The following is a 288,358-nucleotide window of genomic DNA, read 5'->3' on the forward strand; positions in this document are numbered from 1 at the left end:
GGTCATATTTTGTTCACGGACTGACAAAACGGATCACGGAGGCGGAAGCCAAACGGTGCATTTTTCAAAAAACCGGATGGCATAACACATAGGGTCGTGTGCATGTAGCCTTACAATACGACGCCTGGCAGTGTTTTATCGCTATCATGTTATATCTGCAGACACATTTTCCCAGTACTATCAGGGGCTCATGGTAAGTCCAGTGCTATGAGGAAGAGCATTATTGTCATGGAGCCGCATGACCGAAGAGACGAATTTCCTCATATACTGGCGGCGGTGTCACGTGTAAGGGCGCCCGGGAGGACAGGAAGAAGCTGTCCAGCTGTAGTAATCACGGGTCACTCAGTGGGCGCTGGACAACATGCTCCCCCTGCTGGCCGCTCTGCTCCTCGTCCCCGCTCACGGGGCTGCAAGAATCACCTATGAGCCCACCTGGGAGTCCCTGGATTCCCGGCCGATTCCGGACTGGTTCGATGACGTGAAATTCGGCATCTTCATACACTGGGGGGTATTCTCCGTGCCCAGCTTCGGCAGCGAGTGGTTCTGGTGAGCCGGGGCTGTGTGGGAGCAATAGGCGCTGCCAGTGCAGGTGTAGTCCTGTGTTTACAAGGCCCAGAGCAAAGTAAAGGGGAGTAGGGGGTTAATGGGTTAAATAGATGGCCCTGTACTTCTAGGGTGCTCTGACTGCACACATACACAGCTGCACTGTGACCAGCAGTCCGCATGTAGTCCCATCTAGTGGTCATAGTGTGGTTCTGACTGCACACATACACAGCTCAGCTGCACTGTGACCAGCAGTCCGCATGTAGTCCCATCTAGTGGTCATAGTGTGGTTCTGACTGCACACATACACAGCTCAGCTGTACTGTGACCAGCAGTCCGTGTGTAGTCCCATCTAGTGGTCATAGTGTGGTTCTGGCTGCACACATACACAGCTCAGCTGCACTGTGACCAGCAGTCCGTGTGTAGTCCCATCTAGTGGTCATAGTGTGGTTCTGACTGAACACATACACAGCTCACCTGTACTGTGTCCAGCAGTCCGCGTGTAGTCCCATCTAGTGGTCATAGTGTGGTTCTGGCTGCACACATACACAGCTCAGCTGCACTGTGACCAGCAGTCTGCATGTAGTCCCATCTAGTGGTCATAGTGTGGTTCTGACTGCACACATACACAGCTCAGCTGCACTGTGACCAGCAGTCCGCATGTAGTCCCATCTAGTGGTCATAGTGTGGTTCTGACTGCACACATGCACAGCTCAGCTGCACTGTGACCAGCAGTCCGCATGTAGTCCCATCTAGTGGTCATAGTGTGGTTCTGACTGCACACATACACAGCTCAGCTGCACTGTGACCAGCAGTCTGCATGTAGTCCCATCTAGTGGTCATAGTGTGGTTCTGACTGCACACATACACAGCTGCACTGTGACCAGCAGTCCGCATGTAGTCCCATCTAGTGGTCATAGTGTGGTTCTGACTGCACACATACACAGCTCAGCTGTACTGTGTCCAGCAGTCCGCATGTAGTCCCATCTAGTGGTCATAGTGTGGTTCTGACTGCACACATACACAGCTCAGCTATACTGTGACCAGCAGTCCGCGTGTAGTCCCATCTAGTGGTCATAGTGTGGTTCTGGCTGCACACATACACAGCTCAGCTGCACTGTGACCAGCAGTCCGTGTGTAGTCCCATCTAGTGGTCATAGTGTGGTTCTGGCTGCACACATACACAGCTCAGCTGCACTGTGACCAGCAGTCCGCATGTAGTCCCATATAGTGGTCATAGTGTGGTTCTGACTGCACACATACACAGCTCAGCTGCACTGTGACCAGCAGTCCGCGTGTAGTCCCATATAGTGGTCATAGTGTGGTTCTGACTGCACACATACACAGCTCCGCTGCACTGTGACCAGCAGTCCGCATGTAGTCCCATCTAGTGGTCATAGTGTGGTTCTGACTGCACACATACACAGCTGCACTGTGACCAGCAGTCCGCATGTAGTCCCATCTAGTGGTCATAGTGTGGTTCTGGCTGCACACATACACAGCTCAGCTGCACTGTGACCAGCAGTCCGCATGTAGTCCCATCTAGTGGTCATAGTGTGGTTCTGGCTGCACACATACACAGCTCAGCTGCACTGTGACCAGCAGTCTGCATGTAGTCCCATATAGTGGTCATAGTGTGGTTCTGACTGCACACATACACAGCTCAGCTGCACTGTGACCAGCAGTCCGCGTGTAGTCCCATATAGTGGTCATAGTGTGGTTCTGACTGCACACATACACAGCTCAGCTGCACTGTGACCAGCAGTCCGCATGTAGTCCCATCTAGTGGTCATAGTGTGGTTCTGACTGCACACATACACAGCTGCACTGTGACCAGCAGTCCGCATGTAGTCCCATCTAGTGGTCATAGTGTGGTTCTGACTGCACACATACACAGCTCAGCTGTACTGTGTCCAGCAGTCCGCATGTAGTCCCATCTAGTGCTCATAGTGTGGTTCTGACTGCACACATACACAGTTCAGCTGTACTGTGTCCAGCAGTCCGTGTGTAGTCCCATCTAGTGGTCATAGTGTGGTTCTGGCTGCACACATACACAGCTCAGCTGCACTGTGTCCAGCAGTCCGCGTGTAGTCCCATCTAGTGGTCATAGTGTGGTTCTGACTGCACACATACACAGCTCAGCTGTACTGTGACCAGCAGTCCGCATGTAGTCCAATCTAGTGGTCATAGTGTGGTTCTGGCTGCACACATACACAGCTCAGCTGCACTGTGACCAGCAGTCCGCATGTAGTCCCATCTAGTGGTCATAGTGTGGTTCTGGCTGCACACATACACAGCTCAGCTGCACTGTGACCAGCAGTCCGCATGTAGTCCCATCTAGTGGTCATAGTGTGGTTCTGGCTGCACACATACACAGCTCAGCTGCACTGTGACCAGCAGTCCGCGTGTAGTCCCATCTAGTGGTCATAGTGTGGTTCTGGCTGCACACATACACAGCTCAGCTGCACTGTGACCAGCAGTCTGCATGTAGTCCCATATAGTGGTCATAGTGTGGTTCTGACTGCACACATACACAGCTCAGCTGCACTGTGACCAGCAGTCCGCGTGTAGTCCCATATAGTGGTCATAGTGTGGTTCTGACTGCACACATACACAGCTGCACTGTGACCAGCAGTCCGCATGTAGTCCCATCTAGTGGTCATAGTGTGGTTCTGACTGCACACATACACAGCTCAGCTGTACTGTGTCCAGCAGTCCGCATGTAGTCCCATCTAGTGGTCATAGTGTGGTTCTGACTGCACACATACACAGCTCAGCTGTACTGTGACCAGCAGTCCGCATGTAGTCCAATCTAGTGGTCATAGTGTGGTTCTGGCTGCACACATACACAGCTCAGCTGCACTGTGACCAGCAGTCCGCATGTAGTCCCATCTAGTGGTCATAGTGTGGTTCTGACTGCACACATACACAGCTCAGCTGCACTGTGACCAGCAGTCCGCGTGTAGTCCCATATAGTGGTCATAGTGTGGTTCTGACTGCACACATACACAGCTGCACTGTGACCAGCAGTCCGCATGTAGTCCCATCTAGTGGTCATAGTGTGGTTCTGACTGCACACATACACAGCTCACCTGTACTGTGTCCAGCAGTCCGCATGTAGTCCCATCTAGTGGTCATAGTGTGGTTCTGACTGCACACATACACAGCTCAGCTGTACTGTGACCAGCAGTCCGCATGTAGTCCAATCTAGTGGTCATAGTGTGGTTCTGACTGCACACATACACAGCTCAGCTGCACTGTGACCAGCAGTCCGCGTGTAGTCCCATCTAGTGGTCATAGTGTGGTTCTGACTGCACACATACACAGCTCAGCTGTACTGTGTCCAGCAGTCCGCATGTAGTCCCATCTAGTGGTCATAGTGTGGTTCTGACTGCACACATACACAGCTCACCTGTACTGTGTCCAGCAGTCCGCATGTAGTCCCATCTAGTGGTCATAGTGTGGTTCTGACTGCACACATACACAGCTCACCTGTACTGTGTCCAGCAGTCCGCATGTAGTCCCATCTAGTGGTCATAGTGTGGTTCTGACTGCACACATACACAGCTCACCTGTACTGTGACCAGCAGTCCGCATGTAGTCCAATCTAGTGGTCATAGTGTGGTTCTGACTGCACACATACACAGCTCAGCTGCACTGTGACCAGCAGTCCGCGTGTAGTCCCATCTAGTGGTCATAGTGTGGTTCTGACTGCACACATACACAGCTCAGCTGTACTGTGACCAGCAGTCCGCATGTAGTCCAATCTAGTGGTCATAGTGTGGTTCTGACTGCACACATACACAGCTCAGCTGTACTGTGACCAGCAGTCCGCATGTAGTCCCATCTAGTGGTCATAGTGTGGCTCTGACTGCACACATACACAGCTCAGCTGTACTGTGACCAGCAGTCCGCATGTAGTCCAATCTAGTGGTCATAGTGTGGTTCTGACTGCACACATACACAGCTCAGCTGCACTGTGACCAGCAGTCCGCGTGTAGTCCCATCTAGTGGTCATAGTGTGGTTCTGACTGCACACATACACAGCTCAGCTGTACTGTGTCCAGCAGTCCGCATGTAGTCCCATCTAGTGGTCATAGTGTGGTTCTGACTGCACACATACACAGCTCACCTGTACTGTGTCCAGCAGTCCGCATGTAGTCCCATCTAGTGGTCATAGTGTGGTTCTGACTGCACACATACACAGCTCAGCTGTACTGTGACCAGCAGTCCGCATGTAGTCCCATCTAGTGGTCATAGTGTGGTTCTGACTGCACACATACACAGCTCAGCTGTACTGTGACCAGCAGTCCGCATGTAGTCCCATCTAGTGGTCATAGTGTGGTTCTGACTGCACACATACACAGCTCAGCTGTACTGTGACCAGCAGTCCGTGTGTAGTCCCATCTAGTGGTCATAGTGTGGTTCTGGCTGCACACATACACAGCTCAGCTGCACTGTGACCAGCAGTCCGTGTGTAGTCCCATCTAGTGGTCATAGTGTGGTTCTGGCTGCACACATACACAGCTCAGCTGCACTGTGACCAGCAGTCCGCATGTAGTCCCATATAGTGGTCATAGTGTGGTTCTGACTGCACACATACACAGCTCAGCTGCACTGTGACCAGCAGTCCGCGTGTAGTCCCATATAGTGGTCATAGTGTGGTTCTGACTGCACACATACACAGCTCCGCTGCACTGTGACCAGCAGTCCGCATGTAGTCCCATCTAGTGGTCATAGTGTGGTTCTGACTGCACACATACACAGCTGCACTGTGACCAGCAGTCCGCATGTAGTCCCATCTAGTGGTCATAGTGTGGTTCTGGCTGCACACATACACAGCTCAGCTGCACTGTGACCAGCAGTCCGCATGTAGTCCCATCTAGTGGTCATAGTGTGGTTCTGGCTGCACACATACACAGCTCAGCTGCACTGTGACCAGCAGTCTGCATGTAGTCCCATATAGTGGTCATAGTGTGGTTCTGGCTGCACACATACACAGCTCAGCTGCACTGTGACCAGCAGTCCGCGTGTAGTCCCATATAGTGGTCATAGTGTGGTTCTGACTGCACACATACACAGCTCAGCTGCACTGTGACCAGCAGTCCGCATGTAGTCCCATCTAGTGGTCATAGTGTGGTTCTGACTGCACACATACACAGCTGCACTGTGACCAGCAGTCCGCATGTAGTCCCATCTAGTGGTCATAGTGTGGTTCTGACTGCACACATACACAGCTCAGCTGTACTGTGTCCAGCAGTCCGCATGTAGTCCCATCTAGTGCTCATAGTGTGGTTCTGACTGCACACATACACAGCTCAGCTGTACTGTGACCAGCAGTCCGCATGTAGTCCAATCTAGTGGTCATAGTGTGGTTCTGGCTGCACACATACACAGCTCAGCTGCACTGTGACCAGCAGTCCGCATGTAGTCCCATCTAGTGGTCATAGTGTGGTTCTGGCTGCACACATACACAGCTCAGCTGCACTGTGACCAGCAGTCCGCATGTAGTCCCATCTAGTGGTCATAGTGTGGTTCTGGCTGCACACATACACAGCTCAGCTGCACTGTGACCAGCAGTCCGCGTGTAGTCCCATCTAGTGGTCATAGTGTGGTTCTGGCTGCACACATACACAGCTCAGCTGCACTGTGACCAGCAGTCTGCATGTAGTCCCATATAGTGGTCATAGTGTGGTTCTGACTGCACACATACACAGCTCAGCTGCACTGTGACCAGCAGTCCGCGTGTAGTCCCATATAGTGGTCATAGTGTGGTTCTGACTGCACACATACACAGCTGCACTGTGACCAGCAGTCCGCATGTAGTCCCATCTAGTGGTCATAGTGTGGTTCTGACTGCACACATACACAGCTCAGCTGTACTGTGTCCAGCAGTCCGCATGTAGTCCCATCTAGTGGTCATAGTGTGGTTCTGACTGCACACATACACAGCTCAGCTGTACTGTGACCAGCAGTCCGCATGTAGTCCAATCTAGTGGTCATAGTGTGGTTCTGGCTGCACACATACACAGCTCAGCTGCACTGTGACCAGCAGTCCGCATGTAGTCCCATCTAGTGGTCATAGTGTGGTTCTGACTGCACACATACACAGCTCAGCTGTACTGTGACCAGCAGTCCGCATGTAGTCCCATCTAGTGGTCATAGTGTGGTTCTGACTGCACACATACACAGCTCAGCTGTACTGTGACCAGCAGTCCGCATGTAGTCCCATCTAGTGGTCATAGTGTGGTTCTGACTGCACACATACACAGCTCAGCTGTACTGTGACCAGCAGTCCGCATGTAGTCCAATCTAGTGGTCATAGTGTGGTTCTGACTGCACACATACACAGCTCAGCTGCACTGTGACCAGCAGTCCGCGTGTAGTCCCATCTAGTGGTCATAGTGTGGTTCTGACTGCACACATACACAGCTCAGCTGTACTGTGACCAGCAGTCCGCATGTAGTCCCATCTAGTGGTCATAGTGTGGTTCTGACTGCACACATACACAGCTCAGCTGTACTGTGTCCAGCAGTCCGCATGTAGTCCCATCTAGTGGTCATAGTGTGGTTCTGACTGCACACATACACAGCTCAGCTGTACTGTGACCAGCAGTCCGCATGTAGTCCAATCTAGTGGTCATAGTGTGGTTCTGACTGCACACATACACAGCTCAGCTGTACTGTGACCAGCAGTCCGCATGTAGTCCCATCTAGTGGTCATAGTGTGGTTCTGACTGCACACATACACAGCTCAGCTGTACTGTGACCAGCAGTCCGCATGTAGTCCAATCTAGTGGTCATAGTGTGGTTCTGACTGCACACATACACAGCTCAGCTGCACTGTGACCAGCAGTCCGCGTGTAGTCCCATATAGTGGTCATAGTGTGGTTCTGACTGCACACATACACAGCTGCACTGTGACCAGCAGTCCGCGTGTAGTCCCATCTAGTGGTCATAGTGTGGTTCTGACTGCACACATACACAGCTCACCTGTACTGTGTCCAGCAGTCCGCATGTAGTCCCATCTAGTGGTCATAGTGTGGTTCTGACTGCACACATACACAGCTCAGCTGTACTGTGACCAGCAGTCCGCGTGTAGTCCCATATAGTGGTCATAGTGTGGTTCTGACTGCACACATACACAGCTCAGCTGCACTGTGACCAGCAGTCCGCGTGTAGTCCCATCTAGTGGTCATAGTGTGGTTCTGACTGCACACATACACAGCTCAGCTGCACTGTGACCAGCAGTCCGCGTGTAGTCCCATATAGTGGTCATAGTGTGGTTCTGGCTGCACACATACACAGCTCAGCTGCACTGTGACCAGCAGTCCGCGTGTAGTCCCATATAGTGGTCATAGTGTGGTTCTGACTGCACACATACACAGCTGCACTGTGACCAGCAGTCCGCATGTAGTCCCATCTAGTGGTCATAGTGTGGTTCTGGCTGCACACATACACAGCTCAGCTGCACTGTGACCAGCAGTCCGCGTGTAGTCCCATCTAGTGGTCATAGTGTGGTTCTGGCTGCACACATACACAGCTCAGCTGCACTGTGACCAGCAGTCTGCATGTAGTCCCATATAGTGGTCATAGTGTGGTTCTGACTGCACACATACACAGCTCAGCTGTACTGTGACCAGCAGTCCGCGTGTAGTCCCATATAGTGGTCATAGTGTGGTTCTGACTGCACACATACACAGCTGCACTGTGACCAGCAGTCCGCATGTAGTCCCATCTAGTGGTCATAGTGTGGTTCTGACTGCACACATACACAGCTCAGCTGTACTGTGTCCAGCAGTCCGCATGTAGTCCCATCTAGTGGTCATAGTGTGGTTCTGACTGCACACATACACAGCTGAGCTGTACTGTGGCCAGCAGTCCGCATGTAGTCCAATCTAGTGGTCATAGTGTGGTTCTGGCTGCACACATACACAGCTCAGCTGCACTGTGACCAGCAGTCCGCATGTAGTCCCATCTAGTGGTCATAGTGTGGTTCTGACTGCACACATACACAGCTCAGCTGCACTGTGACCAGCAGTCCGCGTGTAGTCCCATATAGTGGTCATAGTGTGGTTCTGACTGCACACATACACAGCTGCACTGTGACCAGCAGTCCGCATGTAGTCCCATCTAGTGGTCATAGTGTGGTTCTGACTGCACACATACACAGCTCACCTGTACTGTGTCCAGCAGTCCGCATGTAGTCCCATCTAGTGGTCATAGTGTGGTTCTGACTGCACACATACACAGCTCAGCTGTACTGTGACCAGCAGTCCGCATGTAGTCCAATCTAGTGGTCATAGTGTGGTTCTGACTGCACACATACACAGCTCAGCTGCACTGTGACCAGCAGTCCGCATGTAGTCCCATCTAGTGGTCATAGTGTGGTTCTGACTGCACACATACACAGCTCAGCTGTACTGTGTCCAGCAGTCCGCATGTAGTCCCATCTAGTGGTCATAGTGTGGTTCTGACTGCACACATACACAGCTCACCTGTACTGTGTCCAGCAGTCCGCATGTAGTCCCATCTAGTGGTCATAGTGTGGTTCTGACTGCACACATACACAGCTCACCTGTACTGTGTCCAGCAGTCCGCATGTAGTCCCATCTAGTGGTCATAGTGTGGTTCTGACTGCACACATACACAGCTCAGCTGTACTGTGACCAGCAGTCCGCATGTAGTCCAATCTAGTGGTCATAGTGTGGTTCTGACTGCACACATACACAGCTCAGCTGCACTGTGACCAGCAGTCCGCGTGTAGTCCCATCTAGTGGTCATAGTGTGGTTCTGACTGCACACATACACAGCTCAGCTGTACTGTGACCAGCAGTCCGCATGTAGTCCAATCTAGTGGTCATAGTGTGGTTCTGACTGCACACATACACAGCTCAGCTGTACTGTGACCAGCAGTCCGCATGTAGTCCCATCTAGTGGTCATAGTGTGGCTCTGACTGCACACATACACAGCTCAGCTGTACTGTGACCAGCAGTCCGCATGTAGTCCAATCTAGTGGTCATAGTGTGGTTCTGACTGCACACATACACAGCTCAGCTGCACTGTGACCAGCAGTCCGCGTGTAGTCCCATCTAGTGGTCATAGTGTGGTTCTGACTGCACACATACACAGCTCAGCTGTACTGTGTCCAGCAGTCCGCATGTAGTCCCATCTAGTGGTCATAGTGTGGTTCTGACTGCACACATACACAGCTCACCTGTACTGTGTCCAGCAGTCCGCATGTAGTCCCATCTAGTGGTCATAGTGTGGTTCTGACTGCACACATACACAGCTCAGCTGTACTGTGACCAGCAGTCCGCATGTAGTCCCATCTAGTGGTCATAGTGTGGTTCTGACTGCACACATACACAGCTGCACTGTGACCAGCAGTCCGCATGTAGTCCCATCTAGTGGTCATAGTGTGGTTCTGGCTGCACACATACACAGCTCAGCTGCACTGTGACCAGCAGTCCGCATGTAGTCCCATCTAGTGGTCATAGTGTGGTTCTGGCTGCACACATACACAGCTCAGCTGCACTGTGACCAGCAGTCTGCATGTAGTCCCATATAGTGGTCATAGTGTGGTTCTGACTGCACACATACACAGCTCAGCTGCACTGTGACCAGCAGTCCGCGTGTAGTCCCATATAGTGGTCATAGTGTGGTTCTGACTGCACACATACACAGCTCAGCTGCACTGTGACCAGCAGTCCGCATGTAGTCCCATCTAGTGGTCATAGTGTGGTTCTGACTGCACACATACACAGCTGCACTGTGACCAGCAGTCCGCATGTAGTCCCATCTAGTGGTCATAGTGTGGTTCTGACTGCACACATACACAGCTCAGCTGTACTGTGTCCAGCAGTCCGCATGTAGTCCCATCTAGTGCTCATAGTGTGGTTCTGACTGCACACATACACAGCTCAGCTGTACTGTGACCAGCAGTCCGCATGTAGTCCAATCTAGTGGTCATAGTGTGGTTCTGGCTGCACACATACACAGCTCAGCTGCACTGTGACCAGCAGTCCGCATGTAGTCCCATCTAGTGGTCATAGTGTGGTTCTGGCTGCACACATACACAGCTCAGCTGCACTGTGACCAGCAGTCCGCATGTAGTCCCATCTAGTGGTCATAGTGTGGTTCTGGCTGCACACATACACAGCTCAGCTGCACTGTGACCAGCAGTCCGCGTGTAGTCCCATCTAGTGGTCATAGTGTGGTTCTGGCTGCACACATACACAGCTCAGCTGCACTGTGACCAGCAGTCCGCATGTAGTCCCATATAGTGGTCATAGTGTGGTTCTGACTGCACACATACACAGCTCAGCTGCACTGTGACCAGCAGTCCGCGTGTAGTCCCATATAGTGGTCATAGTGTGGTTCTGACTGCACACATACACAGCTGCACTGTGACCAGCAGTCCGCATGTAGTCCCATCTAGTGGTCATAGTGTGGTTCTGACTGCACACATACACAGCTCAGCTGTACTGTGACCAGCAGTCCGCATGTAGTCCCATCTAGTGGTCATAGTGTGGTTCTGACTGCACACATACACAGCTCAGCTGTACTGTGACCAGCAGTCCGCATGTAGTCCAATCTAGTGGTCATAGTGTGGTTCTGGCTGCACACATACACAGCTCAGCTGCACTGTGACCAGCAGTCCGCATGTAGTCCCATCTAGTGGTCATAGTGTGGTTCTGACTGCACACATACACAGCTCAGCTGTACTGTGACCAGCAGTCCGCATGTAGTCCAATCTAGTGGTCATAGTGTGGTTCTGACTGCACACATACACAGCTCAGCTGTACTGTGACCAGCAGTCCGCATGTAGTCCCATCTAGTGGTCATAGTGTGGTTTTGACTGCACACATACACAGCTCAGCTGTACTGTGACCAGCAGTCCGCATGTAGTCCAATCTAGTGGTCATAGTGTGGTTCTGACTGCACACATACACAGCTCAGCTGTACTGTGACCAGCAGTCCGCCTGTAGTCCCATCTAGTGGTCATAGTGTGGTTCTGACTGCACACATACACAGCTCAGCTGTACTGTGTCCAGCAGTCCGCATGTAGTCCCATCTAGTGGTCATAGTGTGGTTCTGACTGCACACATACACAGCTCACCTGTACTGTGTCCAGCAGTCCGCATGTAGTCCCATCTAGTGGTCATAGTGTGGTTCTGACTGCACACATACACAGCTCAGCTGTACTGTGACCAGCAGTCCGCATGTAGTCCAATCTAGTGGTCATAGTGTGGTTCTGACTGCACACATACACAGCTCAGCTGTACTGTGACCAGCAGTCCGCATGTAGTCCCATCTAGTGGTCATAGTGTGGTTCTGACTGCACACATACACAGCTCAGCTGTACTGTGACCAGCAGTCCGCATGTAGTCCAATCTAGTGGTCATAGTGTGGTTCTGACTGCACACATACACAGCTCAGCTGCACTGTGACCAGCAGTCCGCGTGTAGTCCCATATAGTGGTCATAGTGTGGTTCTGACTGCACACATACACAGCTGCACTGTGACCAGCAGTCCGCGTGTAGTCCCATCTAGTGGTCATAGTGTGGTTCTGACTGCACACATACACAGCTCACCTGTACTGTGTCCAGCAGTCCGCATGTAGTCCCATCTAGTGGTCATAGTGTGGTTCTGACTGCACACATACACAGCTCAGCTGTACTGTGACCAGCAGTCCGCGTGTAGTCCCATATAGTGGTCATAGTGTGGTTCTGACTGCACACATACACAGCTCAGCTGCACTGTGACCAGCAGTCCGCGTGTAGTCCCATCTAGTGGTCATAGTGTGGTTCTGACTGCACACATACACAGCTCAGCTGCACTGTGACCAGCAGTCCGCGTGTAGTCCCATATAGTGGTCATAGTGTGGTTCTGGCTGCACACATACACAGCTCAGCTGCACTGTGACCAGCAGTCCGCGTGTAGTCCCATATAGTGGTCATAGTGTGGTTCTGACTGCACACATACACAGCTGCACTGTGACCAGCAGTCCGCATGTAGTCCCATCTAGTGGTCATAGTGTGGTTCTGGCTGCACACATACACAGCTCAGCTGCACTGTGACCAGCAGTCCGCGTGTAGTCCCATCTAGTGGTCATAGTGTGGTTCTGGCTGCACACATACACAGCTCAGCTGCACTGTGACCAGCAGTCTGCATGTAGTCCCATATAGTGGTCATAGTGTGGTTCTGACTGCACACATACACAGCTCAGCTGCACTGTGACCAGCAGTCCGCGTGTAGTCCCATCTAGTGGTCATAGTGTGGTTCTGACTGCACACATACACAGCTGCACTGTGACCAGCAGTCCGCATGTAGTCCCATCTAGTGGTCATAGTGTGGTTCTGACTGCACACATACACAGCTCAGCTGTACTGTGTCCAGCAGTCCGCATGTAGTCCCATCTAGTGGTCATAGTGTGGTTCTGACTGCACACATACACAGCTCAGCTGTACTGTGACCAGCAGTCCGCATGTAGTCCAATCTAGTGGTCATAGTGTGGTTCTGGCTGCACACATACACAGCTCAGCTGCACTGTGACCAGCAGTCCGCATGTAGTCCCATCTAGTGGTCATAGTGTGGTTCTGACTGCACACATACACAGCTCAGCTGCACTGTGACCAGCAGTCCGCGTGTAGTCCCATATAGTGGTCATAGTGTGGTTCTGACTGCACACATACACAGCTGCACTGTGACCAGCAGTCCGCATGTAGTCCCATCTAGTGGTCATAGTGTGGTTCTGACTGCACACATACACAGCTCACCTGTACTGTGTCCAGCAGTCCGCATGTAGTCCCATCTAGTGGTCATAGTGTGGTTCTGACTGCACACATACACAGCTCAGCTGTACTGTGACCAGCAGTCCGCATGTAGTCCAATCTAGTGGTCATAGTGTGGTTCTGACTGCACACATACACAGCTCAGCTGCACTGTGACCAGCAGTCCGCATGTAGTCCAATCTAGTGGTCATAGTGTGGTTCTGACTGCACACATACACAGCTCAGCTGTACTGTGTCCAGCAGTCCGCATGTAGTCCCATCTAGTGGTCATAGTGTGGTTCTGACTGCACACATACACAGCTCAGCTGTACTGTGTCCAGCAGTCCGCATGTAGTCCCATCTAGTGGTCATAGTGTGGTTCTGACTGCACACATACACAGCTCACCTGTACTGTGTCCAGCAGTCCGCATGTAGTCCCATCTAGTGGTCATAGTGTGGTTCTGACTGCACACATACACAGCTCAGCTGTACTGTGACCAGCAGTCCGCATGTAGTCCAATCTAGTGGTCATAGTGTGGTTCTGACTGCACACATACACAGCTCAGCTGCACTGTGACCAGCAGTCCGCGTGTAGTCCCATCTAGTGGTCATAGTGTGGTTCTGACTGCACACATACACAGCTCAGCTGTACTGTGACCAGCAGTCCGCATGTAGTCCCATCTAGTGGTCATAGTGTGGTTCTGACTGCACACATACACAGCTCAGCTGTACTGTGACCAGCAGTCCGCATGTAGTCCCATCTAGTGGTCATAGTGTGGCTCTGACTGCACACATACACAGCTCAGCTGTACTGTGACCAGCAGTCCGCATGTAGTCCAATCTAGTGGTCATAGTGTGGTTCTGACTGCACACATACACAGCTCAGCTGCACTGTGACCAGCAGTCCGCGTGTAGTCCCATCTAGTGGTCATAGTGTGGTTCTGACTGCACACATACACAGCTCAGCTGTACTGTGTCCAGCAGTCCGCATGTAGTCCCATCTAGTGGTCATAGTGTGGTTCTGACTGCACACATACACAGCTCACCTGTACTGTGTCCAGCAGTCCGCATGTAGTCCCATCTAGTGGTCATAGTGTGGTTCTGACTGCACACATACACAGCTCAGCTGTACTGTGACCAGCAGTCCGCATGTAGTCCAATCTAGTGGTCATAGTGTGGTTCTGACTGCACACATACACAGCTCAGCTGTACTGTGACCAGCAGTCCGCATGTAGTCCCATCTAGTGGTCATAGTGTGGTTCTGACTGCACACATACACAGCTCAGCTGTACTGTGACCAGCAGTCCGTGTGTAGTCCCATCTAGTGGTCATAGTGTGGTTCTGGCTGCACACATACACAGCTCAGCTGCACTGTGACCAGCAGTCCGTGTGTAGTCCCATCTAGTGGTCATAGTGTGGTTCTGGCTGCACACATACACAGCTCAGCTGCACTGTGACCAGCAGTCCGCATGTAGTCCCATATAGTGGTCATAGTGTGGTTCTGACTGCACACATACACAGCTCAGCTGCACTGTGACCAGCAGTCCGCGTGTAGTCCCATATAGTGGTCATAGTGTGGTTCTGACTGCACACATACACAGCTCCGCTGCACTGTGACCAGCAGTCCGCATGTAGTCCCATCTAGTGGTCATAGTGTGGTTCTGACTGCACACATACACAGCTGCACTGTGACCAGCAGTCCGCATGTAGTCCCATCTAGTGGTCATAGTGTGGTTCTGGCTGCACACATACACAGCTCAGCTGCACTGTGACCAGCAGTCCGCATGTAGTCCCATCTAGTGGTCATAGTGTGGTTCTGGCTGCACACATACACAGCTCAGCTGCACTGTGACCAGCAGTCTGCATGTAGTCCCATATAGTGGTCATAGTGTGGTTCTGACTGCACACATACACAGCTCAGCTGCACTGTGACCAGCAGTCCGCGTGTAGTCCCATATAGTGGTCATAGTGTGGTTCTGACTGCACACATACACAGCTCAGCTGCACTGTGACCAGCAGTCCGCATGTAGTCCCATCTAGTGGTCATAGTGTGGTTCTGACTGCACACATACACAGCTGCACTGTGACCAGCAGTCCGCATGTAGTCCCATCTAGTGGTCATAGTGTGGTTCTGACTGCACACATACACAGCTCAGCTGTACTGTGTCCAGCAGTCCGCATGTAGTCCCATCTAGTGCTCATAGTGTGGTTCTGACTGCACACATACACAGCTCAGCTGTACTGTGACCAGCAGTCCGCATGTAGTCCAATCTAGTGGTCATAGTGTGGTTCTGACTGCACACATACACAGCTCAGCTGCACTGTGACCAGCAGTCCGCATGTAGTCCCATCTAGTGGTCATAGTGTGGTTCTGGCTGCACACATACACAGCTCAGCTGCACTGTGACCAGCAGTCCGCATGTAGTCCCATCTAGTGGTCATAGTGTGGTTCTGGCTGCACACATACACAGCTCAGCTGCACTGTGACCAGCAGTCCGCGTGTAGTCCCATCTAGTGGTCATAGTGTGGTTCTGGCTGCACACATACACAGCTCAGCTGCACTGTGACCAGCAGTCTGCATGTAGTCCCATATAGTGGTCATAGTGTGGTTCTGACTGCACACATACACAGCTCAGCTGCACTGTGACCAGCAGTCCGCGTGTAGTCCCATATAGTGGTCATAGTGTGGTTCTGACTGCACACATACACAGCTGCACTGTGACCAGCAGTCCGCATGTAGTCCCATCTAGTGGTCATAGTGTGGTTCTGACTGCACACATACACAGCTCAGCTGTACTGTGTCCAGCAGTCCGCATGTAGTCCCATCTAGTGGTCATAGTGTGGTTCTGACTGCACACATACACAGCTCAGCTGTACTGTGACCAGCAGTCCGCATGTAGTCCCATCTAGTGGTCATAGTGTGGTTCTGGCTGCACACATACACAGCTCAGCTGCACTGTGACCAGCAGTCCGCATGTAGTCCCATCTAGTGGTCATAGTGTGGTTCTGACTGCACACATACACAGCTCAGCTGTACTGTGACCAGCAGTCCGCATGTAGTCCAATCTAGTGGTCATAGTGTGGTTCTGACTGCACACATACACAGCTCAGCTGTACTGTGACCAGCAGTCCGCATGTAGTCCCATCTAGTGGTCATAGTGTGGTTTTGACTGCACACATACACAGCTCAGCTGTACTGTGACCAGCAGTCCGCATGTAGTCCAATCTAGTGGTCATAGTGTGGTTCTGACTGCACACATACACAGCTCAGCTGCACTGTGACCAGCAGTCCGCGTGTAGTCCCATCTAGTGGTCATAGTGTGGTTCTGACTGCACACATACACAGCTCAGCTGTACTGTGTCCAGCAGTCCGCATGTAGTCCCATCTAGTGGTCATAGTGTGGTTCTGACTGCACACATACACAGCTCAGCTGTACTGTGTCCAGCAGTCCGCATGTAGTCCCATCTAGTGGTCATAGTGTGGTTCTGACTGCACACATACACAGCTCAGCTGTACTGTGACCAGCAGTCCGCATGTAGTCCAATCTAGTGGTCATAGTGTGGTTCTGACTGCACACATACACAGCTCAGCTGTACTGTGACCAGCAGTCCGCATGTAGTCCCATCTAGTGGTCATAGTGTGGTTCTGACTGCACACATACACAGCTCAGCTGTACTGTGACCAGCAGTCCGCATGTAGTCCAATCTAGTGGTCATAGTGTGGTTCTGACTGCACACATACACAGCTCAGCTGCACTGTGACCAGCAGTCCGCGTGTAGTCCCATATAGTGGTCATAGTGTGGTTCTGACTGCACACATACACAGCTGCACTGTGACCAGCAGTCCGCGTGTAGTCCCATCTAGTGGTCATAGTGTGGTTCTGACTGCACACATACACAGCTCACCTGTACTGTGTCCAGCAGTCCGCATGTAGTCCCATCTAGTGGTCATAGTGTGGTTCTGACTGCACACATACACAGCTCAGCTGTACTGTGACCAGCAGTCCGCGTGTAGTCCCATATAGTGGTCATAGTGTGGTTCTGACTGCACACATACACAGCTCAGCTGCACTGTGACCAGCAGTCCGCGTGTAGTCCCATCTAGTGGTCATAGTGTGGTTCTGACTGCACACATACACAGTTCAGCTGTACTGTGACCAGCAGTCCGCGTGTAGTCCCATCTAGTGGTCATAGTGTGGTTCTGACTGCACACATACACAGCTCAGCTGTACTGTGTCCAGCAGTCCGCATGTAGTCCCATCTAGTGGTCATAGTGTGGTTCTGACTGCACACATACACAGCTCAGCTGCACTGTGACCAGCAGTCCGCATGTAGTCCCATCTAGTGGTCATAGTGTGGTTCTGACTGCACACATACACAGCTCAGCTGCACTGTGACCAGCAGTCCGCGTGTAGTCCCATATAGTGGTCATAGTGTGGTTCTGACTGCACTCATACACAGCTCAGCTGCACTGTGACTTGCAGTCCGCATGTAGTCCCATCTAGTGGTCATAGTGTGGTTCTGGCTGCACACATACACAGCTCAGCTGCACTGTGACCAGCAGTCCGCGTGTAGTCCCATCTAGTGGTCATAGTGTGGTTCTGACTGCACACATGCACAGCTCAGCTGCACTGTGACCAGCAGTCCGCATGTAGTCCCATCTAGTGGTCATAGTGTGGTTCTGACTGCACACATACACAGCTCAGCTGCACTGTGACCAGCAGTCCGCGTGTAGTCCCATCTAGTGGTCATAGTGTGGTTCTGGCTGCACACATACACAGCTCAGCTGCACTGTGACCAGCAGTCCGCATGTAGTCCCATCTAGTGGTCATAGTGTGGTTCTGACTGCACACATACACAGCTCAGCTGTACTGTGACCAGCAGTCCGCGTGTAGTCCCATCTAGTGGTCATAGTGTGGTTCTGACTGCACACATACACAGCTCAGCTGTACTGTGTCCAGCAGTCCGCGTGTAGTCCCATCTAGTGGTCATAGTGTGGTTCTGACTGCACACATACACAGCTCAGCTGCACTGTGACCAGCAGTCCGCGTGTAGTCCCATCTAGTGGTCATAGTGTGGTTCTGACTGCACACATACACAGCTCACCTGTACTGTGTCCAGCAGTCCGCATGTAGTCCCATCTAGTGGTCATAGTGTGGTTCTGACTGCACACATACACAGCTCAGCTGTACTGTGACCAGCAGTCCGCATGTAGTCCAATCTAGTGGTCATAGTGTGGTTCTGACTGCACACATACACAGCTCAGCTGCACTGTGACCAGCAGTCCGCGTGTAGTCCCATCTAGTGGTCATAGTGTGGTTCTGACTGCACACATACACAGCTCAGCTGCACTGTGACCAGCAGTCCGCGTGTAGTCCCATATAGTGGTCATAGTGTGGTTCTGACTGCACACATACACAGCTGCACTGTGACCAGCAGTCCGCATGTAGTCCCATCTAGTGGTCATAGTGTGGTTCTGACTGCACACATACACAGCTCAGCTATACTGTGACCAGCAGTCCGCGTGTAGTCCCATCTAGTGGTCATAGTGTGGTTCTGACTGCACACATACACAGCTCAGCTGCACTGTGACCAGCAGTCCGCGTGTAGTCCCATCTAGTGGTCATAGTGTGGTTCTGACTGCACACATACACAGCTCAGCTGTACTGTGTCCAGCAGTCCGCATGTAGTCCCATCTAGTGGTCATAGTGTGGTTCTGACTGCACACATACACAGCTCAGCTGCACTGTGACCAGCAGTCCGCATGTAGTCCCATCTAGTGGTCATAGTGTGGTTCTGACTGCACACATACACAGCTCAGCTGCACTGTGACCAGCAGTCCGCGTGTAGTCCCATATAGTGGTCATAGTGTGGTTCTGACTGCACTCATACACAGCTCAGCTGCACTGTGACTTGCAGTCCGCATGTAGTCCCATCTAGTGGTCATAGTGTGGTTCTGGCTGCACACATACACAGCTCAGCTGCACTGTGACCAGCAGTCCGCGTGTAGTCCCATCTAGTGGTCATAGTGTGGTTCTGACTGCACACATGCACAGCTCAGCTGCACTGTGACCAGCAGTCCGCATGTAGTCCCATCTAGTGGTCATAGTGTGGTTCTGACTGCACACATACACAGCTCAGCTGCACTGTGACCAGCAGTCCGCGTGTAGTCCCATCTAGTGGTCATAGTGTGGTTCTGGCTGCACACATACACAGCTCAGCTGCACTGTGACCAGCAGTCCGCATGTAGTCCCATCTAGTGGTCATAGTGTGGTTCTGACTGCACACATACACAGCTCAGCTGTACTGTGACCAGCAGTCCGCGTGTAGTCCCATATAGTGGTCATAGTGTGGTTCTGACTGCACACATACACAGCTGCACTGTGACCAGCAGTCCGCATGTAGTCCCATCTAGTGGTCATAGTGTGGTTCTGACTGCACACATACACAGCTGCACTGTGACCAGCAGTCCGCATGTAGTCCCATCTAGTGGTCATAGTGTGGTTCTGACTGCACACATACACAGCTCAGCTGTACTGTGTCCAGCAGTCCGCATGTAGTCCCATCTAGTGGTCATAGTGTGGTTCTGACTGCACACATACACAGCTCAGCTGCACTGTGACCAGCAGTCCGCATGTAGTCCCATCTAGTGGTCATAGTGTGGTTCTGACTGCACACATACACAGCTCAGCTGCACTGTGACCAGCAGTCCGCGTGTAGTCCCATATAGTGGTCATAGTGTGGTTCTGACTGCACTCATACACAGCTCAGCTGCACTGTGACTTGCAGTCCGCATGTAGTCCCATCTAGTGGTCATAGTGTGGTTCTGGCTGCACACATACACAGCTCAGCTGCACTGTGACCAGCAGTCCGCGTGTAGTCCCATCTAGTGGTCATAGTGTGGTTCTGACTGCACACATGCACAGCTCAGCTGCACTGTGACCAGCAGTCCGCATGTAGTCCCATCTAGTGGTCATAGTGTGGTTCTGACTGCACACATACACAGCTCAGCTGCACTGTGACCAGCAGTCCGCATGTAGTCCCATCTAGTGGTCATAGTGTGGTTCTGGCTGCACACATACACAGCTCAGCTGCACTGTGACCAGCAGTCCGCATGTAGTCCCATCTAGTGGTCATAGTGTGGTTCTGACTGCACACATACACAGCTCAGCTGTACTGTGACCAGCAGTCCGCGTGTAGTCCCATATAGTGGTCATAGTGTGGTTCTGACTGCACACATACACAGCTGCACTGTGACCAGCAGTCCGCATGTAGTCCCATCTAGTGGTCATAGTGTGGTTCTGACTGCACACATACACAGCTCAGCTGTACTGTGACCAGCAGTCCGCGTGTAGTCCCATCTAGTGGTCATAGTGTGGTTCTGACTGCACACATACACAGCTCAGCTGTACTGTGACCAGCAGTCCGCGTGTAGTCCCATCTAGTGGTCATAGTGTGGTTCTGACTGCACACATACACAGCTGCACTGTGACCAGCAGTCCGCATGTAGTCCCATCTAGTGGTCATAGTGTGGTTCTGGCTGCACCTTCTTGCTGTTAGGCTTCCTGCATACTGGTAAACTCACATAAGATCCGCATTAATTTCTGTGTTTCTGCAGCAGATCAGCACCAAAATCCGCAATGTCTAACAGCAGTTTTTGGTGCGGATCTCAACCTTCCATTGAAAAGGGTTAAATCTGCAGCTAAACCACAAACGTGATTAACATGCTATTAAATTTGAAAACCGCAATGCAGGTCAATTTCCGCACTGAAAAAATCTGCGAAGTTTACATGACATTAGTGCATACCTCCCAACTTTAGAAAAGAACGAAGAGGGACACTGTGCGGCAAAGGGTGGCGCTGCAAGTTTTTTCTGCATTACGCCACGCCTCTAACTCTGCCCAAAACATAACTAAACACTTAATCTCACCCAGTCCCCTAAATAGTAATCATTCCCCCTTTATGCCACCACACAGTAGTTATGCCTGCATCATGCCCTCCTTCACAGCAGATATGCACTGTATGTACCCCCTCACAGTAGTGATGCCCAGATAGGTGCCCCCTAACAGTAATATACCCACCTGTGCCCCCTCACAGTACTATGACCAGTCATATGCCCCCTCACAGTAGTTATACCCAGATATATGCCTCCTCGCAGAAATAAGCCCAGTTGTGCCCCCTTGCTGTAATATGCCCAGTTGTGCCCCCTTGCTGTAATATGCCCAGTTGTGCCCCCTTGCTGTAATATGCCCAGTTGTGCCCCCTTGCTGTAATATGCCAGTTGTGCCCCCTTGCTGTAATATGCCCAGTTGTGCCCCCTTGCTGTAATATGCCCAGTTGTGCCCCCTTGCTGTAATATGACCAGTTGTGCCCCCTTGCTGTAATATGACCAGTTGTGCCCCCTTGCTGTAATATGACCAGTTGTGCCCCCTTGCTGTAATATGCCCAGTTGTGCCCCCTCGCGGTAATATGCCCAGTTGTGCCACCTCGCGGTAATGTGACCAGGACTATGGGACAGCCACTAAAATCCGCTACTGTCCCGCCGGATCCGGGACGGTTGGGAGGTATGCATTAGTGTAATCCTATACACTTTGCTGGTACTGTAATATGCTGCGGTTTTTCTGCACCTGATTCCGGTTGAATAAAATGCACATACACTGCAAAGTGTGCAGGTGGCATTAGGGCAACTTCACATATGATAGTTTTTGTTTTGGTGGCAAGTAGGGATGAGCGAACTTCTGTTTTCAAGTTTGGCGTACAAGGTTTTTCGTTATGGATTCCGCTAGTATGATCTGTAGTAGCGGAATCCATAACGGAATTCTTAGATAACCCGAACCTTGTACGCCAAACTTGAAAACACAAGTTTGCTCATCCTTACTGGTAAGCACATGGAATATTACCCCCTGATTCAGAGGAATGGAACAGATTTTCACTAGCAGAAATTTCTGCAACAGAATCTGCTGTGTGTGAAGGCACCCTTAGGTGCTGTGGTTCTACAGGTAATTCACTACAACCACAAAACCCATGGCAGTAGTGGCACTATTGCTTTTTATGGCAAGAATCACACCACAACCGCTACTGCTGAGTACACCCTAAATGGAGGAGCTACATGAGGAACACTGGATTAAAATGGCTGTACCGTCACTTCTTACAAAATCTTATCAGTGTGTGTTAAAACAGTGTGTGGTTTTTGCCTGAATTTTTTATGTATTTGACTGCATGGTCAAAAAATTGTCATGTAAATGTGCCTTAAAGGGAGTGTGTCACCGCAAATTCACAACTGGTTGAAATCTCGCGCATTGACCTGAGTTGTGTGCCTGCACGGAAATTCAACTAGTGGCTTGGCTGTCGGGACCAGAGGGAGGAGTGGGGGTCAGTCTAGTACTCAGGGGAGGAGCCGGGCTCTGTTCAGTGCTCAGGGGAGGAGCCGGGCTCTGTTCAGTGCTCAGGGGAGGAGCCGGGCTCTGTTCAGTGCTCAGGGGAGGAGCCGGGCTCTGTTCAGTGCTCAGGGGAGGAGCCGGGCTCCAGTTGGGAGTGCCTGGGCACCATTACCGATGTGACTGCCTCTTGGGCTCTTTTCAAGTCATATGCATATGGATTAAAAGACGTTTTACAGGAGCTCAGTCAGATAATAAAGGTATGTTTGGGTTACTGTAAATGTCAAGTGCAGGGCACCAGGAACAGTTTAATTTGTGAATTTGCAGTGACAGACTCCCTTTAAAGAATCAGGATTTGGAGAGGTTTTAAGCCAAATTGCAGTGTATACCTAGAAACCCCTCTAAGGGTCCAATCACACGTCCGTGGTGTGTTGCGGACCTGCAAATTGCGGATCCGCAACACACCTGGCCGACACTCCCCATAGAAATGCCTATTCTTGTCCGCAGCTGCGGACAAGAATAGGACATGTTCTATCTTTTGCGGAGCTGCGAACCGGAAGTTCGGGGCCGCGCTCCGTTAATGCGGAAGCGGAGAGCACATAGTGTGCTCTCTGCTTCCCGTCCGGGCCCATAGAGAATGAATGGGTCCACACCCGTTCCGCAAAATTGCGGAACGGGTGCGGACCCTTTTGCGGACGTGTGAATGGGGCCTAAGGTGACCATTGTTTCCCACTGATTGAAATTTGCTCCATCAGTTCCAACAAGTTGAGTGTCAAGCACTTTTTTTTATTTCTGCTGATAAATGCTACATTTAAAGGGTTTCTGTCAGCAGTTTTCCTCATGTTTAACTGCTAACAGCACTAGCACTGTGCAGCTTTTATTATCAGGATTAGTGTAAATGTGAACTTTTATTCTGCCAGGTTCTGCTGCTGCAAGTTCCCAGGAGGTGGTGCTGCATTGTAAAGTGCTCTCGTCATTTAACTGCTTCACAACCCCTCTCCTCTGCTCTGAGGGACAGCTGTAGGGGTCTCCTGGTTGGATGATGCTGCCGTCACTCAGAGCAGACGGGAGGGGCTGAGAATTGGCTCAATGCAGAGAGCAGCTCCACCGCCTGGGCACTTTCAGGAGCAGAATCTGTCAGAATAAAACTTCATATTCACACTACTCCTGATGATAAAAGCTCGACCAAAGGTTTGTTTGTCCTGCTGTCCCCTGCACCTACCTACAGTTTTTAGCAGTGGTCAGAACTGCTGATAGACTCCCTATAAATAAAAGAAAATAATGTGAAACTAATACATATAAATGATATTTAGAGCATTGGTAATACATTTCTAAATGGGAAAACAATCATCCATCTTAATCTTTCTTAGTATGTCCCTTTAACAAAGTGTCCTGATCATGAAAACCTTACGAATACGTCTTTACATCCATGTTTCACTTTTATGTATCACTGCAGAGTCACCTCACCAGAGGCTCTTGGGCCCGCTGGATGGGGCTCTCTAGCTGCAGCAGATAAGGTGGTGTACCGGTGGCACCAGGGGGGTCATAGTATTTCTAGATTTTGGCAGTATATAAGATCCCACTGGGATAGGAGCCATATCACTTAGTCATGTGTGCAGTGTTTTTTCCCCTTTACTATACAGTGTGGTTTAATCTCCTGCTAGAGAGGCTTATCGATCATTTCATTATTAGATCACATTAATAACAAGTTATTGTATTTTTGGGCTTGCAGAGGTTCAGAGAAAGCACATTTTTGGCCTCAGTTTCTCAGCAGTATAGACTGCATACGTCTTTGGACCTGCAGAGGCAGCCATATTATCAGACTTACTACATAGTGCCTGTCACTGCTGAAGTAGCTGACAGCTTCCCTTTAAGAACATCAAGTACAATGGCAATATTTGTTCTTTATTAGGTGGTATTGGCAAGGATGTAAGTCAGAGCCTTATGTCCGTTTTATGTCAAAGAATTATCCACCAGGATACCGCTATGAAGACTTTGGACCTCAATTTACTGCTGAGTTCTATGACCCAAAGCAATGGGCAGACGTATTAAAGGAGTCGGGTGCCAAGTATGTCGTCCTCACTTCTAAACATCATGAAGGTGAATATTAAGGGGTTACTATTGTTGCTTCAGCTTGGTAGCCAGCTTCTAACGGATTCCAGACTACAGTCCGTCATACAACAGCTTGTATTGTGAAGAGGCTGAACGTTCTTCAGTTACATTGTCAAAAGCTCCCATGATGCTACATAAAATTAAGCAGTACGCTATAAGACTATCTCCACCTGCACAACCCATTGTGTCACTATCCCAATACTGAATAAAGAAATGAAGCAACTGATCTTGATTAAAAACATCCTAGATGTTTGTGTCTACAGCTCCGAAACAGACTTATGGGTCTTCTTCAGACAAACCTGTATAGCCTGACCCTGCAGTCATACTCGCCTCCATCTGGCCCATACTTCTTACTAACCTACCAAACGTATGTTAAGGTAGGTTCACACCTCTGTTTAACTGATCTAGCAGCTGTATCAGCAGTGACGTTCACTTCCGGACCCTATGGACTTAAATGGGATCTGGCCTCTTGTTTTTTGTCCAGCCGAAAAACCTGGCATTTCTCCAGAAAACGTCCTCGCCAGATCACATTATAATCAATAGGGTCCGGCAGTGAACGTCAGTATCGGGCTGGGCTAGACCCAGTAAACTCTCGCAGGCTGTTCTCTCCTGGATCAGATAAATGTAGGTGTGAACGTTTAGAAGAATCAGATTAGTAGCAAAATATCTGGATTCTGGAACAAACCTATAATTGCCTGCTCATCAGATGAGGTGAGAGCGACATGCTGCAATCACCTTTGCTGTATGGAGATGAGTGATCTCTACTCTGATTGCACATCTTCATTGTTTTTGGACTATCTGCCCAGAAACGATGCTTGTGATTGGCAACACTTTTTACACAGGTCAATTATTGGGAACGAGCATTCGTATAATAAGCATCCCAGTAATCATCCCATGTATAAGGACCATGAGATCAGCATTGAAATTGTGGATAAAAATGATATTTTCAATCAAGTATGACATTTTCTTGCATAGTATGGCGCCACCTAATGTTCAGAGTGTATAGCAATGTGTAAGTCCATGTAATGAGCTGAATGCTGCTGGTGGACACACCTGCTCAGCCACTTTCCCCACAGCCAGGTCTTTGCATAGTGATTCTGTCATGACCGGCGTGCCGATCACATACGTGACGCAAAGGGAGGGAAATGTGAAGGCCCTGTCCAAGGGAGAGGGAAAGGTGGTGACCCCTGACTCGCCTTGCGTCTGGCACCTGACTGCCCTGACGTCCCTAGACGGGTTTCTCACCCGTACGCCGATCACGTGCCTAAACCCTGGCTTTCCCTGAGATGAGCCCTACGTAGTGAATAGGGCGGTGGGAACACTAGTCCGCACCACTAACACTAAAGGGAAACACCAAGGAGAGGACAGACAATACAGACAAACATATAATCCCAGGTGGGTGACAACAGCGGACAACAAAAGCCCAACAGGGATCCGGAGGGTAACGCTCTGGAACAACAACCAGGAATCACAGCTATACAGCTCCAGTGGGTCAGTATAGAAGTCGAGGCAGGAAGCTCTATATCTGGCAACCAGAGAAGTGGGAGATGGGAATATAAGGAGGTTGGGATTGCTGGACAAGAAACAGCTGAGGAGGAGAAGCTACGAATCCTTGAGTGAGCCAAAAAGGATTGCAAGGCAAACCCAGAAAGCTACCATTAAGAAACAGCACTATCTTTAGACATAGAGCGCGCAGCCACCCGCTGCGACTTCCTGACCCCGGGTATAACTGAGTCAGACGTGGCTCTTGACACCCTCGTGACAGATTCTCTATTCACTGCAGAACAGCCAAAATAAATAGCTTTCTCGCCCATTTTCTTGGGGGACACAGGAGACCTTAGGGTATAGCTCAGCTCCCTAGGAGGCGTGACACTAAGTGAAAACTGTTAAGCCCCTCCTCCAGCAGCTTATACCCTCAGCCTGGAGAGAGAGACTACCAGTTTTTGCTTAGTGTCCAAGGAGGCAAGACACTCCCTGCCTTGCAGGGCTGTTTTTTCTCCTTAAACCTTATTTTTTATTTTATTTTTAATATGGATTATTATTTTTTTTTTTCAGGAACAACAGAGACGCCTGTACCTCTCTGTTTCTCCCGGGGTTGAGCTGCGCCAGTGCCGGTCATCCGCACTGCTGCCTCCCCCACAGAAGACAGGGTGGACCAGGGCAGCCTAGCTCCCCTGCATCCCGCCAGCTCAAGGGTCGCCCACATTCCAAGTCCCTCTTCCAGCGTCCTGCCACTGCGGTGCCAGTCGCTGAAGGGGCGACCCTGCTGGAATAGACCGAGGGTGTAGACTTCAGGATGGTGAGAGGTGGCTGCTCCAGCCCAACCCCCCCTCCCCCCCCTCTCTCTCCTCTCAGGCGCCTCGGCAACACATATAACTGAAGGGAGCACCTAAACTAGGGGCCTGCGGTTCCCCTCTCCTCTGGCTGGCACCTAATATGTTCCGCAGATTACCTCTGAACTCCGGCACTGCGGGGGGCCTCAGCGCCCTCTCACTCACTCTTCAGCCGGTATCCAGACCGCGTCTGCGTTCTTTACATTATACCGCTCGCGGCACTTCTCCTCCTGCGGCGATCTTGCGTCCCCCCCTAGGGTCCGCCAGCAATTCCGCTAAGCTCCGGGCGGGCTGACTCTCTTGCCCGTACTTTGGCACCTCAGCCCCGACGCTTGCCTGCGAAGAGCCTGCAGCACTTCAAGAGTTAATTTTGGCCTCGCGCCCGCGCCACTTCCCAGCAGGTGGGGGGGGGGGCCTATTCTTCCCGCCGCTCCTCCTTCGCATCTGACCGCATGAGCACAAGGAACCTCCTGGCCACCGCTGCTACATCATCCAGAGCTGCACAAGAGGCTTGGTGCTACCGCTCCTGCTGCTCCTAAGTTTTTCCTCCTGGTTTTTGGTAGGACTGTTAACCCCCTCCCAGCGCCAGTGACCCTAGCCTGGGTTTAGGCCTTTCTTCCTGGGTTAATTACCCCTTATCACCAACATGTCGGACCCCACAGGGCCTCTAAGCCCTGGTATCATGCCTGTACCGCCTGTAAGGAACCCTTTCCATGTGGGCGATCCGATCCGTATTGCGCTGCATGCCAGGCCCCAATGCAGGGTCCGCCCCCGGCTGTGCCGCTCCCCGTTCCCTCTGGTCCGCCTGACTGGGCCAGATCCCTGTCCCAGGCCGTGGAAAGTCTCTCCCACATAGTAGGCTGCCTGATAGATAAACCGCCTACCCCCGCAGGCTGCCACACCTTCTGTCGCACCCTCTGGCTCTACCGCTTCTGCCGCCCCCACTGATTCACTCGCACACAGCGAATCTTCCAGGGCCCGGCACTCTCAGAAGCGCTCCAGGACAGAGTGCGCATCCTCCTCTGATGCGTCTCTCTCCCCGCCACGCGTGCGGACTTAGTCGGGCCTCTCCTTCCCTCTGGACACGCCCTCTGAGAGAGATCCGGCGGATTCGGATTAGGACATGGACTCGGCACTACCGTCCAAACTAGCCTCAGCAGTGAGTCACCTCATCACCAACATTCGTGATACCTTTAAGATACACGATGACCTTCCCAGCACTGATCAGGCCGGCGTGTCTTTTTTCCGCTCCAAACAAGCGTCCATGGTTTTTCCTCCCCACGCCGACTTCTCTTCAGTGGTCTCTAAAGCTTAGGCTTGCCCTGATGCCCGCTTTACCTCCCCCAAGAAACTGGACATATGTTATCCATTAATCCAGCGGATTGTGTTGCACATGGGCGTCCCCACCTAAGGTTGACCCGCCTGTCTAAGAACACGGCCATTCCTGTAGCAGACGGTTCCTCACTTCATTCCACCGAGGACCGTCGTATGGAATCCCTCTCCAAGGCCATCTTTGCTTCCTCAGGTTCAGCCCTCAGACCGTTCTTTGCCTCCGCCTGGGTGGGGAAAGCAGCGGTCTCCGAATGGGGCTCCCAGCTTGAACTGGATTTGGGATCAGACGTCCCCATTCAGGACCTCCAATCCTGCTAATAGTTCAGGCAGGAAAATTTATCTGTGAGGCTTCTCTCGATGCGGGTGCCCTCATAGCACGCTCATCTGCCTTAGCCGTTTCCGTCAGAAGGGAACTTTGGCTGAAGGTTTGGGCGGCGGACGCTGCCTCCAAACGTTCCCTTACTGGGCTACCATTCACGGGCTCCCGTTTATTCGGGACCCGTCTGGACGAAATTATTTCAGAAGCCACGGGTGGCAAGAGCACCCATCTTCCCCAGTCCAGACCCAAGGACACCCCTCGGGGTCGCTCTGGCTCATCTCGTTTCCGATCCTCCCGCAGGTCCTCCGGGTCTAGATTTACAGCCGGTTCCTCATCTGGCCCCTCTCAGGATAGGCGCAAGAAGCCCTTTTTTTCGGGCTCAGCCCACCTGGTGCAAATCACAGGCTGCCCGCCCCTCCACGGCCAAGCAGCCCCCCGCCTGAAGGTGCGCCCCCACCCACCCTGGTGGGGGGCTGCCTTCTCCTTTTCAGGGACGTCTTGCGGACTCACGTCTACGATGCCTGGGCGCTTATCTCCCTCCGGATCGTTTCTTTCGGCCCAGTTCTCTGCGGGACCCCGAGGGTGCGGCCGCCTTCTCCGCAGCCATTCACACCCTACTAGACAAGGGAGTCATCGTTCCTGTGCCTCCGGCGGACCGATTCAAGGGGTTCTACTCGAACCTCTTCGTGGTCCCCAAAAAGGAAGGCTCGGTGAGGCCGATCCTAGACTTAAATGGCTAAACAGTTTTCTCCGCCTTCGGCGATTCCGGATGGAGTCCCTCCAATCCGCGGTGGCTTCCCTGGAGAAGGGGGACTTTGTCATCAATCGACATTCAGGATGCCTACCTCCACGTGCCGGTCGCTCGGTGTCACCATCGTTTCCTTCACTTTACAGTAGGGAACCATCACGATTAGTTTGTCGCCCTTCCCTTCTTCCTGGCGACTGCTCCTCGGGTGTTCACCAAGGTCCTAGCCCCTGTCCTAGCTTTACTCCGCTCCAGGGGTGTTTTTCTGCTGCCTTACTTGGACGACATCCTCATCAAGGCGCCCTCTTTTCCCTAGATGTCCGCCAGTGTGGATCTCACTCTGGAGACCCTGCTGGTCAGTCTTCCAATGGACAAGCGTCTGGCCCTCCACCGGTCGGTTTGCAATCTTCTTCACCACCGCCGTCCGTCCTTCCGATCCAGCATGCGGGTAATGGGACAAATGGTTGCCTGCTTCGAGTCGATTCTGTTCGCACAGTTTTATTCTTGCACCTTTCAAAGGGTGATCCTCTGCGCCTGGGACAAGTCCCCGGAGAGTCTGGACCGGCCTTTCCTTCTAACTCCCCAAGTTCGAGCCTCCCTCCTGCTGGTGGTTGCGGACCCCTCTCCAGTGGAAATCCTTCCTTCCAATGACATGGCAGGTGGTTACCACCGACGCCAGTCTGCAGGGTTGGCGGGGGGTGTTTCCTCCCCGGTCCGTCCAGGGCACTTGGTCTCCATTGGAGTCCAAGCTTCAGATCAACGTCCTGGAATTGAGGGCGATCTTCTTGTCGCTCCGTCACTGGACTCCCCTGCTAAAAGGCTGTCCCGTCCATGTCCAATCGGACAATGCCATGGCATACATAAACCACCAGGGAGGCACTCGCAGCGCCGCAACAATGCGAGAGGTTACCCGCATTCTCCTCTGGGCGGAAGCTCACGTTCCGGCCCTGTCAGCAATTTATATTCCAGGGGTGGAGAACTGTACGATGGACTTCCTCAGCCGGACCATCATCGACCCGGGCGAGTGGTCCCTACACCCGGACGTGTTAGAGTCCATTTGCCTTCGTTGGGGTCGTCCGGATGTGGACCTCATGGCCTCCAGGTTCAACCACAAGCTTCCCACCTTCCTGGCCAGGGCAAGGGACCCGAGTGTGTACGGCGCCGATGCCCTTGTTCTTCCGTGGCAAGAATTTTCCCTTCTGTATGTGTTCCCTTCCATTCCCCTACTGCCTCGGGTTTTCCAGAAGATCGCGGCAGAAGGCATTCCCACGATCTTGGTCGCTCCAGATTGGCCTCGCCGGTCTTGGTACGCCGATCTGATGCTGCTCCTGGGAGACGCACCGGGGCCGTTACTTCTCAGAGAAGATCTACTCTCTCAAGGGTCGATCTTCCACCAGCATTTCAGATCGCTACATTTGACGGCGTGGCTATTGAGACCGCAGTTTTGACTCAACGGAGGTTTTGAGCGGATGTGGTTCGCACCATGATCCGCGCCCGGAAGCCTGCCTCGTCTAAGATCTATTATCGGACTTGGAGGTCTTATTTGGGATTCTGTGAGAATCTGGGTGTTCCTCCTCTCCGTTTCTCTCTCCCTCCAGTCCGGCCTGGACCTGGGGCTGGGTCTCAGTTCCTTGAAGGGTCAGGTTTCGGCGCCGTCCATCCTCTTCCAGCGTCCCCTGGCTCCTCTTGGACCTGTCAAGACCTTCATCCAAGGAGTGGCTCACTCGGTTCCTCCATACCGTTCCCCGATTCTGCCCTGGGACCTGAATTTGGTGCTCTCGGCGCTGCAAGCTACCCCCTTCGAGCCGTTACGGAAGATCTCCTTACGACTTTTATCTTGTAAGGTCGTGTTCCTTATGGCCATCACGTCTTTTAGACAGGTGTCCGAATTGGCGGCCCTTTCCTGTTCCGAGCCTTTTCTGGTCTTTCACCAAGATAAGGCTGTTCTCCGTCCTGTCCCTTCCTTCCGAAGGTGGTCTCCGCATTTCATCTAAATGAGGACATTGTCCTCCCCTCTTTGTGCCCATCCCCTTCCCACCCCCGGGAATGGGAACTTCACCGCTTGAACGTTGTTAGGGCCTTGAAGATTTACTTGGAGATCACCGGCCACTTTCGTCGCTCAGACTCTCTTATTGTAGTTCGGGAGGGTCCGCGCAAGGGATTGGCGGCCTCCAAGGTGGCTATCGCCCGTTTCATCAAATTGGCTATTGCTGAAACTTACCGCGCCAAGGGCAGGGTTCTGCCTTTCTGTGTCACCGCTCATTCCACCAGAGCAGTCGGTGCCTCTTGAGCACAGAGACATCGGGCTTCGGCTGAACAATTGTGCAAGGTGGCCACTTGGTCTTCCTTGCACACCTTTACCAAATTTTACCGGGGGCACACTCATGCATCGGCGGATGCTGCTTTGGGCCGCCTGGTTTTGCAGGCGGCGGTTTCATGATGCCTACGGTGGCTTCACCTTGGGCTGTGGTCCCTCCCTTCTTGGACTGCTCTCGGACGTCCCAAGGTCTCATGTGTGCCCCAAGGAAATGGGCGAGAAAACGAGATTTTTGTATAACTTGCCAGTAAAATCTCTCTCGCTCTTCCTTATGGGACACAGCACTCACCCATCATTTTATTTTTCTACAGGTTACGTTTTGGTTGCCCTTGTCGGGTAGTTGACTTGTTTGGTTTCCACTTTGTAGGTCATTGCCTTTTTTCTCACTACTTGGACACGCAACTGGTAGTCTCTCTCTCCAGGCTGAGGGTATAGCTGCTGGAGGAGGGGCCTAACAGTTTTCACTTAGTGTCACGCCTCCTAGGGAGCTGAGCTATACCCTAAGGTCTCCTGTGTCCCCCAAGGAAGAGCGAGAAAGAGATTTTACTGGTAAGTTATACAAAAATCTCGTTTTTCCCCCTGTGCTCACTGCAGTTGAGTTAAAGGGATTCTGTCAGCAAGATTTTCGATATAGAGCTGTTCATATCATCCTATCAGTCTCCATTATCTAATTAAAAATATACTAGTTTTACCCCCACCTGTCCTTTTCATTTTTGATTAAAAAAAACTTTTTTATTTATATGCTAATTACCTTACTAACGTGCCCAAAGGGCTGTCCCTCCGGCTGTTTGTGCCCAGCCGCGCCCCTTATCTCGTAGCCCAGCGCCGCCCCACTGCTAATTATTTACTCCTCTCATCGCCGATGGTGCGCCGTAATCTTGCGCATGCACCCTGACAGGTCAGTGCCCGCGAGCGAAGTGCGCAGACAGCTATCGCATGCGCGCTTCGCTCGCTGAGGCTGCTGCCAGGGCACCGCGCAAACGCTGACCAGTGGATCCAGGGTGCATGCGCGAGATTACGGCGCACCATCGCCGATGAGAGGAGTGAATAATTAGCAGTGGGCGGCTCTGGGCTACGAAATAAGGTGCACGGCTGGGCACAAACGGCCGGAGGGACAGCCCTTTCAAAAATTAAAGGACAGGTGGGGGTAAAATTAGTATATTTTTAATTAGATAATGGAGACTGATAGGATGATATGAACAGCTCTATATCGAAAATCTTACTGACAGAATCCCTTTAATAGTAATGGCTCCCTTCCCTGAAAAAAGCTCTGTGGTCAACGGTGGATCATTATGCAAAGACCTGTCTGTGGAGAGAGTGACTATGTGTGTCCACCACTTAGCCCATTAGGTGGATACGCACATTATTATACACTTTATACACCAGGTGGCGCCATACTATGTAAGTAAATGTCATAACTCTTCAGCGTGTAAACAACAATCATTGATCATTTTTACGGTCTATACAATGAATATGACATGCACATGGTGGGACAACCCGTTTAACATACCGCAAGTGATTCTGTGACAATAGTTGTCTTGTCCCATTAGGCCTCTTGCACACAAACTTTTTTTTTTTTTTGCGTTTCGTATACGGAATCATTAATTTCAATGGATCTGCAAAAAAATAAAATAACAAAGGTACTCCGTATGCCTTTCATTTCCGTTTTTCCATTCCATTCAAAGATAGAACATGTCCTATTAGTAACGGACAAGGATAGGATTGTTCTATCAGAGGCCAGCTGTTCCGTTCGGCAAAAAATGGAATGCACACGGACATCATTCGTATTTTTGCAGATCCGTTTTTTGCAGACCACAAAATACTGAAAAAGCCATACGGTCATGTGCAAGAGGCCTTAGAGTACAATCACATGTGGCAGAAATCTGCATGTGTTGTGATTTTGATACAGATTTGCTGCAGATGCAAACAGAGAAATACACAGTAGAGATCTGTGCAAATTAACGACAAATAGGAAAGGATCTGCAACCTCCATCTCTCCAGCTGTGGTGAAACTACAACTCTCAGCATGCACACATTCTTGGCTGTTCTTGGAATTCCCATAGAAGTGAATGGAGCTTGCTGGAAATTGTAGTTTCACAGCAGCTGGAGTGCCAGCAGTTGCTGAACCCCGATATGGGGTATTCTGGGAATTTTAAAACACGCAGATTTTTTTCCCACCACATTGGGTAGTGCACTGCGCTTTGTTCCTGATTTTGATTGCAGCATTGCCTCTGATTATAGTCTGGTAGCCCTTTATTTTTATTTTTTTTTCTGTAATCAAACACTATTTTTTCTTTAAAGGTTACACCTTATGGGGCTCCAAATTTTCGTGGAATTGGAACTCCTTGGATGTGGGATCAAAGCGTGACCTAGTCGGTGAGCTGGCAGATGCCATCCGGAAGTATACAGATTTGCGCTTTGGACTTTACCACTCTCTTTTTGAGTGGTTCAACCCTCTTTTTCTGACTGATAAACAGAATGCTTTCCAAACACGCTATTTTCCAAATGGCAAATCCTTGCCTGAATTGTATGAAATTGTCGTAAGGTATAGACCAGAAATTCTGTGGTCAGATGGAGATGGTGATGCCCCGTATACCTACTGGAACAGCACTGGCTTCCTGGCTTGGCTCTACAATGAAAGGCGAGTTGGCCATTTTTAGTCTATGTGCAGATTTCTATGGAATGTCAATTAGATATATGACTATTAGGGGTCGGTGATTCTCCGCTAATGTTAATGGAATATAAGGAAAAAGCTGAGCTCACTTTGTGACTGACAGAGACGTTTCTTTTATGTTTATTATTATTCTCATTAATTGCAGATGATTTCATACATATCTTTATATCCTTTCCCCATTTTAGCCCAGTTAAAGATAGCGTAGTAACTAATGACCGGTGGGGATTTGACTGCATATGTAAGCATGGCGGCTATTACACATGTAGTGACCGCTACAATCCGGGTCACCTGCTAGATCACAAATGGGAGAACTGTATGACTATTGACAAGCGCTCCTGGGGATACCGGAGGAATGCATTAATATCTGAGCTACTGACGATTGAAGAACTAGTACAGGTAGGTCTGACTGTAAAATGTAAAAGGTTTTATCGGGACTACAGTATCGATTGCTTGCCTTCAGTATCAGATCAATGACATCTGTCACTCCTCTGGGTGGAGGGGCCACAGCACTTCAGCTCTGTCCCCTCCATTATTTACCAAGCAGAACTCATTACCTTTGGTAGTGGCTGTGTCTGGTATTGTAGCTCTCTGCACATCAGTCTCTTTCAAGTGAATAGGACTGAGCTGCAATACCGGGTACAACCACTACCAGAAGTATGGCGCTGTGCCTTGTATACATAAAAGAAAGTGCTACGGACCCCTTCAGTCAGCTGATCAATGGTGGTGTCCGCAGGTGGACTGCCACCAATTTCATATTGGTGGCCTGTCTCTGACAACCCCTTTAATGCTGAACACAATGGCAGAACTTTATTGGTGACGTTAATCAGCACATCTCCCTAAAATAAGAACCTCACCAGTAAATGTATCTCCTAGACTTTTCTCTGTCATGTCAAGATGTTAAACATATCATTTAGATGTATCTGAGAAGGTTGGGGTGGACACCAGTATAGCTGCTATTAACGTTTTTTTACCCAAATATCCTAGACTGCCATATGGAAAATACGTTGGGGGCTGTCTTCAGCTTTCCCGACTGGGAGAATTTCCAGATGTTTACTTCCAACAGATGCTTCTCACTTACACTAGTGGCATATAGTATGTCAGCCATAGGCTCCCATGTTAGTGTGTACTTTACAATATATGCTTACAGTGGTATATGTCTGCCATAGGCGCCCATGTTAGTGTGTACATTACAATATATGCTTACAGTGGTATATGTCTGCCATAGGCGCCCATGTTAGTGTGTACATTACAATATATGCTTACAGTGGTATATGTCTGCCATAGGCGCCCATGTTAGTGTGTACATTACAATATATGCTTACAGTGGTATATGTCTGCCATAGGCTCCCATGTTAGTGTGTACATTACAATATATGCTTACAGTGGTATATGTCTGCCATAGGCGCCCATGTTAGTGTGTACATTACAATATATGCTTACAGTGGTATATGTCAGCCATAGGCGCCCATGTTGGTGTGTACATTACAATATATGCTTACAGTGGTATATGTCTGCCATAGGCGCCCATGTTAGTGTGTACCTCACATATATGCTTACAATGGCACATGTTAGCCATAGGCTCCCATGTTATAGTGTGTACATTACAATATTTGCTTACAGTGGTATATGTCAGCCATAGGCTCCCATGGTATACTCACAGTATAATGAAGTACACTATTCTATACAACAAAAATAAAAGGTACACCACCTGGACACACATTTGGCCTTTGGCTGGATGAATGGCGCCTATGGATACATTTGATGTATACACCAGCAGCTGCAGTGTAAATGCATTTCTGATTAAGGGTCTGGGAAGGCTGGGTGAGAATCCTTTTTATAGCTGTAATGTCAGCCATGTTGGTTGTTGTGCATATTTCGCACACACATATAGCTAAGAAACTGAAAATTATTTTAACAACTTTACAAAAGAAGACATCTTAAAGGGGTTGTCCAGGATTTTGATCTGATGGCATATCCTCAGGACAGTCCATCAATATCAGATCATCAGGAGTCTTACACCCTGCATTCCCGCTGATCATCTGTTTTGCTGTAGCTCCAGTGCTGGAACTACACAGCTTCATCCATTGGGTAGCGGACAGAGCTGGTACCTGCATTCAGATGGAGCTACAGAAAACAGCTGACTGGTAGGTGTCAGTGTGTTGGACTCCTAGTCATCTGATATTGATGGCTTGTCTTGAGGATAGGCCATCAAGATCAAAATCCTGGACAACCCTTTTAAGGACTTATTTGCACTGTATTTCTTGATGCTTAGTAGTTGCTGCTGACTTGTCTGTGAAGTTTCCTTTTTGCTGCTTGTCAATAATATTTTTCATGGCTTAAAGAGGTTTTCTGAGATATTTTACTGATGACCTATCCTCAGGATAGTTCATCAGTATCAGAATGGCGGAGGTCCGACACCCAGAACCCCTGCCGATCAGCTGGTTGTAAACAGGCTTAATAACAAGTCGTCGTCCTATTCACTTCTATGGGACGGCTCTGTAGTATACACTTGTATAGGAACGAGTTGTCCCATTGAAGTGAATGGGACGGCTTCTTGTAATTACACCTGCTCGCCACTGCGATGCCTACGGTGAGCAAGTAAACAATGGAGAGAAGACTGCGCTGCCACGAGCGCAGCCTTCTCTTCAACCAGCCGACAGACCCCCGCAGATCTGATTATTGATGACCTATCCTGAGGATAGGTCTCAGTAAAAATATCTCAGAAAACCCATTTACGAGAGTCAAGACTTTAACTTTTCATTAAAGGGGTTGTCCCACGACAAATAGTCTACAGTTTTCAAACCAGCACCTGGATCTTAGTACTTTTCTAATTGCATGTAATTAAAAAAATGTTGTATAGCTACTCAGTTATGCCATAAAATGTAACTGTATAGCTCCACTTATTTTCTTATTTCTTTGTCCTGCTCACTGGGAAGGCCGCACATGCTCAGTTTAATCTTTCAACTACCTCCTGAGCTGTGATGGGGAGAGCATGGACACGCCCCCTGAGCTGTGATAGGCAGAGCTGAGACACGCCCCCTTAACTGTAGCTTAGAGGACACTCCCTTGAGCTGTCAGCTTGATTTAAATCTAACAGAGCAATGAATGGGGAGATTTCTGGATCCATGTGAAGTACAGGGCTGGTTCTAGCTTTGTTAGGAAAGGTATTGTCATGTACTATATGGTACTATATGATGTCTGATTTTTATTTTTTACATTAGTCATGGGATAACCCCTTTAAGTTCAAAAATACCCCTTGTTTTAAAGAATTTGTCCTTTTTGTACATTATGTGTACAGGTAAGTAATCATGTGCCATTTGCATTTCAACAGGAGTTAGTTGAAACTGTATCGTGTGGTGGAAACCTACTGATGAATATTGGTCCCACTCATGATGGTCGAATTCCTGTTGTATTTGAAGAGCGTTTGAAACAGATGGGGAAATGGCTTGATGTTAATGGAGAGGCCATTTATAGTACAAAACCTTGGAGAGCTCAGAATGATTCGGTGACACCAGGAGTTTGGTAAAAAAACAACCATATTTTCTTTTAAAAACTCAGAAAATGTTTGGTTATGATTACTAATGGTATTATCTGGGAACAGACTTTTCATTTTCCCTGTGCTTCGCCTGCCAGGCCCTGCAACTTACTATTGTACTTGTGCTTCTCTTTTGGTCTCATTCGGATATCACCGTACTGGTTATTTGACTGCTTCCTCTGTGTCTACTGGATATCAGTTGGCATCAGTCAGTCCTATGTGATAGCTGAAGGGGCTTCCAGCATTGGAACTAGCTCTGTAAATGTAGAGGAAACCACATCTCTGTGCTGGGTTACCGCAGCTCAGCTCCCATTGAAATGAATGGGAGATGACGTATGGTACGGGCACTACACTTTAAACAGAGCTGTGGTTACCTCTACATTCACAGGAGGCTGCAGGGAACAGCTGATCAGTAGGGATGCCAGGTGTTGGGCCCTCACCGATCGGATAGTAATGACCTACATCCTGAGGATAGGTCATCAATATCGGGAGCATGGAAAACTCTAAGACACAATAAGGTTTTCTGTAATGGCGGTATTCCATACCCCTCATGGTTTTTCCCCATCAGCTTTTATAGTATGATGGTGCAACTCTACAAAAAAGACTTCCTATAGAAGCCAAAACAGTTTCTAACTCTACATCTTTAAGGGGGTTAACATTTCCCAGCTGAAATTGGCCATGCATACCTGCTAACTATTCCATTAATGTCCATAATAGATATTAAAGCAGTCCAGCTGTTTCCATCTCTCCAATAGACTATACACTGTGTGCAGAATTATTAGGCAAATGAGTATTTTGACCACATTATCCTCTTTATGCATGTTGTCTTACTCCAAGCTGTATAGGCTCGAAAGCCTACTACCAATTAAGCATATTAGGTGATGTGCATCTCTGTAATGAGAAGGGGTGTGGTCTAATGACATCAACACCCTATATTAGGTGTGCATAATTATTAGGCAACTTCCTTTCCTTTGGCAAAATAGGTCAAAAGAAGGACTTAACAGGCTCAGAAAAGTAAGTAGAAAATAGTGAGATATCTTGCAGAGGGATGCAGCACTCCTAAAATTGCAAAGCTTCTGAAGCGTGATCATCGAACTATCAAGCGTTTCATTCAAAATAGTCAACAGGGTCGCAAGAAGCGTGTGGAAAAACCAAGGCGCAAAATAACTGCCCATGAACTGAGAAAAGTCAAGCGTGCAGCTGCCAAGATGCCACTTGCCACCAGTTTAGCCATATTTCAGAGCTGCAACATCACTGGAGTGCCCAAAAGCACAAGGTGTGCAATACTCAGAGACATGGCCAAGGTAAGAAAGGCTGAAAGACGACCACCACTGAACAAGACACACAAGCTGAAACGTCAAGACTGGGCCAAGAAATATCTCAAGACTGATTTTTCTAAGGTTTTATGGACTGATGAAATGAGAGTGAGTCTTGATGGGCCAGATGGATGGGCCCGTGGCTGGATTGGTAAAGGGCAGAGAGCTCCAGTCCGACTCAGACGCCAGCAAGGTGGAGGTGGAGTACTGGTTTGGGCTGGTATCATCAAAGATGAGCTTGTGGGGCCTTTTCGGGTTGAGGATGGAGTCAAGCTCAACTCCCAGTCCTACTGCCAGTTTCTGGAAGACACCTTCTTCAAGCAGTGGTACAGGAAGAAGTCTGCATCCTTCAAGAAAAACATGATTTTCATGCAGGACAATGCTCCATCACACGCGTTCAAGTACTCCACAGCGTGGCTGGCAAGAAAGGGTATAAAAGAAGAAAATCTAATGACATGGCCTCCTTGTTCACCTGATCTGAACCCCATTGAGAACCTGTGGTCCATCATCAAATGTGAGATTTACAAGGAGGGAAAACAGTACACCTCTCTGAACAGTGTCTGGGAGGCTGTGGTTGCTGCTGCACGCAATGTTGATGGTGAACAGATCAAAACACTGACAGAATCCATGGATGGCAGGCTTTTGAGTGTCCTTGCAAAGAAAGGTGGCTATATTGGTCACTGATTTGTTTTTGTTTTGTTTTTGAATGTCAGAAATGTATATTTGTGAATGTTGAGATGTTATATTGGTTTCACTGGTAAAAATAAATAATTGAAATGGGTATATATTTGTTTTTTGTTAAGTTGCCTAATAATTATGCACAGTAATAGTCACATGCACACACAGATATCCCCCTAAAATAGCTAAAACTAAAAGCAAACTAAAAACTACTTCCAAAAATATTCAGCTTTGATATTAATGAGTTTTTTGGGTTCATTGAGAACATGGTTGTTGTTCAATAATAAAATTAATCCTCAAAAATACAACTTGCCTAATAATTCTGCACTCCCTGTAATGGTGAGTGACCGTACGTGCAGCCAAGCTGGGAACAAGGGACTAGTCGCCCCAATTCTCTGGACTGTTGGGGTGCCATCATTTACATACTGTTTTTGTGGGTGACTTATCAGAAGTTTGGATCCACAAATTGCTAAAATGAAGGAGAGCAGGCCCTCAGCTGATTGCTTTGCCACTTGGGCTTTGCTTGGCTGTCTTTGGAGATGTATCAGAGGGATGTATAGACTCATACATGCTGCAGATTCGTACCTGCTTTAATAGAATCACAAAGAAGAGCCAAACCAATGACCTTGCTCACCTAAGCACTTCTGCATCTGGATCTCCACCCATCAAACCTTGTGACATGTCACTGTGTTGTGTACCGAGACCACAGGAATACACTATAAGCATTTTCAAGCCAAACAGATACATTTGCACTGAACTACAGAAATGTATTTCTTGCTTACTGAATATAGAGCATTGTCATATACATATTTCTGAATACTAATGCATGGTTTATTCCACAGGTATACATGTAGACCTGAAGAGCAGACTGTGTATGCTACATTCCTGAAGTGGCCCTCCAGCTGGAAAATAACGCTTGGAGACCCCAGATCTAGTGGGAAGACGAAGGTCGGTAATAGTTTTTGGTTTGTTGAATACAGTGTGCACTAAATGACATCAATGTATAGGACACCTATATATTGCCCAGAAAGGGTGTCTTGTCTGCAGCTGTCAATCATCAGATTCAATTCAGTCTAAAAGATATATCAATGTCATTCAGTAGTAGAATTTGGTTCATGTTAAAGGTCTTATCTCATTAATCATTTTCCTACCAAAAATCCTGAAAGGCAGTTACTATACGTTATGCCATCAATACCTTTTCCATTATCTTTTGCTTCCACATGTAGCCCTTGGTGGTGCTGCTGCTAATCTGTAGGTAGGGGGTGAGCTCAGGCTGACAATATAGTTCCTTATTACTTTCCATGCAGAAAAAATCTTCTCAGTTATACTGCCATGCTTCTGCAGAGGCTAGACGAGCACGGCGGAAAGCTGTCTCTATTGGCGGCTCTGCATTCAACATTGCAGAATGAAACAATCCTTTTAAATCTGCCCTTTTGTGTCTACCTCTGTTTTAGTGCCTGTTTGTAGAATTGAAAAAAGTGGGAAGTAGAAATTAGGGTCACTGCCAGGGAAAACAAGGGGAAAAAAAGGGAGACTGAGGAAGGAGAATAGGAAATGTGGAAGCGCCAGAGGACTACTAGAGTATCCAAAAATAACAAAAGGAAGAAATTCCCATAGAGAGATAAAAAACTGCTATTGATAGTACAATCGGTATAGGCTGCTACTTAAACAGTCAACTTAAAAAGGGTGAACTGCAAAAAAGACTGGAAACAAAAGTATAAAAGATATGCTAGGAGCGCCAATAACCGTTGGTGCAGTGATTTAATTGAGTATCGTACAGTGCCAACAAATGATAAAAAGGGGTGTAGTGTCCCACTAGGTAAAGGTGGGCACTACACAAGGGTTAATATGTCTATCGCATTAATGTGTTATGTTCATTTCCCTGTGTTATCTGGGTGTCAGGCCTGTTAGGGTGTAGTTCAGCCCCCTAGACATTAGAGGGAGCTAGAGAGCACTGTGTATATATAGGTAGGCCCAGACAGGGGAGAGTTAGTGCAGTCCAGGTGGCTAGTAGTGCAGTCTAGCCTGCCTGAAGTTCCTGAGCCTCTGTTAGATCAGAAGAGTCACCCCAAGAGAAGAGTTTTCCTCCTGGGAGAAACCTGCAGTTCCCTCAAGCAGAGCAGAGCCAGTGTTCCAGCTAAGACAAGTAAGCTGAAAGGCAGAGGAATCATTGAATTAAAGCAAGGGATATATACCTCAGGAAGATTGTTTACCAAGGATAAAAGCCAGCATTAGGGCATATGGGCCTTGGAATATAGCCAGCCAGAATAACTGAGGAATAGTGCAGCCTGGTCTGGAGCGTTGATTTTACCCTCTGAGTATCTTGCAAATTATCTGCCATTTATAAAAAGCCTGCTAATCCGTTACTGCTGCAATGTGGAACTGAACCTGAATTGTACAAAGTTGAACTGTTTTCCAGTAAAGCAACGTTTGGTTCACTATACCATCTGTGTACCTCACTTATTGCTACTGGAAACCGGTGTGCCACCGTTACAGGCACTGGCATCACGATCCTTAAAGGGACCTTGCCCCAGGCACATAAAACGCCTGCAACATCCAGGGCACCTCATCCACCACCAGGCCTGGTCCCTAAATACAGAGTGTGCCCCAGAGGACTCCTGTGCCAGCCTCTCCTTCACGCCTGCCTAGGGTTTTCCTACAGAACTGTGCGTAACCCTCGCTTGCCCATTAACCGTGACCTCACAATCGCAATACCCTGCAGGTCTGGCGTGCTGCAGTGGCCATCATGGATAATAATAAAATAATGAAAGTAGAAGGTGACTTACTTCACCAGGGAGGGAGGTGCAAGATAAGCTGAAGACACTTGTACCCACTCCTCCCTTGCCGAGATCGCCGTGAGAGTATGGTAGACTTCAGTATCCCAATGATATAGCAGGGACTTCAATTGAGGCTTAGAAAGCCTTTTATTTTAAATAAGCTCAATGCAGTTCGGGGACAATAGCAAATCTCCTTCTTCAGGAGTATAAGGACATACACATAACATAAAATGCCCATTTAGCATGGTTTTGTATAGAGGCGCACACAGTTTGTGCCTCACAGATTCATATAGAATGTGTATCACTTTGGGTATAATGCAGGTATTCTCCCCTAGAAACAGTGCTACAGGGGCACCATACAGGGAGACTCTAAGTTTTAGAACCTACATATTGTGGTTTTATATGAAGGCGCACAATATCTCATGCCGCATTACGGATGTAAAAGCATTGCTTCTATAGGAGAGGTATCGCATGTGAGGAACGCAAAGTTTGAGATTTCATTACATAGGTTTATAGTAAGAACCACAGGGACTCCACGTGTTTACATCTGTATGCTACATTGATTACCGACCCTGGTTGTTACTCCCAAACCTTTATGCTCTTCTTTTACTTTTCCTGCCAGCTACCCATCTTCCCATATTTTTATTTTTATACAGTGTCATAAAAAGAAGTTGCTGAACAGGACTCATTCATAAAAACTTTCTTTTCAAAGGGTGGTTTCACACACTGCTTTCTGTGACACTTTTTGATGCAGTTTTTTTCTAGCCAAAGCCAGAAGTGGGTCAGAAGAGAATGAAAAATATAAAGGAAGGATTTATACTCCTCCTTCCTGCAGGATCCGTTTCTGGCTTTGGCTGAAGTATGTGCAGTTTATCTAAAAACTCCCCGATATTCTGATATGGATCTGTAAACCATTCAAGTGCAGAATGTAAACTGTCTGTATGGTTTCACATTAAGAAGTTTCTGTAATATTGAGGTTTTTGTGTTATAAAAGTGCGTTTGCTGACTGGCTGAAAATGATTGCAACAAAGGTAACATAGAAATATAGAATGTGTCGGCGGATAAGAACCATTTGGCCCATCTAGTCTGCCTAATATACTGAGTACTATGGATAACCCCTGGCCCTATCTTATATGAAGGATGGCCTTATGCCTATCCCATGTATGCTTAGACTCCTTCACTGTATTTGCAGCTACCACTTCTGCAGGAAAGCTATTCCATGCATCCACTACTCTCTCAGTAAAGTAATACTTCCTGATATTACTTTTAAACCTTTGCCCCTCTAATTTAAAACTATGTCCTCTTGTAGCAGTTTTTCTTTTAAATATTCTCTCCTCTTTTACCTTGTTGATTCCCTTTATGTATTTAGCAGTTTCTCTCATATCCCCTCTGTCTCGTCTTTCTTCCAAGCTATACATGTTAAGGTCCTTTAATCTTTCCTGGTAAGTTTTATCCTGCAATCCATGTACTAGTTTAGTAGCTCTTCTCTGAACTCTCTCCAAAGTATCAATATCCTTCTGGAGATATGGTCTCCAGTAGAGATGACCTTGCGGTTCGCCCGGCGGTCGTTTTGCGGTAAACTTTGCGTGTTCGCAATTCGCCGAACATGCGAACATATGGAGTAATTCGCGCCCGCCATATTCTTTTACATTGTAAAGAACTTTGACCCATGACACACCCATCAGGTGGTACAGGACAGCCAATTGAGACATTTCAGCACATGGACATCCCCCCTACCTTATAAATAAACCTGATCTGGCCGCCATTTTACATTCAGTGTTTTGCCAGTGTAGGGAGAAGTTGCTGTGTGGAGCAGGGACAGGCTGTTAGGGACACCAAACGCTATCTAATAGGGCCACAAAAGTCCTTTTAAGGACTAGTATAGGTGTTCTATCGATAGGTGTGATGCACCGAGGGGTGCGACATACTTTTATGAGTCAAAAACACATAGATGTATATAGTGATCACCTGGAAGTCTAGGGGCTTGGGGCTTACTAGGAACATTTTTATATAGGGTAAGGTTCCGGACGGGGTCGCTCTTATCAGGGCGGGTGGTCTGTGGTTAGGCTATCAGGGCCAGAATAGCCCCCCCTGTAGGGCAATATCAGAGACAGTTCTTTGCCCACCCTGTCCTTCAATACCACATCATCATCTAGCCCAGGGATGGATGGTGTTTGCTTTCCCTCCTGGATTCATCGATGTGCACTGGAACCCCCCGGATTGTGGTAGGACATATGGTTTCTGATTTGGTGCCGCCGAGCACCTGATTTAGTGCCGCCGAGCACTTGTCATTGCCTACCACATCTATGCTTTTTGCTTAACTTTAATAATTTAATTTATTTTCATTTTGAGGGATGTCTTTTCCATTCACACGTCCGCAAAATGGGTCCGCATCCGTTCCGCAATTTTGCGGAACAGGTGCAGACCCATTTATTTTCAATGGGGCCGGAATGTGCTGTCCGCATCCGCATTTGCGGATCTACATCCGCATTTGTGAATCCGCACTTCCGCATCGGTGCTTCCGTTTCCGCCAAAAAATAGAACATGTCCTATTCTTGTCCGCAATTGCAGACAAGATTAGGCATTTTCTATTATAGTGTCGGCGATGTGCGGTCCACAAATTGCGGAATGCACATTGCGGGGTGTCCGTGTTTTGCAGATCCGCAAAACTCTTACAGACGGGTGAATGGACCCTCCTAGTAAAATTATTAAAGGTTACGTTTTATCTTTATGTATATTCTAATGGATTGCCTTCCTTGTACAATGTTATAATATACTTTCTATGTTAGAAAGTATATTATAGTGCATTTGTATTGTGCGGCAGTTGTGTGCGGTTCTGCTGCGATACTGCAGGTATATAGAGGGACAAGCGTTATTGGAACAAAAAATTTCTACCGGTGTGATATACCAGTCGTCCCACAAAAAAACTAATTGAAGCGGGGCGTTATATACTAATATACTTTCTTTATAGTGCATTTGGGTACTGTATAGTGTATTTGCGCATGCGCGTACGCAAAAATTATATTGCCGATATTTCGCATTGAAAAAAATAATGAATGGAGATCGCAAATTCGAATAATACATCTGGTATGTCACTGTCCATGTTGTGGGACTATTTGTGCACTTCTAGTACTTATTTCTTGGCTGCAAATATGAGCTGAAGGTTTTTCAGGTTCGCCTGCCATTAAAATGAATGGGACCCTCTGCGAACTTGCGGTTCGCGAACATTTGATTGCGAACCGTCCCGGCAGATGTTCGTCCATCACTAGTTTCCAGTACTGCGCACAATACTCCAATTGAGGTCGCATGGACAAAATTATATATAATTATCTTTTTTTGCTATCTGTCATATTTTTGTACTTTTTTTTAGGAGTCAGATAAAGATGCATATGTCTTTTGACATTGACATGTCTGTTCAGCTACTCTTTTCCTTTCAGATTATATCAGGAATATTATGTTTTTTTTATATAGAATTTTTATATACAGTCAAGTCCGTAAATATTGGGACATCGACACATTTCTAAAATTTTGGGCTCTATACACCACCACAATGGATTAGAAATGAAACGAACAAGATGTGCTTTAACTGCAGACTGTCAGCTTTAATTTGAGGGTATTTACATCCAAATCAGGTGAACGGTGTAGGAATTACAACAGTTTGCATATGTGCTTCCCACTTGTTAAGGGACCAAAAGTAATGGAACAGAATAATAATCATAAATCAAACTTTCACTTTTTAACCTCTTCAGGACACATGACGTACCGGTACGTCATGATGTCCTGGTACTTAAGGACATATGACGTACCGGTACGTCATGTGTTGTTCCGATCACTGCCGCCCGGCCGGCTGTGATCGGAACAAGGTGCCTGCTCAAATCATTGAGCAGGCACCTTGGCTAAATGCGCGGGGGGGGGGGGTCTCGTGACCCCCCCATGTCGGCGATCGCAACAAACCGCAGGTCAATTCAGACCTGCGGTTTGTTGCTCTTTCAGCAGTTTCTGATCCGCGGGGATCAGAAACTTTATATGCCTAAAATATAGTTTTATTCACCCACCCCCCCCCCCCGCACCCCCGAATGATTTTATGGCGGCGGGAGGTGCAGGGGGAGGGTTGCGGGCGGTGCGGCAGGCGGGATCGCGATCCCCCGCCCGCCTCCCCCTGAATAATCGTTGGTGTACAGTGGGCACATTGCTGACACCCTGGTATAAACGGCTGACATCTATTATGCAATGTCAGCCGTTTAACCCTTTCCATACCGCGGTCCGTACGTGCCTTTGCAGCCCCCCGATGGAGAGGGAGAGAGCCCCCAGACAGCCCCCAGAGAGCCCCTCTCCTTACCCTTCCCCGTCTGCGCAGTTCTGGCCACTACTGAGCAGACGGGGAAGGTTCCCATGGCAACAGGACACCGTCTCAGGCATCCTGCTGTCCATGGTGCTGAACAGATCTGTGCTAAAGGCATAGATCTGTTCAGACAAAGTGTAAGTAAAATACAGTACAGTACACTATATATTGTACTGTACTGTATTATACAGACATCAGACCCACTGGATCTTCAAGAACCAAGTGGGTCTGGGTCAAAAAAAAAAGTGAAAAAAAGTAAACACATTTATCACTGATTAAAAATGAAAAAAAAAAAAAATTCCCTACACATGTTTGGTATCGCCGCGTCCGTAACGACCTGATCTATAAAACGGTCATGTTACTTTACCCGAACGGTGAACGCCATAAAAATAAAAAATTAAAAACTATGATGAAATTGAAATTTTGCCCACCTTACTTCCCAAAAAAGGTAATAAAAGTGATCAAAAAAGTCGCAAGTACGCCAAAATTGTAACAATCAAACCGTCATCTCATCCCGCAAAAATCATACCCTACCCAAGATAATGGCCCAAAAACTGAAAAAACTATGGCTCTTAGACTATGGAGACACTAAAACATGATTTTTTTTTTGTTTCAAAAATGAAATCATTTTGTAAAACTTACATAAATAAAAAAAAAAGTATACATATTAGGTATCGCCGCGTCCGTATCCACCGGCTCTATAAAAATATCACATGACCTAACCCCTCAGGTGGCCACCGTAAAAAAATAAAAATAAAAACGGTGTAAAAAAAGCAATTTTTTGTCATCTTACATCACAAAAAGTGTAATAGCAAGCGATCAAAAAGTCATATGCACCCCAAAATCAAGCTGTCATCTCATTCCGCAAAAAATGAGACCCTACTTAAGATAATCGCCCAAAAACTGAAAAAACTATGGCTCTTAGACTATGGAGACACTAAAACTTTTTTTGTTTTAAAAATGAAATCATTGTGTAAAACTTACATAAATAAAAAGAATTGTATACATATTAGGTATCGCCGCGTCCGTGACAACCTGCTCTATAAAATTACCACATGATCTAACCTGTCAGATGAATGTTGTAAATAACAAAAAAAAAAAAAACGGTGCCAAAAAAGCTATTTCTTGTTACCTTGCCGCACAAAAAGTGTAATATAGAGCAACCAAAAATCATATGTACCCTAAACTAGTACCAACAAAACTGCCACCCTATCCCGTAGTTTCTAAAATGGGGTCACTTTTTTGTAGTTTTTACTCTAGGGGTGCATCAGGGGGGCTTCAAATGGGACATGGTGTCAAAAAAAACAGTCCAGCAAAATCTGCCTTCCAAAAACCGTATGGCATTCCTTTCCTTCTGCGCCCTGCCGTGTGCCCGTACAGCAGTTTACGACCACATATGGGGTGTTTCTGTAAACTAGAGAATCAGGGCCATAAATATTGAGTTTTGTTTGGCTGTTAACCCTTGCTTTGTAACTGGGAAAAAATTATTAAAATGGAAAATCTGCCAAAAAAGTGAAATTTTGAAATTCTAGCTCTATTTTCCATTAAATCTTGTGCAACACCTAAAGGGTTAACAACAAAGTTTGTAAAATCATTTTTGAATACCTTGAGGGGTGTAGTTTCTTAGATGGGGTCACTTTTATGGAGTTTCTACTCTAGGGGTGCATCAGGGGGGCTTCAAATGGGACATGGTGTCAAAAAACCAGTCCAGCAAAACCTGCCTTCCAAAAACCAAACCGCGCACCTTTCACTCTACGCCCCGCTGTGTGGCCGTACAGTTGTCAGGGCAATAAAGATACAGTCTTGTTTGGCTGTTAACCCTTGCTTTGTTAGTGGAAAAAATGGGTTAAAATGGAAAATTAGGCAAAAAAAAAATGAAATTCTCAAATTTCATCCCCATTTGCCAATAACTCTTGTGCAACACCTAAAGGGTTAACGAAGTTTGTAAAATCAGTTTTGAATACCTTGAGAGGTGTAGTTTATAGAATGGGGTCATTTTTGGGTGGTTTCTATTATGTAAGCCTCGCAAAGTGACTTCAGAGCTGTAGTGGTCCCTAAAAATTGTGTTTTTGTAAATTTCTGAAAAATTTCAAGATTTGCTTCTAAGCCTTGTAACATCCCCAAAAAATAAAATATCATTCCCAAAATAATTCAAACATGAAGTAGACATATGGGGAGTGTAAAGTCATCATAATTTTTAGGGGTATTACTATGTATTACAGAAGTAGAGAAACAAACTTTGAAATTTGCTAATTTTTCAAAATTTTTGGTAAATTAGGTTTTTTTTTTATGCAAAAAAAATTATTTTTTTGACTTCATTTTACTAGTGTCATGAAGTACAATATGTGACGAAAAAAACTATCTCAGAATGGCCTGGATAAGTCAAAGCGTTTTATAGTTATCACCACTTAAAGTGACACTGGTCAGATTTGCAAAAAATGGCCTGGTCCTTAACCCCTTAAGGACCGGGCTCATTTTCACCTTAAGGACCAGGCCATTTTTTGGAAATCTGACCAGTGTCACTTTAAGTGCTAATAACTTTAAAACGCTTTGACTTATCCAGGCCATTCTGAGATTGTTTTTTCGTCACATATTGTACTTCATGACACTGGTAAAATGAAGTCAAAAAAATTATTTTTTTTGCACAAAAAAATACCTAATTTACCAAAAATTTGGAAAAATTTGCAAATTTCAAAGTTTCAGTTTCTCTACTTCTGTAATACATAGTAATACCCCAAAAAATTGTGATGACTTTACATTCCCCATATGTCTACTTCATGCTTGAATTGTTTTGGGAATGATATTTTATTTTTTGGGGATGTTATAAGGCTTAGAAGTTTAGAAGCAAATCTTGAAATTTTTCCGAAATTTACAAAAACTCAATTTTTAGGGACCAGTTCAGGTTTGAAGTCACTTTGCGAGGCTTACATAATAGAAACCACCCAAAAATGACCCCATCTAAGAAACTACACCCCTCAAGGTATTCAAAACTGATTTTGCATACATTGTTAACCCTTTAGGTGTTGCACAAGAGTTATTGGCAAATGGGGAGGAAATTTGAGAATTTGATTTTTTTGTCTAATTTTTCATTTTAACCCATTTTTTCCACTAACAAAGCAAGGGTTAACAGCCAAACAAGACAGTATCTTTATTGCCCTGACTCTGCTGTTTACAGAAACACCCAATATGTGGCCGTAAACTACTGTACGGCCTCACAGCGGGGCGTAGAGTGAAAGGTGCGCTGTTTGGTTTTTGGTAGGCTGATTTTTATGGACTGGTTTATTTACACCATGTCCCATTTGAAGCCCCCTGATGCACCCCTAGAGGAGAAACTCCCTAAAAGTGACCCCATCTAAGAAACTACACCCCTCAAGGTATTCAAAACTGATTTTACATACGTCGTTAACACTTTAGGTGTTGCACAAGAGTTATTGGCAAATGGAGATGAGATTTGAGAATTTCATTTTTTTGCCTAATTTTCAATTTTAACCCATTTTTTTCACTAACAAAGCAAGGGTTAACAGCCAAACATGACTGTATCTTTATTGCCCTGACTCTGCCATTTACAGAAACACCCAATATGTGGCCGCAAACTACTGTACGGTCACACAGCGGGGCGTAGAGTGAAAGGTGCGCCGACTGTTTTTTTGACACCATGTCCCATTTGAAGCCCCCCTGATGCACCCCTAGAGTAGAAACTCCATAAAAGTGACCCCATCTAAGAAACTACACCCCTCAAGGTATTCAAAACTGATTTTACAAACTTTGTTAACCCTTTAGGTGTTGCACAAGATTTAATGGAAAATAGAGACACAATTTCAAAATTTCACATTTTTGGCAGATTTTCCATTTTAATATTTTTTTTCCAGTTACAAAGCAAGGGTTAACAGCCAAACAAAACTCATTATTTATGGCCCTGATTCTGTAGTTTACAGAAACACCCCATATGTGGTCGTAAACCGCTGTACGGGCACACGGCAGGGCGCAGAAGGAAAGGAATGCCATACGGTTTTTGGAAGGCAGGTTTTGCTGGACTGTTTTTTTGACACCATGTCCCATTTGAAGCCCCCCTGATGCACCCCTAGAGTAGAAACTCCAGAAAAGTGACCCCATTTTAGAAACTACGGGATAGGGTGGCAGTATTGTTGGTACTAGTTTAGGGTACATATGATTTTTGGTTGCTCTATATTACACTTTTTGTGCGGCAAGGTAACAAGAATTAGCTTTTTTGGCACCGTTTTTTTTTTTTTGTTATTTACAACATTCATCTGACAGGTTAGATCATGTGGTAATTTCATAGAGCAGGTTGTCACGGACGCGGCGATACCTAATATGTATTACATTTTTTTAATTTATGTAAGTTTTACCCAATGATTTCATTTTTAAAACAAAAAAAAGTTTTAGTGTCTCCATAGTCTAAGAGTCATAGTTTTTCAGTTTTTGGGCGATTATCTTAAGTAGGGTCTCATTTTTTGCGGGAGGAGATGACGGTTTGATTGGCACTATTTTGGGGTGCATATGACTTTTTGATCGCTTGCTATTACACTTTTTGTGATGTAAGATGACAAAAAATTGCTTTTTTTACACAGTTTTTTTTTTTTTTTTTTTTACGGTGGTCACCTGAGAGGTTAGGTCATGTGATATTTTTATAGAGTCGGTCGATACGGACGCGGCAATACCTAATATGTATACTTTTTTTTTATTTATGTAAGTTTTACACAATGATTTCATTTTTGAAACAAAAAAAATTATGTTTTAGTGTCTCCATAGTCTAAGAGCCATAGTTTTTTCAGTTTTTGGGTGATTATCTTAAGTAGGGTCTCATTTTTTGCGGGATGAGATGACGGTTTGATTGCTACAATTTTGGCGTACATGCGACTTTTTTGATCACTTTTATTACCTTTTTTTGGGAAGTAAGGTGAGCAAAATTTCAATTTCATCATAGTTTTTTATTTTTTATTTTTATGGCGTTCACCGTTCGGGTAAAGTAACATGACCGTTTTATAGATCAGGTCGTTACGGACGCGGCGATACCAAACATGTGTAGGGAATGTTATTTTTTTAATTTTTAATCAGTGATAAATGTGTTTTTGGATTTTTACTTTTTTTTCACTTTTTTTCACTTTTTTTTTTACCCAGATCCACTTGGTTCTTGAAGATCCAGTGGGTCTGATGTCTGTATAATACAGTACAGTACAATATATATTGTTCTGTACTGTATTTTACTTACACTGAACAGATCTATGCTTTCAGCACAGATCTGTTCAGCACCATGGACAGCAGGACGCCTGAGAGGCGTCCTGTTGCCATGGGAACCTTCCCCGTCTGCTCAGAACTTCGCAGACGGGGAAGGGTAAGGATGGGATCTGGCGGGGGGCTGTCTGGGAGCTCTCTCCCTCTCCATCGGGGGGCTGCAAAGGCACAGCAGCCCCCCGATCGGAGAGGGAGGGAGCTCCCTCTTACTGTTAACTTTTTCCATACAGCGGTCCGTACGGACCGCTGTATGGAAAGGGTTAAACGGCTGACATCGCATCACCGATGTCAGCCGTTTATACCAGGGTGTCAGCAATGTGCTGGCACCCTGGTATACCCACTCTACACCAACGATTATTCAATGGGAGGCGGGCGGGGGATCGCGATCCCGCCTGCCGCACCGCCCGCCTCCCGCACCGCCCCCACCGCCCGCAACACCCCCCCTGCACCTCCCACCGGGCTAAAATCATTCAGAGGTGCAGGGGGGGGGTGATAAAAATATATTTTCGGCACACTAAAGTTTCTGATCGCCGCGGTCAGGGACCGCAGCGATCAGAAACAGCAGAAAGCGCAACAAACCGCAGGTCTGAATTGACCTGCGGTTTGTTGCGATCGCGGACATGGGGGGGTCACGGGACCCCCCCGCGCATTTAGCCGAGGTGCCTGCTCAATGATTTGAGCAGGCACCTTGTTCCGATCACAGCCGGCCGGGCGGCAGTGATCGGAACAACACATGACGTACCGGTACGTCTTGTGTCCTTAAGGACTCGGGAAACATGCCGTACCCATACGTCATGTGTCCTTAAGGGGTTAAGGTGAAATAAGGCTGTGTCACTAAGGGGTTAATATTTGGTTGCAAATCCTTTGCAGTTAATTACAGCCTGAAGTCTGGAACACATAGACATCACCAGATGCTGGGTTTCATCCCTGGTGATGCTCTGCCAGGCCTCTACTGCAACTCTCTTCAGTTCCTGCTTGTTCTTGGGGCATTGTCCCTTCAGTTTTGTCTTCAGTAAGTGAAATGCATGCTCAATCGGATTCAGGTCAGGTGATTGACTTGGCCATTGCATAACATTCCACTTTTCCCTTAAAAAACTCTTTTGGTTGCTTTTGCAGTTTGCTTGGGTCATTGTCCATCTGCACTGTGAAGCGCCGTCCAATGGGTTCTGAAGCATTTGGCTGAATATGAGTAGATAATATTGCCCGAAACACTTCAGAATTCATCCTGCTGCTTTTGTCAACAGTCACATCATCAATAAATACAAGAGAACCAGTTCCATTGGCAGCCATACATGCCCACGCCATGACACTACCACCACCATGCTTCACTGATGAGGTGGTATGCTTAGGATCATGAGCAGTTCCTTTGCTTCTCCATACTCTTCTCCTCCCATCACTCTGGTACAAGTTGATCTTGGTCTCATCTGTCCATAGGATGTTGTTCCAGAACTGTGAAGGCTTTTTTAGATGTTGTTTGGCAAACTCTAATCTGGCCTTCCTGTTTTTGAGGCTCACCAATGGTTTACATCTTGTGGTGGACCCTCTGTATTTACTCTGGTGAAGTCTTCTCTTGATTGTTGACTTTGACACACATACACCTACCTCCTGGAGAGTGTTCTTGATTTGGCCAACTGTTGTGAAGGGTGTTTTCTTCTCCAGGGAAAGAATTCTTCGGTCATCCACCACAGTTCTTTTCCGTGGTCTTCCGGGTCTTTTTGTGTTGCTGAGCTCACCGGTGCGTTCCTTCTTTTTAAGAATGTTCCAAACAGTTGTTTTGGCCACGCCTAATGTTTTTGCTATCTCTCTGATGGGTTTGTTGTGTTTTTTCAGCCTAATGATGGCTTGCTTCACTGATAGTGACAGCTCTTGAGAGTTGACAGCAACAGATTCCAAATGCAAATAGCACAGTTGAAATGAACTCTGGACCTTTAATCTGCTCATTGTAATTGGATTAATGAGGGAATAACACACACCAGGCCATGGAACAGCTGAGAAGCCAATTGTCCCATTACTTTTGGTCCCTTAACAAGTGGGAGGCACATATGCAAACTGTTTTAATTCCTACACCGTTCACCTGATTTGGATGTAAATACCCTCAAATTAAAGCTGGCAGTCTGCAGTTAAAGCACATCTTGTTCGTTTTATTTCAAATCCATTTTGGTGGTGTATAGAGCCAAAAATGTTAGAAATGTCTGCCCTAATATTTATGGACCTGACTGTATATGTGGAATATATGTCTTTCTCAGATCAAGGATTTGTTGTGCTGTAGTTTATGTGGATGGGCAACAGCTTAGGTATGCAAACTAACCACCAGAGACCATGCATCATTGTAGTGATAAGGATTTAAAAAAAATACATCTAGACAAATGCAGCATGCTTTATTTGTCACAGTTGTCCAACCCCAAAACCAGTTTTAGTTTGGACACACCTCATTCAAAGAGTTTTCTTTATTTTCATGACTATGAAAATTGTAGATTCACACTGAAGGCATCAAAACTATGAATTAACACATGTGGAATTATATACATAACAAACAAGTGTGAAACAACTGAAAATGTCATATTCTAGGTTTTTTTAAAGTAGCCACCTTTTGCTTTGATTACTGCTTTGCACACTCTTGGCATTCTCTTGATGAGCTTCAAGAAGTAGTCCCCTGAAATGGTTTTCACTTCACAGGTGTGCCCTGTCAGGTTTAATAAGTTGGATTTCTTGCCTTATAAATGGGGTTGGGACCATCAGTTGCGTTGAGGAGAAGTCAGGTGGATACACAGCTGATAGTCCTACTGAATAGACTGTTAGAATTTGTATTATGGCAAGAAAAAAGCAGCTAAGTAAAGAAAAACGAGTGGCCATCATTACTTTAAGAAATGAAAACTTTGAAAGTAAGGGCTATTTGACCATGAAGGAGAGTGATGGGGTGCTGCGCCAGATGACCTAGCCTCCACAGTCACCGGACCTGAATCCAATCGAGATGGTTTGGGGTGAGCTGGACCGCACAGTGAAGGCAAAAGGGCCAACAAGTGCTAAGCATCTCTGGGAACTCCTTCAAGACTGTTGGAAGACCATTTCAGGGGACTACCTCTTGAAGCTCATCAAGAGAATGCCAAGAGTGTGCAAAGCAGTAATCAAAGCAAAAGGTGGCTACTTTGAAGAACCTAAAATATGACATATTTTCAGTTGTTTCACACTTGTTTGTTATGTATATAATTCCACATGTGTTAATTCATAGTTTTGATGCCTTCATAGTCATGAAAATAAAGAAAACTCTTTGAATGAGAAGGTGTGTCCAAACTTTTGATCTGTACTGTATGTGCCTTGCAAAGGTATTCACCCCCCCTTGACTTTTTTTCATGTTTTGGTGTCTCACAACCTGGAATTAACATGGATTGTTTGAGGATTTGCATCATTTAATTTACAGAACATGCCTACAACTTTGAAGATTTTTTATTTTATTTTTTATTGTGAAGCAAACAACAAATAGGACAAAATAACAGAAAAAGTCAATGTGCATAACTATTCACCCCCCTAAAGTCAATACTTTGTACAGCCACCTTTTACAGCTCCAAGTTGCTTTGGATAAGTCTCTATGAGCTTGCCACATCTTACCACCGGGATTTTTCCCATTCTTTCTTGCAAAACTGCTCCAGCTCCTTCAATTTGGTTGGTTTGCGCTTGTGAACAGCAATCTTTAAGTCTGACCACAGATTTTTTATGGGATTGAGATCTGGGCTTTGACTAGGCCTTTCTAACACCTTTACATGTTTTCCCTTAAACCACTCAAGTGTTGCTTTAGCAGTGTGTTTGGGGTTATTGTCCTGCTGGAAGGTGAACCTCCGTCCTAGCCTCAAATCACGCACAGAGTGGTACAGGTTTTGCTTAAGAATATCCCTGTATTTAGCACCATCCATCTTCCCCTCAACTCAGTTTCCCAGTCCCGGCTGCTGAAAAACATGGTGTTCTTTGGGTGATGTGATGTGATGTGTGGGGTTTGTGCCAGACATAGCGTTTTCTTTGATGGCCGAAAAGTTAAATTTTAGTCTCCTCCATACATTTTGGGAGTCTCCCACATGCCTTTTCACAAACTCACAACTTGCCTTTTTGTTTTTAGCTGAAAGTAATAGCTTTCTTCTGGCCATGTACAGATACTCCAGTCTCTGCTGTGGAATTCTGCAGCTCCTCCAGGGTTACCTTATGTCTCCGTGCTGCCTCTCTGATTAATGCCCTCCTTGCCCGGTCCGTGAGTTTTGGTGGGCGGCCGACTCTTGGCAGGTTTGCTATTGTGCCATGTTCTTTCCATTTGGTTATGATAGATTTGATGGTGCTCCTGGGGATCATCAAAGATTTGGATATTTTTTTATAACCTAACCCTGACTTGTACTTCTCAACAACTTGTTTGGAGAGTTCCTTGGTCTTCATGGCAGTGTTTGGTTTGTGACCTCAGGGGCCTTTCAAAAAAGGTGTGTATATGTAATGACAGATCATGTGACACTTAGATTGCACACAGGTGGACATAATTTCACTAATTATGTGACTTAGGGCTTCCTAACAAAGGGGGGTGAATACATACGCACATGCCAATTTTCTGTTTTCTATTTCTAAACAATAGTCTTATTTATAAATTTTTCATATTTCACTTCACCAACTTAGACTATTGTGTTCTGATCCATCACATAAAATGTAGATTAACAAAACATTGAACTTAAGGCTGTAATGTAACAAAATATGAAAAAGGTCAAGGGGGGTTAATACTTTTGCAAGGCACTGTAGATATAGGGTAAACTGTCACTTGCAACACCACAATCAATTTTTGAGCAGAGGAGAAAGCTACAAAAAAGTTGCATAATCAGTAGATAATTAAAGTGCAAACTGGCATAGACTGATAAGTGAATGTGGGCCAATGCCTTGAAAATTGGGTGTGACTAGTGCAAACCAGTTGTGCTTGTTTCACTGTTCCATTTCATGCCATGTCCTAGAAAATTGAAAGCTATAATTTGATTGTCTTTAAATTGATTTGATTTGAATGGTAATTCAGTGTTTAGTACATGTAGCAGGTCATAATTTACCTCCTATACATGCAGTTTTAAGGTGGTACACAAGAACCAAATCAAGGCACATCAGAGTATGGACAGGGTGGAAAGCATCAATTTCTTCAGGGAGAGCAGATCAGAGGCTGTACTGAATTACATTGAAGCTATAAAAAGCACACAAACACTGCTGCAATAGAAAAGGGTGAATTACACAGGCTGTGTATTTACGTAGAGAAAAGCATGGCAGACTCTGAAGAACAGAAGAGGGAGAAATCACCCAGTCCTCAGCACAGTAAAGAACAAAATAGCAATTTATACAGAGTCTGTAGAAGGGGAAGCAGTGCAGAAATGAAGGGTTAAGTGCCCGCAAGCTATTTAGACTGGGGAAGTGTCATCATCTATAATAGCGTTATAACACACCTCAATCACAGCAAAATTTAGGGAAAAAAACCCTGGATAACCCCTTTTAATAACTACAATAACCAGATTACAAAGAGCTGTTTACAAGGATGATGGCCGGCTGAAAAAACATTAGTAAGAATTAGGGGTGGGCGATATGGCCTAAAATCTATATTGCGATATAATTTTAAGCATGTGCGATATGCGATATATATCACAATATATTCTATATTTCGGGGGGGTTAAACTTTTTTTAAACTTTTTATTTAATAACTATAAGCCTCCTTAGGGGCTAGAACCCTTGTCCTACTCACCCTAATAGAGCTCTATTAGGGTGAATAGGACTTCACACTCTCCCTGCTGCTCTGTGCATAGTGCACACAGCAGCAGGGAGCTAACTATGGCAGCCAGGGCCTCGGTAGGGTCCTGGCTGCCATGGTAACCGATCGGAGCCCCGCGATTACACTGCTGGGGCTCCGATCAAAAGCTACCACCCTCGGGCCACTGCCACCAATGATTTCATCGTGTGGAAGGCAGGGGGGGCCCGCAATTAATGTAATACTTCGAACAGGGGGAGTAGAAGGGAGGGGCTGTGGCCACTGCGCCACCAATGAAAATAGTTAATATGCCCGAATACAAACGTAGCTACCTGCATATGCCGGCCATATCCCATACCTGGCCTCTATTACTGCGCGCCGTGATCCGCCGCAATTACCCCTCCTCCTCTCTGTTCTCATTTGTGGCGCAGTGGCCACAGTCCCTCCCCTCCTCCTCCTAGTCTGTTCTCAATGGTGGTCAGCGGCAGTCGAGTGGGGAGGGAGGGACTCTCTCCTTCTCCACTGTGCCGGCTCAGGAGAACATGGTGAGTGCCGAGAGCGGCGCATGCCATGTTCTACTGCGATATGGCCAGATTTATATAGTTTATATCGCATATCGTCTATATCGCCCACCCCTAGTAAGAATGTTTGTTTGTGAACATTGCCCCCTGTAAACCTTCTAATTAATCAGCTGAAAAATTAACAAATGCTCTTCTGTCACCAGGTCGCATCTTTTATGTGGCTGCATAAATAATTCTTTATCGGCAGGGAGTCATTTCGTGTAAATGGGGATGTGCCGCTGACTTAAACACATGTAGACACTTTTGGTCACCACTCTGTCCAAGAGATGTGGATACTGATGATGATCCCTCCTCTACTATAGCAGATCTGTCATTAGGTACCTCGCTGTCAAACTGTTAGCAGGACACACAGCTATGGCTCACCTGATTAAAACACTGTTTTTCTTTTGTTGAGCCGAGGTTCCTTTCCTGAGTTATGATAATTAATATATTTTTCTTAATATGCAAATTAGGCCTTTGGTGCAATGAGGGCATCACCATTGATGTTGTTGCACCCAAGCTCCGCTGCTTTCTGTGACCAGCCCCTCCCTAGCTGCTTTCATTGACGGGACAGTGGCAAAGCAGTGAGGGAGGGGTTGTCCACAGAAAGGAGCGGAGCTTGGGTGCAACAAGAGAAATGGTGACACCCCCATTGTTCCAAATTGCACCTAATTTGCATATAAAGAAAAATCATAACTCGGGAACAAAGCCTCAGATCAACAAAAAAATAAATAAACTGTTTTAATCAGGAAAACCATTGCTATTTGTCTATGCAAAGAGTTTTATAGGTAGGTCGTTGATGACAGATTCCGTTTAACTTAGTTTTTCTTATAAATTGGTTTTCTAAACTAGGCAACCCCTTTAAAAAATATTAAGAAATTACCTTGCAAAACGATTATAGTAATAATTAACCTACATGAAAAAATTCTTAGCTTTGCACTGTTCTGCTGGCTTTACAGCTGAAATCTTCTAGTACTTTTTGTACTGTGCTATTATCTCACTTCCAATTGAGTAATATTCAGAATTGTATCTATGGCTAAGGTATATGTGTCCTCCCCTATATAGAGCTCTGCACATTAGTTTCAAGCATTCTTACAAACCAGAAAGCACTGTGGGTCTGCTGGAGATAACAGAATGTTGTACTGGGCTATCTCTCGCCATTACATATAGAACGGTGATCGTGGGGATCTCAGAGGTCAGACCCCACTAATTATCCTTTCTTCAATGGATAGGGGATAACTTCTTGTTATTGAATACCCCATTTTATGTTTTGACATAATACAGTATATATGCATGTAGTATAAAATAAAAATCCTCATAAAAATAGAAAATAAGACACACTGACCAGGTTGCTTGATTTCAGTTGATGCTGAAAAAGCATTTGGTCGGTTGCGTACTAGTGATAACCGCCTCTAAAACCGCCCAGAACAGGGCTATACACCGCTGATTTGTGCCGGTGACGTCAGCAGGCTCCCTGCTAGGTGGAAGTCTCTGCCTAACATACTGATGTGAAGCCCAGTATGTCATCAGCTTACAACAAACAGACCTTGCTCTATGTGATGCAGCGCAAGTGTAACGCCCCAGAGTGGCATTTCCACCTTTTTGTGCCCCCACTATCTACAATTTTGATCCTGGTTCATCTTATGCATATATTGCCATGTCCTGCATAATGTGTATTCTTATTTCCTTGCAAATGACCAAGTGTAATGTGCCTGGTTCACCAGCAGATAGTGGCAACATTGGCAGAGCTAGTTTCTTTGGAGTGGAACCTTCTACCCATTCCAGCCTTCTCTAGAGAGGGAGATGTTAGTAAGTAGTAGTTGAGCTTACCCCCTGTAAGGGGAAGGTCGTGTGTCGGCCAGCAGAGCACTGTCTGCTCAGCTGGGCCTAAGCTGAGTGCCTCCAAAACAGAGACAGAACTAAAGACAAAGATAAGAGAAAGATACAGATCCGGATACAAATAAGTTAAGTTGCAGCATACAGAAGAAAGAGAAGAGTTCCTGAAGAGTTCCAAGTAAGATGTAGCAAAACTGAATGTGTTTGCCTGCCAGAAGTTAAGCCTAAATCTGCTGATGACCAAGATAAAGTTGGGAAGATTGTTTCCTGATGAAAGTTTTATTCAAGTAAAGCTGGTAACTACTTTAATACCAGTCTGTACTTAATTTATTCTGCAAATCCGTCAACTATTCACCCTATTATCACTGCTTCGGACAACCACACTTGGGGTTCCGGATATCCAGGTAGGAGCACCGTGACAATTGCAAAAGCCGCACCTTAAGGGACACTATAATAATTCCAGCAGAAACATTAACCCTTACAGAGAATTATATTTATTAATATCTTAACATAAATGACGGACAAACATCAATCACTACGGTCAGAATACCACCGTCTAAGGATGGCCACTAATGGGTAAGGGGGGAGAAAAAAATCCCTAAACTCATACCCTAAACTACACCTTAGCCCAGGGACGGCCCCTAATGGTGGGGACTCCCTGTCCTCGAACCTCGGCTAGCACCTCCTAGTAGGCCCTCGGAAGATGACGACGGCTAGGGTACTAGCCTGGTGGTAGATTACCGATGGCTAGGGTAATGGCCTGGTGGTAGATTACCGAATGGACATACACAACAACGAGATGAATTCTGTATACGACCCTAATGATACTGGTACTGATCAGAAGGTACAAAGTACATCAAGAAAACTAAAAACACACCCTATAACGAAAGTGTGATAATTACACTAATAATAACAAAAAAAAAACAACGCGTTTCCCCCACGGTGTGGGATCATCAGGGGGTGGATGAAAACGAATAATCAGATCAATAGTAAAGATGGCGGAGAACCATAGTATAATGCGAGCTCCGCAAGGCGGGTGTAGAGTACCGATTTAGATACACCGGTGTAAACTCAGTATATGATAATAAATAGTTAGGACCCACAGATAATAGTGAGAGGAGGAGGGAGACCGCCAATCCTGCGACCCAAGAATAGAAAGATATTTACTTACTTACAGTCATAAGTACGGGGAAGCCTCTGTGGGAGAAGAACATAGACAATTGTATGCTGCTGGTCATTATCTGTACATTAAATACAGCCGCCACCAATTAACACCTTGATCACACATATGACTCACTCTGTCAGCGAAATGCCAGTCGTCAGTCTGAGTCAAATATGGTGGGCAGATATAACACGGGGTGCTAAAGTGGCACTATAGGCCACAATAACATTGCCCAGCAATTCAAGCGTCGGGCCAGATCAATGAATTGCGACCTATAGCTGTGGGAAAGAAAACAGCTAGTGCCGGCAGTATGTATAATTACAATCAGAGGCCACCATATTAAAATACCCAAGGGAAATAGCGGTACCTCAAGATTGACTGCTAGATGGTCAAACAATCAAGTGGATTAGTCCCCACTTCAAGTCACCTGCATTGTACAGAAAAACATATTAAGTAAAGCTAATCTGTCTTGGAGTTGGCCCACACAGCCCATATCTTACTCACAGTCATTGCAGGTCCACTGCTATGCACATCATGCTGTCCCCATTTAAATATCCCTTCTGGCCTATCCTGCGTCGCACCGATAGTGATGTTACTTCCCCTAGGGTCGGTGGTAGTGATTATCAACTGCGTGCGTTCCACCTTGGAACGCACGCGGAGGTGGCAGTTTCCGGCGGATGTGAAAGAAGTAATTACCGCTGTGACTAAACAGGAGCCGGGCTGTGGAGCGCATTACGTCACTTCCGGCAGTTGAGACGCATCGCCCATCCGGTCTATGGACCGCAGAACTCAACTATACCGGCATCGGAGCCCCAGGCAGGACACTGTGGATACCGTTGGCAGGGAGGCAGTGACTCACATAAGTGAGGGTGGCTGATTTAGTGAAGTTAAATGGCTGCCCGCATATATCCTATCAAATGTGGCGGAGCACGCACAGGATAGGACGGGACAGGGAGGAGAAATGTGAAGATCATGGTGAAGGGCAGACCGTCAATAAAGGATATTAGTGCCCAGTCATGATCAGGAATGGGCATTCATAGTTCCAGTGAACCAGTTTATGTCCACTGTGCACGATAGATTAACAATTAAGATGCTTCACACACCTGGCTAAGTTGTATGGACAATTAAGTAAACTGATGGCCTCACATGCTAGGGAGAGGGGGAAAGAAGAAGGGGATGGGGAGGTAGGAGGGGGGAGGGAGGGGGGCGGCCAGGGACATCCAGCCGAGAGGGTGGCCTAATAAAGGGGATAATGGAGAGGTGGAGGAAGAAAATAAGCTAGGCCTGGAAGATCAGAGGAAGCACGAGAAGGTTAGTCTTTCATTAAGACCCAGGGGGGACTGGGAACGGAACCTATGGATCCACTCACTCTCCTTCTGTAGGATCCTTCTATCCCAGTCTCCCCCACGGGGAGAAGGGGGTGCCAATTCCAGGACTGTGAATTTGAGGGATCTTGGGTCCCCCCCATGGAAATCATTCACATGGGTGGCTACCGGTGTCATTTCCTTCTTCACAACATTATTGACATGCTCAAGTACCCTCCTCCTTCCTTCTCTCACTGTCTTCCCGACGTAGTCCTTGGGGCATGGACATTGACATAGGTAGATAGCACCTTTGGACCTGCAGTTAATGAAGTCACGGACCTGGAACGTCCGGCCAGTCACCGAGCATGTAATGATGTTAGCGGTGGACATGTAATCACATGCCTTACATGAGCCACATTTAAAAACACCTACAGGCTTGCGATCTAGCCATGTGCCTGCCTTCGCGGGTGGTGTAAAGTGGCTACGCACCAGACGATCCTTAAGGCTCCTGCCACGTCTATAAGAAACGGCGTGATACTCGGTGACTATGTCGGACAGATCAGGATCCATCCGTAAGATAGACCAATATTTACTCAGGACATGCTTGACCTCACGATTGGCCACATCAAAATCTGAAATAATACGCAGAGGCTGGGGGCAATCCACAATTCTGCGTTTAGGGACTAAAAGGTCAGTCCGGTCACGCGCCAACGCGTGCTTAAAAGCATCTCTCAATACCGGTTGTGGATACCCCCTAGCCCTAAATCTCTCTTGTAAACCCCTTGCCTCACTGAAGTAGGACGCGCCATTGGAGCAGTTTCTCCTATGGATGGATCCTGATCTGTCCGACATAGTCACTGAGTATCCCGCCGTTTCTTATAGACGTGGCAGGAGCCTTAAGGATCGTCTGGTGCGTAGCCACTTTACACCACCCGCGAAGGCAGGCACATGGCTAGATCGCAAGCCTGTAGGTGTTTTTAAATGTGGCTTATGTAAGGCATGTGATTACATGTCCACTGCTAAGATCATTACATGCTCGGTGACTGGCCGGACGTTCCAGGTCCGTGACTTCATTAACTGCAGGTCCAAAGGTGCTATCTACCTATGTCAATGTCCATGCCCCAAGGACTACGTCGGGAAGACAGTGAGAGAAGTAAGGAGGAGGGTACTTGAGCATGTCAATGATGTTGTCAAGAAGGAAGTGACACCGGTAGCCACCCATGTGAATGATTTCCATTGGGGGGACCAAGATCCCTCAAATTCACAGTCCTGGAATTGGTACCCCCTTCTCCCTGTGGGGGAGACTGGGATAGGAGGATCCTACAGAAGGGGAGTGAGTGGATCCATAGGTTCCGTTCCCAGTCCCCCCTGGGTCTTAATGAAAGACTAACCTTCTCGTGCTTCCTCTGATCTTCCAGGCCTAGCTTATTCTCTTCCTCCACCTCTCCATTATGCCCTTTTATTAGGCCACCCTCTCGGCTGGATGTCCCTGGCCGCCCCCCTCCCTTCCCCCTCCTACCTCCCCATCGCCTTCTTCTTCTTTCCCCCTCTCCCTAGCATGTGAGGCCATTGGTTACTTAATTGTCCATACAACTTAGCCAGGTGCGTGAAGCATCTTAATTGTTAATCTATCGTGCACAGTGGACATAAACTGGTTCACTGGAACTATGAATGCCCATTCCTGATCATGACTGGGCACTAATATCCTTTATTGACGGTCTGCCCTTCACCATTATCTTCACATTTCTCCTCCCTGTCCCGTCCTATCCTGTGCGTGCTCCGCCACATTTGATAGGATATATGCGGGCAGCCATTTAACTTCACTAAATCAGCCACCCTCACTTATGTGAGTCACTGCCTCCCTGCCAACGGTATCCACAGTGTCCTGCCTGGGGCTCCGATGCCGGTATAGTTGAGTTCTGCGGTCCATAGACCGGATGGGCGATGCGTCTCAACTGCCGGAAGTGACGTAATGCGCTCCACAGCCCGGCTCCTGTTTAGTCACGGCGGTGATTACTTCTTTCACATCCGCCGGAAACTGCCACCTCCGCGTGCGTTCCAAGGTGGAACGCACGCAGTCGATAATCACTACCACCGGACCCTAGGGGAAGTAACATCACTATCGGTGCGACGCAGGATAGGCCAGGAGGGATATTTAAATGGGGACAGCATGATGTGCATAGCAGTGGACCTGAGGAGGAGACAACATGGAGGACCTACAATGACTGTGAGTAAGATATGGGCTGTGTGGGCCAACTCCAAGACAGATTAGCTTTACTTAATATGTTTTTCTGTACAATGCAGGTGACTTGAAGTGGACTAATCCACTTGATTGTTTGACCATCTAGCAGTCAATCTTGAGGTACCGCTATTTCCCTTGGGTATTTTAATATGGTGGCCTCTGATTGTAATTATACATACTGCCGGCACTAGCTGTTTTCTTTCCCACAGCTATAGGTCGCAATTCATTGATCTGGCCCGGCGCTTGAATTGCTGGGCAATGTTATTGTGGCCTATGGTGCCACTTTAGCACCCCGTGTCATATCTACCCACCATATCTGACTCAGACTGACGACTGGCATTTCGCTGACAGAGTGAGTCATATGTGTGATCAAGGTGTTAATTGGTGGCGGCTGTATTTAATGTACAGATAATGACCAGCAGCATTCTTCTCCCACAGAGGCTTCCCCGTACTTATGACTGTAAGTAAGTAAATATCTTTCTATTCTTGGGTCGCAGGATTGGACGGTCTCCCTCCTCCTCTCACCATTATCTGAAGGTCCTATATATTTATCATATACTGAGTTTACACTGGTGTATCTAAATTGGTACTCTACACCCGCCTTGCTGAGCTCGCATTATACTATGGTTCTCCGCCATCTTTACTATTGATCTGATTATTCGTTTTCATCCACCCCCTGATGATCCCACACCGTGGGGGAAACGCGTTGTTTTTTGTTTGTTATTATTAGTGTAATTATCACACTTTCGTTATAGGGTGTGTTTTTAGTTTTCTTGATGTACTTTGTACCTTCTGATCAGTACAAGTATCATTAGGGTCGTATACAGAATTCATCTCGTTGTTGTGTATGTCCATTCGGTAATCTACCACCCTAGCCATCGGTAATCTACCACCAGGCTAGTACCCTAGCCGTCGTCATCTTCCGAGGGCCTACTAGGAAGTGCTAGCCGAGGTTAGAGGACAGGGAGTCCCCACCATTAGGGGCCGTCCCTGGGCTAAGGTGTAGTTTAGGGTATAAGTTTAGGGATTTTTTCTCCCCCCTTCCCCCTTACCCATTAGTGGCCATCCTTAGACGGTGGTATTCTGACCGTAGTGATTGTTGTTTGTCCGTCATTTTATGTTAAGATATTAATAAATATAATTCTCTGTAAGGGTTAATGTTTCTGCTGGAATTATTACTTCTTCATTTTTGACCCATTATATACATATATCTCCACCCGCTGGAATTAACGGACACTATAGGCAACCCTTACACCACTCTGGAATTCCTACACCTGGGTCCCACCATCACCTTCCATAAAGGGAGACTTAGTCCCTCGTTGCTGAAATGCAACTGGCGTCACGAAAAAAAAAAATAATATATATCACATAACACCTGTAGAAGAGACTCCGGGCGCGGGACCGGCCTGCTGCATTTATTTTGGCGTCACAATTTGTGTGCCTACTAACTTTATAGCCTATTGGATTTAAAAAACCACATTTTTTTGCGGAGCGAACAGCACAAAACAAAGCGCGCGCTGTCGCCTGAAGAGTTAATTCGCAGTTTTTACATGTAATGGCGCAGCTCCTCCATGCCCAACAAGAGCGGGAAAGTTCAGGAACGACCCCAGCTGAAGCGGGAAACTCTAGCCCTGCTCACCGGGAGCGATGTTACTGCGTGAAGAGAGGAAGTGGAAGTTCTTCCCCTAAAGCCCCTCTCTCATTTCCTGTCTGTGCCCACACCAAAGACAGCAAGATGGCGAGCACATGTCAGCCCAATTGGGGAGGCCTGGTGTAGAGTGGAGAGGACCCTGAGGCTGAACCCGAGCCTGAGGAGATCTATGTGTCCCAGGTACAGCGAGCCCCACCTGACAAGCCAAGGGCATTTCCTGTGGCGGCTTTCCATTCCGCTGCCCAGAAATTCCTACTCCTTTGAGGATCTGAACCCGATGGTCCCCAAGGAGATCATCGACCACGCTAGTAGTTCGTGGGACTACCGGAGGGCGGTAGAAGACTGGCTATCTAGGTCTGAGACCGGCCATAGGCCAGGGATGCTATTTTCGCGTGGAAGAGCGGATGGGTAGTCTGGTTTTCGGTTGAGCGTGGGTCCGGGTTCATCCAGGAAGATCAAACCGGACGGGAGCATTATGTAAATAGCTTTTCTGTGAAGCGGCCCTACCTTCCGCAGAAACGCCACAGTTTATACAAGGGGGAGCCCCTGGAGTTCACCCCTATGGAGTCCTTGCAAGGACCCTTTGCAGTGGCGGTGGTCTGTCTACCCAAGCCCCTTGTGCCTCTTACTTCTCCAGAGGTATGGCCGGAGGAACCAAAGGCCAGGTCGGGTACGCTGCCTGCAGGACTGACTGGATGGCGTGCTCCGCTTCAGGGAACAGCCCCGTACAGAGCCGGAGATGCTCATCTCTGACCTACCTGCACCACCAACCCCTGGATCCTCACAGGCTTGCATCTCATCTACCGCGGTGACCATTAGCTCCACAGTGGTCACCTACCAGTTGCCATGGAAGCTGCGATGAAGAGGGCAGCCATACAAGAGTCGCCTCCAAAGGAAGAGGACTTTCTACCAGAACTCCTACAGCCAGAGATGGCTGGATCCTTTTGGGATTTAAAGATCTGCCGCAGCCTACAAGCTGAGGATGTCAGGTGCAGTCAGGGAGGTGACCACCTGGTCATTACCAGATCCAGCCACAGTAGGGCAGTGGTGCTCCACCACCCAAGCCAGGTTGGACTATAGGCGGCAGGACAGACCCCTTATGTCTTTTTCCAGATCTAGCAGTGAGGAGGATGTCCCGTCATTCTTCTAAGGAGCTGGATCGTTTAATCTACTCTACAGTCTTTAAAGAACAGTGACTTTGGGAGCCACTCTATGGACAGCATCTGAAGGGTGAGGGCCTGTTGGCTTGTTTTATGTGTTCCTTGTTTTTAGGTTGCCTATAGGTTCTGCCCTCACCTGGATGATCATGCTCAGTAAGGCCTCCCCCCCCCCCCCCCCACCATCAGCATTCATATCCCAGTTGCGCAAGGACTGAGCCAATTTTCATTTCTTTTTACAGGTTATTTGAGAGCCCTTTGCTAACAGTTCTCATAACCTATGCTGCTACATTATTGCTACCTATGTGGATTACAAATGACTTTGTGACTTATGTGGATTACAAATACCTTTTATTACCTCATTTGGATTACAAACAATGACATTCCTGTTCCCGTGGATTATAAAAGACTTATTCCACTTAAAGTTACAGTTCGGTGCACTTTACCTTTAAACATTGAAGAAAAATTGACTCTAATGTGATTCAATTATTGCACTGATTTATTTAATTAAAAACATGCCTTATGTATTTGCATTAAAAATTTGCACTAACTTTTTGAATTTTCAGCAACGTTTAAGTATTGGGCCCATTGTGTATTCTTTTGCAGGTGCAACAATGTGATGTGATATGCATTTTTGTATGGATTATGTTTTTGCACTTTTCAGGGCATCAGATAGTTAGCACCCTATGTATTGCTCAGTTATTATGGACTGCCTCTGAGTACGTTAATATATGTTCCAAGCAGATCTAACATCACCTTGCTCATTATGGACTGCCTCTGAGGACACAGAATACTAATGGTTCCTGAGTAACCTGAGCCTATTGCTACACCAGAGAAACCAAGTGGTAAAGTCACAAGCAGGTCTAACATCGTAACCCGTTGCTATTATGTATGGAGAGATTGGCGCGTCTAACCTCATCCTCCAATTATATATGTTTGAGAGCCTTGTGTTGAGCCAAGGTTATTTGTGTCCTAAGGCCTAGTGCACCACCTTAAGGAATTTGTGTGTAGCTACCTGAGTGTTCATCAAGGTGACGAAGCGTAAAGCATTATAAGGCCTTGGTGCTAAGAAGAGAAAACCGGATAAAGCCACCTTTCTATCTGCAGGCATATCAAAGAATGTGGAGGGACTACAGTACACCCTAGAGTGGTGACTTTGGCCAGGTTGTCACTGTAGTATTTAGCGCTTAGTGCATTGTGAGTATTTGGAAGGAAGTAGAAATATTTAGTTGTTTTGCTGTAAGAGGGAAAACCGTTGCAAGATACCCTACTCAGTCAGGTTCCGGGATAGCCCTCTTTTATGTCCGTCTACGTAAGTCTGTTCCTATGCAGCATTTTGTATTTTGTTTCAGGTACCCGAAGAGCATATATCAGTATTTATGTATACCCTAAGCACAAGCCGAGGGCGGCTTCGTTCTTAAGTGCCAGGGAATGTAATGCCCCAGAGTGGCATTACCACCGTTTTGCGCCCCCACTATCTCCAATTTTGATCTTGGGTCATCTTATGCATATATTGCCATGTCTTGCATAATGTGTATTCTCATTTCCTTGCAAATGACTGTTCAAGTGTAATGTGCCTGGTTCACCAGCAGATGGCGGCAATATTGGCAAAGCTAGTTTCTCTGGAGTGGAACCTTGTACCCATTCCAGCCCTCTCTAGAGAGGGAGGTTTTAGTAGTAGTTGAGTTTACCCCGTGTAAGGGTAGAGTCGTGTGTTGGCCAGCAGAGCACTACCTGCTCAGCTGGGCCTAAGCTGAGTGCCTCCAAAGCCAGGAAGAAAGGTTTATCTGGATAAAGATAAAGAGAGACAGAACGAAAGACAAAGATAATAGAAAGATACAGATCCGAATACAAATAAGTTAAGTTGCAGCATACAGAAGAAAGAGAATCTAGCCAACATAGCAGAGCTGAGAGAGTACAGATGTAGCAGGCTGAATGTGTTTACCTGCCAGAAGTTAAGCCTAAATCTGCTGATGACCAAGATAAAGTTGGGAGATTGTTTCCTGATGAAAGTTTATTCAAGTAAAGCTGTTAACTACTTTAATACCAGTATGGACTCAATTTATTCTGCAAATCCCTCAACTATTCACCCTATTATCACTGCTTCGGATGACCACACTTGGGGTTCCGGATATCCAGGTAGGAGCACTGTGCAAAAGCCGCAAAAAAAAAACAAAACAAAAAAAAAAAACTCACATAACACCTGTAGAAGAGACCCCTGGCGCGGGCCGGCTCGCTGCACAAGGTAAGGAGAGAATTAGGACAAGGAAATGCTCAGATGCTTAACTCGTACATGGTAAAGGAGTGAAGGGGAGCTTTTAAAGGAGTTGTGCAGTTTCAAGATATTGATGACCTATCCACAGGATAGGTTATCAATATAAGGGCTCATTCAGACGACCGTAGTGTTTTGCAGACCACACCTGGCCGGCACTATGATAGAAAAAGGAGATTTTTGTATAACTTACCAGTAAAATCTCTTTCTCGCTCTTGATTGGGGGACACAGGAACCGTGGTATAGCTATGTACTCAAGGAGGCGTTGACACTAGTAATAGCTGTTAGCTCCTCCCCTGGAAGCTATACCCCCTCCAGCCTGGAGAGAGAGCTTCAGTTTGTGTACACGCAGTAGGAGAAGCAAGCCAACCAAGAAAAAACATGGAACACCAACCATGCCAAAACCCCCAACAGGGTTCTAACCAGCAACTGCCACAACAATGGCCGAACAACAATACTGGGTGGGTGCTGTGTCCCCCAATGAAGAGCGAGAAAGAGATTTTACTGGTAAGTTATACAAAAATCTCCTTTTCTCGCCCATATTCATTGGGGGACACAGGAACCGTGGGACGTCCAAAAGCAGCACACGGGGAGGGAAAAACCACAGACCAATGGAAGCAAGCGTTCCTGCTGGTATCTAAGAAACTGCCGCCTGCAAGACCATGCGGCCTAAGCAGCGTCCACTGATGTATAAGTATGCACCTGTTAAATGTTTGTGTGTAAGGAGGACCGGTAGCCGCGTTACACAACTGGGCAGCTGAAACGCTAAGCCTCAGAGCCCAAGAAGCGCCCACCGCTCAATAGAGCGAGCCATGACACCTAAGGGCGGAACACCACACCGGGTGCGGAATGGTACAGCATTTGCAGACCGAATCCATCGTGCAATGGCCGCCAATCCCTTGCGTGGAACCTCCGGATGACAAAAAAAAAAAAGGGGGGGGGTTCCGTACGCTGGAAAGGGACTGGAGGCTGCCAATAACGATCAGAGCCCTGACGTCAATGACTTAACTCCCTTCCCTAGGGAGTGAGGAGAGGGATAGTGAAGGAAGGACAATTTCTACATTGATGTGGAAGACAGAGACCACCTTCGGGAGAAAAGGAATGGGCCGGAGAACCGCCTTATCCTTGTGAAGACCCAGGAAGGGTTCTCTGCAAGAGAGCACCCCCAACTTGGACACCCGTCTGGTGGATGTGATAGCCACAAGAAAAACTACCTTCTAGGACAGGAGCCGGAGAGAGATCTCCCCAAGGGCTCAAAGGGAGAAGACTGGAACGCTGAGAGAACTTTATTCAGATCGTAAGGCGGTAAAGGACGGTACGGAGGAACCATATGTGCCACTCCCTGAAGGAAACTTTCCATGGGCACCAGGGGAACCAGAGGATGCTGGAAGCTGCCCCAGGATAGAAGCGCCAACACCTGATCCATCAAGAAAATTAAGGGCTAAACCAAGGTCCACCCTGATTGTAGAAAGGATAGGACCGTGGACAGAGAAAAAACTGAGTGAGGGAATGTCCCGGCTTTCACAGAAGCCCAGAAGGACCGCCAGGTCCTATAATAGATCCTGGGCGGTGCAGGCTTCCCGGCCTGAATCATAGTGCGGATGACGTCTGCCGAAAAAACTTCCTCCACCACGCCGTCAACCCTAAAGACCCTAAATACCAATGCAAGACCGGACCCTGAAAGAAGGTCGTCTGAGTGGAAGTGACGAGGGACATCTAGAAGGAGGTCTGCATACCACGCGCGACGGTGCCAATTCCGACTAGGATTTGTCGGAATGCCCTCCATCTGATCCTCCGTAGAACCCTGGGTAGGAGAGAAAAAACACGTAAGGAGGGAGAACTCCCGCCAAGGAGATGTCAGGGCATCCATGTCGTATGCTTCCGGAACTCCTGCTCGGGAGAGAAGGTGGGGAGCTTTGGTGTAGATACCGTTAGCACACCCAGACCAATGGAAGGAGTCCCCATAGAAGGAGGGATGTGGAGGGCGCCACAGCCCACCAGTCGGGACCGGAGCTTGTTTGGAATGGAAGGCCACCAAAAGAATACCCCGTGCAAATGCAGATGAGGGAAAGTAGTAACATAGGAACTACCAAGGCATGCAGGGTGTCTATGAACCATGATCCAGAGGAGAAAAAGGACAGGGGAAGAATAGGCTAGGTCCAAGCCCATTTCCCATCTGAGACTGGTGCTCTACAGAAGTAGCCAAGGATTAAGTGGCTGCGCAAAAAACTCTGCCTGAGGAGGAAGCCAGGCAAGGAGAGTCGCACTGTATTGCTAGCCCCATACCCCAGCAGAGGAGGGGGCCACCCGCAAAGGCCACCGAACTGGGTGCTAGAAGAGTCCATCACCTGACGAAAGAGCTGAGCAGACAGAACCCAAGTATGTACAGTCATGGCCAAAAGTTTTGAGAATGACCCAAATATTAGTTTTCACAAAGTTTGCTGCTAAACTGCTTTTAGATCTTTGTTTCAGTTGTTTCTGTGATGTAGTGAAATATAATTACACGCACTTCATACGTTTCAAAGGCTTTTATCGACAATTACATGACATTTATGCAAAGAGTCAGTATTTGCAGTGTTGGCCCTTCTTTTTCAGGACCTCTGCAATTCGACTGGGCATGCTCTCAATCAACTTCTGGGCCAATTCCTGACTGATAGCAACCCATTCTTTCATAATCACTTCTTGGAGTTTGTCACAATTAGTGGGTTTTTGTTTGTCCACCCGCCTCTTGAGGATTGACCACAAGTTCTCAATGGGATTAAGATCTGGGGAGTTTCCAGGCTATGGACCCAAAATGTCAACGTTTTGGTTCCCGAGCCACTTAGTTATCACTTTTGCCTTATGGCCCGGTGCTCCATTGTGCTGGAAAATGCATTGTTCTTCACCAAACTGTTGTTGGATTGTTTGAAGAAGTTGCTGTTGGAGGGTGTTTTGGTACCATTCTTTATTCATGGCTGTGTTTTGGGGTAAAATTGTGAGTGAGCCCACTCCCTTGGATGAGAAGCAACCCCACACATGAATGGTCTCAGGATGCTTTACTGTTGGCATGACACAGGACTGATGGTAGCGCTCACCTTTTCTTCTCCAGACAAGCCTTTTTCCAGATGCCCCAAACAATCGGAAAGAGGCTTCATCGGAGAATATGACTTTGCCCCAGTCCTCAGCAGTCCATTCACCATACTTTCTGCAGAAGATCAATCTGTCCCTGATGTTTTTTTTGGAGAGAAGTGGCTTCTTTGCTGCCCTTCTTGACACCAGGCCATCTTCCAAAAGTCTTCACCTCACTGTGCATGCAGATGCGCTCACACCTGCCTGCTGCCATTCCTGAGCAAGCTCTGCACTGGTGGCACTCCGATCCCGCAGCTGAATCCTCTTTAGGAGACGATCCTGGCGCTTGCTGGACTTTCTTGGACGCCCTGAAGCCTTCTTAACAAGAATTGAACCTCTTTCCTTGAAGTTCTTGATGAGGGGGGGGGGGGAGGGAGGGGCAGTGGAGATATTCGAGGAGAAGATGACCTGCTGTGGTCTGCTAGTGCGCAGGTCTACCCCTCAGAATCTCGCACCTGGCAGTTGCGGACTGCGCAGGTGGGGGCTTATCAACCAAACTACCCAGGGGGTGGAATGGGAACAGAGGTCCTGTATAAAATTGCGCCGGCGTAGAAATATCAACCAAACGACCCCAGAGGGTGGATTGGGAAGTTCCAGTTGTCCCCCACTGGAATTGCGCAGGTGGAGAATTATCAACCAAACGACCCAGGAGGGTGGACTGGGAATGTCAGAGGTCCCTTATTGAATACGCTGGTGGAGAATTATCAACCAAACGGCCCCGGAGGATGGATTGAGAATCCTGCAGAGATCCTTTACTGAATTGCGCAGGTGGAGAATTATCAACCAAACGACCCGGAGGGTGGATTGGGAATACTTCAGCTGTCCGTCACTGGATTGCGCAGGTGGAGAATCATCAAGCAAAACGGCCCCGGAGGGCGGATTGGGAACTATGCAAGGTCCCCCTTACCCAAGATAGGACACGGGCCCAGTGTGAGACCACACAGACCGGGTGGCCCTGCGGCTGAGGGGAACCCGTATGTACGCACATTTCCTTATTATTTATAATTTTTTACTAGGAAGCCGGCCTGAATGACGAGAGGCAGGAAGGGGCTAAATCCTCCACTCAAGCACAGTGTACTTAGGGGAAGAACCCCAGATAATCAGGTGTCGGCCTAAGAATGGTGGGTGGCCATGAAGGGTTAAGGCAGTCTCAAGACCGGCTCAGCAGGTGACTGGGGGAGGGGGAGAAGGGCGGGAAGAGTTCGCACCAGAGTGCCCCCCCCAGGGACGAAGGCTGCGGCCCAGCAAGCCGCTGCACTGCTTTTCAGCGAGCGCCCCCCCCCCCCCCCCCATGCTGCACCGGCCATGTCACAGACCGGCCGGACTGACTGGGGCGTTCACCCCGCTTGATAGTGCGTGTCGGGCAGAGAAAAGTGCGGGCCAAAACACCAATGCAGTGCACGGCCGATTGCACTGCAGTTAACCCCTTCTGGAGCGGCGCGCCAGTGTCCGCTCCAAGGGGTGTAAATGTGGGAGGTGTTGGGGAGCGGGAGTCCCCTCTGCATGTGTGACCGAGCGCCTCGGACCAGCGGTGCTCTCCGTCCCCGTATGCCCTGCTGGCTGCCATATTTTGAGCGGGGCGGCAAAAAATCGCGGCCGGAGCACCGAAGCGGTGCCGGACGAACGCAGGGCGGTTAACCCCCTCCGGAGCGATGCGCTTGGCGTCTGCTCCCGAAGGGGTGGAGAAGGGTAGATGCCTTGGGGAGCGGGAGCTGCGCTCCGCTCCCTGCATGTTAATACAGACCCAGCGTACATTAACCCCCTATGTCCTCTGAGGATGAGGGTCCTCAAAACATCAACCAAACGGCCTGTGCCAGAGGGGACTGCTTCAGGGGTGCTGGAATGGCTGCCGGTGCTGGGCTATGCTGAAGCCCTGTCTGTTCGCAGACTATTGCCACCACGAGGGAGGGGCAGACCAACCCAGAGGGTTAAACATACTCACTTAGTCCTGTGTACTCACCTCTCTTCTTTCCTGCCGCCATCTTCACCCCTCCTCTGGTCCAGCAGGGTCACCCCTTCAGCTACTGGCACCCTAGTGGCAGGACGCTGGAAAAGGGGGGCTTGGATGGGTGTCCACTTGGCTGGCGGGATGCAGGGGAGCGAGGCTGCCCTAGTTCACCTTGTCTTCTGTGGGGGAGTCAGCAGTGCGGGTGACCGGCACTGGCACAACTCGACCCCGGGAGAACAGGGAGGCGAGACGTCCACTGTTTTCCCATCTGAAAAAGAAGGAAAAAAATTAACTAAAAATAAAAAATCTTCTTGCCTCCTATTGACACTAGAAAAAACTGAAGTTCTCTCTCCAGGCTGGAGGGGGTATAGCTGCCAGGGGAGGAGCTAACAGCTTTTACTAGTGTCAACGCCTCCTAGAGGACATAGCTATACCCACGGTTCCTGTGTCCCCCAATGAATATGGGCGAGAAATGCCTATTCTTGCAATTGCGGACAAGAATAGGACATGTTTTTTTTTGCGGAGCCTCTCCCTCCCCCCTTGTGATTATCAGAGAAGTTGAAAGATTTAGTATACAGGGAGTGCAGAATTATTAGGCAAGTTGTATTTTTGAGGATTAATTTTATTATTGAACAACAACCATGTTCTCAATGAACCCAAAAAACTCATTAATATCAAAGCTGAATATTTTTGGAAGTTGTTTTTAGTTTGTTTTTAGTTTTAGCTATTTTAGGGGGATATCTGTGTGTGCAGGTGACTATTACTGTGCATAATTATTAGGCAACTTAACAAAAAACAAATATATACCCATTTCAATTATTTATTTTTACCAGTGAAACCAATATAACATCGCAATATTCACAAATATACATTTCTGACATTCAAAAACAAAACAAAAAAAAATCAGTGACCAATATAGCCACCTTTCTTTGCAAGGACACCCAAAAGCCTGCCATCCATGGATTCTGTCAGTGTTTTGATCTGTTCACCATCAACATTGCGTGCAGCAGCAACCACAGCCTCCCAGACACTGTTCAGAGAGGTGTACTGTTTTCCCTCCTTGTAAATCTCACATTTGATGATGGACCACAGGTTCTTAATGGGGTTCAGATCAGGTGAACAAGAAGGCCATGTCATTAGATTTTCTTCTTTTATACCCTTTCTTGCCAGCCACACTGTGGAGTACTTGGACGCGTGTGATGGAGCATTGTCCTGCATGAAAATCATGTTTTTCTTGAAGGATGCAGACTTCTTTCTGTACCACTGCTTGAAGAAGGTGTCTTCCAGAAACTGGCAGTAGGACTGGGAGTTGAGCTTGATTCCATCCTCAACCAGAAAAGGCCCCACAAGCTCATCTTTGATGATACCAGCCCAAACCAGTACTCCACCTCCACCTTGCTGGCGTCTGAGTCGGACTGGAGCTCTCTGCCCTTTACCAATCCAGCCACGGGCCCATCCATCTGGCCCATCAAGACTCTCTCATTTCATCAGTCCATAAAACCTTAGAAAAATCAGTCTTGAGATATTTCTTGGCCCAGTCTTGACGTTTCAGCTTGTGTGTCTTGTTCAGTGGTGGTCGTCTTTCAGCCTTTCTTACCTTGGCCATGTCTCTGATTATTGCACACCTTGTGCTTTTGGGCACTCCAGTGATGTTGCAGCTCTGAAATATGGCCAAACTGGTGGCAAGTGGCATCTTGGCAGCTGCACGCTTGACTTTTCTCAGTTCATGGGCAGTTATTTTGCGCCTTGGTTTTTCCACACGCTTTTTGCGACCCTGTTGACTATTTTGAATGAAACGCTTGATTGTTCGATGATCACGCTTCTGAAGCTTTGCAATTTTAAGAGTGCTGCATCCCTCTGCAAGATATCTCACTATTTTTGACTTTTCTGAGCCTGTCAAGTCCTTCTTTTGACCCATTTTGCCAAAGGAAAGGAAGTTGCCTAATAATTATGCACACCTAATATAGGGTGTTGATGTCATTAGACCACACCCCTTCTCATTACAGAGATGCACATCACCTAATATGCTTAATTGGTAGTAGGCTTTCGAGCCTATACAGCTTGGAGTAAGACAACATGCATAAAGAGGATGATGTGGTCAAAATACTCATTTGCCTAATAATTCTGCACGCAGTGTAGTAAGGAATTTTAAGGTTAAATTATGCAATAACTGACACACCCCTTTTTTCTGTGTTACTACTTTTGTACAATAATAGCAAATTATTTTATTTTTGGCCTTCCAAGACCCACAACTTTATTTTTTTGTAGATATAGGAGGACTTGTTTTCTGTGGGATGAACTGTATTTTTAGTGACACCATTTATTATATACAGTATTTTTCACCCCTAAAAATAATTTTTTAATAATTGTTCTCATAAGACACACCTAGGTTTTAGAGGAGAACAATAAGAAAAAAATTATTTTTATTAGACCTCAGGTCAGACTAGCAGTCAGAACCCTAATGTTAATCAGACATCAGCTCACAGCCCCTATCAGACCCCCAATGTTAATAAGACCCCAGATTAGACCCCCAATCAGACCCCAATGTGAATGACCCCCAATCAGACCTCAGATAAGAACCCCATGCCTCTCATCAGCCCCCATATGAGCCCTCATGCCTCTCATCAGCCCCCATGCCACAGCAAACTTAAAATAAAATAAAAACATTTACCTCTCCTGCTCTGGACGCCGCTACTCCTCACCTACCGCGATCCTCTTCATCCTGCTGCCAGCTGTGCTGTGATCTGACGCGCACAGCCAACAACCGAGGACCAGAAAGCAGTGAGTACAGAGCCTTCACCGATTCCCGGTCCTCCGGTAATAATGAGCGCTTCCATAATGGAAGCGCTCATTAGTATTCACTCCATAAGATGCAGGGACATTTTCCCCCCACTTTTTGGGGGGGGGGGGGGATGTGTCTTATGGGGCGAAAAATACAGTACATATAACTTATTGATAAACTTTTATAAATTTTTTAGAGGGCAGTAATGGATGTGGCATAACTAGCATTTTACTTTTACACCATGGGTCAGTACAATTAGAACAATACCAAATATGTATGCTTTTATTTGATTTTATTACTACTTTTGCATAACAGTAGTTTGTCTTATGCAAAATAAATAGTTTATTTTGCTGCGTTCCAAGAGCCATAACTTTCTCATTTTTCAGTAGTATGTGGGCGTTTTTTTTACACCATGGTGGCTTAGTGGGTTAAATTGAGTGCTGTTATTCTCTAATTGGTTGCGCTGATGGCTTTTTATCAATTAGCACCTGCATCTCTCTCACTTGAGGTCTCCGGTACTGATCTTGCTTTCATTGCCATCTAGGAGGTATGTAGTCTGCTTGTGTTTTTCTATTTTTTTTTCACGTTTCATGTACTGACCCGTTTTTCTTTAGTGTTTTTTCTTGCTTATATTCTTTGTTTGTTAAAATCCTAAAAAGACAAGAAAAAAAAACAGAACAGTAAAGTAAAAAGTGAGATGGTATTTATTGCGATTTAGTGTTATTACAGGCATCACTATTATAGTTATTACAGATATTTGTATCCCTACAACTGAAACAGCCTGTGCAACCATTTTAACTCAATGGGCTCATTTGCATAGACATGGATATTTCCTAGGGATGGGCAATTTTCAACTAAGGATGAAAAACAAAACTATGGGGGAGGTTTATCATCCGCCTATACCACTTTTCTGGTGTAAAACAGTGTAAACCATAGGTGCCAGTGGTGTTTCTATACCGCCCTTTCCACTTTCTGAAAAGGGGGTCTGGAGGCACAGGGAGGCTTTTTTCCCCCCTTATGGGTACTGAGAATCCACAAGAAAAATAATGAAGGCATGATGTATTTTTGTGGAGCATGCTGCAGCAAACAGAGTCTCTTTGGGCCAACTTCTGTGTTCATCTGTTTCTTACCTGGGCATCAATGTGTCATTTATACACGTCAGGACCACACATCACTATAAAGTCCCTTTAGTCCTCAAATAACAAGTTACAGATTGAACTTCTTCTATCATCCACCCACATGACATTGCTAAAAAGTAACTATAAGAAAAACAGAGAAAGACCTGAGAATTTTGTTCTCCCACGCTGAATGCAGATGGGCACATAAACCAACAAGATCCACTGCTGGCAGCTCCCTTTGCAATTGCTGACCAATCACATTCCAGATCCAGATGTGATCGACGGAAGACAAGTCTAGAGATGCTGCAGACCACCTTAGTAAGTTTAGGCCACACATGCTGCTCACAGTAGCATGAGCAACATGCAGCCTGGCATTCTCCCGTTGATAAACAGCTCCAAATTAATATAACGCCAAGCTGTTAATGTAACTGAAATAAAGACTAGGAGGGTCCAGCTATCATATATTTTGTCAGCCCACACTATTATCCCAGGCAGGGCAGTTTCTAGGTTATTTTACCAACAGGGCGGACATTAAAAAAGCGCCCCCCCCCCCCCCCCAAACATTAAATAACAATGACTTAACCAATGTTGCATAGCATACACAGAACAGAAAAGATTTTGCCTGCCCATGGCCTGTGCCTGGTATCGCAGCCTAGCTCAGTTCTGTTGAATGGAACTGAGTTACAATCAAATCCATATCTCATTACAGGTGAGGGTGGTGGAGTTTGTAATCATGGACAACCATTTTAGGTATTTTGGTCTTTATCTACAAAGTGCCTGGAGCAAAACTTATTCTAAAAACATTTTCTTACTGTGCAGCTGTGGTCCAGATGGTGTAGTTCAGATGGTGCTGTCCAGATGGTGTAGTTCAGATGGTGCTGTCCAGATGGTGTAGTTCAGATGGTGCTGTCCAGATGGTGTAGTTCAGATGGTGCTGTCCAGATGGTGTAGTTAACTTGCTGCAGATCTGTGTGTTTCCACTTCTGATGCAGAACAAGCAAGAACCTGTGAATAAAAGAAAGATGACACTATGTAAAAATGCTTACCGTAGACTGAGTTTCAGCTACCACCCAACTCTCCTTTCCAGAAAAGATTTTGCCTGCCCATGGCCTGTGCCTGGTATCGCAGCCTAGCTCAGTTCTGTTGAATAGAACTGAGTTACAATCAAATCCATATCTCATTACAGGTGAGGGTGGTGGAGTTTGTAATCATGGACAACCATTTTAGGTATTTTGGTCTTTATCTACAAAGTGCCTGGAGCAAAACTTATTCTAAAGACATTTTCTTACTGTGCAGCTGTAGTCCAGTTGGTGTAGTTCAGATGGTGCTGTCCAGATGGTGCTGTCCAGATGGTGTAGTTCAGATGGTGCTGTTAAGATGGTGTAGTTCAGATGGTGCTATCCAGATGGTGCTGTCCAGATGGTGTAGTTCAGATGGTGTAGTTCAGATGGTGCTATCCAGATAGTGTAGTTCAGATGGTGCTGTCCAGATGGTGTAGTTCAGATGGTGTAGTTCAGATGGTGCTGTCCAGATGGTGTAGTTCAGATGGTGCTGTCCAGATGGTGTAGTTCAGATGGTGCTATCCAGATGGTGTAGTTCAGATGGTGCTGTCCAGATGGTGTAGTTCAGATGGTGCTGTCCAGATGGTGTAGTTCAGATGGTGCTGTCCAGATGGTGTAGTTCAGATGGTGCTGTCCAGATGGTGTAGTTCAGATGGTGCTGTCCAGATGGTGTAGTTCAGATGGTGCTGTCCAGATGGTGTAGTTAACTTGCTGCAGATCTGTGTGTTTCCACTTCTGATGCAGAACAAGCAAGAACCTGTGAATAAAGGAAAGATGACACTATGTAAAAATGCTTACCGTGAATTTTTTTTCACTATCAAAACGCAAGAAAAGCTATACATATTGGGTTTCGCCGGATTCGTACTGACCTGTAGAATAAAACTAAATGGTCAGTTTTATCGCAAATCAAACGTCGTAATTTAGAAACCCGTAAAACTGTGGTGAAATTGCTTTTTTTTTTGCAATTTCACCCCATTTGGAATTTTTTTCCCGCTTTCCACTACACCGTATGCATTATTAAATGATGGCGTTGGAAAGTACAACTTGTCCCGCAAAAAATAAGCCCTCATATGGCTATGTGAACGGAAAAATAAAAAAGTTATGGCTCTTGGAAGGCATAGAGCGCAAAACAAAAACGCAAAAATTTAATGAAAAAACCCTGTGTCCTTAAGGGGGTATGCTGCATAGCTGATATATATATATTTATTACTGACAATATACGTGTCAGCTATGCAGCATCCATGTGTATGTATATATATAAGAGAAATGGCGGCACTGGACAAAAGTGCTTAGGCGGGTGCAATGTTCAATGGGGACTGACCATAAGCCCCAAGATAATATGGAAAAACGAACTGCACTCCAAAAAATAAATCAAAAAAAGATCATTTATTGACCCATGCGGTGCAACGTTTCATCTCTGAACCTAGAGCCTTTCTCAAGCTTGAGAAAGGCTCTAGGTTCAGAGCCGAAACGTTGCACCAGAAGGGTCAATAAATGATCTTTTTTTGATTTATTTTTTGGAGTGCAGTTCGTTTTTCCATATTATATATATATAGCAGGCTTATACAGCTGAATATGAATAGTACATATGTACAATTATGCTCAGCGCTGTAACTGTACATATAAATTATAATTATACTCAGTATATTATCTATAGTATCATCTGAGACTGAGTATAATTATATATACAGCAAAAGCACTGAGCATAATTATATATATGCACATGTACTATGCAGCTATATATAGGCCTGCCATACTGTCTGTTTTTAACTTAATACTTCTTTAACTGTACCTAACCTGCTGGGGGGCCTGGGCTAGCCTAGTGCCACTTCCTGACTGAATCTGCTGGTGGAGGACCGGAGGCTGAAATCCTGGAGGATTCTGTGCCAGTGCAGTGAGTGACTGAGCAGACAGACTGGAGAGACTAAGAAAATGGCATCCGCCTCGCTCTTCTGCTCCCGCCTGAAGTAATGGACGCACGCAGCAGCGCTGCCTATGACGTCACCCCGCACAGCGCACTGGTCTTGGGGCGTTCCGGACATGCTGCCAGGCCCTGCCCCTTACAGCTTACAGGACAGCCGAGCCTGCAGCCAGAGGCCCAGAACCATTAGCAATATGGAGCCGCAGCGTAGTAGCACTTTTAACTTTGCCTGCGCTGCGCTCCCAGCCAGTAAATAGATGCCCACGGGCCACGGCGCCCCCCTCTTCTTGCTGGAGACATGCGCCCCGTGCGGTTGCACCCCTCGCCCGGCTGTAGAAACGGCCCTGATCCCAGGACTAGGACCACTGTGACACTCACTTGTGAAGGCCTAGACCTCCATTGCTGTGCTGTGATAGCCTTTGAGAGCAGTGGCACTACTTAATTCAAATATATCACTGTCCTCAGGATGGTAATAAAGTTGAATATAGCAAGGGCAGCAGTATTTTGTGCTGTATTGTGGTATTTGGTCCTGCTGTGGCAGTATTGTGCTGCACTGCGGTATTGCTGCCCCTCCCCCTGTCCTGCCTTCTATCAACTTGGACCTGTCTACAAAATGGGGACACTTTTAGGGAAGTTTCCAGTCCACCCCTGGTCAGTGGAGCCCTGTAGCTGGCCTTCTGGCTCGTAGCCCAATGTCGTACAGATGTCTTCAGATTCTTTGTGTATACACTGTTTGCCATTCTAGGTTTGGGATATGACATCCAATTTCACTTGTAGTACAGATTGGATCACTACGCGGCATTCTTCTAATGAGATAATCCATCCATGCAGAATTTCGCCTCTGTGCAACTCTTGCTGCCATTCCACGTCGTCTCTGGTCTCCCAACTACTGATACCTCTTGCTAGGTACGTAGCTGGACTGAAAAACCAAGGTCTCTTAGTTCAAAGAATCTGTCCCTCTCAGTTTGCAACACATGGCAATAGCTGGCACATTGAAGAACAGGAAACACTGCAGAATCATCCCATGGGACTTGATACGATTTTTGACGTTTCACGTGGCTAAAAAATTGTGCTTTCAGCTTGGCTTTTAAGCTTCTCCCACATGCCACAGATTGGAGCTAGATGCTTGAAAATGTGATCTGCAAATCTTAGCTACACCTTACCTTAATAATTTGTTTCCTAAAGCCTTGTGTTGGGGGGACAGTTTTGGAGATTTTTTCATTGGTACTGTCCCAGTACAGCCCCTGTAACGGCAGTAACTTACGACGAGTAACGATAGTTCCTCTTTTTATATAGCTGGTTGCCATATGAAAAGCATGAAAGATGTAATTACCTGATGAATGAGCATTTTGCATCTATACACAAGCAGATAATTGCTAACAAGCGTTCATACGAACGCGTTAGTGATTATCTGGCCGATGCTTGGGTAGTGTAAAGGGCCCTTAATTTAGTGTGACGAATGTCTATATGGATCCTTCTATTTATTGTAATATACCTTTTTAGAGGGAACCGGTCACCTCCAAAAAACCATCCCAAACTGCCAGCAGTACCTGAGTAGCCTGCAGTGTGTTTCTAATAGTCATTTTCTTTCAGCAGTCAGATGGAGGAAAAGCTCTGAAAACTTTATTTTATCCCCTGCCCACGCTATTTTCTAGTCATGCTTCAAGTCAAGGTAACCGCACCCCCTTTCCTGCCTCTTCGCTGTGACTGACAGCACTTATGCACGAGAGTTTGGCTGGCTTTGCCGAAATGCCGGCTGTCAGTCGCAGGCGAAGGGTCAGAGAAGGGGGCGAAGTTACCTTGACTTTAAGCATGACTAGAAAATAGCGCGGGCAGGGGATAAAATAACGTTTTCAGAGCTTTTTGCCGCATCTGATTGCTGAAAGACCATGTTAATTAGAACCACATAGAAACATAGAATGTGTCGGCAGATAAGAACCATTTGGCCCATCTAGTCTGCCCAATATATCTGAATCCTATGAATAGTCCCTGGCCCTATCTTATATGAAGGATAGCCTTATGCCTATCCCATGCATGCTTAAACCCCTTCACTGTATTTGCAGCTACCACTTCTGCAGGAAGGCTATTCCATGCATCCACTACTCTCTCAGTAAAGTAATACTTCCTTATATTACTTTAAAACCTTTGCCCCTCTAATTTAAAACTGTGTCCTCTTGTGGTAGTTTTTCTTCTTTTAAATATGCTCTCCTCCTTTACCGAGTTGATTCCCTTTATGTATTTAAAAGTTTCTATCATATCCCCTCTGTCTCTTCTTTCTTCCAAGCTATACATATTAAGGTCCTTTAACCTTTCCTGGTAAGTTTTATCCTGCAATCCATGTACTAGTTTAGTAGCTCTTCTCTGAACTCTCTCTAGAGTATCTATATCCTTCTGGAGATATGGCCTCCAGTACTGCGCACAATACTCCAAGTGAGGTCTCACCAGTGTTCTGTACAGCGGCATAAGCACTTCACTCTTTCTACTGCTTATACCTCTCCCTATACATCCAAGCATTCTGCTGGCATTTCGTGCTGCTCTATTACATTGTCTTCCCACCTTTAAAGGGGTTGTCCGGGATTAGGGACTATTGTTTAATAGAATTGCACATACACACACTTTACATATACCCATGTCCTACCTTTTCAGCATGTTTCTAAAGTACCCTTTTTTACCCAAAACCTTTATGGCAGGAAGTAACTGATTTCTTTCAGTCAGTGACATACCGGGTCCCTTGCAGAGGAGGAAAGCTTCCTCTTCCGCTGCTCCGGGAGCCCGGTGACGTCACTGACAGCCTAATTAATTATTCAAAAGTCTAGGAGGGGCAGTAACTCTCCTGGCTAAGCTCCGCCCCTCCAGTCCGGTGCCGATATTGATGGCAGCGGCTCAGGAACGGAGCCGCTGCCATCAGCAGAGAGCGTTAGCTGTAACTGTAACAGCTAACACCCGCGGCATCCAGATCTATGTGGTTGAGAAGGAGGGAGCTCCCTCTCTCTACCATCGCGCCCCTGCTGCTATTGCAACGGCGCGATCGTTGCCATGGCAACCGGACGCCTAACAAAGGCGTCCTGGTTGCTATGGCCCTAAGTCTCTCCGTCCCCCCTGTGCTGCCAATAAGAAGAGACGGGAGGGGGGCTGTGACCACTGCGCCACCAATGTTTCTTATACAAATACAGGAGGCGGGTGCCGGAATCAAATAGCCGGCACCCGACCTCTGTGACAGGGAGCTGCGATCAGCTGCAGTTGAGTTAACCCTTCAGGTGCGGTACCTGAGAGGTTAACTGCAGCTGATCGCAGCTCCCTGTCATAGAGGTCGGGTGCCGGCTATTTGATTCCGGCACCCGCCTCCTGTATTTGCATAAGAAACATTGGTGGCACAGTGCGCCCCCCCCCCCCCCCATAATAATAAACGTTGGTGGCACAGTGCAAACCCCCCCCCCCCAGTATAATAAACGTTGGTGCCACAGTGCGCCCCCCCCCCCCAGTATAATAAACGTTGATGGCACAGTGCGCCCCCCCCCAGTATAATAAACGTTGATGGCACAGTGCGCCCCCCCCCCCAGTATAATAAACGTTGGTGGCACAGTGCGCCCCCCCCAGTATAATAAACGTTGGTGGCACAGTGTGAAGTGACAATGAGGGTTAAAAAAAAAATTAACTCACCTCCTCCAGTTGATCGCGTAGCTGCCGGTCTCCTGTTGGTTCTTCAGGACCTGTGGTGACGTCATTGACCTCATCACATGATCCATTACCATGGTGATGGATCATGTGATAAGAACAGTGATGTCACCACAGGTCCTTTGACAGGTTCTAAAGAAAGACCAGGAGACGATCAATTGGAGGAGGTGAGTGAATTATTATTATTTTTTTAACCCTCATTGGCACTGCCCACTGCGCCACCAATGTTTATTCTATTGAGGGGGGGGGGGGGGGTGCACTGCACCAATGTTTATTCTATTGAGGGGGGGCACTGCGCCACCAATGTTTATTCTATTGAGGGGGGGCACACTGTGCCACCAATGTTTTTCTATTGAGGGGGGGGCACTGCGCCACCAATGTTTATTCTATTGAGGGGGGGCACTGCGCCACCAATGTTTATTCTATTGAGGGGGGGCGCACTGCGCCACCAATGTTTATTCTATTGAGGGGGGGCGCACTGCGCCACCAATGTTTATTCTATTGAGGGGGGGCGCACTGTGCCACCAATGTTTATTCTATTGAGGGGGGGTGCACTGCACCACCAATGTTTATTCTATTGAGGGGGGGTGCACTGCACCACCAATGTTTATTCTATTGAGGGGGGGTGCACTGCACCACCAATGTTTATTCTATTGAGGGGGGGGCGCACTGCGCCACCAATGTTTATTCTATTGAGGGGGGGGCGCACTGTGCCACCAATGTTTTTCTATTGAGGGGGGGCACTGCGCCACCAATGTTTATTCTATTGAGGGGGGGCGCACTGCGCCACCAATGTTTATTCTATTGAGGGGGGGCGCACTGCGCCACCAATGTTTATTCTATTGAGGGGGGGCGCACTGCGCCACCAATGTTTATTCTATTGAGGGGGGCCGCACTGCGCCACCACGTCCGCAAAATGGGTCCGCATCCTTTCCACAATTTTGCGGAATGGGTGCGGACCCATTCATTCTCTATGGGGACGGAATGGATGCGGAGAGCACACAGTGTGCTGTCTGCAGCCGCAATTGCGGAGCGCGGCCCCGATTTTGGGTCCACAGCTCCGCAAAAAGATAGAGCATGTCCTATTCTGGTCCGCAGCTTGCGGACAAGAATAGGCATTTCTATGGGGGTGACGGGCTGGTGTGTTGCGGACCCGCAATTTGCGGGTCCGCAACACACCACGGACATGTGAATGTAGCCTAAGGCACATGGCATGCACACATCCATGTTTTGTCTCAGCATCCGAACTGCATGTTTTTTATGTCTCGGGTATGTACACAGTCACTTCATTGTGACCACAATACATGCGTACAGTAATATGTGTGCTGTCCGCATTCGTTGAGCAGTTCTGTGACCACCAAAAAAAGTATATATTATGTCCTATTCGTGTATGTTTTACTGAAAAGGTGTTTCTATGAGGGATCATTCACCCGGTCGTAGGAGTGCCTTTCCGTGCACTGTTGGCCTCAATTTCAGGTCACCAAGTCACGGGCAACGTCTGTGCAGCCGCCGGGATGGATCAGTCCGTGATACTTCCTTTACACAAAAAAGTATTGCATGCACTATTTTTTTATGTGCGGAGGCCAGAAACACCACAAAGGCACTCCGTAGTGTTTCTGCGGGGTTCCCCTGTGCATTTCTGCACTGCATCTCCTCGATTGCGGACAAATAGGTCCTTGATCCGTGTTGCATATGACCAGTGGATGTGTATTATGGGCCTACTGTATGCGGGAGGCAATACGGCCATGGCTGGCCAGCCGCAGTGTACATGAGCCCTGATGGACTGTTTATTTAGACAAATTTATGACAGCACACAGGCAGCATTCGTGTTTTTTAACTGCCGCATAAGGGCTTATTCGCGTGCCCGTGCTGTTGACCGCAAATTGAGGTCCACAATGCACGTGCACCAACCGTGGGCCAGCCACATACAGATCATGGACCCATTCACTTGAATGGGTCCAAGATTCATCCGTTCAGCAAAAAGATAGAGCAAGTTCTATCCTTTTTCTGTGCAGAGGAATCGAATGGAACCCCAGGAAACACTCCGTAGTGCCCCATTCCAAATCTCATGATTTGCGGATTGGGTCTGCATCGGTGAATCATAATGCAAATGGAATGGTGCACATATATTACGGATCCACCAATGCGATCCGCAATAAGACTTCTTTCACACCTGCGTTCGGGTGTCCGCTCGTGCGCTCCGTTTGAAGGCTCTCACAAGCGGCACCGAACGCATCCGTCCAGCCCTAATGCATTCTCAGTGGAGGCGGATCCGCTCAGAATGCATCCGCCTGCCAGCGTTCAGCCTCCGCTCCGCTCAGCAGGCGGACAACTGAACGCTGCTTGCAGCGTTCGGGTGTCCGCCTGGCCGTGCGGAGGCGAGCGGATCCGTCCAGACTTACAATGTAAGTCAATGGGGACGGATCCGTTTGAAGATGACACCATATGGCTCAATCTTCAAGCGGATCCGTTCAGGCTACTTTCAGACTTTGAAATTTTTCTGAGTTATAATGCAGACGGATCCGTTCTGAACGGATGCAAACGTCTGCATTATAGGAGCGGATCCGTCTGAGCAGACATCAGACGGACCCGCTCTGAACGCAAGTGTGAAAGTAGCCTAAGACTTCTTTCAGACAGGAGATTTAGATCTCACAAGAGGTCTCCAAAACAGATCAGTTTTGCCCTAATGCATTCTGAATTGATCTGCTCAGAATGCATCAGTTTGGCTCCGTTCTGCCTCCATTTCACATTAGAGGCAGACAACAAAACGCTGCTGGCTGTGTTTTGGTGTCCGCATAACCAAACTGAGCCGGACGGATCGGTCCCGACACACAATGTTAGGCCTTCCTCACATCACTTTTCTCAGCAATGCGGGCACATAGGAACATGGGACCAACAGAGATGTCTACAGCTGCCAAGTGCTCAAGTCAATGGGGACAGATCTGTTTTTTATGACACAATCTGGCACAATAGAAAATGGATCCATCTCCCATTGACTTTTAATGGTGTTCAAGATGGATCCATATTGGCTAAGGTAAAGATAATACAAACTGATCCATTCTGAGCGGATGCAGCAATTTGTATTATCAGTGCGGATCCGTCCGTGATGGATCCACACCAAACGTGAGTGTGAAAATAGCCTTACTGTGTAGCAGAGCAAAACTAGGGAAATTGTAAAACATTAGCAATGCTAAGATATATTACTAATAATTGGTTATTGTAATGATGAATGTACACATAAAACTAAAAATGAGATACCATTGTGGAAAGATGAAGCTGCTCCCTGTGTTAGTTCACTGTCTGCAAACACTGAGCACATGACATGTGCAAGAGACAGAGCAAGGAGGAGATTATGGGGGAGGAATATGTAAGAGGGGGGCGGATTTATGGAGGGGGCTGAATATGTATGAGGGGGGCGGGTGCAGGGAGGGGATCTTACACTGTAGAAACCAGGAGCTGCTGAGCTGCACTGGGACGCACAATGCACTGCAGCAGGAAGTGATGGCATACATAAACAGCTATGTAAACAGTCTGCTGGGGACTGTAGGAGCCATGCAGCAGTGCAAAAGCTACCTAAAAACATCTTAGGAAGATAGATTTGGCTACTAAAAGTGAGTAAGCAGTTTTTAAAAAAAATTTTGATCCCGGACAACCCCTTTAAGTCTTCTGAAATAATTACTCCTAAAACCCTTTCCTCAGATACTGAGGTCAGGACTGTGTCAAATATTCTATATTCTGCTCTTGGGTTTTTACGCCCCAGGTGCATTATCTTGCACTTATCCACATTAAATTTCAGTTTCCAGAGTTCTGACCATTCTTCTAGTTTTCCCAAATCCTTTTCCATTTGGCGTTTCCCTCCAGGAACATCAACCCTGTTACATATCTTTGTGTCATCAGCAAAAAGACAAACCTTACCAGCGAGGCCTTTTGCAATATCACTTATGAAGATATTAAACAAAATTGGTCCCAGTACAGATCCCTGTGGAACCCCACTGGTAACATGACCTTGTTTTGAATGTTCTCCATTGACTACAACCCTCTGTTGTCTGTCACTCAGCCACTGCCTAATCCACTCAATAATATGGGAGTCCATGCTCAATGACTGCAGTTTATTGATAAGTCTTCTATGTGGGACAGTGTCAAAAGCCTTACTAAAATCTAGATATGCGATGTCTACTGCACCTCCACCGTCTATTATTTTATTCACCCAGTCAAAAAAATCTATAAGATTTGTTTGACATGATCTCCCTGAAGTAAACCCATGTTGTTTTTCATCTTGCAATCCATGGGATTTTAGATGTTCCACAATCCTATCCTTTAATAGGGTTTCCATTAATTTGCCTACTATTGATGTCAGACTCACTGGTCTATAGTTGCTCGATTCCTCCCTACTACCTTTCTTGTGAATGGGCACGACATTTGCCAATTTCCAATCTTCCGGGACGACTCCTGTTACTAATGATTGGTTAAATAAATCTGTTAACGGTTTTGCCAGCTCACCACTAAGCTCTTTTAATAATTTTGGGTGTATCTCATCAGGCCCCTGCAGGCTACTCTCAGGTAGGTTCCCTTTAAAATCATTTTTTTATTTTTTTTACACCAATTTTTTTTGACTTGTGTTGTCAATAACAAAAAAGGGTTGCTGTTAAAATGTGATGAAAATGGTTTCTCTGTTTCAGGTACATCTGGTTGGATATGAACAAAACCTAAAATGGTTGCCGTTAGGAGAGAAAGGAATGATTGTGTCACTGCCAACATCCAATCCTTCACAAATAGCAGTCCCATGGGGCTGGGCACTGAAGATTACTAATCTGAACGAAGCTGTATTTAACCCAAGGCACCAGACAAAGTTTGGATTTCTGTAAAGTGCTGATAAAGGCTCTGTTGACAACTAGATTAGAGCCTATGTATAAGTATCAATAGGGTTCCATTTACCAGACCTTTTTGCTTCCGTTGGGCTGGTATAATTTTATATGTCTTATAGAATAGCATAATGGACTACCCAATTCCATACAAAGGTATACATCAAAGAAAGTACTGCATGGTAAAAAAAAAATTACAGTAGGAACCTATTTGTGACATGACACTGTATGCCTATCTAGTGGGCTATGGTACAGCCTTCTGTCAGACATCTACTACAGGAGATCCTCTCAAAATACTTAAAACATAGGCTCTAAATGTGATGTGAACAGAGCCTCAACTAGATATATATATGGAGTAATTTTATCTAAATATATGGGCTCATGCACACGACCATATGTATTTTGCGGTCCGCAAAGAATACAGATGATGATCGTGTGCATTTTGTAATTTGCAGAACGTAACAGCTGTCCCCTAATAGAACAGTCATATCCTTGTCCATAATGTGGAGAGTAATAGGACATGTTCTATTTTTTTTGCGGAACAGAAATACGGAAACAAAATGCACACTGAGTAACATTGAAATTTATGGGTCCGCAAAAAAAACTGAACGGACTCAGAAAGAAAATACATTTGTGTGCATGAGCCCTAAAAGTGATTTTGTTCAGTTCTGGATTATGGAAAAATGTTTTAATTGAATATTTCAATAAAAAAGTTATACCGTAGTTATTTGTGAATCGCTACCAATCTCTGGTATTGGGGGGAGGGGGTCATGTTATTGATTTTGATTTGATTCAACTTTATTGTCATTACACATGTATAATACAGGGTAACAAAATACAGTTTGCATTAGGGCTGCAGTAAACGAATATTTTAGTAATCGAGTATTCTATTGATTATTTTTTATGATTAATCAAGCAATCTAATAAGAAAAACCTTCTTAAAATAACATATTCCTTTATAAAAACGATATTTTTATTTATTACAGTGGTATAGCAAATAATTGCACACATAAGGCTTCTTTCACAGCTGCAATATACAGTACATTCTGTCAGAAGAACAGCCGGACAGAATGTACCATATCGGGTATATCTGGATACTGCCGCCTGCTGCAGCGATTGATTGTAATGGGGTCTGGCCTTGTTACAGCATTCTATCTAAAAAAAAAAAAGCTTTGGACGATACCCAGCATGTATGCCGAAACATGGCCCGAGGGCCTTGGACCACATTATAGTCAAAGAGAGCATATAGCTGGTTGTATCCGGCTATACCCAATACAGTATACTCCTGCAGGCTGTTCTGCCAGAATGTGTATCTAAGATTATGTTGTGAACTCCATCAGTCTGTTCCGGTGGAGGAACATGCTGCCATGATGTCCCCCTTCCCCAGTGCCTCCATGCCATCCAACATGTCCCCCACTTCCCCAGATCAGCCCCTCCATACCAAATCATAGGTGCCCCGATTAACCCCCCCCCCCCACACCAATAACTCTATACATGACATTGCCAAATCTCAGGTGCCCCCATTTCCCCCCGTCCCTCTGCTGCTGCTACCTTTTATACTTGCCTTACCTGCACTGATACATGGAGTCCGCAGGAGACGTGTCTTCATCCCAGCATGCACTGGGACCTGACGTCACACACAGCGTCAGCCAGCACGCCGACGATGTGTGAACAGAAGGCCCTGCAGCGCAGTGCCAATTCGGGAGGCCACGGAGCTGTGAGTGAGAAGCTTAATTTTATTCACGCTCTGTGGTCATGTGAATCCTCAATGCAGGGAAACTGCATCAAGGATTTTTTTTGCCTCGATTTCGTCAATTAAATCGATGAATCGTTTTAGCCCTAGTTTGCATCCAATCAGAAATGCAAAGAGCAGCAAGTGCAACAAAAACAAGTTATATACAGATAAGGATAGTGTAGAAAGTAGAAATAGTTATGTACAGATAAATTTAGTATACAGGTGTTTATATTGCTATACAGAGAGCAAATATACAGATGTACTATGGACAAATACACTCACCTAAAGAATTATTAGGAACACCTGTTCTATTTCTCATTAATGCAATTATCTAGTCAACCAATCACATGGCAGTTGCTTCAATGCATTTAGGGGGGTGATCCTGGTCAAGACAATCTCCTGAACTCCAAACGGAATGTCAGAATGGGAAAGAAAGGTGATTTAAGCAATTTTGAGCGTGGCATGGTTGTTGGTGCCAGACGGGCCGGTCTGAGTATTTCACAATCTGCTCAGTTACTGGGATTTTCACGCACAACCATTTCTAGGGTTTACAAAGAATGGCGTGAAAAGGGAAAAACATCCAGTATGCGGCAGACCTGTGGGCAAAAATGCCTTGTGGATGCTAGAGGTCAGAGGAGAATGGGCCGACTGATTCAAGCTGATAGAAGAGCAACGTTGACTGAAATAACCACTCGTTACAACCGAGGTATGCAGCAAAGCATTTGTGAAGCCATAACACGCACAACCTTGAGGCGGATGGGCTACAACAGCAGAAGACCCCACCAGGTACCACTCATCTCCACTACAAATAGGAAAAAGAGGCTACAATTTGCACAAGCTCACCAAAATTGGACTGTTGAAGACTGGAAAAATGTTGCCTGGTCTGATGAGTCTCGATTTCTGTTGAGACATTCAAATGGTAGAGTCCGAATTTGGCGTAAACAGAATGAGAACATGTATCCATCCTCTGATGGCTACTTTCAGCAGGATAATGCACCATGTCACAAAGCTCGAATCATTTCAAATTGGTTTCTTGAACATGACAATGAGTTCACTGTACTAAAATGGCCCCCACAGTCACCAGATCTCAACCCAATAGAGCATCTTTGGGATGTGGTGGAACGGGAGCTTCGTGCCCTGGATGTGCATCCCTCAAATCTCCATCAACTGCAAGATGCTATCCTATCAATATGGGCCAACATTTCTAAAGAATGCTATCAGCACCTTGTTGAATCAATGCCACGTAGAATTAAGGCAGTTCTGAAGGCAAAAGGGGGTCCTACACCGTATTAGTATGGTGTTCCTAATAATTCTTTAGGTGAGTGTATACAGATGTACTGATGTATACAGATGTGCTGGTGTACACAGATATACAGATGAACTGTTTGTATATTGCTATACAGATGTACTATATACAGATGTACTGATGAACAAGTATACAAATGTGCTACATATATACAAATTTCCAGATGTATAGTAAACAGATCTGCAGAATGCTATGAATATAGCTCCAGAAGTGGAAGAGTAGCGCTATGAACAGACTATAATAGTGAACAGTGTAAGTGTACGTACCATAAGTGTAAGTACCGTACTATAACAGACTTATGAGGACAGTGTCCCAACTATAGCAGTAACCAATGTGAACATACAATGAATGTAATGAATGAATGAATAAAAGTCATGGTCATTGGGAAGAATGGAGGGGAGGAGAAGTGTAGAGGGTTAAGTAAGTGAGCTCTACACCCCCCCCCCCCCCAAAGAATCCACAATATTAATAATGAAGGCAGAATGCATTCCAGTTGGATTTGTAATAGGGAAGCTAGGACCTAGATGTATTCTGCGCCTAAACCTTGAGGTAAGCAATATGTATAAACTCCATTGTAAATACTTTAAGGACAAACCAAAAGGTTACAAGAATAGGTGCACTACTGTGGTGGATGCAAAAAGTAACATCTGACTAAACCCTCACACTGATGTTAAAAATGAGACATTAGCCAGTATATCCTTATATTAAAGAGGACCTTTCACTACAATAAAAAAAAATCTAAACTAAGCATACAGACATGTAGAGCGGCGCCCAGGGATCTCCCTGCACTTACTATTATCCCTGGGCGCCGCTCCGGTATCTTCATATGTTCGGCTCAACTGGGTGGAGCCTGCTGGCGTTTACTTCTCCCAGGCTGGAGTGCTGGCCAATTGCAGAGCTCAGCTCATATGAGCTATGAGCTGAGCGCTGCGATTGGCCAGCGCTACAGCCTGGGAGAAGGAGACGCCGGCAGGCTCCACACAGTTGAGCCGAACATATGAAGATACCGGAGCCTATACCGGGAGAACAGAGTGGCGCCCAGGAATAATGTGCAGGGAGATCCCTGGGCGCAGCTCTCCATGTCTGTATGCTTAGTTTAGATTTTTTTATTGTAGTGAAAGGTCCTCTTTAAGGACATACCTGAGCCCGCGCACCACGCCAAGGTTTCTCAAGTGGCACGGGACCTAACACTAAACCTACCTGTACCGTATAGGTAGTACCAGGAGTCAGTGGGCAACTGACAGCAGCGTAAGGTCCGACAAACAGCTCCCAGTTCCCTCCAGTGTGACTAACCACACATATTTAATGGGAGGGGAGGAGGCTTAGAGTCCCACCCATGGCTGGCTGATATGTTGCAGGCCTCATAGGTGCACCTAAATGGTGCTTATGGATGGTAATCAAGGCGCATTTAGATTAGAGTTTATACACATTCACATATAAATATACGATTTAAATGACAAAAATTTGTGGTCTCAAAAGGCAGAAAATGCTCAACCCCAAATGCAGTTGTGCATTTATGCTCAGGGGAGCAGATACTGCGCTTGTGGTCTGTTGCTAAGGGCGATCCCCAGCAAAAAAAAAAATGCATACAGTGGAGGATAACCGCAGCAGACCACAAGTGCCACAGAGACATCCTACACCAGATGGTAAAATGTGTGGACGTGGAATGATACAGTCCTGATCAAAAGTTTAAGACCACTTGAAAAATGGCAAAAAATCATATTTAGCATGGCTGGATCTTAACAAGGTTCCAAGTAGAGCTTCAACATGCAACAAGAAGAAATGAGAGTGAGACAAAACATTTTTTGAGCATTCAATTTAATGAAAACAACGAATAAACTTGACTTTTTTGTTCCATAACCCTCAGGATCATTTAAGAAATTCCAAATGACTGTCTAACTGCGTCCCACCTCAGCAGCGATGGTGCCCTGCTTATGCTGTTCAACAACCTGACCGCGTTCAAAAAGGGAGAGTTTTTTTTGCCTTTTGCCATCACAACGTGTGACTACCTGACAGAAAATGACAATGAATCCACATCTTTGCACAGATTTGGCCTTTTAAAGGCATGTGGTCCTAAACTTTTGATCAGCTGAAAAACAGCCTGTTTCAGTTTATTCATTGTTTTCATTAAATTGAATGCTCAAAAAAGGAGATTTTTTTTGTGAAACACCTGTAAAATCTTTTTCTCGACTTTTCCATTGGGGGACACAGACCATGGGTATAGCTTAGAGGTTTTAGTAGGAGGGACACTATGCAAATACAAAAGAGCTCCTTCTCCTCGGGCTATACCCCCCGACTCCACCAGGAGAAACTCAGGCGTTGCAAAAGCAGCAGGAGGAGAAGAAAAAATAATGGAAGCCATCGGACCAAAGCCCATGAGGTCCAACCACAATAGAAACTGAACTGAAAACCCCTCCTGCAACAGGCAGTATGGGTGGGAGCTGTGTCCCCAATGGAAAAGTCGAGAAAAAGATTTTACAGGTGAGTTTCACAAAATAAATCTCCTTTTCTCAGACTGGCCGAACGGATCCATCGCACCACAGTGACCTTGGAGGCCACCAGACCCCTACGAGGCCCCTCGGGAATCACAAAGAGGGAATCTGAACAGCGTACGGAAGCGGTGGCCGTGAGATACACTTTTAAGGCCCTGACGACATCCAGGGAATGCAGAGCGCGTTCCTTGGGGTTTGCCGCAGAAGGGCAAAAGGAGGGCAGGACAAGATCCTCGTTAAGGTGGAAAGGAGAGACCACCTTGGGCAGAAAGGAGGGAACCGGACGTAGCACAACCTTATCCTGGTGAAAAACCAGAAAAGGCTCCTGACAGGAAAGAGCGGCCAACTCCGACACCCGTCTGATGGAAGTTCCAGGTGAGAAAAGTCAGGGAGACCTCTCTCAGAGGTTCGAAGGGGGCCGTCTGCAGAGCGCGCAGGACCAAATTGAGATCCCAAGGAGGCAAAGGGGGAACATACGGAGGAGCCGAATGTGCCACCCCCTGAAGGAAAGTTTTCACAGGACCCATAAGAGCAAAGGACTTCTGAAAAAAGACGGCCAGCGCCGAAACCTGACCTTTTAGGGAACTCAGCGACAGTCCCATCTCCAGTCCGGACTGAAGAAAAGACAGCACCATCGGGATGGAAAAGTGAAGGGGAGGGAACCCCGAGTTCTCACAAAAAAGTCAGGAAGGCCTTCTAGGTACGATAGTAAATCCGGGAGGAAGCAGGCTTCCTCGCACTGATCATGGTTCTAATTACGGAATCCGAGAACCCCCTCTTCTTCAGGATGGCGGTTTCAAAAGCCACGCCGTTAAACGAAGAGACCGTAAATTCCGGTGGAAGAGTGGGCCCTTAGACAGTAGGTCCTTTCTGTCGGGAAGAGGCCATGGGGCGTCCGCCAGCATCCGAGCCACGTCTGAGAACCACGCGCGGCGAGGCCACTCTGGGGCGTTGAGAACGGTTTGAATCCCTTCCGCTTCGATCTTGCGTAGAACCTTCGGTAGTAGAGGAAGTGGAGGGAAGACATAGAGGAGACCCAAATTCTGCCATGGAGACACCAGCGCGTCCACCCCGTACGCCTTCGGATCCCGGGCGCGAGCCAGGAACACCGGGAGCTTGTTGTTGAGCCTGGACGCCATCAAGTCCACATCCGGACGGCCCCATCTGCGGCAGATTTCTTCGAAGACGTCTGGATGCAGAGACCACTCGCTGGCGAAGCACAGGAACCGTTGGTGAGATTCTGCGATCAGAACATGCAGATCAGCGTCCTGGATGTCCACGGACGCGAGGAACTCCCCTAGAAGAAGAGAAACAATAACGGAGCGGAGGGATTCCATTCGAAACCTCCGCACCAGTAGAGACTTGTTGAGTAGTTTTAGGTCCAGGATCGGATGCACCGACCCCTCCTTCTTTGGGACCACGAACAGGTTTGAATAGAAACCTGTGCCCTGTTCCTCTGGGGGAACCGGGGTAATAACCCCCCGGTCCAGAAGGGAGGAAACTGCCATTAAGAGGTCTGAGGCTCTGGTCGGATCCCCCGGAACGCGAGAATGGAAAAAACGTTCCGGCGGTCTGGACGCGAACTCCATCTTGTAACCAGACGTTACAATCTCTAGAGCCCATGCGTCCTGAACATGAGCCCTCCAAACCTGCTGATAAGAGAGCAGGCGGCCCACCACCACGAGGGGTGGGGGCGCCCCTTCATGCGGAAGACTGCTTGGGAACCGCAGGACGGGCCGACTGTGCCCTCGGGCGCCAGGAAGGCTGGGGCTTGAAGGAGGGCTTATTTCGGGAATCCTGTGACCACCCAGCGGAGGAAGCAGGTGATGTCCTGTTAGAAGAGAAGCGGCGAAAGGACTGGTACCGAGAACCGGAAGTCCTAGGCCGAAAGGGGCTCTTAGATCTGGGCTGGGGAAGATGAGTGCTCTTGCCCCCAGTAGCGGCAGAGATGAACTCATCCAGTTGGGCCCCAAAAAGTCTGGAACCCTCAAAGGGGAGGTTAGCAAGGGAATGCTTGGAGGAAGCGTCGGCGTCCCATACCTTCAACCAGACCTCCCTGCGCTGAATGACCGAGAGGGCTGAAATGCGGGCAAAGAGGGAACCAATGTCCATGGAAGCCTCAGACATCTGGAGGACCAAATCCAGTGTGTCAGCAGACGCATCATGTTCCGCCAGGTCCTGGTGATGACGCTGCAACCACACCGAGAGAGCTCTGGCCACCCATGCTGAGGCAAAGGCAGGTCGCAGGGACGTGCCCGCCAGTGAGAAAATGGATTAGGCCAGAGAATCTAGGTGCCTGTCCACAGCGTCCTACAGAGAGGAGCCGTCTAGAACCGGGAGGGCCGTGTTCTTGGCTAACCTGGCCACCGGGGGATCCACCTTAGGGGGAGAAGACCATTTCTCCACGCTGTCCGCTGGAAAAGGATAGAGAGTATCCATGCGTTTGGTGGCAGAAAACTTTTGATTAGGACGGTCCCAGGCCCTGGATATGACCGCTGAAAATTCCTCATGGACCGGGAAGGCAGCAGCCTCCGTTTTTTTGGGAGGAAAAAGGGCGAACTCCCTCCTAGTGGAAGGAGGAGAATCCCCTTGGAGGTTAAAGGTGTCCCTGACAGCCGCTACTAAGTCAGCCACTATAGTGGAGAGCTTAGGCGGAAGGTCCCGCTCAGAGACCTCTTCCGAGCCGGACAATCCCCTTTCAGACCTGCGCTCCCTGGGGGGGGGGGGGAAGAAAGAGTCGTCCGAACATGCCTCTAGACGAGGGGGGGAAGCGGAGTCATCCGAGGAGGGATGCTGTCGCTCACGCTGCCTCTTAGTTGTCAGGCGTCCTCTGTGGGAACCACTGTGAGGAGACGGAGTGGTTGGCGCCGCAGGATTGGAAACTGCCATACGTTCCATAAAGGACATGGGTGCCTTGGCGAATAGGGCCAAATCAGCGGCCGCACTGGACATGGCGGATGCCCAGGCGGGAGCCGCGGACTCCACAGTGACCGGAGAGGGGCTGGTCTGGGCAAGAGAAGGGGGAGAAGGGTGATTCTGTCCAGGGACAGGGCAGGAGGCACAGGTACCGGTGACCGAAAGTGGAAGCAGAGATAAAAAGAAAATTTTCTGGACCTTTTTCCGGCGCTGAACACAGGAGGCGTAGATGCTTCTTTAAAAGGAAAGTTGTTTTTTTATTATTTATGTCAACGCGTTTCAAGGGCGTACAGCGCTATGACGCTACCAGACCCCCGCCCCTCCAAAAAACCACTGGCCTGCGCGCCAAAATACTGTTTAAAAGACGATGTTCTGTTATCTCTCAGCATATACTTTTTATTGTCCTGATGAAGAGGGCTGTACGCCCTTGAAACGCGTTGAGATAAATAATAAAAAAACAACTTTCCTTTTAAAGAAGCATCTACGCCTCCTTTGTTCAGCGCCGGAAAAAGGTTCAGAAAATTTTCTTTTTATCTCTAATATTTTACCTCTCTTGCCACAACTGGGGCAGAGAAAAGGAACCTTCGGCAGCAGTACAGGAACCCGCATGCTGGACGGGAGAATACCGGCACAAGCTTTATAAAGTTGTTGTGGCTCCACACAACATCACATGGTAAGTGCATCTTGTACAAAGTGCATTTAGACTGTAATACAGCCACACACACGAGGCGCGCCCTCCTGTCTCCTTTTGTCTCTTTTTCTCCGAAAGTGGAAGCAGACACTCCATACAGGACCCTATTGGGGTCTGAGAAGAGGTCTTGACAGACTTAGGCTTAGGCATGATGGCCCCACAAAAAAAGGTCTAGATGCAGTTGAGAGATGAAAAAATCCTACCACCCAGACAACAGCACAGGAAACAAACACCAGAGAGGAGCGGGGGAGCAGCCACATGGCGTGAGGAGCTTCTCAGCAGATGCAGGAAGGAGCCGGAGCGCAGGCCGCATCAGGTTCAAAGAAGAAGAAAAAATGGCCCCCGGCGCCGCTCGGCATAACGGGGGTTAACGAAAAGCATGGCACCCCCAGCAGGGGTGTCGGAGGGCCTCAATAGAGCGGTGACCGGAGGGGAGGCTGTGCGCTGTTTGCAGAAAAAAACAATGCCAGCGCCGCTCTGAGAAACGACATGCCGCCAGAAAGCTAGCCGGAAGGAGCATGGAGCGTCCTCTGTGGAGACGCCTGCCCTAATAGGTGCCTCATAACCCTTGCGCCCCAGACAGAAAACAATTACACCCAGTTCCCCATTAACCCAGATGGCCCATAGGTCTTAGTGCAGAGGGAGGGAGGAAGACACAGAGGATGCAGCTTTATACTTATCTGCTCCTGAAGTCTTCTCCCTCTGTCCTGTACCAGCAGGGCTCACCTCTTCAGACATCTGACTCACCTGAGTTCAGTGCTCTGGATGGAGGGCAGCAGCAGGTGACCCAGGAGCTGGTGGGATGCCGGAGCTAACAGGTCGAGCCCGGATCCACTTGCCTTCTTGGGGGATAATGGAGGCAGCCAGGCAGCGTCCACAGACAGTGGCGGGCACTCCACGGGGGACCAGGAAGGCGCCATGCCGACCTGTGTCCCCAACTGGAAGAAAAATAACAAAAGGGGGAAGAAAAAAGTAAGGCCTCTTTCACACAACCGTTTTTTTTTTTCCGTTTTGCGGGCCGTTTTTGCGTTCCGTATACGGAACCATTCATTTCAATGGTTCCGCAAAAAAAACTGAATGTACTCCGTATGCATTCAGTTTCCGTATTTCCGTTCCGTTGAAAGATAGAACATGTCCTATATTTGGCCGCAAATCACGTTCCGTGGCTCCATTAAAGTCTATGGGTCCGCAAAAAAACGGAATGCATACGGAAATGCATCCGTATGTCTTCCGTATCCGTTCCGTTTTTTGCGGAACCATCTATTGAAAATGTTATGCCAAGCCCAATTTTTTCTATGAAATTGCTGTATACTGTATTTGCCATATGGAAAAACGGAACGGAAAGGAAACGGAAACACAACGGAAACAAAAAACGGAACAACAGATCCGTTTAAAACGGACCGCAAAACACTGAAAAAGCCATACTGTCGTGTGAAAGAGGCCTAAGTGTCATCCTCCTTCACCAGACACTAAGCAAAGACTGAGTTTCTCCTGGTGGAGTCGGGGGTATAGCCCGAGGAGGAGGAGCTCTTTTGTATTTGCATAGTGTCCCTCCTACTAATACCTCTAAGCTATACCCATGGTCTGTGTCCCCCAATGGAAAAAAGTCAGAGAAAATGTTTTGTCTCTCTCATTTCTTCTTGTTGCATGTTGAAGCTCTACTTGGAACCTTGTTAAGATCCAGCCATGCTAAATATGATTTTTTGCCATTTTTCAAGTGGTCTTAAACTTTTGATCAGGACTGTATATAGAATAAATAGTTACAATAGGTTATTTTATTTTATTTTTCAAAAAGTCTTGCCCTCATTATAGGATTTCACTATAGTGACACCTTATCATTCCAGACCACTTATTATGCAAATAACAGATTCCCCTCTTCTGGACACTCATAAGGTGCAACAGTGGTCCTTGTAGGGCCTAAACAAAGTGGTGGCCTACTCAGAAATCTTGGGGATGCTGTATGAAGAGCAATGTGAAGGACAAGTGAAGTAGTTGGCCACTGCAACCAATCAAGTAACTGCTTTCTCTTCTCAAATGAAAATGAGATATGGAATCTTATAGCCATGGGCAACTGCTCCAGTTTTCTTTGCACCAGTCTTGCACATCTCTCCCCCGGTATCGCTGCAGATAATGCTAAAGATGTGGAAACAGCTCCAGCTTGGTTGTCAAAGCAGAGACAGATGTTGTTTGGGACTCACTTATTGATGACCTATCCTTAGGCTAGGTCATCAATATCAGATCGGTGAGTCTCTAACCCCACCCCAACACAGCTTCATTCAGTATATAGTGGTCGGGCCTGGTTACTCAAGCACTGCTCTTATTTACTTGAATAGAAGCAGCTTTGTAGTAGTCCAGCCCAGCCACTATATATATTCCCCTCTTCTAGGAAAAAAAAAAAAAAAAAAAAAAAAAAATTATATATATATATATATATATATATATATATATATATATACATACATACATACATACATATACATATACACTGCTCAAAAAATAAATAAAGGGAACACTTAAACAACACAATTTAACTCCAAGTCAATCACACTTCTGTGAAATCAAACTCAGTGACACTGAGTGACAATCAATTTCACATGCTGTTGTGCAAATGGGATAGACAACAGGTGGAAATTGTAGGCAATTAGCAAGACACCCCCAATAAAGGAGTGGTTCTGCAGGTGGTGACCACAGACAACTTCTCAGTTCCTATGCTTCCTGGCTGATGTTTTGGTCACTTTTGAATGCTGGCGGTGCTTTCACTCTAGTGGTAGCATGAGACTGAGTCTACAACCCACACAAGTGGCTCAGGTAGTGCAGCTTATTCAGGATGGCACATCAATGCGAGCTGTGGCAAGAAGGTTTGCTGTGTCTGTCAGCGTAGTGTCCAGAGCATGGAGGCGCTACCAGGAGACAGGCCAGTACATCAGGAGACGTGGAGGAGGCCATAGGAGGGCAAAAACCCAGCAGCAGGACCGCTACCTCCGCCTTTGTGCAAGGAGGAGCACTGCCAGAGCCCTGCAAAATGACCTCCAGCAGGCCACAAATGTGCATGTGTCTGCTCAAACGGTCAGAAAAAGACTCCATAAGGGTGATATGAGGGCCCGACGTCCACAGGTGGGGGTTGTGCTTACAGCCCAACACCATGCAGGACGTTTGGCATTTGCCAGAGAACACCAAGATTGGCAAATTCGCCACTGGAACCCTGTGCTCTTCACAGATGAAAGCAGGTTCACACTGGGCACATGTGACAGACGTGACAGAGTCTGGAGACGCCGTGGAGAACGTTCTGCTGCCTGCAACATCCTCCAGCATGACTGGTTTGGCATTGGGTCAGTAATGGTGTGGGGTGGCATTTCTTTGGAGGGCCGTACAGCCCTCCATGTGCTCGCCAGAGGTAGCCTGACTGCCATTAGGTACAGAGATGAGATCCTCAGACCCCTTGTCAGACCATATGCTGGTGCGGTTGGCCCTGGGTTCCTCCTAATGCAAGACAATGCTAGACCTCATGTGGCTGGAGTGTGTCAGCAGTTCCTGCAAGACGAAGGCATTGATGCTATGGACTGGCCCGCCCGCCCGTTCCCCAGACCTGAATCCAATTGAGCACATCTGGGACATCATGTCTCGCTCTATCCACCAACGTCACGTTGCACCACAGACTGTCCAGGAGTTGGCAGATGCTTTAGTCCAGGTCTGGGAGGAGATCCCTCAGGAGACCATCCGCCACCTCATCAGGAGCATGCACAGGCATTGTAGGGAGGTCATACAGACACGTAGAGGCCACACACACTACTGAGCCTCATTTTGACTTGTTTTAAGGACATTACATCAAAGTTGGATCAGCCTGTAGTGTGTTTTTCCACTTTAATTTTGAGTGGGACTCCAAATCCAGACCTCCATGGGTTGAAAAATTTGATTTCCATTTTTTTATTTTTGTGTGATTTTGTTGTCAGCACATTCAACTATGTAAAGAACAAAGTATTTCAGAAGAATATTTAATTAATTCAGATCTAGGATGTGTTATTTTTGTGTTCCCTTTATTTTTTTGAGCAGTGTATATCTATCTATCTCTATATCTATGTGAAAAACAAACTGCAGCACTTCCAGTAGGTGAAAAAATGTGGGATTCTTTATTCACCCGTATGATGTGGCAGCACCGTCTCTAAAGAAAACAGGGGGGTGCATAAAAGTCAAAAAAGTGGACAGCACTCAATTAGATAAAAAAAAAAAAGAACAAAAATCTTTATTTACCCAGACAGGACATGCAATGTTTCGGCTCTATGCTGGAGCCTTTCTCAAGCTTGAGAAAGGCTCCAGCATAGAGCCGAAACGTTGCATGTCCTGTCTGGGTAAATAAAGATTTTTGTTCTTTTTTATCTTATGGAGTGCTGTCCACTTTTTTGACATTATATATATATTATATATATATATAATAAATTTTGATCGCCACTGTATATAAAATATATATATATATATATATATATATATATATATATATATATACACACATACACACATATACATACATACATATACACACAGTGGCAATCAAAATTAGAGAACACACAATTTCCAAAATGTCAAGGTGTAGTCCTGTGTGAATATATCCTAACATGAGTAAAATAGAAGTGTTTTAAGCTTATTTCATAAATTGTATTTATTCTAAAGCACTGAATAAAAATGTAAATGAGATAATTGAAAAAGAACACTGAGCAAAATTAGAGAACCCTTTCAGATACCTGCAAGTTATTGGTGTTAATCTGGCAACTGGTGCTAATTTCCTTAATGATCTGACAATCCCTATTTAGGCTGAGTTCACATCAGCATTCAGCCTTTCCATTCTCCTGCTCAGTTATAGGAGAGGACGGATTTGGCGCATAACTGAGCCTACAGACCCCATAGACTATAATGGGGTCCGTTAGGTTTACACTCAGAAGATGATTTTGGAGCGGAAACAAAAAGTTGTGTGCGCAGGACTTTGGTCTCCACTCCAAAATCATCTTCTGAGCGGAAACCTAAACGGGCCCCATTATAGTCTATGGGGTACGTAGGCTCAGTTATGTGCCGAATCCATCCTTTCCGTTCTCCTGTTCCTATAACTGAGTAGGAGAACGAAAAGGCTGAACGCTGATGTGAACATAGCCTTAACTGGCAGCCAAACTTTCCAGTTTTCACTGACTTTGCCAAAATGGTGTACCTGTCCAAAGTGACTGAAACCCTCCAGCAGCAGATTGTCCAGATGAAGGCCAAAGGGGTGACCCTATCAAACCTAGCAAGAGAAGTTGGTCGTTCCAAGTCTGTGCTTTCTAGAATATTGCATCTTTACAACATCACAACCTCATTCAAGTCCCCCAAGAAGGCTGGTCGCCCTCGAAATACAATTGCAAGAGAGGACAGGATAATGCGGAGAATCTCCATAGGTAATCGTTTCAACACTGCAGTTGGAATTGCTCGCCAGTTCAGCACTGAACAGGGTAATGATCTGTCTAGTCATACAATGTCTCGACGTTTAAGAGCATTTGAACTGAAAGCCCACACTGCAGTGACCAAACCTCTCATTAGCAGAAAGAATCAAAAGGCTAGAGACTTACCTTTGCTGAGGACCATGTTGTGTGGACAGAGGAGAAGTGGTCCAGAGTTCATTTTAGTGATGAAAGCAAGTTTAATTTATTTGGGTCTGATGGGAAACATTAAGTTCGTCGGCAAACTGGGGAAACACTGAACCCAAATTGTGTAAAGAAGTCAGTGAAAGGTGGAGGAGGAAGTGTCATGGTTTGGGGAATGTTTTCTGCAGCAGGAGTTGGACCTCTCATACAGCTACATGGCAGAGTGACTACAAGTGTGTATCAGAACCTTCTTCAACAACACATGGTTCCTTCCTTGCGTTCATCACTCAATCAGCCAGCAATTTTCATGTAGGACAATGCCCCCTGTCACACAGCAAAACGGGTAAAGCAGTTCCTTGAAACTGAAAACAATGAAATGGCCAGCCCAGAGTCCTGATCTAAACCCATTAGAAAACCTCTGGAAAATCCTTGGTGACAAAGTTATGGCCAAGTAACCCACTACAGTCACAGAACTGTTAGAGAGACTGGAAGAGTGGACCAAAATCCCACCAGAGCAGTGTGAGAGACTACTGATGTCCTGTGGCCGCAGATGTGCTGAAGTCATTCAAAGCAAGGGCCTGTACACTTCTACTGATGGGTGACTGTTGTAACCTTCAGAAAATGTAGTTAGAATCTATCTCTGTACTACAGTCATTGCTGTTCTCTAATTATGATCAAGTTTTTTGAAAAATAAAGGTTTTATGTTGATATACTTTGGTTATTTGGAAAACACTGTTCTAATGGCATGGTGCACCCCTTACAAAAAATCCTTCAAATGATGATCAATGAAGATTACATTATTTCTGAAAAACCCAAAATTGATTATAATTTTTTTTTTTTGCACCTTCGATTCTAGAGTGGAGGAATTGCCAAAATTAAGTTGTCATAAAATAATCTATCAGAGGAACAGCCTTGTTCAGTGAATATTGATGAACCTTAAAGGGAGTCTGTCACCTATGAATTCCCTGTTAAACCCGGCATTATTGTAGTGGCAACTCAGTTGAATTTAAGGATATCTTTCACTTAGCAGTTGATTGCTTCATTCTGGAGAGAAAGTGATTCTAATCCATATGTAAATGAGCAGTTAAATGCACCAAGGGCAGGCCCAAGTCCCTCTGACGAGCCCCTTCCTCATTCTGCTCAGTGTTTTACATTTACCTGAGCTAGCCCTACAAGATTTGGGGGAAAGTTTATCATCTCACCATGCCTGATTTCTGACATAAAAAACAAGGTTTGCAACTTTTTAGACACCATTGTGAAAAAATTTCATAAGTGCCGTTTCTGCGTCACACCTGTTAGCTGCAACCAGCGGCTGAAACAAATTTATCTTCATTTTTGTCAGTTTTCTACTGAAAATCTACAACAGCGTAGATTTCTGTTTAGGCGCACGGACTGCACTAGTCTCTTAGTTTTTTGCCATCACCAGGCACTCGGACCCCCAATGATTATAACCTTTGATATATCACTATGACATATCAAAAGGCAGATCTGCAAAACACAGACAATGGCCGTGTGCATCCTGCATTTTACCCTACCGCAGGTCCCGCACCATGTTACGAAAGCCTATTTTTGTCTGCAAAATGGATCCAGAGTAGGATATGTTTTTTAGTTTTTTTACGGGGCTGTAGAATGGACATACGGATGCAGACTATGGATGAGCAAATACTCATATTCGTTAGAATTCTGTATAGAGCGAGCGCTTCGTACAGTATTAGAATGTTTTGGCCGAAGTTATTACTTTGCGAAGTCTCGGGAGACTTCGGGTAATAACTTCAGAAATTAATTTCTACTCTTAAAAACCTTTTACTGAACTCTGTTTCAGTTCGTACAGTATTCTAACAAGCTTTTATGCGAATAGACTTCAGATGTTTCATCCGAAGTTGATTCGCTCATCCCTAATGCAGACAGCACACAGTGTGCTGTCCACATCTTTTGCGGCCCTATTGAAATGAATGGGTCTGCATCTGATCTGCAAAAAATGCTGATTGGATGCAGAACAAAAATACTGTCTTGTGAACGAGGCCTTGGAAGGTATACTCACGACATACTGGGATAACTTCACAAGACCTATTGTCTTGGAGATGCTCTACCACAGGTCATGTAGCCATCGCATTTTGTCCCTTGTCAAAGTTCCTCAGATCCTTACGCTTGTCCATTTTTCCTGCCTCCAACACATTAACTTCCCTTGCTGTCTATATCCCACCCTTTGACAGGTGCCATTGCCACAAGATAACCAGTGTTCTTCAATTCACCTGCAGTATCAGTGTTTTTAATGCTATGGCTGATTGGCGAAGAAGATGATTGGTGAAATGTATAGTCAAAGCATTATCAAAGCAAGGGACCTACTGTGGAGAATTAGTGTACAATTTTAACTAGCATTTTTTTAATAACTTAACTGTTTGTAATAATCGTCACTTCTACACCAAGGTGTTACCTCTATAGGCTTCAATTGGAGAGGAGCGAATTTCTTATTTTGAAATTCATTCACGCTTCGTTTGTTAGTTAAAGGTGAATTGCGTTATGGATTCAGTTACCATGGACGATAATGCAATTCTATAATGGAATGCCTTTAGAGGAATTCAGTTATTCATTCTGTCATAATAAAAGTCTATGGGCTGCAAAACAGATCCGTCCCGTTTCCGTTATCAGGGGAGTCCTCTCCTGCATAACAGAAATGGGGAGGATCCGTTTTGCAGCCTATAGACTTCTATTATGACGGAATGAATAACTGAATGCCTCTAAAGGCATTCCGTTATGCATTCCATCTTAAAATTGCGTTATGTCCATGGTAACTGAATCCATAACGCAATTCACCTTTAACCAACAAATGAAGCGTGAACGAATTTCATAAGCGGAAATTCACTCCTCTCTAGCTTCAATAACAAACTAGGTTTTTGAAGACAAAATAATTCAAAGTTTGACTACTTCAAAAATGTAGTCTAATGTATTTCATTAAAAAAAAAAAAGTTTATTGAATTACAGAGAATTCATTGTCTAAATTAACAATTTCGATTAAAAAAATATCTACAGTGGCTGTTACAGTATGCAAAGCTCATAATAAACCAATTAAATGCAGAACATAAATTAGAATATAAATTACTGTACTGAAATGAGTAACATTAATGTCATGTCAAGGATGAACATTTTGTTGAATAAGTGTTGCACATATAAGAAAAATTAGGCTCCCCTACAGCATACAGATTTCTTTCCGATTATAAGAGACAAGTAGAACCAATACACTCATTGGGCCCCATTTACTGAAACTGTCGACCACAAACAAAATAGGGCTTTATTTTAAAAATTACTCATAAGGGTGCTCACACACTGTGTGGCCTGGCCTCTGTAACCGGTAATTACCAGACTGACCCTGTACATGCCATGGTTTAAGTTACAAGTACAAGTGCCGGCAGCAATAAATGGCGATCTGCATGGTGAGGCCAGGCCACATTGTGTATGAGCACCCTGAAAAATGAAAGCTGCACAGTCCCACAAACCTCCTGGCTCTGATGACCCACAGGCTAGGATTCATCATTACTAATAAGCTCTGGTGGAGAGAGGTGTACTGGCCTGGCTTTATCTGCACACTGCGCATGCGCCACAACAGCCTTGTAATGACATACACCAAACCTGTGGATGTGGGATTGTATAACTCCTTGGGAGACCCAGGCAGCCCATATGACTCTTCACAGGTAGCACACTCTACTTTATAATTTATTTCTTTTCTGTAGGTTTATAGGCTGAGAGTGTGATGACTGATGTTTGTCACTGTAAACAGTGGTTTTCCATTAACCATATGCTATTCCAATACAAAGTCATCTCTGCTACATTTGCACACTCCTTGCATAGGCATTCTCCTGTGATTACTGCAAACCTACCATTGTTAGATTTAGATGTAAGAATTTCCCTCTACTTGATTGTAGAGTTTCAATGGAAAAAAAGTTGAAGCTACAGCTAAATAAAGAAAAAATACAACTGTTCAGTGCTTTAAAGGGAACCCGTTGGGAGATTCATGCTGCCTGAAGAATGTGCTCCCTGCTTACAAGTAGCTAAGTTTCACTCTGAAATGCTGCAGTGTTTCAGAGAAACTATAGGGGGGAATTAATGACCGTATGCCAGGTTTAAGCCATAAAATGAGTTGTGCCATTAAGACAACTACTAATCCCCCCCTGTGGATAGGGGATACGTTTTTGATCGGCAGGGGTCCAACTGTGGGGGTCCCCACTGATCATGATGAGGGAAGGGGGGGGGGGGGAGAATGTAGAATGTGCCCATTTCTCATGATCAGCGGGAGCACCAGTGGTCAACTTATCCTCTTTCCTGTGTATAGGTGATAAGTTGGCGTGGTCTGTGTTTACATCAGAAATTAAAAACCAAAATCTACGGATACGTAATTAAGAGGTGTGCATCTCTTAATACCTTTGGATCATTTTACTCCAGTGTATTTTTGGTTTAGTCTATTGTATGAATTAATGGTCTTAAAAAATGGCCCCACTTTTAAACTGAGCTGGGAATAGGCAGAATAGCCATCTGGGTGGCTCCCAGTCGTTCTTTTTCCTGCCCAGATTTAAAGGTTTCTGTTTGTGTATCCCAGTCCCAGGCTCATTATTAAATGGTACAGAAGCAGCATCAGTACAGTAATTGCCACTTATTGGGGTTATCCCATCTTAGACAATGGGGGCATATCGCTAGGATATGCCCCCATTGTCTGATAGGTGCGGGTCCCACCTCTGGGACCCGCACCTACAAACGAGAACGGAGCCGGGGAGAGTTGTGGCTGGAGGACCCTGGGTTTCCCAGGATCCGTCCACCACCAGGCACAGCTCCCCGCCTCTCCCATTGAAGTGAATAGGAGCACACCGCGCATGAGCGGCCTCGCTCCCATTCATTTCTATGGGGCTATTTTCGGCAGGTCCATAGAAATGAATGGAGGGCGGCTGCGCATGCGCAGTGCGCTCTCCTCCACTTTCTCCGCTCCGTTCTCCTTGTAGGTGCGGGTCCCACCTCTGGGACCCGCACCTATCAGACAATGGGGGCATATCCTAGCGATATGCCCCCATTGTCTAAGATGGGATAACCCCTTTAAGGTCAGTAGTCCTGTTCTCTCTCTACTAGTGAAAGGGATATGATCCAAAAAAAAACATTTTTGACAAATATGCTGGCCACAGCTTATTAGTCATTCATAAAATAGTATTTTGTCCTATTATTGGTTTTCCCTAAAATCTTAAAGTGTTTGTTCGGTTTCCCATGTTGATGGGATAGGTCAGGGATAGGCAAACTGCGGCTTTACAGCTGTTGTAAAACTACAAATCCCATCATGCCCTGCTGTAGGCTGATAGCTCTAGGCAGACTGGGCATTCTGGGATTTGTAGTTTTGCAACAGCTGGAGAGCTGCAGTTTGCCCATCCCTGGGATAGGTCATCAGTATTGGACACTGAACAACCCCTTTAAAATTGGTTGCAATAGAGCAATATGGTAGTTATGACAAAGGGTTAGTAAGGCCTTTTATGACTGCACATAAGCGATTCATGCCACATTCATTTGGTGTGGGGTATAAAGTTAATGCAACTTTTGAACAAAAAAAAAATAAATGAAAAATAATAAATAGAATTCATATACTATTGAAGATAGATTTGAAGGTCTCCTATTTGGTGGATGAGATCCTGGTGAAGATATCGTAGTCATTGAATATGAACCGTTTCCTAGTCACGTCTTCACAGTACAGCATTGACACCAGACATCCATTCCTCAGGTCGGCAAGGACACACATACTTTTCTTTAATTAAAAAGGAATGTCATACATAGCCTGTAAACATTGATGTGCTGCTGGGTTCTCAGGAGTGCGATGGACCATTACTTCTCAAGCTGCTGGGGCGTGCTAAAAGCTTCATACACATTGGCAGCAAAGTCCTTAACTTGTTCCATGAGTAGGAGATCCTATGGAATAATGATTATACAGACAAAAGAGACTTTAAAACAAATTTCAGCTTTAAAAAAAAAAAAAAATAATAATCTTGCAACACTGATGATAAATTTATGGGTTATGATATTGTAGACCTTATCAACATGCCATAAGAATTTATCATAATTTACCGGTCCTGACATTTACCATCTAAATATCTGGTAGTCTAGGGCATATTGACTAGAGGCGATATTGCTTTTTTTTTTCTCCTATGGGCTGCTCCGTTCCCCCTGTTCTGGTTTTCCACTCTTAATGTAAATCTATACCATTGATACAGAGAGGAGGAGAAGGCAGTGTTTCTTTCTCCCTGGCTGTAGAGCTAGCCAATCGCAGCGGAGAGCGTCGCAACCAGGGAGAAGGTGAACTTTTTAGAATAAGACGCCCCCTGAGAAACATAGCCGTCTCCTCCTCCCTGTACCGATGGTATGAATTTACATACCAGACGAGAAACCAGAACGGGGAGAACAGAGCAGCGATATCACATGTCATCAATATGCCCTACACTGCCAGGTACTTATATGGTAATGTCAGGACCAGTGGTCCTCTTTAATATATCTCCTCTAAGTGGACTAAGGCTGGCTAATACTTGTTCAGCTAAGAACCCCCCTCACCCCCACCCAATATGCATACTCGGCTTAGAGTGGGCTGTGAATAACGGCATATTCACCTTCACTTGTGGTACACATAAAATTGATATTGCTGCATTCGTAACTACCCAATCTATAAAATTAGCACAGTATTTATTACACATGCAATCAAAAAGGTGTATGTACCCAAAAATGGTACCAATAAAAACTGTCTTGTCTCACAAAATGTCTTGTTCCACACAAAAAACAAGCAACTGTCGAGGGTGAAATAAAAAACAAACAAAAAAACTAAAAACTGTTTTTATAGTAGAGACAGAATAAAATTATAATGACATTTATCGCTGTGTTTTATTCATCCTGCCTCCAAAAAACAGATGTACGATGTGATCAAAACATTGAACTTGTAAAAGGAACAAACACCCATGTAATTATGATGCTGATCACCCGATGAACTCGTTTGTTCGTTAGGTAAAAGCATTGTTGATGCAGCAACAAAACCATCGCTTCTGAGCAGCAGATAACAGAAATCCTCTGCCCAGAAACAATTCATCTGTATGGGGACGAGCGAGTGCAGTAGTGAATACTCATCCCCATACATAGATGATCGCTACATGTAAATGCAGCTCTCACCTCCGCTGACGTTCAGAACATGGAGTTTATTCCTGATAATTGCCTGTGCATTGGCCCGTGTAAAGAGGCCTTAAATTTAAAGGGCTACTGTCACCCCCCATTTAGCAATTTTCATTATCGGACATTAGCTATTTGCTAATGTCAGATGAGTCCATATATATCACTGTTACCTGTCTCTGTGCTGTCATTTCAGTAAAAATTGTACTTTTATGATATGCAAATTACTTCACTACCAGCAAGTTTGGCGGTTACTTGCTGGTAGCCGCCGCATCCTAGGACTATAAACACGCCCCCTCCTCCACTTGATCGACAGGGCCAGCGAGCGCTCTCCTCTTCTCTCTGGCCATAAAATCCCGCGCCTGCGCCGTATCAGTCCTCATTCGGTGCAGGCACTCTGAGAGAAGGACGCTCGCTTGCCCGCTCCTTCCTCAGTGCGCCTGTGCCGATGACGTCAGCCTACACCCAGGCTTCTCCCAGTCAGGGAACACTGTTACCGGAGCGGAAGCGTGTGACTTCCGCTTCCGGACTGCGAAAATGCCGTGGTCACATTTCACCACGGTATCTGAAGGGTAAAATGTATGTGATCAGTCTTATGGCTGATCGCATACATGTGCCGTGGATCTCTGCTATTTAAAATAGCAGAAACCCGGCGGCTACGGCGCCTGCTGCACGTGCGAGTGGGCGCCATGTTTAGGGACCGGACTTCCGCCGTACATATATGGCGGAGGTCCTTAAGGGGTTAAACAGTTATGGCTCTTTGAATGTGAGGGGGAAAAAAAAAAAAAAGTTGATTATGAAGACAGATCAGTCTCTAAGGGGTTAAAGGGCTTCTCTCACCCCACTAAGCTTTTTTTTTTTTTGGTTACTTATAATCCCTATACTGCGATTTATGCATACATACTGTAATTAATCCTTTTGGTTCAGCAGATTCTGTTAAAAACGTACTTTTAAAATATGCAAATTATCTTGCTACCAGCAAGTAGGGCGGCTACTTGCTGGTAGCAGCCGCATCCTCCTATCCTAAAGACGCCCCCTCCGCATGTTGATTGACAGGGCCAGCGAACGGGATCTTTCTCTGCTGGCCCTGTTTGCATTCAAAATCTGGCGCCTGCGCCGTACCTTGTCTCGCTCGGCCGCTCCTTCCTCAATGCGCCTGCGCCGACTGAATACCGTTACGGCGCAGGCGCGAGATCTTGATAGCAGACAGGACCAGCCAGAGGGCGATCCCGTCCGCTGGCCCTGTCAATCAACATGCGGAGGGGGCGTCTTTAGGATAGGAGGATGCCGCCCTACTTGCTGGTAGCAAGGTAATTTGCATATTTTAAAAGTACGTTTTTAACAGAATCTGCTGAACCAAAATGATTAATTACAGTATGTATGCATAAATCGCAGTATAGGGATTATAAGTAACCAAAAAAAAAAAAAAAGAGTTTAGTGGGGTGACAGAAGCCCTTTAAAAGGAAATTCTGCATTATTTAAAGGGTTGACAGCTGAGAATTCGATAACCCCTTCCCGACTTACCCAATGTAAATTTACATTGACGGTCGGGCATTTAACCCCTTAAGGACGTACCGGAAGGCCATGTTTGCCGAGTCCTTAAGTACGTCCTAACTTTAAAAGTACATTGCGGCGCAGCGGGGGTTAATAGGAACAGGATGCCCGCTGAAATCTTATTATATGCGGCTGTAGGGGGGACCCGATGGCATGGAAGGCAGCGTGATGTCTAAGGAACGCATCGCGCTGCCTTCCGGTGACGAGCCTGTGAGATCCAGCCCCCTGGATCTCACAGGCCGGAAGCTGTATGAGTAATACACACAGTATTACTCATACAGCCAATGCATTCCAATACAGAAGTATTGGAATGCATTGTAAAGGATTAGACCCCCAAAAGTTCAAGTCCCAAAGTGGGACAAAAAAAAAAGTGAAATAAAAAGTTGAAAAAATAAAGTGAAAAAAAAAAAGAAAGTTGAAAAAAAAATGGTTTTCCCCCCCAAAAATTAATTTTCCCCAAATAATTTTTTTTTTGTAAAAAATAGAAAAAAAAAAAAAAAAAAAAAGAAGTATACATATTAGGTATCGCCGCGTCCGTATCGACCGGCTCCATAAACATATCACATGACCTAACCCCTCAGATGAACACCGTAAAAAATGTAAAATAAAAACTGTGCTAAATAAACCATTTTTTGTCACCTTACATCACAAAAAGTGTAATAGCAAGCGATCAAAAAGTCACACGCACCCCAAAATAGTGCCAATAAAACAGTCATCTCATCCCGCAAAAATCATACCCTACCCAAGGTAATCGCACAAAAACTGAAAAAATTATGGCTCTCAGACTATGGAAACACTAAAACATGATTTTTTTTGTTTCAAAAATGATATTATTGTGTAAAACTTAAATTAAAAAACCAAAGTACGTACCGGTAATTCCCTTTTCATGAATCCTCCATGACGGCATACCAAGAGAGAGATGACCCGCCTCCGACCAGGTAGGGACAGGAAGTATAAATTTGACTCTCCTCCGGCTCCTCCTCAGTGTCTTTCTGGATCGACAGCCTAGAGAGTGTTCTTTCGAATCTTTTCATTTATACCTTTATTTATCTTTTGCACACCATCACACACACCATCACCTATGTGTAGAACTATCGTATTCTTATGAATGTATGTGTATATATAATATATATATATATATATATATATATATATATATATACACACACACACACATACATATATATATATATATACACATATATTTTTTTTTTTCGGGTGGGAAACCCCTATGCCGTCATGGAGGATTCATGAAAAGGGAATTACCGGTACGTAATTTGGTTTTTCCCTTTCATCCTCCATGACGGCATACCATGAGATATAACATATTAAACAACTAGGGGGGGATTATAGCTTGAAGAACTTTCCTCCCAAAGGCTAGATCTTGACCTGCCTTAAAGGGACACTGACAGGCCCAATTAGCATATTTAGGCATATATATGTCAGTACAGGTCTTATAAAGTGTATTTGAATCATCTAAGTATCCCCCCTGTCCACCTTATAAATACCGAAATATAAAGTTTTATAACCTGCTTGTCCGGTCACCAATCTGCCCAAGGGGCGGCGTTTCATCTCAAAATGCGCCCAGCCAGCCGCTCCCAACTGCCGTTCTGAAGCCTCGCCCAGCTCATCAATATTCACTTCGCTGGCCGGCGGCTACAACTCTCCCGACTAAAGATTCTGCGCACAGCCCATTCGATCCTCTGGGCCTCCGTCCAATCTTCAGCGCATGCGCCCGGCCGGGGTCGCATCGCGCCTGCATACAGAGCGCTGCAGCCCCTGCTTTATGCGCATGCGCCGGGCACTTGAGTCGGGAGAGTTGTAGCCGCCGCCCAGCGAAGTGAATATTGATGAGTTGGGCGGGGCTTCAGAACAGTAGTTGGGAGCGGCTGGCTGGGCGCATTTTGAGATTAAACGCCGCCTCTTGGGCAGATTAGTGACCGGACAAGCAGGTTATAAAACTTTATATTTCGGTATTTATAAGGTGGACAGGGGGGATACTTAGATGATTCTAATACACTTTATAAGACCTGTACTGACATATATATGCCTAAATATGCTAATTGGGCCTGTCAGTGTCCCTTTAACATGGACTCTGTAATGTTTGATAAACGTATTAGGGCTAGACCAAGTGGCCGCCCTACAGATCTGCTCTAGAGAAGCGTTAGCCCTTTCTGCCCAGGAGGCAGAAACTGATCTTGTAGAATGTGCTGTAAAGGCTTCAGGAGGCGATTTTTTTAGTGCTTTATATGATTCTGAAATCGCCGTTTTAATCCATCTGGAAACAGTATTTTTTGTCGCTCTCTGCCCTTTATTTATGCCAAGAAACTGAACAAATAAGGAGTCCGTCTTTCTGAAGGCCTTCGTGGCTTCTAAATAGATTAGAACTGCTCTGCGTACGTCCAATTTATGAAACCTTTCCTCTCCTTTTGTTTTCGGGTTGTCACAAAACGAGGGAACCAATATTTCTTCTTGCCTGTGGAAATTAGACACAACTTTGGGAAGGAAGGAGTTATCCAATTTAAATGTAATTCTATCTGAAGAAATGACACAGAAAGGCTCATTAATCTTCAGGGCCTGGATTTCACTAACCCTGCGGGCTGACGTAATTGCTACTAAGAACAGGGTTTTTAGTGTTATATATTTTATAGAGACGGATGATAAGGGTTCAAAGGGACTTTCTATTAAGCCTGATAAAACTACATTAAGATCCCAGGGGGGAGTCATGGCTTTCAATGATGGTCTCAGTCTGTCTGCCCCTTTAAGGAATCTGATAACCTAAGCATGATTGGTGATTTTTTCATCAAAAACTGCGCTAAGAGCTGATACGTGAACCCTTAGTGCATTGGGACGAAGACCTTTCTCCAGCCCAGATTGTAAAAAACCTAGAACTGAAAGGACTGAAAATTTTTCAGGGGATACCTTCTCTTTTATACACCAGGTATTAAAGGTTCTCCATACTTTATTATAGATTCTTGAGGTTGTCTCCGTTCTGCTAGCCGACATAGTATTAATGACGGGATCTGACAGGCCTCTAGCTTTTAAAATCAACCTTTCAGGTTCCAGGCTGCTAAATGCAGCCTTTCCACCTGGGGGTGGTGAACTGGTCCCTGCGACAACAAATCCTGATCCCAAGGCAGGATCCATGGACTTTGGATGGACATGATCTTTAATAGTGGGAACCATGATTTCTTGGGCCATAAGGGGGCTATCAGAATAACGTGAGCCCTGTCTTGCCTTATCTTTTTTATCACCCGAGAAATTAGTTGCAGAGGGGGGGGGAAGGCGTAAGCTAGATGGAAATTCCATTTTATTGAAAAGGCATCTATCCCTTCGCTTCCGTCTCTTGGATTGAGGGAAAGGAAACGACCTACCTTTGCGTTTGTGGCTGACGCAAAGAGGTCTATCTGGGGAACCCCCCATTTTTGGGTTATTTGGTGAAAAACTTGTCTCTTCAAACTCCATTCTGTTTGATATATTTTGACCCTGCTTAGGAAGTCTGCTTTTATGTTTAAGCTTCCTTTTAAATGGACTACTGACAGGGATCTTATATTTCCTTCTGCCCAGGAAAAAATCTTTTCTGCTATTTGGCTCAGACATTGGCTCCTTGTTCCACCTTGATGGTTTAAATATGCCACCACTGTTGTGTTGTCTGATCTTATTTGGACGTTTTTTCCTCCTATATATTGACTCGCCACCTTTATAGTCTCCCAAACTGCCATCAATTCCTTTTGGTTTCACAAAGTCTTTTGGTGGTCTGCCCAGGCCCCTTGGAAATAGTGATGAGAGTAATGCGCTCCCCACCCCTAAGGACTTGCATCTGTTGTGACAAACACCTGTTCTTCCAAATTCCAAGGAATTCCCTGGCATAGGTGATCTACTTGCCTCCACCACAGAAGAGATTGGTTTACTGCAAAAGGGAATCAGAACTGTTTGGTCCAATGAACTCTGGTTTCTGTCCCAGCAGGTTAATACCCAGTGTTGCAGGGTTCGAGAGTGGAACTGCGCCCACTTTACCGCAGGAATGCAAGAGGTTAGAGTCCCTAGCAGTCTCATAGCCTCTCTTATCGAACAAGATGGACGACCTTGGAACCTTGAGACTTTTTCTACCAGTCCCGAAACTTTCTGCTCTGTAAGTGACGTCCTCTGACGAGTGGTGTCCAGGGAGAGGCCCAAGAAAATTATTTCCTGGGACGGGACCAGCTTTGATTGTTCCCAGTTTATTAGCCATCCCGCTAGATACAGCGTCTGGCAGGTTACTAAGAGATTTTTCTCCAGTGACTGCCTTGTTTCGCCTACTATCAGTAGATTGTCTAGATAGGGAACAATCAGGATGTTTCTCCTTCTCAAGTGGGCCACCAGCTCCAGCATCACCTTTGTGAAGACCCTTGGGGCCGAGGTTATCCCAAAGGGTAATACCTGGAACTGAAAGTGGAGCAGATCTTTTCCCAAATAGACCGCTATTCGCAGGAATTTTTGAGACTGTTTGCATACCGGAATATGGTAGTATGCGTCTCTTAAGTCTATGGAGGCCAAGTAGTCTCCCTTTTTTTAGCAGATTCACGGTTGATCTTATTGTTTCCATTTTGAATTTGTTGTATTGTATAAACTTGTTCAAGTTTTTTAGGTTTATTATTAACCGATATTTGCCGTCCGTTTTTTTTTACTAGAAAAACGGTTGAATAATATCCCTGACCTTTTTGAGAGGGTGGAACCGGAATTATGGCTTTCTGAGCCAGTAGCTTCCGAATCCCTTCTTCCATATTTGTTTGAAGAACGGCTGTTTTTTGGATTGGAGTTACCCTGAAAATATTTGAGGGAGGAGGAAGACGGAAAACTATTTTGCAGCCTTCTGATATTATATTTAAGACCCAAGGGTTTGTTGTAATTTTTCCCCAATAGTCTCGAAACAAACTTAATCTTCCTCCTACCTGAGCACTGGCGTCATTGCTTTGACGGTTCCGTATTCTTTGTAGAGAACAAGTATCCTCTATTCTTCTGGTTTCTTCCCCTTGACCAGCTCGAATCCCTATTCGTTTTCTTTGCTTGGAAGGGGGTCCCTTTTTTAACCCTCCGAAAGGGAAATTTCCTTTTCCCGGAGTCCCTAGGAAAGGTTTTCTTAGAGTCGGAAGCCTTTTCTAGGATGGATTCTAAATCTTCCCCAAACAACAAATTACCATGAAAAGGTAAGGTACACAACTTTAGTTTTGAACTGACCTCTCCTGACCAAGACTTTAACCAGAGGGACCTTCTTGCCACGACCGCTAACCCAGATGCTTTTGCAGCTATCCTGACTGATTCCGCAGTGGAGTCCGATAGGAAATCCACAGCTTTAATTAAGAGCGGAAAGGAATCTTTTAGACTGTCATATGAATTTCCGCTTTTCAGCAAGGATTCTAACTGCGTGAGCCATTTCCTCAGTGATCTGGATACTGATGCTGCAGCTAAGTTTGGCTTAAACAGGCCCGCGCAAGCTTCCCATGTTTTTTTGAGGGTTTGATCCATCTTTTTATCCATGGGGTCTCTTAATGACCCCATATCCTCAAATGGTAAGGCGTTTGACCCTTTCACTAATTTAGATAGGGAAACGTCTATCTTAGGACAAGTTGTTAAAAGGGCCTCATCCTCACTAGAAAAAGGGAGCCGTCGCCTTATTGTCTTAGGAATGAACAATTTCTATCCGGGGATTTCCATTCCCTTTTAATGAGATCGTGCATATTTTTATGTACAGGAAAACCCCAGTTAGACCTCTGCTCAAATCCGCTGAACATCTCGTCATGGACTGATCTGCGGACCTTTTCCTCAAAAAGATCCATAGTGTTCCTCACTGCTTTAATTAACTCTCTGGTATCCTCTGATGAAAAGAGATAGTTTTTAAATTCAGAATCAGAATCTTCGGACCAGAGTTCACCTGATTCTGAATCTTCTTCTAATTCAGAATCCGACGTTTTTGTCGCTGGTTCCTGCGCCTGTTTGGAGCAGGAAGGGATTAATGAGGTATCTGACATAGCAGCCCTGATTTCTTCCCTAATCGTGTTTTTAAGTTCTTCCTTTAAGGACGGAACTAAATCCTTAGAAATATTATCAGTGCACTTTTTACAAACTTTCCTAGTAGAGGAATCTGAAAGTTTAACAGAACAGATACTGCACTTTTTTGCCCTCTGACTAGATTTTGCTTTCAGATCACTCCCTTTCTCACTCTGCATACACACAGAAGGAAAGAGAACATATAAGGGTAAATAACAGAATATACTGTCTTAACCCTTGTCCTGGTGGTATTACTCACAGATACGGATCCCTGAGTGGTCTCCATCATTTCACCTGGATCCAGCATATTTCAGGGTAACAGGCAAGCTTACTGTTCCCCCTTAAATAGTTTTACCTTAAGACCTCAGATCAGAGGACGACCTCCACCATAATCCTGCGCGATTTTTTGAATCTCCCGCCGCCGGCGGCATGCGATCCGCCCCGGAAGTGCTCTCAGGCCCCATACCGGAAGTACCTGTGGAACGCTTCGTGGAACGCATGGAGCGCGTCCACTTCCGGTGACGACACTGTGAGCGCCGGCCATGCCGGATTGCATTGTGGAGTTTTTGCACCAGACCGGAGGGACTCCCTGAGTGTCCGGCCCCACGTGGACCTGTCTGCCCGCGCTAGCAGCAGGTAAGAGACAGGTCTTCAGAGCCCGTTCCCAACTAGGGTTCGGACTCTGCTGCCTCCTCACATGGTATCCTCTTCTTTCTTCATGGTCGGCGACCATAAGAGAAAACCCTATCTCCTACCTGGAGGGACAGGAAGACACTGAGAGGGAGCCGGAGGAGAGTCAAATTTATACTTCCTGTCCCTACCTGGTCGGAGGCGGGTCATCTCTCTCATGGTATGCCGTCATGGAGGATGAAAGGGAAAAAGTATACATATTAGGTATCGCCGCATCCGTGACAACCTGGTCTATAAAAATATCACATGATCTAACCTGTCAGATGAATGTTGTAAATAAAAAAGGTGCCAAAACAGCTATTTCTTGTTATCTTGCCTCACAAAAAGTGTAATATAGAGCAACCAAAAATCATATGTACCCTAAACTAGTACCAACAATACTGCCACCCTATCCCGTAGTTTCTAAAATGGGGCCACTTTTTTGGAGTTTCTACACTAGGGGTGCATCGGGGGGGGGGCTTCAAATGGGACATGGTGTCAAAAAAAAATAGTCCAGCAAAATCTGCCTTCCAAAAACCGTATGGCATTCCTTTCGTTCTGCGCCCTGCAGTGTGCCCGTACAGCGGTTTACGACCACATATGGGGTGTTTCTGTAAACTACAGAATCAGGGCCATAAATATTGAGTTTGATTTGGCTGTTAACCCTTGCTTTGTAACTGGAAAAAAATTATTAAAATGGAAAACCTGCCAAAAAAGTGAAATTTTGAAATTGTATCTCTATTTTCCATTAATTCTTGTGGAACACCTAAAGGGTTAAAGTTAGTAAAATCAGTTTTGAATACCTTGAGGGGTGTAGTTTTAGAATGGGGTCATTTTTGGGTGGTTTCTATTATGTAAGCCTCGCAAAGTGACTTCAGACCTGAACTGGTCCCTAAAAATTGGGTTTTTGAAAATGTTTGAAAAATTTCAAGATTTGCTTCTAAACTTCTAAGACTTGTAACATCCCCCAAAAATAAAATATCATTCCCAAAATGATCTAAACATGAAGTAGACATATGCGGAATGTAAAGTAATAACTATTTTTGGAGGTATTACTATGTATTACAGAAGTAGAGAAATTGAAACTTGGAAATTTGCAATTTCTTTAAAATTTTGGGTAAATTCGGTATTTTCTTATAAATAAAAATGAATTTTTTAAAATTAATTTTACTAGTGTCATGAAGTACAATATGTGACGAAAAAACTATCTCAGGATGGCCTAGATAAGTCAAAGCGTTTTAAAGTTATCAGCACTTAAAGTGACACTGGTCAGATTTGCAAAAAATGGCCAAGTCCTTAAGGTGAAATAGGTCCCTAAGGGGTTAAAAAGTCCCTAAGGGGTTAAAAATGGTGCCCGCTCATAGCTGCTGGGTGCCTGCTGTTTTAAACAGCATGCACCTGGGACTAATTTATGTGATCGACGAGAACGTTGATCGCATATATTTAACTACTCAGATGCCGTGGGATCTGGGACTAAAAGGACAGCTACTTTTTTATTTCTCCCGATGATTGCTCCCTAGACAAAACGAGCCATTATAACTAATGAAATGTATTTGAGAATATATGTATAATAAAATCATATTTAAGTATTTTAAATTTCTTAATTCCCGGAGAACCGCTTTAAATAACTTTTTGCTGCTAACGCAGGACTGCCTTCATACTATGAACAGTACTACGAAATTATATTACTTACCTGGACAAAATGGCTGGGCATTTCACTACATATGGAGTGGATCTGTCCATTAACTATAGGGATAATTTTGGCCAGTGGAAGACTAATGCTGGAAAGGCTGTATAAATAAATACATAAATAAATTACATTTTGATAGTATATATTGAAATAATATTCTGTGTAATATGTTTTACCAGTGTTAAGTAGAGAATTAGTGCAAGCTTAAACATGAATAATAAACGCAAAATATTGGAACGAGAGTCAATCTGAATCCTTAATGATCAATGATTTTTGAAATTCAGTATGTTCAACAGTCTGCAACATTTAGTTTCACAGATACCAGCTTCAGATTCTTTGTTCAGTTTAGTGTTCTAATTAGATTTCCATTATTTATTGCAGTTTGTAAACTAGTATACTTTTGTACAACAGTTTTACATAAAGGGGCATGATGAAAATGCTTCATATCGTTTATGAAGAATGTAGGTGGTACACAAAGTACTTTAGGTTTTTTAAGTAATGCAAGGGTCAAGAAAAAAATAAATAATTGACCTGTTCAATGAGCTGGTCTGATTTAATACTTGTTCATCTGGTCGAAAGAACTCTGCAATGCTGTCGAGAAGCCTTCCGAAACCTCGATTCAGACATGAATTCAACACTGTGCCGAAGTCTTTACTGAAAATATAAATCATAGAAAATAAACACAAATGATAGAATATTTACTGAAAAATCTATAAAATGAGGGCTGCAAGCCCCATTCTCTTCACTGCACAACCATAGTGAGGAGGAGTTTGAATGGAGCAGTGGTCCTACATGTAAACTGCTGATTCATTAGGTGTTCATGGGGCCAAAGGAAACAGCTGAGCACTTGTCTGTCTCCATCAATCCAATAAACAGACAGTCCTTTGTGGGATAAATTCTTTAAAATGTAACAATTTTTTTTTCTTTTTTTTTTTTAATTCTTTATTGAAATCAGTGGTACAGTACAAATGGAGGATGCAACCTCCCAATTATAGAAACAAAGAAAAGAACAATAACGTCACAATGTATGCGATGGCATATATAAGGTGTAACATTATCACCAGTTTTTTATCTTGTCGAGTATAACCTTATAAGTAGATCCAGATGTTATAGTATATCTGAATGGATTGGCATGGGTGCATAGGGCGAATTGCTTTTGATAATTGAGGGTATATAACTCACTCAGATCTGGGAAACCTTAGAATTGATAGTTTAGGACTTCAAATCTGTCGGAAAAAAGACCTTAAACCTGATGGGGGATTTGGGGTAATTCGTTTAGATTCCTGAACGTCCTCCAATCCTTCCACACTCTCATGAAATTTTGATAATTTCTCAATTCCCAGGACGAGATTTCTTCGAATCTGTGGATTTGGTCCACTTTTAAGAGCCACTGTTCAATAGAAGGGGTTTCTGTGGAAAGCCAAAGTCTCGGTATGAGAAATCTGGCTGCTGCTATCAAGTGTTTAAAAAGCTCTAGATTAGAGATCTTATATCCAGATGGGAAAACGTTCAGGAGTGCAATTTCAGGGGAAGGGACTAGGTCTGTTCCACAAATGTGATTGGCTTTATGAAATATTTTCTCCCACCACCCAAAGAGCTTAGGGCATTCCCACCATACATGCATAAAGGATCCTCTATCAGATAAACATCTCCAGCATCTATCACATCCAGATAGTGAGTATCTAGAGACTATATCCGGCGTTTTGTACCATCTGGTCATGATCTTGTATCCGTTCTCTTGGATACGGACACACCTAGACGATTTATGTGGGGAATGTAGAATAATGGCAATTTCTTTAGCTGTAAAAGAATGCTTTAGGTCTCTCTCCCATAGACCAATGAAAGAGGGTAAAACATTTGAAGTATGGGATCTAAATCTGTTGTATAGTTGTGAGATGACCCTTTTGGGAGTTCGTGAGCTGTCTATCAAGCTCTCAAACCATGTTAATGGTCTTAATAGGTCCCCCCAAGAAATATGTAGGGATAAGTATGTTTTAATAAAGTATATTGGGTTATTAAGCGTGCAAGAGGAGGGAATATCCAGGCTTTCCCTTAATTTATTTAATGAAAGAGAGGTGTTGTCAGTGAGCAAGTCCCTCACGCTAATAGCGGAATTTTTTAAGTGGGTGGGTAGACTATCTTGTAAAACTTTAGGAGCAGTTCGAAGGATATCACCAACTCGAAGGAGTGGTGAAGGGAATGGGACATGAAGGTGGGTAGATTGAAACCATTTCCATGCGTTGTAAGTGGCCCTAATCATTGGAGTTACATCTGGAGGGAAGGGAGGGAAGCATTTGTGTCCTAACAGAAGAGCTTTAAAGGATGATTTGATTAGTGTCTGTTCTATCTGGATCCAAGATTTGTGGGATGGGACTCTCAACCAGTCCACAACTCTTGCTAGTAGGACTGCCTTTCCGTATAGTTCCGGTCTGGGAGAGCAATTCCTCCAAGGGACTTGGGTCTGTTTAGAGTTTTATATGAGAGACGGGCCTTTTTCCCATTCCAAATGAAGGAGCTAAATAATGATCGAAGAGAAGCGTAGTATGCAGAAAAGATAGGGATAGGAAGAACCTGAATTAGATAAGTCAGTTTGGGTAAAACTAGGGACATGAGAATGTTTTTCCTGCCAAACCAAGATAAAATTAGTAAGTCGAGGTTTTTAAGAGAGGTGGAGATGTGGTTTAGGAGGGGTGAATAATTTAAAGCAAATAACAATTTTTTTTTCTTAATGTGTAGGGCAATTGATAATAAACATTTTTTTTTTATATATATACTTTATCAATTTCAGATTTTTTAATGTAAAAACTGACCCTGAAGTTGTCTTTTGGACGTGAGCTGCCCATCTTCACTGTTCAGCGCAGTACTGAATAGCAAAGACGTGCATCACTCACTGCGCTGCCTCACTGCTTCCCTCAGATATTCTCTAAAACTGGCCATGAGTACTATCTATCCCTCCCATCTCTCTCATCTATCTGTCTATCCACGCAGTCAGCCACCAGACCTTTACGTCGTCAGTGTATACCTCAGATGGAAGACACTAACACTAGGTGCACAGAGCCTGTGTGCTCAGGACCACCTCTAAGCAGTTCTGTTCAAACGGCTTTCGTTCTGGCAAATTCAAGCCATCTTTGCAATGGCTATCCATGGCTGTTTGTTCAGGGGTGAAAGGGGTATTTTCAGATGAGACAACCGCTAAAAATTGAAACACTCCATTTATAACCTCCAAACGACACGACTGGCCAACAGTAATTTTTTGCTAAATCAAATCCAAAGATTCAGTGATGCCCACTATAGAGTAATGCCAAAGAGTAGGACGTCAAAATGTCTCTCATTCCCATTGTGTCCATGACAGAAGCTAAGCTGCTGAATCACCTGGGAATACGATATACCATATTTTTCGCCCTATAAGACACACCGGCCCATAAGACGCACCTAGGTTTTTGGGGAGGAAAATAAGAAAAAAATAATTTTTAACCAAAATGGGTGCTTTTGGTGGGTTTGGAACTAATGGGGGATCTGTGAATGGCACTGTTATGGGGGATCTGTGGATGGCACTGTTATGGGGGATCTGTGGATGGCACTGTTATATATGTGCCATCCACAGATGTCCCCCATAAAACTGTCATCCACAGATTCTCCCCCCCCCCCCACCGCTCCAGTGCTGCAGTATACAAATATAAAATGTCTCATTCAATTAAAAGTGATTAAACATGCCCCCTCACTCCTAATATTACCGTACACCCTAACAGCTTCTGTACAACGCAGGCAGGCGCGTCACTCACTGACGTCACGTGCCTGCTTCATTCATAAAGTAGGCGGTGCAGGCACGTGACATCAGGGAGTTATGCTGCCGCCAGCCAGTCCTGCCTGCCTGCATTCTACAGAAGCTGTTAGGGTGTACGGTAATATTAAAAGTGGGGGGCATGTTTAATCACTTAATTGAATGAGAAATTGCCGGCCCCCAGCTCCTCCTCCAAGCCCCTCCCCGCTCGCTCATACATCGCAGCCTGCGATGTAAAAATTTCAGCATTCGCCCCATAAGACGCAGGGGCATTTCCCCCCCCCATTTTTTTGGGGAAAAGGTGCGTCTTATGGGCCGAAAAAATACGGTAATAAGTATTGTCCACATCACTCTAGAGCACTGAACTCCAACCTTTGGCTCTTCAGATGTTGCAAAACGCATGCTAGAAGTTGTAGTTTTGCAATAGCTGGAGAGCCACAGGTTGGAGACTACTGCACTAAAACAAATCAGTACCAGCTACAACTGCTAGAAAATTGTGCACATTCTTGTACTTTACCTCTCCAACATATCTCTGGTTTCATTCAGGAGACGGATGGTGGTGACGTCCTTCTCTGTTAGCCCACATGCCTGGTAAAATCAAATATTTATTTTTACCGCAGCTGGAAGCATTCTCAGCAACTGGAGAAGAACATTTCTGCTGTATAAATCTGCATCTGTGTCTTTCGTTTTGGGCCAATACATTATTGTTGACCTCACTGTTGGCTGAAGGATGGACACTGATTTACAATAATTTGGTACATAAGATTTCCATAGTAGTCATAGCCTCTGAGTGACAGTTGCTAATCTTGCCTATCTGTTATAGTACTTCCCAAAAATAGACCTTGCTTGTCTGCTAGGATTCAAACCTACTAAACACAGGAATTAATGGTAACAAGTCAACCAATGCCAAATTAAAGGTGATATTCATGAAGCCTTCATCTGGAGGATCAGAACTATACCTTTAAGGGCAGACTGTGACGTATCCCACTGTGCAGTGGAATATGTCACTCATAGACTCCCCCTGTAAAAGAAATAGCATATCTTATGCTATTCCATACCACACACAAGGGTATACCAATGCATACTGGTCAGACCAAAGGCCAAGATCCTTGATGTTGCTATTGGTATGTAATGTGTTAAAGGTCTATTTACAGATGTAGCAGGGTTAACACACAAACTCTTAACTTGAATTTCTTAACTCATTGCGTTATCTTGAAACAAAAGCCATTGAAAAGCAATTGAAGGCGTTTGCTTAACGCATTTAGTTTAGATAACAGATCTCAAAGCATGTGTGTTAACTCTGCTACATCTGTAGAGATGTATATGAGACTTGGATGGATATCATCACACTATAGAAATATTAATATCCTGATAATCTAACCTGCCTGGGACAATCTTGACTTCATTTTCTTAGTGCACGTAATAAAGGCCAGACTATATACCAAGAGGCCTAATGTCTATAAAGTATGGCAGCCATACACAAACAAACGGTTAACAGCTATCTCTACCAACTCCCTCATACAAGTTCAGCTTGGCCAAAAATGAAGGTGTATTTTTTAGGAAGAAGGGAAAAAGCTGCTGCCAGACACTTCTGGTGGTGGTTTATTTCCCGGGAGAACAAAAGGATCAGGCAAAAATCGTAATTTTGCCTGATCTTTCCCTCCCCAGACATAATCTGTCAGGAGCTTCTTATACACATCAAACGGTCAGCTGAACCAGTCATTCTCGGTTGGGGATAATAAGTATTCTCCTGTCAATATAGAAGAAGAACAGAAGCTCTACAGAATATCCGTTACTGCAACCGATAACTCAAGGCAGGAATGAAAAGGAACAAAAAGCACATGGAGGACTTATGGTAATATCCATATTCTGTTAGCTGTACCTTATGGCTAATTACTAAAATAAGAATTTTACAGCAGAACCAAGGGAAGAAAGAAAATGTCTGGCAAAGAACTACAAAATACAATAAAATTTACTTGACATGGTAATACTAAAAAAAAAAAACGAAAAAAAAAAAAAAATTGGACGCAGAGAAGCTGTAGCTCCAGACAAGGTCATGCTGTCTTGTTACTGGGCGGTGTACCCCTCCATTATGACAAATTATTAGAAAACCTTAGACACCCCTGTCTGTGAATTCCAGAAAAGTCACATTGAAAATCACGACCGTTGAAGAAGGTATTCACGTCTAGACAAGATGTCATAAAACTCAGCAACCTGTTCAACTGTTCTCACATTTCTTTCTCTTCTTCCAAAAAATATTTGGCATTTATAAAGACCACAGACGTTTTTCCCTGTATAATACTAAGATGTAAAGAACTGATACTAGAATTGTAGAACAAGCGATGTTGCATTAAAATGGATATCTAATCTTGTATGCTGGGGATCTGCTATTATTTAAAAGAAAAGAAAGATAAGATCTCTCATTGACCCAGTGCTGATCTCCCGCCTGCAGGATGCAGCGCTAGAGTGATGCCAAGCACTCATGTAAGTGACATAAGGAGTCTGACACTTATTCCCCTGCACTAGACTCTGCTGACATTTCAAAGACATTAAAATACACAAAAAATAATAATTATCCCAGATCTTAATCCCTTAAACGCCTCCTTTCCCGTGAGCATATATAGTCTTATACTACAATTAAAATTGAGAAATATATAAATAAATCTTCTGTATGTCCCAGGAGGTCAGCCATGTTTCTTATCAAACTCCTCACACTCCTGGCTGTAAGACAGCCGGATGAAGCAGGAGCCTTCTTGCCATGCTCTGTCCTATTCACTCTGCATTTTTACAAGACTGTTTGTGTCAGGATCATGGAGACCATAATTCCTGTCAGTTTGTGCTGAGGATAGGTCATCAATAAATATAACTTGGACAACCCCTTTAAATAGCTGCAGCACAGCGAGGCTGTCTGTTAGGTGAACTAAAAACATAAGTGTACATGTATAACAGGCTGAAGGGACTGTACAGCTTGTTCATTTATTCAGCGTCAGAAGGGATTAATAACTAAATAAGCAGGTTTGTATAAGATATTACTGCAGCTTACGGGCAGTCTGTCAGCAGTTTGTATCAGCACTAGGAAAGAGGAAAGACGCTCAAAACACCTTTTGTGGAGCTTTTGTAATCAGGAGTAGTGTGAATATGAACTTTTATTCTGCCAGGTTCTGCTCCTTAAGTGCCCTGGAGGTGGAGCTGGACTGTGGCATGCTATCCACACTGAGCTGCTTCATAGCCCTTATCTGCTCTGAGTGACAGCTGTAGTGGTCTCTGGGTTGGATGCAACAGAAGTGGCTCAGAGCAGAGTTAGGGGCTGTGAAGCAGCTAAGTGCAGACAGCAGAGAGAACCTCTTAATGAAGCCTACCCTGGACACTTAAAGAACAACTCCCGGCAAAATTTTTATTCTCTGACCTGTTAGGAAGGTACATGATGTAATCTGTAGTGAATGTAATTTTCTTACCAGCATCTGTGAGTTACACCTCCCTTATGCTTCTCAGATGTGTCATGTGATCAGACTCAACTGACACAGCATCTTATGTGTGGACAGGAAGTCAATGGGAGCCTCACTCTCCGTCTCATAGGAATGAATAGAGAAATAACTGACTTCTGGTCCTGTGTCAGTTGGAGATCAGAGAGTTGGTCACATGACATCACTTTCTAGCAAGTCAGAGAATAAACATTTTGCCGGGAGTTCTACTTTAAGGATCAGAATCTGGCAGAATGAAAATTCATATTCTTACTACTCCTGATGATAAAAGCTCCACAAAAGGTATGTTTGCCCTGCTCTTCCCAGCACTTACCTTTTGTTATCAGCCGTTTAACATACTATAATCTATGAACTTGGTGCTGTGGAGTAGATACCTGAGAGGTCAGTGGGTTCTCTTCGTCTGGCATCATAAAATAGCATAACTGAGACTTGCTCTGTGACTCCTCTGACGTCTTGTTATACTCTTCCACCAATCTGCGGATTTCTTTAATATGTTGCTCCAACTCAGTAAGTGAAAGAGACTTCTTTAGGGATAAACTGATCACAGTATACAGGATTAGAAGTGTTATCCTTTGTGGAGAGTATGCAATTTGCATATCATTTTAGATGAACCAAAAACACGTTTGAATCTTGTCAAAGGACAAAAAAAGAAATCCTTCTAGGGGTTATAACAAGACAATTAAAAATCTCGGACAAGCTCTACCATAGCATCAAACAAAAATAAATAAAAAAAACATACCCCTGTTTCCAGCGCCATTCTATGCAGCACTGGTTTGGTCTTGCTTGCTTGTTAACTAACTGCAGTGGGGGCATGCTGTTATATGGCACGACTGCTGCAGCCAAGCACTGTCTTTACCTTTAGACCTTCGTAGCCACTGCGGACCGAAGGCAAGCAGCGCCAGCAGGACTGGACCTGCGGTGCAGAGAACAAAGCTGGAGAAAGGGATTAGTATATCTTATTTTATGCTTTTGTAGGGTTTTATCCTAGATTTTTAATTATCTCGGACAACCCTTTAAAAGAAAAAGTACTGTACTAATAAAAACCCTCCATGTTTATATGTTAAGGTTATCATAGCCTGCCCATATAATACAACAATTTTACATTGCTGCAAGTCGTTAGACGATCAGGAGTAGAGAAAAAAAAAAAAACAGGGTGCATAATATAAAGTGTCATTACTTTCTATTTAAAATGTATTAAGTAACATAATATAGGCAATATCCCTTTAAGAATTATAAGCTTTCAATTAATACACGCGATTAGTATATACATTTAATAGAATTGGTATAGATTGTTGAAATATGAAGGAATAAGCAGCGGGGGCTCTGAAATGAAATATTTATAAAAAGAGAATGAATTATAGACCCTTCCATTTACCTGCCCAGCACTTTCCGGACTGCCTGTTTCACAAGTGTTATCAGCTCAGTAAGACCTGAGGGAAAAGAGATGACAGATCATGTTTGCGGAATCCTGCAGTCTCCAATATTCTGACACTGAGAAAATCACCTATTGTTTAGATCATGTTTTCATGTTAAACATATTTAGCAACATTTTGTTGATGTTATATTTAAGTCAATTTAAAAAAACATAAAATCCTACAGTTTTCACACTGTCCACTAAGTCTAATAATAGGCGACACTTCTTGGCCTGTTCAGATCACTTTACTGTGCAGTTATCGTCACAGACAGGATTAGAACAACAGATATCACCAATATATAGATAACACAGGATCCACCATGCACAATAGGTGATTGTCAAAGCTTATCTACTCCCTCCCGACTTCTGCATAGGTCACACAGCATGCCTAGAAAACTCTGAGGAAGCTCCCGTCCAATGTGGCTGCCATAACACATGTCTCTAAATAGTGTCAAGAACAGCTCAGGCAAGATGGCCGCCCCTATAATCATGTTCATTAAGTAGAATAAAAAAAATCTGTATTCAGAAAATAAAAACAGATTAGAACGCAGTGTATGTGTCACTATCTGGTTTTAACTGGCCAAAAAAAAAAAAAAAAGTCGGTGACACATTTCCTTTAAGATCAGCCAGCTGAAGGGTAGTAAGAAATATAATAAAATCCTACCATCTCCTAGGAGGTGCTGAATGCTAGAAAGATATTGTTGTTGTACCTCAGGGGACGCCTGAAGTCCCTGAAAATAGAATAACATTTCATTAGATGAAATAAATACTTTCGTGGCATGCTTAACAACTCTTTACTTTACATCTCTTCTGGTTTTTTGCTTTAGTGTAATTATTCAGGGTCACTTATTGCAGCTAGCACTTTTTTGGGGCACAGTAACTGCAGCTGCTTCCTCAGGAGAAAGAAGGCAATTCATGTTATTCAATCAACAATGGACGACTATTATTTCTTAAAAATCTAACAAAAAAAAACTTAAAAAAAGTTTTACTGCAGTGGAGCCATGTATCAAGGAAAAATGCACCTTCTATTGTAAAGCAACTAACTTTAACGGGGTTGTACAGTGGTATAATATTGATGATCTGTCCTCAGGATAAGTCGTAAATATCAGATCAGCAAGGGCCTGACTGCCAGCACCCCTGACGATCAGTTGTTTGAAGGGGTAGCGCACAGTCCTCTTCAAAGTTTACCTGCATGCCATTTCCTTGTAGCGACGATGCAGTGTAATTACAGCTGCTAGAACCATCCGGGTGAATGGAACAAACAGCTGGAATTACATTGCATCACCGCTACAAGGGAGATGGCAGTTAAACGTGGAAGAGGAAGCTGTGCAACCCCTTCAAACAACTGATCGGCGGAGGTTCTGCGAGTCAGACTCCAGCCGATCTGATACTGAGGACAGGTCACCAATATTATACCACTGTCTTTTATGCCACAATGTCGTGCTGTTCCTGTTATTTCTCCTACAAATGTAAGACTCATCTGACAATTGAGTGTTACCAGTTGGGGGGGTGTCCCCACACACTAAAGGGCCTTCTTTTTTAGGAACCTTTATTTGGCTGATCATCAGTCCATCTACACACCCCACTAATATATCAGTGAGTGGCATATATTCATCATTAAAGAGGTTGTCTGATCCTCCCACCAGGCTGTGTTTGTTTGTTTCCAGCGATAATGTCCCCGTATACTCCATGTGACTGCGGCAGCCAATCACTGGCCTTAGAGGTCATGCATTTAAATACTGCTGAGGTCAGCGATTGGCTGCAGCAGTGTCTGGGGAAAATGGCACATCACTGCTGCTGCCAAGAAGAGGACATCATAGTTGCAGAGGCAGGGAAGCCACAGAGTTGTAAGTGGAGCAGGATGAAATAGGTCAAACAACCCCTTTAATCATGATTATACGAGATATATATATATATATATATATATATATATATATATATATATATATATATATTTTATCTTCTGTCTCAGACGGCACTCTTGTCCATAATAAGGCTGCAGATGGGAGGGCACAGTAACACGCTGCACACCGGAAATTAGCGCAGGCACAGTTGAGGAAGCTAAGTGCCAAGCAGAGCTGTGACTTTCCTAATATGGAAAACCGTGCAAAGGTTGAAAATTAGGATACTGCATTAGTAAGTAGGATATAATATTCACTGGTTTACATTACCAATAAAGTGACCAACCCCTTTCACCCCTGGGCTCTCTGAAGAATTTCTATAAGATTGTTTGTTAGGCCTCATGCACACAAACATTTTGTTTCTGTGTCCGTTCCGTTTTTTTTTTTTTGCGGATAGGATGCAGACCCATTCATTTCAATAAGTCCGCAAAAAATGCGGACAGCATACCGTGTTCTATCCGCATCCGTATGTTCGTTCCGTAGCCCCGCAAAAAAAAATATAACGTCCTATTCTTGTCCGTTTTAGGCATTGTTAAAATGGATCCGCCAAAAAAAAAACAAAAAAAAAAAAAAACGGATGGCATACGGATGTCATCCGTTTTTCTTTGCGGATCCGCAATTTGTGGACCGCAAAACACATATGGTCGTGTGCATGTAGCCTTAGTCTGAGGGATTTTCTGCATGTTCTGGACACTGTGAGCAAGTTTACTCCTGTTTACTTTCAGCATTCATTTCTTGGTTTAGTGTTCCTTTAACTTACTTTATGGGGATCTAAAAGGGGTTATTATTACCATTTCAGCATTTAATGGGTGAGATGGGAATAACGTGAGTACACGGCAGTCGGGGACAGACAGAAATGGAAAGGGCCAAGCAGGCTGTACTCCACCACTTCCGTAGTTCCTGCAGTAAATCTGAAATAGTAGAGTGCAGCCAGCTCAAATGTTTCTGTAGCTCTGGCCACCCTCGGCCAGCAGTTATTCAAGTTATTTCCATCTTGGCTAGGAAAGGCTGAAATGGGGAATACACCTTTAAAACAGTATACTTTAAAGTGTGAGCACTAAGTGTGTAGGAAACCTCGTTAAATGTCCTTTTAGGACATGCATAATGTCTATGTCCACACAGGAGGGAAAAATTATTTGTTGCAAATACTGTATTGCAAATCGTAAAACCTGGAGATCTGGTTGCAGATTCGCTGCAGATTTCACCCTATGCTTTACAAAAGGTTAAATATGCAGCAAAAAGTCCAGAAAAAATTTCAATGCTGCAGATTTAAAATGCACATAGCGTGTCAATTTACACATGGATATTGTTTAGCAGTGTGTTTGCACAAATCTCATCCACGTTGCCACTACTTTAATAGGCCACTGATTTTCTGCTCACAAATCTGAATGGAATATACGCAGCATTTCAGTTTTTGTTTGGATGTACCCTAAAGCTCCTACTGTACCCGAAATGCTGTATTGTCTTGTTACATATTGTCTTGCAACCGTGGGGATACAGACGTGTTTGTCTGTGTTCTGATGGTACAGAAAGTCACACAACAAGTATCTCTTTCTGATGCAGAGAACAGAGTCTCATCATTTGATGGCAGCTTTGTTTGCACTAATGGAGTCACGGTGAACAATGGTACTACTGGCGCCTCCTGTGGCTGGCATTAATTGGAGCATGGTAGCTGAGACTAATGGAGGCCCTCTGACTAGTACTGCAGGCAGTATGGCAGTTCTTGCTATCAGGGTCACTGTAGATGTCCCTGCCGTGGAAAAATTCTGGCTGTTGCTATTCTAAGTAAGGCTCCATTCAGACGTCCGTATGAATGGTCCGGATCCATTCCGCAATCTATTTTAATGGGGCCGGAAAAGATGCAGACAGCACATTACTGGTCCGTGGCTCCGCAAAAAAATAGAACATGTCCTATTCTTGTCCGCAATAGCGGACAAGAATAGGCATTTTCTATTATAGTGCCGGTCATGTGTACATGGCCAGTGTCAGTGTTTTGCGCGTCCGCAAAACACTTATGGACATGTGAATGCACCCCAACTTAAAAGAATACCATTACACCATGTTATGCCTAGAGCTGGTCCCGAGAAAGGAGTACATGACATCAGACCAGGAATGGACCATCCCTGCACTAGAGCGTAGTTGGTGACTATTCTACAAGAAGAAACTTGACAGAAAAGAAGGTAACTAGGCAATTCTGGTCGTAGGTACAGACATTCACTGGAATAATTCATTTTGTGGTATAACCACTGAAAGCTTTTACTATTGTTTTCGCTTTGTGTGTGCGCAACAAATGATAAAACAGCTACACAGTTGAAAAAAAAAAAAAAAAAGGATCTGATGTCCTACGTGTACGTTTTACCTACATTGTCAGTCTTTGCTGCGGAAGAATTATCTAGGTAGATATATCCGCCAATAATATTTAGCTGAACTCTCAGGAGCACAACCAACATGCACGTACTGTACACTGCTACTATACTTCTAGCAAAACCTGGGAACAACAAGAAAAACAAAACACCATGAATACAGTCATTACTTTTGTCACTACAGTACAGGAAATGGAAACCTATGCTGAACAGATGTCATTCCCTCAACACTAAGTGGAAAAATAAAATAAAATAAAAAATATGGGCAGTTTGTAAACTCTTTTTTTTTCTTCTCCCTACCGACGTTTATGGGATGCAAGTAAGACCAGAAAATCACCACTAATAAGGTAAGTGCTTGGCTCTTATCTGCAGTTTGCATTTGAGATCTTTATAAATCACATTCTCTATGGCAAGTCATTCAGTTGTACTTTCCAGATTTATAGAGGTTAAAGGGGTTGTTAGAGGTCCAACTCCCAGTCCCCCCGCCGATCAGCTGGTTTAAGGTCCCTTTACATGGGACGATATTACAGCAGATTGTCGTGAAGAAGCGTTCCTTCCTGACAATCTGCTGATCACTAGCGGAGGAGGCCAGTGTATTTACATGCAGCGATCTCCTCACTAATGCTATCGCTCTTCCCTATAAGGACTCATTGTTTGCACAGCACGATCTGCTGCCGGTAAACGATCACTTTTGCATGCGCACAAACGATTGGATTACCCGATGAACAAGCCTTTTGCTTGTTCATCAGGTAATCGGTGGTACATTTACACTGCCCGATCATCCCCAACGAGCGTTACTATGACCGCTCATTAGCGATAATCTGTGCAATTCTTGGCCTTTTAGCTGCACGCCATTTAGATTGTAGTGCAGTGCAATTACACCTTTCTCTCCTGTTCACATGAATGGGAAAGGGAGTTATAATTACACTGCACTGCCGCTACAATCTAGATGATGATGGTGAACAATGAAGTGCATCAGCCTCTTCAGCCAGCTAATTGGCGGGGGTGCCAGGAGTCATACCCCCGCCAATCTGATACCGATTACCTATCCTGAGGACAGGTCATCAATATCTTGACATTGCACAACCCCTTTAAGTGAACTAAACTTAAAGAGTTACTTAGACAGAAACTGTTGAAAAGGGGGACATTTTATACTGCCAGAAAAATCTACTAATACAAATACATTCAGGTAGGATCTTCCCAAAAGAATGCATTTGAAAAAAGCCTTCTGCATCAAGTATGGCACATTTTATTCTGAAAACTAAGATTTCACTTACTAATAATCTTCAGATCTTCCCATATTTCTATCTTGTTTGACGGTCTGCAGAAGACAAAATGGAATTTATGGATAAAAACACATACATAAAATGTCTCTAAAGATCACTAAAGCCCAAGGAAAAAGTAACATATATACTTATATACACTTCACTGAAGAAATGGGATTAGCCACCTGCCACACCAAGATGAATATGCAAACTAGGATACATGGCAGAGCAGAGTGATGCTTTGCAGGACTCATCATACGTGAGCATTACAAAGACATCCATCCATGTGTCACTGCAAGGGAAATATGTACAAAGTGAATGCGTTCCCACAGCTATACCAGCTGATTTCAGGGCACATGTCGCATACATGGGAGGAGATTTCCAAAGGTTCACATCAATGGAGCTGCAAAACTATACACCACATCTAGCGTTGTTGGCCATGTTTAATCTAATCTGAGAAAATCCTTTTAAGTGCATGGTAGACTTTGGGGCCATTGTTACACCCCAGCTGCTATGATTTTTTTGCAAAACCAACAATCGTGAGGTTGGGGGGCACTAATGGCCTGGCCCCCATTTTGTAAAACCAAATAGGAGCCATAGCTGCTATTGACCACAGCATCTGAAAGGTTAAACAGCTAGGATCAGAGTTGTTCCCAATCCCAGTCACTAGAGTAGGGTGTCGGCATACTTCAGCCAGAAACTGTAAGTGATGGTGCAGGCACAGCAGGAACGACGTACAACTATGACACAGAGTGGGAAAGCATTAAGAGTACTGCTTACCAGCACATACACACTAGTTCACAAATCCATTGAGAATTGATAAACTTTTATTACATTATGGCTATGAAGAATACCTGTTTTTCAGCAGACTTGTTAGGCTTTCTGAATTCAGCTGGTGCATTAAAGCCTCTCTCAGAGTCGGGAGCATTGATAATACTGCAAGGAAGTACAAATGCAGAGACTATTAGGGGCTGTCCAGCAGCAGAAAATGATTATTCTTAATAAAATGTACCATAACTGAAATTATTAATAGACTTTACCGTTCGGTATTGCATGGATCATCCTATTTCTGGTCCTGTTGGTTTAGAAGTGGGGGTCGAAGTAGGACAATCCACTCACCTTTGAACAGTAATGTATGGTGAAACGTCTTGGAGACGGTCTTCTAGTGGGTAGTGTTGAGCGAACTTGTGTTTTAAGTTCGGCATCTAAAGTTCGGGTTACCGAAGAATCTCGTTATGGATTCTAAATTCCGTTACGGTCCATGGTAGCGAAATCCATAACGCTATTCTTCGATAACCTGAACTTTAGATGCCGAACTTGAAACACAAATTCGCTCAACACTACTGAAAGAAGATGCCCAGTACTGACCATACTATAATGGGTGGTCTTATTTTCTCACGAAGCAGTCGAATGTTTGCTTTAAAAGAGAACGCCACAATCTTAAAAGGGTTGTACGACTATTTGTAAGTGATGACCTAACCTCTGGATTAGTCATCAGTATCTGCTCGGTGGGGGTCCCGGGATCCCCACCGATCTGCTGTCTGAGAAAACCCAGCGCTCCAATGAGCAACACTTCCTTCTTGCTGCTTACCCTAGCCCTAGTCACCACCATCACATGGCCTAAGCGCAGCTCTGCCCGATTCAAGGGAATGGGGCCAAGTTGCTATAAGAACAGCCAATGTACGGCGCTGTGCTTGGTAAGCTGCAAGAAGGCCGCGGCGCTCACTGGAACTGATCAGCAGGGGTCCGGGTGTTGGACCTCGAGTGTTCAGATACTGATGACTTATCCAGAGGATTGTTCTATTAGAAAGTACTATTAGTATTCCTTCAAAATTAGATCTGCTGCGGGAATCAGACCGGTGGCATAGCAGTAGTGGGACATTTAAAAGGTGAGTGAAGTTTTTTTTCCTTTATGTCAGACAGCCCCCTGCTCTCTGTCCTCTATGCAGGAGCCTGCATAGTATCCCCTGAAGACGCCGAATTATCGGTAAAACATGTAGGGATGCAGGAACTTCGTTTTTAGTTCAGGAAAAACAGGCAGGGACCCCACAGTGGGAAATGATATTTAGAGAGTGAGAGACAGAGATCTTTGGAGAATTGGAGACTCGAGGGGGGGTTAATTATTCCGCCTGGCTGAGTCCGATGTGAGAATACACACTATATAGCAAGCATCATCCATCTCCCGGACCCCGTTTCCCCTGAGAGTTTCAAGCATAAAGTTCCCAAGTAGTTTATGTATTTTTAACAGAGTGATTAATAAAGATTTAATTTTATTATTAGTCAGAGAGGTTGCAAAGGTTACGCTAAGGTCCAAGTGACCACCTAACCCCTCTTTCTGCTAAACCACTCTCCCTCAAGTCAAACGGGACGCAGTGGAACATTTTTTCTGGCGCAGTTGCTTCAGAAATGGGTAATGCAACATTTATGCATCAGAAATATGCCAAATTTTGGCACATTTTATGTGGTAATCACACATTGATGTCATTGTCACAACGCTGGACTGATTGCATTCTGGTAACCCTGAATCACCAACTTTGCTGGGTTTGGATCTCTTTCTTTCAGTAGCACATCTGCTTCTACCCTGAATCCTTGTACGCTTGGACCTCTTCCCTTCAGATACCCATTTCAAAAGATCGGCAGCAACAGCCAAGCTTTACATAGCATCTTAAGCGTTTTAGTACGGCTTATGCATAAGCTGTCTGTTCTACTCTTATCATACTGTACTGCTGTCAAGGGGAAGTATTCTACTGATATCAGCCATCTAACTTCAAAGACTGAGGATTCAGCAAACTGTACGAGTTATTCTTTAATCACCCTCTGGAAGAAAAAAAAGAAAAAAAGTATTAAAGACAAAATCCCCTAATAATAACAACCTGTCATGTTACATGTCCTCTGATTGCTCTCAAAATGATACTGTCTCCGCGCTTGTGCAATATAATCAGCAGCTTCTCTCTCTTGAATTTCACGGATTTTCCTTTGAGCATACTTTCCAAGGATGTACACACCTAGAAATAAAGACAGTAATAAAAAAATAAAAATATATATATATATATATATAACAATAAACGCAGCATGTTGTGACACAATCAGTACATATGTAATCCCAACACATTTCCTACAATGGATCCGCCAAAAAAATAAAATAATGGATGCGACAAGGATGTCATCTGTATTTTTTGCGGATCGTAAAATACGTACAGTTGTGTGAATGTACCCTTATATTTTTGTCCGTCTCACCGAGCTGGTCGAACGTGCTCTGTTTACATCTTATGTTAGAAGCTGTGGCAGTTACAGAGAGAGAGCTGCAGCAGAAAGGGCACGCTCCTTGAGCTGCCAGGCTGAAGATAATCCAGCAGAGCATTTGGAGCAGTGAATGTGAGGTACAGAGCTGGTATTCTCATGTACTTTATGATGTCTAATTTTCATTTTTACATCAATTATGGCAAAATCCTTTTTAATAGATTGGACCCCTTGCGATCCCAAGAGCAAGAGGTTCCCAAGCCCCCTCTATGACTCAAGCGGTACTGTGCAGGTTAGCCCACTCAGAGCACTATCAGACCTACAGAAGTTATTGGAGGGGTGGGGACCCCTTGTTCTCGTGGTCACCCGTTTGACTATACAGGCTGCGAGTGATGACATTTTGGATCAGCAAGTCATCACTACAGCCAACCACTGGCCTCAGTCAAATGCTGTCCTTATTGGCATCGAGTACGAAGTGATTATGTCAGTAAGCATAACAAGTGCCCGCTGAGGTCAGCGATTGGCTGCAGCCGTCACATGCCAATAGGACACGTCATCGCTGGCAGCCTGTATAAACAATATAATGTGGCTGACTAGTGAAGCCTTTACACTGGATCAGCAGGAGACTGAAGGGATGATTCCATTTTTTTTATTTTAGGACATTTGCGGCTTCTTTTATACTTTGATAGGAAAATCTGTAAAACCAGTTCTCCAATGAACCTTCAAATCTGAGCACACTTAAAATGGGGGCACATTGAGGAGAGCTGCAGACAGATGAACCTAGAGTGCTGAGACGTCCCATGTCAGGAGCGCTTTATAGCTTTCATAAATGTGCCTAACTGCATCATCATTCCTCATATGAATTATTAATAGAAGAGCCTTTATACTGGTTACACAATGTAGTATCATGGGCCTAATGATACCATAGGTCATAACAGTGATCACAATGCCGGTTAATAAGCCACTTACAAGGATATTCGCTATTATCACCTGGCACATGGGCAAATGTAATTAAAAGCCATCAGGTGACACATTTGCTCGGTCCTGACTATACAAACAGGCCATAGTAAAATGGAGAACAGTCAGCTATTGCACTGGATGAATGGATCCTGTTCAATGTCGCCAAATGATTTGAAGCCTTGGGGGACAGTCACTTTATTGCCCTATGCCAAATACTGAATCCATCAACCACGCTGAAAAACTCAATCACTTGCTCGTTGCTGCTCTGGCTTTCTTCAGCGGTCTTCCGATTCCCGTCCCGTAAACTTTTGGATGGACAGGGTCATATATGCCATTGCAGCAAATGTCAGGCCTCTGTGGTGACGGGTCCTCAAACGACATGTCACGTGCCTCACTGTGTAGACCAGTCATTGGCTGAAGTAGTGCATGCGACCCTTTCCGTGCAAATGTTTAAAGGACAGGGACCAGAGGACCACTAAAAGGTAGCCAAAACGGAACAGTGGGCAATAGGCGAGTGTAAATATTGTTAAAAAATTAAGTCCCCAAAGCTGGACAAAGTATGTTCAGACAGTTTCTTGGCAGTGGGTTTCAGCTCAAATTCTGTGCCAAAAACCGCCGCACTGCAGTTAATGAGGCCAAGGATTTTCCACACCAAGAGTGTATAGGTTACTGTTGGACCTAGGGGTGGGCGATATAGACGATATAGGCGATATGCGATATAAATTTGTGCCACAATATGGATTTTGAGCATATCGCCGGACCGCGATATGATCGCGCTCTCTGCGCGCACCATCTTCTCCTGAGCCGGCACACTGGAGAAGGAGAGAGTCCCTCCCTCCCCACTATGCGCGGCTGCCGCTGACCACCAATGACAAAAGAGGAGGAGGGGAGGGACTGACAGTAAATCATTGAGTTTTCACGATCTCAGTGAGCGCGTGAAAACTCAAATCCGATGGTATAGTCTAACCCCCAGGCGTTCCCATGGTGAGAGGGACGCTTGCCTGGGGGTTAGAATATACAGGGCCACGCGCGCTGACAGTAGAACATTTAAAAACTAATCAGTAACTTTAACTTTATTCATTGGTGATCTCTTTACTGTATACCTTACTAGGTCTTAGCTCCGGTAACAGCAGGCAGTGCGGGCGGGCGGCGCTCACTCACTGACGTCACGCGCCTGCTCCTCCCACTAGGCGGCGCAGGCGCGTGACGTCAGTGAGTGAGCGCCGCCCCCCGCACTGCCTGCTGTTTTCGGAGCCAAGACCTAGTAAGGTATAGAGTAAAGAGATCACCAATGAATAAAGTTAAAGTTACTGATTAGTTTTTAAATGTATTCCTGTGAGCGTCGAAGGGGGGGGGGAAATCTGTGGATGGCACCGTTTAGGGGAGGGGGGGGTGTCTGTGGATGGCACCGTTTGGGGGGGGGGGGATCTGTGGATGGCACCGTTTAGGGGAGGGGGGGGAATCTGTGGATGGCACCGTTTAGGGGAGGGGGGGGGATCTGGGTGGGGATGGCACCGTTTAGGGGAGGGGGGGATCTGGGGATGGCACAGTTTAGGGGAGGGGGGGGGGGATCTGGGGATGGCACCGTTTAGAGGAGGGGGATCAGCTCCCTGCTGCTGTGTGCACAAAGCACAGGGCAGCAGGGAGAGTGTAAAGTCCTATTCACCCTAATAGAGCTCTATTAGGGTGAATGTGACAAGGGTTCTACGTTCTAGCCCTTAAGGAGACTAATAGTTATTAAATAAAAAGTTAAAAAAAGTTTAAACACGCCCCCCCAAATATAGAAAACAATATATCGCGATATATATCGCATATCGAACATGCTTAAAATTATATCGCAATATAGATTTTAGGCCATATCGCCCACCCCTAGTTGGACCCCTCAAAAAACTTCAACGGGAGCCTACTTGTGGTTTAACTCCATTCAATGGAGATAAACCGAGAGTGAATCCGTACCATTCAAAATGAAAACTCGCGGCAGTGGATTTTGCTGTGGAATACGCAGCAGATTGTGTCGTGCAGATACTCTAATGCTTCTTTACACATAGTTTTAGTAGCAGCTTTTTCACAACAAAAGCACAAATTTCAAGCATTTTTTTTTGGCACGTTTTTTTTGGGTGTCATTCATTCACACATTTTTTAAATGCAAATGTTCATAAAAAAAAGCCTATAGGAAATGGGATAAAAAAGACCATCCCTAGAGGGCGCTGTGTTGTGACTTGTCTGTTTTAATAGCTTCCTGCATTCCCCATGTAATAACAATTCTGGAGCCTCTATTCTTATGTCTGTATGCTGTGCCATTCCTCTATTATTTCTACTAGAAGTTATGAATGATTACTAGCAGTCTGCAGTAAGGGTACAGAGGGGTGGTAAGCAGTTGGGGTGTGTACTTGCTCAGTCTCCCTCTATCCAATCAGTTCTGCCATTTTCATACTGTGCAGGTACACACTCCCAACTTGTTACCACCCCTCTGTACCCTTACTGCAGACTGCTAGTAATCATTCATAACTTCTAGTAGAAATAATAGAGGAATGGCACAACATACAGACATAAGAATAGATGCTCCAGAATTGTTATTACATAGGGAATGCATGAAGCTATTAAAACAAACATGTCAGGAGCGGTGACAGGTCATCTTTAAAGAATAAACACTAAACACAGCAAATACCTGGCGGCAGTGTTTAAAAAAATGCTGGGGAGAAAAAAAAAAAAAAAGACCCAAAAAACGGTGTTTTCCCTATAAATGCTGAGGGAACCCACTGTAAAGAGGATCTGCTACTGCAGCTTCCAGGCAAGTGACCGGAGTAAGGTCCCTTGCAGACGAGCGTGTATTCGGCGCAGGTGCAATGCGTGATGTGAACGCATTGCACCCGCACGGAATCCGGACCCATTTATTTCAATCGGGCTGTGTACGTGTGTTGGTTTTCACGCATCCCTTGTGCGTTGCGTGAAAATTGCTGCATGTTCTATATTCAGCGATTTTCACACAGCGCTGGCCCCATAGAAGTGAATGGAGCTGCGTGAAAATCGCATCCGCAAGCAAGTGCGGATGCGATGTGTTTTTCACGGATGGTTGCGAAGATATGTTGTTTGTATATCTTCAGTTTTTTTATCACGCGTGTGCAAAACACATTAAAATCGCATTGCACCCACGCGATAAAAACTTAACAACTGAACGACTTTGTTTGCGAAATCGTGCATTTTTCACTGAACGCATTTGCAACGCATCCGTACCTAATCCAAACATGCTCGTCTGCAAGGGGCCTAAGTGTTTCAACAAGCAAATTTCACATAAAATTTTTTTTTTATAGAACCTCTGGCAATTACACCACTTCCTTTCCTCTATCCCTTCTTCCCCGGGTTTTGATAGAGCTCTTACTTCTTTTGAAAAAACATGCATAGGCTCAGAAATATACCGCCATTCTCTCTCGGAACTCTATAAGGGCTCATTCAGACGGCCGTATGCTGTCCGCAAAAATACTGAATGCTATCCGTTTTTTTGCGGATCCGCAAAAACAATGAAACATGTCCTATACTTGTCCGTGAAAATCAGGACATGGCCCCATTGAAGTCTATGGGTCCGCAAAAATACTAAATGCTATCCGTTTTTTTTGCAGATTCAGTATTTTTGCGGACAGCATACGGCCGTCTGAATGAGCCCTAAGACGTTTGTAACGCCTGAAGTAGATTCCCACCACTCCTACTCTGACAAATGGACTCAAGATTTGCAAGTTGATATCTCCTCCGACCAATGGCTCAAAATATTCCAACTAGCTCACAAATCCTCCATTGCCAGTAAGTATCAGGAGGCCAGTTATAAATTACTATCAAGATGGTACTATGTCCCAGCTCGTCTCCAGAGAATGTTCCCGACAACGTCCCCTTTGTGCTGGCGTTGTGAATCTTCTCAGGGCTCGCTTCTCCATATTTTCTGGCAATGTGACAAAGTCAAGCATTTTTGGGACTCAATCCATAAGGCCTTAGCATCTATCTTCTCTTTTCCCATACCAAACACACCAGGATTTTTCTTAGTATTTCTCTCGTATTTACCACTGAGCTTATTCCGTCGATCCTGTCTGCGCCACTTGGTCATTACGGCTAGGTCTTGCATCCCAGTGAAATGGAAATCCCCTACTCCACCATCCACTGGGTTGTGGATTCACAAAGTGGAAGAGATCCGGAGAATGGAGGAACTTACAGCGTCCTTAAAGAGTAATCACAGAGCCTTTGTTACTACTTGGACCCCTTGGTTTGTCTTTCAGGATTCATCGGAGTACCAATCCCTGCTGGCTTGACAGTGTCATCACTACCATTTTCGTCCGTTTAATCTATCTCTTTTGCTTACTTTTACCTTTTGTAACCTACCCTTCCTTTTGTGGGTTTGTCCTGTCTTCTCCCCAGCTGTCTTCAGTCTTATTATTATTATGATGAGGCTGCATTGTGTTGTGTTTTTTATATACTACATATATCGTGATACTCATTCCTTATTATGGATTTCATGTAATACATATGTTTAGACCTTACTGTCAGGATATTATCATGTTACCCATGACTGTTTGTCGGCCGGGTTCCGTCTCTATCATTCTGTTATATGTGAATCTACATATTACAACTTTTGTCATATTCTTGAAACTTATAAATAAAGAATTAAAAATAAAAAAAAAATATTTAAATTACCTCCAACAAATGCACCAAAGTAGATGAATTTTCTCTTGTGACGCTTCAAGAAATTCCAAACAGAGAGCATGGCTGAGGTAAGGCAGACCTGGAAATGTAAGGAAAAAAATCAATTCAGCCTATAAGCATGAAAAGTAGAGTAGTATATCTTACCAGAATGAAGATATTTCACATACATGTAAATATCTGCATGGTATCATTTAGGCAGAATTTTTGAGATTTTATTTTCCTTTTTAGGCTACTTTCACACTCGCGTTTGGTGCGGATCCGTCATGGATCTGCACAGACGGATCCGTTCAGAAAACACAACCGTCTGCATCCGTTCAGAACGGATCCCTTTGTGTTATCTTTAACATAGCCATGACGGATCCGTCTTGAACACCATTGAAAGTCAATGGAGGACGGATCCGTTTTCTATTGTGCCAGATTATGTCATAGAAAACGGATCCGTCCGCATTGACTTGCATTGTGTGTCAGGACAGATCAGTTTGGCTCAGTTTCGTCAGACGGACAACAATACACTGCAAGCAGAGTTTTGGCGTCCGCCTCCAGAGCGGAACGGAGGCAAACGGATACATTCTGAGAGGATCCTTTTCCATTCAGAATGCATTAGGGCAAAACTGATCCGTTTTGGACTGCGAGAGCCCTGAACGGATCTCACAAGCGGAAAGCCAAAACGCCAGTGTGAAAGTAGCCTTACTGTGCTGTACTAGAAGACAAAGGGCTGGTTTTCCAGAAAATGGCACCCTTGGAAAAATAAAAATTACAGCTAGTATATATACAGATACAGGGGGAGATTTATCAAACTGGTGTAAAGTAGAACTGGCTTAGTTGCCCATAGCAACCAATCAGATTCCACCCTTCATTTTTTCACAGCTCCTTTGGAAAATGAAAGGTGGAATCTGACTGGTTGCTATGGGAAACTAAACCAGTTCTACTTTACACCAGTTTGGTAAATTTCTCCAACAGTACTTATTACCTGAATGTTTACACACAGCCATACAATGTCCACACAACACTTCCCAAATAATACCGCTATACAATGCCAGCTTCACAGAGTATCCAGATATAATACTACCATTGCTCACACATTACAGCCTCAGATATTTCCTGTACTCAAATAAAACTGCTACTAAGGGTCCAAATAACACTACCATAAGGGTATGACTACACGGTCAAGTTTCTGCATGCAGTTTGGGGAGCACAAGCCAGGAGTGAATTCAGAAAAGTAGAAGTTCTATCTGTCCTTTATATTTTCTCTCCTCTTATGATCCACTCCTGACTTTGGCTTCCAAAACTGCATCAGGAAACCTGACCATGTGGCAGTACCCTAATGGTAAAATCTAAGGAAGTGAAGGGGTTAAAGGGGTTCTCCGGGCTAACCCTAAATTTGGGACATAATTCTAACCTGTGGAGGGAAGAATGTTGGTCTGGTACTTACCCCACCTTTTTCCAAGATTCACTTCCCGGTCACGTGACCGCTCCTGACGGGCTTTCCGGTCGTCCGGTAAGTCTCTGTCTTCTTCTCTTCCTTTCTTTCTTGAGCAGGAGACGGATTGTCATGAATGACGTCACTGCCTCCTGCAAATGAAAGCTCTGGCCGGCCGTCTTCACTCACTGCGCATGCGCACTAGCATTCAGCTAGTGTGCATGCGCAGGATTGCCGGCCGCTCTCTGCAGTGTACAGGCTTCTATGTGAAGCCTGTACTGACTCCTGCACAGCGCGATGTAAGAGCTGTGCAGAAGTGACAGCATAGCGATCAGCCACAGTGGCTGATTGCTATGCTGTGGATCTCACTGGGGGCACTGACTGGCACTGTGGATGGCACATGGGGAACTATTGATGGCACATGGGGCACTGGATGTCACTGGGGAACTGTGGCTGGCACAGGGGCGCTGTGGAGGTCACTGTTATGGGGGCGCTGTGGAGGTCACTGTTATGGGGGCGCTGTGGAGGTCACTGTTATGGGGGCGCTGTGGAGGTCACTGTTATGGGGGCGCTGTGGAGGTCACTGCCTCCCGCAAGCCTTTTGGCTTGTACAGTCAGTGTACATGCAAAATATGCTCCAGGGGTCCAGGCTTCAAGGAGGCCCCAGGTGGATAATGTCACACCTCAACCAGCCAGTTTGGAGGCAACCAAATCTGCAGGAAAACCCCCAGCAGGGGGTCTCAGCTCTTGCCCAAGATCAATGATACCTCTCAGACATGTTGGCACCTACATTTCATAGAGAATTATGAATTGCCTGGCCATCACAGGCGCAAACCGGATACAGATGTGTCCCAGTGGCCACAGTGAACATGCCCATAGGCTTTGTTTGATGGTGGCATGCCAGGGAAGGTAGCTATCCATATCTCCCCACAGAAACCCAATAACGGTACCATGTTTAGACTCTAGTTGTAGCCGGAACCTAGGCGGATCCGTTGGTCCCAGAACCATCTCCCTGTGACCTTCGGGACTGGAGCTATGAACCCTAAAGGGTTTTGTGGGTCATTTGCAGCCAGTCCAGCAGGGGGGGGGGGGGGGGGTGGACCCCTCCAAAAGCCGGGAGGGGCCGGTTACAGGTTAAAAGGCTTGTGCCAGCAAGCGGGCGTGTCTTTCTCTGAAGAAGGGTCACATCGTGTAATGTGTTTAGAGGGACCCAGGAACTAGCTGAGATCACTGCCCTTCATGTGACTACAGAAAAGAACACACCACAACCGAAAGGATCTTTTATCTTACCCGGTAACTGACTTTTGCTCTGCTTAACCCTGTTGTACCTATATCACCTGTATCTGTAACCTCAGACCACTGTATATATTCTCTGTGTATATTGTGTTATATCTAGTGTGCCCTTACGGCGATTAAATATACAATTTAATCTTGTGCTATCTTGTATCTCGATCACGAATCCCCACTTCCGTGTTTTGGCCTAGTTATAAGCTACCGCGGGTTGGTTTCTCACCCTATATAATCCCGTTAGCGGACCGGCCTTATATCAAACGAGAAACTGGTGGCAGATACCCGGGCTGAGACAGCGCTGTTTTCACTGTGGCAGTGAAAAGGCTCTCTCAGCTTGTTGCCTCTCTGTGCCCGCGTGGACAGGAGGTGTGTGTGTGTGTAAACTGTACCAAGCTGACCTTACCCACTCCTCTGGAGGGCGTAATGTCACAGTTTTGGTAACCCGTGACCATAAGGCGTTTCGTGAGCTCGACGTAGGTGACGTCAAGCGGGCATGAGGTATGGTATTTCTCACATTATGTATTCAACAAAACAAGAAGGTGAGAAAGTAAACAGATCTGCCAGGATAATGTGATGTCTTCCGGGGGGGAAGCTCAGACATGAAAAATAGGTATTGGGGTCAGATGTATGGAAAATGAGGGGTGTTAGGAGCAAATAAAAAGAAGTTTGATTTTGGGACCGGACAACCTCTTTAACCGCCTCCGGACCGCCTAATGAAGGATCGCGTTCCGGAGGCGGCAGCTCAGCGCACAGTCACGCATATACGTGTCATCTCGCGAGACGCGAGATTTACTGTGAACGTGCGCACGTTCACAGGATCGGAAGGTAAGCGAGTGGATCTCCAGCCTGCCAGCGGCGATGCGATTTTTTTTAACCCCTAACAGGTATATTAGACGCTGTTTTGATAACAGCGTCTAATATACCTGCTACCTGGTCCTCTGGTGGTCCCCTTTGCTTGGATCGACCACCAGAGGACACAGGCAGCTCAGTAATAAGTAGCACCAAAAACCACTACACGCCCCCCCTTGTCATTGATCACCCCCCTGTCATTGATCACCCCCCTGTCAGGCTCCATTCAGACGTCCGTATGTTTTTTACGGATCCACGGATACATGGATCGGATCCGCAAAACACATATGGACGTGTGAATGGAGCCTTACAGGGGGGTTATCAATGACAGGGGGGTGATAACCCCATATACACTAACTGATCACCCCCCTGTCATTGATCACCCCCCTGTAAGGCTCCATTCAGACATTTTTTTGGCCCAAGTTAGCGGAAATTGTTTTTTTTTTCTTACAAAGTCTCATATTCCACTAACTTGTGTCAAAAAATAAAATCTCACATGAACTCACCATACCCCTCACGGAATCCAAATGCGTAAAATTTTTTAGACATTTATATTCCAGACTTCTTCTCACGCTTTAGGGCCCCTAAAATGCCAGGGCAGTATAAATACCCCACATGTGACCCCATTTCGGAAAGAAGACACCCCAAGGTATTCCGTGAGGGGCATATTGAGTCCATGAAAGATTGAAATTTTTGTCCCAAGTTAGCGGAAAGGGAGGGAAAAAAAAAAAAAAAAAAAAAAAAACAATTTCCGCTAACTTGTGCCAAATTTTTATTTTTTTTCTATGAACTCGCCATGCCCCTCATTGAATACCTTGGGGTGTCTTCTTTCCAAAATGGGGTCACATGTGGGGTATTTATACTGCCCTGGCATTTTAGGGGCCCTAAAGGGTGAGAAGAAGAAGTCTGGGATCCAAATGTCTAAAAATGCCCTCATAAAAAGGAATTTGGGCCCCTTTGCACATCTAGGCTGCAAAAAAGTGTCACACATGTCGTATCTCCGTACTCAGGAGAAGTTGGGCAATGTGTTTTGGGGTGTCATTTTACATATACCCATGCTGGGTGAGATAAATATCTCGGCAAAAGACAACTTTTCCCATTTTTTTTATACAAAAGTTGGCATTTGACCGAGATATTTCTCTCACCCAGCATGGGTATATGTAAAATGACACCCAAAACACATTGCCCAACTTCTCCTGAGTACTGCGATACCAAATGTGTGACACTTTTTTGCAGCCTAGGTGGGCAAAGGGGCCCACATTCCAAAGAGCACCTTTAGGATTTCACAGGTCATTTTTTACACATTTTGATTTCAAAATACTTCCCACACATTAGGGCCCCTAATGTGTGGTAAGTATTTTGAAATAAAAATGTGTAAAAAATGACCTGTGAAATCCTAAAGGTGCTCTTTGGAATGTGGGCCCCTTTGCCCACCTAGGCTGCAAAAAAGTGTCACACATGTGATATTGCCGTACTCAGGAGAAGTTGGGCAATGTGTTTTTGGGTGTCATTTTACATATACCCATGCTGGGTGAGAGAAATATCTCGGTCAAATGCCAACTTTGTATAAAAAAAAAATGGGAAAAGTTGTCTTTTGCCGAGATATTTATCTCTAAAACAGTCACGAGACAGCAAGTTACAGACAAGTCACACAAATGCTTCTGTTTGCACAACTTTCAAATTATAAACCGCATGTAAATTTTGAGGCAGATTTCCAACCTTTGTGGCCGTACACTAAGGGTACATCCACATAGAACTGACAGCAAATTCACGACATTGTCCAATACCAGCAAAGTGGATTTTAAAAGATGTCATCCACACTGCGAAAGAAATCTGCAGAGTAAACTGACCTGCGGTGTGAAATCCATGATAAATCCGCAGCAAATTATGTGACAAATCCACGTGGTCGTATTCACAAAGTGATCATAAACCACTCAAAATAGTACCTCTACAACACCAGCAGAGTAAATCTGGTGACTAAAAACACAGATACTGGCTGCTTGCGTCCCACGTTTTTTGGAATATTCAGAAATAGAAAACCAGAAATAAGTGAGTCTGTTCCATTATATGAAAGACACTACTGAAGAGCGCGTTCACTGAAACATTCTCCGTGTGGGAGTGTGAATCCCCATAGTGAACTCTGCTCCTCTGACCAGACCTCACGGCATTATGATGATTTATAAAACTGTAATGATTTGTACTGATGGCATTTTGTGAATACAAAGCATTTCCTGTTATTATTTATTATTAAAGCGCCATTCATTCCATAGCGCTGTACATATGAGAAGAGGTATACATACATACATAATACAGACAATTGCACTAAGAATGAACAAGACAAGTTACAAACTGGTACAGAAGGAGAGAGGGCCCTGCCAGTGACAACTTACAATCTACATGGTATGAGAGAAGGACACAGTAGGAGAGGGTAAAGTTGGTCATGGCGGTAAAGAGGCATCAGGGTCACTGGTTGTAGGCTTGTCTAAAGAGGTGGGTTTTTAGGTTTCTTTTGAAGGATTCTACTGTAGGTGAGAGTCTGATATGTTGGGGAAGCGAGTTCCAGAGTGTGGGGAATGCATGGGAGAAATCTTGGAGGCGATAAGAGGAGAGGAGAGAAGGAGGTCTTGTGAGGATAGGAGAGTGCATGTGGGGGTGTATCGGGAAAGTAGCTCAGAGATGTAGGGAGGGGACAGGTTGTGGACGGCCTTGTATGTGTTAGTATTTTGAACTGAATTCACTGGGCAATGGGGAGCCAGTGAAGGGAAGAGGCAGAGGAGTAACAGGGTGAGAGGTGGAATAGTCGGGCAGCAGAGTTGAGAATAGATTGGAGGGGTGCGAGAGTGCTAGATGGAAGGCCACAGAGGAGGATGTTGCAGTAGTCTAGGCGGCAGATGATAAGGGCATGAACAAGCATTTTCGCTGACTCAAAGTTGAGGAAAGCGCAGATGAGTGAGATGTTTTTGAGTTGGAGGCGGCAGGTGGTGGAAAGGGCTTGGATGTGTGGTCGGAAGGAGAGGGCAGAATCCAAGGTCACTCCAAGGCAGCGGACTTGGTTGACCAGGCAGAGTGTGCAGCCATTAATCGTGATAGATAGGTCTGTTGGGGTAGGGGGGGGGAGCAAGATGAGGGAAAGATGATGAATTTTTCCATGTTAAGTTTTAGAAAGCGAGAGAAGGAGGATATGGAAGATGGTAGAAGAGCAGGGGTCCTAGAACAGAGCCTTGCGGGACACCAACAGAGAGGAACTGAGACAAGGAGGTGGTGTGAGATTGGGAGACGCTAAATGCCCGCTCTGGGAGGTATGATGTGATCCAGGAGAGGGCCAGGTCAGTGATGCCAAGAGATCAGAGAGTTTGTAACAGAAGGGAGTGGTCGACAGTGTCAAAGGCAGAGGACAGGTCAAGGAGAAATGTTTTTTGGTTTTGGCTGTTAGTAGGTCATTGGTGACTTTGGTGAGGGCAGTCTCAGTTTAGTGGTGGGGTCGGAAGCCAGATTGTAGCCGGTCAAAGAGGGAGCATGAGGAGAGATGAGAGGACAGTTCAGAATGGACATGTTGTTCAAATAGCTTTGAGGCATATGGAAGAAGTGATATGGGGCGATAACTGGACAAAGAAGACGGGTCAAGTGAAGGCTTTTTGAGGATGGGTGTAATGGTAGCATGTTTAAAACCAGAGGGGAAGACACCAGAGGTTAGTGATAGGTTAAAGAGATGAGTTAGGGCTGGGATAAACACTGTGGTGAGGTTAGGGATGAGGTAGGATGGGATTGGGTCAAGTGCACAGGTGGTGAGATGTTATCTGAAGAGTAGAGTGGAGAGTTTTTCTTCTGTAATGGTGGAGAAGCGGGTTTTGGGAGAAGAGGGCTGAGCAGTTGTGTAGAGGGTCTGTGGGGACTGTGTACTGAAGCTTCCTCTGATGTTGACTATCTTTTGTTTCAAGTATGGGACAAAGTCCTCAGATGAGATGAGAGGGTGGGGGTTCTGGGGGACGGAGAAGGGAGTGAAGTGTTAAAGTTATTTAGGGCTGTAGGTCAGGAAAGATATGAGAGATGAGAAGCAGGCCTGTTTTGCACCAGCGAGTGAGGATTTGAAAATAAGGAGGGATTGCTTGCATGTAGTGAAGTGATCCTTAGGCTCCATTCACACGTCCGCAAAATGGGTCTGCATCCTTTCCGCAATTTTGTGGAATGGGTGCGGACCCATTCATTCTCTATGGGGACGGAATGGATGCGGACAGTACACAGTGTGCTGTCTGCAGCCCAATTGCGGAGCGCGGCCCTGATTTTGGGTCCGCAGCTCCGCAAAAAGATGGAGCATGTCCTATTCTTGTCCGCAGCTTGCGGACAAGAATAGGCATTTCAATGGGGGGGCCGGGCTGGTGTGTTGCGGACCCGCAATTTGCGGGTCCGCAACACACCACGGACGTGTGAATGTAGCCTAAGAATGGACTTTCTTCCATCGCCACTAAGCAGCCCTGTTGAGGTCGGGCAGAGACACGCAGCATTATAAATGATTGTAATGCCGTGCGGTCCAGTCAGAGGAGCAGAGTTCACACTGTGAACATTCTCGTCCGAAACTGCCCTTATAGTGCAGTCTACAGGGTTTCTGGCACGGTATCTGTCATTTTTCCAGAAAACCGCTATGCTCACATATGTGTTAGGAGTTCTGTTAGAAGCCTTCACTACAGATTCCATCAAATTTACCAGAAAAAAATAGCACACCATGGTCTAATATTTTTCTGGTGAAATGACAGCCATCATCACGGAATCCCGACTAGAACCATTATAGTCCGTGGAGTTTATGAAGTGCTGCTGGTATCAGTCAGGTGATGGATCCGGCACTGCCATCATTTACATTCTTCAGTGCTTACGATGGAAGAGAAAAATGGAAATGGGGTACATGTGAAGCCAATACAGACCTACATGCTGCACTACTATTCCTGGATTTCTGATTCTGCAATGGATGTGAACCCTGTATATATATATATATATATTAATATTACTCACAAAAAGTTTGGAATATTTGGCTTTTGAGTAAAATTTATGGAAAACGTAAAAAAGTTCACAATAGAGTGATATTATGTCATGAAAGTAGGCCATTCAAGTAGAAGCACGCAATGGTGATTTCCTCATCTCAATGTATTGAAACAAAAGCCAGCAGTGATAGGCATACCCCCACAAAAATCAATGTCATGTGGCCTTGAGCATCAATTACAACTTGACAACGATGTCTCATACTGTTCACAAGTCGACTTATTGTATACTGAAGCATGGCATTCCTTGGTCATTGAGGTTCTGGGGTACAGAGTTACGAGCCTCTACACTGACTCAGCTGATCCCCCTAGGTTTTCAAAGGGATTCAGGTCTGGGGAAAGTGCAGGCCACCCCATTGAGGTACCCCAGTCTCCAGAAGAAATTCCCTAATGATGTGACATTGATGAGCTGGCGTATTGTCATCCATGAAGATGAAATTAGGCCTGTGTTTTTCATGCAGAGGCACAGTGACTGGATTAATTATGTTATTAAAGTAGTATGGGCTACTCAAAGTGTAGGGCAGTTCTATATTGACTAGACACCTGCCCACACTGTAACACCACCACCACCAAAGGCTGGTCTGGTGACAACAGTGGCTGATGCGCTCTCTTTGACATCTCCAACATTATTGGCGGCCATCATATCTGCTCAGCGTGAATTGACTTTCATCAGTGAACAGCACTGAGGCCCACTGGCCCCTTGTCCAGTGTAGATGCTCCCTGGCCCTGCAAAGACGATGACGCCTCTGCCTGGTGGTGTGGTCTAGTACCCTTGCAGTTCGTCTAGCACAGGGCTTGACAAATTTCCTTGCTCCCCCCCCCCCACTTCTCCATAGAGCCCCCCTCCAATAATGCTGTATACCATGTTACATATGCAGTGTACATGAGCTGTATACCATGTTACATATGCAGTGTACATGAGCTGTATACCATGTTACATATGCCGTGTACATGAGCTGTATAGTATGGTATATGCAGTATACAGGACCATGATATATGTACAGTATATAGGACTATGACATACAGTGTACATGTGCTGACACCTCAGGCTTTTTCCTCACTTGGATGAGAGTAGTAGTAATTTGCACTGGGGGCGGGTAGTTACCTGCAGGTGAACCTGAGAGCCACGAGGAGGGCGCAGGTCAGCGCTATGGCCCCGCACAGCAGGTCAGGCCTCCAGCCCATCAGACACAGCAGCCGCTTAACGTGCCGCCAGGCCGGACTCTGCATTCCGCTTATAGAGCAGATGGGCGGCCCGAGCTCGCTGGGGGCAGGACGGAGGTTCTCCTCATCACACCCCAGGGCCGAGCGCCACCACATCTGTCACAGTGGACTTCCGCGGTGTACGCTCAGCCATGGGCGGGGAGCGTGTCCAAAGAGCAGCCGCGTATATGGAACCTAAGGCACCGTCACACAGCTCTCCGCTCATCTCCACTACTGTGCTGCCTCCGGACAGAACAGCCCCCCTCCGGCGCTCCGCACCCGTCGCCCGGGCACCTTTAAAAACGGGCTGACAAATACCCAAGTGCCAGGACCAAATTCCTGGTCGCCATGGCGACCTAAGATTTGTCGAGCCCTGGTCTAGCACAGAGACCACACTCATATAAATGGTTTTGAATGGTCTGACGTGACACTTGGCTGTCTCTTGCTTCCCTTAAATGTGCCTGGAGTTGTGTAGAATTCATCATCCAGTTCCGCAGGGCATTGTTCACAGTGAAGAGGTCATCAGTGTGGGATGTGGCCAAAGGATGTCCACTTCTATGCCTTTCTGTGACCCTTCCAATCTCTCTGTATCTCTGTTGCAACCTGCTGATGACTCTATGTGACTCTCTAAGCTTAGTGGCCACTTCTGTCTGAACATCCTGCTTGCAATGGCGAGGTATTGTTGATCAATTGTTAGGTGTCGTCTTGGTCTCATGATGTCAAAAAGTGAACAGCATGATGAGGAGGACTGTTTAAATACCAATTCTAAGTGAACCAGGAAATGTATGGAGCGATTCATGGATCAAACACCGGTTGTGAATTTTGCCATTAAGCTCCTTGTTAGAGAAAAGCAAGTTGTGCAAAAAGTACTAAAACACTGAAAAGTTGGACATGTGCATTCAGAAGTTTAGAGAAGGTCACATTCAGTTCACATGTAGAGTGCATTTTAGGTTCATCCTGAAATTTCACCCACAAACCAAATATCCTACATTGTGAGTAGTGTATATGAATATAATATTATCAAAACCTTTCCACAGGTCACATAGATGTTCCACTGGGTACAATCATATAGAGAGTACCACTAATAATGTAAAAAAAATAGAAATCTTTCTGTAATGACAGCGAGCAGAATGTCAGGCTCAGTACCGGGACACTATATCTAAATACACTGCAAACCCATGAAGCATCAGCACCGGAACATTCATTGTCCCCCTAATATACAGCTATATACATGATGGATCAGCACTGGGACATCTATTACCCCTCTAATCTATGACTATACACATGATGGATCAGCACCAGGACATCTATTACCCCTCTAATCTAGGACTATACACATGATGGATCATCACCAGGACATCTATTACCCCTCTAATCTAGGACTATACACATGATGGATCATCACCAGGACATCTATTACCCCTCTAATCTAGGACTATACACATGATGGATCAGCACCAGGACATTACCCCTCTAATCTAGGACTATACACACACGATGGATCAGCACCAGGACATCTATTACCCCTCTAATCTAGGACTATACACATGATGGATCAGCACCAGGACATCTATTACCCCTCTAATCTATGACTATACACATGATGGATCATCACCAGGACATCTATTACCCCTCTAATCTAGGACTATACACATGATGGATCAGCACCAGCACATCTATTACCCCTCTAATCTATGACTATACACATGATGGATCATCACCAGGACATCTATTACCCCTCTAATCTAGGACTATATACGATGGATCAGCACATCTATTACCCCTCTAATCTAGGACTATACACGATGGATCAGCACATCTATTACCCCTCTAATCTAGGACTATACATGATGGATCAGCACCAGGACATTACCCCTCTAATCTAGGACTATACACATGATGGATCAGCACCAGGACATTACCCCTCTGATCTAGGACTATACACATGATGGATCAGCACCAGGACATTACCCCTCTAATCTAGGACTATACACACGATGGATCAGCACCAGGACATTACCCCTCTAATCTAGGACTATACACATGATGGATCAGCACCAGGACATTACCACTCTAATCTAGGACTATATACGATGGATCAGCACCAGGACATCTATTACCGCTCTAATCTAGGACTATACACGATGGATCAGCACATCTATTACCCCTCTAATCTAGGGCTATACATGATGGATCAGCACCAGGACATTACTCCTCTAATCTAGGACTATACACATGATGGATCAGCACCAGGACATTACCCCTCTAATCTAGGACTATATATGATGGATCAGCACCAAGACATTACCCCTCTAATCTAGGACTATACACATGATGGATCAGCACCAGGACATTACCCCTCTAATCTAGGACTATACACACGATGGATCAGCACCAGGACATTACCCCTCTAATCTAGGACTATACACATGATGGATCAGCACCAGGACATTACCCCTCTAATCTAGGACTATACACATGATGGATCAGCACCAGGACATTACCCCTCTAATCTAGGACTATATACGATGGATCAGCACCAGGACATTACCCCTCTAATCTAGGACTATACACATGATGGATCAGCACCAGGACATTACCCCTCTAATCTAGGACTATACACACGATGGATCAGCACCAGGACATTACCCCTCTAATCTAGGACTATACACACGATGGATCAGCACCAGGACATTACCCCTCTAATCTAGGACTATACACACGATGGATCAGCACCAGGACATTACCCCTCTAATCTAGGACTATACACATGATGGATCAGCACCAGGACATTACCCCTCTAATCTAGGACTATACACATGATGGATCAGCACCAGGACATTACCCCTCTAATCTAGGACTATATATGATGGATCAGCACAAGGATATTACCCCTCTAATCTAGGACTATACACACGATGGATCAGCACCAGCACATTACCCCTCTAATCTAGGACTATACACATGATGGATCAGCACCAGGACATTACCACTCTAATCTAGGACTATACACATGATGGATCAGCACCAGGACATTACCCCTCTAATCTAGGACTATATATGATGGATCAGCACCAGGACATTACCCCTCTAATCTAGGACTATACACATGATGGATCAGCACCAGGACATTACCCCTCTAATCTAGGACTATACACACGATGGATCAGCACCAGGACATTACCCCTCTAATCTAGGACTATACACATGATGGATCAGCACCAGGACATTACCCCTCTAATCTAGGACTATACACATGATGGATCAGCACCAGGACATTACCCCTCTAATCTAGGACTATACACATGATGGATCAGCACCAGGACATTACCCCTCTAATCTAGGACTATACACATGATGGATCAGCACCAGGACATTACCACTCTAATCTAGGACTATACACATGATGGATCAGCACCAGGACATTACCCCTCTAATCTAGGACTATATATGATGGATCAGCACCAGGATATTACCCCTCTAATCTAGGACTATACACACGATGGATCAGCACCAGGACATTACCACTCTAATCTAGGACTATACACAGGAGGAATCAGCGGCTGGTGCCATCAGCTATACTTATAGTATACAGGGAAATAATGGAGACAGGAGTCACCACTGCTACGAGGCACCTTCTACCAGCGGCCACTACATAAATGCCCCTGCATACTGTCATGTATGGACAAGTGTTCATACTCAGCTCTCAGCCGCAGAGTTCCGCCTCCCCGTCCCCGGTACAGAATCAAGCGGACACAGCGCAGCGCCTCAGACCAGCTGTTCCCCCGGATACAGAGTGCCTGCTTCCTGGTTCCGGGGTAACATGTGACCGGCGCCTTTCCAGGCAGGTGAGCGGAGAGCTGATGTGGTAATGGAGGGTATGATATATGTTTGGGTCACGTGGTGGTCCGCGCTTTACCTGAGCTGCTGCTACCACATGTGCCCCAGTGTGCCCAGCCTCCAGGGCTCTGCTACTGATGCCGTCTGCACACGTTGCTTTGCTCTCCATCGTTAGCATGATGGGAACCTTCACATGGGGGAAAGTTAAAAAAATATATAGTTTCTGCAGGTGACAGCCAAATTGGAAGCCATGGTTACCACCAGCATTGTGATATCTCCAGCATACCTCCCAACAGCAGGGGCACCATGGCAATTTTGTTGCCACTAAGCCACGCCACTGACTTCTCCCAATTCCTATCTATACATGCCCAATCCCCTTAGTGTGCCCCTTACAGTAGTGCTGCCCCCACATAGTAGTGAAGTCCTTCCCGTGTTAATAAAATAATACTCACCTAGCCTCATTCCCCCAAAGAACGGCACATGTCATGCTCTCCGCGCCAGTAGCCACGATGCCCACAGGCCGTGCAATGATCCTTGGCCTGTGCTCTCTCCCGCTCACCACAGCAGGTGCAATACCGTCACCGCATCACGCCTGCTGGGGAGCGCTCAGACTGGTGAATGGTGGTGCCAGGAGCTGACATCTGCATCATCAGGACGCAGGTACAGTTGAAATCAGGACATGCCACAACCTCCCTGGGACCACGTGCCATATCAGAAAATAGAAAACAAGTCCATTACGCCATGACAGAATTCTCCTCATCATTTAGTTTTTTGTTCTTCTCTTATGTCAGAAAAACAGAAAAATAAAGAAAAAACGGATCCTGCATTTTAATCACCTGTTATGCTAATTTATGTACATTTGGTATCCGTTTTAGACATTACCATCTGAGATTGGTTATTCATTTTAGATGGAAAAAAAAGTTCTGCGTGCATAAAACCCTTGGGCTAGGTTCACATCTGCAGCAAAGGGTCCGTTAGGGGCTTTCATTGCAGATTCTAGCAAAGATACAAGATGAAATACTATGTTTTGTCCTACAGAATTCCGGAAAGTAGAGGTGGGCAATTAATTGATTTTTATTAACGGCCTGGCTATGTTTAAAAAATAAATAAAATAAAATGATCAGAAAAAAAGAAAATGGGAGTTTTCTGGGGTTATTATATTGACGGCCTATTCTTAGGAGAGGTCTTCCATATGAGAACAGTGGGGGTCTGACTCCCGGCAATCAGCAGTTTAAGAGGATAACTATTAGATCGGTCGGAGTCCGACCACTAGGACCCCACCAATCACAATGGGGGCCATGTACCCTGTGAAGCACCCCCTGAAATTAATGTAACGGCTGGTCAGGCATGTGCATGGCCGCTCTGTTCATTTCTATGGGAATTCCCGAGATAGCTAAGTGATATACTTGGCTATCTCCGGAATTCCCATATAAACCATATGGAGCAGCCGCAGGCATGCCCGACCAGCCGCTCTGTTAATTTCAAGGGGTAAGGCTCCCCTGTTTTTGTGATCCCAGTGGTAGGACCCCCACTGATCTAATAGTTATCCCCTATCCTGTTTATAGGGGATAACTCAATGTAACCAAAATACCCCTTTAAAGGCTATGTACACCTTTGGGGAAATTTTTTATTATTGCATTGTACTCATTTTAGGCTAAAAATCCTTTCATTAAAAGTTCAGAGCCCTTTTCTCCGTACAGGGCTGAGTTTCTCTAGTAGCAGGATCTGAATTTCCTCTCTGCTCTGTCAGCCAGCTCACCTGACGGGCTCATGATCTCTGACCATTATAAACATTCATTATAGCTCAGTTCTTATCTTACTGATAAGAATGTGGCTTAAAGGGACACTGACAGGCCCTATAAACATATTTAGTTATTCCTATGCAGTCATAGATCTATTAAAGTGTATTCCATTGATATAAGAGTACCCCCTGTCCGCATTGTAAACCATGTAAAAACAACTTTATATTCATCTGTCAATCACATTTCTTTATGCCCAAGGGGCGTTTTTTCACATTTCTTCATGCCCAAGGGGCGTTTTTTCTCCTACCTTCGTGCCCAGCCGCGCCTCAACTGTCGCTTCCTAGCGCCGCCCAGTTCATTATTATTCACTGCGAATACCGTGGTGTGTTTTGCGGTCCGCAAATCGCGAATCCGCAAAACACGGATGGCGTCCGTGCTCGTTCCGCAATTTGCGGAATGGCACGGACAGCCTTCAATATAAATGCCAGTATTCTTGTCCGCAAAGCGCGGACAAGAATAGGACATGTTCTATTTTTTTAGCGGGGCCACGGAACGGAGCAACGGATGCGGACAGCACACGAAGTGCTGTCCGCATCTTTTGCGGCCCCATTGAAGTGAACGGGTCCGCATCCGAGCTGCCAAAACGGTGGCTTGGATGCGGATCAAAACAACGGCCGTGTACATGAGGCCTTAGGAATAAGATTAACATCAAAATGTGCAGCAAATCTTTTACTGCATAAGGCCTCATGCACACGACCGTTGTGTGCATCCGTGGCCGTTGTGCCGTTTTCAGTTTTTTTTCGCGGACCCATTGACTTTCAATGGGTCCGTGGAAAAAACGAAAAATGCACCGTTTGGCAGCCGCATCCGTGAGCCGTGTTTCCTGGCCGTGAAAAAAATATGACCTGTCCTATTTTTTTCACGGCCAACGGTTCACGGACCCATTCAAGTCAATGGGTCCGTGAAAGAACACGGATGCACACAAGATTGGCATCCGTGTCCGTGATCCGTGGCCGTAGGTTAGTTTTTATACAGACGGATCCGTGAAAACTCAGAACCGACAGTATATTCTAACACAGAAGCGTTCCCATGGTGAAGACTGCCCCCTGCTGCCTGGCAGCATCCGATCTCTTACAGGGGGCCGTGATCAGCACAATTAACCCCTTCAGGTGCGGCACCTGAAGGGGTTAATTGTGCTGATCACGGCCCCCTGTAAGAGATCAGGGCTGCCAGGCAGCAGGGGGCAGACCCTCCCCCTCTCCCCAGTTTGAATATCATTGGTGGCCAGTGCGGCCCCCCCCCTCCCTCTATTGTAATAATTCGTTGGTGGCACAGTGTGCGCCCCCCCCCCTCCCTCCCTCTATTGTAATAATTCGCTGGTGGCACAGTGTGCGCCCCCCCCCCTCCCTCCCTCCCTCTATTGTAATAATTAGTTGGTGGCACAGTGTGCGCCCCCCATCGGCCCCCCCTCCCTCTATAGCATTAACAACATTGGTGGCCGGTGTGCGGCCTCCCACCCCCCCCCCCCCCCCCCATCATTGGTGGCAGCGGAGTTCCGATCGGAGTCCCAGTTTAATCGCTGGGGCTCCGATCGGTAACCATGGCAACCGGGACGCTACTACAGTCCTGGTTGCCATGGTTACTTAGCAATAGTACAATAGTAGAAGATTCATACTTACCTGCTGCTGGCTGCTGCTGCGATGTTCGTGTCCGGCCGGGAGCTCCACCTACTGGTAAGTGACAGGTCTGTGCGGCGCATTGCTAAATGAACTGTCACTTACTAGTAGGAGGAGCTCCCGGACACGAACATCGCAGCTCCCAGGTAAGTATGAATCTTTTACTATTGTACTATTGCTAGTAACCCGCTGCCACCAATGATCGGGGGGGGGGGGGGGGAGATGGGAGGCCGCACACTGGCCACCAATGTTGTTAATGCTATAGAGGGGGGGGGGGCCAATGGGGGGCGCACACTGTGCCACCAACGATTTATTACAATAGAGGGAGGAAGGGGGGGGGGGGCGCACACTGTGCCACCAACGAATTATTACAATAGAGGGAGGAAGGGGGGGGGCACACTGTGCCACCAACGATTTATTACAATAGAGGGAGGAAGGGGGGGGGCGCACACTGTGCCACCAACGAATTATTACAATAGAGGGAGGAAGGGGGGGGGCACACTGTGCCACCAACGAATTATTACAATAGAGGGAGGAAGGGGGGGGGGGGCCGCACTGGCCACCAATGATATTCAAACTGGGGAGGGTCTGCCCCCTGCTGCCTGGCAGCCCTGATCTCTTACAGGGGGATATGATAGTACAATTAACCCCTTCAGGTGCGGCACCTGAGGGGTTAATTGTGCTGATCACGGCCCCCTGTAAGAGATCGGATGCTGCTAGACAGCAGGGGGCAGTCATGTACACAGTTTGTAGTATATTCTAACTAGAAGCGTCCCCATCACCATGGGAACGCCTCTGTGTTAGAATATACTGTTGGAAATGAGGTTTCACGATCTAACTCATATCCGACAGTATATTCTAACATAGAGGCGTTCCCATGGTGATGGGGACGCTTCAAGTTAAAATATACCATCGGATTGGAGAAAACTCCGATCTGATGGTATAAAAGGGACTCCAGACTTTACATTGAAAGTCAATGGGGACGGATCCGTTTGAAATGGCACCATATTGTGTCAACGTCAAACGGATCCGTCCCCATTGACTTGCATTGTAATTCAGGACGGATCCGTTTGGCTCCGCACGGCCAGGCGGACACCAAAACGACTTTTTTTTTCATGTCCGTGGATCCTCCAAAAATCAAGGAAGACCCACGGACGAAAAAACGGTCACGGATCACGGTAAAACGGAACCCCGTTTTGCGGACCGCAAAAAAATACGGTCGTGTGCATGAGGCCTAAAGCTATGTAGTTTACCCTGATACATGCCAAAGGTAATATTTGATATTTACTAATGCCATAGTACCTAGAATGTGGTGCATTTTTCTCACAAAACGTCACATCACGTGATCTATTGCACCTCGTTCTATGATAGGGTTCTTATTTTACGCCATCTACAGGATTAGTAAATCTGCCCCACCGTGTGAATTTCTTCTTGGCTTTACATGTTCTAATCTGCTAAAGATTAGGAGATACAATCTGTGACTGCAGAGCAAATCTGAACACTATCAGTGTATTCTTAGGAATGGATTTATGGATCTGAAACTGGACTCAATATCATTTGCTGATTTTAGTGCATATTATATGGAGGAATGGATCCACCGGAGATGACCGAAGAGATGAAAAGTTGGATGGACAAGGCCTTTCAAATGGTATGGAGTGAGAGGAGATGGCGTCCAGTATAAATGAATTACCCCATGCTATTATTTAATGCCAGGGTAGCACACACATCCATAAAATCCTAGATCAGGGCTCAGCCATCTTCGGCACTCCAGCTGCTGTGAAACTACAACTCCCAGCATGCACACTTAGCTAGTCTTGTAACTCCCATAGAAGTGAAAGGAGGATTCTGAGAGTTGTAGTTTCCGAACAGCTGGCGTGCCGGAGGTTGCTGATCCCTGTTCTAGATTCATATTCAGATGTGCCTGTTTTTCTGCAGGAAAAAAAACATGGGAGCATGCACAACTTTCAGCAGTTTTGCGGAAGGAACGTGCCCATTTTATTAAATGGGTCTTTGAAAACCATAGACAGCACCTGTGTGACCATAGAAAACTGCTAAAAAGAGGATTATTTATTATTGATTACTCCTGCGCTGCCAGAGGAAGCTCCTAATTTATGCTGATTTGCACATCTGGAGTGAAATGGATTGTGAACGGGCACTATACAAGTGCAGTTCATTTGAAATCTTGTTACCAGGCAAAACATAGACAAGTTTGCTATTGCTCATCTGTAACTACCCAGGCCCTGAAAAAAAGGGGTGGTGTAAAAAACAAACCGCAATGGCTTCAGCAGTCACTTGCTGTGTCTGCACATGTCACTACTGATTGTTTGGCAGCGGTAACATTTTTGGCCAGGCTGGGGGTGGAAGAGACAGAAATGGAGTCGTGCCAGATGACCAGAACAGGTGGATATGTTTTTTTTACTTCTTTTTTTCACTCATACACAATGCATGGCTTTCCCCACTATTTTTTTATGGCCTAGGCAACCTCTCTAAGAATCACAAATGTAAGGTTTTAGATGTTATTTAAAGTGAAGCTTGACATTGCAATTGTTCTTTATTTACACAGCTGATTGTAAAATGAGTTTCACGAAGGCATATGACTGCATTTTATAAGTATCAAATCACAACTCAAGCAACAAAGTTTTATACAAAATCACAGATCTTTTTATTGGTACAAAATTAGAGTTGTGACCACTGGCCACACAGACATTTAAGAACACTTAAAATGCCATACAGACCGCAGATATGTGGTAGTTACAATGATAATGCGTAAAGTGCAAGTGCTAAAAACTTTACAGCCAAGAGATTGGTCAGTGCCAAACACCAAGTTAGGTCTTGTCTATACTATATAGCAAACGGTAAATATTGGACCATAAACTAAAAGGACCTATTACTTACATCAGTGACTCTAAACAAATAATGACATGAATGAGAAAGCATACTGACCACAATCTCTACCACGGCACTGACAGTCTGTGCCCCGACGCGCGTTTCGCCGTCAGCTTTTTCAAGGGGTAATGACAAACAGCTTCCTAACCGGGTATATATGGTCCACATAGTGGGCGGACACACTTTCACCTAACCTATAGATGAAGGGCACACTGATAAGGAGGCAGGTTCCACAGCATTCCTCACCTGCATAGTATGTTATGCTCGTCTCGTGTGTTATGGCGCACGAACCGCCGCACACCGCCAATGCTCACGTGACCGGCCGTCGCAATGACGCAGGGCGGCTACGCTCACCAGAGCACAGGACGTCCTACGTCAGAGCCAGGGCCGCGTCAGTGCGCCCGCGGCTGCGCAGATGGACGTGCGCACTACGAGCTCCATGCAGGTTAAGGGCAAAACACTGTCTTGAATCAATTGCTCCAACAGTGCGCTCTCCATCCTAAAACATATATACATATGGGGTTATGTGGTTTTCCTTATCTCCCTACCAATATTTGGTTCGTCATGTATCTCTAAAGGTATATACATCAAAATAGATATGCACAGGTATCATACATTATGAATTAAATTCTGAAAAAAGCTCCCACATTAAAAATACAAGAACCCACAACGACAGTGATTAGTGACGCTAGTGATAGTGCTATAAACAGTATATATATATTTATGTAAAATACACATAAATTGTGAGACAATTAATCATTATGTAACTATATGCATGATTACCATTCCAAAGGACATGATTATCATACCACAAAAATACAGTTTGACTTAATTAACATCGTGCAAAAATTATATAAATAAACATGATCATAACTATAAATATATTGTCATGCATGCCTTATCACGGTACACCAACACCGGCATGAACAAGCAATACATGTGTTATAAAAATAAAAAAAGACATGTATTTAAAAGTTATTAGTAATAAGAATACATGATTTCATCAACATGTGTTTATAATGTACAGACATAAATGCACTTCATAACATGATGTATATACATGACTCATTGATCGCAGTTCACCAAACGATCCAATGGTTTGTAGGTCCTATCCATATTTATTCTTATGGAGAAAAAGATTTTCCAATTCCATAACAGCAGTATATATATACCCTACATATGTAGACAAAAAAGAGATCAAATCAGTGTGCATAGTTCATACATCACACCATACGAACCCGGCTAGAGATAACCTAAAAACATAGACATCCTAACTATCTAAAACACCACACATCAGAGATGATGCTGCACCCTACAAAAACGAGGCAAATGGAACTTTATCATTCAGGCCAAATGGCACCTGAGTATTCAACTTCACAATCCACTTGCTTTCAACCTGCTCCAACCGTTTAAAAAGATCACCGCCACGCGCACCAAGGGAGACCCTATCTATCCCCCTGAATTTTAAGTCCTGCCAACAGTTGTTATGTTTCTGACGGAAATGTTTTGCAATAGGTTTTAATTTTACAAGTTTATCTCTTTCTCCATCCGCAATTTTGGCGGCTGCCCGAATGTCTTTCTGATGTTCCTGTATGCGAACCCGAAACTCACGAGTCGTCATACCAATGTATATCAGGCCACATGGACATGTGGCGTGATATATGATTCCTGTGACACTACAGTTGATAAAATGGACAATATTATAGCTCACTTTACCTGAGGAATCCTCAAAAGTCTTGGTTTTGATAATTGCTCTACATGTGGTACAATGACCACATGGTACAGAACCCCATTTGGGCCCTTTGGATTCAAAAATGAATCCAGATTTAGATGGTATATAATGGCTCCTCACTAGAATATCCCTGAGATTTTTGCTCCGTTTTGCCACAAATTGGGGGGTTGGGGTAATTATTTTCCCCAAGTCCACATCCGATTTAAGGATGGGCCAAAATCTTCTGAAGATTTCTCTCATATTGTACCATTGAGTATTGTAGTTGGTTATCATACGTGTGACAGGAGTTTCTGGGTTGACCCGAGCCTTGGGAGATAATAGGGATTCCCTTGATGCGGCGGCGGCACGTGTATAGCCACGTTGTATATCACTATGATTGTACCCCCGTTGTGTGAATCGGTTTTTTAAGGTTTCAGATTCTCTTTCAAATTCGCCTCTTGATGTCTAAAACCATGCGTTGAGAGCTTACCTTCGTATATTCGTGACTCGACAGACGTGTTAAAACGTCTGGAGAATGTCAAAATGGAGGATAACATGTTTTTAATAACATGTGATGTAGAATCGCTGTATACGTGTATTGCACACGATATAGGCTTGGAATCCTCCCTTTTCTTTCTACGCACAAGAAATCTTCCACAGGATCTGATTGATCTTTTGATGAAACTTCTAGACTACATATTGAGGCATAATTATTTTTTATTTTTTGTTTAAAGACCAACATTATTTACAACTACGAGGAGTAGCGATGGGTGCGAAATGCGCACCCTCGTATGCAAATTTATTTTTGGGTAATTGGGAGCGACAGTGTGTGCAGTCATCTATGGATGAAGCTGATGGGGAGGTAATATCATGGATGAGGTTTATTGATGATGTTTTGTTTATATGGCAGGGGTCACGGGTGTCTTTGGATTTGTTTTTGGAGAAATTAAATGCGAACAATTGGAACATCACTCTAACCAAAGTGGTAAGTCAGAAAGAAATTGACTTCCTAGACATCAACATTAAAGTAACAACTAATGGTGACCTTGAAACCTCGATCCATAGGAAATCAACTGCCGTTAACTCCTTGCTTCATGCTACTTCATTCCACCCCAAACATCAAAAAACCTCAATACCGATTGGTCAATTCTTGAGGGCAAGACGGATCTGCACATCAAGAGGCGAATTTGAAAGAGAATCTGAAACCTTAAAAAACCGATTCACACAACGGGGGTACAATCATAGTGATATACAACGTGGCTATACACGTGCCGCCGCCGCATCAAGGGAATCCCTATTATCTCCCAAGGCTCGGGTCAACCCAGAAACTCCTGTCACACGTATGATAACCAACTACAATACTCAATGGTACAATATGAGAGAAATCTTCAGAAGATTTTGGCCCATCCTTAAATCGGATGTGGACTTGGGGAAAACAATTACCCCAACCCCCCAATTTGTGGCAAAACGGAGCAAAAATCTCAGGGATATTCTAGTGAGGAGCCATTATATACCATCTAAATCTGGATTCATTTTTGAATCCAAAGGGCCCAAATGGGGTTCTGTACCATGTGGTCATTGTACCACATGTAGAGCAATTATCAAAACCAAGACTTTTGAGGATTCCTCAGGTAAAGTGAGCTATAATATTGTCCATTTTATCAACTGTAGTGTCACAGGAATCATATATCACGCCACATGTCCATGTGGCCTGATATACATTGGTATGACGACTCGTGAGTTTCGGGTTCGCATACAGGAACATCAGAAAGACATTCGGGCAGCCGCCAAAATTGCGGATGGAGAAAGAGATAAACTTGTAAAATTAAAACCTATTGCAAAACATTTCCGTCAGAAACATAACAACTGTTGGCAGGACTTAAAATTCAGGGGGATAGATAGGGTCTCCCTTGGTGCGCGTGGCGGTGATCTTTTTAAACGGTTGGAGCAGGTTGAAAGCAAGTGGATTGTGAAGTTGAATACTCAGGTGCCATTTGGCCTGAATGATAAAGTTCCATTTGCCTCGTTTTTGTAGGGTGCAGCATCATCCCTGATGTGTGGTGTTTTAGATAGTTAGGATGTCTATGTTTTTAGGTTATCTCTAGCCGGGTTCGTATGGTGTGATGTATGAACTATGCACACTGATTTGATCTCTTTTTTGTCTACATATGTAGGGTATATATATACTGCTGTTATGGAATTGGAAAATCTTTTTCTCCATAAGAATAAATATGGATAGGACCTACAAACCATTGGATCGTTTGGTGAACTGCGATCAATGAGTCATGTATATACATCATGTTATGAAGTGCATTTATGTCTGTACATTATAAACACATGTTGATGAAATCATGTATTCTTATTACTAATAACTTTTAAATACATGTCTTTTTTTATTTTTATAACACATGTATTGCTTGTTCATGCCGGTGTTGGTGTACCGTGATAAGGCATGCATGACAATATATTTATAGTTATGATCATGTTTATTTATATAATTTTTGCACGATGTTAATTAAGTCAAACTGTATTTTTGTGGTATGATAATCATGTCCTTTGGAATGGTAATCATGCATATAGTTACATAATGATTAATTGTCTCACAATTTATGTGTATTTTACATAAATATATATATACTGTTTATAGCACTATCACTAGCGTCACTAATCACTGTCGTTGTGGGTTCTTGTATTTTTAATGTGGGAGCTTTTTTCAGAATTTAATTCATAATGTATGATACCTGTGCATATCTATTTTGATGTATATACCTTTAGAGATACATGACGAACCAAATATTGGTAGGGAGATAAGGAAAACCACATAACCCCATATGTATATATGTTTTAGGATGGAGAGCGCACTGTTGGAGCAATTGATTCAAGACAGTGTTTTGCCCTTAACCTGCATGGAGCTCGTAGTGCGCACGTCCATCTGCGCAGCCGCGGGCGCACTGACGCGGCCCTGGCTCTGACGTAGGACGTCCTGTGCTCTGGTGAGCGTAGCCGCCCTGCGTCATTGCGACGGCCGGTCACGTGAGCATTGGCGGTGTGCGGCGGTTCGTGCGCCATAACACACGAGACGAGCATAACATACTATGCAGGTGAGGAATGCTGTGGAACCTGCCTCCTCATCAGTGTGCCCTTCATCTATAGGTGAGGTGAAAGTGTGTCCGCCCACTATGTGGACCATATATACCCGGTTAGGAAGCTGTTTGTCATTACCCCTTGAAAAAGCTGACGGCGAAACGCGCGTCGGGGCACAGACTGTCAGTGCCGTGGTAGAGATTGTGGTCAGTATGCTTTCTCATTCATGTCATTATTTGTTTAGAGTCACTGATGTAAGTAATAGGTCCTTTTAGTTTATGGTCCAATATTTACCGTTTGCTATATAGTATAGACAAGACCTAACTTGGTGTTTGGCACTGACCAATCTCTTGGCTGTAAAGTTTTTTAGCACTTGCACTTTACGCATTATCATTGTAACTACCACATATCTGCGGTCTGTATGGCATTTTAAGTGTTCTTAAATGTCTGTGTGGCCAGTGGTCACAACTCTAATTTTGTACCAATAAAAAGATCTGTGATTTTGTATAAAACTTTGTTGCTTGAGTTGTGATTTGATACTTATAGATCCATATATCTTTTATTGGTTTTGTAATGAATGATTGTGGATCATTTACTTATTTGAAATAAGGAAACAGTGTTGGTTTATCTATTGACTGCATTTTATAGTCTGTATTATGGGGGCAACACCTGAACCAAGATATGATCATCATTGGGTTCAGTTCAGTAACATTACACAGAATTTGGCGGTTGCAGCCACTATGGTTGTATAAACCTGACCTAACTGGAAAGTGTCAGCAAGCGAGCTAGATGCTGTTGTGAGATGTTACAGATCAGTGATGTGTAGCTTGCTGATGGTTTCCACATGACACTGCTGTTTGATCTTTTTTTGTTTGTTTTGTATTTCCATTGGCCATAATGTAATATTGGATGTTTTCTCATTAATTTCAGGCTCAAGATGCCTTAGATAATGGTGAAGTTCCTGTTGGATGTCTCATGGTCCATGATAAACAAATAGTGGGGAAAGGAAGAAATGAAGTCAATGAAACAAAAAATGTATGTTGCAGCAAAGTAGCAGAATCTGTTTACAAACTAACTCTAACTAACTATATATACTCTAACAATACAATAGTATTACTTTCACTGATACTTAAAGGGGTTATCCAGGCATTGATCATGAGTACTGATAAGTCATCATTATCAGATCAGCGGGGCACCGCCACCAATCAGCTGTTACAGGGATGCGCTGCGCTCGCTGGAGCTCTAGTCAGCGCAGCCGGCTGCAGGCATCTCTCCAAGCACAGCGCTGTATATAGTACAGTGGCTGTGCTTGGTATTGCAGCTCAGCCCATTCACTTTTATGGGGCTGAGCTGCAACTAGACTACTAGACCGATGTAAGGTGACATCACATGGCCTATGAAGAGGCCGCGACGCTCACAGAGCGCCGGCCTTATCTAACAGCTGATCAGTCTGACACCCGGGACCCCTGCCGATCTGATATTAATGTCCTATGTTGAGGATAGGTCATCAATATTAATTAATGAGTAACCCCTTTAAAGAGGATTTGTCACCACTCTTGACTTGTCTGTTTTTTTTTTTAAATCAGATGTTTCTTTATTAACATTTTCCAGTCTTATTTTATCACATTAACATGATATTTTGTAGACCACAGCTGTATACATTATCTGTCATATATAATATATAATATATACATTATATTACACATATCTACATAAGACATGGCATAAATCCACATATAAACTCCGGTATCAAAAGTATCTTCAATGTGAGTACAATTATCCATCCTAAACAAATAAACCCATACCTCCCCCTAATCCCTTTAAGGCAGGACACACTCTTAAAACATCTTCCTTAGTCATCACTCTCGGGGTGTCGGCACCACATTACTCCTTAATAAGCCATCCACCATCATCTAATTCCAATCAGCGATGTTCCATATAACATCACAGTCCATCATCAATCTTCCCATACAGCCACATTCTAATTCCAGGTAACCCCCTCACTATCAGGCTTCTATAAATGCACCACACACCTGCTACCATCCGATATTCTATATATATCATCCATTCTCACTGCATTCACCTTGTCATAGAAAAAGTCCTTGTAAGTGCCAGCCAGGAGCTACAGCACCCAGAGTTATCAATCCAGCTGCCCCAGATTGCTTCGAATTTGGACAGACACTTCCTTTTTTGATATACTCCTCTTTCTAAGCGAATCACAGTATTTAATCTAGCAACATATTCTGATATATCAGGAGGTATGGGCTGGATCCACTTTGCTGCCAATGTTTTCCTAGCTTGATATAGCATTCTCCCTATTCCAGTAATTGTAACAGACTGTAAATTATTATCTGGTACCAGGCCTAATACACACAGTTTGGGATCCAACTTAAAACTAGCACTATATACTTTGTTCACCAGATGTAGTATTGCTTTCCAATAAGATGACAGTGATGAACATGACCACATCATGTGTAAAAGGTCAGCTTCATCACTTCCACACTTCGGACAGTCTGGACTATCTCTGTAGCCTATTTTATGCAAGAACACTGGGGTCTTATATACCCTATGTATTAAATATAGATGGGATAACCGTGCTGCCTCACTAAGGGATAAAATAGGGGTAGACTTGTCTGTTTTAGTAGCTTGTATTCCCCATGGATAGCAATTCTGGAGCATCTTTACTTAGAACTCTATGTGGTGCATTTCCTCTGTTAGTCCTCATAGAAATGTATGAATAAATTGATAACTGGGTGTTACTATTTCCCCTGTCAAAGAGGTGTGTCCCTACAAATATGGCACTGACTGTTTAGACCGTGATTGTGGCGAAAAAAAAGGTAGGAAGGCGCTCATAGGGTGATAAGTTCAATGATGAATATATGGAATTAAGACATCGAGAGTTATGCTCACCTTACAATGTTGTGCATACGTGGGCGCAACACTCGTGAGGACAAGGGGTCGGTGCAGCCGGTATCTTCTCAGTCCTCGTGGGTGGAGTCGCCAAGTCTCCAGAGGAATGATATGTATTGCAATAGAATATTTTTTTTTAGTGCACTAATACAGTACACCAATTGATACCTTCTGGCGCAAAGACACGACCTCAGTAGATAAATAAAGGGTCTTTATTGGTGGGTGACAACGCGTTTCGGAGTTGGTACACTCCTTTTTCAAGTCACCATTACTAATCATCGAAAAATCGATATCAGCACCAATAGTGATAATAATGTCGCCATATATTCATGGATCCATTTGAATGTCAAAACCTGATGTACGCTTTTTGGGAATGAGTGCTTTTGTGCGTACATCAGGTTTTGACATTCAAATGGATCCATGAATATATGGCGACATTATTATCACTATTGGTGCTGATATCGATTTTATGATGATTAGTAATGGTGACTTGAAAAAGGAGTGTACCAACTCCGAAACGCGTTGTCACCAACCAATAAAGACCCTTTATTTATCTACTGAGGTCCTGTTTAGACCGTGTCAGACTGTGTAGGGACACACCGTCAACTGATTACACCCAGTTCTCAATTTATTTATAAATTTCTAGGAGGAATAGCAGAGGGGCAGCACAGGGAAAGCTATGAGAAAAGGTGCTTCAGCATTGTTTTTTTTTTTATGTGGAATGTAAGTATTTACTATAATAGACACGGAAGTGGCAGGTTCTTTTTAATAATTATCTTCACACTATTTAATAATTGTAGGACTTTTTAATGTATGAATGATGGGAGAAATGGCAACTAAAAGGGCATGTTTACTTGGCGAAAAGTACATCACAAAAATCCAGAGGAATGCAACGCAAAGGAGTTCGTGGCAGAAATCCCAAGTTGACCCAAGAAGGGCCATCATTTTATCCCATTCACTTGAAAGGCTGTAATTACCCTTCACCACCACTTCAATGTAGACGGCGCGCAGGTAAACATTGAAGAGGGCACAGCACTTGCACAAGAGGCACAACTCCTACAGTCGGACCCCCATCAGTCTGATATTGATGCCTATCCTGAGGATAGGTGATCAGTACCACAAAACTGGAATACCCCATTTAACTTTTTTAGGACCTGGCCATTTTCCATGTTTTCGTTTTTTACTCCCAGCTTTCCCAGAGCCAAACTTTTATCTTTCCATTCATATAGCCGTATGAGGGTTTGTTTTTTGCGGGACAAGTTGTACTTTCTAATGGCACCATTTACGGTTGCATACAATGTAGTGGGAAGAAGGAAATAATTTTCAAATGGGGTGGAATAAAAAAAAAAAAAGTTTTATGCTTTTTGTTTTTACAGTGTTTTCTATGCAGTAAGACTGACCAGTTACTTTAATTCTCAATGTCAGTACGATTTGAGCAGTACCATATTTATATAGTTTTTCTTGCGTTTTAATATATAAAAAAACTTTAGAAACTTTTATTTGCATCAACATATTAAGACCCCCATAACTTTTTTATTATTATGTGTATGGAGCTGTGTGAGGGCTCATTTTTTGAGGGATGATATGTAGTTTTCATTGATACCGTTTTGGAGTAAGACTTTTGGATCACTATTTTATTCAATTTTTTGGGGGAGGTAAAGTGACAACAAAATGGCTAATCGTCGATTTTAAAAAAAAATTTTTTTTTCTATTCCATTTGCCATATTTTAATAGTTGCGCGTCTTTGCATGTGGTGATACCTATGATGTTTATTTTTTATTTTGAGGAAAGGGGGAGTGATTTGAAATTTCTTTTTTTTTTTATATATATATATATTTTTTTTCTCTTTTTTTTTTTTTTTGCACTTTTTAATAGTTCCCTTAGGGAACTTGAACAAGCAATCATTAGATGAGAAGTTCACTATGTTCCTATGGAGCCCTGCCACAGGAAGGGTCTTCACAGGCAGCCTTAAAACATTCAGGAGGACCGAGGCTGCTACACAAACCATCCGGCTCCCCTGATCCCCCCCCCACTAGGGGGAGATGTTGAATCACTGGGAGTGCATGCTCCTGGTTTTGGAGATGCCAGATGCCATGGTCAAATGTGACCAAGGGGTTGTCAGGGTTCAGAGCTGAACCCGGAGATACCCTTATTTTTACCCAGATAGCCCCCCTGAGGCTAGCATCAGAGCAGTTTATGCTCCGATTCGCTCCCTTGCCCTGCGCTAAATCGCGCAGGACAATGGCTCTTTTGTTTATCATAACACACTGTCGGGCGAAAACTTCCGCCCGACAGTGTGTTTGGTGACGTCACCGGCTCTGATGGGCGGGCTTTAGCACTGCCCTAGCCGTTTTACTGGCTAGGGCAGTGCTAAATCCGGCCCATCAGTGCCGGTGACGTCACCGGGCTTCCTGGCAGCCCCGTGAAGAGCCCCGGTACGTCACCGGATCTCCAAAAAATGCCTTTGCCCTGCACGATTTAGCGCAAGGCAAAGGAGAGCATCGGAACATGAACTGCTCCGATGCTCAAGTCACGGGGGCTTCCGGGGTGAAAATGGAGGTATGTCCGAGTTCAGCTCTGAACCCGGACAACCCCTTTAAATATGTGCGATTCATGTTATCGTTGATTGCATACACTAGCCTCGGGTGTCTGCTGTTTAAAACAGCAGTCTCCCAGCAGCAATGGCGCCCACTGCGCTTGAGAGCAGGCACCATCTTTAAGTGCCCAGCTCCCAATGTATATTTACAGTAGGCGGTTGAGAACAGGTTAAAGAGATTTTTCCATTATAGGAACGAACTTTCAGCAAGAAAAGTCACCTCAGTTTAGTTATCAATGTGCAGCTCAAAAAGATACACCGTAAACTGCAAGAGTTCCCATTCTTTAAATGGAACAGTGAAAGAAGAGCCTGAGAGTGGTTCACACAGGCTCACTCTTCTGCCTTGCATCGGAAGTTGTAGTCTCACTTTCTTTCTCCAGTATTCAAATTATTTGTATAATTGTAGGTTAACCAGCCTGCAACTTTTTTATTTTTATTTTTTATAAATAAGTTATAGGATCTCCTTAAGACACACAGGAAATGTCCTGAAGATAGGCCATCAATGCTCAGAACCCAGAAAACTCCTTTAAAAAGCATCTATCAGCAGGATCAACCCTATTAAACCAGGCAGCCTGGTAGAGGTGATCAGGCTGATTTTATGTTTCTAGGTTGCAGTGTTCCTGAGATATAAGCATTTTTATTATTATGCTAATTAGCCGGGTCAGAAGGCACTGCTATTCTTACACCCCTCCTTTCTGTGCATGCCCCCCTCCCCTGTGATTGACAGGGCTAGACATCTCGTCTAGCCCTGTTTTCTCATTACTGCGCCAAATCCTCTCAGTGACTGGGTGGTTAAGCAGTGTATCTGATACCGCTTCCTACGCACATCAGACCAGTTGCGCAAGCGCCAAGTCAGCTGACCTTCTGGCTGGCCCCTTGGTGCTCGAACAACTAGTTACATAACAATAAAAATGCTCATATCTCGGGAATGCTGCTACAAAGAAACCTAAGTAAGGTATGGTTTTATTCAGCCTGATCAACCCTACCAGGCAATATGCCTGGTTTAATAGGGTTGATCATGCAGACAGACGCTCTTTAAAGGATCTGATGTTAATGTTTTTGTGTCGGATATCATAGGGCACCTTCAGAGGTTCCTGCCTCGATGCATCATTACCGTTTGGCCAGGACATACACAAGGAGGGGACTTACACTATATTAGCTTTTAATGTTATGGCTGATGGGTATAAGGTGATCATTATGTCTGTTACTGGCACAATCCGTAGTACAGATGTAACAATGATTAACTTCACTCTCATAACACATTAAATACAACAAATTTTCACTTGACTTCGCGTCAATCTGACCTTTTCTGCCACCATACATTGGAGTGCCATGAGATTTTTTGGGGTGAGGACTTCATGCTGCTGTGTTTCAGAGAAGAGGATCCGGGAATGGGGAGAAGAGTCACAGGAGCAGCTCCCCGCAGTCTTCTACCTGCCTGGCTCTGCTTGATTCACACATCTCTCCCTATACACAACCCTCTTTGACACTTCTCATACCTTTCTGTTACTGAAAACCTGACTACATTCCAAGCAAAAGGACATTCATATCAATCATGGCTTGCTTTGAACATTGTGTCAGATTTCCAGTAACATTTTGCCAGTCAGTGGTGAAGCCATATCACTTCACCAGTATGATCTCCTCGCATGGATGTGCGACAGAAGATCATTTGAATTGGAATTCCCCTATAAATGTAAATAATTAGATCATCCATGTAATATGTTTGTTTACCCCATATCACATTCTTCATCCTGCAGGCCACACGTCATGCAGAAATGGTGGCAATTGATCAGGTGCTGGACTGGTGTGAGAAGAATGGCAAGAGCTCCACAGAAGTTTTTGAAGACACCATCTTGTATGTGACAGTGGAACCATGCATCATGTGTGCCGGTGCTCTACGTCTACTCCGTATCCTTTCTGCATTACATACATACAATATTTGTAGCATCAATGGAATCTTTATTTTACAGGTTTATGTTACCAAACCGTAACTGAAGTTTTCCACTTCTAACTATTGATTTGGAAGTTTGAAAGAATTACTAACCAAGACAGATCCAAGTTTCCAGCTTCTTCTGGAGATGAAAGCTTGTCTTGATGCACAACAAGATAGCTGCTGATTCTTAGCAGTTGAAGGAGATTTTCTTAAAAAATATATATGTTTTTTCCTCATAAAAAAAGTGTCAGGAGAAGATTTCACAGAATAGTTGATCTTCCCCTAATGGAATTTATTTGGCATGTCAGTCAGAGAGTTCTACAGATCAGAGTTCATCATCACTGTGACTTTCACACTCACATATCACAGATCTCACCAGCTTTTTGCCCTTTGTAACGGTGTGTATGCTCTCAGAAATATGTTAACCTTTAACCACTTCCCGACCGCCCATTGACTATAAACATCCTTGGGCGGTCGGTTTATCTTTGAATGGACGTTCTGGAACATCCATTCAGAGATCGCAGCTGCACGCTAATTGTGCAGCTGCCGAGCGGGGGGCCCGCTCTCAGTGACAGCAGGACACCCCAGAGAGAAGGAAGGGACCGTTCCTGGGTGTCCTTGCCTTCTAGATCGCTGTATACACAGCACTCAATGCTATGCCGCTTCCTGTCCCCGCCCAGTGGACATGTGACCGCCAGGGCCGGGAGAGTGCAGGAGCTGTCAGGTCTTCCATAGATCTCGATCAGCCCTGTACTGAGGCTGTACAGCGCTGTATTATGTTGTACAGCCTCTCTGGGGGGTGTATTTCCCCTGTAGCTGGGACTTCTATGTCAGTAAAAAAAAAAAAAAAATTTGGGAGCTCACATCCCAAAAAACATAATATCAATCAATCAAAAACTCTTATGTACCCAAAAATGGTAGCAATAAAATGAAAAATTATGGCTTTAAGAAAATGGCAACACAAAAACATTATTTACATGCAGCGATCTCTTTCATTGTATGAGGATAAGGGATTGCTATTGTGATCCCTTGTCCTCCTACAGATTCATGGCTTCTGTGCAGCAGATCACTGTTTAGACAGCACGATCTGCTGCCCAGAAACGATAATTGGTGGTACCTGCACAAACAACAGGTTTGCTCGTTCATCGGGTGATTGGCGGCACATTTAGAAGGGCAGATTGATGGGAACGAGCGTTCGCAGGAGCGGACGTTTCCAATAATCTGCCCGATAATTGCCTTGTGTAAATACACCATAACTGTTTATTCTTAATATTGTGTAGGAACAATAATTATAATTATTATTTAATATACTTCATAAGGTAAATATATTTTTTTTTTACTAGAAAACAGCCTGTAAAGTGTCTTGTTAGTAATACTTTGAGTACTGCTTAGGAGAGCCCATCTTCAGCGTCTACTGTATGCTGAAGACAGCTATATGTAAATACAGAGGCAGGCTTCTCAGCCTGCCTTTTATGTCCCTACATGTGCCTTGTGCTATTTGTGACTTGTCCCTGCTCAAGTTGCTGGCAGTTCTGCTGATTGCTATCTTCCCAGCATTTCTACTCTAACATATTTCTGAACTGTAGTGCTCTACGCTGGCAAAAAGTATGCAGGTACATAGCAAACTAACTGTCAGTGGATCGCTGCCTATCTGCACCTGTACTGTTGGGAGTTTAGTGCTGGAGTAGTATGTTAGAATGGAGAGGGCTGAGTGATTTGCCTGGTCACACGACCCTTCATCAGCAGCCATCTTATAGACAGGATCCCTATGCGGACAGCAGAGAAGATTTGCCTAACAAGAGGGCAATGCTGGTTTATGAAATATGGCAAATGGCACAGAATAATAATAAAGGGGGTCATTTATTATACTGAAATATGCCTATGTTAGGTGTATTTCAGGCGCAGGTGGCAATCTGCGACTTTTTCCCACTCACCCCAGGTCTAAAATTGTGGGCGGGAAAGTGAACGGGCCAGTAGGAGTAGAAAATGGTCTTAATGTAAGCCAGCTAGGAAGCCGACTTACATTTAGACTGGCACTGGATGCACCAAAGTTATGGAGAGGCTGGCAACTCATAACTTCACCGAATCCACCGCCAGCTATGGGGCTTTATGAAGACCAGCGTCTAAAACGCTGGTCTTAATAAATGACCCCCAAAGACTATATTAGTAAGTGTCATATAGTCATCTTACCTTTACATTAGTCACAAGTAGCCAGAAAGTGGCTAACCCCTTTAAGAGTTGCTAGCAGTCAGCACTGGTAGCAAGTCAGATAGGCAGGGACAAGACGCACATATGGCACATGTAGGGCTGTGGTAGAGTGATAAAAGGCAGGCTGAGAAGCCTGCCTCTGTAATTAAACATAGCCGCCTTCAGCATACAGTATATGCCGATGACAGGCTCTCCTTAGTAACGCTCAGAGTGTTGATAGGAAGACCCTTTACAGGCTGTTTTCTAGTCAAAATAAACACATTTCCCTTATAAAGTATATTACTAAAAATAATAGCAACAGATGTACCTCAGCAATCACAGTTTGTGTGGCCCAAACAATCCAGATCTCCCAGTATCCAGGGTGCTTAGTGTTAAAATAGCAAAGGAGTAGTAACACCGCAGCAGAGGATAAATGTACCTTGTTCTGCTGCTGTGTTACAAAAAAATAAATAATAATTAAAATACTGTTCCTACATAATGTTAAAACATAAGAACAGTTCCACTTCACAGCTGTACATAGGTTTCTGCAGCATGGGCATGGATTTCTCCAAACCCCATTCATATGAGTTTCTGCTTTAACCCTGGAGCTTGTGAATATACCTGTGCTCCTTGAGAGGTGAGCCATTTTCTGCCAAACAGAATTGTAACTGGAGTGTGATAATATGCATGAAGAAAGACATTTTATACCAACAGTCATCATATCATCTGTCATTCCAGTGTAATTTAGTAAATTGTTAGGCAACATCGCTACAAGTACACTTGGTAAAATATGGGCTGTTGGAACCTGCACAATGTTCACTGGATGGAGACCTTATCCCAGGAGCTTTTCAAGGCCTTTACCTTTGCTAAAATTTTCTTGAATGTATCCTTAACACTGACTCAGGAATTCCTTTAGTGGTATATGGTTGCTGTAATGAACGATTTGGCGGATGTGGATCCATTTTGAATGTTGCTGAAAATAGTATACCAAACACAGGAGCTCCATTCAAGGTATGAGGATCCATTTTCATGACATAGTAAAGTAACTTCTGTACCTCTTGAAAATCAGGAACTAGAACCTAATATAACTATATACATTTGAAAGACATAGGATAACTCTAAAAGTAGTGGGACATTATAAGAAGTGAGAAAATGGTCCTCCCGGTGTTCAGAGGAGAAGGTGCTTCAGTGTTTGTTTATTTAGGGCGATGTCACACACAGCTTTTTGTGGCAGATTTTGATGCAGTTTTTTGAACCAGAGTCAGAAGTATGTTGGACTGGAATGAGAAATATAAAGGAAGGACTTCTCCTTCCTGCTGGATCCACTTCGAGCTTCAAGTCAGAAACCTGCATCGAAAATCTATCTATAGGGCTCCATTCACCTGACGGGAGCCAGTAGTGGGACCAGGGGCATAGCTAGAACTGTCTGGGCCCCACAGCTACATTTTTACAGGGCCCCCCCTCACTTACTTAAAATAAAACCTTTGAAAAAACTATTTTGTCTTTGTATCGCCATTTTCTGCCTAAAGAGCTGAAGCTTTTTTTTCTGGTTGATGAACTAGTTTTTATTGGTCCAATTTTTGATCACTAATGGGGTAAAAAAAATGTTGAATCGTGTTTTGATAGTTTTCAGTCACGGCATGCACCATGCATGAAAATTATTTTTATTTTTTAATAGTGAAGACACTTTTGGACATGGCAATGCTTATTTTTATGTTTATTTAAAACATTGTGAAAGTGGGGTGTTAGGAATTTTCATCCCAACCTCTACCCACTCTTTCCTCTGTCAGCCTCCAGTACTATAGCATGCAGTACATGGCAGCCTCCCCTCTCTGCCTCCACTGCTACACCATGTACTAGTGCTTATTATGGTACACATACGCACTCACCCGATGCCATCCAGGACCATCCTGGCATCACAAGTATGTATATGTTACTTAAGAGTCCCATAATAAGCACTAGTAGATGGCGAAACAGCGAGCAGAGAGGGGAGGCTGCAATGTACCGCATGCTATAGTACAGGAGGCTGGCAGAGAATGGATTGAGCAGAGGTTGTGATCTGGCTACCTGGCAGCTGCATGCTGAAGGCCTCAGCATGCAGCTGCCAGGTGGTCATCCCAGCCTCTGCCAGCCTCCTATACTATAACAGATGCATGCCTTTTATTATATGAGGCTGGTGGGACTGGGATTGCAGCCAGTGGCTGCACACTCAGGACTTTGCCTGCTGCTGTACCTGGCCTTTTTCTCCTATCCTCTCCCAGTCTGTGAAGTTCAGGAGGAAAGGGTGAACCACTTGTACTCTGCCCTCCTCCTTCCTCATGCTCAGAAAGGCCCCAGAACCACTGTGCACTAGTGCAGCAGTAGGCAAGACAAGGGAGGGGGGGGGGGGGTACCAGGCCCATACCTGTAAAACAAGTGCTGTGCATGCCCTCCACCCTCTGCCGTGCTGCTTCTCCTCTCGCATGCTTCTGCTGCTTGCTGCACTCCTTGCGGAGGCTTCACTTAGTGGGCGGGATGCAACTGCGCTACCTGATGAGATTAATTTACATAGCGTGCTGCCAGCTTGTTCTCTGGCTGGCAGTGCGCTATGCAGGCAGGCAGAAGAGGCAGCTCAACTCATCATCATGTATGGGGGCGGGCAGATGCTGGGCAGCGCGGGCACCCTTTTAATGAATGTGATGCAGAGTGGCTGGGCATGGTGAGCCTGCCCCTGTGTGAAAATTTTAAAGTATGTACAGTGAGGCACCTGGGGGCAGGAAGGAGCATCAGGGGCAGCGAGGCACCTGGAGGCAGGAAGGAGCATCAAGGGCAGCAAGGCATCAGGGGCAGGAAGGAGCATTAGAGGCAGCGAGGCACCTGGGGGAAGGAAGGAGCATCAGGGGCAGGAAAGAGCATCAGGGGCAGCGAGGCACCTGGTGGCAGGAAGGAGCATCAGGGGCAGCGAGGCACCTGATGACAGGAAGAAGCATCAGGGGCAGCGAGGCACCTAGTGGCAGGAAGGAGCATCAGGGGCAGCGAGGCACCTGGGGGCAGGAAGGAGCATCAGGGGCAGCGAGGCACCTGGAGGCAGGAAGGAGCATCAAGGGCAGCAAGGCATCAGGGGCAGGAAGGAGCATTAGAGGCAGCGAGGCACCTGGGGGAAGGAAGGAGCATCAGGGGCAGGAAGGAGCATCAGGGGCAGCGAGGCACCTGGGGGCAGGAAGGAGCATCAGGGGCAGCGAGGCACCTGGTGACAGGAAGGAGCATCAGGGGCAGCGAGGCACCTGGTGGCAGGAAGGAGCATCAGGGGCAGCAAAGCACCTGGTGGCAGGAAGGAGCATCAGGGGCAGCGAGGCACCTGGTGGTAGGAAGGAGCATCAGGGGCAGCGAGGCACCTGGAGGCAGGAAGGAGCATCAAGGGCAGCAAGGCATCAGGGGCAGGAAGGAGCATTAGAGGCAGCGAGGCACCTGGGGGAAGGAAGGAGCATCAGGGGCAGGAAGGAGCATCAGGGGCAGCGAGGCACCTGGGGGCAGGAAGGAGCATCAGGGGCAGCGAGGCACCTGGTGACAGGAAGGAGCATCAGGGGCAGCGAGGCACCTGGTGGCAGGAAGGAGCATCAGGGGCAGCAAAGCACCTGGTGGCAGGAAGGAGCATCAGGGGCAGCGAGGCACCTGGTGGTAGGAAGGAGCATCAGGGGCAGCGAGGCACCTGGAGGCAGGAAGGAGCATCAAGGGCAGCAAGGCATCAGGGGCAGGAAGGAGCATTAGAGGCAGCGAGGCACCTGGGGGAAGGAAGGAGCATCAGGGGCAGGAAGGAGCATCAGGGGCAGCGAGGCACCTGGGGGCAGGAAGGAGCATCAGGGGCAGCGAGGCACCTGGTGACAGGAAGGAGCATCAGGGGCAGCGAGGCACCTGGTGGCAGGAAGGAGCATCAGGGGCAGCAAAGCACCTGGTGGCAGGAAGGAGCATCAGGGGCAGCGAGGCACCTGGTGGTAGGAAGGAGCATCAGGGGCAGCGAGGCACCTGGGGGCAGGAAGGAGCATCAGGGGCAGCGAGGCACCTGTGGGCAGGAAGGAGCATTAGGGGCAGCGAGGAACCTGGGGCAGGAGGGAGCAGAGGCAAGCAGTGAGGCATCGGGGAGCAGTAAGGCACCTGGGAGCAGTGAGACAAGCAGAGGGGAGCAGTGAGGCACCTGTAAGCAGAGGGGAGCAGTGAGACAAGCAGAGGGGAGCAGTGAGGCACCTTGGAGCAGTGAGACAAGCAGAGGGGAGCAGTGAGACAAGCAGAGGGGAGCAGTGAGGCACCTGGGAGGAGAAGGGAGCAGTTAGGAACCCAATGGGCAGGGAGGGCCTAGGGGCAGGAGGGAGCAGAGGCAAGCAGTGAAGCACTTGAGAGCAGTGAGATGAGCAGAGGGGAGCAGTGAGGCACCTGGGAGCAGAAGGGATCAGTCAGGCACCTGGGAGCAGAAGGGAGCAGTTAGGAACCCAATGGGCAGGAGGAAGCAGAGGCAAGCAGTGAGGCACCTGAGAGCAGTGAGACGAGCAGAGGGGAGCAGTGAGGCACCTGGGAGCAGAGGGGAGTATAAGGGGCATGAGGAAACAACTAGTGCAGGGAGAGGAAGGACAATCAAATAACCTGAGGTGGGAGGACTCCTGCAAGAATCTGTTTAAGAGTGCAAAGGTCTCTTCCCCTTCGATCACACCAGCCAATCAGCGTACCCCTTTTTATCCTGATGCTCATTTTCCTCTCAGCAATGGGGAATAGATCTGCCAGGAGCACAGCTGGGGCTGAGATCGCCACACGGACCAGGGAGAGGAGGCAGCCTTGCAAAATAAACATAATGGTGCTGCTGTCATTTGCCTACTGTTTGTCCCCAGCCCTGTGCTCCCGGGCCCCTTCTGAGCTGGGGCCCCGAAGCAGCTGCTTCCCTGGTAGATACGCCACTGAGCGGGAGCCTATGAGCGATGTATACCATTGTATGCATATACAGTGACAGATGTCAGAGTGAGGCTTGGTTCACCATTTAGTTTTCCGTTCTTCTGACCCGTGCTCCTTGAGAGGTGAGCTATTTTTGCTAACCACAAAATATTTCTCATGTCATGTGGGTAGGACTACAGAGGACTACGTACTAGTAATCATTGTTCAGTGTGGACATCAGTGAAGATAAATTACGTATTGGGGGTACTTTACTTATTGGAAACACTGTTAGGCTACTTTCACACTCAGGGCTTGTTCACACGACCATTGCCCCTCCGTTGCCATATTGCGGCCCGCATACGGGAGGTCCGCAATACATGGGGCACCGGCCGTGTGCGTTCCGCATCACGGATGCGGACCCATTCACTTGAATGGGTCCGCAAATCCGGAGATACGGAACCACAGAACAAAACCCTACGGAAGCACTACGGAGTGCTTTCGTGGGTTCCGTTCCGTGCCTCCGCACTGCAAAAAGATATAACTTACTCTATCTTTTTGCGGAACGTACGGATCACGGACCCCAAGTGAATGGGATTGCAATCTGCATGCGGCAACCCCATGGCTGGTGCCCGTGCATTGTGGACCGCAATTTGCGGTCCACAGCACTGTCACGGAGGGGAAACGGTCGTGTGAATAAGGCCTTACGTTGTTGTTCTCTGGTATCTCAATACCAGAAAAAAACTGTTCCGTTTAGTCCTCATGCATTCTGAATGGAAAGAGATCTGTTCAGGATGCATCAGGATGTCTTCCGTTCTGTCAGCATTCTGGCACTGAAAACAATGTCAATCATTATGGATCCGTATTTTATGGAGCCTAAAAAAACAGATCCATCGCAAATTGATTTTCAATGTAGTTAGTGACTGATCTGTTTATATCCGTTTTAATTTCACATCACCACGTCCTAACAGAACGGAGGCATCCTGATGTGCAAAATCAAAACGGATCCGTTTAATTCTGCTATTGAGATCCTCTGCCGGATCTCAATACTGGAATTAACAATGCAAGTACGAAAGTAGCCTTAGGCCTCGTTCACATCACCGTTCAGCCTTTCTGTTCTCCTGCTCCATTTAGGAGCAGGAGAACAGAAAGGACGGAAAAGGCACATAACTGATGCCAAACTGAGTCAAACGGAGCCCTTAGGACCCCATAGACTATAATGGGGTCCGTTATGTTTCCGCTCAGAAGATGATTTTTAAGCGGACACAAAAGTTGTGCATGTAGGAGTTTTGTCTCCGCTTAAAAATCATCTTCTGAGCGGAAACATAACGGACCCCATTATAGTCTATGGGGTCCTAAGGACTCAGTTTGGCGTCAGTTATGTGCCTTTTCCGTCCTTTCCGTTCTCCTGCTCCTAAACGGAGCAGGAGAACGGAAAGGCTGAACGGTGATGTGAACGAAGCCTTAGTAAAATAAAGTGGAACCGGGCGTTTAGAGTCCTGTGACTTTATGTATTGTTTAGTGCATACCAGGATACAAAGCTGAGAAAGCCGTGGAGCTGTTAAAGACCTTTTACAAGCAAGAAAACCCTAATGGTCGGTATCACTCACATTTTGGTATCTTTACTGTACATATTAACAAAGATGATTGAAAAATAATATCTCTTCTTTTTTTCGCTTGTAGCACCAAAATCAAAAGTCCGAAAAAAAGAATAAACCAATTTCCACTTTAGTTTGGAAGACGCTTCTACTTGATCAAGTAAAATAGGCACAAAACTCTGAAACATTCTACGTCCTTTTTGTCCTTGACTGTCACCTGTTACCTTCTTCTGTGCTGCTGTTTTAGTGCTTTTCTAATTGGAATCTAAAGAAAAACTCTTCCTGAATGGCAGAGCCCGGATTTCGGGTGTCCTATTTTGTGTTTGCTCATATTTATATTAATTTCTTAAAACCAGACCGTGACAGCAATCATCACTTTTAGACCAGAAGAGGTCACCACTGCTACATATACACTTAGCCTCAAATGAAATATAATCTAGGTCTTTACAGTTACAATTTGAAATAAATATATTTGTTGTTTGTCATTGTTATGTGTGCACTTCATGTTAGATTAATTCACACAAATAAGAAACCAGAAAATAAAACAGATAGATATTAGTGTTATGTGTTATATTAGAACTATCTGTGATTGTGATGGTAAATGTAGGTCTATTCTATACATGGCTGTAACGTGGCCCTAAATAAGGGTTCATGTTAGTCCCCCCATTCCGCTACAACTTCAGCTATCATTTTAGATAATCCGGTTGCTGAGGTTACTTTGCCTAAAAATAATGTATATCCATTGGTGTGGAGTTTCCCTTGATATTTAGATAAAGGACTTGGGCAGTGAACTGAATCTTCGCTCCAGGTGAAGGAGAACCTACCTACGACTCTGTTGTAACCCCTACCTGAAATCCACCCTACATGTACAGCTGAGCAGGTGGCATAGCCGGCAGGTGACTGCTGTGACACCAGATACCTGCTGGTAGTATCTCTGATTGGAAGCAGCTCTGATCAATGACTTGTAACCCCTCATATTTGTGGCTTCTGAGGTGGCATTTTCCAGGCTGCTCCTGGTAAACCATTGCAGTCTATGGTAGAAGCAATCTGATGGTCGCATGATGGAGCGAAAAATTGTGAAAGAGGTAAAAAAAATAAAAATAATCAGTCATTTGTATTACTGAGTAAAAAAATGCCCAAAGTATGAAAATATAAAAGTATTTATCCTGTACAGCAGACATCATAATTAGTGTTGAGCAAAGTTCTTGAAAATTAGATTTGGCTGCTTCTCCAAATTTTGCAAGAACGATTCTTTGTAGTGGGTGCAATCACAGGGAAAGCAATTGTACCGCTCTACGTCATTGTACCCCTCAGATGCCGCGTTCATCGCTGATCGCGGCACCTGACATTAATATTAAGGTCTATAATAAAATTAATAAAATCATTCTTACCTCATCCATTCATCGCAAAGAGCCAGCCACCGCCCTCTTGATTGAAGATCCAGCGTGAAATCTTGCATACGTCACCGTGCATGAGATTTAACAAAGGATATTCAATCAAGATGGCGGCGGGCTATTCACGCTCAAACGGATGAGGGGAGTATGATTTTTTTTTTTTTAATCTCATTTCATGGAAAATCGATTTGTTACCACGAAGCACAAGGAAATTCGGATTCACGGCAAATTGAATTTTCACTAAAATTCAGATCGATGTCCACTTTGGACTCTTGGTTGCATTTAAATATAAACTGCAGATCGCCCTGCAAAAAAGAGCCCTTACAAGAAGTTTTTTCACAGTTTATTTTTGTAAACGTATTAAAACATAGCAAAATGATAATTTGGTATCGCTATACGGTAATCGTTCTGGCCTGCTGAATAAATATGTGTGCAAATGAACACTGTGAACATGAGGCTTGCAAAACTGTGAACATGAGGCTTGCACAATAGCTTTTTTTTTTTTTTAGTTTGACCCCATGGATTCTTGTTCCTAGCTTCCCATTACAACATATGGAATATTGAGGGGTGCTATTAAAAAGTGCAACTTTTAAGGGAATGGGAATGTAAAAATAAAAAAAATGGATGGCTTTTGGAAGGCAAGAGAGTAAATACTGAAAATGAAAATTACGGTATATACAAGAAAAAGGTTAGAGTTTATCTCACTTTCTGACTAAAGGAGTAGTCACTGTCTTAATAAGTTTACGGTTTTATGAAAATGTATATTTTTTTCCTAAATAATCAATGATTTTTTGTTAGCCTTATTGAGAAATGAGCAGAAATACCGTAAGTTATATTTATGTATCCTGCTGACTTTATGGCTTTCAGCAATGATTAATCAAACTAACTTGCCACTCTGCTGCTTCTTTTATATATGAGCATTGCAAGCATTTATGGAATATCCAAAGGTTTGTTTCACACTAACTATAATGGGGTCTGGCCAAATCCCGACAAATATGCTGAGAATGGGCTGGGTAGATACCGCTGCGTGTTTTTGTCCAGCCGATTCTATGCTGGAACAGCCTGCTAGAACGCTGTACTGATAGTGTGAAACAAGCCTGTGGCTGCGTCCTCTTTGCCTCCCATACATCTTAATGGGAGGCAGTGCTGAGAATCGCAGAGCGCCAGCTTAACGCCAAGGACATGTTCCATCCTGGCACGACCACGGCTTTAAGCCGCCACTTCGCTATCCTCAGCGCTGCCTCCCATTAAGATGTATGGGAGGCAAAGAGGACATGGCCATCAGCATTTTCTTTTTGACGAAATTGCGTCGCAGCTGTCCACGGCAAAATTCCACTTAAAAAGCCGCCATGTAAACGTCCTCTAGAAGAGCATGGCTGATTGAAATAGGCAAGAGGAGCATGTTCAAACCCCCTAGGGTGACTAAAAGTAAAAATATATATATGTATTTAAGACAAATTAAGAAAGAAATTAAAACTGCCACCTAAAATAAAATAAAAAATTTGTATAGCCATTTCCAAAAATATCAAAGCTATTAGTAAAAAAAAGTACGGTACTTATCCTCTATTGTGAACGCTGTAATGAAAAAAAATAAAAATAATATATATATATATATATATCAATATCCCCAAAAAGTCATACACACTGCAAATGCAAAAATACAGTTTCATAGTGTATTTAAAGTAATAAAACATTTTCAAATCTATCTTAATTTTTGTTCCGGATTTTTTGCGGATCGGATGCTAAGCCATTCATTTCAATGACCACAAGAAAATGCGGACAACATACCATGTGCTGTCCACATCATTATGTCCATGCCGCAGTCCCACAATAAATATAAAACATGTCCTATACTCCATTTTGCAGACAAGGATAGTCCATTTCTATAGAAGGGGAAAAAGAATAAAGGGGCATGTATATGGCTAGTATCCACGTTTTTTCAATCCACGGTTTGCGGATTGCAAAACACATACGCATGAGGCCTAAAGCTGTAAAAATGAAACCCATAAAACATGTTTGTTTTCCCAAATTTTACCACATAAATAATTTTTTCCAGATTCCCATTACATTGTATGGAAGAGTAAATAGTACCAATAAAGAGTACAACTAGTCCTGCAAAAAATAAAACCCTTAGATGGGGGCAGATTAAGTGTATCATAGGCCTGGGGCTGTTTACCCATCTTGGACTCCCTCCGTCTGTTTTCCCATCCCTTCTTTCACGTGCTGCGCCATGTTTATTTTTTTCTGGTAAATATTAACCCATTTTACCCCGGGCCAGTTCTCACCTTCCTGCCCAGGCCATTTTTTGCAAATCCGATATGTGTCACTTTATGTGGTAATAACTTTGGAACACTTTTACTTATCCAGGCCATTCTGAGACTGTTTTCTCTCTTCACGGCAGGGCTAAATTTGAGTCAATATATTTTTCTTTCATTTATAAAAAAAACAAAACACAAATTTACCAGAAATTTGGAAAAATTCACAATTTTCTAAATTTGAATTTCTCTACTTTTAAGACAGATAGTAATGCCTCATAAAATAGTTATCAGTCATCATTCCCCATATGTCTGCTTTATGTTGGCATCATTTTGTAAATGTCATATTATTTTTTTAGGATGTTAGAAGGCTTAGTTTAGAAGCCATTTTTCAAATTTTCAACAGAATTTCCAAAACCATTTTTTTAAGCACCAGTTCAGTTATAAAGTGATTTTGAGGGGTTTACATAATGGAAACCACCCATAAATGACCCCATTTTGGAAACTACGCCCCTCATACTACACAAAACTGATGGTATAAACTTTGTTAACTCTTTAGGTGTTCCACAAGAATTAAAGGAAAATGGAGGCGAAATGTCCAAAAATTTTATGCAGATTTTTCATGTTAATAAATTTTTTCTTGCAACACAGCAAGGGTCAACAGCAAACTAAACCTCACTACATATTACTCTGATTCTGCAGTTTACAGAAATACCCCATATGTGGTGGTAAACTGCTCCATGGGCACGTGGCAGTGGTCAGAAGGAAAGGAGCGCCATATGGATTTTGGAGGCAGATTTTGCTAGAATGGTTTTTGGGCACCATTTTGTATTTAAAGAGACCCTGACGTTCCCCTACAGTGGAAACCGTCAAAAAGTGACCCGATTTTGGAAACTAAACCCTTCAAAGAATATATTAAGGGAGTTACAGAGCACTTTGCCCCTCTAAGCATTTTACGGAATTTTGAAACACTTGGCTGTGAAAATGAAAAGTTTCATTTCTTCCAATAAAATGTTGTTTTAGCCCCAGGTAACAGGAGAAAAAGCACCCCATAATTTGTTACCCATTTTCTCCTGAATACGTCAACACCCCATATGTGGTGGTAAACTGCTGTGGGGGGTCATGGCAGGACTCAGAACGGAAGGAGCTCCATATGGCTTTTGCAGCTCAGATTTTGATCGATCGGTTTATGGGCGCCATTGGTTTTTATTTTTTGAGTGATTGTCTTATGTGGGGGCTCATTTTTTGCAGGATGAGGTGACCTTTTAATTGGTACTATTTTAGGGTACATAAGAATTTTTGATCGCTTGGTATTACACTTTTTGTGATGCAAGGTGAAAAACGCTGTTTTGGCGTAGTCTTTAAAAAAAAAAGTTACAGTATTCACCTGAGGGGGCATATAATGTGATATTTTTATAGAGCAGGTTGTTACGGACACGGCCATACCCAATATGTCTATTATTTTTATTTTTGGTAAGTTTTACACAGTAAATGCATTTTTGAACAGAATTCAATCTTGTTTTTGTGTTGCCATTTGAGAGCCATATTTTTTTTATTTTTTGGGCAATTGTCTTAGGGAGGATCTCATTTTTTGCGGGATGAGATGACGGTTTGATATCATTTTGGGCTAAATACGCCTTTTGATCGCTTGGTATTAAATTTTTTGTGAGGAAAGGTGACCAAAAATGGCTGTTTTAGCACTTTATTTTTTTTTTTTACTGCATTCACCTGACAAGGTGGATCATGTGATATTTTTATAGAGCCGGTCGATACGGACGTGGCAATACCTAATATGTATACTTTTCCTTTTTTTTTTCCTATTTTTTCCAATTTTATATTACTTAATTATGTGAAAAGAACCCATTTTCTTTTTTTTTTTACTTGAAACTTTTTTTTTTTACTTGAAACTTTTTTTTTTTTTTTATTATGCAAAACTTTGTTTTAACTTTTTTTTTTTTCCCCACAACTTTTGGGGGTCTGATCCCCTGTACAATGCATTACAATGCTTCTCTATTGTATTGCATTGTCTGTAAGTGTATGGCTCTCAGAAAAACAGCCTTCCTGCCTGTTAGATCCAGGCTGCCTTCCCTGCCATTGGGTCCCCATCACAGCAGCGCAGGGACCCGATGGTGAAGGGGTCATCGTGAGGGTTCTGTAGTTCTGGCACAGACTTCTAACATTAGGGCTCATGTGCATTGGTTCTTAGTTCTATTTGTTTGCAGTGCGAAGGCACGGACAGAAAACCCACAGAAGTGAATGGGTCCGCATCCGTGATGTGGTACACAAATGGCTGGTGCCTATATATTGTGGGCCCAATACGGGCACCGGCCAACAACGGTCTTGTGCATTAGCCCTTATTCTGAAGCAGCTGACTGGCGGGGGTGGGGGCGCTGGACCCCGACGATTAGGTATTTATGGCCTATCCTAAGGAAATCCTGGACAACTGTTTTAAGGCCTGAAGCATGTCCTGGTCCTCATGTCTGAGAGATTAGAACAAGCTGCATACTGCTTTAATATGTCATAAATTCAGGGCTTTTTTTCTCAGAGAAAAGGTGGTGGAACTCACCCCCCCCTCCCCTGGCCACGCCCCTACCCAACCCTAGGACCGCCCCCCTACCCGCCCCTAAGACCACCCCCTACCCACCCCTAGGACCGCCCCCTCTACCCAACCCTAGGACCGCAAGTAAAATTTGGGGGGGGGAGGGGGGGCTATAAAAGTCCAGCCCAGCAAAGAAACCCCCCAGATGGGGATGGCACTGGATCTGGGGATGGCACTGTTAATGGGGGGATCTGAGGATGGCACTGTTATGGGGTGGAGGATCTGGGGATGGCATCCACAGATCCCCCATCCTATAACAGTGCCATCCACAGACCCCCCCCCCCATCCTATAACAGTGCCATCCACAGACCCCCCCACCCCATAACAGTGCCATCCACAGACCCCCCACCCCATAACAGTGCCATCCAGAGACCCCCCCACCCCATAACAGTGCCATCCACAGACACCCCGACCCCATAACAGTGCCATCCAGAGACCCCCCCACCCCATAACAGTGCCATCCACAAACCCCCCCACCCCATAACAGTGCCATCCACAGACACCCCCACCCCATAACAGTGCCATCCACAGACCCCCCCACCCCATAACAGTGCCATCCACAGACCCCCCCACCCCATAACAGTGCCATCCACAGACCCCCCCACCCCATAACAGTGCCATCCACAAACCCCCCCACCCCATAACAGTGCCATCCACAGACACCCCCACCCCATAACAGTGCCATCCACAGACCCCCCCCACCCCATAACAGTGCCATCCACAGACCCCCCCCCATAACAGTGTCATCCACAGACCCCCCCACCCCATAACAGTGCCATCCACAGACACCCCCACCCCATAACAGTGCCATCCATAGACCCCCCCACCCCATAACAGTGCCATCCATAGACCCCCACCCCATAACAGTGCCATCCACAGACCCCCCCCCCCCATAACAGTGTCATCCACAGACCCCCCATTGCCGCTCCAGTACAGTTATACAATGTGTAATGAAATGAATAATGATTCCTGCTGCCCCTCAGTAGTATAACATTCAATGTATTTGTACTCACAGCCAGCTACTGACATCGTAATCCAGGCAGGCCGGGCAGACGAGCGGCAGCGTGACTGACTGACGTCACGTGAGTGCGCCGCCTATTTTATGAATGAAGCAGGCGGCCCAGGCAGGTGACGTCAGTCAGTGACGCTGCCGCTCGTCTACCTCTACTGGAGCTGCGGGGCCGGAGCACAGTGAACGCACCGGCCCCCAGCTCCTCCTCCCAGTCCCTCCCCGCTGATACATCGCAGCTTGCGATGTCAAAAGGTGGCGGAACGCCGTTCCGGTGCGTTCCGCCAGAAAAAAAGCCCTGCATAAATTCTATATATCGCTATATTCTCTGCCTATACGTTGGCTAGCAGTCCTTAGGCCCCTTTCACACGGGCGAGTATTCCGAGCGGATGCGATGCGTGAGTTGAACGCATTGCACCAACACTGAATCATGACCCATTCATTTCTATGGTGCTGTTCACATGAGCGGTGATTTTCACTCATCACTTGTGCGTTGCGTGAAAATCACAGCATGCTCCTCTTTGTGAGTTTTTCACATAACGCAGGCCCCATAGAAATGAATGGGGTTGCGTGAAAATCGCAAGCAAGTGCGGATGCGGTGCGATTTTCACGCACGGTTGCTAGGAGACGATCGGGATGGAGACCTGATCATTATTATTTTCCCTTATAACATGGTTATAAGGGAAAATAATTGCATTCTGAATACAGAATGCATAGTAAAATAGGGCTGGAGGGGTTAAAATAAAAATAATTAAACTCACCTTAGTCCACTTCGCGCAGCCCTGCTTCTCTTCTGTCTCCTCCTTTGCTGATTGCAGGAAAAGGACCTGTGGTGACGTCACAGCAGTCATCACATTTTCCCTTATAACCATGTTATAAGGGAAAATAATACAATATACAGAACACCGATCCCAAGCCCGAACTTCTGTGAAGAAGTTCGGGTTTGGGTACCAAACATGCGTGATTTTTCTCATGCGAGTGCAAAACGCATTACAATGTTTTGCACTCGCGCGGAAAAATCGTGCATGTTCCCGCAACGCACCCGCACCTTTTCCCCGCAACATCATTAATGTATATATGATTATAATATTATTTGGAAATAACGTATTAAAGTGTATTAAGAAAATATACATTGTGTTTGTATTTACCTATAACTGACATTGGTCATTGTGCTTGTGTGTCCTTGTCACAGCATTCCTCACCCTGAAGGAGTATCACAGGAGGCTATAGCTGTGGATGACGTCTGTGAGTGACATTGTGCACAGAGGAGTTTGAACAGAGATGCAGTTTGACACCTTTTCCGGCAGATAACAGGGTTTGCTGTCACTTCTAAGCTGTCTGCTAGCAGACTGGAGAAACAAAACTGCAGAAGGATTTATGACTGACCTGCAGAGCATCCTCAGCACAATGCCCAGACACATAGGGAGGGCATATGTGCACAAGATAAACACATAAATCTTGCCCTTCTGTATAGAGTCCATTAAAATAATCAATCCTAATGAAAAATATTATGACCGTCTCTGCTGCAAGATGCTAATTGTTCCATTTAAATGAAGCACTCTTTATGCTTAGAAAATACCTTATGTCTGGTAAATCTCTGTACTCAGAATAATTTTATAAAATAAAATAAAAAGTACAGAACATTAAAACGTGTCTTTTATGTAACACATTCTTTTGTATCTCTAAAAGGCATCTCTAAGGCCTTGCTTACACAGTTCAGATTCAGTATAGGCACTTTTATAACCTAATCCTGGTTTTTGTTACATTTTATAAGTTGGTATAGTTTAAAAACCAATATACAGGTGAGTTATATACTGTGAATACTGTAGGATGAACTATTCCACTTTGCCTAAAAAGCTCCCCTTTAGCATTATTTCAGACTGGTGTGTTTTTACCTTTTTTTCACAGTATTGAGTAGTGCGGTCTATTAATGGCTACAATACAAATCTGTCATCTCATAGGCAACACAACACGTTCCTTATTTCTTTTTTTTTCACAAGGAAAAATTATCTGTGGTCTAAACTGACAGACAGTTTTCTTGTCATGTATCACTTGAGTTTCTAAAGACCAGCTGTCTAACTGACTTTAGGTGTCTGGCCCCTAATAAACAGAAATTTCTAATAAAATGGCATAAACTGAAGGTAGCAGAGCAAAACGCTTGTAGTGAAAAATGCATTATATTTCCAAGATCCATTGATTATAAATCTGCTGCTAAATCTCCCCCATTTAGTTGACAATCTATTAGAGCGGAGCAGGAGCTCACATAAGACATCACACTCCTGCTTATGCCCACTGTTCTAAAGCCTGACATAGAACATCTATGCCGGGCTGTAGCGTAGCAGCACTGGTACAAGCAAGAAAGCGATGTGCTATGGAGCTCCTTCCTGTACAGCGCTCAGTGCAGCCGCAGGGGAATCCGTACTCCATACACAGCAGTGTACGGGACTCTGCACGGATTCTAAAGCACTATAGGCACCTGAACTTAGGTGCCTATTTTGCTAGGAAAAGAAAAAATTAAAGTGTATTACAAAAATTGTCAGCACGTTTAGAACAGGTTTTAATAAGTTATTTGGAACATTTAGATACACTTTAATGGGATTGAATAGAAAATATTGGTGACAAGTACCTGGAGGAATAATATGTGTTATGAATCACAAGAAAGTGGTGACTCATTTGGAACTATATACATAAATGAATATTTGAATATATTTTTTCATCTCAGAAAATGCCCCTTCAATCAACCCGCAAACCAGAAGCTCACTATCCATTTGCTACTAGCTGCATCAATTTCCTAAAGAGAAGAGCTGCTATCAATCCAATGTGCTTGGAGGGTTGCAATGTCTTGCATTTAGAAAAGACTGGGGGCGGAGGGGGATTTATCAAAACTGGTGTAAAGGAAAATTGGCTTATTTGCCCATAGCAACTAATCAGATTCCACCATTCATTTTCCAAAGGAGAGCTGAAAAATGAAAGGTGGCATTGTATTGGTTGCTATGGGCAGCTAAGCCAATTTTCCTTACACCAGTTTTGATAAATCTCCCCTGGGTGTTTTTGAATGCTGTAGGTAAAGGATTTATGTAGATAGAATTGTCCGAAATATGACCTTTAACAGTTGCCACTAATATACTTCTGTACCCTATTATTTTAAGGTGTAATAAAAGTGCAACGTGATGTTTCTATATCAGTATTATGTGAAAGAAGCAGGTAAAGTTTATGCTGTTCTATAATTGTGTTATGGCCTCTGTAGACATCTAAGACACATAACAATGTCCATGTGCTCCCAGCCTCTTCCTCTTCACACACATATAAAGCATTCATGGGCACTTTATTTTAATGACCGCCATTAAACCTGCAGGGTCACTGAGATGCCTGAGACACTTTAGCGTGGTTTCAGAGACATCAAGTACAACTATTATGAGGCATTTGGGAAAGAAGTTTTAGAAGAGCACAACTACTAATAGAAAAAAAAAAGGGAAGTTGTTGAGAGCATAGCCACTGTCAGATCTGGGTGACTGCTGGGACATGAGTTAATACACAGGCACATTTCATTATTCTCCTTAGATGGAGCCAAAGCTAATAATGCAGGAGTCACAGGGGATAATGTCTACTCTGGCCATAAAATAAATAATTTAGCAATACTGTTCTCATAATAATGGGGCAGGGTAGAAAATAAGAAAATATTATTTATCATAAAAATATTGGTTTTTGGCAACATAATACACTGAAAAAAACAGGTCCCATGTTACATTTTAATTACCATTTATTATTGATCTGTTCATTATATACTGAGTTGACCTACAGCGCATGTCTCAGTTCTCACATTACTAAGGCGTATTGCACATGACCGTATGACTTTTTCAGTGTTTTGCGGTCCGCAAAAAATACAGATGACATCCGTGTGCACTCTGTTTTTTGCGGAAAGGAACATCTGGCCCCTAATAGAACAGTACTATCCTTGTCCGTTATGTGGACAATAATAGGACATAGTGTATCTTTGAATGGAACGGAAATACGAAAACAGAATGCATAGGAGTACATTCCGTTTTTTTTGCGGACAGATTGAAATGAATGGTTCCGTATACATTCCATATGCGGAACGCAAAAAACTGAATGTAGACGGAAAAAAAACGTTTGTGTAGTCACCCACCCAGCACTTTGACTACTCCCAGTAAGAGCCGTCCTGGATCAGCTATGACAGCCATGCTAAATCTCAAGGTGTCAATTAGCAATAGCTGCTGCTGACACACAAAATATCGGCTCTTACTTCACTGAGGCCAGGAACCTCTGTGACACATACCTTCCATCCACTATGATTCCAGGTACCTTCTTACATACCTCCCCCCTTTGTTCAACCCTGAGAGGGTGAACACACGTCAAACAGTGTACCCGGGACAGGGCATCCGCGTTTCCCTGTAACCGGCCTGCCCTGTGTTCCACCGAAAAACTTAAAGTTCTGTAAAGAGAGAAACCATCGGGTGACTCGGGCATTTCTGTCTTTGGCCTGGCTAATCCATTTGAGAGGGGAGTGGTCGGTCACCAGACGGAATTTTCTCCCCGACAAATAATAGTGGAGAGACTCGAGTGCCCACTTGATAGCCAGGCACTCTCTCTCCACTATACTACTGTATACCTGGTTTTGACTGGGGTAAGCTTGCAGCTTAAAAAGACAATGGGATGCTTCTCCCCATTGACTTCCTGAGAGAGTACAGCACAGAGGCCTACTTCTGAGGCATCTGTCTGTACCACAAACTCCCTATTGAAGTCGGGCATCACCAAAATCGGTGACCCACACAGGGCCGACTTCAAAGTGGAAAAAGCCTCTTCCGCCCGCTCATCCCAGCGAACCATCACAGATTTTCGTCCCTGATTTACTTGGGGTTTGATCACCCCGCTCCCAATAACATACCCCAGGTATTTTGTCTCCTCTAACACTATCCCACATTTTTTGGGGTTAGCGGTTAGTCCAGCTTTTTGAAGGAAGTCTACTACAGCCTGCACTTTGGGCAGGTGACTTTCCCAGTCGGTATTGTGGATGACAATATCATCCAGGTAAGCCAAAGCGTACCAACGTGGTTGTCGCAGCACAATGTCCATTAGCCTTTGGAAAGGGGCGGGGGCGCCATGCAGACCAAAGTGTAACACCTTATACTGGTACAGCCCCTCTGGTGTGATGAAGGCCGTTTTCTGTTTGGTAGCCTCCGTTAAGGGTACCTGCCAGTAACCTTTGGTGAGGTCCAAAACATAAAAATGCCGTGCTTGTCCTAACCTCTCAATCAGCTCGTCTACCCGGGGCATGGGATATGCGTAGAACTTTAAATTTTTGAAAATCGTTGCAAAACCGCAATGTCCCGTCCGGTTTGGGTATCAGTACTATAGGACTGGCCCACTCACTTCTAGACTCCTCGATGACTGTCTAGTTGCAGCATTAGTTGTACAGTCGTGACCAAAAGTTTTGAGAATTACATAAATATTGGAAAAGTTGCTGCTTAAGTTTTTATAATAGCAATTTGCATATACTCCAGAATGTTATGAAGAGTGATCAGATGAATTGCATAGTCCTTCTTTGCCATGAAAATTAACTTAATCCCAAAAAAACTTTCCACTGCATTTCATTGCTGTCATTAAAGAACCTGCTGAGATCATTTCAGTAATCGTCTTGTTAACTCGGGTGAGAACGTTGACGAGCACAAGGCTGGAGATCATTATGTCAGGCTGATTGGGTTAAAATGGCAGACTTGACATGTTAAAAGGAGGGTGATGCTTGAAATCATTGTTCTTCCATTGTTAACCATGGTGACCTGCAAAAAAAAGCGTGCAGCCATCATTGCGTTGCATAAAAATGGCTTCACAGGCAAGGATATTGTGGCTACTAAGATTGCACCTCAATCAACAATTTATAGGATCATCAAGAACTTCAAGGAAAGAGGTTCAATTCTTGTTAAGAAGGCTTCAGGGCGTCCAAGAAAGTCCAGCAAGCGCCAGGATCGTCTCCTAAAGAGGATTCAGCTGCGGGATCAGAGTGCCACCAGTGCAGAGCTTGCTCAGGGATGGCAGCAGGCAGGTGTGAGCGCATCTGCACGCACAGTGAGGCGAAGACTTTTGGAAGATGGCCTGGTGTCAAGAAGGCCAGCAAAGAAGCCACAAAAAACATCAGGGACAGATTGATCTTCTGCAGAAAGTATGGAGAATGGACTGCTGAGGACTGGCGCAAAGTCATATTCTCCGATGAAGCCTCTTTCCGATGTTTGGGGCATCTGGAAAAAGGTTTGTCCGGAGAAGAAAAGGTGAGCGCTACCATCAGTCCTGTGTCATGCCAACAGTAAAGCATCCTGAGACCATTCATGTGTGGGGTTGCTTCTCATCCAAGGGAGTGGGCTCACTCACAATTATGGCCAAAAACACAGCCATGAATAAAGAATGGTACCAAAACACCCTCCAACAGCAACTTCTTCCAACAATCCAACAACAGTTTGGTGAAGAACAATGCATTTTCCAGCACGATGGAGCACCGTGCCATAAGGCAAAAGTGATAACTAAGTGGCTCGGGGACCAAAACGTTGACATTTCGGGTCCATGGCCTGGAAACTCCCCAGATCTTCATCCCATTGAGAACTTGTGGTCAATCCTCAAGAGTCGGGTGGACAAACAAAAACCCACTAATTCTGACAAACTCCAAGAAGTGATTATGCAAGAATGGGTTGCTATCAGTCAGGAATTGGCCCAGAAGTTGATTGAGAGCATGCCCAGTCGAATTGCAGATGTCCTGAAAAAGAAGGGCCAACACTGCAAATACTGACTCTTTGCATAAATGTCATGTAATTGTCGATAAAAGCCTTTGAAACGTATGAAGTGCGTGTAATTATATTTCACTACATCACAGAAACAACTGAAACAAAGATCTAAAAGCAGTTTAGCAGCAAACTTTGTGAAAACTAATATTTGTGTCATTCTCAAAACTTTTGGCTACGACTGTACTTCCTCAGAGATGGCCTGTCGCCGAGCCTCGGGTACCCGGTATGGTTTCAACCGGATTTTGGCCTGAAGCTCAGTGACAATGTCATGCTGGATTATAGAAGGGGCGTCCAGGGAGGTCTGAGAACACATCCGTGTTCCTGCTGACGAACTCCCTGGCCTCCTGAGTCTGTTTAGAGGAGAGGCTGTCAGAAATCTTCACTGTGGCAACCACTTCCCTTACATCATACTTAGGGGCCGGAACCTCTCCCCCTAGAAAACTTGGCCGCGGGCTATCGTCAGTACCAGTCTCCCTATCCTTCCACGGTTTAAGTAAATTCACATGGTACACCTGCTTCGGCTTCCGCCGCCCTGGCTGGTGTACCTTGTAGTTTACTTCTCCAACCTTTTCGAGTACCTCGTATGGACCCTGCCACCTAGCCAGTAACTTACTGCCCACTGTCGGTACCAGAACCAAAAGCCGATCCAGACCAGAGCCTGCCGATTATACACCTGACTTTGAGCTCGCTGAGCTGCCTCCATATGTTCTTTTTTTTTTATTTTTTTATTCGCTTTATTGAACACACAAAGCAAATAATAATGACAGTCTCAGTACAAGATCCAACATTAGTTGTACATCAGTGGCATCCAGAAGAAACGTACATATGACATGTGCATTATAATGTAAAATGAAAAATAAACAATAAACACTTGTGCTGTATCTTCACTTTTGCGTCATTACATCAAGCAAAAATGTCCACCTAAGGGCTCATTCAGACGGCCGTATGCTGTCCGCAAAAATACTAAATGCTATCCGTTTTTTTGCGGATCCGCAAAAAAACGGATCTGCAAAAAAACGGATAGCATTCAGTATTTTTGCGGACCCATAGACTTCAATGGGGCCATGTCCTGATTTTCACGGACAAGTATAGGACATGTTTCATTTTTTTTGCGGATCCGCAAAAAAACGGATAGCATTCAGTATTTTTGCGGACAGCATACGGCCGTCTGAATGAGCCCTAACTGGAACAAATGAAACTACACAGACATTGTATACCAGTCCCAGCTGGTCCAATTCAATACGTTCTATTCCCCCCTATACATCAGAATCACTGCTGTTCAGCTTGTTCTGCTCTTAAGGCCTCAGACAATCTATGTGCTGAGTAAGCAGTACTCGGAGAAGCGCACCATATCCCCCATACCTTTTGAAATTTAGGCATGCAACCCCTATTTTTGAAGACTATGTTCTCATATGGTATGATTGAGTTGACTAGTTGTTTCCATTGTGTTAAGGTGGGTGGTCTGTCACCCATCCACCTCATGGCGATCGCCTTCTGCACCAGGAACAATACTTCCCTCAGGAATATCCTAACATGATGTGAGTAAATAGTCTCATCCAATATTCCAAAGAGACAAATCTTCGGATGTAATGTTACTGCACAACCCAAGAGATCAGTGAGTAGTTTGACTACCCCTTCCCAGAATACATGTACATAGGGGCATTCCCAAATAAGATGCCAAAAGTCAGCATCTACTGACGCACAAGATAATTAAATAAATAAGATATCGCACTAGAAGAAATAGAAACCAAAAGGTGCTCCTGTAAATTGAGACCACTCACTCAATAGAAGGATTATGAGAAATATATAAGGTACAGGGCACTCAAGAGACCGTGACCATGTGGTTAACAAATATATAGTTTTATTTAGATTAAGTCAAATAAAATAAATGCAATAAAATACACAATAGATAAATGCTTCTATAATAATATCACTATATTCATGCTATTCAAAAGTCCGCTAACATATAGATTATCATCAAGGCGGACCTCAGTAGTATGACCAGCAAAAAAAGGTATCAAAATACCTAAAAGTTCATCCAATATTAAAAAATAGATACCTGAGTATAGTTGATATGGACCAAGAAATCAAATGTCCCGTATTTAGTAGCAGCAGCCTCCCGCCGAAAACAGGTGAATTACTTGCAAGTAAAATAAATTGTAATCGACCAAACCTTGACTTTTGACCACTCTCCGAAATGTGCCTCTGGTTTCTGCAGCACTTGTAAAATCAGGAGATTGCAGGCGGCTCTGTAAATCGCTATCCAAGCCTATAGACCTCCGCTTTTAAATCGAAATTGCGCAATGGTATAATGACAGAAAATTTCGTCGGTAAAGGTCCACTTCTGCTTCTGTATATTGGTCAGTCTCCGGTACTTCGGTCTTTCAGTACAAAATTTGGGCGGTGTCGCACCAGACGCGTTTCGGGGTCTAGCTATTTGCCCCTTCCTCAGTGGTATGCTTCACCCCTTCCAAAGCCCCTCTTTTATACTCAAACTTGTGTGATTTCATTGGTCTCTGTTTCAACATCAAGTCAGGTTCATTAATTGCTCAGGTGTGCATCGTTAGTATTCAGTCTTTCACAATGCCTTGCTGGATAAACTCAAACTTAAGCAGATATTTTGTAAAACACAAACATTAACTCAAAGTTCTAAGTTCATATGTGTTGATGTGTACATTTCATAGGAAAAAATCCAATTAGTATCTATTGATGTATTATAGATCTATAAATCTCATGGAAAATGAAGGAAAAGAAAAAGAAAAAAATAAACGCACTCAAGCACTGTGCGTTAATGATGCGGCTTTTTTCAAATATTATACACGAACATATAACAATTCACATAGACCTAAAAACGATTTGATTGGTGGGAAATCGTTTTTAGGTCTATGTGAATTGTTATATGTTCGTGTATAATATTTGAAAAAAGCCGCATCATTAACGCACAGTGCTTGAGTGCGTTTATTTTTTTCTTTTTCTTTTCCTTCATTTTCCATGAGACTTATAGATCTATAATACATCAATAGATACTAATTGGATTTTTTCCTATGAAATGTACACATCAACACATATGAACTTAGAACTTTGTACTGAAAGACCGAAGTACCGGAGACTGACCAATATACAGAAGCAGAAGTGGACCTTTACCGACGAAATTTTCCGGCATTATACCATTGCGCAATTTCGATTTAAAGGCGGAGGTCTATAGGCTTGGATAGCGATTTACAGAGCCGCCTGCAATCTCCTGATTTTACAAGTGCTGCAGAAACCAGAGGCACATTTCGGAGAGTGGTCAAAAGTCAAGGTTTGGTCGATTACAATTTATTTTACTTGCAAGTAATTCACCTGTTTTCGGCGGGAGGCCGCTGCTACTAAATACGGGACATTTGATTTCTTGGTCCATATCAACTATACTCAGGGAACTATTTTTAAAGACTGCACATAATATTGGATGAACTTTTAGTTATTATGATACCTTTTTTTGCTGGTCATACTACTGAGGTCCGCCTTGATGATAATCTATATGTTAGCGGACTTTTGAATAGCATGAATATAGTGATATTATTATAGAAGCATTTATCTATTGTGTATTTTATTGCATTTATTTTATTTGACTTAATCTAAATAAAACTATATATTTGTTAACCACATGGTCACGGTCTCTTGAGTGCCCTGTACCTTATATATTTCTCATCTACTGACGCACATCTGTGACACTCAGAGTGGGTAAGTCTACCCATCCTATTTAGCCTTAGCGGGATCAGGTAGCTCTGATGTATTATGCAAACTTGGATAAACTTATTGTTTACGGCAGGTGACACTAGTGTGGGGGATTCTAGAATATCTTCCTCATCTTCATTAGTTAAGTCTGGGATTTTAGCCTTCCATCTACTTAAAGAGGACCTTTCACCGATTCTTACCCTATGAACTAAGTATACATACATGTGGAGCGGCGCCCGGGGATCTCTCTGCACTTACTATTCTCCCCGGGCGCCGCTCCGTTCTCCTGCTATGCCCTCCGGTATCTCCGTTCCCTAAGTTATGGTAGGCGGAGTCTGCCCTAGCGCTGGCCAATCGCATTGCAGAGCTCACAGCCTGGGAGAAAATAACCTCCCAGGCTGTGAGCTCTGCGCTGCGATTGGCCAGCGCTAGGGCAGACTCCGCCTACCATAACTTAGGGACTGGTATCTCCGCCTACTATAACTTAGTGAGCGGAGATACCGGAGGACATAGCAGGAGAACGGAGCGGCGCCCGGGGATAATAGTAAGTGCAGTGAGATCCCCGGGCGCCGCTCTACATATCTGTATAGTTAGTTCATAAGGTAAGAATCGGTGAAAGGTCCTCTTTAATGCTTGAATTGGGGCACCTTTCAGCTTAACATCTAGGAGGTGGGTATACAATACTGAGATGAAACCACGTGGTCCTTGGGAGCGAATAACTCCAATCATTGGAAAGGCGGACAGTAAGATTGGGGTATCCCTGTAGTGGGTTTGCAGGGCGTGTCTCAACTGCAGGAATCTATAGAACGCCTGTCTAGGTAATTCATGTCTACGGCTCATGGATTCATAATCGTTGAATACATTATTGCTGTATAAATTGCCCAGTGTGACAACCCCATGTTCCTTCCAGAACGTCCCTTCTCGCATCGCCAGTAGATCAGGAAACATGGAGTTATCCCAAATCGGGGTTTCCAACAAATCCAACTCTATACTATATAGTCTCTTACTAGCTTTACAAACCTGGACAGCTACCCTATGAATTGGTAGTAGCTTACGTGAGAATAGGCTAGGTTGTTCTAGCACAGGCCATAAATTGGCAATACCCAGGTAATCGGCTAGCTGCTTCTCTTGCCTACAGAGATCCCCTCCCGGTGACAACCAAGCTCTGATGTTCCTCAGCTGTCCAGCTAAATAATATAGATACACATCGGGCAAGGACATTCCCCCTTCCTTTTTAAAACGGGATAGGTTAATTATCGAAAGCTTGGGTCTATTTGCGCCCCAGATAAAGGGTGACATCAGCGAGGTGAGGCTCTGAAAGAACTTTTTTGGAACTGCATATGGTGCATGCTATAAAATATATAAGCATTTCGGCAGGACAATCAATTTTATCAGATTGATCCTCCCTGGTACAGACAGAGGCAGGTTCTGCCATATCCTGAATTTCTTATTACAATACGTTAGTAGAGGCTGAATGTTCAGTATATGGAAGGACGTGACATTTTTGGTGATATGTACACCTAAATACTTATAGCTATGCACAATGGGCAGCTCTCCCGAGTCAAACGTGTCTGTCCTCCAGTTGGTATAAAGGGCAAAGAGTCGATTTGGACCAGTTTATCCGCAATCCCGAGAACCTGCTAAATAATTCAATTGTGGCGATTGTCCTAGGGAGTGTGGATTCTGTTCGTGACATAAAAAGCACCATATCATCGGCATATAACCCCACCCTATCCTCCTGTTCTCCTATTTGGGTGCCGTGATATTATGGGTCCACCCTAATACGCATGGCCCGTGGCTCTATGGCTAAGGCAAATAGTAATGGTGACAGGGGGCAACCCTGTCTAGTTCCTCTCCTCAGGCAAAAGCTGTCTGACAGTAACCCATTCACTAATACACCTGCTTTGGGACTTTTATATAATAATTCCACCCAACGTCTGAATTTGGGGCCAAAACCAAATTTCCTAAGGACCTGGAATAAATATGGCCATTCAACCGAGTCGAATGCCTTTGCTGTGTCTAATGATGCCAGATCCCATTTCTCCTGTTTCTGAAGACCAATCTGGGTCACCACCTGCACCCTTCTGATATTGTCAGTAGTGGACCTGCCAGGCATAAATCCAGATTGATCTGGATGTACTAAGGTGGTAGCTACTCTACCGAGACGCACGGCCAACATCTTTGCTATAACCTTATAGTCTATGTTTAATAAGGATATCGGACGATATGACCCGCACTCGTCCGGTTCCTTGCCAGGTTTCAAAAGCACTACTATGGTTGCGTCATACATTGATGGCGGGAAGCATCCATTTCTGAAGGCTTCATTGTACATTTTAAGCAGAAGTGGAATAATGTGGGCAGAGTATTTAACATAGACTTCTAAAGGTAGTCCATCGGGACCAGAGGCCTTACCCCTCGCCAGTTGTGAAATAGACTCCTGTATTTCGAAGGCAGTTATGGGAGCTTCTAGGCTGTCCACTGCCTCCTGCGACAAAGTAGGGAATTCTAGATCCTCAAAATAGTGCATGACATCATCTATCCCGTAATTCACCCTGGATTCATAAAGGTCTCTATAGTATTCTTGGAACCTACCCAATATAGCCTCTGGGTCTGAAAGTATCTGTCCATCCAATGCTTTAATGCGTAGTATAGCGGGGGATGCCTGGCTCTGCCTAACGATGTGAGCTAGCAGTTTACTGGACTGATTGCCCAACTCAAAGTATGTTTGCTTGGAGAAAAACATTTTCCTTTGAGCTTTTTCCTTAAGCAGGGTCAGGTATTGCCTTTAGATATCCACGCCTCCTTATTTAAATCATTGGGTTCGGCGACGTATGCTGCCTCCAATCTAGAGCAATCTGCCGCTAGTCCTTCCTCCTGCTTAGCTGCTGACTTTTTAATATATGATATAGTAGATCTGAGGCAGCCTCTAAGATATGCTTTCATAGTTTCCCATAATAGTGTACTATTCGGCTCCTCCTCATGCCCTTACATAAACACCTTCAATTGATCAGGGATACAATCAAATGGTCCAAACAAGGTCAACCAAAAGGGATTAATCCGAGCTGAGCGTCTGATCATATCCCCGCCTAGCCTAAATGTTAGTTGCACAGGGGCGTGGTCAGATATACCCCTCGGTCCATACTCTATATCATACGTTAAAGAGCACATAGTTGAGTTGCCCAGAGCGTAATCTATACGTGACAATGCATTATGGCTAGCGGAATGGCATGAGTATTGTCTGACATCAGGGTGTTTCAGTCTCCACATATCCATCCACCCCACTTCTTCCACCAATTCAGCTAGAGATGTCTTGTTATTAGAGCGGCTATCAGCAGCTTCTACCAGATGATGCCTATCCAGGTCCCTGTCTAAAGTCGTATTAAAATCACCTAGGCTAACTACACGGGCTGACGGGTATGAGGCTGCAAAGCTCACTGCTTTCTGAACCACCTGCAAGGAAAAGGGTGGAGGGATGTATATACCAATGACAACGTACAATATACAGTTAATATAAGCAGCTACAAACACAAATTTTCCCGTCGTATCTATCTGGCATGCTTCCAACTCCCACCTGAGGGATTTGTGCACCATGAGAGACACGCCCCTAGACAGGTTCATATAGCATGAGTGTTGTGCCCATTGAGCCCAAGGCTTTTGTATGCCCCTCGTATTATCAGCTGTTAAATGAGTTTCCTGCAGGCAGAGGATATGTGGGTTGAATCTCCTGACTGCAGAAAACACCATGGCTCGTTTCCTATCAGCACCCAATCCCCTGACATTCCATGACATTATACGTATTTCTGACATGTTGATCTGATATAAAGGACCTCAGTTACCTCCCATTCCTCCCACCACTTTGCATTATGACTGATACAGCACAGAATACATAACACTTCAAGTAAACGGGGTGTGCTTATGGCAATTAACCAGTAGCACCACAAATCTTACAACTTGTACAGAAGTGATTCTTAACACAGCCAAGGACCCAATCCCTAACCTCTGATGGGATCCCGGGTCAGAACATGAACATCTGGGCCAACGAGGACACTCTTTAGTGAACTGGGTAACATATGTGCCACTCAATACCTCCCAACATGTGTGATGGCCTCCTACCCTGATTATTATCTACCTATCACATTTGAACACTCATGGCTGTCCATGAGCTGGTTTGGTCAAGTACACCAAAGAATCAAAGCAGACAGGCATTAAACAAATTCCTGAGCGTCCAACAGAGAGTATACTTAGTCAGTCCAGATGTTACCGCTGGTCCTAATGTCCAGTTCCCGGGGTCCCTCTTCCTCGTGCAAACAATGAAAATAGGGAATATTCACATCTTTATCTTGGGGCTCTTGCGTTTCTTCCCCTTCCATCCAGCCAGTTAGTGGCTTCCTCAGGATTATTGAAGAACCGGCTCACATCACCATCTACTACTCTCAGACGGGCTGGATACACCATGGAATATGGCAAATTCTTCTCGCGTAGCCTCCGTTTCACCACGCTGAACGTGGCTCTGCATTTTTGCAATTCGGATGAAAAATCCGGAAAAATCATAATGGTGCTGTTTTCAAACTTTAGCTCCTGTTTGGTGCGCGCCATCTGTAACACATGATCTCTGTCCATAGAGTTCAGTAGCCTTGCAAGCAAGGGTCTCGGAGGAGCCCCCGGTGGAAGGGACACAGGATCCTCTTTCGTCCTTTCCACTGACGACGATCGAGAGCCCGCGCCATCTTGGTCTTCCACGCGGGCAAACTCTCGGAGCCGGTCCACTGCAGATTGCGCTCTATTTCGGGCCATATTCGAGTTGCGGGTTTTTCCCGACCTCCTACCGGTTCTAGAGGTAATGTTTGCGGCGGTGAATTAACAGGATAATGCAGAAGTTAGGGGAATTGGGTCCGGAGCTTCTCTACATGGGTCCGCTCATATCAACTTCCGGCCACGCCCCTCTCCATATGTTCTTTTACCAGCAGCAACACTGTTTCCATACGTTACTGCATCTGGGTGACGTATTCAGCAACACTTTTATATGGTGTGGGTTGTTGCTCCCACGCCTCTTTGGCTATGTCCAACAGACCACGTGGATGTCTACCATATAGTAGTTCGAAGGGCGAGAACCCAGTAGAGGCCTGGGGCACTTCTCGCACTGTGAACATAAGATAGGGCAGAAGGAGATCCCAGTCCTTTCCATCCTTAGCTACTACTCGTTTTAACATAGTTTTTTAACATTTGATTAAACCTTTCTACTAGGCCTTCAGTTTGCGGGTGATAGACGGATGTCCGTATCTGTTCGATATTCAGCAACTTACAGAGCTCCCGCATGACCTTGGACATAAAAGGAGTCCCCTAGTCAGTCAGAACTTCTTTGGGTATCCCCACTCGGGAAAACATCTCCATTAACTCTTTTGGTATGAGTTTGGCCGATGTATGTCGCAGTGGCACCGCCTCCGGGTACCGAGTGGCGTAGTCCAGGAAGACCAAGTGTTGGTGCCCCCTAGCGGACTTCGGTACTGGGCCTACGAGATCCATAGCGATTCAAATGGTACCTCGATAATCTGGAGGGGCACTAAGGGACTGCGGAACAGGTGCTGGGGGCTAGTGGTTTGACAGGTCGGGCAAGACTTACAAAAGTCATCCACCTCTCTAAAGACACTGGGCCAGTAAAACCGTTGTAGTATCCGGTCCTGTGTATTCTGCAGTCCCAGATGACTCCCGAGAACATGTTGGTGGGCTAACTCTAACACGAGTTTTTGATAGGCCCCGGGCACTCAGCTGGTTTACCCGATATAGCATATTCTGGTGGACCACAAAACGGGGAAACATCGACTCAGCCCCAGGTTGTTGGGGTACACCATCAAGTATTACCACATTTTCCCAGGCCTGGGACAGGGTTGGGTCTCGGCGTTGGGCTGTACCGAAATTCTCCCCGGAGACGTTGAGGTCTGCCAACTCAGGACCCGGTGGCAACTCTTCCACGTCTCCCACCATTACCCTACGTGGGGTTCTCTCCCCCTCTTCCACCGAAGCGGCGGTCACCCCTACTAATGGCCCTTCGGCCTCAGGTTCCCAGGGTTCTGGCCGTCCCCCTGAACAAGGCCAATCTCCTGGGCTTATTCCTGTCTCAGGGGTATGCTTAACTCTCACAACTGGCCATAGGGCAGGGAAATTTGGAAAGTCTCTCCCTATTATGAGCTCATATTGGAGATTTGTGGCGACTGCCACTTCATGGGTCCACCTGACGGCCACCGTTGTTAGAGACACCAGCGCGGTGGTGTAATCTTTCAAGTCTCCATGAATGCACATCACCCCAACTTTCCGGCCAGTATACTTAGTGGACCGCACCAGGGTAGCCCTTACCAGGGTCACCAAGCTCCTTGAGCCCAGCAGCGCCTCTGCTTAAGTGTCTCCCACTTCCACCTGGCACAAGTGGTCTAGAGCCTCCAGTGTACCTGTGGCACACAGTTTCCTAGCATATAGCGATTGTCAATAACCATAATTAGTGTCCATGGGCTCAACCCGATGAGGACACTCAGCCCTGGTGTGACCAGGTTCCTAACACCGCCAGCAGATTAACTGGGTCTGGCCCATAGTTGTAACCTCCCGGGGGGTTTCGTTGGCTCATACCGGTGGGGAGTTCTGGAGTTTGCCTGCCCTCCTCCCAAAAGAACCCCCCTTGAGATTCTTGGTGGCCTCATAGCTGGCTGATCCAGTGCTGGAGAGGGGGTGGTAGCGCCCTCCAGAATATGTCAGCCAATAGTCTTTCCAGCATAGCCGTGGGACTTAGCACATCAGGCTGTAGCCACTTTTGCAAAAGGTGGAGTAAGTCATAATACTGGGGCCTCGCGGGCTCAGCCGGCTTAAACCCCCACTGATGTACCCGCTGGGCCCGGACCAACACATTCACCCCCAGTCTTGCCAAAATCTCACCCTTTACCTTCGGGTAGTCGGCCGCTTGATCGTCCGGCAAGTCGAAATACACCTGCTGGGACTCTGATGCCAGGAAAGGAGCAACAACCTCAGGCCACTGGTCTCGGGGCAGCTTTTCCCTGGTGGTCACTTTCTCGTTCATTGCCAGGTAGATTTCGATGTCATCTGCGGGTGTCATCGTAGGGATCCCTGCACGGACTGCTTTCCGGGCATCATGGTCGCTTGGGGTTGCTCCTGATGTCTGCAAAGCCATCATGTGTTGTAGCAGCAACTGGTTGGTCTCTTGCTGCTGCTTATTAGCCTCCCGTTGGTGCAGGTTGGTCTCTCACTGCTGCAAATTAGCCTCCATGAGGGCCTTCACAACAGCCTCCATTTTGTCGTGGGGCACGGGTTTCAATAGAGATGGTTTGATGCATGACATACAACTGTGCCCAAAAATGCAAACCCAAAAATATATCGGCGTTCACGCCAGTCTCACTGCGCTTGCCCGCATCTGACACCAATTGTGGGGATTCGCTCTGGTAGTTAGGACTAGCGGATGCAGTATAGAGGCAAAGTACACAGTTCTTGAATCAAACAGCGGTGTTTATTCACACATTGGTGTATAACAAAATCCAGATATGGTGTATCACAAAACGCAGGTGGTTTGGTGTTTGTTTACACACAAGGAAAGTCCATAAACAATAAAAAGTCACCTTTTCTCCTGGGTGTTAATTCACACCCTGTTAGCAGTTCAGCCTCATCAAGTCCATAGGCGGTCTGAGTCCTCCAGCCTGGATCAAACCACAAATCCCAGCACGGCCCTCAGTTTACAGCACACAGACTCCTGAGCTCTACTGTCAGAGGGAGGTAAATCCACCACACCTGGCAGTGCTGGCTGGTTTTTATGCCTGGCAAAATCCGGCCTGGAGCATGGGGAGTAGTCACCCACCCAGCATCTTGACTACTCCCAGTAAGAACCGTCCCGGATCAGCTATGACAAGGTGTCAAATAGCAATAGCTGCTGCTGACACATAAAATACTGGCTCTTACTTCACCGAGGCCAGGAACCTCGGTGACACATACCTTCCACCCACGAATATTCCAGGTACCTTCTTAGAATATATATATATATATATTGTAAGGGATCGCCTCTTATTCGGGGGTCATTCTCACAATGATCTTCATGGACCACAGGGTTAGGGGCCAAACATCGCTTTTATTTGGCACCTCAGCAAAACCCAAACAAACAATACAAATAAAACACCTGCCCGGCTGGCCTCTAACTAAACATGAGGACTCCCTACCTCACTGAAAGCCCCATTCATAACACGGGAAGAACATGCGGCTTTTCACAGCCTAACAATCCAGGACTTCCAGGCTGTAACAAAGTCCAGTACCTTTTGGGGGATTGTGGCCCAGAAGTCCTCCTGACTCTGGCCTAGCGACCGTCGATTCCAAGACCTTGCGGAGTCCCCCAAAGTTCAGGCTAACATCTAGCCCCGTGGCCCCTCAGCCAGCTCGGCTGAGCCCACTTGTACAGAGCCTTCCCAGGCCTTCTGCTGCACACAGACTCTTCCTCCTCCTAACAGTCTGGACTGGGCTCTTATCCCAGACTGATTGTTCCAACTGGTGCGGCCTCTGACCTGCTGATTGACAGCGAAGAAATGGAAACTCCTGCCATATCTCTCCCCTAGAAGCCGTGAGGCCTGTGACTGCCTCACATATTTCCCCCCTTTGTTCAAGCCTGTAGGGATGAACACTAGCACCAAACCCAGATGCTTGTGAGAGGGCATCTACCTGGCCTACAGTCTTCCCTTTATTCTGCCAGACCCAGGACAACAGCGCTTGGTTTGTCACGAACACGAGTTTATTATGGAGTAGATCATTTCTATGGGACTTTCTTCCCCATCTCATGAGCAGGTACTCTCTTTCACGAGCGAGGATGTTACACCTTCGCACCCGTGGCCTCTCTCTTTTCTTTCTTTTTCTCTCCACATTTGGCCTTCGGCCTCTGGAACTTCTCTCAGAAGATGTTTTTATATGATCGGCAAGCTCTCTTTTTTAATTCTCGGGCTTCTGTACATGTCCTTTCTTGGACTGCTGCAACTCTTGACTGAACGGTTCCAGTTTATGGTTGTGTCTCGACCCTTTCTCCTTCAGCAGAGCAGACTTGTCCCCGCATGCTTTTTTAAAGTGCCTCCGGTGCACATCTTCCATCTTCCCAGCTGTGGTTTCCCCCACTTTGGCAGCAGTTTCAGAAACCTCTGCTTCTTTAGTGGCTTTTTCCACATCAGTAGCCACTCCTTCGGTCTCTGCAGCACCTGAGGACTTCACGTCCCCCAACACCTCGGCCTTAACTTCTTCAGTCTTTGTTTCCTTGGACCCGGCATCATATACTTGCCCTTTTAAGTCCTTCTCCTCTTTCTCCAAAGGCTCACCCAGGACACTGTTCTCCTTTTGGGAGGAATTTGGGAGAGCCAGCCCACAGTAGTAGACAGGATCTGCATACTGGTTGTCCATCTCCTCATATTTCTTCCCCAGCAGGCTGCTGGCTACTTGGAAGACCTTGTAGGCGGAGGGAACGTCTTTTACGACCTGGTCCTGGTTACACACTGTCATGAGACTCTTGGCCTCTGCATCCACATCAGCCCCATCAACGGGTTCAGCAGAAAGACCTTCCATCTTCTCTGCCTCGGGCGGTACTACAGCGCCATCATCTCCAGACCGCCTCCTAACAGGCTCTGGCTTAGACCTCTTGACATCCTTCAGAGGACTCTCCTCTTCAGGTTTCTCATTTTCCACCTGTTGCTCGAGAGCACGCTTAGACTTCTCCAACTCATAGACGTTCTTCCCGACATCATCTTTTGAGCTCATGAGATCTTCCATCTCTGCTCTGAGTTGCCTGTTCAGCCTCTCAAATTCATCTCGCTCCTCAAGTACTTCTTCAAGAGCTCTGGCCAAGGAGAGGGCCTTGGTCGCCTTCTCTCGAGCATCAGTCTCCGCTTGGTCACGTTATTCGGCATATCTGGCCGAAGTGGTTTTCTCTTCAGCCAGGAGCTTGTCCATCTTCTGTTTCTTCTCCAATTTAGACACAATTAGTTTCTGGTGGTCCAGGTCTACCATCCGATCACGCAACTCTTGATCAAGTTGAGCCATCCTGGCTTCCAAATGTCTTTTCTCCTCCAAGAGAGCAGATTTTTCTGAGGCGCTGTTTAGAACCTCATCAGTCAGCTCATCTCTTTCCTGCTCTGCATGAATTCTGGATCGCTCAGAAGCTGCAAGTTCCTCTTGAAGTTGGAGAATTTCCGCTTCTATTAGTGACTCTAGTTCCTTCAGTTCATTCATCTCTTTCTGTGACTCCTCTGTAGATTCCTGCAGTTGCTCTGCGAGAACCGCTAGCCCCATCTCTAGTGTATCTAGGGACTGTGCAGAGCGAGCGAAAACATCTTCAAGTTTGTAGCTGTACTGTCCTGTCAGGTCATCTACAACTGTCTGGATATGAGCTTCAGACACTAGGCTGTCATTTGACTGAACTCTCGTCTCGTCAGATATAACTGCCATCTGGTCGCTACTAGTAACCACTTTAGTTTTGCTGGGTCTTGACATGGAAGCCTCACTCTCGGTGTTGCTAACTGTCACGGCACATACGCCACTTATACTGCTCGTGTCATTATTAACCCTGACCTCTAGGGGCACCCATGAGTCAATCCCCACCTGGGACATTTTATTAATCATAGAAACCTGTGGAGACTGCACATCCACCTCTGGTACGTGTGGTACACCCTCTAGCCCCGCCACATTGTCTACTATGGGGTCTCCTAGCGGTGTTTCTTCAACATTTATCAACACTTTTATATCAGAAACATGTTTACCAACAGGGGGAGCTTTTTCCCCAATCACAGTCTGCAAAGGAAAAGGCATGTCATTATTATCACATATTTCACATGACATCACATTTCCATTATGCATTTCGGCAAACATGGTACCATCACTTTGCACCTTATCTGCACCCTTGTTTTCAATGTGCAGCTCCTTCACATTATCATTTAAAGGGACAGGTACAGGTTCTGCAGGAGTTTTGTCACTCTCTGCAGAAGTGTCTCCATTACTTAAAACCTCCAAGCATAAGGGGAAATTATGGCCCACCATTCCCTCATGTATGAGCGTATTTGTAACATCAGGTTCACAAGTCCCAGTTATCACCGGAGACTCTCCCTCAGTGAGAACCACCTGATAGTCCGTATTATCCACATAATTGTCCCGAACATGTAAAACTCTATCAGTCTCTGGGGCGCCCATCATGCTACTTCTTACCTGGACTAGCATGGGATCTCTGACTTTCACCACCCCAAATCTAGCTTTGATCACAGGCTCTTTGGGCGACCCAGAAAGCTTCTCCCCTGCAGATTCTTGTGAGGGAGTAACCGCAACAGACTTACCCGCCTGTTCAGACACTGTGTTTTTCCCAATGTCATACACTTCCGAGATGGTTTTTCGCCTCAGTGATTTTTTCGTCACTGACCCAGCCAGTTTCCACTGCGGCCGGCTCACGGTCACTGGATCTGCCACACAACTATTAACAGGAACAGTCTTACCGCCTGACGTCGTGGATTCGGGAGACGACGATATTCCCAGGACATCTCTACCAAGATCACCAGCCTTCTCTTGGTTCCTGGTATTCCGAACACCGGCAGACTCCTTACTGCAAACGCCACCGGAAACAGCATGGCCTGGAGTCCCGACTTTTCCTGGACGGTAACTCCAGCCACACTCTTTAGGACTTTGCGCACACGTGCAGGAAACATAGGATCTCCTGAGAGCCGCACCGCTCTCCACCTCCTTTTCTTCCCGACGGTTGCCCTTGGCAACGGCACACATCTTTTCCTCCTGAACTCCAGCCACACAACTCGAGGCCTTTTTTCCGCACCATAGCTGCCAGAAGAACAGAAAGTCTTTGCCAAGCACAAACTCCACTTCCAGGGTCTCACATTTTAAGAGCTCCCATTGCACAGGGCCATAGTCCGTGATAAAGGTCAGAGACACTGTGACATCTGTCTCTGGCCCTCTCTTTAGAAAGTCCAGTACTTCGGGCTTAACCCAGGACACGCGTTGGCGGGAATCTAAAGTGACCCACAGCGGGATTCCCCCAATCACCAACTCGCAGGATCTTTCTGTATCGGATCTTCTGACCTCACAATCACCCATTGTGTAGTCCTGCTGCAGGTGGGTCTGCACAGACCTAATAGTGACAACAACTTTTTTTAATTTTTTTTTTCAGTCAGTCTCTTCTCTGGGCTTCTGGCCCTTTAAATTTCTGCACCACAGCAAAAATAGTCCACAATAGCATGAGCGGCACCTGCTCCACCGAACAAACAGGCTTCCGGCCGCACCTGTTGTCTCGTTGTTGCCCCTAGCAACCGACCGTTGCCCTTCTCTCATGGACATCTTGCCCGCATCCGACACCAATTGTAAGGGATCACCTCTTATTCGGGGGTCATTCTCACAATGATCTTCATCGACCACAGGGTTAGGGGCCAAACATTGCTTTTATTTGGCACCTCAGCAAAACCCAAACAAACAATACAAATAAAACACCTGCCCGGCTGGCCTCTAACTAAACGTGAGGACTCCCTACCTCACTGAAAGCCCCGTTCACACACGGGAAGAACATGCAGCTTTTCCCAGCCTAACAATCCAGCACTTCCAGGCTGTAACAAAGTCCAGTACCTTTTGGGGGATTGTGGCCCAGAAGTCCTCCTGACTCTGGCCTAGCGACCGTCGATTCCAAGACCTCGCGGAGTCCCCCAAAGTTCAGGCTAACACCTAGCCCCGTGGCCCCTCAGCCAGCTCGGCTGAGCCCACTTGTACAGAGCCTCCCCAGGCCTCTGCTGCACACAGACTCTTCCTCCTCCTAACAGTCTGGACTGGGCTTTTATCCCAGACTGATTGTTCCACCTGGTGCGGCCTCTGACCTGCTGATTGACAGCGAAGAAATGGAAACTCCTGCCATAGCTCTCCCCTAGCAGCCATGAGGCCTGTCACTGCCTCACAATATATATATATATATACACTCACCTAAAGAATTATTAGGAACACCTGTTCTATTTCTCATTAAAGCAATTATCTAGTCAACCAATCACATGGCAGTTGCTTCAATGCATTTAGGGGTGTGGTCCTGGTCAAGACAATCTCCTGAACTCCAAACTGAATGTCAGAATGGGAAAGAAAGGTGATTTAAGCAATTTTGAGCGTGGCATGGTTGTTGGTGCCAGACGGGCCGGTCTGAGTATTTAACAATCTGCTCAGTTACTGGGATTTTCACGCACAACCATTTCTAGGGTTTACAAAGAATGGTGTGAAAAGAGAAAAACATCCAGTATGCGGTAGTCCTGTGGGCGAAAATGCCTTGTGGATGCTAGAGGTCAGAGGAGAATGGGCCGACTGATTCAAGCTGATAGAAGAGCAACGTTGACTGAAATAACCACTCGTTACAACCGAGGTATGCAGCAAAGCATTTGTGAAGCCACAACATGCACAACCTTGAGGCGGATGGGCTACAACAGCAGAAGACCCCACCGGGTACCACTCATCTCCACTACAAATAGGAAAAAGAGGCTACAATTTGCACGAGCTCACCAAAATTGGACTGTTGAAGACTGGAAAAATGTTGCCTGGTCTGATGAGTCTCGATTTCTGTTGAGACATTCAAATGGTAGAGTCCGAATTTGGCGTAAACAGAATGAGAGCATGTATCCATCCTCTGATGGCTACTTCCAGCAGGATAATGCACCATGTCACAAAGCTCGAATTATTTCAAATTGGTTTCTTGAACATGACAATGAGTTCACTGTACTAAAATGGCCCCCACAGTCACCAGATCTCAACCCAATAGAGCATCTTTGGAATGTGGTGGAACAGGAGCTTCGTGCCCTGGATGTGCATCCCTCAAATCTCCATCAACTGCAAGATGCTATCCTATCAATATGGGCCAACATTTCTAAAGAATGCTATCAGCACCTTGTTGAATCAATGCCACCTAGAATTAAGGCAGTTCTGAAGGCAAAAGGGGGTTCAACACCGTATTAGTATGGTGTTCCTAATAATTCATTAGGTGAGTGTACAGTCGTGGCCAAAAGTTTTGAGAATTACATAAATAATGGAAATTGGAAAAGTTGCTGCTTAAGTTTTTATAATAGCAATTTGCATATACTCCAGAATGTTATGAAGAGTGATCAGATGAATTGCATAGTCCTTCTTTGCCATGAAAATTAACTTAATCCCAAAAAAACCCTTTCCACTGCATTTCATTGCTGTCATTAAAGGACCTGCTGAGATCATTTCAGTAATCGTCTTGTTAACTCAGGTGAGAATGTTGACGAGCACAAGGCTGGAGATCATTATGTCAGGCTGATTGGGTTAAAATGGCAGACTTGACATGTTAAAAGGAGGGTGATGCTTGAAATCATTGTTCTTCCATTGTTAACCATGGTGACCTACAAAGAAACGCGTGCAGCCATCATTGCGTTGCATAAAAATGGCTTCACAGGCAAGGATATTGTGGCTACTAAGATTGCACCTCAATCAACAATTTATAGGATCATCAAGAACTTCAAGGAAAGAGGTTCAATTCTTGTTAAGAAGGCTTCAGGGCGTCCAAGAAAGTCCAGCAAGCGCCAGGATCGTCTCCTAAAGAGGATTCAGCTGCGGGATCGGAGTGCCACCAGTGCAGAGCTTGCTCAGGAATGGCAGCAGGCAGGTGTGAGCGCATCTGCACGCACAGTGAGGCGAAGACTTTTGGAAGATGGCCTGGTGTCAAGAAGGGAAGCAAAGAAGCCACTTCTCTCCAAAAAAAACATCAGGGACAGATTGATCTTCTGCAGAAAATATGGTGAATGGACTGCTGAGGACTGGGGCAAAGTCATATTCTCCGATGAAGCCTCTTTCCGATTGTTTGGGGCATCTGGAAAAAGGCTTGTCCGGAGAAGAAAAGGTGAGCGCTACCATCAGTCCTGTGTCATGCCAACAGGAAAGCATCCTGAGACCATTCATGTGTGGGGTTGCTTCTCATCCATTGGAGTGGGCTCACTCACAATTTTGCCCAAAAACACAGCCATGAATAAAGAATGGTACCAAAACACCCTCCAACAGCAACTTCTTCCAACAATCCAACAACAGTTTGGTGAAGAACAATGCATTTTCCAGCACGATGGAGCACCGTGCCATAAGGCAAAAGTGATAACTAAGTGACTCGGGGACCAAAACGTTGACATTTTGGGTCCATGGCCTGGAAACTCCCCAGATCTTAATCCCATTGAGAACTTGTGGTCAATCCTCAAGAGGCGGGTGGACAAACAAAAACCCACTAATTCTGACAAACTCCAAGAAGTGATTATGAAAGAATGGGTTGCTATCAGTCAGGAATTGGCCCAGAAGTTGATTGAGAGCATGCCCAATCGAATTGCAGAGGTCCTGAAAAAGAAGGGCCAACACTGCAAATACTGACTCTTTGCATAAATGTCATGTAATTGTGGATAAAAGCCTTTGAAACGTATGAAGTGCGTGTAATTATATTTCACTACATCACAGAAACAACTGAACCAAAGATCTAAAAGCAGTTTAGCAGCAAACTTTGTGAAAAATAATATTTGTGTCATTCTCAAAACTTTTGGCCACGACTGTATATATATATATATATATATATATATACACTGCTCAAAAAAATAAAGGGAACACAAAAATAACACATCCTAGATCTGAATTAATTAAATATTTTTCTGAAATACTTTGTTCTTTACATAGTTGAATGTGCTGACAACAAAATCACACAAAAATAAAAAAATGGAAATCAAATTTTTTAACTCATGGAGGTCTGGATTTGGAGTCACACTCAAAATTAAAGTGGAAAAACACACTACAGGCTGATCCAACTTTGATGTAATGTCCTTAAAACAAGTCAAAATTAGGCTCAATAGTGTGTGTGGCCTCCACGTGCCTGTATGACCTCCCTACAATGCCTGTGCATGCTCCTGATGAGGTGGCGGACGGTCTCCTGAGGGATCTCCTCCCAGACCTGGACTAAAGCATCTGCCAACTGCTGGACAGTCTGTGGTGCAACGTGACGTTGGTGGATAGAGCGAGACATGATGTCCCAGATGTGCTCAATTGGATTCAGGTCTGGGGAACGGGCGGGTCAGTCCATAGCATCAATGCCTTCGTCTTGCAGGAACTGCTGACACACTCCAGCCACATGAGGTCTAGCATTGTCTTGCATTAGGAGGAACCCAGGGCCAACCGCACCAGCATATGGTCTCACACGGGGTCTGAGGATCTCATCTCGGTACCTAATGGCAGTCAGGCTACCTCTGGCGAGCACATGGAGGGCTGTGCGGTCCTCCAAAGAAATGCCACCCCACACCATTACTGACCCAATGCCAAACCGGTCATGCTGGAGGATGTTGCAGGCAGCAGAACGTTCTCCACGGCGTCTCCAGACTCTGTCACATCTTTCACATGTGCTCAGTGTGAACCTGCTTTCATCTGTGAAGAGCACAGGGCGCCAGTGGCGAATTTGCCAATCTTGGTGTTCTCTGGCAAATGACAAACGTCCTGCACGGTGTTGGGCTGTAAGCACAACCCCCACCTGTGGACGTCGGGCCCTCATATCACCCTCATGGAGTCTGTTTCTGACCGTTTGAGCAGACACATGCACATTTGTGGCCTGCTGGAGGTCATTTTGCAGGGCTCTAGCAGTGCTCCTCCTATTCCTCCTTGCACAAAGGCGTAGGTAGCGGTCCTGCTGCTGGGTTGTTGCCCTCCTACGGCCTCCTCCACATCTCCTGATGTACTGGCCTGTCTCCTGGTAGCGCCTCCATGCTCTGGACACTACCCTGACAGACACAGAAAACCTTCTTGATGTGCCATCCTGGATAAGCTGCACTACCTGAGCCACTTGTGTGGGTTGTAGACTCCGTCTCATGCTACCACTAGAGTGAAAGCACCGCCAGCATTCAAAAGTGACCAAAACATCAGCCAGGAAGCATAGGAACTGAGAAGTGGTCTGTGGTTACCACCTACAGAACCACTCCTTTATTGGGGGTGTCTTGCTAATTGCCTATAATTTCCACCTGTTGTCTATCCCATTTGCACAACAGCATGTGAAATTGATTGTCACTCAGTGTTGCTTCCTAAGTGGACAGTTTGATTTCACAGAAGTGTGATTGACTTGGAGTTACATTGTGTTGTTTAAGTGTTCCCTTTATTTTTTTGAGCAGTGTATAATAAAATAATAATAGCATGGTAGGGGCAAAATTTCACCATGGTAGCCACCAAATAACCTGTTTTTGAGCCAGAAATGGATTCAGAAGTGTGAAATACATACATTACATGACTTTTATGTTTGGCTTAGAAAACTGCATAAAAGCTACATGTGCATTTTCTTCCTTACATATGTAGGAGCCGTGTTTCTATAGTGGATGCTTGGCAATATACCATGTAATAGAAAATCCAGCAGTCATTTGATTCCATAAATTATTTTACACTAAACGGTTCATGCACAATGCCAAGCGCTGTATGAAGTGGTGTGAAGCATGCTGACAATGCCGGAACAGTAGAATCTTGTTCTCTGCATTTGTGAATCATGTTTCACTGTCTGGCAGTATGATGGATAAATCTTGGTTTGGCAGAAGCCCAGAGTACTACCCCCAAGAATACATAGTACATACTCTAATATTTGCTTGAGGAATGGGGCTGTTCTTCATGGTTTGGGCTAGACACTATCTCAAGTGGAGGGTAATTTTAAAAATTTTACACTGGCCATCATTTGGGGAAGGCCATTTCTTGTTCCCTGTGCACAAAGTAAGGTCCATAAAAACATGGTTCCACCAACCCCATATTAACGGCATGGAACAGTATGCCAAGCAAGCTCATATATGTAGGTTTTATCAAATACTGTATGTTGGTGCCATATACAGTATCTCACAAAAGTGAGTACACCCCTCACATTTTTGTAAATATTTTATTATATATTTTCATGGGACAACAATGAAGATATAACACTTTGATACAATGAAAAGTAGTCAGTGTACAGCTTGTATAACAGTGTAAACGTGGTGTGCCCTCAAAATAATTTAACCTACAGTCATTAATGTCTAAACCACTGGCAACAAAAGCTGCTGATCCACAGAGCTGGTGGATGTTAGAGATCTTGTGCTCCTCACATTCCATTTGAGTATGCCCCACAGATGCTCAATAGGGTTTAGGTCTGGAGACATGCTTGGCCACTCCAGCACCTTTAACCTCAGTGTCTTTAGCAAGGCAATGGTCATCTTGGAGGTGTGTTTGGGGTCATTTTCATGTTGGAATACTGCCCTGTGGCCCAGTTTCCGAAGGGAGGGCATCATGCTGTGCTTAAGTATGTCACAGTACATGTTGGCATTCATGGGTTCCTCAATGAACTGTAGCTCCCCACAGCCGGCAGCACTCATGCCCCCGGCAAACCATGACACTACCACCAACATGCTTGACTGTAGGCAATACACACTTGTCTTTGCACTCCTCACCTGTTGCTCCCACAAACACTTGACACCATTTGAACCCAAAAAGTTTATCTTGGTCTCATCAGACCACAGAACATGGTTCCAGTAATCCATGTCCTTAGTCTGTTTGTCTTCAGCAAACTGTTTGCTGGCTATCTTTAGAAGAGGTTTCTGGGTCGACAGCCAAGAAGAACAATATAATGCAGTGTGCAGCGTATTCTCTGAGCACTGACAGCCTGACCCCCCACCCCTTTAACCTCTGCAGCAATGCTGGCAGCACTCATACGTCTATTTTGAAAAGACAACCTCTGGATATGATGCTGAACACGTGCGCTCAACTTCTTTGGTCAACCGAGGCGAGGCCTGTACTGAGTGGAACCTGTTTTGTTAAATCGCTGTATGGTTTTGGCAACCATGCTGCAGCTTAGTTTCAGGGTGCTGGCAATCTTCTTATAGCCTAGGCCAGGCATCCTCAATCTGCGGCCCTCCAGCTGTTGCAAAACTACAACTCCCAGCATGCCCAAACTCCCTACAGGTATCAGCCTACTGCAGGGCATTGTGGGAGTTGTAGTTTTACAACAGCTGGAGGGCCGCAGTTTGAGGATGCCTGGCCTAGGCCATCTTTATGTAGAGCACCAATTATTTTTTTCTGATTCTTAGAGACTTCTTTGCCATGAGGTCCCATGTTGAACTTCCAGTGACCAGTATGAGAGAGTGTTAGAGTATTTACACCAAATTTAACACACCTGCTCCCCATTCACACTTGAGACCTTGTAACATTAACGAGTCACATGATGCTGGAGAGGGAAAATAGCTAATTGGGCACAATTTGTCCATTTTCACTTAGGAGAGTACTCAATTTCGTTGCCAGCAGTCTAGACATTAATGGCTGTGTGAGTTATTTTGAGGGCACACCAAATTTACAGTGTTAGGCTACTTTCACACTAACGGCAGCCTTCTCTGGTAGGCTGTTCTGGTGGGTGAACAGCCTGCCGTATCCGTGCTGCCGATAGTGCACGCGTGCCGCCGGAAGTCTGCTCTGGCCCCATTCACTATAATGGGAGTCGGTCGGAGGTCCGGCCGCGGCGCGGCAAACGTGTCGAGAGGGGGCCTAAATAAAACTGCAACATTCACACGCAGGAACAGCCTGCCGGAGAAGGCTGCCACTAATGTGAAAGTAGCCTTATACAAGCGGTACACTGACTATTTGACATTGTATCAAAGTGTCCTATCTTCATGTCACGAGGGTATCGAGAACCACGCCTGACTCCGTTATACCCGGGGTCAGGAAGTCGCAGCGGTTGGCTGCACGCTCTATTTAAGATAGGGCTGTTTTCCTTATGGTAGCTTTCTGGGTTTGCTTTGCAAACCCTTTTGGCTCACTCAGGGATCCGTAGCTCCTTCTCCTCAGCTGTTCCTTGTCCAGCACTCCCAAACCTCCGTATATTCCTCTCTCACACTTCTCTGGTTGCCAGAGATAGAACTTCCTGCCTGGACATCTATTCTGACCTTCTGGAGCTGTGTTGCTGCGTTCTCTGGTAGTTGGTCCAGAACGCTACCCTCCGGATCCCTGTTGGACCTTTGTGGTCTGCTGTGGTCGCCCACCTGGGTGTATGTGTTTGTCTGTTTTGTCTGTCCTCTCCCTGGTGTTTCCCTCTTAGTGATAGTGGTGCGGACTAGCGATCCCACCGGCCCGTTCACTATCTAGGGCTCATTTTAGGGAAAGCCAGGGTTTAGACACGTGATCGCCGCACGGGTGAGGAACCCGTCTAGGGACGTCAGGGCAGTCAGGTGCCAGCCGCAAGGTGAGTTAGGGGTCACCACCTTTCCCTCCCCCTTGGGCAGGGCTTTCCCTTTTATCCTCCCTGTGCGTGACGTCGGTCATTACATTATCTCTGGCCCTTATTTTGTGTAGGTAAAAAAAAAAAAAATTTTTTTTTTACCTACTTAGAATCCAGTATGGATCAAATTGCTGCTCTGTCCAAACAATTTCATGGCCTGTCTTTTGAGGTGGCAGGATTGAAGGCGTCGGTCCTCCAGCAACAGCAGCGATTACAACTGACCGCAAGCCCAGCGGTTGCTACTGGTAACCAGGTTGTTGCGGAACCCAAGGTCCCTCTCCCTGACAGATTTTCTGGGGGAAGGGAAAAGTTTTTGACATTCCGTGAGGCCTGTAAGTTATATTTTAAACTGCGCCCTTACTCCTCTGGTAATGAAGATCAGCGGGTGGGGGTTGTTATTTCCCTGCTGCAGGGGGACCCGCAGTCCTGGGCGTTCTCTTTACCTACTGATTCAGAGGCTCTCCGGTCAGTGGATGAGTTTTTCGGGGCTTTGGGTCTCATATATGACGACCCTGACCGAGTCGCACTGGCAGAATCAAGATTACGGAGACTCTTACAAGGAGAGCGGCCGGTAGAGGAGTATTGCTCTGAATTAGGTAGGTGGGCTACGGATACCCAATGGAACGACCCGGCTCTCAGGAGTCAGTTCTGCTCTGGGTTATCCGAAAGGGTTAAGGATGCGCTTGCATTATATGAGACCCCCTTTTCCCTTGATGTGGTTATGTCCCTTTCTATCCGTATAGAGAGACGCCTTAGGGACAGGTTGAAAAAACCGGAGCAATTGGTAACCCCTCCCAAGCAGCAGTTAGTCTGTACGGACTTAGACAAGCCTATGCAGCTAGAAGGAACTACTCGTCAGGTCCGTCCTCCTGAGGCTCGTCGTAGGCGTGTTTTTTTTTTTTTTTTTTGTGGGGAGAGGGGTCATTTCATTAATGTCTGTCCTTCTTTCCTCAGAAACAAAAAAACGTCGGAAAAACTACTAACCCCAGGCTGTGTGGAGGATGTCAGCCGGGGGGTATACGTTTCCTCCATACGTACATCGCAATTTGTGTTGCCAGCGGTTATTATTTTTGGTGATAAGACGGAGACTATTTCTTTCTTTCTAGACAGTGGAGCAGGGGTAAATTTGATAGATGCCCATTTTGCCCGCACTATGGGTTTGTCTCTCTGTACGTTACAGAGACCCATTCCCATATTCGCTATTGATTCTGCTCCCCTGTCTCAGAGAAACCTCACCCACATTGTTCATAATTTACACCTTCGGGTAGGGGACCACCATAACGAGATGCTTTCAGGTTATGTTCTGGTGGGGCTTCCCACTCCGGTAGTGCTGGGTCTTCCCTGGTTGGTAGCGCACAATCCAGTAGTGGATTGGCAGGCCAGGGAGATATTGGAGTGGAGTGAGCAGTGCAGAGAAAATTGCTTAAATAGCAATTGCTTAGTCGCCTCCATAACTACCCTACCTACATTTATTTCGGATTTTGAGGATGTTTTTTCTGAAAAGGGTTGTCAGAAGTTACCACCTCATCGTCCTTATGATTGCCCGGTTAACCTTATTCCCGGCGCAAAATTACCCAAGACCAGGTTATATAATCTTTCGGGTCCAGAGAGACAAGCCATGAAAGATTATATCTCCGAGAGCTTGGCTAAGGGACACATCAGACCCTCTTCTTCACCCGTGGCTGCAGGGTTTTTCTTCGTTGAAAAGAAAGATGGGGGCCTGCGTCCTTGCCTAGATTTTCGCGAATTAAATCGGATAACCATCCGAGACCCATACCCTCTTCCTCTCATTCCTGACCTGTTTAACCAGATTGCGGGTGCTAGGTGGTTCTCCAAACTTGATCTTAGGGGGGCCTACAATCTGATTCGTATTAAGGAGGGGGATGAGTGGAAGACAGCGTTTAACACCCCTGAGGGGCATTATGAAAATCTAGTCATGCCTTTCGGTCTGACCAATGCGCCTGCCGTCTTTCAACATTTCGTTAATGACATTTTTAGTCATCTAATCGGCAGGTTTGTGGTAATATACCTAGATGATATTTTAATTTATTCGTCTGATCTGAAAACACATGAGGTGCATGTCAGACAAGTACTGCAGGTCCTACGGACGAATGAATTATATGCTAAAATTGAAAAATGTGTCTTCGCCGTTCAGGAGATACAATTCCTAGGTTATTTTTTATCTGCTTCAGGTTTCCGTATAGATCCTAGGAAGGTCCAGGCAATTTTAGATTGGGATCTTCCTGAGAACCTCAAAGCACTACAACGGTTCTTGGGCTTCGCAAATTTCTATAGGAAATTCATTAAAAATTATTCACTTATTGTAAAACCGCTTACTGACATGACTAGGAAGGGGACTGATTTTTCTAAATGGTCTGACGCCGCTAAAGTTGCTTTTTCCTCTCTAAAACAGCACCTGTACTAGTCCAACCTGATGTCTCTCAGCCTTTTATTGTTGAAGTCGATGCGTCAGAGGTGGGAGTGGGGGCGGTGCTGTCTCAGGGTCCGTCTCCTGGCAAATGGCGTCCTTGTGCTTTCTTTTCTAAAAAACTATCTGCAGCAGAAAAGAACTACGATATTGGCAATAGGGAACTATTAGCTATTAAACTTGCGTTTGAGGAGTGGCGTCACTTCTTAGAGGGGGCAGTCCACCCCGTCACTGTGATTACGGACCACAAAAATCTTCTGTACCTCAAATCAGCTAAGCGTCTCACCCCTAGACAGGCTAGGTGGTCGCTATTTTTTTACCAGGTTTAACTTTGTGATTACCTATCGTCCTGGGGCAAAGAACACCAAGGCTGATGCACTATCTCGTTGTTTCCCTGGAGGGGGTAATGTGAGTGATCCGGTGCCCATTCTTCAAAGAGGAGTGGTTGTTTCTGCGGTACACTCTGTTTTGGAGGGGAAGGTGTTAGAGGCCCAGGGGGACGCCCCGGTCTCTTACCCCTCAGAGAAATTGTGTCACTACCAGAGCTTTGGGACGTTCTCACAGCTCTGTTTCTCCACCCCTGTGATGATGTCACTACTAGAGCTGGGAGGAGTTCTCTCTGCTCTGTTTACTTTTGGTTTCCTTCCTCCCAGCTGTTCCTCATGCGTTTGATTTCCCTCTCTTTATATCACCCCTCCTCCTATTGTAGGGCGTGGATTATAGTTCTCATTTCAGTTGTAGCTCTTGCTTTAGTATCTTCACTTGTAGCTATCAGTTCACTGGACCTGTGTTCTGCTGCAGCAAGCACTCCGGATATTGCCAGCTGTCCTTGGATCCGTCTTCTCTGCGGCTGCAACACCTTCAGCTAAGTGTACAGACATTGTTGTGTACCTGATTATTTTCTGACTGGATCTGAGGTGGCCACGGTTCCCTTCATATACTGAGTAGGGCACCGGTGGCCGTGCTCCTTCCACTATTGTAGGGGTTACAGTGGTCATCAGTCTTAGGCACGTGGGCATGCCTCGTTCCGCCATTTGGATCCGGGCATGTGCTTTAGCAGCATAGGGAGAGCTTTGAGGGTCTGACAGGGGTCACCCTTTATCCTCCCTAGTTTGGGTCCGGTCAGTAGCTCTTTTACTGTGTATACTATTGTTGCTCACATACAGCCATGACATTATAATCCACCAAAACCGTCCTTTTTTTACATGGATCCGCTTTCTGGCCTGGTTGACCGCATGCAGGGTCTTTCTTTGGAAGTAGCGGATCTCCGTCAATCTATGACTCAGCTTCAAGCATTGGGCTCTGCTCCGGCTCATGGAGTCTGTTGCGAGCCAAAGGTCTCACTTCCGGAAACGTTCTCCGGGGGCAGTGAGAATTTTCTTCGCTTCAGAGAGGCATGCAAACTCCATTTTTGCTTGTGTCCCCACTCCTCTGGTAAGGAGGAGCAGAGGGGGAGGATTGTCATCTCCCTGCTCAGGGGTAATGCTCAGACTTGGGCTTTTTCGCTGCCATCGGGGGATCCCTCCCTTCGATCCGTGGAAAGATTTTTTGTGGCCCTGGGGCAGATTTATGATGACCCAGATCGTGTTGCTCTGGCCGAATCTAACTTACGTGTTTTATGCCAGAACAAACTGTCTGCGGAGCTTTATTGTTCTGAATTTCGGAGATGGGCAGCTGATTCGGGTTGGAATGATGCTGCACTCCGGAGTCAGTTCTGTCATGGTCTCTCAGAGAGATTGAAAGATGCGTTTGCTTTCCATGAGAGACCAACGTCCTTAGAGTCTGCCATGTCATTGGCGGTATGCCTTGACAGGCGTCTAAGAGAAAGAAACGAGACCTCTCTGTCCAGCCATTGTCAGTCTAGGGGCAGTGGTGCGGACTCATTCAGTGTGCAGGGGCCTCATCCTGTCTCGCTCCCCTCTGAGGAGGAGCCCATGCAGCTAGGTCGACTTGCCCCTGATAAAAGAGGATTTAGTCCTCAGAGTATGGTGTGTTTTTGTTGTGGGGGCATAGGTCATTTGGCAAATGTTTGTCCGTCTAGGAGATTCTTGAACTGTACTAAGAGCGATAATAAGAGAAAAACCTCAAAAGGTAAATCATCAAGTTCTGCTTCATCTGCTACTTTGGGCAAAGTTGATGTAGGAATTGATGCTTTTCCTCTGACCTGCAGTTCCCGTTTTCTCCTGTCTGCCAGGGTGGCGCTAGAGAGCAAAGTCATTTCTTGTGAGATTTTTGTCGATAGTGGAGCGGCCGTCAATCTTATTGACACTCAATTTGTAGCCATGCATGGTTTTCAGGTTTGCACATTAGAAAAGGATATACCTGTTTTTGCTATTGACTCTGCTCCACTCTCACAGAGATCTCTGAAGGGCATTGTTCACAATATCCGGCTAGCTGTAGGTGACACTCATGTGGAGGATATATCTTGTTTTGTCCTTAACGGATTGCCTTCTCCTCTAGTTTTGGGGTTACCCTGGCTCACTAGACATAACCCCACTATTGATTGGCAAGGAAGGCAAATAAATGAGTGGAGTGACTTTTGTAGAGAGAATTGTCTCACAGCGACTTTTGCAGAGGTGTCTACTAAAACTGTGCCATCATTTCTCTCTGATTTCTCGGACGTGTTTTCCGAGAGCGGTGTTCAGGAGCTACCTCCTCACCGGGAGTTTGACTGTCCCATTAACCTCATTCCCGGTGCCAAGCTGTCAAAAGCACGCCTCTACAATCTCTCACAACCGGAAAGAATCGCAATGCGAACTTATATCTCCGAGAGTCTCGAGAAGGGGCATATTCGTCCCTCAAAGTCACCTGTGGCTGCGGGTTTTTTTTTTGTTAAAAAAAAAGATGGCTCTCTGAGACCTTGCCTAGATTTTAGGGAGCTGAACCGTATCACGATTCGCGATCCCTATCCCCTTCCTCTGATCCCGGACCTCTTCAACCAAATTGTTGGGGCCAAGGTGTTTTCCAAATTGGATTTGAGAGGCGCGTACAACCTAGTCAGGGTCAGAGAGGGGGATGAATGGAAAACGGCCTTTAATACCCCTAACGGGCATTTCGAGAATCTCGTTATGCCTTTCGGCCTGATGAATGCTCCGGCCGTCTTTCAGCATTTTGTTAATAGTATTTTCTACCATTTAATGGGGAAATTTGTATTGGTGTATCTTGATGATATTTTGATTTTTTTCCCCTGATGTTCAGACCCATCAGGATCATCTTTTTCAGGTTCTGCAGATTCTGCGGGAAAATAAATTGTACGCCAAGCTGGAGAAATGTCTTTTTATGGTATCGGAGATTCAATTTCTGGGTTTTCTCCTCTCTGCTTCTGGTTTTCGCATGGATCCGGAGAAGGTCCGTGCTGTACTTGAGTGGGAGCTTCCTGAGAATCAGAAGGCATTGATGAGCTTTCTGGGTTTTGCGAACTATTACAGAAAGTTCATTTTGAATTATTCCTCTGTTGTCAAACCCCTTACTGACATGACAAAAAAGGGGGCGGATTTTTCCTCTTGGTCGGAGGAGGCGCTTGCAGCCTTTTCTAAGATTAAAGAGAGTTTTGCGTCTGCTCCCGTCTTGGTGCATCCCGATGTTTCCTTACCTTTTATTGTTGAGGTGGATGCTTCCGAGGTGGGTGTGGGTGCGGTTTTGTCCCAGGGCCCTTCTCCTGCCAAATGGCGACCCTGTGCCTTTTTCTCTAAAAAACTCTCCCCGGCAGAGAGAAACTATGATGTGGGAGATAGGGAGTTGTTGGCATCAAGTTGGCTTTCGAGGAATGGCGCCATTGGTTGGAGGGGGCCAGGCACCCTATCACCGTTTTTACCGACCATAAGAATCTGGCATACTTGGAGTCGGCCAGGCGTATGAATCCGAGACAGGCCAGATGGTCTCTGTTCTTCTCCAGATTCAATTTTGTTGTTACATTCCGACCTGGGATAAAAAATGTGAAGGCTGATGCTCTCTCTCGCTGTTTTCCGGGAGGAGGAAACTCCGAGGACCCGGGTCCCATTTTGGCGGAGGGGGTAGTTGTTTTTGCTCTATATTCAGATTTGGAGGCCGAGGTCCAGGCTGCCCAGACTGAGGCACCTGCCCGTTGTCCTTCTGGGAAGTTGTTTGTGCCTCCTGAGCTACGTCACAAACTCTTTAAGGAGCATCATGATACGGTTCTTGCTGGTCACCCCGGGAGTAGAGCCACGGTAGATCTCATTGCTCGGAGATTTTGGTGGCCGGCTCTTTGTAAGTCGGTGGAGGGTTTTGTGGCTGCTTGTGAGACGTGCGCTCGCGCTAAGGTCCCTCGTTCACGGCCTTCAGGTTCCCTTCTCCCGTTACCCATACCTTCCCGTCCTTGGACACACCTGTCCATGGACTTTATCACGGATCTTCCTCGTTCCTCGGGGAAGTCGGTGATCCTGGTGGTGGTGGACCGTTTTAGCAAGATGGCTCATTTCGTACCTTTCCCTGGTTTACCCAATGCTAAAACGTTGGCGCAAGCTTTTGTCGACCATATTGTTAAATTGCACGGCATTCCCTCTGATATTGTTTCCGATAGAGGCACGCAGTTTGTGTCCAGGTTCTGGAAGCCTTTCTGTTCTCGCCTGGGGGTTCGGCTGTCCTTCTCTTTCACCCGCAGTCGAATGGTCAGACTGAGCGCCTCAATCAGAATCTGGAGACATATTTGCGCTGTTTTGTGGCAGAGAACCAGGAGGATTGGTGTTCATTTCTCCCTCTTGCTGAGTTTGCTCTGAACAACCGTCGTCAGGAATCTTCTGATAAGTCACCATTCTTTGGTGCATATGGGTTCCATCCGCAGTTTGGGACATTCTCGGGAGGGGCTCTTTCTGGTTTACCTGAGGAGGAGAGATTTTCCTCGTCTTTGTCTACCATTTGGCAAAAGATTCAGAGTAATCTTAAAAAGATGAGTGAGAGGTATAGGCGTGTGGCTGATAAGAGATGTGTGCCTGGTCCGGACCTGAATGTGGGTGATCTGGTGTGGTTGTCTACAAGAAATATTAAACTGAAGGTTCCCTCCTGGAAATTGGGTCCCAAGTTTATTGGGCCTTATAAAATCTTGTCAGTCATCAATCCTGTTGCCTTCCGTCTTGATCTTCCACGGGTTTGGAAGATACATAATGTATTTCACAGATCTCTCTTAAAACCATATGTCCAGCCCACGGTACCCTCCTCTTTGCCTCCTCCTCCGATTTTGGTTGATGGCAATCTGGAGTTTGAGGTTTACAGTATTGTGGACTCTCGCATTGTCCGCGGTTCTCTTCAGTACCTCGTTCATTGGAAGGGTTATGGTCCTGAGGAGAGGATGTGGGTTCCGGTGTCAGACATTAAAGCCACTCGCCTCATCAGGGCATTTCATAGGGCTCATCCTGAGAAGGTGGGTCCTGGGTGTCCGGAGTCCACCCGTAGAGGGGGGGGGGGGGTACTGTCACTACCAGAGCTTTGGGACGTTCTCACAGCTCTGTTTCTCCACCCCTGTGATGATGTCACTACTAGAGCTGGGAGGAGTTCTCTCTGCTCTGTTTACTTTTGGTTTCCTTCCTCCCAGCTGTTCCTCATGCGTTTGATTTCCCTCTCTTTATATCACCCCTCCTCCTATTGTAGGGCGTGGATTATAGTTCTCATTTCAGTTGTAGCTCTTGCTTTAGTATCTTCACTTGTAGCTATCAGTTCACTGGACCTGTGTTCTGCTGCAGCAAGCACTCCGGATATTGCCAGCTGTCCTTGGATCCGTCTTCTCTGCGGCTGCAACACCTTAAGCTAAGTGTACAGACATTGTTGTGTACCTGATTATTTTCTGACTGGATCTGAGGTGGCCACGGTTCCCTCCATATACTGAGTAGGGCACCGGTGGCCGTGCCCCTTCCACTATTGTAGGGGTTACAGTGGTCATCAGTCTTAGGCACGTGGGCATGCCTCGTTCCGCCATTTGGATCCGGGCATGTGCTTTAGCAGCATAGGGAGAGCTTTGAGGGTCTGACAGGGGTCACCCTTTATCCTCCCTAGTTTGGGTCCGGTCAGTAGCTCTTTTACTGTGTATACTATTGTTGCTCACATACAGCCGTGACAAATTGTTTGTACCGTTAAACCTACGTTTCAAATTATTAAAGGAACATCATAGTTCGGCACTTGCTGGGCACCCGGGTAGTAAAGCAACCTTGGAGCTATTGTCTCGTCGTTTTTGGTGGCCAAGGTTGCGTCAGGATGTATTTGATTTTGTGTCTTCTTGTTCTACCTGTGCGCGCGCAAAAGTTTTACATACACGTCCTGCAGGGTCTCTATTACCACTCGTCATTCCCAATAGACTGTGGACACATCTGTCAATGGATTTTATCACTGACTTACCTTTGTCTGCGGGTAAAACAGTTATTTTGGTAGTAGTGGACAGGTTTAGCAAAATGGTACACTTCATTGCGTTACCCGCACTACCTAATGCTAAGACTCTTGCTCAGGTATTCGTCAGTGAAATTGTGAAGCTTCACGGGATCCCCTCCGATGTTGGAAAGCTTTTTGTTCCCGTTTGGGGGTACACTTGTCCTTTTCCTCAGCTTTCCATCCTCAGTCGAATGGACAGACTGAGCGTAACAACCAAAACCTTGAGACATATCTAAGATGTTTTGTGTCTGAAAACCAAGAGTTGTGGTCATCATATTTACCGTTAGCTGAGTTTGCCATAAATAATCGTCGTCAGGAATCCACTGGCAAGTCACCATTTCTTGGTGCATATGGTTTTCATCCCCAATTCTGTACTTTCAAAGAGGGGGGGGTCTTCTGGGGTTCCCGAAGAGGAACGGTTTTCGTCATCTCTTTCATCGGTATGGCAGAAGGTGCAAGCTAACTTGAAAAATATGGGAGGCAAATACAAATGCATGGCTGATAAGAGACGGTCGCCAGGTCCGGACCTAGGAGTGAATGACTATGTGTGGTTGTCTACTAGGAATATTAAATTGAAGGTTCCCTCTTGGAAACTGGGTCCTAGGTTTATTGGCCCTTACAAAATTGTAGCCATCATCAACCCCGTGGCTTTTCGCCTGGAGTTACCTCAGACTTTTAAAATTCATAATGTTTTTCATAAATCGTTACTCAAAAAATATGTTCCACCTCTAGAACCGTCACCGCTGCCACCCCCTCCTGTTGTCGTGGATGGTAATCTAGAATTTCAGATATCCAAAATTGTTAATTCTCGTCGGGTCCGCCGCTCTCTTCAATATCTGGTGCATTGGAGAGGTTACGGTCCCGAAGAAAGAATGTGGGTTCCTGCGTCTGAGGTAAACGCCGACAGGCTAGTTCGGGTTTTTCATGCCTCTCATCCTGAGAGACCTGGTCCTGAGTGTCCGGAGGCCCCTCGTAGAGAGGGGGGTACTGTCACGAGGGTATCGAGAATCACGCCTGACTCCGTTATACCCGGGGTCAGGAAGTCGCAGCGGTTGGCTGCACGCTCTATTTAAGATAGGGCTGTTTTCCTTATGGTAGCTTTCTGGGTTTGCTTTGCAAACCCTTTTGGCTCACTCAGGGATCCGTAGCTCCTTCTCCTCAGCTGTTCCTTGTCCAGCACTCCCAAACCTCCGTATATTCCTCTCTCACACTTCTCTGGTTGCCAGAGATAGAACTTCCTGCCTGGACATCTATTCTGACCTTCTGGAGCTGTGTTGCTGCGTTCTCTGGTAGTTGGTCCAGAACGCTACCCTCCGGATCCCTGTTGGACCTTTGTGGTCTGCTGTGGTCGCCCACCTGGGTGTATGTGTTTGTCTGTTTTGTCTGTCCTCTCCCTGGTGTTTCCCTCTTAGTGATAGTGGTGCGGACTAGCGATCCCACCGGCCCGTTCACTATCTAGGGCTCATTTTAGGGAAAGCCAGGGTTTAGGCACGTGATCGCCGCACGGGTGAGGAACCCGTCTAGGGACGTCAGGGCAGTCAGGTGCCAGCCGCAAGGTGAGTTAGGGGTCACCACCTTTCCCTCTCCCTTGGGCAGGGCTTTCCCTTTTATCCTCCCTGTGCGTGACGTCGGTCATTACATTTCAGTGTTGTCCCATGAAAAGTTATAATAAAATTTTTACAAAAATGTGAGGGGTGTACTCACTTTTGTGAGACACTGTAAATGAGTAAAAGAATGGTCACATACTAATATATCATGAAGCATACCAAGGCAAATATGATTATAAATAAATATTTGAATCGCTTTTGTTAGCATACACACTAGTGTTCAGTATGTCACTTGAGATGCTAAATGCATCATCAACATTCACAAACTGGTATGATTCATTCACCTTCTATTCAGGCATCCTGCTTTGCCCAGGAAATGTTTGCGTGAAGTTACATTTCCACAGAAGGCTACTCAGCAGTTAGAGCCTTATCAATTGGTCCGCCATCAGGAGTCACCATCTGTATCATTTACTGCTGGCAAGAGTTCAATTTGGGATTTAGATTATAAGGTGCAATAGAGAAGAATTTATAACAGTTAATGTTTTATTGGATTTATTTTATCTTGTATATTATTAGATAATATCAACAAATACACTTATAATCATTGACAGAGATTAGGTTTGCATGAAAAATAAAATTTAAAAAGTATACATTTGACATATATAAAATATAGATTCATTGTTTTCAGAAATTGAGGTATTGGTCCGCAATTAAGAAGACTTACTTGTATACTCATTGGCAAAAAAATAATGCACCAAGGAAATTGAATTAAACTTTATATGTGTGAAAAAAAATGATGATATATGTGATTACAATACTGGAGTGAAAGCATAAGGAGACTTAAAGGGGTTGGCCACTCTTTAACCACCTCAGCTCCCAGTGCTTAAACACCCTGAAAGACCAGGCCACTTTTTACACTTCTGACCTACACTACTTTCACCGTTTATTGCTCGGTTATGCAACTTACCACCCAAATGAATTTTACCTCCTTTTCTTCTCACTAATAGAGCTTTCATTTGGTGGTATTTCATTGCTGCTGACATTTTTACTTTTTTTGTTATTAATCGAAATTTAACGATTTTTTTGCAAAAAAATGAAATTTTTCACTTTCAGTTGTAAAATTTTGCAAAAAAAACGAGATCCATATATAAATTTTGCTCTAAATTAATTGTTCTACATGTCTTTGATAAAAAAAAATGTTTGGGTAAAAAAAAAATGGTTTGGGTAAAAGTTATAGCGTTTACAAACTATGGTACAAAAATGTGAATTTCCGCTTTTTGAAGCAGCTCTGACTTTCTGAGCACCTGTCATGTTTCCTGAGGTTCTACAATGGCCAGACAGTACAAACACCCCACAAATGACCCCATTTCGGAAAGTAGACACCCTAAGGTATTCACTGATGGGAATAGTGAGTTCATAGAACTTTTTATTTTTTGTCACAAGCGGAAAATGATGATTTTTTTTTATTTTATTTTTTTCTTACAAAGTCTCATATTCCACTAACTTGTGACAAAAAATAAAAACTTCCATGAACTCACTATGCCCATCAGCGAATACCTTGGGGTGTCTTCTTTCCAAAATGGGGTCACTTGTGGGGTAGTTATACTGCCCTGGCATTCTAGGGGCCCAAATGTGTGGTAAGGAGTTTGAAATCAAATTCTGTAAAAAATGACCAGTGAAATCCGAAAGGTGCTCTTTGGAATATGGGCCCCTTTGCCCACCTAGGCTGCAAAAAAGTGTCACACATCTGGTATCTCCGTATTCAGGAGAAGTTGGGGAATGTGTTTTGGGGTGTCATTTTACATATACCCATGCTGGGTGAGATAAATATCTTGGTCAAATGCCAACTTTGTATAAAAAAAATGGGAAAAGTTGTCTTTTGCCAAGATATTTCTCTCACCCAGCATGGGTATATGTAAAATGACACCCCAAAACACATTCCCCAACTTCTCCTGAATACGGAGATACTAGATGTGTGACACTTTTTTGCAGCCTAGGTGGGCAAAGGGGCCCATATTCCAAAGAGCACCTTTCGGATTTCACTAGTCATTTATTTACAGAATTTGATTTCAAACTCCTTACCACACATTTGTGCCCCTAGAATGCCAGGGCAGTATAACTACCCCACAAGTGACCCCATTTTGGAAAGAAGACACCCCAAGGTATTCGCTGATGGGCATAGTGAGTTCATGGAAGTTATTATTTTTTGTCACAAGTTAGTGGAATATGCGACTTTGTAAGGAAAAAAAATAAATAAAAAATCATCATTTTCCACTAACTTGTGACAAAAAAGAAAAAATTCTAGGAACTTGCCATGCCCCTCACGGAGTACCTTGGGGTGTCTTCTTTCCAAAATGGGGTCACTTGTGGGGTAGTTATACTGCCCTGGCATTTTCCAGGGGCCCTAATGTGTTGTAAGTAGGTAAATGACCTGTGAAATCCGAAAGGTGCTCTTTGGAATGTGGGCCCCTTTGCCCACCTAGGCTGCAAAAAAGTGCCACACATGTGGTATCGCCGTATTCAGGAGAAGTTGGGGAATGTGTTTTGGGGTGTCATTTTACATATACCAATGCTGGGTGAGATAAATATCTTGGTCAAATGCCAACTTTGTATAAAAAAATGGGAAAAGTTGTCTTTTGCCAAGATATTTCTCTCACCCAGCATGGGTATATGTAAAATGACACCCCAAAACACATTCCCCAACTTCTCCTGAGCACGTAGATACCAGATGTGTGACACTTTTTTGCAGCCTAGATGCGCAAAGGGGCCCACATTCCTTTTATGAGGGCATTTTTAGACATTTGGATCCCAGACTTCTTCTCACGCTTTAGGGCCCCTAGAATGCCAGGGCAGTATAAATACCCCACATGTGACCCCATTTTGGAAAGAAGACACCCCAAGGTATTCAATGAGGGGCATGGCGAGTTCATAGAAATTTTTTTTTTTTGGCACAAGTTAGCGGAAATTGATTTTATTTATTTTTTTCTCACAAAGTCTCCCTTTCCGCTAACTTGGGACAAAAATTTCAATCTTTCATGGACTCAATATGCCCCTCACGGAATACCTGGGGGTGTCTTCTTTCCAAAATGGGGTCACATGTGGGGTATTTATACTGCCCTGGCATTCTAGGGGCCCTAAAGCGTGAGAAGAAGTCTGGAATATAAATGTCTAAAAAATTTTACGCATTTGGATTCCGTGAGGGGTATGGTGAGTTCATGTGAGATTTTATTTTTTGACACAAGTTAGTGGAATATGAGACTTTGTAAGAAAAAAATAATAATTTCCGCTAACTTGGGCCAAAAAAATGTCTGAAAGGAGCCATACAGGGGGGTGATCAATGACAGGAGGGTGATCAATGACAGGGGGGTGATCAGGGAGTCTATATGGGGTGATCACCCCCCTGTCATTGATCACCCCCCTATAAGGCTCCATTCAGATGTCCGTATGTGTTTTGCGGATCCGATCCATGTATCCGTGGATCGTAAAAATCATACGGACATCTGAATGCAGCCTGACAGGGGGGGTGATCAATGACAGGGGGGGTAATCAATGACAGGGGGGTGATCAGGGAGTCTATATGGGGTGATCACCACAGTCATTGATCACGCCCCTGTAAGGCTTTATTCAGACGTCCGTATGCGTTTTGCGGATCCGATCCATCTATCAGTGGATCCGCAAAAATCATGCGGACATCTGAATGGAGCTTTACAGGGGTGTGATCAATGACAGGGGGGTAATCAATGACAGGGGGGTGATCAGGGAGTCTATATGGGGTGATCACCACAGTCATTGATCACGCCCCTGTAAGGCTTTATTCAGACGTCCGTATGCGTTTTGCGGATCTAATCCATCTATCAGTGGATCCGTAAAAATCATGCGGACATCTGAATGGATCTTACAGGGGGGTAATCAATGACAGGGGGGTGATCAGGGAGTCTATATGGGGTGATCACCACAGTCATTGATCACGCCCCTGTAAGGCTCCATTCAGATGTCCGTATGCGTTTTGCGGATCCGATCCATCTATGAGTGGATCCGTAAAAATCATGAGGACATCTGAATGGAGCTTTACAGGGGTGTGATCAATGACAGGGGGGTAATCAATGACAGGGGGGTGATCAGGGAGTCTATATGGGGTGATCACCACAGTCATTGATCACGCCCCTGTAAGGCTTTATTCAGACGTCCGTATGCGTTTTGCGGATCCGATCCATCTATCAGTGGATCCGTAAAAATCATGCGGACATCTGAATGGATCTTACAGGGGGGTAATCAATGACAGGGGGGTGATCAGGGAGTCTATATGGGGTGATCACCACAGTCATTGATCACGCCCCTGTAAGGCTCCATTCAGATGTCCGTATGCGTTTTGCGGATCCGATCCATCTATCAGTGGATCCGTAAAAATCATGCGGACATCTGAATGGAGCTTTACAGGGGTGTGATCAATGACAGGGGGGTAATCAATGACAGGGGGGTGATCAGGGAGTCTATATGGGGTGATCACCACAGTCATTGATCACGCCCCTGTAAGGCTTTATTCAGACGTCCGTATGCGTTTTGCGGATCCGATCCATCTATCAGTGGATCCGTAAAAATCATGCGGACATCTGAATGGAGCTTTACAGGGGGTGATCAATGACAGGGGGGTAATCAATGACAGGGGGGTGATCAGGGAGTCTATATGGGGTGATCAGGGGTGATCAAGGGTGATCAAGGGTGAATAAGGGGTTAATAAGTGACAGGGGGGGGTGTGTAGTGTAGTGGTGCTTGGTGCTACTTTACTGAGCTGCCTGTGTCCTCTGGTGGTCGATCCAAACAAAGGGGACCACCAGAGGACCAGGTAGCAGGTATATTAGACGCTGTTATCAAAACAGCGTCTAATATACCTGTTAGGGGTTAAAAAAATCACATCTCCAGCCTGCCAGCGAACGATCGCCGCTGGCAGGCTTGAGATCAACTCTCTTACCTTCCGATCCTGTGAACGCGCGCGCCTGTGTGCGCTCGTTCACAGGAAATCTCGCGTCTCGCGAGAGGACGCGCCGGCGCGTCCACCCAGAAGAGCAGGGCCGCCGCAAAGACGCAATCCTGCGTACGGCGGTCCTGAGGAGGTTAAATACTCTCAACTTCAGTGTGGCAGGCAGGGAAAAATTAAGTTCCTAATATACTTCATTAAACACATCTGCCTGCTTCTTTCAGTTATAAGCCACTCCCCATTAGTCCTGCTCTACCTTGCAGCTGAGTTCGTCCATGGCTGCACACGACATGGAGGAGCTTGAGAGGAAGCTCGTCCATGCGCATGTGCAGTCTGCTCCTGTCAGTGGTCGGCTCCCTGCTGCCCGCTCCAACTGTGACAGGAATCAGCTGCTTGTTCCCTCTCTACAAACAGCTGATTCCTGTCAGAAGCTGGCTGTGATAAAAACCTTCCGAGTCCCTACTGCAGAAGCTACTTAGTCAATTCCCATCCCCCCCTGCACTATTACCACACAGCCGACCCGCTAAGCCACACCCACCGGTTACGTTAGGCCACGCCCCCTGCAACCAACAGGGAAAGCCGGACATCTAGCAGGAACTATGATTTTGTGTGTGTGTGAGTATATATATATATATATATATATATATATATATATATATATATACCTTTACCTTGGAAATGTTGCCTGCTTTTTGGATTATATATATACAAACATCGCGTCCACATGGGTGAATAATCTTTTTTCTATTTTCATCTAATGAGAGTGCTGTTTTGCTATATATATATATATATATATATATATATATATATACACACACAAGCAGAGCCCTTGTTGCACTCAGTGGATATTTTTTGCTGGAGTAGGGTTCCCACCCCTTTTAACAATTAGTACAAAAACTCCAGTTAGACCATATTGGGTGCAATTAGTTTATTTTTGTTCAGTCGGTTGCTGCGACGAGGTACCGCCGCAGCAACCGACTTTGAACAAAAATAAACTAATTGCACCCAATATGGTCTAACTGGAGTTTTTGTACTATATATATATATATATATATACAGTACAGACCAAAAGTTTGGACACACCTTCTCATTCAGAGTTTTCTTTATTTTCATAACTATGAAAATTGTAGATTCACACTGAAGGCATCAAAACTATGAATTAACACATGTGGAATTATATACATAACAAACAAGTGTGAAACAACTGACAATATGTCATATTCTAGGTTCTTCAAAGTAGCCACCTTTTGCTTTGAGAACTGCTTTGCACACTCTTGGTATTCTCTTGATGAGCTTCAAGAGGTAGTCCCCTGAAATGGTTTTCACTTCACAGGTGTGCCCTGTCAGGTTTAATAAGTGGGATTTCTTGCCTTATAAATGGGGTTGGGACCATCAGTTGCGTTGAGGAGAAGTCAGGTGGATACACAGCTGATAGTCCTACTGAATAGACTGTTAGAATTTGTATTATGGCAAGAAAAAAGCAGCTAAGTAAAGAAAAACGAGTGGCCATCATTACTTTAAGAAATGAAGGTCAGTCAGTCAGCTGAAAAATTGGGAAAACTTTGAAAGTAAGGGCTATTTGACCATGAAGGAGAGTGATGGGGTGCTGCGCCAGATGACCTGGCCTCCACAGTCACCGGACCTGAACCCAATCGAGATGGTTTGGGGTGAGCTGGACCACAGAGTGAAGGCAAAAGGGCCAACAAGTGCTAAGCATCTCTGGGAACTCCTTCAAGACTGTTGGAAGACCATTTCAGGGCACTACCTCTTGAAGCTCATCAAGAGAATGCCAAGAGTGTGCAAAGCAGTAATCAAAGCAAAAGGTGGCTACTTTGAAGAACCTAGAATATGACATATTTTCAGTTGTTTCACACTTGTTTGTTATGTATATAATTCCACATGTGTTAATTCATAGTTTTGATGCCTTCATAGTCATGAAAATAAAGAAAACTCTTTGAATGAGAAGGTGTGTCCAAACTTTTGGTCTGTACTGTATATATATACACACGTGTGTGTGTATATACTGTGTATATATATATACATATATATATATATATACACACACACACACACATACATATTTATTTATATACAAAATATAACACACGTGTTTAATATATTTATATGTGTATATACATTGCGGTCCGCAATGCATGGGCACTCACCGTATATGTGTATATATGTGTGTATGTATCTATATGTATGTGTGTGTATGTATTTATGTCTAAGTATGTGTACATATAAATAAATATATATATATATGTAGTTAAGGCTGCATGCAGCCTGTATTTGTGGGCGGGGCCAGGTCACTCCTCTTAAACCCCCATTCCTGGGTTCTCTTCGTCACGCACGCCGTCTTCGTACACCCCCGGCAGCTTACGTCACTTCGGGTACGCACGCTGTTCAGGTAAGTTGTGGCGCACGCCACTCCATGCGAACTATCGCTGCTACCCCAGTTTTTCTCCCACGTACGACTCACCCTACCCGCTCCTGGTGCCTGTTCATCTGAGCGCCCTCCGTCCCCGGTCGGTCCACTGCTGCTCCACGGCACGTCCCTCCTCTCGCGAGAGGACGTGCGCATGTTCGCCGCCCTCGCTCCGGAGCTCTGCGGCTGACATCACGCGCCCTCCTCCACTTGGGGGGGGGGGGGGGCCCACGCCACCCCACACCACACCGCACCGCATGTTCAGGACTCATTTTTCTTTCCCCCCCCAGCACGACATCTCTATGTTCCACACTGGCACGGGAGGAAGGACAGTACTGCTCCAACATGTCATTTGTGACATGGATTAAGCTAAGCGCTACCTATGTAACAAACCAGGTTTAAACGATACATACAGTCTGTGCATAGGTGTAGTCACCAGCACACCATATGTAGGTCTTCCACAATGTTTGTCAGGTCTGTTGTTTTCTTAAAATAAAAAAAAATAAAAATATATATATTTTTTTTTAAAGGGAATGTTCAGGTATCCTCGGTCTTTCTGCCTCCACTCAGATACTGACCAGCGGGTCCGGAAGGCCATCTCCGTTCCTGCCAGCCACTCATTCTAGCACAATCCTGTGGCCTGTCCATCCTGTTTTAGTGCAGCTGGTGCTGGGCCATGCGGCACTCTGCAACTTACCTGGCCTGCTTGTTCCCAGCGGTCATACTTCATCACTAAGACTCCTTTATTTCGCCGTGTCCAGTGAGCCCTGGTCGCTCGTAAGTTTATGCCTTACATTTGTGTCCTTCTCAGGTTCTTTTAGAGTCGTGGTTTTGCCGCATCGTGTTCTTGACCTCCTGACGTCTCAGGATTAGGTATTGGGATGGGTTCTTACGCCTATTGCTAATAAAAAAAAACAAAAAAAAAAACATATTTTTCCTACAGGCACTTCTGAGGGTCCCTGCCAGTCAGTCGAGTGGATTTCTTAGGCCTGAGGGTCTTTCAGGTAGGTTTAGTGCTGCACTTTGCTTTTACGCAGTTCACTCGCTAGCACTATGGTTTCCCTCACCTGAGGCGTTCAGGTGAGTTTTTCTGTCCATCTTGCCTAAAGCGTTCAGGTATCTTCCCTGTCCATCTTTGCCTGAAACGATCAGGTATCTTCCCTGTCCATCTTTGTCTGAAGCGTTCAGGTATCTTCCCTGTCCATCTTTGCCTGAAACGTTCAGGTATCTTCCCTGTCCATCTTTGCCTGAAGCGTTCAGGTATCTTCCCTGTCCATCTTTGCCTGAAACTTTCAGGTATCTTCCCTGTCCATCTTTGCCTGAAGCGTTCAGGTATCTTCCCTGTCCATCTTTGCCTGAAGCGTTCAGGTATCTTCCCTGTCCATCTGTGCCTGAAGCGTTCAGGTATCTTCCCTGTCCATCTGTGCCTGAAGCGTTCAGGTATCTTCCCTGTCCATCTTTGCCTGAAGCGTTCAGGTATCTTCCCTGTCCACCTTTGCCTGAAGCGTTCAGGTCTCGTCCCTGTCTTTTCAGCCTGAAGCGTTCTGGTAACACGACTCACCTCCCCAACCTGAAGTGTTCAGGTCTAACCTTTCTACTCGGCCTGGTACGTCCAGGTCTCCTTCTTGCTGCAGTAACCATGTCTCCTCCTCCTGGTACCTTGGACACCCTTCGGCATTTTACTTTCCTCCTTAAGCTGTGTGTTCGCTTGGCTCTCGGGAGCCTCTTCTGGGTTTCCTGCCTCACCCATCCATCGTCACTCTGTTTTTTCGTGTCAAACCTGCACGTCGGTGCATCCATCCTTTCGTCCATCTACGCCACAACTGGTTGTTATATTCGGTCCCGCATAACTCACTCACGTCGGCTCCTGACTTTTCCAGTCTCCAGGGCGAGTCAGGTATCATCCCTCAAGCCTCAAGCGGTAAGGCAAGGGTGTCGAGTCTACAGACACAGGTACGTTCCCGATTACGTTTTCTCGTGAGCTTAGTAAATACGGAACACGGTCCTCGTGTCCTCTCCAGCTGCCATGTTTTGTTTTTAAATTTTAGGTCCTATGTAAGGTTGGAGGAGTGTTTAAACTAGGGACTGGGGGGGAGGGTAATTACACTATAGAAGGGGAAGATAGTGCAGATAGAGACCGGGGGCAAGGTAGTGGGACTGGGGGAGGAATGGAAGGAGGGACTAGAACAGTTCAGAAGGAAAGGTGTAGGGTAAAAAATATACATAAACCTCTCAAATGTATGTATACTAATGCCAGAAGCCTGACTAATAAAACTGGTGAACTGGAATTAGTGATGTGTGAGGAGGACTATGACATAGTGGGAATAACTGAGACATGGCTGGATGATAGCTATGACTGGGCAGTTAATGTACAAGGTTACATTCTGTTTAGAAAGGATAGTCAAAACCGGAGAGGGGGAGGGGTTTGCCTTTATGTAAAGTCCTGTCTAAAGCCCACATTCCGTGAAGATATAAGTGAGGGACATGAACATGTGGAGTCACTGTGGGTAGAGATACATGGAGCTAAAAACAACAATAAATTACTAATAGGAGTTTACTATAAACCACCTAATATACCAGAGTCCACAGAAAATCTAGTACTAAACGAGATAGACAAGGCGGCAAATCATAATGAGGTGCTTATTATGGGGGACTTCAACTACTCAGATATAGACTGGGAAACTGAAACTTGTATATCTCATAAAGGAAACAGATTCTTGGCAATAACCAAAGACAATTACCTCTCCCAACTGGTTCAGGACCCGACTAGAGGGACGGCCATACTGGACTTAGTATTAACCAATAGACCTGACAGAACAACAGACGTGCAGGTTGGGGGACACCTGGGAAATAGTGACCATAAAGTTATAACCTTCCAATTATCATTCAAAAGAGCGTTTCTACAGGGAGGAACAAAAATACCAAACTTCAAAAAAGCTAAATTTAGCCAACTAAGAGAGGCATAGGCCTAACTAACTGGGACAAAGTCCTCAAAAATAAAAATACAGCCACAAAATGGGACATCTTTAAAAACATCCTAAAATCTCATTGTGAGAGGTACATACCGTATGGGAATAAAAGGTTAAGGAACAAAAAGAAACCAATGTGGATAAACAGAACTGTAAAGAAAGCAATAAATGACAAAAAGCATATAAAACCCTAAAACAGGAGGGTAGCACGGAAGCACTGAAAAACTATAAGGAAAAAAACAGAACATGTAAAAAACAAATAAAAGCGGCCAAACTAGAGACCGAGAGATTAATTGCCAAAGAGAGTAAAACTAACCCTAAAATGTTCTTCAATTATATAAATGTTAAAAAGTATAAATCTGAAGGTGTCGGCCCTTTAAAGAGTAATGAGGGGGGAGTCGCAGAGAGTGACGAGGAGAAAGCAAAGCTGTTAAATATTTTTTTCTCCAATGTATTCACTGAGGAATATAAACTGTCAGATGAAATGCTGAATGTTGAAATAAATTCGCCATTAAAAGTGTCCTGTCTGACCCAGGAAGAAGTACAACAGCGACTTAAAAAGATCAAAATAGACAAATCGCCAGGACCGGATGGCATACACCCCCGTATCCTAAGGGAATTAAGTAATGTCATAGCCAGACCCTTATTTCTGATATTTGCGGACTCTATACTGACAGGGAATGTCCCACAGGATTGGCGCATGGCAAATGTGGTGCCGATATTCAAAAAGGGTCCAAAAACAGAGCCTGGAAACTATAGGCCGGTAAGTTTAACATCTGTTGTGGGTAAACTGTTTGAAGGTTTTCTGAGAGATGCTATCTTAGAGCATCTTAACGGAAATAAGCAAATAACGCCATATCAGCATGGCTTTGTGAGGGATCGGTCATGTCAAACTAATTTAATCAGTTTCTATGAGGAGGTAAGTTCTAGACTTGACAGCGGCGAATCAATGGATGTCGTATATCTGGACTTCTCCAAAGCATTTGACACTGTACCACATAAAAGGTTAGTATATAAAATGAGAATGCTTGGACTGGGAGAAAACATCTGTAAGTGGGTAAGTAACTGGCTCAATGATAGAAAACAGAGGGTGGTTATTAACGGTACATACTCAGATTGGGTCACTGTCACTAGTGGAGTACCTCAGGGGTCAGTATTGGGCCCTATTCTCTTCAATATATTTATTAATGATCTTGTAGAAGGCTTGCATAGTAAAATATCAATTTTCGCAGATGACACTAAACTGTGTAAAGTAATTAACACTGAAGAGGACAGTATACTACTACAGAGGGATCTGGATAGATTGGAGGCTTGGGCAGATAAGTGGCAGATGAGGTTTAACACTGACAAATGTAAGGTTATACACATGGGAAGGAATAATGCAAGTCACCCGTACATAGTAAATGGTAAAACACTCGGTAACACTGACATGGAAAAGGATCTAGGAATTTTAATAAACAGCAAACTAAGCTGCAAAAAACAGTGTCAGGCAGCTGCTGCCAAGGCCAATAAGATAATGGGTTGCATCAAAAGGGGCATAGATGCCCGTGATGAGAACATATTCCTACTACTTTACAAATCATTAGTCAGACCACACATGGAGTACTGTGTACAGTTCTGGGCTCCAGTGAACAAAGCAGACATAGCAGAGCTGGAGAGGGTCCAGAGGAGGGCAACTAAAGTAATAACTGGAATGGGGCAACTACAGTACCCTGAAAGATTATCAAAATTAGGGTTATTCACGTTAGAAAAAAGACGACTGAGGGGAGATCTAATTACTATGTATAAATATATCAGGGGTCAGTACAGAGATCTATCCCATCATCTATTTATCCCCAGGACTGTGACGAGGGGACATCCTCTGCGTTTGGAGGAAAGAAGGTTTGTACACAAACATAGAAAAGGATTCTTTACGGTAAGAGCAGTGAGACTATGGAACTCTCTGCCTGAGGAGGTGGTGATGGTGAGTACAATAAAGGAATTCAAGAGGGGCCTGGATGTGTTTCTAGAGCGTAATAATATTACAGGCTATAGCTACTAGAGAGGAGTCGTTGATCCAGGGAGTTATTCTGATTGCCTGATTGGAGTCGGGAAGGAATTTTTTATTCCCCTAAAGTGAGGAAAATTGGCTTTTACCTCACAGGGTTTTTTTGCCTTCCTCTGGATCAACTTGCAGGATAACAGGCCGAACTGGATGGACAAATGTCTTTTTTCGGCCTTATGTACTATGTTACTATGTTACTATGTAAGGTCTTTTCAAGGTCTTCCGAACCATGTCTCAGGTGTTGTCCCTCCCGGGTACTTCGGTCTCTGGTCAAGGCGGCCCAGAGTCCCTCAGGAGATGGACTGTGCCAAAGCTCGTCGCTGAATTGCACAGAAGGGGCATCAGGCATCCAGCGTCGGCACGAAAAGCCGAACTATACAGGCTGTTGATGTCGGAACCTGGTCCGTTAGAAGGGGAAGATTCGTCCCCATCCATTCGGCAATCTCTGGTGCAGTTGCAGGCCACCATGGATTCCCTCGCCTCTTCCGTGGCTGAAACCAGGACCAGGGTGGTGGACTTGGAATCCAGAACACTGTCGACATCCCAGGCGGTGGTCCCTCTCTCCGACCCTTCTTCATTTCAGCTACCGGCTCCAGGTACGGCCCCAGCAGTTCCAGTGGTAGCTCCAGCCCACTTCGTGCCGGACAACATCCGGAAAGACATCTTGGCAGGAAAGTATGTGAACCTGGCTTCAATTCTTATAGCATCCCATGATACCACTGACAACAAGACCTTTGATTGCGGGGAAATCTCGGTTGTCCTTAAGGCCAAGGATGCCCGTCTCAACCGTAAGCTCTCCGTGCCAGAGTTCGTTTTGGCCTTTAGCCTGTATAGAGACGTGGTCTGCTCCGCCTTCCCATCCCGGAGGGAGGAGCTAGATACGTATCTATACAGAGTCACTGATCTTGGGCACAAGTACGGCGGTATGGCTTTTTATGATTACCACCGCTCCTTCTCAGCTAAAGCCGCCGCCGCACAAACTCAATTTCAGTTTTCGGTTAACTGGGCCACTCTGGACATGGAGTTATTCTGCCGGCATTTCGCCGGTCTCCAGGCCCCCTCCTGTTCGACTTGCCAGTCGATCTTCCATTCGACGGAGTGGTGTCCTCAAGCAGCCACGGCTCAACCAGATAGGGTCCCCCCCGGCCCCTCCGGTGTCTCTCGCAGCCCCTCCTCCATGGACAAGTTAGGTAGGCCCATTGTCTATCTTGGCAACAGCCAAGTTTTTAATAATTTTAACTTTGGCACTTGTCTCTTCAGTGGCTGCAGGGCCCTGCACATCTGCACCATTTGCTTCAGGGCTCACCCCAGGTCCACGTGTCCAAAGCGGTTTTCCAAACAGCTATGACTAGCCGACTGCAATATCGATCTTTTGGCTTTCTTGTTGCGGGAACATCCGGCTCCGGGATTTGTGGACTCCTTGATTTCCGGCCTCTACTTCGGCTTCGACACTGGGATGGTGGCGCTCCCCCACGCTAACTGGGTGTGCGACAATCTTCAGTAGGCTAGGTCGGATCCCGCCGCTGTTCAGGAGCTCCTGAACTCGGAGGTTGAGAAGGGGTTCCTTCTGGGCCCATTCAACCTGATTCCATTTTCTCGTTGGCGGATCAGCCCCATAGGAGTTGTATCAAAGAAAGATTCCAATAAAAAACGCTTGATATACGACCTCTCAGCCCCTCATGATTCCGTCATCCCCAGCATCAATTCATTAATTCCATCTGAAGAGTTTGCCATGAGGTATGCGTCCATTGACGAGGCCATTACTCTTATCCTCAGGGCTGGGAAAGGCGCCTGGTTGTCTAAAACAGACATCGCAGACGCATTCAAACTACTTCCAATCGCTCCACATTTATGGCAATTGTATGGCATTCAATGGGAGAACAGTTTTTATTTTGCTAATCGGTTGACCTTCGGCTCTAAGAGCAGCCCATGGTTGTTCGACCAATTGGCTCAGGCTTTACACTGGATTCTGATCCAACACGGCAGTACTCCAGCGGTCATCCACTACCTGGACGACTTTCTCCTCATAGAACAACCACGATGCCACCCGTCAGGGCTTCACTCCCTCCTGGAGCTCTTTTCCTCCTTACGCATTACCATTTCGCAGGGCAAGACCTCTGGTCCTGACACCTCCATCACCTTCCTGGGCATTATCCTGGATTCCGACAGGATGGAAGCCAGGCTACCGGAAGTCAAGTTGGCACAAATCCGCGAAACCGTTTCCGGGGCTCTAGCATCTTCCCAGTTGACCAAAGTAGAGTTGCAGTCCATTCTGGGTAGATTAAATTTTGCCTTAAGGGTAATGCCCCAGGGTAGGGCCTTCATTTCACGTCTGCTCTCACTCCTCCCAGCAGCCCCAGAACCCGACAGCATTGTCCGCTTAGACAGGGCAGCCATGGCAGACTTGCGTATGTGGGACAACTTCCTTTCAGCATGGAACGGGGTTAGCCTGTTCGTCCCTTCCTGGACTCAATCTTCAGCTAGGGTGTTTTCTGATGCCGCGGCTTCCCGGGGGTTCGCTGCAATCTTCGGGTCCCACTGGTTAGCGGGTCCTTGGCCGCCTCAGATCAGTACTGATCCTCAGGCCCTTAGTTCTTCTCCATTTCTGGAATTTTATCCCGTCGTGGCAGCTGCCACAGTCTGGGGCCACCTTTGGGCCAATTCCAGTGTTATGTTTATTTCAGACAGTCAAGACTTGGTGGACATCATCACCAAGGGTCGGGCTAAGTCGGCAAAAATCATGTCCCTCCTGCGTAAACTGGTCTGGCTGTCCATGGTTAACAATTTCCATTTTTCATGTTCCCACATTTCAGGTGTTAGCAACACTGCGGCCGATGCTTTATCTCGATTCAATTTTCACACGTTTTTCCAGGAATGTCCAGAAGCCGACCAGACCGGGGCACGGATTCCCAGATTCAGCGACCTAATGTTGGATTAAGGTCACTGCTGGCTACGGCCAAGGACCTCATGCACCGGTCCCTCTCTGTCAACACGGCTCGCAATTACCACACCGGTTGGAGGCTTTTTCAAAATTCACCATAGATCATCCCCAACGGGATACAGCTTTCACACCCTACATCATGGCCTTCATGGCCTATTGTCATGTCAACCTTAAATTGGCACCCAGCACCATCCGTTTATACTTTGCCGGGGTGCAGCATTTCTTGGTGCTACAAGATCCAGAGCATCGATCTGCGTTCACGTATCAGGCCGTCAAAGCCACGCTCAGGGGCATGGAGAAGAGCAGTAGGGATACGACCCCTTCCCGACGGCCGGTATCCGGCGGACTATTTAGGCAGCTTTCAACAATCCTAGATGGAAATCCTTTTGGCCCTTCCGTTAGTTTGGTTATCAAGGCCGCAATGTATTTGAGCTTCTACGGCTTCCTGCGCCCTGGAGAGTTCTCCGTCACTTCCCCAAGGGCGACCTTCCTGAAGAGGAAACAACTATCCTGGAACCTGGATCACTTTGTCTTAAGCCCCAAACACACCAGTAAACGTGCAACATCTTGGTTCCAGACCAACAAGATTGACCTTATGGAGTGGTCAGCCCAATCCCTGGTTCTTAATCCAATAGAAAACTTGTGGGATGACATCAAAAATGCAGTTTCTGAGGCAAAAACAAGAAATAGAGAAGAATTATAGAGAAGAACTGTGGAATGTAGTCCAATCATCCTGGGCTGGAATACCTGTTCAGAGGTGCCAGAAGTTGGTTGACTCCATGCAACACAGATGTACAGCAGTTCTCAGAAACAGTGGTTATACAACTAAATATTAGTTAAATGATTCAAAGGAAAGCAAAATCTTCAAACATTTTTCAGTTTATATAGTAAATGTTTGAGTTTGTAAAGAAGAATACAAACACTGCAATTTTTTTGAACAGTCTAATATTCACTTTTCTTCAAAATTTTTTTAGAGGAACAACACATTTGATATATTTTTCTTCATGTTTTGATTTGGTATAGAATGTGTAGTGTTCCCAGTGCATTTGTGTGTATGGAAATAAAAGCTATTAGAAGGATTTTGAGCTTTATTCGCTTTTTTAAACACACTGCTATTATTTTTAACACAACTGTATGTATACTATTCTTGTGCTAAAAAAAATTAGATGAGAATAGCATTACGCTCTGTTCACATAACTTATGAAGCGTTATTTGTCCTAACAAATTTAATGCAAACTGAGCCTCCAAAGCAAGCAACAAAGTATTAAATTAGCAAGCTGAAATGGACAACTGAATGTCCCCTGGTCCTTTACAAAGTCCTTAGAACAAATAAATCTTGTGCAAGTTCTTTGTAGTGACCACATACAGTGAGGAATAGAAGTATTTGAACACCCTGCGATTTTGCAAGTTCTCTGAAATTCACATTGTAGGTGCATTCTCACTCTGAGAGACAGAATTTTTTTAAAAAAAATCTGGAAATCACATTGTATGATTTTTAGTGTTGAATCTTTTTTTATTGCATAGAAAAACAAAGCAATTAAACAGAGCAGCAATGACAATGTAGGCAGTAGATATCACCAATTCCAGATCCGGATAAAACATCAAGTAACAGTGCAAAGACGGACATAGAGAACGTCATATCTCCCTGGGCTGCACACAATGCGGCCCAAAGGAATCAGGTATCACATAGTACATATATATCAAGTGGCTCAGCAATGGGGGAAACAAAAAGTGTAACTCATAGAGCCATGCATGCTGGAAGGAAAGGAAATAAGAACTCAGGTCAAATTCCTAGATTACTCAATAATAGCAAGTTAAACAAAGGGCTACTAATATGTAGCTCACGGTGAAACATTGTATGATTTTTAAAGAATTTATTTGTCTTGCACTGTTGAACATAAGTATTTAAGCACCTGAGAAAATCAGTGTTAATATTTGGTACAGAAGCCTTTGTTTGCAATTACAGAGGTCAAATGTTTTACTGTAGTTCTTAACCAGGTTTGCACACACTGCAAGAGGGATTTTGGCCCACTTCTCCACACACATCTCCTCTAGATCTGTCAGGTTTCGAGGGTGTCGCTGAGCAACACAGAGTTTCATCTCCCTCCAAAGATGTTCTATCGGATTTAGGTCTGGAAACTGGCTAGGCCACTTCAGAACCTTGATATGCTTCTTACGGAGCCACTCCTTGGTTATCCTGGCTGTGTGCTTCGGGTCGTTGTCATGTTTGAAGACCCAGCTCTGACTGAGGGAAGGAGCTTGTTTCTCAAAATCTCACAATAAATGGCCCCATTCATCCTCTCCTTAATAAAATGCAGTCGTCCTGTCCCCTTCGCAGAAAAGCACCACCATAGCATGATGTTACCACCCCTATGCTTCACAGTAGGGATGGTGTTCTTGGGAAGCAACTCATCCTTCTTTTTCCTTCAAACACGACGAGTGAAGATTAGACCAAAAAGTTCTACTTTGGTCTCATCTGACCACATGACTTTCTCCCATGCCTCTTCTGGATCATCCAGATGGTCATTGGCAAACTCCAGACGGGCATGAACATGTGATGACTTGAGCAGGGGAACCTTCCGTGCAATGCATGATTTGAAACCATGACGGCGTAGTGTTCTACCGACAGTGACCTTTGAAACTGTGGTCCCAGCTCTCTTTATGTCATTGACCAGCTCCTCCCTTGTAGTTCTGGGCTGATTCCTCACCTATCTTATCATCAGTGATACCCCACAAGGTGAGATCTTGCATGGAGCTCCAGTCCAAAGGAGACCGACAGTCGTCTTTAGCCTCTTCCATTTTCTAACAATTGCTCCAACAGTTGATCTATTTTCACCAAGCTGCTTGGCAATTGCCCTGTAGCCCTTTCCAGCCTTGTGGAGGTCCACAATTTTGTCTCTGGTGTCTTCTGACAGCTCTTTGGTCTTGCCCATGGTAGCAGTTGGCGTCTGACTGACTGTGGGATGGACAGGTGTCTTTAAAGAGCTCAGACAGGTGCTACTAAGTTTTTTGAGTGGATTGAGTGGAGTAGAGGTGAACTTTTAAAAGGCACAGTAACAGGTCTTTGAGAGCCAGAATTCTTGCTGTTTCTCAGGTGTTAAAATACTTATGTTTAGCAGTGCAAGACAAATAAATTATTTAAAAATCTTATAATGTGATTTCCTGAATTTGTTTTTTACATTCTGTCTCTCAGAGTGGGAATGCACCTACAATGTGAATTTCAGACCCCTCCATGATTTTTAAGTGGCAGAACTTCAAAATCGCAGGGTGTTCAAATACTTCTGTTTCTCACTGTATATTTATATACATATATATAAGGGGTCTATTTTTTCAGCCTGAACAAGCCCAGTTTTTCAAGCCTCTCTGAACCCTTTGTATGTAGCTCTCATATATCCTTTTTAGAATGTGTAGTCCAAAACTGAATCCCATATTTAAAATGTGGTCTTACGAGGGATTTATTTAAAAATAAAGTAAAATTACTATATTTTTCAGACTATAAGACGCAAAAAGTCAGGGGAAAATGACAGTTAGTCTTATAGTCTGAATGATAATGTCATCAGCATGCAGAAAGTTCGGGGAGTGGGGAGTGGCTCTACTCATCCTACCTGATCTTCTTCCGGGTGCTGCACTGCATTGTGTCCTGAATGCTTACAGCATCAGGAAATAGTGCACATAGGTGCGTACTATGACCTGAAACTGTGCAACGTCAAGTCACAGTGCAGCGTGGGGTGGAAGAAGAGCAGGAAGCGATGAGTCCTGGATCTGGACAGTGGCATTGCTGTCTGGAGCAAGCAAGATATTTATTTTTTCTAATGTCGGATCTGAGGCTCATGGGGGTCTGATCTGAGGTCTGATGGGTGTCTAATCTGAGGATGATGGGGGTCTGATCTAAGGCTGATGAGAGCCTGATCTCAGGCTAATGGAGCCTGGGGGGCTGATCTGAGGCTGATGGAGCTTGGGAGTCTGGCGAGGGTCTGATCTGAGGTCTGATGGAGCTTGGGGATCTAATTTTTTGGGTCTGATCTGAGGTCTGATGAAGAATGGGGGTCTGATTTTGGGGTCTGATGAAGATTGGGGGCCTGATTTGAGGTGTAATGAAAAAACATTATAAACATTATTTTCCTTTTCTAAAACCTATATTTTATAGTCCGGTTCGTCATATAGTCCTTAAAATACGGTATAATGGGATCATAAGTTCTTATCTCTCTTTTTAGACAGCCTATAATTTTACAGGTTTATGCTTTTGTAGCTGCCCCCTGGCATTGAGTACTGCTGCTTAGCATACCTGTAAACATTTAAAATCAAGAGAAGAAAACCTTAATGTCCAGAATCCTACTTTGGCGCTGCAGGATGTGCAGAAGTAGGCCACCTTCACCACAAACAAGTTCAAATTTTCTGATCCGTGTTGCCAATGTTACGAACATAAAAATCCAAAAAAGCAAGATAGACTCAGTTTCTCCTCCTTTCTGCTCCACACGATCACACAGATAATCACTGTAGTTGGACTTCAATACTTTCCACACTCCCGATCTCCTCCTATGTTTCTTCCCAGAAACACAACATAGGGGATCCAAATAGTGAAGCACTGCTGCAGATTAAATCAGCCAAGGAAGTTTATTCTACTCACAAAAGATGTATAGTTGGTAGTGTTGAGCGAATCAAAGTTCACGAGGTGGACTTCGATCCGAATTTCAGGAAAAATTTAATTTGCTGCCAAGCTGAATTTCTTCATACTTTGTGGTAACGAATCGATTTTACCTGAAATGAAATGGTAAAAATAAAATACTAAAAAATCATCCATTTAAGCATGAAGAGGCCGCCATGGCCATCTTACTTGAAATTCCTGCGCAACGGTTACATATGACGTCACCATGCCGGCCGACGTCATGATGTCATTATGCGCTGCGTGAGATTTTGCGCTGGATCTTCAAGCAAGATGGCTACAGCGGCCTCTTCGCGATTAAATGGATAACATAAGTACAATTAAAATTTTAAAAAAATGTGCAAACACTAAAATGCTTTAATTTGGATATCAAATGCCATAATCAGCGATAAATGCAGCATCTGAGGGGTTCAAGGAGGTGGTGGGGGGTGATTACGCCTGCTATTTACAAAGAAATGCGCTTTGTGACCTTGTACACTTAGGTGAACTGAATTTTAGAGAACTTCGCTCTTCTCTAATAGACACTAATGTTTTCCTCACTCCCAATCTCCTCCTGTGTTCCTTCCCAGAAACACAACAGAGGGGTTCAAAATAGTGAAGCACTGCAGCAGATGAAATAAGCCAAGGTAATTTATTTTACTCACAAAAGATGTATAAAATCACTCATATCATAAAAGCCAGATTGCCTGGCATGCCCGACCCAGGGTACTGTAAGGGCCCTAAAACGAGGCGAAACCTGGGCCAGGACATCTGTCATTTATCTCTGATCCAGACAGTGAGAGCTGTAGGGACACTCAAGGGTTAGTAATGCTAAGTCCCACGCTAAGGATGAGTGAACCAATTCGGTCCGAACTTTGCTGTTTTAGTGCACATGTTGACATGTTGGTGGGAAAAACACTAGGGTGGAAGAAAAAGGGTTCTTAAATGACCCTTAGAGAAAGTGTGTGTGTGTGTGTGTGTGTGTCAGGTGGGGCTTGCCCTGGATGAGCCAGTTAGTACTGCAGCAGGCAGGGAGGGGCCCTAGTAGAACGAGCAGAATGTCTTTCTATCCTGGGCTGTGAATGAGGGTGGTTGGGTCTTACAGTGTCTGCCAAAAAAACGATCTTAGCAAGTCAGTGACAGTTAGAAATCAATCAAGCTTGTATTCTACTGCCAGGAACAGTGAAGGGAAAAGCTATAATAACAAAGAATAGGAATTGTTTGTAATAGGGACAAGCAGGTAAGCGGTCAGCCAGGGAGTCAGAATTGAGGAGCTGAGGCTGGCTGTGTCTCCTAACCGAATTGCAAACCTCAAAACCAGCTACCTGCAAGAATATCTTTTTATTTTTTTCCCATTTCCACAGAAATCTTTTTTGGGGGGTGTGGGTGATGGACTAAGTAAAAAATGTATAACATATTTTCTACCATCAATCTAGCATAGCATATAGAATACTAGTAAGAACTCTGTGTCAGATCATCTCACATATTTATATATATATATATTTTTTTTTTTGGAAAACCATATACATCAGTGATTGAGAACGAAATACTAGGGCTAAATCCATTTATTGTCTCTACACACACACAGTTCCAATTTTTTTTGTGGGGGTGGGTCATTGAATGTAATTAATCCAGCATATTGGTGATCAGTCCACCAATACACAGGATAGGGCAGCAATTTACTTGTGAGTGTTCATTTTAAATTGAGTGTCAGGCATCAATCTTCCTTTCTGTTTATTCTATTTCCACACGGTTAGAATTTAATATTTTTGGGGATTGTTAAATTTTTTGAAACCAGCATATAGGTGATCATTACACCAATACACAGGCTATGGCAGCAATATACCTGTGAGTAATAACGTAAAATTGATCGTTAGTCCTGGCCCTCAATCATCCATTTTTGTTTATTTGATATCCACACGGTTGGATTTTTTTTGGGGGGGGGATTGTTGAATTTAATAAGACCAGCATATAGGAGATCAGTACACCAATACACAGGCTAGGGTAGCAATTTACCTGTGAGTGTTATTGTGAAATTGAACATCAGGCATGGCCCTCAATAATCCGCTTTCAATTATTTTATATCCACATGGTTGAAATTTTATTTTTTGGGGGATTGTTCAATTTAATGAAACCAGTATATAGGTGATCGGTACAAATACTGGGGCAGCAATTTACCTATGAGCGCTAACCTAAAATTGAGCACCAGGCCTGGCCTTCAATCATGCATTTTATTTTATTTTATATCCACACTGTTGGAGTTTAATTTGTTTAGGGGGGGTCAATATAATTAATTCAGATTATAGGTATCTGTACAGCAATACACAGACTAGGGCAAGGTGTTAATGTAAAATTAAGGGTCAGCCCTCAATCCCCCATTTTAGTGTTGATCGAGCACCGTAGTGCTCGGGCCGAACACATCAGGATGTTCGGGTGCTCGACCGAGCACCCGAGTATAATGGAAGTCAATTGGAGAAACCGAGCATTAAACCAGATACCCCCTGCTCTGAAGAAGGGTGGGGGCCTGGTTCATAGGAAAATAAAAATGTAAGAAATTGATGGAAACAACACCAAAATGGTTCTGGAACAGCATGGGGAGGATGTCTGGATGCATCTTGTACTCGCAAGTCGCTGCTTGGAATGATGTTGTCCGAATAGTACGCCACTTTTACAGACTGACAATAATACACACAAAACCGAAGAAGAAAATCAATTTTAGAGGAAAAATAGATAGGAAACATTCTTTCCTGTATATTTACTTGTATATAAAGTGCAAGTGCTGCCGAAAATTACAAGGAAGAGACACTGCGATACAACTTGTATATCACATTGTGGTACAATTGTTCAGGGAGTGGGACTCATACACTCATAAAGCCTATGCACTAAGTTAAAGGGCTGCCAAAAATTACAAGGAAACGGCACTACAATACACCCTTTGTTACACATAAAGGAGGGCACCATACACAGCCTTGAAAAATTATGATTGATGGCCTGCTGGCGACCCTCAAAAACATTTGGAGCAAGGGCCTGCTGATCTGACCATCTAAAACATTATGGGCGAGGGCCTGCTGCCGTTTTGGTGACTGTAGATAACCTGGGGACGATCGCACATAACCGTGACAGCGAGGAACCATTCGGATGTCTGCCCTATCAACTTTTGATGTTATTTTCAGCCCAAACCATGTAGACCATGGGTAACGGGGGAATCATGGTTCGATTCCGGAGAGGGAGCCTGAGAAACAGCTACAGCTAGCACATCCAAGCAAGGCAGCATGCACGCAAATTACCTATTAGGTATAATTAGGTGAGGGCCTGCAGTTGAGCTGACCCTGTAAAAGATTTTAGGTGTGGGCTTGCAGGTGAGCTGACCCTGTAAAAGATTTTAGGTGCGGGCCTGATGGTGAGCTAACCCTGTAAAATATTGTAGGTGATGGCCTGCTGGTGAGCTGACCCTGTAAAAAATTATATGTGAGGGTCTGCTGGTGAGCTGACCCTGTAAAAGATTTTAGGTGCAGGCCTGCTGGTGAGCTGACACTCTAAAACAATATATGCGAGGGCCTTCAGGTGAGCTGACCCTGTAAAACATTATATGCGAGGGCATGCAGGTGAGCTGACCCTCTAAAGAATAATATGCGAGGGCCTGCATCTGAGCTGACTCTGTAAAACATTATATGCGAGGGCCTGCAGCTGAGCTGACCCTCTAAAAAATTATATGCGAGGGCCTGCATGTGAGCTGACTGTAAAACATTATATGCGAGGGCATGCAGGTGAGCTGACCCTCTAAAAAATTATATGTGAGGGCCTGCAGCTGAGCTGACCCTCTAAAAAATTATATGCGAGGGCCTGCATGTGAGCTGACTGTAAAACATTATATGCGAGGGCATGCAGGTGAGCTGACCCTCTAAAAAATTATATGTGAGGGCCTGCAGCTGAGCTGACCCTCTAAAAAATTATATGCGAGGGCCTGCATGTGAGCTGACCCTGTAAAACATTATATGCAATGGGCATATATGCGAGGGCATTATATGTGACGAATAAGCATGTTGATATGATGGAAGAGGAGGAGGAGGATGAGAAAAGGAAGATTCAACCATATACCCTTGTTTGTGGAGGAAGGGGTGCATGGGAATACAGTGTGTTCAGTACATTATAAACAACACATTTAAAGTGCCTTTATGTTCAGCCGCTTTCCTCTGGTGGAGTCAAGAAGTCATGGTCAATCCAGTCCTTGTTCATTTTTATAAGAGTCAACCTGTCAGCATTTTCAGTTGACAGGCGGATACGCTTATCTGTTATAATGACACCAGCAGCACTAAATACCCGCTCAGACAAAACGCTGGCGGCAGGGAAGGCCAGCACCTCCAAGGAGTAGAGCGCCAGTTCGTGCCACGTGTCCAGCTTTGTAGCAGGCGCAGCACTATGAAGTACCTTTTGTGCTGTGGCATTAGAAGAATTCTGATATTTCTGACTTTTTAGTCTAACCAGACTGTCTATTACTCTGTGTAATTTTTCCAGCGCCGTTCTATGGAAACAGTAGGTTTAAAGAGCACACCAAATGCTTGAAATAACTTCTTTATAAACCTCAACCTTTCTTCCTATATAACACTGCCGCCTCCGCAGCAGATAGTGAAAAATAGCGGCGGCTGGGGACTGCATAACGAGGGATGGCCACCGACATCAGGCTGCGGAAGGCCTCAGTGTCCACAAGCTTAAATAGCAACATTTCCAGGGCCAGTAATTTGGAAAGTTGCGCATTTAGTGCTATGGCCTGTGGGTGGGTGGCTGGGTATTTGCACTTACGTTCAAATGCCTGGGGTAAGGACATTTGTATGCTGTGCTGGGACACGGAAGTGGATGTGGTCACTGATGGTGCTTGCGAAGGTCCAGGTGCAGGGCGGGATGCATCTGGGCCTGCGCCTTCGACAGGGGATTGGCCAGCAATTAACACAGGGGAAGAGGAGGCAGTGGTGTGATCCGCAGACACAGATTGTGGACCCAGGCGTTTGTCCCACTTATTACGGTGCTTGGATGCCATAGGGCGGATCATGCTGGTGGTGGTGAGGTTGCTAGTTCTCATTCTCATTTTCTTATGGCACAGGTTGCAAACTACTATTCTTTTGTCATCTGCACTTTCCCCAAAAAAGCGCCATATACCCCTTGGCAATGGAGATTTCCACAAGGGGTTGCACCGTTGAACAGTTGCGGGCCTGTGTGGTGTGGCCTGTCTTCTCCCTTTTGCCACCCTGTTGCGGTGCTGCAGATCCCTCCCCCTCTGTACTGCTGTCCTCGCTCGGCTTTCCACCTTTTTAACAAATATCTGTTTATTGGTTTTTCAATATAAACATGTGCATCAAATTACATCAAATCTGTAAAAAATATGAGCAAGCATTACATCATTTGTAGAGCACAGTAGCATATATCCAGAGAACATAAATGCATGTTTTTTGCTCTCCTAAGTACATCTGATTGCGTTTTATATAGCAAAAGGAAAACTAAAGAACATATTCTCTACATTAGTTTTTATCTTGTTGCTTAGTTAAGACGGTGAGATCGGCTTTCCACCTTTCCAGGTTGGGTCAGTGACCTCATCGTCCACCACCTCCTCTACCACTTCCTCACTCTGATCATCCTCCTGATTTGTTAAGCTAACCACAACCTCAGTGATTGACAACTGTGTCTTATCCTCTTCATCAACCTCTTGAGACAGTAATTGCAGTTGACTTATTGGCAACTGTGTCTCATCATCATCCACCTCATTAAACACTAATTGCCGTTCCCCACCCTCATGTTCTTGTGACTGTGGATGTTCAAGAGGTTGGGAATCAGGGCACAAGATCTCATGTCCCTCTTCAAGCGTGCTTGGCGAGAGGGCCAAATCAAGTAATGGCGATGAAAAGAGGTCCTTGGAATATCCAAGTGTGGGATCACTTGTTTGGCCAGACTGTAAATGGTGGGAGGAAGGAGGATCAGGGTGAGGATTGTGTTGACCAGACTGCGTGGTGCTTAACCGACTGGAAGCATTATCTGCTGCAATCCAACCGACCACCTGGTCGCACTGGTCTGATTTCAAGAGTGGTGTCCCACGCCACCCTGCAAACTGGGACATGAAGCTAGGTATCTTGGTTGATTGTTTTTCTTGTGCTCTGGCAGCAGGCACTGTTTCTCCGTGCCCAGGGCCACGGCCTCTGCATGCACCATCAGCATCACGGCCACTTCCCCGTCCCTTACTGCTCACCTTCTTCATTTTAAATGTGATATATGCTTGAAAGTATGTCACACGCACAGTAGCGTAGGATTTGGAAGTGTATGTGCAAAAAAATTTGCAAAGGTATTTGTGATGAGGAAACGTTATACAGGACAGGTTCTACAGGTAATGTCACAGTTCGCAGTGTCTACGGAAAAAGTGTACTGGATGTCACTGATATTTTAGGGATGCGCACACTTTAAACAGGAGATGTGGCGCTGATAATTTAACTGTCCGCAGCAGACACCATCTACGGAAAGAATACAAATAAAACAGAAAGTCAGTCCTGTGTCCCAACACGGACAATTACTTGCGCTGCTGCTGGTCCCGGAATAGTTTGGTAGGTTTCACACTGGCAAAGTCAAGTCAATAGGTTTTGGAACCGCGCTGCTGGAAACTATGTGTTCCGGTCACAAGTGGATGGTACAAGGGTGTCAGCCCCTCTCCTCAACACCAAAAGATACGATCCTCCTAGATCTCCTCCTCTACAGGATTTAAGGAGATAGGCAAAATAGTGAAGCACCCTTGAGAATCTTATCATAAAAAGGTTTTATTCTACTTACAACAGGTCAGTAGACAAAAGGCATAAAAATACAAAGTGATCGTCACGTTCCTGCCCGACCCGGGTTTCGCTGCCTCGCTTCTTCAAGGGCGATGACTGAGCATGCTCACAATCAAGCCTTTTAAATAGCCCAGCTGTCTCATTATTCAAGCGGGTGTGGTTCCGATCCGTATAATATACTTTCAAAATTAACAGTTTTACATCATATAGCATAAAATCACATTCATTAGTACTTTTAGTGCAATCACCTTTAAAATGTAGACATAAAAATACACACGGGAGCAGATTATTACTCCCTATTGCCAGTTCATATGTAAACCCTTTCGGGTTACCGCTAGTATTCATATTCAATATATAAATTCAGCCTCCTTATAGGAATCAACCCCCCAAATGGTCTTCTCGTATCCTGAAAGTGTTCCAACTCAATCTATTATAATAGTCCTACCATCCTATACATTCCATCCACTCCTAGAATATTATACAGATATTCTCCTTCTACTCCCGGAACGTCACTCCGGTTATCTCCGCCCACTTTTGGAGCGTCACTCCGCAAAACGCCATCCATTCCTGGGGCGTCGCTCAGGTGGTCTCCACCCACTCTTGGAGCGTCACTAAGAAGGACGCCACCCACTCCGGTAGCGTCATTCAGGTGTTCTCGACCCCGCCTCCACCTCTGACGCTCCTATCACGAAACGTCATGGTCCAATGGAGCAGCCAGGAAACTTGACGTCACCCAAAGGTCCTTAGGAGGCCAGGTAGAGAGCAGCCGAACGGCGTCATCGGTAAGATAGCTTTACAGTAAGCATGGTTTTAGGTCAAATTCGATGTTGAGCCCACTGGGTTGTAGGGTCCCTAGCTGGTAAATCCACTCCACCTCTTTTCTATTGATTTGTGCCAGCGAGTCCCCTCCACGCCAGTGTGGCTTGACAGTTTCAACTCGAGCGAATTTTAACCCATACGGATTTTTTCCATGCAATAATTTAAAGTGTGCTGATACACTATGGGTCATTAGGCCTTTTCTGATGTTCCGTAGGTGTTCTTGTATCCTAACCTTCAACTTCCTAATTGTCCGTCCCACGTACTGGAGCCCGCAAGGGCATTCCAGTACGTAGATTATGCCCTCATTCTCGCACGAGCAATTGTTCTTTATACGAAATTCGACCCCATTTTTTTTAGATACTATATGTTTAATATTTATTTGACGTTCTTTAAAGTTCCGATTCTTACAACCTGCACAAAATCCACACCAAGTAAATTTTCCTTCTTTTTTCACCTTTAAGTTTACTGGGGGTATGGCACTACGTACGAGTTTTTCTCTAATGTTGGTCGCTTTTTTAAAAATAAAAGAGGGATTCGCGGGTATTATTTTTCCTATTATTGGATTGTTTTTTAAAACTCCCCAGTTCTTTTTCACCATTTTCTTGACGTTATCTGACATGGAGCAAAATTTGGTCACAAATGAAAATCTGTAGTCCCTATCTTCCTTTTCCACTAATCCTTTTGTATGTTCCTTTCTTCCCCTTGTTTCCATCTCTACATTCTGTATGCATACATCTAGATTGGCCTCGTCATATCCTCTCTCCACAAATCTATTTTTTAACACCCCACATTGTGTTCTATATTCACTCACTTCTGTACAGTTACGGGCCATCCTCTTGAACTGCCCTTTCGGAATGTTCTTAAGCCATGGGCCGTAATGACAGCTCTTCATATCAATATAGGAGTTTACGTCTGTTTCTTTAAAATAGGAGCTGGTGAGAAAACGCCCTTTTTCCATCCTGATACAATTCAGACCTGCGGATTGCGGCTTTTTATGTTGCGGGCGGCGGTGCCATCGGTTCCCTGTGGGGCTGTAGTTGGGACCCGATGGCATGGAAGGCATCGCCGCTGCCTTCCTGTGACGTGCCTGTGAGATCCAGCCCCCTGGTGTCAAAAAACCAGTCCGGCAAAATCTGCCTTCCAAAAACCGTATGGCATTCCTTTCCTTCTGCGCCCTGCCATGTGCCTGTACAGCAGTTTACAACCACATATAGGGTGTTTCTGTAAACTACAGAATCAGGGCATTTGAGTTTTGTTTGGCTGTTAACCCTTGCTTTGTAACTGGAAAAAAATCTAAAAATGGAAAATCTGCCAAAAAAGTGAAATTTTGAAATTGTATCTCTATTTTCCATTAATTCTTGTGGAACACCTAAAGGGTTAACGACGTTTTTAAAATCAGTTTTGAATACCTTGAGGGGTGTAGTTTCTAGAATGGGGTGGTTTTTGGGTGGTTTCTATTATGTAAGCCTGAACAAAGTCAGTTCAGACCTGAACTAGTCCTTAAAAAGTGGGTTTTTGAAAATTTGGGAAAAATTTGAAGATTTGCTTCTAAACTTTTAAGCCTTGTAACATCCCCAATAAAATATCATTCCCAAAATGATCCAAACATGAAGTAGACATATGGGGAATGTAAAGTAATAACTATTTTTGGAGGTATTACTATGTATTAAAGAAGTAGAGAAATTGAAACTTAATAATTTTTCAAAATTTTTGGTAAATTTGGTATTTTTTTTATAAATAAAAATGATTTTTTTTTACTTCATTTTACCAGTGTCATGAAGTACAATATGTGACGAAAAAACTATCTCAGAATAGCCTGGATAAGTCAAAGCGTTTTAAAGTTATCAGCACTTAAAGTGACACTGGTCAGATTTGCAAAAAAATGGCCTGGTCCTTAAGCTGAAAATGAGCCCGGTCCATAAGGGGATAAACAGGAGATGTGGCGCGGATAACTTAAGTGTCCGCAGCGGACAACGTCTACGGAAAAAGTGCACTGGTATTTTAGGGATGCTCACAATTTACACAGGAGATATGGCGCGAATAATTTAACTGTACACAGCGGCCTATTACACAGTATTTTGAGCAGGATGCGCTAAAAATATATATTGCTACTGTCACACACAATAGTCCTTAAAAGCACTTCTGGGTCTATGAAACGTTTTTGTAGAAAAATGTAAAGTTTTTTGTATAAAAATCTTCCTATTACACTCCCTACTCCCTGTCCCTTCCTATGCACAGCTCTCCCTAATACTGAGCAATTTAGGGCAGGTTGCGCTGCAAACATATATTGCTGCTGTCACACACAATAGTCCTTACAAGGACTTTTGGGTGTATGAAACGTTTTTGTAGTAAAATTCAATTCAATTACACTCTCTACATATTCTGTCCCTTCCTATGCTCAGCTCTCCCTGACTTAGAATGAGCCGAACATGGGTCATCGGGTGCTATATAGCACCCGATGACGCGTTTTGGCCAGCCAATCACTGTAATGCTAGTATCCAACATGGCTACTGGCATTACAGTGAGGGCAGCACTTACCTGCAAGTTTATTGGCTGCTTAGCAGCCGCAAAACGTTTGGGGGGGGAGACTCGAGCAATGCGCTCGCGGCCAAATACCGCCATGCGCCGAGCATAGCGATGCTCGAGCCGAACTGGTATTTGGCCTAACATGCTTGCTCAACACTAATCCATTTCCATTTATTTTTGGAATAATTTTTTTTTGTGGATCGTTCAATTTAATGAAACCAGCTTATAGGTGATCGGTTCACCAATACACAGGCTAGGACAGTAATTAAGCATGGGTTCACATCACATTTTTGCCATATGTTTTACATATACAAAAAAACTGATGTCTCAGACTGATGCCATACTTTGACATCTTATGTTCAGTCCGTGTCGGTCGGCACTGTGTTTGACGGGTGCCCGGTCAGTGGGTCGATCTCCCAAAAAACAACTGGAGAAAAAGACCGGCACTCCAAATTGCTGGTATAGTGGATATTTATAGGTCAAATAACACAATATTAGTGACACGTTTTGGCACTTATAGTGCCTTTTTCAAACTAGTGCATGAGTGGCAATAGACACACACAAAACAGATTTAAATAGACTGCCCAATGTCACATGATCGGACTTCACGTTGCCAAGCAACCATGTATTCAGTGTTCACTCTTGGGGGCGGGTTATACAAAACAAAGATCAGCCGTGGCAAAAGGTGAGTATCAATAGAGTAGAAGCGATACTTTAGTTGCGCTGAGGAAAGAAACATTTGAAAATATAATTACAAATTGCATTCATAAGTGACTTAAGTCCCTTGGGTTCTAGCGTCTGGAGTCGGTGTATCCAATACGCGTCTCTCTTCGTGAGGATCGCAGCCCTATTACCACCACGGCGGGGCAATGGTACTTCTTCTATAATCTGGAACCGTAGCTGTGCAATATTATGATGATGTGCATGGAAATGATGGGGAATAGGTAAAAGTGTATTGCCCTTCCTAATGGTCGATTTATGTTTACTAAACCGGTCTTTCATACGCATCGATGTTTCACCCACATAGGCTAGGCCACAGGGACATAGATAATGAATTTATTCCCCATGTAATAACAATTTCTTTCGTTAACCTCCTCTTGGCCTATCACAACTTACTTCCTCTGCCACGCATGAACAGGGCAATATACTTGATCTAGTCTTCTTCCGTAGTTGCTCAGTCTCAAACTTTAATAACTTATCCTTCCCACTTTCTGACCACAATCTTCTTTCATTTACCATAAAGACCTCTCACTTTTCTCATGGCAATCCTACTTTTCACACTTACAGAAATCTACACACCATTAATTGCCAGCAACTTATTAACACCCTACAATTAGCTCTTACCCCAATCACTTCCCTCCCCTGTCCAGACTTGGCTGCCAATCATTACAACCAGACCCTCAAAACCACCCTAGATGAAGTTGCTCCAATATCAATCCGACTCTCTCAACACAGAACACGGCAACCCTGGCACACACCTGAAACACGTTTTCTACAGCGCTGCTCCAGATGTGCAGAATGCTTATGGATAAAATCGCGAATATCAGCAAACTTCCTCCATTATAAATTTATGCTCAAAACATATAATTCGTCTCTCAACATTGCCAAACAAAACACCTCTCTCATCTTCTCACTCTCAAATAACCCAAAACGACTCTTTGACACTTTTAATTCTCTTCTAAGCCCTAAAATTCCAGAACCTGTCACTGACCTCTGCTCTGATGGCATGACCACTTACTTCAGAGACAAGATTGGCAATATCCGGCAGGAAATAATTTCCCGGTCCCAAATAATTTCAATCCTCCTCCCTCCAATTCCTCCACATGCTCTTTCTCCTCGTTTGGCCCTATAACAGAGGAAGAAGTCTCCAGGCTTTTCTCTTCTTCTCGACCCACAACCTGTAGCAGTGATCCTATTCCATCACACCTCCTCCAGTCCCTCTCCCCGGCTGTCATCACTCACCTAACTACAATTTTTAACCTCTCTCTCTCTTCTGGTATCTTTCCCTCCTCTTTCAAACACTCTATTATCACCCCACTGCTAAAGAAACCATCTCTTGACCGGACTTGTGCTGCTAACTACAGACCTGTTTCTAACCGCCCCTTCATCTCTAAACTCTTGAACGTCTTGTCTACTCTCGCTTAATAAACTATCTCTGTGCAAACTCTTTTCTTGACCCCTTACAATCTGCCTTTCGCCCTCTTCACTCTACAGAAACTGCCCTTACTAAAGTGTCTAACAATCTCCTAACAGCAAAAAGAAATGGGGACTATTCGCTACTGATTCTGCTGGATCTCTCTGCAGCGTTTGATACCGTAGACCATAAACTCCTCCTCACCATGCTCCACTCAATTGGCCTTAAGGACACTGCTCTCTTTTGGTTCTCTTCCTATCTCTCTGGCCGCTCTTTTAGTGTATCATTCTTCTTCTCCTCTGCCTCTTGATGTCGGCGTTCCTCAGGGCTCAGTACTAGGTCCTCTACTCTTCTCCCTCTATACAGCCCCCATCGAACAGACTATCAGTAGATTTGGCTTTCGATACCATCTCTATGCTGATGACACCCAACTATACACTTCATCCCCTGACATCACCCCTGCTATACTCCAAAACACCAGTAATTGTCGGGCAACTGTCTCTAACATCATGTCCTCTCTGTATCTAAAATTGAACCTCTCAAAAACTGAACTGCTTGTCTTTGTCCCATCTACTAACTCCACTAAACTTGATATTTCAATTTCGGTCTGCAGCACTATCATAACTCCTGTGCAACATGACCTCTGTCTTGGGGCCACATTTGACTCTGATCTTTCCTTTGTTCCCCATATTTAATCACTTACACGCTCTTGTCGTCTGCACCTCAAGAACATTGCCATAATCTGGCCTTTTCTTACGGTAGATACCGCAAAAACTCTTGTTGCCTTGATTCATTCTCATCTTGACTACTGCAACACATTACTAATCGGTCTCCCTCTCACTAAACTCTCCCCCCTTCAGTCTGTCCTAAATGCTGCAGCCAGGCTCATCTATCCATCCAACCGTTACACTGATGCTACTAGTCTGTGTCAGTCACTTCACTGGCTGCCCATCCACCACAGAATACAGTTCAAACTTCTCACCCTTACCCACAAAGTTCTCCACAGTGCTGCACCTCCATACATCTCCATCTAGCACCCTACTCGTACTCTTCATTCTGTTAGCGTCCTAAAATTAATAACCTCCACAATTCGTACCTTTCACTCCCGTCTTCAAGACCTTTCTCGAGCTGCACCTACTCTCTGGAATACTCTGCCCCGGAATATTAGGTCAATTCACAACTTCTCCACCTTCAAACGTGCTTTAAAAACACATCTTTTCAGGCAGGCTTATCAAGCTACCTAAAATGACTTTTCCCAGACTAAACCTTTCCCCAACCAACTCCTATGGCCTAAACTCGATCCTCTAGTAGTCCCAAACCCAAAGCAGATCGGCCGGCACCACTCCTGTCAGTTCAATAATGGCTCAAATCCTACTTATCACAATCAACTACCTTATGTGTCACCCCCAATTTCTCATAGATTGTAAGCTCTTGCGAGCAGGGCCCTGACTCCTAGCATTTCAGTTGCATATTAGCCAGTTAGTTTTGTTTCGTACATGAACCCTATGAATTTATAAAGCGCTGCGGAACATGGTGGCGCAATATAAATAAATTTTATTATTATTATCTATTCTTATGTCTCTATGTTGTGCCATTCCTTTATTATTTCTACTAGAAGTTATGAATAATTGCTAGCTGTCTGCAGTAAGGGTACAGAGGGGAGTTAACAAGTTGGGGGGGTGTACCTGCACAGTCTGAAAATGGCAGCACTGATTGGATAGAGGGAGACTGAGCAGGTACACACCCCCAACCTGTTACCTCCCCTCTGTACTCTTACTGAAGGCTAATAGCAATTCATTCATAACTTCTAGTGCAAATAATAAAGGAATGACACAACATACAGACATAAGAATAGATGCTCCAGAAATGTTATTACATGGGAAATGCATGGAGCTATTAAAACAGGCATGTCAGGAGTGGTGACAGGACTTCTTTATATGTGTGGATGGGTCTCCCATTGAAATCAATGGAACTGTAATTAACAGTCAGGTCCGTAAATATTGGGACATCGACACAATTCTAACATTTTTGACGCTATACACCACCACAATGGATTTGAAATTAAACGAACGAAGATGTGCTTTAACTGCAGACTGTCAGCTTTAATTTGAGGGTATTTACATCCAAATCAGGTGAACGGTGTAGGAATTACAACAGTTTGCATATGTGCCTCCCACTTTTTAAGGAACCAAAAGTAATGGGACAATTGGCTTCTCAGCTGTTCCATGGCCAGGTGTGTGTTATTCTCTCATTATCCCATTTACAAAGAGCAGATAAAAGGTCAAGAGTTCATTTCAAGTCTGCTATTTGCATTCAGAATCTGTTGCTGTCAACTCTCAAGATGAGATCCAAAAACCTGTCACTATCAGTGAAGCAAGCCATCATTAGGCTGTAAAAACACAACAAACCCATCAGAGAGATAGCAAAAACATCAGGCGTGGCCAAAACAACTGTTTTGAACATTCTTAAAAAGGAAGGAACGCACCGGTGAGCTCAGCAACACCAAAAGACCCGGAAGACCACAGAAAACAACTGTGGTGGATGACCGAAGAATTCTTTCCCTGGTGAAGAAAACACCCTTCACAACAGTTGGTCAGATCAAGAACACTCTCCAGGAGGTAGGTGTATGTGTGTCAAAGTCAACAATCAAGAGAAGACTTCACCAGAGTGAATACAGAGGGTTCACCACAAGATGTAAACCATTGGTGAGCCTCAAAAACAGGAGGGCCAGATTAGAGTTTGCCAAACGACATATAAAAAAGCCTTCACAGTTCTGGAACAACATCCTATGGACAGATGAGACCAAGATCAACTTGTACTAGAGTGATGGGAAGAGAAGAGTATGGAGAAGGAAAGGAACTGCTCATGATTCTAAGCATACCACCTCATCAGTGAAGCATGGTGGTGGTAGTGTCATGGCGTGGGCATGTATGGCTGCCAATGGAACTGGTTCTCTTGTATTTATTGATGATGTGACTGCTGACAAAAGCAGCAGGATGAAGTGTTTCTGAAGTGTTTCGGGCAATATTATCTGCTCATAATCAGCCAAATGCTTTAGAACTCATTGGACGGCGCTTCACAGTGCAGATGGACAATGACCCAAAGCATACTGCAAAAGCAACTAAAGAGTTTTTTTAAGGGAAAGAAGTGGAATGTTATGCAATGGCCAAGTCAATCACCTGACCTGAATCTGATTGAGCATGCATTTCACTTGCTGAAGACAAAACTGAAGGGAAAATGCCCCAAGAACAAGCAGGAACTGAAGACAGTTGCAGTAGAGGCCTGGCAGAGCATCACCAGGTATAAAACCCGGCATCTGGTGATGTAACGCAGGAAAGGTTAAAGGACCTTAACATGTATAGCTTGGAAGAAAGAAGAGACAGAGGGGATATGATAGAAACTTTTAAATACATAAAGGGAATCAACTCGGTAAAGGAGGAGAGCATATTTAAAAGAAGAAAAACTACCACAAGAGGACACAGTTTTAAATTAGAGGGGCAAAGGTTTAAAAGTAATATAAGGAAGTATTACTTTACTGAGAGAGTAGTGGATGCATGGAATAGCCTTCCTGCAGAAGTGGTAGCTGCAAATACAGTGAAGGGGTTTAAGCATGCATGGGATAGGCATAAGGCCATCCTTCATATAAGATAGGGCCAGGGGCTATCCATAGTATTCAGATATATTGGGCAGACTAGATGGGCCAAATGGTTCTTATCTGCCGACACATTCTATGTTTCTATGTCTATGCGTTCCAGACTTCAGGCTGTAATTGACTGCAAAGGATTTGCAACCAAGTATTAAAAAGTGAAAGTTTGATTTATGAGGATTATTATGTCCCATTACTTTTGGTCCCTTAACAAGTGGGAGAAACATATGCAAACTGTTGTAATTCCTACACCGTTCTCCTGATTTGGATGTAAATACCCTCAAATTAAAGCTGACAGTCTGCAGTTAAAGCACATCTTGTTCGTTTCATTTCAAATCCATTGTGGTGGTGTATAGAGCCAAAAATGTTAGAATTGTGTTGATGTCCCAATATTTATGGACCTGACTGTAACTGACACATGAATAACAATGTAAAACTAAGTGGCAAGCATGTAGGCACACCACAAAGTGTAACGTCCTAGCAGAGACACTGTATGTAACACCGACCTAGTTGAATTGTTTGAGAAGCTCACACTGCTAAGTCTAATCTCACTCTTTGCTGCTTGAGATCCTGTATAATTATCACTAGCACTAAGTGTGATTTGTATTTTTAGCTTTTTTTTTTTTTACGAGTGTCATAGCTTTCTCATAAGGTTTACTGTTATATCTGCTTTGTAGAGTTTTGCTTGAAAGCAAAAGTAAACATTTTTATACCAGAAATGCCTCCTAAAGTGATAACTGCAGAGACTCTCACCTAGTTTGTTGTATAGGTGTCAGTCTTATAGAATCCAAACTAGATCAGTTCCTATAATTTTTTTACCATTATGTTCAGGATTAAATTCAAAATATAAAAAAACTGCATTCATTTTTAACTGCATAATAATAATAGATACCACTACTGCTAATAATAATAATACGGTGGCTCAGTAGTTATCACTGGTTCCTTTGCCAGCGCTGAGGTCCTAGTTTCAAATCCGACCAAGGACAACATCTGCATGAAGTTTGTATGTTCTCCCCGTGTCTGCGTGGGTTTCCTCCGGGTTCTCCGGTTTCCTCCTACACTCTAAAGACATACTGAAAGGGACCTTAGATTGGGAGCCCCAATGGGGACAGGGTGATGCTAATATAAGCGCTATATAAGTGCATAAAATAAATAAATAACTTTCTAATTAACCTGAAGAACCGTGACAAATTTGAACTTTGTTTTATGATAAAAAGATAAGCATTCTGGTGCAACATTCTTGGATATTCAGTGTCAGGGAAATACAGGAAGAGAAAATATGGTGGGCAATCTGTTAATAAAAGTACAGTCCCATGTAGCAGCCATTGAGTAAACCTGCAATACTTTGTTACTATCAACAATCATTTAACCATCTATTTTTACAAATCCATTTGAAAACCAGGCCAACTCACATGTCAGTGTACTTTTCAGCAGCAGCTTGGTTGACCAAGGGCTGTTATAAGGGACTGTACCTTTAAAAAAAGGCAAATAGGGTTATGTACTGTTGGGATGTGTTACATGTTCCATTCAGTTTGATTGTGATGTGTAAATAAGCGTACTCAAAAAGGACCCACTCTAAATAACCTAAAAGTGCTAATGTAGTATACTTAAACCCAATATATATTTCACAAATCATAATGCCAAACAGTAATGAAATAATACATCAAGGTGGCGACCAGTTTTATAATGTTTAACGTATTTTGTAGTTTAACACATACGCATACATCTCAGACAGGGAACACATGACATATACACAGCTCACACAGGGAATATATGGAAAACACATGGTGCATACACAGCAAACATAGGAGACATATATACACAAATTTACACACGGGACACATGGTGCATACACAGCTCACACAGGTGACACATACATACACCGCACACAAGGAACACATTGCCCAAAAACAGCTCAGACATGTGCACAGACATCTCACAAGGGACACATTGCACATGCACAGCTTACCCTGGGGATACATGGTGAATACACAGCTCACACATGGGGCACATACAGCTAACAGAGTGAACACACTACTCACACAGGGAGCACATGAACACAGCTTACACAGGGGACACATGGAGTATACACAGCTCACATAGGGAACATGTACAGTAGCATGCACACACAGTTCACAAAGTAAATACATGGAGTACACATAGGGGACACATGGCACTCATGCAGCTCATACAGGGGACACATAGAGCACACATTACCCACACATGCACACAGAGCTCACATAGGGATCACAAGGCGCGCACACAGGGAACACAAGGTGCATAAAAAGGTTACAAAAGAAACCAGCAGCAACCAGAATAAGTCTGAGCACTGAGCTGGGCTCAGCTGTATGCAGCATGGATTGTCATGTGTCGGTATTTAACAGGCAGCCTGCTGACCACAGGTTGCCTGTTATTTAGGTTCCACCTGCAATTGTGTCTGACCTGGCGTACTTACTTCCTGCTGATATCCGACGATCCTCTGCCTACTCCTTGTGTACTTTTGCTGTTCTCCTGGTATTCTGATGATGTGGTCAAAATACTCATTTGCCTAATAATTCTGCACGCAGTGTATATATAGCAAGAGCAAGGTAGGAAGTGATTATGAGTATATATACACACTGATCAGACACCACTGCAGACAAGACATCATCATGGGTTCATGAATGCAGCAGTCACTTTCAGTCTGTGGTAGTTTCTATCCTAGGAAGGGGCAATAATCTCCGAGCATTTAGGAGACTGATTGTTTTGGGTACTTCAGGCTAATATCAACATGCACGTGATGTTGCGGTTCTTTCATGTGTAATACGGGGGGGGGGGTAATAACTATATAACTGCACTAGATTGCAGAATTTTCCCAATTCCCCGTTTTTTTTTTTTTTGGGGGGGGGGGGGGGGGGGGTGTTTCTCTCCAAATGAGAAGGAGGCTTGAAACGCATATTGTTTGGTGCCATGTTGGAGACTGTGGGTGTGTTTCTCATTACTCACCATGCCTATCTTGTAGCAGCTAGCCAGCAAATCAGGAGATTGCATGTGAAGCCCACACCCTCCTTGTCCCCCTTTTTAAATCAGAACCTTCCCAGGTATAATGGAGCTATCATCTGGCCCCAGGAACACATCTCTGGTCACACAGTTGGGGCAGATTAAGAGTTTGGTATATATATATGGTGCATATAATATTAGGCCTTGCACTGTTGCATAGTATGAATGCTAAGGGACTGTGACTTATGTTGTTTCTATCTGTTAGTTACAACTCTGCCAAATTGTTTTGCCATAAACTCTGTATCTTAGGAGTATATGTGTGTACCACTGGTTCCATTTTTGTGTGTTTTTGCCCCTATATCAATGCGCTGTTAGTCCATTAAGAGGCCGCACACTTTTTCTGTATTGACCCATTTAGGTATTGTCCCCCGATGAACCCTCTGTTGCATTAAGAGGGGGAAACGCGTTGGAACCTGTGAAATTGGGATACATCTTGTAATAGGGTCTTTTCAAGGACAGTTCAGTCCTAGGTACACGGGCAGAGTACACCTACCATTAAGGTGTATCTCTGGGCTGAGCAGCTGTGGAGGGAAAGTTTAGGGATAGTTATTCCCTGTATCCCAGTGTATCAGCCTTTTACCGCCCTTTGTTTACCATTGATAGCTTTCTACGCACCAATTAGGATGCTTTATCCAAGTTGTAATTTTATTTTGATTATAAATAAAAGTTAAGTTTTAGGTCCTTGTCCTCAGTGATACATTATATACATTAGCAAGGATAACTTCAGTGATTACAACAAAGTTTGTCTTTTACACAGTAGATGTAGAATCACAAAGCAGGCAACAGATTGAACATAAATCACATCCCAACATGGTGTTTCATGCACCCCAACACGCTGCCACCATCTATGATATTTAAATTAATATACAAGTTAATTAGGGGCTTAAAGAGAATCCCACTAGCCACACTTATAGCACACACACAGTAACACAAACCGCACCCATACACTTAAAATGGAGGTAATGGGTTTATTCAGGCCATAAGGTAACCATTAAAGATGTAGCTTTAATGTAATAAAATGCACAGTAGTTTTTTTTACAAAAAAGGACAAAAAATAACAGACATAACCTTGCAGAAACAGTTCTTTATACTTAGCGAATGGCTTGATAAGAGTGCGGTATGCCAGACCTTGCAGGGGAATTATGTGTGAGGTCACGGTGTGAGCAATAGGTGGGCCGAGGTAAATACAGTTCTGGTTACGCACGGTTATGTCGTCCCTGGGCAGGCTCGCATAAGTGAAAAGGTTTCTCTGGGGCACACTCTGGTCTATGGGACACTGGCCAGATGGTGGTTTGAGGTGCCCTTGGTGGTCTGTATTAATGTGCCAGTGGCAAGGTCCCTTGTAGTCGTGACACCAGTAACTTTTGTATGGAGGTACAACCATTTACTATAGTGTCAATAGAGGAACTCCAAATGGCACTTTACTGATGATGACTCTTGATAACAACACATCCAATGCATTAAAACAGTCTCTTGATACAATCCGGCATTAAGCACAATCTCCCATGCATATGGGGAAAGGGAAATGCAAATCCTCAATGAAGTACAGGCTCTTGTAATACATAAGAAGACTACTGCTCAGACTAGGCTGGTAATAATGAAAGTCTTACACTGGTCACAACTCCGGCCTGATCCTAATCCTTGAATAAAAAGGTGCTTTTCTGAATCCTGAAACTTCTTTTCCAATGCTGTTCTGACAGTTGGCCTGACTGTCCTCAGGATTTAAACTGGAGATGTAGATGCTTCAAGCTATCTCCTACACCTACTACAAAAGGTGCCTAATAAGTCCTCAGGTAATGACTATCTTGCTAATCCTTTGTCTTGCATAAACGTGATAATTCCTTAAATACTCGGCTGCATGCAGTTTAGACATTGGTCACCCTGGAAGAGTGATCTATAGGAGTGGATTGCTCACCTCTAGGAAGAATACTTGTAGGCCTTAACCCTGGGCTATGGAGCCGACAGGGACAGAGTAGAGAGGCTAGGAAGATGCCTCCCTCCAGATATTCAGCTAAATGGCTGTTGCTTTCTTGAAGGCTCATGAGAGAACTGCATTGAACTGAACTCTCACTTGGATTTACCTGAGCTCATCTGCACTGGTTTGGATTTACCTCAACCAGAACCTGAACTGCTCTGCACAGCACACACGGCACAGGACTGCACAGCCTAACTTAGGTCTGAGCTAAGCTATTTATACACACCGACACTGCCCCATCCTGTGGAGAATCGAGTGTAGTGCACCCTGACTAAGCCTGTATAAAGGATACTTGCATTTAAAATCACATTGTAACATGGAGAATATGACAGGAGATAAAATACAAAATACAGGCATATCACATGACATTAATACATGGTAAAAACACGTTTGCGGGGCCCACGGTTACTTGAGTGGGACACTGCAAGAGTCCGTTTCTTGTTTCAGGAATAAGGAGAATATGGAACACAAATCACTGCAAAAAATGCACCAAAATGATATGCAACTGACAATACTAGCTAATTCCTCAGGCCGATGTTAAAAGCTGAGAACTTTGCCAATATCTTCCAGTCAGGAACATATCGGAGCCCCTCATGCACCACGTCACGGTGTCTCAGCACGCATGGGGTCCTACCACTCAACTGCCCGTGGTGTGTGAACAGGGTCTGAATGAGTCCTAGAAACCAACTCACAGCCAGACTCTCACATGCCCCCATAGTGGTATCACCAATGCACTGTGAGGTAGAATGAAGCTGTGAGCCGCACCCACAACAGACCATGTGACACAGAAGCTATCAGGTGCAAAAGATGTTACCAACAATATAAAGTGGCACATGTCAAACACATAAAGACAAAAAACTCACTGAAAAAAGTGGCCTAAACGGGTGAAAATGCTCCAAACCCAGACACTGTAGCGTGTCTATAACCGGGTGAGCAATTCCTCCGCATACAGTCCGCAGATTGCAATCTCCAGAAAAAAATGCGTACAATGGAGGATGCCGGGGCGGACCGCATGCACCACAAGAACATCTTACACAAAATGATACATTGTGCAAAAATCACTGCAAAAGATGCACCAAAATGATACGCAACTGACAATACTAGCTAATTCCTCAGGCCGATGTTAAAAGCTGAGAACTTTGCCAATATCTTCCAGTCAGGAACATATCGGAGCCCCTTATGCACCACATCACGGTGTCTCAGTACACATGGGGTCCTACCACTCAACTGCCCGTGGTGTGTGAACAGGGTCTGAATCAGTGCTAGAAACCAACTCACAGCCAGGCTCTCACATGCCTGCATGTGGTGCATGAGGGGCTCCGATATGTTCCTGACTGGAAGATATTGGCAAAGTTCTCAGCTTTTAACATCGGCCTGAGGAATTAGCTAGTATTGTCAGTTGTGTATCATTTTGGTGCATTTCTTGCAGTGATTTTTGTATGTATATCTTTTCATCTGCACAATGTATCATTTTGTGTAAGATGTTCTTGTGGGGCATGCGGTCCGCACCGGCATCCTCCATTGTACGAAATTTCTGCTGGGGATTGCTTTTGTCTGTGGACCGCATGCAGAGAAATTGCTCCCCCGGTTATAGACACGCTACAGTGTCTGGGTTTGGAGCATTTTCACCCGTTTAGGCCACTTTTTTCAGTGAGTTTTTGTGAATATGGAACACAATCCAATGTTTATCAGATTCCCAAATTTCTAGGTAGTTAACACGCACTATACCATTCGGGGCTGTATTAAAAATTAAATATTTTTAATTAGAACAAATGAAGACTCATCATTATAAAAATGTCTGACATAAGTACAATCAACAAACAATTCATCAACCCTCATACATATAATATGCTGTTTCATATATACAAAACGTAAAAAATTTATAAAAAGTTAAAAGGATAAAAAATTTAAGAATCAACATTCCACGAAGCAGTTCAATTGCCTTAATCAATAATTAATATTCATTTTGTTGTTCCATGATTTAATCTGAATCAAATTATATTTTCATGATAGAGTCAAAAAGTTAATATTTCACGTAATTAGTCTAATAATATTTCTCAAGACCAGTGATTGTAGGGTGGTACTTTCAGTGAAAATAAAAATGACAATAAATACGTTTCAGTTAATCATAGTTTCAATTCATCATTAGTGATCTGTAATTTGTGCAATTTATGATCAATTAAAAATATTTTTCCTTCTGTGTTATTTAATATCCTTTAGTTTATCTTGTTTGTATATAGTCCCACTTATTATGAAAAAATGTGCCAACAAGAAACAATGTCTCCTTGATCCTTCACTTAGTTTATAATGCCCCTTATTGAGACAGAATGTTCATTCAAAGATAAAATGAAACATATTAGATCGTGCTTGTTGTTATATAGTTACATTACTGCCTCGATGTCTTCAGCTGGAACAACTTGTATGGGAGCTGCTTCACACATACACCGAGCGCTGTAGCCGCGATGGTTCTTTTCTAGACTTGGCGTCCCACGTGTTGATGGTATTGCCTGTCTCCTGGATTACTAGGTCGCTGCTCACTCTAGGATCATTGAGAATTCATTTTGTTCGAGTGATATCAGTATTTCTTCCCTTTTTTCTTTAGTTAAGCAGTCTCCTCTTTTATTTAGGTTCCATCTGTGGCTACATGTCTCGGTATTGGATTCTTTAGAAGATCTTTCTGGATTGCATTTAGTTTATCACCAGATGCGTTTGGGAGCCTGCATACTCCATTCAGTGATACGTGACTAGTGTAGAGACAGGACGCTGCTGCAGGCAGGGAGAGTGTAAGGCCTTTATTTATTTTTAATAAGTCTAAGGGTGACCTTTAGGCTTTATTGAGGGGTGCAATACAGCTACTTTTGAGCAGTGAGACAGAAATACCATACTGAGCGTGATGAGTTGGCCTTTTTTTCGGTGCAGTCCTACTCCTTTGCACCAGTGATAGGGAGATGTAATAGTTAATCAGTCTGTTAAATGTCTGGCTGAGAGATACCTATTTTTTTTCGGTGCAAAAACCTTAACTTGCCACTGTCAAAGGGATATATGATAGTTATTCGGTTGGTTAATAGGGTTGGTGTGTCCTACTTTTTTTTTTTAAATACACTGTACTTGCCATTGTCAAACGGAATATATAACAGTTATTCAGCCGGTTAATTGGATCAGTGTGACCTACCTATATATATATATTTTGTTTAAAATACATTGTACTTGCCAACGTCAAAGGGAATATATAATAGTTATACAGTCGGTTAATTGGGTCGGTGTGACCTACCTATATTTGTGGTTTAAAATACACTGTACTTGCCATCGTCAAAGGGAATATATAACGGTTATTCAGCCTGTTAATTGGGTCGGTGTGACCTATATATATATTTTTGTTTTAAAATACACTGTACTTGCAGCCAAAGGGAAATATATTATAGTTATACAGTCAGTTAATTGGGTTGGTGTGTCCTACCAATTTTTTTATTCCAAAAACCTCTTTTGCATCCGTGACACGAATTCACAATCATTTGTCTGTCAGGCAATTTTGTGGGTGACTGTAACAAAATGAGGAGAGCATCAACTAGGGAACATGGCCGTGGTCGTGGTGTAGCTGGATTTGGAAGGTGGAACTCTTGCTGCAGGGAGAGGACGTTGTTGATCCGTGCCAGCTACGTGCTCAAATGAAACACCTTCCTCTGGTGCACGCAGGCAACATGACATTATGAAACATTTTGTAGGCCCGAATATTGCTCTAAGAATGGTGAGGCAAGAACAAGTAGAGGCGGTAGTAGATTCGATGGCTGAGAGTGCCTCCAGTTCCTTCACATTGTCTTACACCCGGTCCACTGCTGAAAGTGCAGAGTTGGCACCGTCGGCCCGCGGGCATCCTTCTTCCACCTCAACCCCTTGCACATCAGCCAAGCAGTCTAAGCCCCAAGTCATGCAGTCACTTATGCTTTTTGATGACTTTGCTGGCGGGGTTTTCGTGGGCCATCTACCTAGCCCTGCCCCAGAAGTGACAGAGATTGAGTGCACTGATGCCCAACCACTTGAGCATGTTTGAGGATGAGGACGTGGGAGAACCACCGCAGCATGGCTCTGATGACGAAACACAGGTGTCAACCGCTGGGGATATCTGGAGTGGGCAGACCAGCCAGAAGTGCAGAGGTGAGGAGTAGGTGGAAGATAATGTAGAGAAAGATGAAGTCTTAGACCTCACATGGCATCCAGGTCATGCCAGTGACGCGTGCAGTTCGGAGGAAGAGGAGGAGGTCATGCAGCGCCAGCCGCACAGCAAAAGAGAGAGCAGGGTGCAAAAGCAGAGTGGTCGGCCCCCAGCCAGTATGCCTGCTACTGCCCAACGTGCCTAGAGACATAACACACCAAACCTGGTGCAAAGGAGTTCCCTGGCATGACAATTTTTTAGGCAGTGTGCTGATGACCGGACACAGGTGATTTGCACGCTGTGTAGTCAGAGCCTGAACCGATTCTGAACTGATTCTGAACTGATTCGGCATCTAACCGCAAAGCACGAGCTGCAGTGGAGTAAACACCTCAAGAACCACGAAAGATCTGAGGCTCCTCTTGCTCCCTCTTCTGCTGCGGTCTCGGCCATCCCACAAACACTAGAGAGAAAGAGGAAGTACCCCCCTACCCACCCGCGAGCCCTGATGCTGAATGCCAGCATTTCAAAACTGCTGGCCTTTGAAATGCTGCCATTCCGTCTGGTGAAGACAGACAGTTTTAAAAATGTAATGACGGCAGCTGTCCCACGGTATGTGGTTCCCAGCCGCCACTACTTTTCTAAGTGGGCTATCCCTGGCCTGCATGAAGAAGTGGCAGAAAAAATCAGGTGTGCGCTGAGCAACGCCATCAGTGGCAAGGTCCACATAACCACTTATACGTGGACCAGTAAGTAAAGGCAGGGACTTTATGTCTCCCTAACCAGGCGGACAGTGGTGTGGCGCATGTCCTACCACTCACCTATACCTCCTTCTCATTATGTCAGCGCAACACCTGCACCACCAACTTTAGCACAGCCAGAGGGAAACTGCAGCAGGCTGTTCTGAAACTCATATGTTTGAAAAACCCCACTCCGCACAGGTGCCGATGACCGATGAGTGGTTGGTGCCTCAAGCCAAGCCTGCCTCATACTTGACATACCCACAAGGTGGAACTCCACCTTGCACATGCTGGAGAGACTGTGCGAGCAGCAGGAGGCGATAGTGGAATTTCAGCTGCAGCACGCACGGGTTAGTTGCTCTGCGGAACAGCAACATTTCACCACCATCGAGTGGGCCTCCATGAGGGACTTGTGTGCCGTGCTGCGCTGCTTCAACTACTCCACCAACATGGCCAGTGGTGATGACGCTATCATCAGCCTTACTACCCCACTTCTATGTCTCCTTGAAAAAACACTTCAGGCACTGATGGATGAGGATGTTGCACAGGAGGAAGAGGAGGAACATGGATCATTCTAACAGTTATCAGGCCAGTCGTCCACAGGTGGCTCCCAGGGTGGGTTCCTGCACCAACAGCGGCCAGGTACCCAACTGTGCAACCAGGGCACAGTTTTGGAAGATGAGGAGGAGGAGGATCCACGTTCACAGCAGGGTGGCACCAAAATCAGCTCATATGCATCAACGGAGCGCGGCTGGGGGGATACAGAGGACACAGGAGATACATCTCCCACTGAGGACAGTTTGTCGTTGCCTCTGGGCAGCCTGGCACACATGAGCGACTACATGCTGCAGTGCCTGCGCAATGACAGCCGAGTTGCCCACATTGTAACCGTTGCTGATTACTGGGTAGCCACCTTGCTGGATCCCCGCTACAAGGACAACGTTCCATCCTTACTTCCGTCACTGAAGCGTAAACGGAAGATGCATGAGTATAAGCAAACGCTGTTAGAAGCGCTACTGATGGCATCCCCACCTGACAGTGGGGGCTCAGTGCAAGCACGAGGCAGAGACGGTGGAGGAGGAGGAAGTCGCCAATGCAGCAGGTGCACTGTCAGCACTTCAGAAGGGAGGGTTAGCATGGCCAAAATGTGGAAAAGCTTTGTCTGCACGCCACAATATATGGCACTACCATCTCATACGGACTGTCTTAGCAGGAGGCAACATTTCAGCAACATGGTGGAACAGTACGTGTCCACACGTCTCCACGTACTGACTGATGGGTCTGCCCCATTTAACTTCTGGGTCTCTAAATTGGGCACATGGCCGGAGCTTTCCCTTTACGCCTTGGAGGTGCTGGGGTGCTGCCCTGCGGCAAGTGTATTGTCTAAACGTGTGTTTAGCACAGCGGGGGGTGGGGGCGAGGGTGATCACGACAGGCAAATGTTCATTAAAATGAACCAGGCATGGATCCCACAGGACTTGTCTGTACCTTGACCAGAGTAGAGAGGTATACCAGGTGCACCTAGCCATTGTTGTACTCCGCCGCAGTTTATGCTTTCTCTTTGCTACTTCCTAATGTTTTGGGGCCTCCACAAACAAAAAAAATAAAAATAAAAATAAAAAGGTTGGTGACCTCCTCCGCCTGCACCGCCATGTCCGCCTCCTTCTGCACCGCTACGTCCGCCTCCTTCTCCACTGGGACCTCCGCCTCCAGTCTCAAGATTTTTATGTCTTATATTGGCAGAGTAGAGAAGTGTATCGTGCGCACCTAGCCATTGTTGTACTATGGTGCAGTTTGTGCATTCTCTTTGCTATTTCCCAATGTTTTGGGGCTTCCACAAAAAAACAAAAAAGAAAAAACTAAATTCAAAAAAGACAAAAAAAAATAAGGTTGGTGACCTCCTCCGTCTGCACCACCACGTCCGCATCTTCAGCCCGCACCACCTGGTCTGCCTCCTCCGTCGGCACCGCCATGTCCGCCCCCTCCTCCACTGTGACCTCCGTCTCCAGGCTCAAGATTGTTATGTCTTATATTGGCCCATAGCAACCAATCAGATTTCACCTTTTTTTTTTTTTCAGAGCCGCTTTGGAAAATGAAAGGTAGAATCTGATTTGTTGCTCTGGGCAACTAAGCCAGTTTTCCTTTATACCAGTTTTCATAAATCTCCCATGCGGATGTGACACGAACGGTATCCGTATTTTCCATGTCTACAGTTTGCGAACCATAAAATACATATGGCCATGTGCATGAGGCCTTAGAGAGGGAATGGTAAGTAGAATAAGAATAAGAATTTCATTCCAATCTTCACTTAACACAACAATCTACCCCTAGAATTATGCTTATGGCTCCATTATGACTCCATCGTGTACAGAGCTGTAATGGGGCTTTCACAGAGGACCATAAGACCCCTAATGGACCGTAAATCTCTAATCTCATTTTGAGGCACAGAGATATTTTATCTGTGAGACTTCATACAAAACCAACGAAAAAAGGAGTGGCATGCTTTATGAAATGCCACATGTGTCATGTATGCAGGTATTCTTCCCTAGAAACATTGCTTCTAGGGGAAAATATAGCCACAGAGTCCAGTGGAGCCTATATGGTAATGCACAGAGGCTGTGGTGCTCTGTTCTATAGAAGCCATACAGGTTCTGTGTCAGCATGCATGAGCCCAAACAATAATGCCTGGACTATTTCTTATTAATTGTTCTTGTTGTTAACAGTGACAAAACTGAATTTTTAAAAATATATATCACAGTTATGCACAATCCATGCCAAGAGGGGCAATTTTTCAAGCAAGGACAGAGATTGCAGCAGAAAAACACCATTATATTGAGCAAAAATGTGAAACCTTGTCCAAAAGCAAAGTACAGCTTCCCTAGGGCACAGCTATTTAAATCACTTAGAGCTCAACATGGTCTAGAATGATCAATTTATTTCCACTATAACAAGCAATTATGGTCGACATGAATTCAACATAAACGTTTGAAGCAAAGTGAAAGAGAAAAATCTGAATTGGTGCTTAAAATCTTGTAAGAGGAAGAGTTTCATATGTGAGAGCTGAAACACTGGAGGATTAACACTTTATTTAGAGGATGGAAAGAATTTACATGGGGATCATTGAGGGGTAGTTGTCCCCTCTACTGACATGTCTGCTTCAGTAAATACTTGTGTTCTTCTTAAAATAATAAACCTAGTGCATCTTTTCACTGGATTCTGTGTTGTGTCCTTTCTCTATAATTTCTACTGAAAATATATGAATACATTAACAACTGGGTGTTACCAGTTGGGGGTGTGTCCCTATACAGACCGACATTGTCTAGGAAAACAGCATTTTGTTAATTTATTCATACATTCCCAGGAAGAATAACAGAGAAATGGCACAACGAACAGTTACTAATGTAGAGTTATTAGAAAATATGCCCCAGAATTGTTATTTTATGGGGAATACCAGTATGTACTAAAACAGGCATGTCAGGAGAAGAGATGAGCGAATTTCATACTTTGAAATTCGTTCACTCTTCGTTTGGTGGTAAAAGCATTCCGTTATTCATTTTGTCATAATAGAAGTCTATGGGCTGCAAAATCGATCTGTCCTATTTCCATTATGCAGGGGAGTCTTCTCCTGCATAACGGAAACGGGACGGATCCTTTATGCAGACTATAAATTTATATTATGACGAAATGAATAACGGAATGCATCTAAAGGCATTCCGTTATGCATTCCATCATAGAATTGCATTATGGTCCGTAGTAACGGAATCCATAACGGAATTCTGCTTTTACCACCAAACGAAGCATGAATGAATTTCATAACACAAAATTTGCTCGTCTCTAGTCAGGAGTGGTGACGCATCCTCTTTAAATTATTACTGAAATAAGTAACTCAAATTCGATTATGCTTTAACAGAATGTTTGCTGTAGGCAGTGGCGTAACTAGAAATGACTGACCCCCACAGAAAATTTTCGAACAGGGCTCCCCACCCCAGAAAATTCTTTGCAACCCTTCCTCCTTTGGTTAGTCAAGATCGCTCTCAGGTGAGGCACAGCGGCCGCTCAGTCCATTTCCTACAATGTCTCTGTATACGCTCTCATTTTATAATACTGTTGATGGGGGCCTGACAATAAAATCTTTTAGTCTTCCTCCTGGGTGGCCCATTCAGAGTTCGGGCCCCAAACCAGTTGCTTCCCCTGCGTGCCCTATAGCTACACCCCTGGCTGTAGGTGTGTCCATAACCTTTCCTCTTGACATGAGATAACCAGCTTTAGAGAAAATACATGATTTTGCGATATGGTGTTATGAAAGGTCTATCTTATGTGAGTCTATGTGCGACCACCTAGTGGTTGTGCTGTAAGTTATTATCTGTCAAGGGTTTTTCTAGCATGTCACATCATTGACCCACATTTATTAATGCGAGTGCACCTAGATTTTGGCGTAAATTGTACCAAAAAGTAGTGCAATTGGGCACATCTAGATTTAGAGAAAGTTTCTGTCCCTAGTCCTAAAAGGGCATGGCTTAACAGAAAAGGGATGTGGCTTCACAGAAAATGGGTCACGCCAAAACTGAGCTACGATTCATGGCATAAAATTCTGTCTCAAAGTATGCTAAACAACATTTGGCATAGAGTCAGAGAAAAGTGTCTATCCCTGCACCACATTTATCATGCAGCCCGAGCCCTTGTGATAAGTCTGGTTCAGGTCTAGACAGCCTAAGCTTATGTCATATACATGTAGTAAATCTGCCGTATTGTATTTAATTTATTTCTGAGAACTTGGAGTCCTTAACCCCTTAGGGACCCATGACGTACCGGTACGGCATAGTTCCCGAGTCCTTAAAGGGATTCTGTCACCAGGTTTCACCCCCTCCAGATAAAAATATGGTTATGTTCAGGGAGCTTTCACGATTCCTAATGTGGTCTTATAAATGTAATCCGTAGGCTAAAAAAACGCTATTACTAACCTGTCATTCAACAAAATAAGGTGCCCAAGGGGATGTAAATGGTACAAGCTGCCGCCCACACCCGCCGCCGTTCGTGCCCAGCTCCGCCTTTGCCGACCTCAGCGCCGCCTCATAATCCTGTGTGACGCCTCCGGCTCTCCCTCCCTTCCCCCTCCTTCTGCTCTAACATCTCGCGTGTGCGCACAGGGCTCTGCAAGTGTGCAGGTCATCGAGAGGTTGAGCGAAGTGCCGGCGCATACGCACTTCCCTCTATGAAGCCGAACGGAGAAGTCCGCACGGGCGCATCAGGCAGAGCCCTGTGCCACGCACGAGATATTAGAGCAGAAGGAGGGGGGAGGGAGGGAGAGTCGGAGGCGTCACACAGGATTATGAGGCGGCGCTGAGGTCGGGAAAGGCGGAGCTGGGCACGAACGGCGGCGGGTGCGGGCGGCAGCTTGGATCCATTTACATCCCCTTGGGCACCTTATTTTGTTGAATGACAGGTTAGTAATAGCGTTTTTTTTAGCAAAATGAGCCTACAGATTACATTTATAAGACCACATTAGGAATCGTGAAAGCTCCCTGAACATAACCATATTTTTATCTGGAGGGGGTGAAACCTGGTGACAGAATCCCTTTAAGGACCCATGACGTACCGAAATCATTGAGCAGGCACCTCGGCTAAATGCGCGGGGGGGTCCCGTGATCCCCCCATGTCGGCGATCGCCGCAAACCACAGGTCAATTCAGACCTGCGGTTTGCGGGTTTTACCTGGTGCTGCGGCGCCGCCATCGGGTCCCCATGGGGCTGTGGGGGGGGGACCCGATGGCATGGAAGGCACCGCGATGCCTTCCTGAGGCATCTGCGCTGCCTTCCGGCGACGAGCCCGGTGAGATCCAGCCCCCTGGATATCACAGGCCGGAAGCTGTATGAGTAATACACACAGTATTACTCATACAGCCAATGCATTCCAATACAGAAGTATTGGAATGCATTGTAAAGAATTAGACCCCCAAAAGTTCAAGTCCCAAAGTTGAAAAAAAGTTTAAAAAAAGATGAAAAAAGTTGAAAAAATAAAGTTTTCCCCCGAAAAAATGTAACGTTTCAAGTAAAAATTAACCAAAACGTAATTTTCCCCAAATAAAGTAGAAAAAAAGTTATACATATTAGGTATCGGCGCGTCCGAATCGACCGGCTCTATAAACCTATCACATGACCTAACCCCTCAGATGAACACCGTAAAAATAAAAACTGTGCTAAATAAACAATTTTTTTGTCACCTTACATCACAAAAAGTACAACAGCAAGCGATCAAAAAGGTGTTTGCCCACCAAAATAGTACCAGTCACCTCATCCCACAAAAAATTAGACACTAAAACATAATTTTTTATTTTTTAAAAAAGCTGTTTTTGTGTAAAACTTACATAAATAAAAAAAAAGTATACATATTTGGTATCGCCGCGTCCGTATCGACCGGCTCTATAAAAATATCACATGACCTAACCCCTCATATGAACACGTAAAAACCTTACATCCCAAAAAGTGTAATAGCAAGCGATCAAAAAGTCACACGCACCCCAAAATAGTGCCAATAAAACCGTCATCTCATCCCGCAAAAATCATACCCTACCCAAGGAAATCACCCAAAAACTGAAAAAATTATGGCTTTCAGACTATGGAAACACTAAAACATGATTTTTTTTGCTTTAAAAATGAAATCATTGCGTAAAACTTAAATAAAAAAAGTATACATATTAGGTATCGCCGCGTCCGTATCGACCGGCTCTATAAAAATATCACATGACCTAACCCCTCAGATTAACACCGTAAAAAATGTAAAATAAAAACTGTGCTAAATAAACCATTTTTTGTCACCTTACATCACAAAAAGTGTAATAGCAAGCGATCAAAAAGTCACACTCACCCCAAAATAGTGCCAATAAAACCGTCATCTCATCCCGCAAAAATCATACCCTACCCAAGGTAATCACCCAAAAACTGAAAAAATTATGGCTCTCAGACTATGGAAACACTAAAACATGATTTTTTTTGCTTCAAAAAAGAAATCATTGTGTAAAACTTACATAAATAAAAAAAAAGTATACATTTTGTGTATCGACGCATCCGTGACAACCTGGTCTATAAAAATATCACATGATCTAACCTGTCAGATGAATGTTGTAAATAACAAAAAATAAAAATGGTGCCAAAACAGCTATTTCTTGGTATCTTGCCTCACAAAAAGTGTAATATAGAGCAACAAAAAATCATATGTACCCTAAACTAGTACCAACAATACTGCCACCCTATCCTGTAGTTTCTAAAATGGGGCCACTTTTTTGGAGTTTCTACTCTAGGGGTGTATCAGGGGGGCTTCAAATGGGACATGGTGTCAAAAAAACAGTCCAGCAAAATCTGCCTTCCAAAAACCGTATGGCATTCCTTTCCTTCTGCGCCCTGCCGTGTGCCCGTACAGCTGTTTACGACCACATATGGGGTGCTTCTGTAAACTACAGAATCAGGGCCATAAATATTGAGTTTTGTTTGGCTGTTAACCCTTGCTTTGTAAAA

General features: G+C 45.2%; 3 protein-coding genes and 1 long non-coding RNA gene across 6 annotated transcripts; 3 read left to right on the top strand and 1 right to left on the bottom strand.

Moving 5' to 3' along the window:
• Positions 1–265: 265 nt before the first annotated feature.
• On the top strand, positions 266–90,864 carry FUCA2 (alpha-L-fucosidase 2). Its single transcript, XM_040429246.1, has 7 exons — positions 266–546; positions 24,608–24,795; positions 34,155–34,494; positions 34,713–34,923; positions 37,859–38,049; positions 40,899–41,004; positions 90,648–90,864. The coding sequence occupies exons 1-7, from the start codon at positions 362–364 to the stop codon at positions 90,831–90,833; spliced, it is 1,407 nt and encodes a 468-aa protein (XP_040285180.1). The 5' UTR covers positions 266–361; the 3' UTR covers positions 90,834–90,864.
• Positions 90,865–110,658: 19,794 nt separating this feature from the next.
• Positions 110,659–111,346, top strand: LOC120998558. The gene is made up of 2 exons (XR_005778430.1): positions 110,659–110,832; positions 110,910–111,346. It is a non-coding gene; the product is annotated as an uncharacterized LOC120998558 (long non-coding RNA).
• PEX3 (peroxisomal biogenesis factor 3) lies at positions 111,345–159,388 on the bottom strand. The gene is made up of 13 exons (XM_040429248.1): positions 159,270–159,388; positions 145,770–145,857; positions 139,766–139,897; positions 137,747–137,828; positions 136,905–136,948; positions 135,628–135,752; positions 132,028–132,094; positions 131,325–131,379; positions 130,324–130,486; positions 126,985–127,055; positions 123,218–123,340; positions 122,690–122,786; positions 111,345–111,507 (listed from the first exon to the last, which is right to left on the bottom strand). The coding sequence occupies exons 2-13, from the start codon at positions 145,837–145,839 to the stop codon at positions 111,424–111,426; spliced, it is 1,113 nt and encodes a 370-aa protein (XP_040285182.1). The 5' UTR covers positions 145,840–145,857; positions 159,270–159,388; the 3' UTR covers positions 111,345–111,423.
• ADAT2 (adenosine deaminase tRNA specific 2) lies at positions 159,311–186,927 on the top strand. Of its 3 annotated transcripts, none has more exons than XM_040429250.1 (7): positions 159,311–159,418; positions 164,348–164,476; positions 171,440–171,544; positions 177,773–177,923; positions 181,040–181,146; positions 186,551–186,623; positions 186,712–186,927. In XM_040429250.1, exons 2-7 carry the CDS (start codon positions 164,417–164,419, stop codon positions 186,741–186,743), a joined length of 528 nt encoding a protein of 175 aa, XP_040285184.1. In that variant the 5' UTR covers positions 159,311–159,418; positions 164,348–164,416; the 3' UTR covers positions 186,744–186,927. The 3 variants fall into 3 exon arrangements, with proteins under 3 accessions (XP_040285184.1, XP_040285183.1, XP_040285185.1); XM_040429249.1 differs by having other exon boundaries at positions 159,373–159,418; positions 164,399–164,476; XM_040429251.1 differs by having other exon boundaries at positions 159,418–159,448; positions 164,399–164,476.
• Positions 186,928–288,358: the final 101,431 nt, after the last annotated feature.

The sequence above is a fragment of the Bufo bufo genome, chromosome 4, assembly GCF_905171765.1.
Source record: "Bufo bufo chromosome 4, aBufBuf1.1, whole genome shotgun sequence".
NCBI lineage: Eukaryota > Metazoa > Chordata > Amphibia > Anura > Bufonidae > Bufo > Bufo bufo.

Coding starts and splice junctions, on each gene's coding strand:
- FUCA2 (XM_040429246.1), top strand. CDS start 362: ATGCTCCCCCTGCTGGCCGCTCTGCTCCTCGTCCCCGCTCACGGGGCT. Junction 547..24,607: donor TTCGGCAGCGAGTGGTTCTG/GTGAGCCGGGGC, acceptor GTTCTTTATTAG/GTGGTATTGGCAAGGATGTA. Junction 34,495..34,712: donor GCTTGGCTCTACAATGAAAG/GCGAGTTGGCCA, acceptor TCCCCATTTTAG/CCCAGTTAAAGATAGCGTAG.
- PEX3 (XM_040429248.1), bottom strand. CDS start 145,839: ATGCTCTCTGTTTGGAATTTCTTGAAGCGTCACAAGAGAAAATTCATC. Junction 132,095..135,627: donor CCGCAGCAAAGACTGACAAT/GTAGGTAAAACG, acceptor TTCTATTTTCAG/GGACTTCAGGCGTCCCCTGA. Junction 130,487..131,324: donor GTCCGGAAAGTGCTGGGCAG/GTAAATGGAAGG, acceptor TACTGTGATCAG/TTTATCCCTAAAGAAGTCTC.
- ADAT2 (XM_040429250.1), top strand. CDS start 164,417: ATGGATCCACCGGAGATGACCGAAGAGATGAAAAGTTGGATGGACAAG. Junction 177,924..181,039: donor CGGTGCTCTACGTCTACTCC/GTATCCTTTCTG, acceptor ACACTGACTCAG/GAATTCCTTTAGTGGTATAT. Junction 186,624..186,711: donor CAAGCAAGAAAACCCTAATG/GTCGGTATCACT, acceptor TTTCGCTTGTAG/CACCAAAATCAAAAGTCCGA.